The sequence below is a fragment of the Apodemus sylvaticus genome, chromosome 11, assembly GCF_947179515.1.
Source record: "Apodemus sylvaticus chromosome 11, mApoSyl1.1, whole genome shotgun sequence".
Taxonomy (NCBI): Eukaryota; Metazoa; Chordata; class Mammalia; order Rodentia; family Muridae; genus Apodemus; species Apodemus sylvaticus.
Genome location: NC_067482.1, coordinates 44,902,151 through 45,190,508, shown reverse-complemented (window position 1 = coordinate 45,190,508; position 288,358 = coordinate 44,902,151). Strand labels below are relative to the sequence as shown.

The window sequence follows — 288,358 nt, the reverse complement described above, 5'->3', positions numbered from 1 at the left end:
TGCGCGTGCATGTGTATACACACACACACACACACAAATACACATTTAATTTGGTTAAATTTAGGAATGAGTGTGTTAATAGATTGTAGATTAAAATGATTTGTCAAAGACTATCAGAAGCACAGGTGACAGGTGGACCAGTGGCCGAGGGCAGATAACGCTCTGCCTCACGGCTCATTCAGAGGCCCATAGCCCTTTGCATATCTTTCTCTACAACGTAGAGAAATATCCTCTCTGTGTGCCCAAAGCTTACCCAGCTCCCTCTCCATTCTCATTTGAGGGAAAGACCAAAGAGAAGCCTGGGTGTGAGACAAATGGCATGAACTGTGTGTCTCTCATTCCGTTGGTGAGGAGAACTCAGCTATGTGGTCGGAGCTAGTTAGAAAAGAGGCTTTAAATGTCCTCTCTGAGTGTAGCCGCAAGTCCAGCTACAAGTCAGTATTATAGAACTAACAGACCTGAGGTTATAACAGAAGTGCAGTGAGGAAAACCTGGGGTTGCCGAGACACTCTAACGGGGGTGCTGGAGGTCTTCATGCTTGAATGGCTAGCCCTTCATTGACAGAGCACTCTCCTCAGCCCCATGCGCAGTCTTCTAAGAATGAATGTAGCATGCATCTGCATATAGATATATCTTTTGTTTAATGCATATTTAGATTATTATAGTATTTTCCCTAAACAACCTTTAATAAATCTTTCCTGCTGCCCAGTCTCTGTATACATAGATAATTTCCTTAGTACAGACACTCGAGGCTACCTCATGTGTTTTAGGTTCCTGGTTTGTATCCTCAGAGTCATTTCATAGTGATTGCTGCTATTTTAATTTCCTCCAGCACCATGTGTGAGAGCCTGTTGAGTCTTTCACTTCATACCGGCCACTGGAGATTCTTAGAATCATCTTAACTCTGTCACAGATAATGTTTCCATGGGGCGGGGTAGGAGGGAATTCTCAAATAAAAATGTGTTTTCTTGAGAAGGCAAGGGACAAAAATGCTTTTCTGTTTTGAGGGGTGCTGGGGATTGAACCCAAGGCCTTGCCGTTGCTAAGCAGTGTTCTAGCACTGAACTTCAGGCAGTTCCAGTTCTTAAAGATAATCCTTGAGCTCTTGATATATATATCAAGAGTTTTACCTTGCTGTAGAAAGGAGAACTTGTCCGTGGCCATACCACCCTGAATGCTTCTGATCTCAGAAGCTAAGCAGGGTCAGGCCTGGTTGGCACTTGAATGGGAGGAAGGGGCACTCCTTAAAGGAGCCCCCGCTGCTTCCTCTTCTTCCTCACTTCCCTACAGACTTCCCCGTCTGCTGCCTTCCCACAAGCCAATGGGCCTTTCCTCCCTCTGCATCCCAGCAATCAAGCCCAGAGATGCGTGTGATGCTCGAGTGAAGTCATGGTTTTCCATCTCCACTTCTATGTATATTTTATAGCCCTGATTTGGTCCAGTTTGCTTTGTTTTAGGTTTTGGAGGTAAGGTTTCATGTAGCCCAAGCGGGCAATGAACTGCCAATCCTTCTGCCTTCACCCCCTAAGTGCTGGAATTACAGACATGTACCATCATCAGTCCTGGCTTCTGTCTGTAGTTTACAAATTATAATTGCACAATGCTATCTGTACATCCCTTATAATTTATTAAATAAATTTAGGGCATTCTTTAAGTATGCTGAATAGTATATGTAAAAAACAAATCTAAGACAAATAACCTACACCAATAAATTTGTATTTTACTTTATACTTGTGATTATGAGCATTTGTGAAAGATGCTAAAAGATTCATGACACAGTAATGGCGCCTTTGCAGAGGCATAGATCCTAGACGTCACCTGTTATGACGCAGGTGCCAAGCATCAATCACTTCACTGGGAGTGAGCCAGGCAGGCTCGCACAGCTCCAGAGCAGCTCATGACCTACTCAAAGTCATGCAGTATAGTTTTTATAAGTTACTTTTTAAAACTTTACTAAAAACAATGACTTCATTAAAAAAATCTACTGTGCCAGATATGGTAGTAGACCTTTAATCCTATTACTAGGGGGGCAGAGGTTGGCAATTTCCATGTTTGAGGCCCACCTGATCTACTAGTGAGCTCCAGGCCAGCCAGAGCTGCGTAGGGAGATCCTGTCCCAGAGAGAGGGTGTGTGGTGTGGTGTGGTGAGGAGGAGTGTCATGGCACATATCATGTATACACATATGTATATATGTAAACATGCATGTGATTTCACATACATGTGAAATCTGGAGAATTACACATGCTGGTCCATATTGCCAAATAGATGTTTTCTACCATATAAAACTTGAGTTCCATTTCCAGACCTTCCACTAAAGGTCCTTTCTACACATCCCCTCGGCATCCCAATGTCACAGTGCCACACCTTGGGGGTCACTATTTAAATAGCTGAACCTTTTTGTTCTTGCCTATTTTTTGTGTGTTCAGCCATTTTCTGACTTAAATTCATCCCTAGTTCAGTGACATAGACTAAAAATTAAACAGTTCCATACCACCTGGAAATATTCCTCAATGTATAATTCATTACAGTGAAGGTCTGCCACAAATGATTTGAATAACTTCTTGCAGTTCTTTGAAATGCAATTTACCATATTAGTAATGTACTATAAACAAAACTAAGCAGAGATGCTACATGAGGTTCTTCTGTTATCATGCAAGGCTCAGGCAGAACAGAGAGAAATATACTTTAAATGTTCCAAAAGGACCTATTCCTGGATGTTTCTGTTGTAAGTTAGGATGCCTACTTGGTTTACTAAATGCCATTTTAAAGAGAAAGTATGAACTGAGTTATAAAAATTGGTAATAATGGGGATTATCTTTTAACAGACAACCAGAGAGCGTTGCATCAGCACAAGGCCTTTCATTAGCCACTTGCACCTTCTCCCACCACTGACTTCCCTGTGTGTCCCTACCCTGAGTGGACTATGTACGAATTGTTTCATTTCATAATCTTCCTACAAAAAATATTTTAAAATAAATATTGTGCATTGTTCCTATTTTGGTGGCGAAGAAGGTAAAGGCTAGAGAAATAATAACATGCCCAGTGACACACAGTGAGTGACTGAATTAGGGTTGAACCCAGCACTGTGCAGTCAGACTTCATGCATTAATGAGTTTGCACAGGTTCCCGCTGACCCACCATATTAGGCATTTAAAGTGTGACTAGTCCAACTACTAAAGAACTGGTGTTTTTTTTTTTTTTTTTTTTTTTTGCAAAAATAAAACCATGGGTTTTAAAATTTGAAATGGATTCAGAATGGCCAGTTGTATTGGGTAACAGCTCTAGAGCCTTCCTAAAATGCCCTCAGTCACTCTCCAGCACTCTCCAACCTAACTCTCAAAAGTAAAGCACACTGGGAAAGACGGAGCTGGAAATGTTTGCTTGTCAGTTGTGTGACGCCGTGGATGTGGTGTGCTCTCCATCCCCTGGAAGCCTTTCCCATACCTAGCTGAGGAGCTGTCACTCAGGAGTGGACTTGGGTCTGAAATCTTTCATTCTAATGCCTGCCCTCAATGGATTTTTATTCTCCCATCAAACCTTTAGTCCTTGAACTAATACTGTAGTCCTGGGACTTCATGTAGAGGTGGGAAGGATTTCTCAGTCTTTTGCGAACAATTCCAACAGTGTGAACATCTTCTGATCCAGAACAGTATTTAGCTGCCCTGTGTTTCCTTGGCTGGTCATGTTAGCCATTTAAGACCTCAAATTTTTTCATATGCAAGATAAGACACTTGCATTAAATGACAGAATAGGTTTCTTTTAGTTGTGAAATTTCTATATATACTGTTTGAATACATATAGTTTAATTCCTTGTAGTTGAATGGATGTACAGTAAATTATTTTTTTAAGAGAGTACTTATTAGAATTATATTATCCGAATTGCCTTTAGAAAATAAAAGCAGGACTTGCTGGGGAGCTGTGCAGCCACTGAGGCCTGTTGAGGGGCTCTGCTTCATTCTGTTCAGCACACTGTGTGGACACAGCTGTACTTTCCCACAGACTACAACCCAGAAGCCTGCGTTTCTTTTGATCCTTCATTTGAAGTAATGGATGTGATTTCTATCTCTAGAAACCTGTAATTGTCACATTGAAATTATATGTTCCCTTAAGGTGGTAGCAGCTGAAGACTTGATAGCAAATAGGAAAGAAGTTTGAAGTGTTATTCTAGAAGTGCAAGAGGTTTTCTGTTAATGTTTTTGCGTACAGTGTTGGAGTGACTCACGGTTAAGAGCACTTGTTCTTCCAGAGAACTTGCATTTGGTTCACAGCACCCATATGGTGGCTCACGGTTGCCTATAAGACCAGTTTTAGAGGTATCTAGAATCTTCTTCTGATCTGTGCACACAGAGTGCACTCATATACATTCAGGCACACACCACACACACACACACACACACACAGAGAGAGAGAAAAACTAAAAAAATAAAATGTAAAAATGGCTATATTTCACCTATAAGCACATTTTTTAAATGACAAATCTTCCATTAAGTTCTACTAGTTCATTTAAACATTCTAGGAAATTCAGTTTACATCTGTTGGAAGTAAAGATTCCATCCTTCAGATCAGTGTTTTGACCTGTAGGTTCATTATACACTCAATCTTCTAATGTATATACCTTCTAACCAAAGTGTATATCAGTGGTCCTCAGTCCATGGAAATATTAGGAGCACCTCATGACTTTTGAAAAAATGTAGTTTCTGGGTTTCACCTCAGACCAAGAGAGATACCCAAGTGTGAGTGGTCCCCACGATACCCAGGTTTATCTGGGGAATCCAATTCAAATTCCCTGGAAATTCCTGATGAGAAATAAAATGGTCTACTAATGAACTGGGCTTTTCTCAATATCAAAGACTATAATAACTTAGTGACAACTATTAAATAATGACTGTTCTTCTCAAATTGAATATTGATTAGTGTTTACGATCGGATGATGACTCAAACCTTTCTGCTTACTCGCTGGCTAGTCATTCCTGTTCATTCAGGTGAAGCATAGAGAGTGGGGTACACACATCAGAACCCCAAGAAAGAAGTACTTCATTTACTTTGTTTTAGAGAGAATTCATGGCTTACAAAAATTAGATACTGTGACTTTTCTCCTACTCTTAAGATATTAATGTGTGCATGCCCCTCCCTCGGGGCACACATATGTGTAAGAAAGGCTGGGAACTTTGGTCTAGCTGCCTCCCAGGAGAAAAAGGCTTCACCAGAGAGCAGTCTCTACATGCATGACCAAACTCTGTAACCCTTGGCAAGGAACTTTCTAACTTCAGATCATTTTACTTTAAAAAGTAAAAGATCTTACTTTTTGTTTTGATAATATTTTCTATTAAGACAATTTCCTTACAATATCCTGAAGCTTACTTCAATACAGCATTCTACAGAGTTGCTGAGAAATATCCAAGTTAAACCCTGCCTGGGTATTAACTGACTCATATAGTCAGATGTGATGTGATGGGCCACTCCAGTACACATACCTGGGACTCCAGCCTTGAGTTACTTTAAACTAACTTAACTTTTAAAATATGTATTATTGCTTGTCTGAGTTTTTGAGAGAATCATTTACAATGCTGTTTTTTGTAGCAGTGTATTTTATAGATAACATCTATGAAAAATAACCCATTTTTAAGTAAAGGATAATTTCTATCTCAAACACAATAATAATGACACCATTAAATATATTAGGAGATAAATCTATCGGTATGAATATAGCTTGGCTGTTTTTTTCAGCAGAGTAACAGAGTTTACCAAAGATACCTAAAAAATGGCAATCAAAGAATGCGCATAGCTATAGCTGTTGGTGGTACCTTCATTCATGTGCTTGTAAGACACACATACCCAAAGCATCATGGATTTTAAAACACAAATGTAGTAAGCAGGTCTGTAATCCCAGACTTGGTACACTGAGGCAAAGATGGTTAGGGTTTGAGGCGAGCCTGGCCTGTGCTGTGAGACGCTGCACAGGAAGAAGAAAAAGACAATGACTGGTTACCCACTAATATTGATTGATGGCTCTGCTTCTTATATTGCACATGAAGGGTTTTACGGGACTTACTGGGGAAAGGCTTTAATTACATGCTGATTTTTTTCAATGTGTGTCTCCTCTTTTCAGGACTTCTAATAGCAGTCAGACATTGTCATCCTGCCAGGCTATGGAGCCATGCTCATCAGATGAATTCTTTCAAGCCCTTAACCATGCAGAGCAAACATTTAAAAAAATGGAAAACTACTTGAGGCACAAGCAACTGTGTGACGTCATTTTAGTCGCTGGTGATCGCAGGATTCCAGCTCACAGGTAACTATCCTCTTCATGTCTACACATGTGAAATGTTCCCTAGGTAACGTTACGTGTGGTGAGGTGAGGTACATCAGTTAACCCTTAGGCCTCGGGGCGGTGATCTGTCTCACAGAATGTCTGTGAAGAAAACTGCGTGTGTGTGTGTGTGTGTGTGTGTGTGTGTGTGTGTGTGAACACAGGCATTAGCCTCAGATCAGTCAGTCAGTATTGTTTGCTGAAGATGACATCTACAGCAAACAGTTTTCACACATATTAAATGCTCATTAGATGCTTTAAATAAGCTTGATGGAAATTAGAGTTTGTGGATAGCCAGAAGGGGAAAAAAAATAGAGTTTGCAAACTCTTAACGATTTTTTTTTTCTGTCTCTAATGCTGTGGGTGAACCAGGCCTGCAGGATAGCTGTACACGCTGACCATTTAGGCACCCTGCCCCTTAGCAAGCTCTAAAACTCCATGCACTCCCTGATTTTGTTTTCTGATCCCCACTGATGTGGCAGTGGCAATCCTTTAACACAAACAACACATTTCTAAAGGTAAATAGAAATGTTTAGAAAAGACTAATTCATTTCTTCTGATGAGTCAACATGTTCAGTTATTCACTGTTAATTGCCACATTGATCACAAAAATTATTTTTATACCTCCCAACATTAATTGATATTGTTCAAAATTTTTTATAAAATCCCTCAAAGTGGAAACCAAGCCAATAGAAAGCAGGAGCTCGGGTTTATAGCTGTGAGTTAGCATACATTTAGCGGTGAAGCCCTGTCATAAAAAGTCTGTGTTGCGAACACAGTTTCTCAGAGAGGTGATTTCAACATTAATTTCCCAGAGGCGGCATCTCAGGGTGGCTCTGAAACGGAGCTCATCACCTCTGCCACCGGCATGTGCTGACACCAGCGCTTGTCACAGATGACCCCTCCCTCGGGTTCTCGGCTCGCTCTGGCCCTACACTGTAGCAAAGAGCCTGTAGCTCTGGAAAGCTTTCGTGACTCCCAGATCACTGAGCTGAAAGCCAGAGTACCTGTGGCGACCTGTGAGACCCAGCTAGCCTCAGAGTCCTCACGGGTTCCTGGGCGTGGAGAGTGTGCTCCTGCCCATGGACGAGCGCCGTCCCTTCCCAGGCACCTCCAGAACGAACGTCTCCACCTCCCTCAGTAATCATAATTTTAAGCAACAGATCTATGCCGAGTGACACCATTTACCTGTGGTCTACTTTCACCCTATAGAACTTACCACCTTTTTATTGGCTACACCAGACAAAAAATATAGACATAGTAATAGTTATGAGTTGCTAACACCATTTCCAAGTATGTCCTACATAATCACTTCTGTCCCAAATAATTTAGGTTATTTTCAAAATTGACAAAGAATAAATAACCTTTATATTTTCTTTCTTTCTTTTTACATTTTTCTTTTGACATACAGCCAACTTAATAGTAAGTGCTTATAGCTTTTTTAAAAAGCTATCATAAAGTGATGTTTGCATAATAAAATCATTTACCTCAGCAGACCGTTTCCAGTAATGGTAATTTATTATGCAAAGGAAGGAAGTAGAGCAGAAAAGGGTGTGTCAAATGCAGGGTGCATTTCCCAGGGCCATGTATTCCTGTGCGCACCAAATAAAAAAGAAGGAAATGCATTTATTAATGAAGATCCAGCTTTAACGTACTAACTGATTGCTTCTCTAATGTCTCCTCAGACTGGTGCTGTCTTCCGTCTCAGATTATTTCGCTGCTATGTTTACTAATGATGTCAGGGAGGCAAGACAAGAAGAAATAAAAATGGAAGGTGTGGAGCCGAATTCCTTGTGGTCCTTAATTCAGTACGCATACACAGGTAACAGGTCGGGAACGTAAACTGGCGTCCTTTAGGTCTGTGTCATGCAATTGGATTGCAGATTTGATTTCTTTTGCTTCCTCTTCTGTTTGTGTTTTTAAATGGGGTCTCATACATTCAAGCTGACATTGAGCTCCCTGTGTAGCCAAGGAGGGTCTTGAGCTGCTCCTGGCCCCCCTACTGTTAGGGTTCAGATTTCTGCTTTGAATGATAAAGTTCAGTTAGTTCTGCTCTCCTCATCACTACCTTTGGTGACCAGAATACTATTCTTTATTGGTTAATCTCTATGTTAAAACCTTTAAAATGATTATCATAGTGAAGCTCTTGAATAATATATTTTTAAAGATTTTTTTGGAGAGGAAAGAGTTTATTTCATCTTCTATCTTACAGTACATTATGAATGGTAGTCAGGACAGGAAATCAAACATGATCTTGGAGGCAGGCACTGAAGAAGAGGTCATGAAGGAGTAGAATTACTCTCTTGTGCAGACTGGTTTATTTTGGTTTGGTTTGTTTTTACCATTCTGTAATTTATGAAATATAAGATATACCTAACATCCAGTTCATCATCTTTGACAATTAAATAAAACACTCTGTCATCTAGCCTAACTTAAAAGACTTATAAATCCATATGTTATGTCCTGGTTTTGATCCAAAATGACTTTTAAAGATTTTTTTATAATGGTGTCTGGCTGGCTGGCTGGCTGTGGCCGACTTTTGCTGTATAGAATTTACACACACACACACACAAGTGTAGCAGGTGACTGTGGAGACCAGAGGCCTCGCATCACCTGGAGCCAGAGTCCCAGGCAGTTGTGAGCCACCTGACAGGAGCTGAGAAGAGCAGCACACAAGTCTTAACCACAGACCATCCCTCCCCAGTCCTTTGAATGAGACCTTAAAATATTTATATAAAAATAACATGACTTGGGCTTGGGGAAGTGACTTGGTTGGTAAGATTAGATGCTTTGCAAACAGGACCTGAGTTTAGATCCCCAGAACCCACTTTAAACACGGGGTGTGGATATATGCACCTGCCACCTCAGCACTGGAAGGTAGAGATAGGATGCTGCTGACTGGACGGACGGACGGATGGACGGACAGCCTAGGGAAAAGACTGTAAAAGCCAGTTTCAGTGACAGACCCTGTTTCAGAAATCAAGCAAAGGAGTGGTGGAGCAAGACAGCAGGCCTCCACACATGTGCACAGAAACACACACACACACATGCACACACACATGCACACACACACATGTAATATAATCAAATTTTACATTTAAATTTTAAGAAGTATACATCATAGATATTACTAATCAGTGCAACATTTAAAAATTCTGAAAACCAGCCATTCTTTTTTTTAAGCAGAGGTCACCAAGGGATAAAACACTCACATTCAATACTTTGTTTTTCTTTTTGGAATCTTAAGCCTTCTAGATCTGTAATTGTGTAATGAGCTCTTCTTTAGAAATCATGTCAACATCAGTTATTGTTTAAAAACAGGATGTATGAAGCCGCCTCGTTAATGACCTTCCTTCCCTTAAGGCCGACTTGAACTGAAGGAGGACAACATCGAGTGCTTGCTGTCCACGGCGTGCCTGCTGCAGCTCTCCCAGGTGGTGGAAGCCTGCTGCAAGTTCCTGATGAAGCAGCTCCACCCATCCAACTGCCTGGGCATCCGGTCCTTCGCAGACGCCCAGGGCTGCACAGACCTGCACAAGGTGGCTCACAATTACACCATGGTATGTACTCTCTTGAGAGTCAGAAGGTCAGGCGGCCGGCCCACGGCTCACCCCTGAGAGCTCAGCTACGTGTTGTTCCTTTCATGTGGCTCTGCCACAAGTCTTGAGGTTCGAGTTTATGACACAGCACTAAGTTGGGAAGGAAAACCAGCACGATTTTCCTAGTGGCAGGTACGCTGCTTTTAAAAGCAGTTTCCTAAACATTGCGCTGCGGTACATGGATGAACTGCAGATCCGTCTCACGGTCACTGGTGGAAACTGGTGACGGTGGCCATCGTGTAAGCAGTAAGATGAAGGATAAAAGATGGAATGGGAGACCTTGTATTTCAGACGCCTCTGATTACACACAAGTGCTTGTCACCATGCAAAGGCAATGCTCCTACTAACTGCAATGATTTTGTGTTCAGGTAAGAAGTTCTGATTCAGCAGCCTGAGAGATAATGGAACGTGGATTGATCTAGGATAGCAAGGGAATAGGGCATACTCGTGGAGTCCTCTGGGACCAGCCTTCGCTTTCAGCATTGTGTATGTCTGAGCAAGTACGCACATGCCGGTCAGAGGACAACTTGCAGGAGTCAGTTCCCTTTCCCACCCCGTGGATCTGAGGAGTCAAAATCAGGTGGTCAGGCTTGGTGGCAAGAGCCTTTATCCCTTTTCTCTGGGCCTAATACATGTGAAAACATCTGTATGCATTTAGGTCACTCCTGCTGTTTACAATATAGGCATGATTGCTGCCTTAAAGCTCAGATGCAAATCCAATTGAAATTAGCTGAATGTTTTTAAAGCTATTTTCATAGCCAATTAGTTGCAGTAGGTTTATTTTTTATGTCAAGGTCATTACTTGACATTACTTAGCTTCAATAGAGATATGCGATGGAACTCTAATAACAATAAGTAATTTAGAGGCAGATTGTCTGATTTGAATGTTGCTATGGGAACTGAATAAGAATGTAAAGCAAAATTCAATCTTCAGTTTAAATAAATCCCTCAGTAATTTCATTTGCTTAAAAGCAATTCTGAAGGGGAAAGGGCAACTCTAGCAAGCGTCTGGTATGTTGACGCCTGCTTGTTTCGTAAAACAGATTGAAAGTATGAGACAAATGCAGTGCTAGGCTGGTGAGCTCAGTTGGTGTGTGATAGCGCCAGGGCATGCTCAGACGTCCTCACATGCACAAGCAGGAACAGGTAACAACTCCTTGGGATGCTGGAGTCTGGAAGCTTCTATCCCATTTTTATTGCTACTGAACACGACCTGCAACATATCATTTAACCTCTGGAGAGAATATTCTAGATTATTTTATCATCATAACTACTTAATGTTATTATAGTTTATGAAGCAAATATGAACATTTCATTTTAAATTTCTAAATTTTATTTCTGAGCCTTAAAAACTTATAAAATCATTGACTTTTCTGAAGCAGTTACTTTAAAGCAAAATCATGTTCCAATAGTATTGTAAAATCTATTTAAAAACTCAGTTTTCATGTGATATAAACTATACAGAGTAAAAGGGCATTTCTCTGAAATAGACAACACTCACAGTTCGCTAAGTAGCATCCTCTTCTAATGAAATGCAGTTACTACCATTGGAAAGTGGAAGAGAGTCACACTAGATTTGTACAGATGTGTTGATTATCCAGTGTGCCATACTTGGACCCAGGCTGGCCTCAAATTCACAGCCCTGTGTGCCTAAGGGCTAAGATCGCAGGTGTGGGCCATCATGCCTGGCCATACCGTAGTGTTAAATGACCAGAAACCCATATTTCTACTTCCCACCTAACACTATAGTTTAAATAACTTTGCATGCAACTATATGATCTTCTTCCAAATTCATATTGCCTTCTTCACAATCTCTGAGTTAGAACTTCCCATGGTCAGACATTGGGCTACTTTACTATAAAAAGGAATATAAAAGAATTATTGACTGGTGTTTGGCTTTGTTCCCCATTGTGCAAAGTACTTATTACAGGTTAACAGGACAAGTGCCCTGAATGGCTGAGAGGCTTACAGTGCTGTGCGGAGTGCCAGGTCTCACTGGCACCAGGCAAACGCTTCACTCCTGAGCTGTAGCCCCACCCAGTTAGATCATTTTTGTCTCTTGCTGTGTGTTCCTGAATCATCTGATAATGTCAGTCTGCAATTGAGTAGAACAGTTTGCTTGACGCCGTTCCAGCACTGAGATTTTATTAAAATATGTTCCTGAAAATGATAATCAATCATCCAAAGTAGATTCATTTTGGTATCTTTTAACAAATCATGATGAATTGGAGCAATTGAATTTAGTTAATTATTCATGAGTGGTTTTCCTCCTAAGACTCTGCTCAAAGGGATGTCAGCCCAAGATAGATCTCAGATCAGTATCTTGCTTGGGTTACCACAGGCTAAATGGACAATATGATTCTCTTTCAGTATGGAAGATAGTTATTCATAGGCTTTATCTCTAGCTCTGGTTCAAACAGCTTTAGCTATTTCACTAAAACTATCACCTTGTCTGCTGATAATGTACAGGCAGTGCATTAGGAAGTAGAAGAGAAACATTATAAGATCGCATATATGGAATTTGTGTTTATATCCATGATGTAAGCTCTTCATGCAGTAAGACTTGCAGACTTCAAAGCAAAGAAAGATTTCTTTCTTTCAGGTGGAGAGATAGTTGTGCAGTTGTGCACTTCTCTTGCAGGAGACACACATTTATTTCCCAGCTCCCATATTAGATGGCTCACAACTACCCATAACTCTAATCTCTGGCCTCTGCAGGTGCCTGCACCCACACCCAGACACACACGTATGCACACACTTTAAAATAAAAATAAAAGATTTTAAGGAAAGATTTCTTTCAAGCTGGAGAGATGGCTCAGCGGTTAAGAGCACTAAGTGCTCTTCCAGAGGTCCTGAGTTCAATTCCCAGCAACCACATGGTGGCTCATAACCATCTACAATAGAATCTGATGCCTCTTCCTGTGTGTCTAAAAACAGCTACAGTATACTCAGATAAATATAATAAATAAATGTCTTTTTAAAAAGGAGGAAAAGATTTCTTTCTGTCCATATTAGTTAACATAATAACGATAAACAAGTTATCATTTCTAGTGTCCCATTTTCAAATCAGTCGGGACTCAGTCACGTGCCGTCTAAGGTCCTGCTCCTAAGATATGTGTGGCTCTTTTTGCTAAAAGCAAACTAACTCAGCATAAATCAGAGTAGAAGTATTCAAGTCTTCTGAATGGATCTGAAGTCCCGTGTGGCTGTCTAAAAAGCACAGGAGTGTTTGAGCTATCTGTGGTGGCACACATGTGTGACCCCAGGAGAGAAGAACCTCAGGTTCAAGTACAGCCTGTGCTACACAGGTAGACCCTGTCTTTAAAACAGAACAAACCATAACAAAACATTAATAGCCACTTTGGTTACAAAAAGTAACGTTAAGGACTGGTGCTTCGCCATGGTGGGCTATGGGGCTTTGATCAGAGTTGTCTTAGTTGGTCAGCCTGGAGGGAGGCCATTCCTGGATCAGAGGCTCCTTCCTTCACTGTTGCCTAAATTCCCTAGCATGGTGAGCCTGGTGTTAGTTCTCTTCCTTGATGTTTACTTCATTTTCTTCAATCTTTCTTCAGAAGACTTGTCAGAACTACTCCCAAACTTGAACAAAGCACTAAATAAATGTCATAGGTCCACTTCAGAGTGTCGTCATCTGACACTGTCACAGTGTTGTCATCTGACCCCGTTCCCACTCACAGTGTGCTCGTGTGACTCTGTTCCCACAGTGTGCTCGTGTGACTCTGTTCTCACAGTGTGCTCGTGTGACTCTGTTCTCACAGTGTGCTCGTGTGACTCTGTTCTCACAGTGTGCTCGTGTGACTCTGTTCCCACTCACAGTGTGCTCGTGTGACTCTGTTCCCACTCACAGTGTGCTCGTGTGACTCTGTTCCCACAGTGTGCTCGTGTGACTCTGTTCTCACAGTGTGCTCGTGTGACTCTGTTCCCACTCACAGTGTGCTCCTGTGACACAGTTTCCACTCACACATGTTTAAAAGGTGATACAGGTTCGGGATTTTCTTGGCTTTCTTTCCTAACAGGTCTAAAGTATAAAAGTGTGTCTAAAGTATAAATTATTCTAGACTCCTAATATAAAAAACTGAGCCTTTTTTCATAAAACAGTGGTGATTAAAAAGGAACAATATCATTTATTTGCTGTTTTCCCCCTCTAGGAACATTTCATGGAAGTAATCAGAAACCAGGAATTTGTGTTACTCCCAGCCAATGAAATTGCCAAGCTCTTGGCCAGTGACGACATGAACATTCCTAACGAGGAGACCATACTGAATGCCCTTCTCACCTGGGTCCGGCACGATTTGGAGCAGAGGCGGAAAGACCTCAGTAAGCTCCTGGCTTACATTAGGCTGCCTCTCCTGGCGCCGCAGGTAAGTGAGAGGCATCCGCGTACACGCGTGTTTCTTTGACTAGCCAGTCAAAGTAAGTTATACATGTACTCCTGTGGAATGTACAGCTTAGAAGACGTTCAACTAGCAAATGCTGCCTCTGTAGTTCAGAGGGGCAAGCTATCTAAAGTGCATTGATTAGCACTCTTGATTCTGAGTTAGCAGTTTGCTTGACTCTACTGTATACCTGTTCTACTAACTGGAGGGAACTTAGTCCTGAGAGCCAGGAAGTTTAGGTCAACGCATCGTCACATGTAGGTTAAGTACCCACTAGCTACGAGGTTCCACGACAAATGGTCTAACACTTGAGCTATTTGGTCTCCCCAAGTTGATTCTGACCAAATAGAGATACTTCTTTTCTGACTGTCACAATTATCATGAGAGAAGTGCATTCTGTGAAACAAAATATGATACACACACACTCACACAAACACACATATATAATTATGGTTTCAGAGTGAAGAGGCCCCTCACAGTGCATTCAGAGGTATCAATCCTCACATACAGTTTCTCCTTTGTACAGTTTGCCCTAGAATATATAGGGACTTTCCCAGTGGGTTTTTTTTTCTTCTGCCTGTCTCGGGCATGAATAGAAAAAGAGGCCTTGAAAGCAGAGTAGGAGAGAATCCTTGCTGAGTCAGGCCTGACCTCCTTTTGCTTTTTTTCTTATTATTTAAAGTGCCGCAGATATTGCCTTGTTTGTATTAATTTTGCAGATAATGCATCATCTGTCTATTGTGAGTGGAGGCTGCTGTTTGCACACTGTCTAGCAAAGACAAGAGTCTCTGCCAAGGCTTCACGCTAGGCCCTCCCTGTTACAGTGGAACTGCGTGAATGGATGGCCGTCGGAAAAATAGCACAATAAAATAATTCTCCTGAAATCAGATTTAAAGAGGGCACTTAAATTTCCTTGCTTCCCAGCAGATATTCTTTCCTATTCTTTTCTAAATGAAAGAAAATAAAATATGAAAAATGTTATTAGCTGTTGGAAAGAGCATGTATAACCACATAGCGTGGAAAGAGCTCAGTTCTGCAGTTTGAAGGGCACTCGTGGTGTGACAAGCTTCCCACCAACCTCAAATCCCTGTTCCTGTGAACTTAGGAATAGGACATCTCCGAGTCCTTAAACTTGAAAGGCAGGAGATCATTCAGTCCGACACCTGGGGTGCGAACGAAGCTTCAGGCCAACTCAAGTCCAAGCGGATGTTCGGAACACAGCGTAGCCGCCTGCTTCCTTACCTCCTCAAGCGTGCCTCTGTTTGTCTTTGCTACTGATTAACATGGAGCTCTGAGAGCCAGAGCTAGGATTCGGCCCCAAGTACAGGTCTGTGCCCTTGCCACAGACTAGTCTGCCTATTAAACACCGTGTATAAAGTTGCAGGGTATAGGATAAGGGGAAGCAGTACAAACGAGGTGTGGTTCCAGTGTGTTAGGAGAGGTCGTGATAGGTGAGGGAGCGAAACATGGAGACAATGAGGAGCCCTCCAAGAACAAAACACCACCAACAAATTATGACAGAGAATCAGAGTGACCTCCTTAAATGTCATGTGATCTGCATCTTGGACTAGACATCAAAAGTGGGGCGGGGGGTGGCGGGGGAGAGGTTCAGGAAAGAGTCCAGACTGTGCCCTGCTGTGAAGCATACACTATGGGATGTGAAGAACACTCACTTGACTGGAGCCCAAAAATAAAGAGAGGCGATGTTAGGAGATCAAGCTAGAGAAGGAACTTAACCAGATTGTGAAGAACCTTTCATCATGCCAAGAAGTTTGGACTTTATCTTAAAAGCAGTGAGGAAGGATGGGAGGATTTTATAATAGGAACGGCATAATGTAACTGTTGGGCAGCAGCACTGTAAATGCTCTGCAGAGAATCAGGGCTAGCACTAGAAAGCCATTACAAAGGCTGTCAGAGGCCAACCAGGCCAAGTAGACACCCAGGCAGTGCCAGAGAGACATGACCAGAACCTGACAAAACTTAATGACAGGGTTAGAAGACCCAACGTAATCCTGTGTGTAGAATTCAGTTAGAGGGTGAAGTCATTCTAGACAAAGAATGCAGAGTGTAGCGTGGGAAGGGGAATGGAGAACCATTTCCCCAAAATCGCTCAGCTCCTTAAATCTTAAATCCTCAATGATATTAAGAGAAAAAAAAATGGATAAACTTACCAGCATGTTGAAACCCAAAGCAAAAGAATGATTCTGGCCAGGGAGAATGGAAAAGCACTAGTGCTGGACTGTGGGAAACACTGACGTTCAATGGCCATTACCAACCTAGTCAAATGAGAGAGTTACTGGAACTTGATTCCATGACTGAGGAGGAGGAGGAAGGGTTGTGTCGTCAGGTGCTACACAGAAGACAGACAAGGAGGGGGACTCTGGGGGGCTAGCCTAGTGGTTTTGAAGTGTAGAATCGATAGCACCTGTGAACTTTATGAAATACAAATACTAACTAGACCTTATCTCAGAACTCTGTGAGATGGGCCCTAGAAACCTCGGATTTGGATGCCTGCTCAGATTTAAGAACCCCCTGTCCATGATGAGCTGTAGTAATGCAGGAGCAAATATGGTTGGGTTGGCTACAGTGCCCTGCACAATGACAACAGTTACTTTGCCTCTGAGCTCTGAGCTATGTTTTCCTTAATTAAAATGATAATAGTAAGTTGCACGATGTAACACTTTTACTCTGTCTCCACCTAAATACACCTTTGGTAACTTACACTATGAATAGGATACAGTGTATTTAGATGATTGTCATTACTCCCCATCCTACTCCCCAAGGAACACAGGCATAGGCCCACCCACCTGCACAGGCACACACACACTTGCGCGCGCGCGCACACACACACACACACATACACACAGAGACAGAGACAGAGACAGACAGAGAGAGAGACAGAGAAAGACAAAGAGAGCGTGCTTCATGGGAAATTTACTGTGCTTGAGTGCCTGTAGAAAACTGACTGTGCCTCCCTCAATGGCTGTCACCTGCAAAGCACCTCAGCTAAGGGAGAGCCTCACGAGCCCCTCCTCGTCCACGTTGGGTATTGGCCGGCTTGTGCTTGAGCCTGTCCAGGTCTTGTGCAGGCCATCACAGATGCGTTAGTTCTTGAGTGCAAAGGCCCTGCCATGGCCACAACTCACTGCTTTGTGGCAATCTCCCCTCAGCTCTGGTTTTTGTAATCTCTCTGTCCCCCTTCCACAGTGTTCCCTGAGTCATTGGGGAGGGGTGTAATAGATTTCCCAGGTGTGTGTGTGTGTGTGTGTGTGTATGTTTGTGTGTGTGTGTGTGTTACAGAGTTTCCAGTTAAGGGTGATTACTTTTTGGTTCTAGGGATTTGGATTTAGGTTTTGGTGATAAAAATGAAAAACAAAATTACACAATTACCAAGTAGAATTCTGAAGTTAGATTCTGTATGTTTTACATACAAAATATATAACAATTATTAAAATTGTCAAATGCCTATCAAGTAATTAATGACTATTTTAAGAACTGAGACTAGGTATAATAACCTAGAGAATTTATACTTGTGAAATCGTGTTTTCTCAATGATATCATATAAATGAGATTTTTATCATGTTAGACAAAGTACTTTGAGCCCTTGCTAGACAGAATTTGGCTTCCAAGTATTCATTTTATTATAGTGCCAACAACAGTAGACATTGTAAATGATGGAAGAAATAATATGTATATTTATAACATGCTACACAATGGTCTTTTTAAAATTTTTAAATGTCTTATTCATAAGTGGATTTGTACGTGTGTGATGGGGAGGGGCACACACTCCACAGTGTGCTTGTGGAGGTCAGAGGACAGCTTCATGAGGTGTGTTCTCTCCCACCTTTACATAGGTTCCAGGGCTGGAGCTCAGCTCACCAGACTTGCACGGCAAGGACTTTGCTCACTCAGCCATCTCATCAACCCCGAAATGAGCTTTTTTAAAATTATTTTTGCTTGTGTGTATGTGCACACGCATGCACACACATGTGCTGTGTGTACTCATTTGTATGTATGCACATGTCTCTGCAGATGCACATGTATGAAGGTGTGAGTGCATACAGATACCAGGGGTCCACATCAGTTGTCTTTCTCAGCCACTGTCTGCCTCTTTTGAGGACCTCTCACTGAATCGGGAGCTCATCACTATGGCCGCCAGGGAGCAGCCGCCTGCCTGCGGCCCCCCACGCTGAAGTCACAGATGCATGCCTTGGTACCTGGCTTTTGTGGGGGACCTGGAGTTTTGAATTCAAGTTCATACATGTGTAGTGGGCATTTTACCAGCTGAGCTGTCCCCAGTCTCCAAATGATCGATCATTTTACATGACTTTCCAAAGAAACTGGATAATCAAAAAGGAAGTGATTGTGGTCATGTTATTTACTCTTGGGTGGAGTTCCATTGAAAACTGACTCATTCAAGAAGAAAGAAGTACTACAGTCAGTGATGCTACAGGGAAGACACTTTAGAGCTGACCAAGTTGTATGCAGTGTGGATAAGTCTCTGTGTGGTTTGAAGCTCTAGAGAGACAGTCACGAGAAGCAAATGCAAGAGCGAAGAGAAGAATCCACACAGCCAGCTCGTCTGTCTCTTCACGTGCCTTTATTGTAATAGTTTGACATTGTTTATGGCAGACAAGGCATTTGGAATTCATATAAATGCAAGATATATATTAGAATCAATATTTTATAGTTTAGCATATCATAATAATTTCCTGAACAATAGCAAACCTGCTCCACTAATACTTGATTAATGTTGTTCTTGAATTAATTGCTTTATAATTTTTCTATTCTCACCTCTTAACTTAAATATAACTAACCTCATTTTTAATAAACTACAGAATTTACCAGCCTGTTAAGAAATATGTTTTGCTTCATATTACAGTTACTATGCAATCTCCTGAGATACTACTTTCTATATTTTATCTCACATTTATTTTTATTTAGAAAGCATCAGGGTAATTGTATCAGAAGCAGTACAAACAGTAACATTAATCTAAATAAGCCAACTCATTGCATATCCACTAATGACTTCTGTGGTAAGTTTATGTTTTGTGAGCATGGGAAAAGCAGCCCAAGTCAGGTGACTTGTGTTTGACTGGGTTTGTTTTGCCTATGATGCATGCTTACCAAATGCCACAGTCTTTTTTATGGTAACCTTTATTGGAACTTTGGCTCCCTTCAATTATCAATGCCTGGACATATTCCCAGCATTATTAGCTATTAAAGAAATGCACTCAGATCCACCTTTTACTCACCCAGCTGGCTAAAATGAGCATGATTGGTGGGAATGTGTGGAAGCAGAAACCTCGCAGGGTGCTAGAGCAATGTGAGTATGGTAGAGATGTTTTGGAATACAGTTTTGAGGTTTCTTTAAAGTTAAGGATAATTTTACCTAGTTATCTACTCAAGAGAAATCAGAATATGTCCACACAGTTGGGTGATGTGCACACAACTTTGTTAGCAGCTTTATAGTTGTTCTACACAGGAAACAAACCAAGTGTCCATCAGTTGCCAGATGGAGGGTGAAATAGAGCCAGTCACTAGCAATGCATAATAATTCAGCAGCAAAGGCTGATACATGCTACACCGAGGGAAACCTAAAGAAATGCTAAATAAAATGAGCAAGACAGAGGGCGTGTTGATTTTGTTTGTATGAAATACACAAGACAAATGTGTAGGAGTAGATTAATGTTTGGGACAGGAGATGGCATGGGTGTGGCTGTTAACAGGAGCGGAGCTCTGGGATCTGTCTTAGGTGAAAGAAATGCTCCAAACCTTTCCATTTGATACACTTATAAATGTCCTCCAACTGGGTCACGTCTGGTGCGTGTCCTGTGCTTATACAGTACAACAACAGAAGAGCGAACGACCAGGGACTCTATCAAGGGAGTCATTACATCACTAGCTTCAAAGGAAAAAAATTGTATGTTCTTATCAATAGATGTATGAAAAATATTTGAGGAAAAATTGGCAACAGTTCTTAATTTGAACACTAAATCAGGGAGAGAAGGAGGCAGCTTAAATAAAGATGGATCACACAGGGCATGCTGTAGCAACTGCTGTCTGAGTATAAGCAAGCACCAGTCCCATCTAGCTCCAGCCAGAAGTTTATCCAGTTACTTACCATACACTGAAGGGCAATATAGGGCCATACACTGAAAGAGTTGATGTGCACCCAGAAAAGATGTCAAAGTATCCCCACCTGATGATGGGGAATGTGTAACAGCTGGAGCCGGGAGTGTGGTCAAGTACCAGGGTAATACGAGTCCTGATCCCTGGGAGATTTTTTTTTTCTTCTCCAGTAAAACAGGAAGGAAGGAAGGAAGGAAGGAAGGAAGGAAGGAAGGAAGGAAGGAAGGAAGGAAGGAAGGAAGGAAAGAAGGAAGGAAAGAAGGAAGGAAAGAAGGAAGGAAGGAAGGAAGTTAGTTTTAAAAAAATAACCAAAAATTTAAAATGGCAATAAAAATAATTACATATATAAGAACAGTTTTAATAAAATGAAGGTGAAGACAGCAAAGAAAGTCATACAGGCAAGAAGGCTCCTTGGACAGAAAGACCTAATACCACACAATGTGTATTCTCCATAACTAATAAAGAACTTAGCACCATCCACCAGAAAGCCAAGAGAATCAAGAAAATGAGAGAGAAACAAATAAACTTTGTTTTAAACCAACACAGAAAACTAAACCTCAAATACCCAAGAAAACTTGATGGGGGAGGCCAGAATATCAGACCTCAGAACACGCAGTAAAGGCACCAATACTCTGCTTGTGGCGGCTCTCACCTGCCTGCGGTCTCAGCACTGCGAGGCAGAGGCAAAAGCACCAGAAGCTCAGGGTCTCAGCACTGCGAGGCAGAGGCAGAAGCACCAGAAGCTCAGGGCCGGCCTGGGACCCTTAAGGGTTCAAAGCCAGAATATAGGAGTTCCTGCCTCCGAAACAACACCACCAGGGCGGGGGAGGGCGGGGCGTGTCTCTACCGCCTGCACTCATGAGGCAGGGGCACTGCTGCTGGTGGTGGCTGCTGCCTGTGATTTCAGTGCGTGAGATACTGAAGCAGGGGAAGCAGCAGTCCACAACTAGCCTGCTTTACATCATGAACTCCAGGCCAACCAGGGCCACATGGTAAGACCCTGTCTCAAAAATGAAATAAAATCCTAGAAATAAACAGATCAACAGAGCAAAGCAATGGATGGAAGTCTGTCCTGTGTGTCTTCATTGTCCGTACACTCTGCTCTCTTCTAGTTCCTGGCAGACATGGAAAACAACGCCCTTTTCCGGGATGACATAGAATGTCAGAAACTCATCATGGAAGCAATGAAGTACCATTTATTACCGGAGAGACGGCCCATGTTGCAGAGCCCTCGGACCAAGCCTCGGAAGTCAACTGTTGGCACGTTATTTGCAGTTGGAGGAATGGATTCAACAAAAGGTATTGGGAAATCTTTGATCTCGAAGAACGGAGGGTAATACGTAATACTACCAAGAAAGAGGCCCTGTGGAGAAATGGCTGCTTGAGGGACAAGGACAGGAAAAGACGAGACCAGAAAGCACCTTAGTGCCAGAAAAATATTCAAGGGATGGTAAGAGGCAGGTCAAAAGGTAGAGAAGACATTGTTGGGAGATTCCATTGAGTTTAAGTAATTTGAGCATCAAAGTAAGTAATTAATGTAAATGAAGGTAAAATAAAATCAGAGTCTCCATGAGTTCCCAGTGACGCAAATGAAAAAGGAACTCTATGTTAGTGTGATACCAACAATAATAAAAGATGAGACTAGGAAAAAGTAACCATTTAGTTCAGGGAGAGCACTTCACATGCATGATGCACTGGGTTCAATTCCCAGTACTGCAGGAAAGAAACCAAAGAAAGAAAGATTAAACATTTGGTAGCCACCAAAGTATAGCACCTCTAATCTGAAAGTCAGAAAGTCTTGGAACAGTTGTGACAGTCAAAGAGATTCAGCGCTACCTCCTGGCTTGGTTGGTACAGAGGGTTAAGCGCTGTTTCACGAGGTCTAAGCACTGATACACAATGCTTAACTGAGCAACCTAAGCTGACGGTGCCGGGGTGAGACCAAGCAGCAGGCGCTCTGATAGGACCCACTCTCTAGAAGTCAGCAGCACGCCACCCGAGTCCTGGGGAAAGCACAGGTCCAACCCAGGAGACAGTCTACAGGATAACTTCTCTGTCTGTAGTATTAAAGATTGTGGAGGCCATAAAATACATTTCAGAGTATAGACTTAGGGGCTGCAGATTGGACTCAACAGTTAAGGAGCAGTCCTTGGTGCCACTTCAGGGGACCAGAGCTCAGGTCCCAGCACCCACATCAGACAGTTCTCAACTACCTACAGCTCCAGCAACAGGGAACCTGAAACCTTCTAGCCTGAAGACATCTGCATAAGTGTATACACAAACAGAGATGCATGCATGCATGCATACATGTATACATACATGTAATTTCTAAAAAAACTAAAGAAAAGATCAGACTTCATTCCAGATTATAGAACATAGAGAAAAATATCAAATATTGTGATATATTGTCCTGGTTTTTTGTTTTGTTTTTGTTCTTTCGTTTTGCCGTGCCATAGAGGTCATGATTGAGACGGATAGGAAAATGCTTAAAGCACTGTAAATGTGAATTCCCAGGTCTTGATGGTTGTTTTATGACTTTTAAAAAGAATGGTTTACTCTGAGGAAGATCTACTGAAATATTTAGGGATACATGGTCATCGGTTCTGTGATTTTTACTCTTTTTTTTAATATTTTTATTTTCTATATTCTTTGTTTCCATTCCAAATGATTTCCCCTTTCCCGGATCTCCCCTCCCCATATGTCCCATAAACCTTCTTCTCTCCATCCCTTCTCTAATCACCTCCCTCCTTTTTCTCTGTCCTTATATTCCCTTCCAATGCTAGATCAATCCTTTCCAGGATCAGGATCCTCTCCATACTTCTTCATGGGAGTCATTTGTTATGCAATTTGTACCTTGGGTATTCAGAGCTTCTGGGCTAATTAATATCCACTTATCAGAGATTGCATTCCATGGTGATTTTTACTCTTAAATAATTAGGAAAAATTCATGAATACATACAAACACAAAAACGAAAGTTAAACTCAGATATTTGGGTTCCAGGCTTGCTTAAGGCGGTTGGCAGTTCTTTGTGCCAGTCTAACAGCTGTCACGAGAGGTTGAAGACCGCGCACGTGCTATTGGCTTTGGGTTGTTATGGGACTTTTCTGTATTCGTCACCTCTTTCCATACTCCCAGAGCCAGTGCCTGCGGCCTGACAGAAGCTCTCTGACTTGCCTCTGCCTCTCAGTCCCAGCCCACCATGGTCCTCAGCCCCATTGGCCAGCTTGGCTCAACTAATGTGCACCATGTGCATGCAGTGCCTGTGGAAGCCAGAAGAGGGCAGTAGATCTGGGATCCTCCTATGCCAAAGTTACAAACTCTGGGGGCTAGGAATTAAACCTAGGTACTCTTAACCTCTATAGCGTCTCTCCAGCCACCCCCAACACACCCACAAACATTATATACACACATAGATATGTATATATATTTATATATATAAATAAATATATAAAAGTATATATACATATATATCAATAATATATATACAGATATATATATATAAATAAAACATTTTAGACTTTTAAATTTTGAGTTTCCAATTTATAACAAAATCCTACAAAAAAAGTTTGAAAATTCATCAATGGAGAAAGATTTTTTTATTTGATGGAAGGTGATTTTTCTTTTTTATATTATTTTATTTTATTTGATGGGCATTTTAAAGTCATGAAGAATCAAATGCATACAATCTTGATCATTAAAACACATTTTTAATCTGAATGAGTAAAATATCATTATTGCCAAATATTACCAAGAAAGATTATGCAAAGTAAAAATGATTTTTAACCAGCTAGTATTTAGAAGGGATTCTGTTTAGTGCTGTGAGAATACAAAGATGGAACGAGACTTGGTGTCAGTCTCAAAAACCTTAGTAAAGTGCTTCACCATGCAAGCAAGAGGACTTGAGTTCAAATCCCCAGAAACCATATACAGAGCTGACACATTTGTGTAATCCCACTCCTGGGAGGCAGCTGGGTGGATTGCTGGAGCCCCTCGCCAGCCAGCCTAACCAAAACAGTGAGTTCTGGTTCAGAGAGACCCCTCTGGAAAGACAAAGTGGAGAGAGACAAAGGAAAACACCATACACCAACCTCGAACCACCGTGTGTGTGCATGAGTGCGTGTGTGCGTGTGCGTTCATACGTGCGTGTGTGCATGCGTGTGTGTGTGTGTGCGTGTGTGCATGCGTGTGTGCATGCGTGTGTGCATGCGTGTGTGTCTGTAACATAGCCGGGGTGGAACCTGTGGCCTCCTAACTCACTCTCTTCGTCACTGTTAAGGAGCAACGAGCATTGAGAAGTATGACCTCCGCACAAATCTGTGGACTCCTGTGGCAAACATGAACGGGAGGAGGCTACAGTTCGGCGTCGCCGTGTTAGATGACAAGCTGTACGTGGTCGGAGGGCGAGATGGACTGAAGACTCTCAACACTGTAGAGTGCTACAACCCCAAAACAAAAACCTGGAGCGTGATGCCGCCTATGTCCACACACAGGCACGGGCTTGGTAAGTGTGTCTGCTCACCTACTTAGAAGCCGCCTGTCAGGATGCCACCACATGGTTCCCATCTGTGCCACGAGGGAGAGCTGTGTGTGGGCTCAGTCAAGACCAGTTCCCAAGCATCCCTCACATCTGAGAGCTCAAACAAGGGCATGCGGCACCGGCCCACCTTCAAAGACATCTTTAAAAAGAGAACTACCAGGCTGGAGAGATGGCTCAGTGGCTGAGAGCACAGGACTCTTCCAGAGGTCCTGAGTTCAAGTCCCAGCAACCACATGGTGGCTCATAACCATCTGTAATGGGATCCGATGCCCTCTTCTGGTGTGTCTGAAACAAATAAATCTTTAAAAAAAAAAAAATCCTCTACTTAACCAGATGTGGTGGTTCCCACCTGTAATTTCAACACTTGGCAAGCGGAGGAAGGAGGGTTATGCGTTTGAGAGCAGCCTCGTTTACATAGGGAGAATCTCTCTTTCTCTCAAAACAAGAAATCCTCGACTGACTCCATCCCGTTCACAATGGAATCTAAAGCTCTTATGAGGGATGAGGTGAGAGAACGTTACTTCTGACTCCCTCCTCCTCTGGCCTCTCCCAGTCAGTCACCTGCTCAGCCCATTAGACAGCTTGGGCTCCCCAGCACGGTGCTGTGCCGCCCGCCGCTTCCTCTGTGCATGGTCTCTATGGGCACTCGTGCCTCTGCTGTTGTGTCAGACAGGCGCCCGCTCTCTCTGCCCTTCCTTACCTCGGTCCACTGGTTAAGTGGCCACATACCTGACGTGTAGCTCATGTCTGTGTCCTGCAAAACAGTATACGTTCTATGGAGTGTAAGTAGAAACTTAGTATAAACTAAGATGTTTGCTGACTCTCTCCTTCATGATGATTCCAGTAAATACAAGGCTGTGGTGTCAAACTTAGCTGCAGTAAAACCCAGATTCCGAAGTCTTGGAGGGGAGAGAATGTAAGCCTGAGGACTTAGAGAAGACAGTGTACAAACGGTCCACTGTGGTCATCGTCCCTCAGAATACAGTCTCTAATTGTCAGGAAAAGAATCGCAGTGCTGGTTCGGCCCCACAGACCTCAGAAAAGCCCTGAGGGAGCCCAGTAGTGTCGCCTTCATCTGTGATTGGTTAGGACTGCTTGTTTCAGACTCACTGTGCTTACCTTCTGATGAGCCTCTCCCTCTCTGGTCCACTTTAGGCGTGGCTGTACTGGAAGGCCCCATGTACGCAGTCGGAGGGCACGACGGCTGGAGCTATCTGAACACTGTGGAGCGATGGGACCCCCAGGCCCGCCAGTGGAATTTTGTTGCCACTATGTCCACCCCCAGGAGCACAGTAGGCGTGGCAGTACTAAGTGGAAAGTAAGAAGACCTTTGAAGTTCTAGTGCAGTCACAATAAACCAGATTGATTGTTGCTAGAGGAGTTCTTCGCGTGAGTTAAGGAAGCCTTTCCTCTAACCTCGTTCCATAGCAGCCCCAAGGGACCCACATGCTACTTTGGAGTGTATACATTTTATATAAATACCCAATATTATAACAACAGCAACAGTGGTTTAAATACCTTCCAAGTTATATGTTCTTTTTTAAAGTACTACACTGGACTGGAAGATGTTTGCAGTTAAAGGGGTCACTGATAAACTTGAGGACCACAGTTAGGTCTGTAAAACCCATGCAAGCATCTGATGGGTGTGGCAAGCAGCCTACCTGTCATTCCAGCCTGGAAAGGCAGAGTCGGGGCATCACCAGAACAAGCCGCCCAGCAAGGCTAGCCTTATCCAGGAGCTCTGGGTTTGATTGAGACGCCTGCCATGCTGGATAAGGTAGAGGGCAATGGAGGATATGTGACATCAACCTCAGACCCCACATGTGCATATGTGCACATGTATGTGTACCCACAAACCCATGTGCCCACATGCATACAAAGTATGTATATACACATATATGAAAAATGGAAACATAGATACATACATTTAAAAATTAAAGTATTGTGGTCTCTCAGTGCTGTGTGCTCTCTCTCTCATACTCACACATACACACAATGCTGAGGTCTCTTGGTGCTGGGGTCTCTCAGTGTTGTGCTTCTCTCTCTCTCTCTCTCTCTCTCTCTCACTCACTCACTCACTCACTCACTCTGTGCTATGGTCAGCACCTCCCTAATGCTCCTCTTCGTCATTTTCACTGAGTCACCTTTACTTTTGATTCTCTTCTCTCTCATCTTGTCGACTGGTGACCCCAGAATGCCTTTGAGAAAACCCGTTTGCCTACCCTCTGTCTGCTGTAAGTGCACGGCTTTGACAGGGTCCTCACGCACAGTTCTCAATTGTATGAGGACAAAATACAAACCTTTTCACCTTTTTGCCCAACCCTTGATGGTTTTAATTAATTTCTTTGTTTCATGGTATTCATGTTATCACTTACAGATGGAGGGAGGAGGGAAGGTTGAATTGTGATATAAAGGAAAAGATGGTGGGTAGGGTGGCCACGCATCCTCTGGGAAGGGGCAGGGGCAGAAGGCTTGAGTTTGGAGCAAGGCTGGTCTGTATAATGGGTTCTAAGGCAGCTGAGGCTACACAGTGAGACCTTGGCTCAGAAAAAAAAAAAGTAGAAAATAATATCTTCCTAAGCCCCTCAGGCCCATGTGCTGAGTCCTTCGTGTTAGTGTTGTAAGGGCCTAATGGGCAGAGATGTGGAAATCGCTTTCGATGGCATTTGTGGGTACCATTTCATCCCTGGCACATCTTCTTTCTTAGTGCTGTCAGCATGCTGCATCACGGATGGCATTTTAAGTCAGCAATAGCCTGTCTGCAGTAAGCCTGACACAGCCCTGTGTCTTTTCTGTCACTTCTTTTGTTCTGTTTTAGACTCTATGCAGTTGGTGGTCGTGATGGGAGTTCCTGCCTCAAGTCAGTAGAATGCTTTGATCCTCATACCAACAAATGGACACTATGTGCCCAGATGTCGAAAAGAAGAGGCGGGGTCGGAGTCACGACCTGGAATGGGCTGCTGTACGCCATTGGCGGGCACGATGCTCCCACATCCAACTTGACTTCCAGGCTCTCGGACTGTGTGGAGAGGTAATTTCCTGTGAACAAAACATTAGCTTCACACACTTGCAGACAAAGGTATAGAGCAGTGAGCACCCATCAGCATGGTCTCCACAGTTCTGCGGACACTGTCTTCTCTGGCGCTCTCCACCTGTGTCCCAGCCTCCTACCTGAATTCCTGTCTCCTCCTGTATTACCTTGGGAGTGAGCCTATAATGTATCCACTGGGACAAGCATTTACTGTTGTTCAGCTGTTTTGTACTACATTCTGCCTTTCCAGAATGTAAAGGAGCTTGGTGAATCTCAGAAAGAATGAGTTAGGGCTGGAAGCCATAGAAGCAGTACAGAGGACAGGGACATGTCTGGCCCATTTTGATATACAATGAAATAATAGAAAATGATAAAGACAAATTAGAGATTCTTACAAGGCTTAAAGGCTTAACCAAGTCCTACATACTGGTCGTAAGAAACTCAGCTTTTAGGCCTGGTAGAGGCCCTAACAGCAGTGAGGCCGGCAGGTCGAGTCTTCATATATTTTTCTTATTTAGTTTAAGGATAAGAGAGAATTGAATGCATTTTACAGGAAGACTCATTAGAATCTTGTGTGAATGCTCCAAAACAGAATATATATATATATATATATATAGTTCACATGAACAGGAAGGGCAACTGAGTGGCCAGAGAGCCAGGGTGCTGGAGAGAAGCCAGGTGGGCGAGCAGGTCGAGCGGAGAGGGGCCACGTGGGAGAGCAGGTTGCGCCGAGCGCTGGGCAGTGACGAGGATTTTATATCTGAAAGAGGAGTATGAAACCAGTGAGTACCAGAGAGGGAGAGTGGATCCAACTGTGTGAGGCTGGAGTGCTTCACTTAGAGAACTAACTGTAAATGACAAGAAGGACAGTCTGGCTGACAGGCTCGACGGTACTCAGGATGTCTAAGGACAGGCGGGCCTGGTGTCACTGCAGAAGGCAGGTAAGCTGCAGCTGCCTCTCACCTGTAGTGGGGAGAAGGTAATTACAACTCTGCTCATGTTGTGATCCAGGTAGGAAATTCAGGAGTCTTTAGTGTGATTAATTACACCAAGAAAAGACAGGAGTTGACACAAAAAAACAGCAAAAGCAATATGGCATGTTAGCATGAACTGTCTGCCCTTTAAACAACACCACTGAGCAGTAGTTCTAGTTTAAAAAGAGCAAGGAAACATGGATAGCTACCATACTGAGAATTTAAGTCATTGTGCACAGAGCTGAATATATTGCTTTGCCCACAGTTCCATTGTGGACACTGAAGCCTTGAAGCAGTTTATACGTATTGAGTTCTTAAGTATGCTATGAATCTACAACTAAATGAATCTACAACACCATAAGTTATGTGGTTTTTAGGAAAATACTGATCTATTTCTCTAAAATGTGTTCAACATATTTATATCAGCGATCACACAGAAGCTAGACTTACAGGACAAATGTTTGTACACAAAATATTTCAAAAGCAATGTCAGCTTGATTCGTGAACTTTTCTTTCAGATATGATCCCAAAACAGACATGTGGACTGCCGTGGCATCCATGAGCATTAGCAGAGACGCAGTGGGCGTCTGTTTGCTTGGTGACAAGCTGTATGCCGTCGGGGGTTATGATGGACAGACCTACCTGAACATAGTGGAGGCTTATGACCCCCAGACAAACGAATGGACACAGGTACAACCTTTTGTTTCTCCTTGCCTCACCTCTCGCTTCTCCTGAAAGCATCTTTCCGTAAGACTGTCAACTTTATCCAGCACTGACATGCATCGCACAGCTGTGGGGGCCGAGAGACTCAGCTGTTAGGAGAGCTCTTGCTGCGCTTGCAGAGGGTCCAGGTTTGGTTCTCAGCACCGGAATGGAGGCTCACAACATCCTCTAGTTCCAGGGGACCCGATGCCCTCTTCTGGACTCTACATACACTGCACACACGTGCAGGCAAACATACATACACATAAAATAAAAACCAACTAGTCCTTTTAATGAGATAAAGTTGCCTCGACTAAATATTAAAAAACAAGATGCAGTGTCTGATTTTATACCAAAATCCAAATTCCTTTGAAGTATAAATTAATATGCAGAAAAATCATGAGCCACCCTTTATTTGATAAGATGTTGTAGCAGTGGTAGAACTGACAGAACCACAGAGGGCTGCACTAAGGAGAGGGGATATTGTAGAAAATAAGCAAGGGCAGGCGTCAGAAATAATTGAACAGTTCACCCTTCCAAGAGTAATCATTTTTAAATACTCACTATTTGGGAGTATGTTAAATTTCTGGTTACTATCTAATAAACATGACAAACCTAAATTACGTTAACAAGTAAGAACTCAGTGTGGCAAGCTCATTAACAAAAGCCTTGTAGCTAACCATCTCTCTTTCTGGAAAGGCCCATCTTTGGGGAGAGAGATGGTGGCAGAAGCATTAGATAGCTGGTCCCGCTGTGTCTGAGGTTAGGAAGTAGAGAGTAATAAATGTCGGCGCCTGTCATAGACAGACAGACACTGACCTGGCTGGGCTTTGAGTCCTCAAAGCCTGACTCCTAGAGACACACTTCCTCCAGTAAGACCACATCTCCTAATTCTTCCAAAGAGCTTTCAATTAAGGACCAAGCATGCAAACATATGCGCCTAAGGGGGCCATTCTTATTCAAAACACCACAGTGCCCCACTCTTTCCCCCTTTTTAATTCAGTCCTGGACCCAAAGCTAAGGAATGAGCCCACCCACATACAGGGTGGGTCTCTGGAACCGCCCTCGCAGACACAAGCAGAGGCGTTTCCTACTTGACTCTAAAATCCAGTAAAAATAAAGGTGAGGATTAGCTGCAGAGCAGCCTGGGGAAGGACGACAGGAAGAGTGTACAGGGAATGCCTAACGGTAACGGAGCATAGGCAAAAAGGACTTCAGTCATGTGACCTCGGTCTTATTTCTTCAGTGGATGACAGGACTCAGCGGAAGGTGGAAGAGGAGCGGTCAGCCCACAGATGCTCAGAGAGAGGCCACTGAACATCATGGCCAAGCAAATTAAAGCAAGCTTTTTCCCATTAATTTATTTATTCACTTTACATCCCAGTCCCACCCCCCCCCCCCATACACACAGCTCTCCCTCCATTCCCTCTCATCTTCTCCTCTGAGAAGGGGAGTCCCCCCTGGACGTGTCACTCCATTCCCCCCCTCATCTTCTCCTCTGAGAAGGGGAGGCCCCCCTGGACGTGTCACTCCACATCAAGCTTCTGCAGAACCAGGACGGGGCGCATCCTCTCCCACCGAGGCAGCACGGTTAGGGGAAGGGGACCCACAGGAAGGAAGAGAGTCAGGGACAGCCCCCTGTCCAGTTGTTGGGGACCCACATGAATGAAGACCAAACTGTACATCTGCTACATAGCTAGGGGGCAGGCGCATAGGCTCAGCCCCAAAACAAGCTTTTTTATTTGTGTGCAAGGGTCGTCTCTCCCTACTGCAGGGTTCAAGAGGTCAGCCTTGGACATGGGGAGGATGGGTTTATAGTTCAGGAGGAGGGGCTTTCCAAACGGATATGACAGGCAAACAGGCAGGACTGCAGACCACAGGGAACAGGAGGGTGACAGCCTCCGGGAGCAGAGGTGGCTGGATGGTTGTAACAAGGCAGTGATTCTTTGAAACAAAGGCATTGTTGCAAGGTGGTCATACAATCTCCTGAAACCAAGGCGCAGTTGTCCTTCCGTGGAACAGACAGTAGAGAATCATTGATAGTTGAGGTTGCAGGTGGGGCATAGTCCAATCCATGAGAAGCAGACATTTGATCATAAAACAGGAGTGAGCCCAACTTGTCTGTAAGTCAGCAATCTGTCATCACATAGCTGTCGTGTTTAGATGCTGCTGCTACTTCTGTTGCTGTTTTAAGTGAGCTACACTTGTAGTACCTGAACAATAACTGTTTTCATACTTACTGTGTTAATCTATGGACAGACAGACATTTATAGAGGGGCTGAAGTGAGATTGTAAAGTCTGGAGCCACTGTCTACCCCACGGCCAGCATTGTCCCAGAGCAGGAAGTGGTTACGTTGTATTTAATAAGCTGTCTAAGCTGAACTGACTGGCTGGCTGTCCTGTCACTCACCTGGTCCCACAGTACACTTCGGTGTCTCCTCCTCCACACCCAACACCTATGTCTCTTGTCCATTTTCAGGTTGCACCACTGTGTCTAGGAAGAGCCGGAGCATGTGTTGTGACTGTGAAGATATGACATCATACTTTGTCCTCTCAATGAAGACGCTCTCTCTCTCTATAACGCACGGCAGCCCTCCCGTGGATTCATTCTTAGCGAACACGCAATGCCACGTTCCTAGGCACAAAGTGCCTCATTTCAAAGTGAAGCTGTTGAAGCAATGGGGAGGGAGTGGATCCCCGAGGACAGGACACTTCATTTCTCAGTACATTAAGCCACAGTTGGACTGGGAACAGACCTTCATGGTATACAATATAGACAACACCAACCCCACAACAATCCAGCACTAACCGGATTCACATTGTCCAGAGTTATTACAGTACAAGCATACTAACTTCTAAAATGTTATTTTGTAAGTTTGTCATACATGAGCTTCCATACTTTTTATTGTTTAATCAAACCACTATTTTAATGACATACTAAAGACTATACTAGCTAGCTTTTTCAGGTAAAATGATATTATATATGCTATAGTTGTGAATTTTATTACTAAAACTGGTTTAACCCAAGAATAAAGAAAAACACACTAGGCATTAAAAATAAGACTGACCAAATAAAGACTTGATTGGATCTCTGGGTCCTACTTAAATAGCCATTCCATTCCATCTAGATCCATCAACTGTGATAGGATATCACTGAGATTAAAGCAGGATGCTTACTCTAAAATATGCAAGTTTCTGTAGAGAAAATAAATGCTATGTGCTCTCTAATCTTCTCCTACCTAACTAGTATTTAATTATGTGGATTTATTTTCTTTTATATTACAAAAGTTTATTTGATTTTGTCCTTTTGATACTGGCACAGTTGTTTGGCTGTTCCTGTGTTCTGTCTGCTGCCTTGTTGCAGACATGTGGACACAGTTAGGAACCCCTTGTGCTTCTTTGTAATCAAGAAACTGGGGAGTGGGGGGACATGTTAACTGAATATTTGGAAAATAAGTTTAAAACATTTGTTACTCAAAATTTTGTACATTTGTAAACTCTAATTACATATGTGAATGTTAATAGTGTCTGAATTGTTTATTGTTTGTAAAATGCCCTGGGCAGCAATATTGTATGAAATTCCCTTTAAAAGAGAAGTCATTACCTTAATATAAAAATGGATATAAGCTAAAGTCCCATCTTCCAAAGTACAATGTTATGGTTAATATATTCTTATTTTATATTAAGGCAACCTTTATCTTAGCTACTTTCTTTAAAAAGTGAAGCAATTTCTCTTTATTGAACTGACTTTTTTTTTGGGGGGGGGGTTGGGTTTTGCTCTTTGAGACAGGGTCTCACTGTGTAGCCCTGGCTTGCCTAGAACTCACTAAATGGACCACATTGCCTCTTGAGTGCTGGGATTAAAGGCATGCACCTCCATACCCAGCTGGACCCTTAATATTTAAGGAAAGCTGGTTTAAATCACTCATAGAATCGTGTATATGTATATATTGCTTTAGGAAAGGAAATGTGCAAAGCACTTAAAACATCTTAAATACTAAATTCCATTACTTGAGTAAACTCTAAACAAATCTATTAAAAATAAGCATTAACACCAATAAATTATATATAACCAAGACAAGATGGACAAATTCCTAGTTACACACAAATTATAAAAACTAACTTGTGCAGATCTGTGATGAGTAAAGAGCTCAAGTCAATAATCATAAAATTCTGGAGAGAAACAGTGTCCTCTTTTATGGCAGAAGAATGAAAGGGGAGAAAATTATTATCTTTATTAATTTTTAAAACATGTATTAACATACAGTAGCCTTTGTGTGTGTGTGTGTGTGTGTGTATATGTGTGTGTGTGTGTGTGTGTGTGTGTGTGTGTGTGTGTGTGTGAGAGAGAGAGAGAGAGAGAGAGAGAGAGAGAGAGAGAGAGAAGGGGGGGCTAGGAAGAGAATTCCCTTAACCTGGTAAGAGGCTTTTCTGAAAACCCACGGCTGACAACACAGTATGAGAAGGGTGAGACCTTCACCCTGTGAGCTAGGAATGGCCTCTGCTCCGGTGCTGTTCAACACTGAAATAGAGTTGTAACCAAAGAAATTAGGAAAAGAGAAAGAAGTGGGGAATTCAGATTAAAAACAAGGAAGTAAAACTCTATTAACTGACAATATAATCCTACACTTTAAAGTCTAAAGACTCCACACACAAGTCCACTAGCTTACTTACATTTTCGGTAACGTCACTGTATGGAAGATCTCACAAAGTCTGTAATGTTTCTACACACTAACAAAGAAAAGTGAGACAAAATTAAGGAAGCAATGCCACTGAGAATGTGGGGAGGCAGCCGTGAGGAGAAGTACATCACTGAGACAGAGAAGATGTAAATACGCAAAGGGCATGTTGTGTCACAGTAGGAAGGCAGGTTCAGGGGAGAGCAGCCCACTGTCACCAGCAGCGCACTCCCTACCAAGACAACTTTGCTGGATTGAGAAAGTTAACCCTAAAGTGTATATGTAATTACAAGAGACCCACAAGGACCAATAAAACAAGCATCTTTAATCACAGGGAAGTGAGATCAGAATCAGTTTTTGGTTTTAATTTTTTTTTGCAAAGTTACATTAATCAAAACAGTATGGCTTATATGTAAACATGCAGATCAATAGTATGGAATAGAAAGTGCACTAGACTCACTGACCTCTAGTGAGGATGCAAACCACTTAGGAAGAATATGCACATGGAGACGAATAGAGCTCAGCCTTTCACGCTGTGTGCAAAGTTAATATAAAGTAGATCAAAAATCTGAATACAGGAATGGAAACCACAATACTGAGAAGAAAACAGACATGGCCTTGGTGACCTTGGACTTAAGGGTGGTTTCCTGGATATCACACTAAAACCATAAGCTGTACATTAATTAGAAATCACAGCCCAGGCCAGACAAGGTGGTCTCCAACACAGGCATGTGGATCTCTGAGTTTGGGCCAACCTAGTCTACATGTGACTCTGTCCTGTCTTAAGAAAGAAAAGTGAAGGGACTTGAGGTGGCTCAGTGGGTAAGACTAAACTCTGTTTGCTGCGTGTGCTTGAGGACCTAAGTTTGAATCCCCAAAAGCCATGTTCACATACATAAGCAGAGCAACTTATGTTGTCGGCTGTAACCCCTGCACTAGGATGCAGATGCAGGAGTTCTCTAGCCCACCGACCCAGCACAAAGCACGCTTCCAGTCAAGAGAGAGGAAAACACCTGTTCAGACACGCCTGCCCGGAACTGCGCAAAGTGAAAAACCAACTCAAAATGGGAGAAAATAGTTGACAAATTATATATCTAGTAAGGGACTAGAGCTCTAGAATATAAATGGAATTCCGACATCCAATAACAAAATGACAGTCCAATTAGAAATATGCAAAGGACTTAAGTAGACCTTGCCAGAGGAGCAATACAAGGGACAAGCACTTGAAAAGCTGTTCACCATCACTGGTCATTATGCAAATCAGGAGCACAATGAGATGGGCGTCACGCCCACTAGAATGACTGTAATTTTAAAAACAGAAAGTAAGCGTTGGAGAGGACACGGAGAAGTCCGGGGCTTTCATTCACTGCGTTCATCTGCACAGGCAGCCTGCTGCAGTACTGCAGTGGGCCAGCAATCCCACTCCAGACGGTATACCAAAAACTGGAAACCTGTTCAACCAGAAACTTGCACAGCAGCAGTAAACATGACAACCAAAAGTAGGAAATGGCCCAAGCGCCCACCAGGTTGAACACGGAATGTCCTCAGTCATAGGGGAGAGGACTGTTGATGAGAGCTACGACTCAGATGAACCCTAATACAGTGTGCTAAGAGAAGGCACCGGACACAAGAGGCTCTGCACTGGGTGAAATATCCAAGATAGACAAAATTGTGCAAAACACAGATCTGTGATCATCAGAGACTGGGAGACAGTGGAACAGGCTACCTGGTGACTAAAGAGTTTCCTTTTGGGTGAATGTTCTGTTCCTGGTGATGGTTTTACAGCGTGGTGAGGGTATAAAGCATCACTGGTAGTAAGCTTTGTCTACCACAACTCTTTAAAAAGCTTTATTAGAGAGCTGGGCTTATCTGCCATTAATCCCAGCAGTTAGAAGGCCCAGGATCTGGGAGTTCAAGGCCAGCCTGATCTGCAGAGTGAGTTCTAGAACAACCAGGGCTATACCATGAGACCCTGTCTGAAACAATAAATTGACAAAAGGATTTATTAAAGACTCTATATTTTTCTTGAAATGCCAGCAGAGCAGAACTTAATTTTTTCTGGAATTTCATAACAATACACATTACTGAGATTGAAATTCTGAATTTATAAGCATATCAAAAAGGATTTTTAATGTCATTTTTAAATAAATGAATTTTAGAACTCAGACAAGAACGGTTCTTTAGCTCTTTTTTTATTGAATATATTCTTCATTTACATATACATATTATACCCCCCCCCCCCGGCTTCCAGAAAACTCCCAACCCATCCTCCTACCCCTGCCTCCAAGAAGATGCTCCTCCACCGAACCCACTCCCACCTACCCCCTCTCAATTGTTCCAAGGACCTCTCCTCCTACCGGTGTCTGACAAGGAATTCCTCGCCACAATTGCAGCTGGAACCATGTGTACCCTTGGTTGATGGCTTAGTCCCTGGGAGCCCTGGGGGCTCTGGTTGGCCGACTTCATCGTTCTTCCCGTGGGGCTGCAAACCCCTTCAGCTCCTTCAGTCCTCCCTCTAACTCCTCCATTGGGGACCCCATGCTCAGTCCAACAGTTGGCTGCTAGTGTCCGCCTCTGTATCTGTAAGGCTCTGGCAGGGGTTCTTTAGCTCTTGAGTCCAAGAAAAGAGTAAGGCAGAAGTTTGATTGGGAACATCATGGCAGCTTGACAGCCACCTTCTGTCCTGTGCCCTGGGGTGACACCTTCCCCTGGGCTAGTGAGGACCAGCAGACCTCTGAGTTTGAGACCAGCCTGGACTGGGGTGTGTGGAAAACACACATTTTGATTTGATTGCTTTGCTTTGTGGATACTAAACCATACTTGTGTTATTTTAAGTGGTTTTTATATTATTGTGTTAATACTACATGTTACAATATGTTTGTGTCCAAAACAATATGCGTTCTATGCAGTTCTGACATGGTACAGGATTACTCTCGGGACACTGCTTAAAAGCAGATCGGGTGACTTAGTATTTCTAGTTCTGTATAAGCTCTATTCAGCAACGGTCTATTACCACTCTGTATGAAGAGCAGTAGTGGAGGGGAGGTGTGGGTATGTGGGGGGGTGTATATGTGTGTGTATGTGTATAGTCTGTGGTGTATGTAAGGGGGTATATGTGTGTGTATGTGTGTAGTCTGTGGTATATATGCATGTGGTATATGATGTGTATGTGGTGTGTGTGATATACGGTGTGTGTGTGTGTGTGTGTGTGTATGTGTGGTATGTGTATGGTATCTTGGTGTCTGTGTGTGTGTTCAGTGTGTAATGTGTGTATAGTGTATGCATGTGGTGTGTATGTCTGTGTATATTCTGTGTGTGTGTAGTATATGTATGGTATATATGCGTGTGTGTACATGTGCACAGACAGAGGCTGATAGCTAGCATCTTCCTTGGTCGCTCTCCATCTTAGCCTCTCACTGAACCTCGAGCTCAACAATTTATCTTGTCCACGTGGCCAGCAAGCCGGGGACCCTCCGGCCTCTACCTCTTCAGCCAGCTGCTGTGCCTGACTTCTCTTGTGGGTTCTGAACTCAGCTCTTCATGTTTACAAAGCAAGTGCGTCACCCACTGAGCCACCTCCCACTGCTCTTGGCACTCCCTAAGATAGTAAAAACATGACATTAAGAATTCAACTAAACACACCCACCGCCGTGCCATGCAGTGCTGGGAGGGAAAGATACCCAGAGACCTGAGCGCCGCCTCACAGCACGGGTGGGCTGTAGACACCTTGAGGCCCTCTAGCTGGCATGCCAGGCAGCAAACACAGAGGAGGAGACCGTCCAGGGCCTGCCAGCCATGTGGCCCGCCTGTAGCAGGAGCTACTACAATGTGCAAGTATGTGGCGGACAAACGGGAGAGAAAGAGAAGCAGAACAGTTTGAACTGGGGAGAGATGGAACTGGAGAGGGAGAGAACAGCTCATTGTGAGTGGCCGGCTCTGCCGCCTGAGACTGAGATAAAGTCCCAGCCCATGCTGCCGCTGAGGGCCATGTCTAGGTCTGTGGCTATGCAGCCACAGTCTGTAGGCTTAGATTTTTCAAAACATACTTAATTTAGGGTTCTTAAATGCTTCAACCTCTCTTCTAACCCACCGACCAGGGGTAGGGGAGAAAGAAGGTTAATAGGAAAAGGGGGGTGTGAATCTGTTTAGAAGTAATTCTTTGGGGCGATTCCAGTCTTCATTGTCAGGATAGCCGCAGTACAGCAAACACCAAACATCGATCAGTAGTGGCGACTAGATCCAGCAGAAACAGCAAGGCTCCACCGAATCTGCACGAGTCAGCAGAAGCAGCCAGAAGCAGCTGGAATACCACACAAAGTTCTTTGGTGCATTTCTCTCTATGAGATGAAGACCAGCAAAGACCAGCAAAAAGACAGACCAGGGAAGCATCACACAGCGTAGCAATGCAAGAGCATCCCTCTCACTGTGGGGTCCCGTTTCTATTCTTCTTACACATCACACACTCTCTCAACTGTCTGTTTTCAGCAAAACATCACATGCCCTCTCACAAGTCAGATTCCTGAAAAACATAATGTGACAGGGCTGAGTTGTTAAACCAGAAATGTCCACTTCATGTGTCAGTGTAGATGTCTGTGGCTTATATTACCGTTGAAGACATCCCTGGTCTGGGCCACTGCCTGGGACCACGTAGATGTCCAAGGGTCGTGCAGAACATGTCTGTCCCTCACTGACTGCAGCACTGCCAGGAGAGCAGGCCCTGCACCCGTCTGGGCAACACAGTGGAGCTGGCTCTGGAGGCCTGGATGTACTTGAGTCAGCCCCTGACTCCGCCTTCTGCCAATGGCGACTTCCGGTGGCCTAGCTGGGGCGGTGCTGGAGGGCTTGCCCTTGCGGTGCAGATGCGGTGCAGATGCGGTGCAGATGCGGTGCAGATGCGGTGCAGATGCGGTGCAGATGCGGTGCAGATGCGGTGCAGATGCGGTGCAGATGCGGTGCAGATGCGGAGAGCCAGCAGGTTGACCAGCTCAGCTACCACCCAGGCCCAGACCCACAGTTTTGAGTCTGCCCGCTCCAAAATCTACGCCATCTGTGAACTATTGGAGAGTGTGAAGGGGCCAGTCCTGCCGACCCAAAGCTGCAGGACCTCCATGACGCCGGGCAACAACAGGATAACTGGGAGGAATCCTGATGAGGATTCAATATTGATGATGTCACAGAAGCCGGAGGCCTTGAACCAGAGCAAGGACTCATTGCAATGAACATTTGCAAGTGAAGATACTGTGGGCACACGGCAGTTTCCACAATGAGATGCCTTCTACGCTTTGTTTTGTTCTGTTTTGTTTGTGTGTGTTTTATTTTCTCTTGAGGGGGAGGTCGCAAGGGTGGCGGGCAGATATGAGGGGGCGGGGACTGGGGTGCATGATGTAAAAGTTACAGTTTTGTAAATATAGGATAAGCAGAGTCTAGCAAAGGTGCGATGGAGTCGGTTTTGTGGCTCCGTGGCTGCTGGAGGGAGGCGGTTAGCGAGGAGCTGCCGTGCAGACAGCTGTCTGTGGGCGGCCACAAGAATAGCCGCGCCGTGTGAGAACGGGGAGAGAAAATGGCACGTGACAGGTTTGGCAACGCTGACCTACTTACTGGATTCTGTATCAGAAACGCAGCGGCAGAGCTGTGGAGGACACAAGGGAAGGAGTTATTCCCACAGAGAGTTCCTTTACCTCAGAAACCTTCTGATCAATGCAGCACTGAGCTAAAGGGTAGGAGGGCGTATGTCTTACACACAAATCGATCATAAAGCAAAGGAGAGAACCACATGTTAGTTCATTCAGAGCTTACTGGAGGGTGTTTTATATTTATGTTTTTGTAGCATGCATTACTACATTCATATTTGTAGCTGGCATGTACCTGTTCTCCCTCCCTTTGTATGAACATAGATATGGAGGAGTGTTTGATGAGTGGGCTGAGTCACACCCACGGAGTACAGGGCAGGGAGGACTAAGAGAGTCCCAGAGATTTCACTCTGTGTGCTAGGGATGGAGGCAGGCTAGGAGAGGGCAGGGAAGGATGAGTGGGGGATGGGAAAGACAGGGCATGTCAGGAAGTAAGGGGCAGTCAGGGATGGTGGCAGTATGATACATATGTAGAGGGATGTGTGTGTGCGCGTGTGTGTGTGTGTGTGCGCGAGTGTGTGTGTGTGTGTGGTGTGTGTGTGTGTGTGTGTGAGAGAGAGAGAGAGAGAGAGAGAGAGATCAGCTCATTTGTTATTTTACATACCAATCCTACTGTTAAATAAATCTGGAATTATTGTTTAAAATTGAGGATAAGGAGACGGAGAGATGGCTCAGAGCTTAAGAGCACATACTGGGTGTAGTTCCCAGCACTCACACCAGAGCCTCATAACCACCTGGAACTCCAGGCCCAGAAGATCCTGAGCCCTGTTCTAGCCTCTGCAAGCACCTGTATTCACAAGCACATACACCCTCTGTGTGCACTCCCCCCACATCCACGCATGTAGATACATAATTTAAAGTAGAAATCTTTTTAAAGTAAAATTAAAGCTAGAATCTAGAAGAAGGAAGAGAAGGAGAAGAAGGAAGGAGAAGCAAGAGGAGGAGGAGGAGGAGGAAGAGGAGGAGGAGCAAAACCACCTCAGGGGTCCTGGATGGCCTGTAGGCCTGTGACTCAAAGAGATCTGCCTACTTCTGCCTCCTGAGCACTAGGGTCAAACCTGTGTGCCAGCCTGCCATGACTCCAAACCATGTGGAGGCTGCAGGTGGCTGCGGTAACTTCTGGATGCTGTCTGCCAACAGCCCCCGTTAACTCAGTCTATCTGCTCTTCCTCTCAACCTACTGAAATAATCATGTGAACCATTTTCAACAGGAATATTAACAGACATCCACTTCCTTTCCTCACACATTTTCAAATGTGTTAACATTTTACTCAGTATTTGGGTGCTTGGAGAGTTAATGTGTTACACACAGAATCTGAAATAGTCAAAATGAGAAATGGTCATTCAGAGGACATAGAGAAGGAGTCGGGGTGGAGCCCAGCCAGAAGCTTCCTCCCCGCTGGCTAGCTTCCAGAGTGCTGGAAGGTGCTGCACCGGCTGCTCACTACGTCTTAGTCTTAACCCAGCCGTGGACCCTGCACGCTCACTGCTAATGAGATTCACCTACGAGAGCAAGAGACTATTGCTAGTGTGACTTACTATAGAGCTAACAGCTTCTCTCTGCTTGGATTTAAAGACTGCTCCAGGAGAGGGACTCTGTGCCTGGTACTGTAGCCTCATCAAAAGCCCTGGCTAGGGATGTCGTAAGTCCTACTGAGAAATCTACTGATACTTTGCTAAGTGGATGTTGTGCCTGTCACACACTGCCTTCTAACATATCTGAAGTTTATGGTCATCGATCCGGTGCTACTCTTGGCTTTGTCCACAGAAGCTGCCTATCACAGTGGGCAGTGGTTATGACAGACTCTGAACTGAAAATAAGTGACTTGAATGCTCGGATCTGAGTAGGGTATCTGTATCACCCCTCCAGTTTCGGGGTACATCATAGACGAGGGAACAGAAAGAGTATAAGAGGGGGTGGCGAGATGACTCAGCAGATGCTTGTCACTGAGGCCCTGAGTTTGATCTCCAGAATCCACATTGTGGAAGGGCAGAACCAATTCTCCAAATTTGTCCTCTCCCCTCCACATGTGCACTAGGGCATGCATGTATACATGCATATCGGCATGCACACACACACACACACAGTACATACATACATATATGTTATAAGGACTCCTGTCTTCTAGGCACACCGTGGTCATTGCAGCTCATGAACACACAGTGTCTGTGATAACCTGTTCAAGACAATGGTATTTTTTATATAACAAGAAAAAGTTATAAAAGTTCCTTAAGATATTTGTCACAATCTAAAGTAAAAAGCCAGGGCTACTCAGAGAAATCCTGTCTCAAAAATCAAAACAAAAGAAAAGAAAAAGAAAAAATATGAAATATATATTTTTTTAAGACATCAAAGGACAGTCAGAACACTGAGGACCAGGAGGCTAAAAACCTAAATGACAGAAGAATCTAGAGTAAGAAGCAGAGTGCCGAGCCGTTTGGCATGAGACCTTTGGCCAAAATCAGAAACTCACCCTTCAGTTCTGTTGACCTCCCAGGAAACAGGGTGGAGAAAGGGACCGTGGGACATGGCTGAGGTTAGACCACATCAGAATGACTCTGTAGCCCCTAAGCCTTACAACCCGTAAGGCAAGGGTGAACCGAGGACACATGCATTCCCACCATCAGGACACACACTCACAAATCACGCTGATCCGTGCTGTGATTTAGCGTTAGTAGCTCACTGTTCTCCCTTCCATCAATTACAGTATGCTTTAACAGCTGAGCTAAGAGCTGGGCATGGTGGTTCATGCCTAGAATCCCAGCGTGTAAGAAGCAGAAACAGATGGATCAAAAAACTGAAGCCAGCCAGACTACAGAGAGAGGATATCGTGTCAGGGTATCATGTGGTCTGCCCGTGACAGTCTGTAGTAAAAAGCAGCAAGTATTATTAGAACTAGAAATACATTTAAAAGGTGTATTTTTAAATCTATAGTATGATGAAGTTCCAAGTGAATGAATATTTACAGGAGACTTTTTGGAAGACTCAAAGAAAGATGTCTGGTACAGGGCCATACCTCAGGACTCTGAAGTGTGACAATGTGGTTCAGTTGGTTGAGGATTTGCCTAACAAGCATGAAACCCCTGACTGAATCCGCACTGTTGTGTGAACAAGGTAGAGTGGGCCTCACCTGTACTTCCAGCGCTTGGGAGGGAGAGACAGAGGGTCAGACATTGGAGATCATCCTTTGCTATGTAAAGAATTGTATGTCAGTCTAGGCTATCTGAGACCTTGTATAATATTACTTAGGGGGGGGTCAATACAAAAAGAGAGGGAGGGAGGAGAGATAAATAATACTAAGGATGCTTTAAAAGTTTACAAGGGATTATTATATATGCATATGTATATAACTCAAAGGAAATTATGCCACTCAAAAAGCCATAGACTGTCTAACAAAAGCCCTAGTACCAAGGCCCAGAAAAAGCCTCTCTTCAAGGTGTTGGTCAGGAGAGTCCAAAAGATGCCCAAAACAATCGCAGTCGCCTTTTGTTGCCTCTCAGAATTTGAAGTTCAATCCCTATCACTGAAGACACCACATGCTTCAGACACCGGACTCAGAGGAATCAGGCTGATCTGACACAAATCCTCCTCCCTCCTGAGGGCTGGCTTTCATAATACCAGAAGGTACTCTGCAAGCTGCCAAGAGGGGAAAGCACTCAAAAGTCCTATCCAGCTTTGTCACCATGAAACACAGCCATGATCACCGTGGCAACATGTCCCTGAAGTGCCACAGTGGCACTCACATCTTGGCAGTAACCAACAGCCGTCCACGTGGATCTAAGGCCTCATCAGCGTAAGGGAAACCATGCCTGGTACCATACACCCAGACAATCATCTGTGGCTGGTGAGATCACAGATCTTAGAGGAGAACCTATTGCCACGCTCCTAAACCAGCATAATTCCCAACTGCGTTCTAAATGTTCATCCTTATACCCACAGGTAAGTGTTAACTCTCAATCCTCATCAAAGACTTGTCTTTTTGCAACAGATGGAGATCATCACAGAGAGACGTAACTGATCAAAGGGCAGAAAACAACCTACTATGGGGTGTCTGGGCACAACTGATGCAGCCACAACACCATCCAAACACCTAAGGCTCAGGGAACATCTTGGAAGAAAGAGTAGAAAGGTTTAAGAGCCGGAAGACCCGGAAGTCTGTATCCAAGACTGTATCTTCTAGACAAGACAGGGATGCTACAACCATGGAATAGCAACACCTTAAACAAGACCTGACCAAGACTGATGCGCCTGAGTGGATGAGGAAATCACACAATACCCCAACCCTGGATGAGAAGCTATAGACAGTTAATGCCTCCTGTGACAGGGAGAATTATCAGATTATTAGTCTTCCCCCAAAATGGAAAGCTTAAATGGCTATCCAATCCCAAGTGATCAGCTCTAAAAAACAAAGCAAGCAAAAAATACATACAAGTAGCAGTAAACAGATTCAACAGAATTCATTTATAGATCTCCTCAGATTTATATACACACAAGGGAGGAGAGGAATGTAATTACATTTTAATTAAATAGTTAAAAACAAACTAAATAAAAGCAAGTCTTAACTCAGGGAAAACATAATTTGGGGGATAACACACAGGAGCTCTCTGACCAAATCTGTCTAGTGTTTGGTTTTTTGTGAATAAAGTTTTGTTGAAGTCAGACTCTGCTAGTGGGCATTTACAAAGAATAAGTTTTAGAATTCATGTTTTCTTTAACCATCTTAGCTGCATGTGGCATTTGTTTTCTTTAACACAGGGAGTCACCGTCAGCTTGTTTATGCGCTAAGCACTTCATGTTCTCTCACATTTCATCTTCACAGTGGCTCTATGAAGCACATAGAATTGTTCCCATTTAATGGTACACATCCTCTCTAGAAAATGGCAGAGCCACATTTTAAGACAAACCAGATTTGTACAACAGGATTAGAGAGTTTTACAGGCTAATTTAGATTGCTGTGTGAAGTTGAATTCACGATGTCTAAGATTTCATGCCAAGGTTAGATGTCGTGGTGCGTAGACTTGCCACGTCTGTCTGTCTGTCTGTCTTTTCTCTCTCTCACTCTCTCTCCCTCTGTCTCCCTCTGTCTCTGTCTCTCTCTCTCTGTCTCTCTCTGTCTCTCTCTGTCTCTCTTTCTCTCTCTCAGGTGTGTGTGTGTGTGTGCACGAGTACTCCCATGAGTATGTGTGCATCCCACAGTAGAAGGACAGAGGAAGGGCGTGTTAGAAGGGCTGGCTTGCTTACCACGTGCAGAGAAGCCCTGTTGCTATAAATAGAGCAAAGGACAGGGATGCCGAATAGAACAGTAATGAATGAAAATGAGGGGATGAGCCACAAGGAAGGAGTCCTGAATCTATGATTAGAAGTCTAAAATAACTCAAAAGGGGCAACTGCTGTGCAAGTCTAGGAAAAGTATCTAGGCATTTGAGGGAGGTAATTGTGCCTCTACAATGTATCAGCGAGAGGCCATTGAGGCCTCTAAAATCCACAGCACAACAGGGTATTTGCTACATTGTATGACATGCAGAAGAATGGACTACCAGCCAACTGGCTGGTTACCAGGTTCTGAGATCTGCCTGGTCCTGCTCCAACTGCTACATTAACCTGTTACAGTTTAGTGGATGCTAGCAGATGATAACCCAAGAGGGAAGACAAAGAATATTTATTACAGCACAGAAAGTAGTGTGGTTACCATGTGTGGGTCAACGCTTCTTGCTCCAAGTCTCCCAGGCGCACTGCAGAGAACCCCAGGTGGAAATGCGATGTGCTTGAGGAACCCAGCCCTTTGCAGACAGTGGGGGCAGCCCTGGGCTTTGTCCTCAAGGCTTCCCACTGTACACTCAAGCCTGATAAATAGCCCAAGTGTTGGCAGGGACACTCTAGACCTGCGACAGACTGACTCTCGACCTCCGCAATGTCTCTAGTGGCCTCTGTTGATAATGCCTAACTGCTCCACCTGGCAAAGGATAAAAGGACCTGTATCCATTCTCAGCCAGCAGACAATGGAGAGTGGGTATGAAGACAAGAAGCAACAAAATGAAAACAGGTGGATTAGATTATCAGTGGTGCCCAGGTGCAGCTGAATGAGATGACTTAAAAAGTCTAGGAGAAAAGGCAGGGACCTCATTTGTTTTAACAAGTCAGTGTCTTATCTATCTGGCTGGCTAGCTGGCTGGCTAACTATCAGCTATCTATCAGCTATCCATCCATTTACCTATCTATCCCTTCGTATAGCATGTGTGTGTGTGTGTGTGTGTGTGTGTGTGTGTGTGTGTGAGAGAGAGAGAGAGAGAGAGAGAGAGAGAGAGAGAGAGAGAATGCCCACTGTTTACACTAAGAGAACTAGGGTCCACAGCCCTTGACTAATCTTCACTGTCAGCTTGTTTGGTTTTAGAATCACTATGGAAACAGCTCTGGACCAGTCTATGAGGATATTTCCATACACCGTGGAGTACTACTACTGCTTACTGGCTTGTGGGTTCTTGTGGAAAGGAGTATATCAGATTCTGCAGCAAGGAAGGCAATAATTGACTCTAGCTTTTGAGAATGCAAATACTGAATGCAGGGAAGTAATCAGACCACTGAGGGCAAGGTCAGCATCAATGGGCGAGTGGATTAGATATACAACTGATGTTGTAGCTCACTCACCTGATATGACTATAATAGGAAAAGCTGCCACTAGACACCTAGAAATGACCCAAGATTTCAAATGTTTTAATTGTGGTGAGTGGAGTCATCTCAGAAATGACTGTAGAAAAAACAAAGTAATACCAAAAGGGGGCCTGTGCCTTTTGGAATGTGTCAAAGGTGTGGCAAAGGCCAACATTGACTAGGGAATGTAGAGCAAGAACAGGCAAATGGGGCAACATTCTGCCAAAACACTCCCAGTGAGGCCTCTCGCAGGCCCCAATGCCAGGCAGGGAGAGTTCTCTTCCTCAGGACAATTAAGTGTCACTGCTTCAAAAACAGATCTTCTGAGACCAGATAAAGCTGAGGCAAGTTCTGTAGACAATATAGAAAGCCTCAAAGAGACCCAAAAACAAATGTTTTAGCAAACTTCTTTAGAGGATCACAGGCCAAAACTAAGAATATTAGTAAACAATATTGAGATTGAAGGAATGGTTAACACTGGAGCAGATGTCACCATTATCTCTCCAAAATCTTGGCCTGTAAGTTGGCCATTTCAAGAAGTAGACATCCAGTTTCAAGGAGTTGGGACCTTATCCCAAATAAAGCAAAGTACCAGATGGCTTAAATGTATAGGACCAGAAGGTCAGGTAGGAAAATTGAGACCATACATGGCTGATAGAGCCATTAACTTATGGGGAAGAGATCTATTACAGCAGAGGAAAACCCAAATTAATATCCCCTCAGTCTCAGTATCTAACCAATAAACTAGTCAGGCTCCTAATAAAAATCTTAAATTAGTTAGGGAATGTTATCAAAGGCAGTTACAGACTGTCCAAGCTGCCCATAAACAAGATACAGCAGAGGCTGACAATTTAGCTTTACCCCCAAGGAGCCACTGCTGCCAAGACACCAATAGCCTTACCACTAAGGCGGTCAATAGCCTGACCAACCCATTTGGATTGCTATCACTTAGCAACAAGCCAAGAAAATTTGAAGCAATGCCCTACTTGTTCATTATATAACCAGACTCCATTGCCTATGGGAACTAACCCTAAGGATACCCAAAGAAATGACATTTGGCAAATGGATGTCTTCCATTTTACAGAGTTTGGCAAACTGAAATATGCGCACCATACTATAGACACATATTCAGGATTTCAATGGGCAACTGCATTACCAACAGAAAAGGCTGATTCTGTAATTACACATTTGTTACAAGTTATGACCATTATGGGAATACCAACACAAGTTAAAATGGACAATGGGCCAGTGTATATTTCTAATAAGATGAAGCATTTTTTGAATATTACAATATAAAACATGTTAAAGGCATACCACACAATCCTACAGGACAAGCAATTGTAGAGAGATCCAATCAAACTCTAAAGGAGATACTTAATAGGCAAAAAGGATCAATAAGAACTCCTGTCTTAGTCAGGGTTTCTATTCCTGCACAAACATCATGACCAAGAAGCAAGTTGGGGAGGGTTTATTGAGCTTACACTTCCACATTGCATTTCATCACTAAAGGAAGTCAGGACTGGCACTCAAGCAGGTCAGGAAGCAGGAGCTGATGCAGAGGTTATGGAGGGATGTTACTTACTGGCTTGCTTCCCCTGGCTTGCTCAGCCTGCTCTCTTATAGAACCAAAGACTACCAGCCCAGAGATGGTACCACTCACAAGGGGCCCTCCTCCCTTGATCACTAATTGAGAAAATGTTCCACAGCTGGATCTCATGGAGGCACTTCCCCAACTGAAGCTCCTTTCTCTATGATAACTCCAGCCTGTGTCAAGTTGACACACAAAACCAGCCAGTACAACCCCCAAGGATAGATTACATAGTACTTTTTTAACTTTAATTTTTTTTTAAATTTAAATGCCGATGAACAAAACACCACAGCTGCTGAAAAACATTGGATTGTGGAAAGAACTATTGAACTAAACCAGCCTGTTTACATTAAGGATATCTATAATCAGAATGGAGAATGGGAAATGTGTTACGCCGAGGAAGGGGCTATGCCTGTTTCCACAGGAAAAGAAAAGCTGTGGGTTCCTTCCAGGTTGATAAAAATCAGACATGACAAAGGGAGACCTCCTGAAGACCTTGGTGACAGAGAAGAAAAGGGAGACTAACACAATCAACAAAATAGGTGATGTATATGTGGTGAGGTTTATGTCTCTGTTTATGGACACAGCTCTGGAACTGGTTGAGACTAAAATGTCTATACATAGCCATTAACACTTATTGGGTATTACATACCATCCTTTACAAGGACATGTATACAAAGTTACGTTGTAGTTTGACTAGGTGATCAAGCTAACCTGAGGAAGGCAGTCAGTCGTCTTTCTTTATTGATCTTCATTGACCAGTCTGTGCCCCCTGCATGCTCTGTGTGAATGTCTTCATCTGTTTACTTGTTGCTTTTACGTTTTGTATACTACAGGATGAAAGAAGAGAAAGACAACCCTGATAAGATTCACACTCCGGGATGCTGAGATTCCAGGACCTTCCATTCCAGCTTCTCGCTTGACTCTACTTCAACTACATCAAAGCTGATTCTCTTAAAGACTTGCTTCCAGAACATTACTTGCCTCTCCAGCCTTTCAGAATGTCATGGTCAAGATGTCAGCTGACCAATGAACTTTCTCAGCACATAGTGACTGGAAGGCAAATAATGCCAGCTAGCTTTCTTTGACAAGCCAATTTTCCTATTTCCCTTTGGGCACCCAGATGGGAATTCTTTGCCCCAATTCAGCTGGAAGCAGACAGAAAACAATCATCATCCCAGTTCCTTATGTGGGGTGGATGGTTCTGATTATTTTAGGAATTATGTTATCATTTTAGGGATACATTTACAATGTAGCTTTGGACAGGAGGGAAATAAAGAACTTAAACTAAGGGATTTCTACCTTTCCTTTCCTTTCCTCTTCTCTATCCTTCTTTCTTAGGTAAAGAGGGTGGAAAAGAAAAAGGGAGCTGTAGTAATATCATAGAAATTATAGGAATAGACAAATAGGGATAGGCTAGCAAGTGTACTTTTAAGCAAAACATTACATAGCCAGATCTTACATTGGTAGAAGTCTTTATAATTGATACAAAGTTGAAGTTATAATCTCTTATATTGGTTCAGAATTTATTTGATGTAAATTTAAGGTTTTCATTGGTATAAATTTATCATTGATATAAAACTGGGATTAATATTGTTACTCCCATGTAGGCATTGTGCCTATATAACACATTTAAGAATACAAGGTTTAGATGCAGTTCTTCTATAACTGCTAGTATAAACTGTTTTTATATGATTAAGTAATACAAGGGCCAGATAGCAAAATCGAGGTTGTGAGTTAATTAAAAGGGTTTTCCTGAGTTATTTCGATTAGAAATGGCTGAGAGTAGTCAAGGGTTAACAGTTCAGAGATGCTTTAGGTAGATAGATGGTCTTCAAAGGTGTCAGAAGTCCACAGAATATGATGTTTGTTGACATTTCTTTATTTGAGATCATTTGGCTGGAGACCTGTCTGCTCCTGACAGCACCCATTTCTTGAATTCAAAGAAGAACTTGAGCATCAATAGAGCTGCTTCAGTTGTGGCAAGACAGTCACCAGGCAAGAATTGCCTCATTTCATCTACAGACAAATACTGTCCAAAAAAGGATACACTATGCAGAATAGTTGACTGATAATCTCTGCCAAGACAGGGTAATCAACCCTTCAAAATTCTGCATTACCAAGGTCCGTCAGATGATTCTGGGCCAGAGGCTGAAGACTGATGCTCCAACATTTTGGGGTATAGCAGTCTCTATAAATTGGCTAAGTTTTAGAAGCTATATTTTCTGCTTCTCATACTTTCAGGTAATATTAGTCATTCTTAGATTTCTGATGGGGTTGAAGACTAATAGTCTTATAGCCAGTCCAGGTTGTTTAGCATTTAGAAAGATGATACAGATTTGAGAGGATGGTTTTCAAATGGGTTACAATCTAAAGCCAGGACTTGAGTCATATATAGAAGTATAAGCCTTTTAAGTTCAAATAGATGACAGGGGTACTACTTAATTGATAAAAAATGATTGACTGGGTGTTAAGTCTGTCCTGTACCTTATAAATTACAAAGTGGTGATAATTGCGCTCAACTGATGTCTGAGATAAAAGAGTCTTTTAATTGGACAGAAAGGAGGAAGTGTTGTGGATAGCCCTGGGCTTGTATTTTGATGCTAATTTCACTCCTCAGAGGCTGCAGATGAGGAGTTGCCTGGTGAACCTTCTCCCCGTCTTAACTTTTCAAATAAAGACTTGAGCCAATGATTGGGCAGGAGGAAGTGGGAAGAGCAGAGGTCTAGGGGAGGAGCCACGGGGGGGGGGGGGGGATAAACAGGAGGGAGAGGAGCTAAGGAGAAAGGAATGGAGAGGCTGAAGAGAGGGAAGCCCCTGGCCAGGGGAAACTGCAAGTTATATGGGGTAATATAGATGGGAATAGAGTAGTGTAGTGGGAGATCTGCCCAGTCTAGGCTTACAGCTTGTTTTGTTAACTGATTGAGTTGAGATTTCTTTTACTGGGGAATTGGGTTGGAAACAAAGTAACAACAGGTTCTGGCTCCTGCTTAGCTTGTTTTTTTTTTTTTAAATATAAGCCAGGATCACCTTCCCAGGGATTGTACTGCCCACTGTTTAAATACGACTGTCTTCTCCAGTTACCATATCTTAAAGCATTAACACTTTAAAAAACACACATTAAACTAATAATGAACTGAAGCATTTTCAGAAATGTATTTCTACTTAGGTTAGTAGACATTTGTTGACTATCTAGAAGGCACCAATTTTAAAATGGGATGGAGCTTATCACGTGACTATACAAGGTGATTTAATAAAACATTCTTTTGCATGTTTTGTTGACTACTCGTCAATCTGTTCTCACATGGTATCATTTCTAATATTTTGTATTGGAAGATATATTCTATTTCCTGGCTCTTCTGTGTCCTACTTTTTTTTTTTTTTGGATTTTTTTTTTATTTGGTTTTTTGGAGACAGGGTTTCTCTGTATAGCCCTAACTGTCCTGGAACTCACTCTGTAGAGCAGGCTGGCCTCAAACTCAGAAATCCGCCTGCCTCTGCCTCCCAGAGTGCTGGGATTACAGGCGTGCGCCACCACCGCCCGGCTGTCCTCCTACTTTTTAAGACTAGTTCTATCGTTGTTTCAGACAAGGTCTCATGTATCCCAGGTTGGCACAAACTTACTATCTAGAAAAGGGTGGTCTTCAGTTTGTTTTTGTTTTGTTTTTTTTAATCCCCCTGCCTCCACCTCTTGAGGACTAAGAAACATGCAAACCACACCCAGTTTTAAAGACACCTTTTCTTTTTCTTCTTAAAGCCTAAGGACCTTTTTATGAGAAAAACCCAGGACAGGCAACCTGGAAATACCAGCAGCTGACAGAGGAGGAAGATGAATAAAAAGTAGCCACACCTTTGAGATGGCAGCAGCTGCATGGATGTTGTAAGAAGGGCCTTTAGAGGGAGGAGGCACGCAAAGTGTCAGGGAAAGAATGTGTAGGATTTGTAGCCAAATAAGAAGCAGAATTCAGAAAAGGGGTTCTGGGGAAGTAATGGTAATGCAGCAGTAGAGAGCTAGGGCAGAACCCCAAATGACGAGAGAGAGAGAGAGAGAGAGAGAGAGAGAGAGAGAGAGAGAGAGAGAGAGAGAGAGAGAAGAGACAGGGAGACAGAAAGACAGAAAGACAGAAAGACAGAAAGACAGAGAGAGAGAGAGTATAGTTTCCTTCAAGTTTGAAACACTCCATCCTAGAGAGAAACTTTCTTAAAACAGAAAATAAACAACTCAAAACAGCTACAGAAAGTCCCTGAAACCGGCCAGATATACTACCCCCCCCCCAAGTATATAAAAGGGAACAATATCAGGTTAGAACACCCCCCCAGACCAAGTTCACAGCACAAAGGAGATTTATTTGCCCCAGAGGGACAAAGGGCAAGGATATGAGACAAAGGAAGGAGAGAGAGAACAAGGGTGAAGGGTAGGAGACAAGGAGAGGGGGAGGGGTGTGTCCCGGGGTACAAATGACTGACTGTGGATAGAGAAGAGACAGACACCGTGGGAAAATGGCTGTTTATACAGTAAAAGGGGAAACTTCATAAAAGGATGAGGTGTTTAATTTTAAGTGGACAGGCTAGTTAAGTGAGCCAAAAGGGGCTTTTGATTGCTTGGTTTCTGTAACTTTGAAAGCAGGGCCTTAGTAATGAACCTCAGGAGGAGGAAGTAGCCAAATAAGGAAACAGAACTTGTTAGCTAGCTTTAGTCATGTAATCTAATGGGTTTGAACCAAACAGAGGAACGGGGGAGAAGGGCAAGGTCTGCAGGGCCATGTTTGCCATATTCTGGCTGGCTAGAGTCCCTTCAGTATATAAACAGAAAAGATGGCCGACAGTCACTCTCAAGATAAGCTGCAAAGACTCTCAGACAAGCCCAGCGGCTGAAAAGAAGCAAAAACGAACCAAGCATCCCCCTAGAAGCAGAGGCCAGCTTGAATACCCAGAAGAAACAAAGATCAACGAAGCCTACCGGAAAGGGTACTCTCCAACCTGTTGAGCTGCCTGCAGGCAGGGCAGAGTGCTCCAGGTTTCCAGCTCTTGTGAGCTGTCACCAATATCAGAGTGGGCTTTGGTGATCAATTGTTGTTTGAGTTATTTCTGCTCCTGTAAATAAACACTATAATACTCATTGGTTCACCAAGTTGAACTTTGTTAGTATTCATACTTCAGTCTGTCATGGGCTCCCTATCTGGAGTGTGTATTGCTACTCCCCAAGAAAAGTCTGTTATACTAGGAAGTGTGTGTGTAGGGATGGGGTGGGGGAGTCCAGCACAGCAGGATGAATAGAAGGTTCAGTGCTTAAGAGCATTTATTGCCCTTTGAAAGGACCCTAGTTCATGTGTTTCCCAGTGCCCATGTCCAGAGACTCACAACTGCCTGTATCTTCCACTTCAAAGGATCTAGCGCCCCCTTCTGGCCTCCTTGTGCACCCACACTCATGTGCACAAATCCACACAGAGATACACACATGATACAAAATTAAAAATAATTTTTAAAGGGAAAGGAAGAAGTTACTCTTTTGCTCTTAACCCAAGAAGCAGGCAGGCCAGGTGGTGAAGGTCTGCAAGTACTGCCAACAAGCCATTCTCGCAGGATCCAGCCCCTAGGCCTGCACCTTCAGCCAGGTATGCCGCGTTACTTATGCCAGCAGGAGACTGAAAGCTGATTTTTGTCAATTAGGCGCATCTGAAGTAGAAACAGCCATCTTAGTCAATGTTTGACAATCAGCTTTCCAGTTGGTAGCATTTCTAGCTTTAACAGTGTAAGTATTCCCGTCAGGTACAATTTCAGGCTATCAGCATGACATCACTAAAGACACATCGTTGGAGAGATGGGCTCAGCTAGCGTTTGTGACCCAGGGCTAATTATAGCTGCTCACCGGGGAGTAGGAGGAGAGGCGCTGGGTCCACCTGGTCCAGCAGATTAAAAGAGCCCACTGCCTTCCCATGAGGCTGAGGGGTCAGATGAGACATGCCTCCCCACACATAATTTTATCTAATTTAATTTTTAGGCATCTGAGAAGCAGCTAAATGTTCCTCTTAAATCCTGAGCGATAGATACTATGAACAAGGTAAAAAAGAACCTGCTGAAATTCTTTCTAAAAGATAAAATCCTTCAAAATACAAATGGCTTTCTGGTAGTCATAGAACATGGGTTTCATCTTTTTTTTTCCATATTTCCAGAAAATGCTAAAAACTTTTGTCACTTTCTCTGTTCAATGAGGTATCAATACATCGGAGTGGGTACTGGCTGTAGCTACTGCCTCACTCCCCAGAGCACAGGGAAATCATGTCCACCTACTTGAAAAAAGAGACATGACTGTGTTAAAAATGCTCAAAGACATGAAGATGACTTTTAGAAGGAATACCAAAATAGTCAACAAAAATATGTGAAGTGGGTCTTTGAGACCCACTGAGATGGTTCAGTGGTCAAGAGCGCTTGTTCTTGCAGAGGACCCAGGGTCCGTTCCCAGGACCCACATGTCAGCTGACAATGGCCTGCAACTCTAGTTCCAGGGGATCTGACTCTGGCCTCCGAGGGCACTGCACACCTATAAGAGCATACACACATTCAGGCAAAACACTCACATGCGTAAAATAAATGTAAAGCTGAAAAAATATGCAAAAGTGCTCAACATCATTAGTCATTGGGTAAATGCAACTTATGTCTATTGACACAGCACTAACCACCACTCTAACCAGGCAAGCTTTCGGGAGACTGGCAACATCAGGTATTGGCAAGAATGGAACGATTAAACCTCCTATGCTTTGCTGGTGTGGCAGGAGGATAATTAGAGTTCATGGTCAGCCTTGGCTGCACAGTGAGTCCAAGGCTACTCTGGGCCACGTGAGACCCTGTATCGAGCAAATAAACAACAACAGAAAATACATAAGCTATGCCAAATTGGTGCAATGAACCCCATTAAGAAGAAACGACTACTAATTTGCGCAGTGACATAGAGGAGCATTGTAGACACAGCGAGTGAGAGAACTACAGCACAAGAGAGCTGAGTTGCTCAGCTGTGCTTGATTCACTTTGGTGAAGTCTTGTTTTGTTTTGTTTTGTTTTTTGATTTTAGTATTTGCGTGTCTGTTTTCAGTTCCTTGGGGGTATGTATCCGCGCATAGAAATACTAGGTCATATAATTCTAAGCTTAACATTTTTTTATTTGTAGGATCTAATAAAGTGGTTTCCACAGATGTTAACATTCCTGAGCATAGGTGTGTGTGTGTGTGTGTGTGTGTGTGTGTGTGTGTGTGTGGGTGTGTGGGTGTGTGTGTGTACATGTGCCTGTGGGCATATAGGGGGTGTGCATACATGTGTGCACATTAGAAAGGAGAAAGTTTGATGTTGGGATAATAGTAAGTATTATGCACTATGTAAAGATTATTCAAACGATGATTTCTTTCTTTTTTTTCTTTCTTTCTTTCTTTTTTTTTTCTTTTTTTGTTTTTTCAAGACGGGTTTGTCTGTGTCACCCTGGCTGTCCTGGAATTAACTCTGTAAACCAGGCTGGCCTCGAACTCAGAAATCCACCTGCCTCTGCCTCCCAAGTGCTGGGATTAAAGGCGTGCACCAAACATGATTTCCGCGTCAGCAGAGTTGAGTGCAGACCTGACTTTGATATTGTTATTGATATGGCTGCATCATATTTTGTAAACAGTCTCTCTCACCTTCTGATTGGATTTAGTAAAAAGCCGACGGCCTGTAGGAAGGTGGGACTTCTGGCAGAGGTAGGAACTCTGGGAAAGAGTCAGGCACAAGAGACTTCTCCAGTCGAACATGGAGGAAGAAGGCGGCCCAGGAGACTGAGAGGTGACAAGCCCCATGGCCGACATAGAATAATGTAAATGGGTTAATATAAGTTGTAAGAGCTAGTCGGGAACTAGCGTAACCAAAGGCCTAAAGCTACTTTAAATAAATATGTCTCCATGGGAACTAGCGTAACCAAAGGCCTAAAGCTACTTTAAATAAATATGTCTCCGTGCCATTATTAGAGCTCGGACAGGCATAGGAAGGCCTTACAGTCATAGTATGAATCTTCAGAAATAGATTGGGCACAGTCTAGGTCAAACCAGTTACTCCTTACACGGTACAGGAGACAAGAGGGAAGAGGAGAAAAGAAAGAAATATCTGCACCTTAAATCATGCTTGGCATAGAATTGGACAAAAATATTGACTTCATGATTAATATACAACGTTATTTTAAACTTAAAATTAATCCTACATAATACCAGCTAATAATTTCAAGTGACATTAATATTTTAGTTATCAATATTAGGTAGAAAGCCCGAGGGAAATCTGGAAATTCCTGACTGGCTATTATTTTGAACACAACACCTCACTCCCTTGCTGTTTATGAGACTTCTTTCTATGTAAGTGGTTCAAAGGTTTTTTTTAAATAATTTTTTCCTATTTTTTTATTAGATATATTCTTTATTTACATTTCAAATGATTTCCTCTTTCCCTGGTAGGAAATTTTATTTCCTCAAGTAACCATCCTGCAACAACAGGAAGAGTCCAACTATCGGTTCTGAAACCAGTAGGGGAAACTTTTCAGCCAAGGGCAACCAGAAGAAATGGTTCCACCTGAGCCTTTCTTTCTCCTAGCCCAAAGGAGTCTTGGTCTGGAGCCTTGGGTTCAGTTGAATACTAAGGGACCAATGAACCTCCAATTCCAACATCTCCCATTGAGTTGCTATTAATATATCGGATCTGCCTTCAGGAACTAGTTCAATCTTCGAGTTATAGATATTTGGGTCAAAAAAAATCAACATTCAAAAATTGTTCATTTCAGATTCAGAATCAAAAGTTAAACCATTTCCAAAAAGCTAACTCTAATGAGAGAGAACTTCAGTCACTGGAGAGTTTAAAGAGGGAAAGGGTTGGGTGGTGGGGGGGCGAGCCTCTGCTTGCTGGTTTAATCTTTGGAATTAAAAGATGAACACAGCAGATCAAAGAGACAGCCTGTGACCATTGAGTCCCTTCTCTGGCGTGCTACTGAATGGGTGTGGTTTTGCCTTGGGGCAAAGTGGAGCCTTCTGTGGAATGAATTCTGGACCTGTCAACGCAGGTCAACTTAGACTCACCAAAATAGTAAATGAGAACTAGCCTTAGGGACCATTAATAATAAACTCATAAACAAATATGCTTATTCATTAGATTAGTCAGTCACAAAAGCAGGTAGACCCAAGGACATTAAATATGAACTGTAGAAAATGAAATAGAAGAGTTGCCAGCTCTGGATAATATTGTGTTGGATGGTTTCTCTAACAGATCGTTCTAGAATGCTTCTTGAAAAGTATGCCGTCACTGATCTTATTAACAGATTATTTACAATACCAGCAAGTGTCAGCCTCAAATGCGTCAAGACAGGTCTACAATTTAGTCACATGTCCAGCTATAGAGACGTTTAAACTCTGTTGTGAACCATAATCTGCCCAGTGGACATCAAATAGGTTAAAGTTATTTGTTTCACTGATGACAAGCTTGGAGGTCATTCATAAACCACCCTGTTAGGTCTGCCTTCTCTCATTACTTTTGGAATTGAAAGGGAATAGACCATTAACCTGAAGCACAGAGAGGTGAAGTCAGTTTCTAACATAGCCACGGAGCACGGTAACAGTAGAGTCAAAGCTCTAGCACCCGACTCCTAACCAATCCTTTGTGCTGTGCCTATAAAAAAGAATAGAAAGGGGGCATGGTGGCACAAGCCTGCAATTCCAGGCCTTGGGGGCCAGAGTCAGATGGGTAACTGTGGGACTGAGGCCAGCCTGGCAAGTTCCAGGCTTTTCAGGGTTCCCAAAAACAAACAAAAAAAGCATTGTAATAATAATAGTAGTAGTTGTCGTAGTCGTAGTAAACTCTTGGTAGAAAATGAATGTCTATACAAATAAAAATATATAGTAAACTGTGATGAACACACAAAGAATTCTCCTTAGCAGTTTTCTAAGCTATAGCACAACATAAGGTATAGCATGGTTTATAATGTATTAAAGGGCATGTTTTTTAAAAGTGACTTAAATGGCACACACGTGCTACACAGCTCCAGTATCCAGGGTCCAAGTATTCAAATATCTAAGCTTGTGGTGGTAGGGGAGGGGTTATTTTCATTCAAACCACCACAATATATGCGCAGAGTTATATACAACTACCCATCACCACCACATTTAAACTATCACTGATTGCTAATGACAACTGCCATAGTTAGGGTTTTACTGCTGTGAACAGACACTATGACCAAGGCAACTCAGCTCCCTGGTCTGAGCATATACAAACCATATCAACCCATAATACATATTTGATTTTTAAAATGCAAGGCCATAAATTCCTCAATACAAAAATATCAGTAGAATTTATTCATATACATCTACATATACATCTATATTCTTATTTTTAAGATGAAAGAATCAGTATCATATATATTGGCAGAAAGATTTATTTATGAAGGACCTATTCGGTATAAACTTGTACTTGCTTGTGCCTTGGTAAAATATTGCCAGTGACCTGTAGTGAGTTGAAGGAGAATGGTTTAAGATTCACTATGGCAAGGGAACCTTCACTCCAAGAGACATGGAGCCTCTCAAGGAGGCAGTTAGAGCCTGCTGTAGAATTTGGCCTTTTGCTGGCAAACTTGGATTCAAAGGGCCACTCATTTCAAATTAAGTGTTGGCAGAATATGAGGTGACTCTTACTGGCTAGCTCTGTAAGCCCTCTCTAAAGGGAAGGCAGGATTGAGCAAGACTAAATCTGTGACTGATAAAGGAATCAAGTGTCACTAATATTACTGGGAGAGGAGAGGGAGAAGCTGGGTATTCTGTGGATATGAGAATTTATAAAATTTAATATAGCATTCTTAAATAAAAGTTGCTGTGTATTAAATGGTAAATTTTGTCCAGCATTTCTTTCCTAAGTTCACCAAGTAGTATTCTGAGGGGAGACACTACAACCACAGCAACTCTTATAAGGATAACATTTAACTGGGGCTGGCTTATAGGTTCAGAGGTTCAGTCCATTATCATCAAGGCAGGAACATGGCAGCATCCAGGCCGGCATGGTACAGAAGGAGCTGAGAGTTCTACATCATCATCTGAAGGTTGCTAATGGAAGACTGACTTCCCGGAAGCTAGGATGAAGATCTTAAAGCCCACACCCACAGTGACAGACCTACTCCAAGGCCACACCTTCAAATAGTGCCACTCCCTGGGCCAAACACATTCAAACCATGACACCCCCCATAGACTCATGCATTTGAATACTTGGCCCTAAAGGAGTGTGGTGGATGACAGGCAAAAGGAACAGCAGTGAGCAAGTGAGCTTCCTGGAGATGGTCCACCATTTTGCACAGCTGTGATAGATGTACCGGGGAGGGGCACTGCCCCAGGGGCTTCCTTTCCAGATTGCTTCTTGCTGCTGCAGTGTCTTCTGTTTGTAATTGCCGTGTTCCTCACATAGCTAGTATGGTGTGATTGGGTGTGACCCTCACTGCCTAGAGTCTCATGTGACTGTTCTTGTTTCTTCAAAGACAGCCCATTCTATTGGGCAATTTTCCAGAAGATCACTATGAAGATAAACGTTCATAAAACTGTTGAGATGAATTAATGACTTTTATAGAATTCCTGATTTGATTTAAATAGTTTTAGGAAGTTAGGGTAACTGGTAGAAATTTAAGGAGATGGTTTAAGTTGTCTTGCCGGAAAGATACACTAAAGTTAGAATTAAAAGTAGAATGTGTAGGGGTGGAGAGATGGCTCAGTGGTTAAGAGCACTGACTGCTCTTCCAGAGGTCCTGAGTTCTTAAAACCACATGGTGGCTCACAACCATCTGTAATGGGATCCAATGTCCTGTTCTGGTGTGTCTGAAGACAACTACAGAGTATTTATATTAAATAAATAAATAAATAAATAAATAAATAAATAAATAAATAAATAAATAAATCTTCTCTAAAAATTGAGTAGAATGTGTTCCCTCCTTTCTAGAATAGTGAGGTTAGAAAAGGACTTCAGTGAGTTTTCGTGCATTACAAGCAGAGTTGTACTCGTGTAGAGGAAAATAGGCTTGAGACAATTTCTGAATTAGCTGAAGTGGAAATTTCTGATTGTGTCATGTGATACAGATGCATGTGAGAGAACAAGTGATGTTTGGAGAGAGTATAAGCAGGACTCCACAGACAGTGATGGGGCACTTGCATTACTTGTAGACCAACATTTCATTGGTCTTGCGTCTTCGCTGATCTTCACCTTCTTTGAGAGATGCACGGCAGAGAACTCTAGGTGTTCCTGCTGGTTATGCTCACTCCTGCTGACTTGTGCAGATTTGGTGGAGGCCTGGATGTTTCTGTTGGATCGGCCACTGGTGCTGATTCCTGTCTGGTAAACTGGACTTTTGGTATCCTGACATTACTGAACTGAACTGCTGGTATCCTGACAATGGAAATTGGAATCATCCCAAAGAACTACTTCTAAATGTCCACATCCCCTTGTCCTATTTACCATCTTTTCTCCCCTACCTTTGGATGGTGAGCTAGAAAGGGACTCAGAGCATTTGAGAGCCCTTATTTAAGTAGGTTTTGAAAAATCTAAACCTATAACAGGTTAATAATCAAAACAAACATTTCACTCTAGGTTGGGTCTGAGTTCCTGGATCTTGTGATCTAGGGATGTGGCCACAGGTTTTGGTGTGCACCATGAAAAGACAGAGTTATGAATAAAGAGTAAATAATTCTGAATATAAGAATAAAGAATAGATGATTAACCAGTTTAGATGAACAAGACTTCAAAATTAGGATGTAAGATAGATGAGGATTTGTTTCTTGGTAAATATAAATTGTTGTCAGATAAGCATAGGGAAAAAACTTACTATAGACTGGCTTGCTTAAACTTTGTTAATCTATGTCAAAAGAATTATTGCTTTGGAATTACAATGGACTTGTGAAAAGAAAGATGATAGAAATGTTTAGTTAGTGTTGCCTTAGTCCTTTCTCCTGTCCAGTGTCCTCTTGGGGGCAGTGAATGAGAAGGCACAGAATCAACAACACAGACTCCCAGAGCAGGTGAGAATTCAGAAGCAAGCTCCTTTATTAATGCACAGGGTGCACCCTTTACACCCTCCACCCACGTCCCATTGGTCCCAAGCAAGCATGACTTCCAAGAGGCAGTTCCCAATTGGCTGTGATTGTCTGCATCACCAATCTTTATGCTCTCAGGCAGGCTTCAGTTTGGCTCTCATGAGGAATTGCCTTCCTTGCTGTTTACCCATGATGCTTATGTAGAAGTGGCTACCACCTTGTCAGTGAGGCCTGCCATTCCTCCTATAAGTTAGGTATGAGTTTCAAAAGAATATATAATCAATAATCATAATTTCTTTTTGTGTAATGATTTTAAACTGATCTTGAAGGATATTTACTTTTGATTGTTTTTGGAGAATATGTAACTTGTGGCTATGAGATAATCTTTTTTGTCTTAGAGAGTATACGAAGTCTAAGAGAAAAAATAAAGTTGTTGGAGCTTGCTCATTGGAGCTTGGTCATTCACCAAGTGTGAGTATTTGCCTGTGTACTGTCATCACCAACTCTACATCCTCTACTTGGATCACTGAACACACACTGTCAGAGCCAGCCTTCCACAGGAGCAGCACTATTAGGAGGTGTGGCCTTGATGGAGTGGGTGTGGCCTTGTTGGAGTGGGTGTGGCCTTGTTGGAGTGGGCATGGCCTTGCTGAAGTCAGTGTGTCACTATGGAGGCAGGCACTCTCCTATGTTCAAGCCACACCAAGTGTGGCACATAGTTGTTTCTACTGCCTTCAGATCAAGATGTAGACTTCTCCTTCTCCAGCACCAAGTCTATCTGCATGGCTGCCATGCTTCCTATCATGAAAATAATGGACTGAACTTCTGGAACTGTAAACCAGTCCTGATTCAATGATTTTCTTTATAGGAGTTGCTGTGGTTATGGTATCTCCTCACATCAATAAAACCCAAACTAAGATAGTAGGCCTGAACATTTTAAAATGATAACTTAAGGGTAAAAGTTTAAAAAGTATGCTCTTATTTTTTTAAGAGCTGAAGCACACCTTTTCTAGCCACCACCCTGCTCCCACCATTTAGTTAAACTGGCAAAGAAGTCACTACATGTGCATAAAATATTGGTTTGTTTCCGTGATAATTTTCCTGGCTCATACCCCATCTCAAAAAACCAAAAATTCTGCTTAATTCTTAAGCTCATTTATAGAGGGCTAGAGAGAGGGCTCAGAAGTTAAGGCTACTTGCTGCTCTTGCAAATAACCTGGGTTCAGTTCCCAGCACTTTCGTGTCAACTCACATCTGCAACTCTAGCTCTAGGGGATTTGATGCCCTCTTCTGGCCCCCAATAGAACTGCATGCTCATTGTACACATACACACATAGACAAAATACTCATACGCATAAAACATAAACATACGATTTTTGAAATTTTATTTGTAGGATATTCTTTATAGGATATTTTAAGATTATCCTATATTATAGGATATATAATAAAGATAATATCTTTATAATATTTATATAATATTTTTATTTCTTGGTATGATGTCACATTGTTATTTGATTATCCATCTACCTCAGTATGGCAAAAATTATCAGATGACAATGTGAGGGCTTAGAGGTAAAACTTTAAAGATACTATATTTATTAATATTAGAACGAGGTCATTAGAAATGATTGTGTTTATAATCTGCTGAAAAACTCTGTGTAGTCTTGGTGACCCAATAAAACCTACCAGGCTACCAGGGCCCTGTGAGGCTAAAGGATGGTTCACCATGTACAACCCCCCAAGGGAGCCAGTTACCTCAGCATTTGCCATCCAGAGCTTTAAATCTGAAGAGCAGCCAAAACCAAGTCTTCATTTTTTATAACTATATAAATGTCATCTAAATGTGTCCACCACTCGCTTCCCCCAAAGCAGCATGCTATAAATAACACACTGCATCTGCTCATTGGTATGTACCGCTGGGATGTCTCCTTGGGCTTAATTACAGACCTCTAACAAGAATGGACTTTTCGTGGTGAGTGTAGTGTGTTAGCCATTTCAGTTTTAGTGGGAGTGTACTATACTTCTGGCAGATGGTGCAGAAGAATTTGCAGCCTTGCACTGTTACGCTAAGTTGCATCCTTCATTTTGATTGGCATCAGAATCAGCACCATCCTCTTCTCCATGATTGCAACCTCTGGTCCTTTGGCAGTCTTTAGATGTTCCAATAGGGTTTCTGTCTTCCTCACCAGAAGATGGTTCCTTTCCCCTTCACCCTATGCAAATGGTTCTACTGTGGCATGTTTTGGCCAGTTCTTTTGAGACCTATTTCTGCGCTATACATATCTATCGTGACCTGAATCGTGGAGCTGAGCAGAGCATGTGCATTGCTCCTACATGCGTCAGTCCACAAAGAAGGCACCACTAAGGGTTTGTTGTTTTTGTTATAACAAAAATATAGCTAGGCAATGGTGGCACATGCCTTTAATCCCAGCACTCAGAAGGCAGAGGCAGAGGCAGGCTGATCTTTGTGACTTCAAGGACAGGCTAGTCTACAGAGTGAGTTCCAGGATAGCTAGAGCTGTTACACAGAGAAACTGTCTCAACAAAACAAAACAAAACTATCTTGTCTGTTTCTGATTTTTTTAATTAAAATTCCATGTGTGTTTTGCTTGCGTGTCTATGCACTACATGCATGCCTGGTGCCAATGGAAGCCAAAAGAGGGCATATGATTCCTGGGAATGGAGTTAATGGACATGAGCTGCTGTGTGGGTGATGAAAATCCCACCCGGGTCCCCCAACAGCAGGCAGTGCTCTTAACTGCTGTGTCAGCTCGTCAACATCTTGCCTGTATTTCTTAAAGGAGTCTATAAGGCACACACCTTTAATCTCCGCACTCAGGAGGCAGAGACAGGTTTATTAGTGGTTTTACCGAAAAGAGGAAAAGGTTGCTCTTTGCAATTTTTGTTATTTCTATCTGAAGAAAGGATGGCATAAAGGATTCCAAGAGTTCCTGACCTCTGACATGAAAACACTCACCACAGGTGAACCGCTCTTCCCCAGTGGCTTGAAATGACCTAGTTTTCATTTAATAAGACGCAAACCCAAGGGAACTGATCCAGGACTGCTTCGATGAATCCCTGCTGGAAACTCTGTCCAGAGAGGCAGATGGGGGACAAGCAGAGGGGTTGGGGACACCTGGCAGGTGCTGCTACCCCAGAGTATCAGGAGGGACTGTCACAGGGGTCTACATCCACCACTGTCTTACTCAGGCTGGTAACTTCTAGAATGTCCTCACCCACGTTCTGGCTTTTTATTAAGGTATATTTCTAGTCTGACTCATGAAGTTATTCTTTTCTTCCATTTGAGAAACAAACTCAATTCTTTTCAGTCTTGTTGTTAGTTTGAAGTAGGATCTGGCACGGCCTCTGCTGGACCCCAGATTCTTAGAATGGAGGCTGCCCTCGAACTCCTGATCCTGCTGCTTCTACTCCCTCGGCCTTGAAATTACAGAACCACAGACTGGAAATCTTTGCTACCTGAGGGAAAAAAATCTAATCTGCTTGAGATCTTCCGGCACTTGAGAGGCAGAGGCAGGCAGATATCTGTGAGTTTGAGGTCAGCCTAGTCTACATTGTTCCAGGACATCCTGGGCTACATAGAGAGACATTGTCTCAAAAAGACAAAATGTTGGGCTATACAGATGGTTCAATGGTTAAGAGCACTGACTGCTCTTCTGAAGGTCCTAAGTTCAAATCCCAGCAACCACATGGTGGCTCAGAACCATCCGTAATGTAATGAGATCTGACGCCCTCTTCTGGGCATCATAGCAAAATTTGTTCATAGCAGCCTTATTTATAATAGCCAGAAGCTGGAAAGAACCCAGATGTCCCTCAATGGAGGAATGGATACAGAAAATGTGGTATATATACACAATGAAGTACTGTTCAGCCATTAGAAACAATGAATTCACGAAATTCTTAGACAAATGGATGGAGCTGGAGAACATCATACTAAGTGAGGTAACCCAGTCTCAAAAGAACACTCATGGAATGCACTCACTAATAAGTGGATATTAATTAGCCCAGAAGCTCTGAATACCCAAGGCACAATTAGCATAACAAACGACTCCCATGAAGAAGTATGGAGAGGGTCCTGGTCCTGGAAAGGCTTGATCTAGCATTGGAGGGGAATATAAGGACAGAGAAAAAGGAGAAAGGTGATTGGAGAATGGATGGAGAGAAGGTTTATGAGACATATGGGGAGGGGGAAACTGGGATAGGGGAAATCATTTGGAATGTAAACAAAGAATATAGAAAATAAAAATATATAATTAAAAAAAAAGAATGTGGTAGGTGTGGCTTCCTGCCACCGTAACCTTCCAGTTTTGCCTCCTATGACTCACTTATGGGAAAGGGATGCTCTGACTCAGAATCCAGCTGCTGTGTTCTAAGGAGCCCAAGCCATGGGGAGAAATAGCGTAGCACACAGAAGGCTGCTTGTGAAGAAGCTCTGGCCAATGCCTCCGGGAGACCTCCTAAGCCGGCACCTATCATCTAACATCATACGCATGAGCTATCTTGGATCCAAGCACTACACCCACAAGAGTCTGGGAGAAGCTAAAAATTTGCCATTCCAGACTTCTGTCCATAGAGGCACAGACCTTGTTTCTTATATGCACTGTTTTAACCTTTGTGGTAGAGCACATACCATCCAGATACCCTACCACATTTATTACTAATATGAATATGACATTTATATGTATAGTTTTGTGAAACAAAACTATATTCTTTTATTAAAAAAAAAACAAAAACCTTAACCTAGGCAGTAACAGCATACTTGTAGACATAGCTACTCAAGAGGCATAGCCTGGAGAATCATTTCAGCCCAGCAGTTCAGGACCATTCTGGGTAACACAGTAACATTCTATCTCAAATAAGACCTGAGTCGCCGGGCAGTGGCAGTACACACCTTTAATCCCAGCACTCTGGGAGGCAGAGACAAGCAGATTTCTGAGTTCGAGGCCAGCCTGGTCTACAGAGTGAGTTCCAGGACAGTCAGGGCTATACAGAGAAACCCTGTCTCGAAAAAACCAAAAATCCAAAAACCAAAAACAACAACAAAAACAAAGACCTGAATCAACACCACTTTGACCTAGAAAACCCTCCCTCTTCGTGCTCCCTCTTATTATGTATATTTTAATTTGTCTTCCTTTAAAATTAAACTTATTGTTTGTTTGTGGTGGAGGCATGCCTATGTGTCACAACTCGTATGTACACATCAGAAGAAAACTTGCAAGAGTCAATTCTCTCTTCTCTTCTTCCGCCATGTGGAGCCCAGGGATTGAACTCAGGACATCAGAGCTGGCAGCAAGCACTCTTTCCCGCTGAGCTGTGTTGCAAGTACACTTATTAGCTAATGAATATTTGACACAAGGAGAGATAAAATTTGTCAACATTATCACATTTTGAAGGTGCTCGTCATTATTTTTTAAATGTACTTATTTTGCGTGTATGGGTATTTTGTCTGTATATGTGTCTGTGCACTACCTATGTGCCTGGTGTGCCCAGAGGTCAGAAGATCCTATGAAATTGTAGTTACCAGTGTTTGTGAGCTGCTATGTGGGTGCCTGGGTATTGAACCCTGATCCTTTCACAGAGCCGGCTGTGTTCTTTACTACTGAGCCATTTCTCCAGTCTGCCACTGCCACTGATATTCTTTAAGAAACATAAATTAGAACTGCTCTCTAATACAATATAACAACTGGAGTAATTAGGTTTTACTGAGCAAGAGTGCTACTAATTTGTAACCATTTTGGCTTTGCAAATAAAAACCCAAGTTTACTGCTTAGACCTTAGAATTCTCTCTCCTCAGATTTTATGAAGTTCACCTGTCAGTTTTTTGAAGCTTACTTGAGATGAAATGTAAACACCACTAAATCCACCATTTTGAAGTGTCCAATACACAATAATCACAGAATTACATCACCACCATCACCACCATGTAACAGTCCAAAATTTTCATTGCATTTCAAAAACACCGGCACACTGCTGTTTTTCTACCTACAGTATTGACCATTGAATGGAATCCTGTAATCTGTCTCTTTTTTTTTCTGTCTTTGTTCAAGACGGGGTTCCTGTCCTGGTACTCACTCTGTAGACTAGTTAATCACTCAGATATCTGCCTGACCTCACCTCCTGAGTGCTAGGATTAAAGGTGTGTGCCACCGCAGCCCAGCAATGCAATCTCTTCTTGTAAGCAGCTTCTCTTCATTTGTTTGAGTTGCAATAATATGTATTAGTCCTCAACACAATGCATTATTTATCCATTCACCTCCTGAAGAACACCTTGGTTTCTTCCAAGTTTTAACAATTATGACTGAAGTTGTTATAAATGCCCATGTCTGGGTTTTGTACGGTATGCTTTCGTTTTGTTTGGGTAGACACAAGGAATACAAGTCCTGGGTCACATGGAAAACAACACACTTAGCTTGGTAGGGAACTGCCAAACTATCCTCCAAAGAAACCACTTGCCATCTGTAGAATGCTTCTGACTAGGAGTTTGGTCAGACATGGTTTATGCGTATTTCAAAGTCTTTGTTTTCTGAATCGGTTCTTAGTTAGACTTGTCTTTTGCACATGTGCATTTGGAGACCTGCATTACATTGTGAGAGGCACTTATACAAATGTCACTGCTCTGATGTTTCAAATTTGCTCATTACTGATATGGAGGGGTGTGACTAACCTTGTGTATTAAGACTGTATCCGGGTAGCTCTACCTCTCCCCACACCCCCCTCTCTTTTCTACTGATTTCCTACATAATCATATCATATCTGCAGTTTTTCCACCTCCCTCCTCAATCAGTATGCTTCTTTTTTTCCCCTTATTGCATTAACTAGAATTGGGAAAGAGTCACAAGAGGGGACCTCCCTGCATTGTTCCCAGTGGGACTACTTTCCTGATTCTTAGCATTAAGTACAGCCTTGGGCTATTTGGAGATACTGTTTACAATTTCTCTTGTGTGGGAAATTTTGTTCTTGTCTTGCATTTGCTGGTTAGGTTTTGTTTTTTGAGAATTTTACATATGTTAAATTTTGTCAAATGCTTAGTTATTATAGCTATTGATGCAACCATGTAGGGTTTTTTTGTTTTGTTTTGTTTTGTGTTAGCCTGTTACTATTGTGACAGGGCAAGGCAGTGCTGAAGTTTCTCCATCTTGTATTCTTTCTGAGGCTATTTTAGACTTGACTACAATTTTATATCATTAATGAGAATCCCTGTGGAAAATTACCCAACTCTCGTCTAGGAACCCGAGGTCATGATGCCCAGCTAGGGCATCTTACCTACTGTTAAAATGACTGCTTGTGCAGAATCCCACTCCCCTCCCTCTGGCTAACTGCTTATGCTTAGCTTAACTTCCGCTAAACCTACCAGGCTCAAATTCTAGACGCGAGTTCTTTTATTTTCTTTCCTTTTTTTTTTTTAAACTATTCCTCTCCGACTACACTAGCTAAAGTCTAAATGATTCAGAAAAAAAAACGACTTCTCATACCTTATCCGTCAGGGCAAAATCAAAAATAAAAACCCTGCACGAAAAACTGATACATTAGTTTCTCCAAGCCTTTTACATGTGAACCTTAAAGAAGCTGTTTGGTTCATGAGCCAATTCCCGTCTCCTACTTGCCAACCTATGAATCCAGATTTTTTTTTCCCCCCCGGAATTCCTTTACACCCATCCTCTCCTCTGCCAGTTGTTTCTGGTCACATAGCTCAAGACCCTTTCTGTCCATAGGGCCCGCCTGCCTCGCAGCCTCACCCAATCAGAGCTCAGGCAGGAAGTTGATCAGACCCCGTAGAGTTCAACTTCCCGGGGCTTAGCTCCACCTCCATCACGTGACTCTATCTACCCTGCCCATCACTCTCAAAGGAGGGCTCCGGGGAGCCCCGCCCCATGCTCGCTGATTGGTCGCTGATTTGCACGGTCTCCTGGGTGACGAGAACGCGGTAGCCGGGCGGGGGAATTCTGTTGCGCCTGCGCACTTACAAGAGCGGGGGTGTCGCTGGAGCCTTGAAATGAAGGTAAATAACTTACAAGTGCCAGCGGGTTGAGAAGACACGACCGCCTCTGTATTACCTCAGCTCTCGGAGCGTGACTCTGAGGAGTTTGTGTCCCTGTCCCTCCGCGGAAGTGCTGAGGAGTGGGGGAATGCGCCGCGGGAGCGGGCGGGAGGAGATGATGGGCTTGTAGGGATGCAGGGAAAGGAAGCTCCGGAGAGCGGGCGGAGAGGGAGGCCTGTGCCCTCTGGAATCTGGTAGAAGCCTGATCTAAGTGTGCCCGAACTTCTTAGCACCGGGAACCGGTCGCTGTGGAGGTGACCTGATATCGCGAGCTGCCTCATTTCTTCTAGCTTAATCCTGGGCAAACCAAGCCACTGGCCCAGAGCCCTAGGGAGAATAAAAAGTCTCTAGAACAGTAATCAAGAATTACTTGGCCTGTGACCTGTGCAGAGCCCTGGTCACTAGAACACGTGATGGAGAAATCTGCACACCTGTGTGCGTCCTCCACTACACGCAGGTTTTCTGATTGGGTTTGTTGTGAATTCCACGGAGGCAGTTGTGATTACTTCAGAGATACCTACTCCGCACTGCTCTGGCAATGAAATGGAACCCCGGAATTTAAAATGGTTTTAGCTTTCGTAAAGCTTCACTGTGGCTTTTGTGTGTCCATTGGAATTGGCAGATAACTTTGCATGATTCACTTCAGAAGGGTGATTCACTTTCCAATGTGGTGTGTCAGAAAAGAGTAAATACTATTCTCTTTACAGTTGATACTCCTGTGCTTGAGGGTTACGGTGACTTTGCAACAAGCAAACCTTTTGGGGTTTTCTAGTTGGAAAACTGTTACTTTTATCTCTGAGTTGTACCTAGGGCAGCTATAACTATGTGGAAGAAAACTAACCAGTATGATCTCAGCCCAAGCTAGATCTGCCATGAAAGGAATAAAGTCAGGTTTAAGGACGATGTATTCCCACAGTTGCAGAAGTAAGTTGCTCTTAAATATGTGAGTGTACATGCTGGACAAAACCTGTGTGCGCTTGGAATCATAGCGCACCTCCACCTTAAGTTGCCATTCCAGGACACTGGCTTTCAGGAGATAGGCACAGAATATGTTCAGATAGCATTAGAGGAATTGTGTTGCCACTCAGATCTAAGGCTTCAGTCATAGTATCTAAGCTGCATCTACCTAGATAAGAGTTCGCTTGATTAATCTACGGTATTTAAATCTAATATTTTTTCATCTAGGGTGATGTTCCTAGGTATTCTAGAATGTAGCAATCTAAGACTAATATAAGCGAATGAAATTTCAAATTTTTAACTTATAGCAACAATAAAATTGTTAAAGAACAGTTAAAATTGTGATAATATATTTTGTTTTTGCTGAGTATCTCCAAAATTTATATCAGCATCTAACAGAAAAATTATCAATGAAGCCAGCATTCATTGGTATCAATGCATCAGCCCACACCTTTAATCCCAGCACTCTGGAGGTAGAGGCAGGGGGATCTCTGTGAGTTTGAGCTTAGTCCTGCCTACAGAGTGAGTTCCAGGACAGTCAGGGCTATATAAAGAGACCCTATCTGAAAACAAACAAATTATCCATGATATCATTTGTGCTTCTCAGAGTCTTTGAAATCGGACATATATTTTATAGTTATAACAAATGCAAATATAAGGACCTCAGTAGATTGAATCAATGTAAAATTTTCTCAAGTGGTATATTGCCCAGCAAATATGCAATGAAAATATGTGATGAAAAAATAGGTTAAGTAGGGAGTAAAAGAAGATGATTTTAAAGGGACTGTAAGCATCTTAGGCCTATCCAAGATTTTTAAATAGTAATTTGTTCAATTTAATTCCCTAAATGTGTGCCACACTTAATAAATTCATGTTTAAATTTGAGCATGCATAAAGCACTGCGACATGTTTTTATAAAGTTAATAATTGAAGACATTTAAGAGCATAAACCTTTAACACCAGCACCCAGAAGACAAAGGGCAGGTGGAACTTTATGAGTTTGAGGCCGGTCTGCTATAAATACTGAGTCCCAGCCAAAGCTACATATTGTGACTCTGTCTCAAACCAGTCAAACAAAAGACCAACAACAACAAAAAAATGTTCTATGGGCAGCTGGAGCGATGGCTCAGTGGTTAAGAGCACCGACTGCTCTTCTGAAGGTCCTGAGTTCAAATCCCAGCAACCACATGATGGCTCACGGCCATCTATAAAGAGATCTGATGCCCTCTTCTGGTGTGTCTGAAGACAGCTACAGTGTACTCACATGTAATAAATAAATCTTAAAAAAAAAATGTTCTATGATGATCTTTTACCTTCAAGACTGTTCTAGTTTCATTTTGTTGCTGTGATAAAGCTACCTGACAAAAAACAATTTAGGGGAGCAGGCTTATTTCTGTTTACAGTTCCAGATTAGAGTCAAGCAGGGGAAACACAGTGTCAGGTGGCTAAAGCAGCTCATCACATCACACCGTCAGTCAAACAGACAGAGAGATGAACGCATACGTTCCTGCTTCCTGTCCTCAGATCCGTTCTCTTATATCATTCAGGACCTGCTGCTTAGGGAGTGGTGCCTCCCACAGTAGGCCTTCCCACAGAGTTTCTCTTCCCAAATCACCCCAGGTTGTGTCAACAAGCAAAGCTAACCGCCATAAAGTCCATTCAGCCGCACCAACTACTTACGTTTGAATGATGTTGGTTTTGGTTTATTCAGTTATCATTAATGCATTTGTTTGTTTTGAAACAGAATCTCACTCTGCGTCCCTGGCTAGCCTGTAACTCACTGTGTAAACCAGGCTGCCCCTCGATCTCACAGAGATCCCTCTGTCAAGTGCAGGGATTAAAGGTGTAAGCCTGGATCACACTTATTTATTTATTTATGAATAAACATCATCACTCATTCTGTATCCTGCATAGCTTCATGATTAAACTTTGATATATTTTCTGACCAACACATCATTTTTTTTAAAAAATGTAAAACTTGTGTTTGTTTTTTTAGCGCGTTTTCTCCCTGCTAGAAAAGACTTGGCTTGGTGCTCCAATACAATTTGCCTGGCAAAAATCATCAGGAAACTACCTTGCAGTAACAGGGTAAGAAAAGAGTGGCTGTTTAAAATAGTAGCTGTGTGTGTGTGTGTGTGTGTGTGTGTGTGTGTGTGTATGTGTGTCCACACCTAACCTGTGCCCATACTGTCTCTTGTCATGTAAATTCTTGTGTGATCGATCTGTAGTAGAAAGAAATATTCACTCCCAATAATATCACAGTTTAAAGAGCCTTTTCCTCTGTCATAACCTTTTAAAATACTAATTATAAAACTACCATGAGAGAACACTGACATCAATGAGATAGAGCCTAATTTGTAAATGCATGGATACATAAGAGCAGTATTGAAATAACTTTTTTTTATTCTACTTGCTTTCAGAGCTGATTGTATTGTTAAGATCTTTGATCGCCATGGCCAAAAAAGAAGTGAAATTAGCTTGCCTGGGTGAGTATAGGATTGGATTGAAAGCTTCAAGCTTTGTTGCCTAAAAGATTAAAAAAAAGATAAGAAAAAGAAAAGAAATTATGGTCTTAAAAATTAAATCAGATTGGGGCTGGGGCTCTCCAGAGGACCAGGTTCAGTTCCCAGCACCCACATGTCAGCTCAGCAGCTGTCTGTGACTGCAACTTACAACTGTCGGTAACTCGGAGATCTGACATCCTCACCCAGACATACATGCAGTCGAGACACTAATGTACATAAAATAAAAATTAAGCCAAATGAACAGCCCCATCTCCTTTTTTTGTTTTCTCTAACTATAAAGAGGATTACTTTCTTTAGGCTAAAGTTGGTAAAGCATGTGTGTGGCACTTGAGTTAGAGTTTATATCTGTATACATAAATATCCACAGGGAAGTTTTATGTCTGATAAAGTATGGTAAGTGAGTCCAGAATAAGGTTTCTCTGGGGCTGGGGAGATGACTCAGTGGTTAAAGCACTTGCCACACAAACATGAGGACCAGAGGTCAGATCCCCAAAACCCATAAATGCCAGGGCAAGGGGAGAATGGTGACTCACCTGAAGACCGTACACATGTGCACATGTGTGCATGCACACATACACAGACACACAGACACACGCGCACACACACACACACACACACACCTACACATGAAAATGAGAAAAAAATTACAAAATAAGGATCTACTTTGGTCTTTCCTCTCCAGTACATCATTGGAAAAGAGTTACTTAGAGAGTGAAGACATCTTCAGCTGTTGGGAAATCGTTGTAAACTCAGTGTAGAGTAGGCACTCGGCAGTTCCGGGCATGGGGACTCCGTGGGCTGGTACCGCTGTGCTTTTCACTGCCTAGCTGCTCTCCATGGTTTCCTCTGTTGCCCACCCTTCCAAGGCAAGTGGTTTCCTTCCCTGGCGTCTCCCGCCTGCCTGCCTCTTATCCTCTCAAGCTAGTGTTTCTCCATCTCCCGCGCTCTGCAGTGCTGCTTCTGATTTCCGTAGTTGGGAAATGGGGTTAGCGTAGTTGCTTAGTGATTATGCCTAGAAGAAGGCACCCAGTCAAAAGGCTGCTTTGCGTGCGTCGCCTGAGCGTCATGGCCTGTTCCAGCAACCCTGCTCTGCTTGCAAAGGGACCTCATCTGAGCTCCACAGCTGCATTCGTCCTAGTCGGATTTGACCAGAGAGGCGCTCCAGACAAGTAAAATGCTCTTTGTCAGTCTTAAATTGGCAAATGATAATTTTGTCAACAATTTGAAAACTTTACACTTCTATGCTCTCCAAACTATCTAAGACTGTTAAAGGAGATGAAAGTTCCCAAACACATCTTAACCATTTGAAAAACAAGGAAAAGCCAACCTAAATGTAAATCAAAGTATGTTTTAGCAACTGCGCAGGAGCATAGAGAGTCCAAATGAAAAACAGCATGGTATAAACAAAAAAAGTCTAGTTTTTGAGATTGGAGAAATCATCAGTTAAAAAATTATGTCTATAAATTATGTATTTTATACACATATATTATTTTGTCCTGTTTTTAAATGGCTTGCTTTGAACTCAGTATGTAGCTGCAGGTGCTCTCGAACCCCTGATCTTCCTCACTTGTTCTACCAAATGCTGGGTACCCAGCTGTCTTAGTTAGGGTAACTGTTGCTCTGATAAACACCATGACCAAAAGCAAGGGGGAGGAAAGGGTTTATTTGACTTACACTTCTGTATCACTGTTGATCATTGAAGGAAATCAGGATGGGAACTCAAAAACGGAAGGAACGTGGAGGCAGGAGCTGACACACAGGTCATGGATGAGCTGATTTCTGGCTTGATCCCAGGTTTTCTCATAAAACTCAGGACCATAAGCCCAGAGGTGGCACCACCCACAATGGGCTGGATCCTACCCCATCAATCACTAGTTAAGAAAATGCTCTATGGGCCAGCCCATAGCCCAACCTTATGAGGACATTTTCTCAGTTGAGCCTCTAGCCTCTCTGATGACTACAGTTTTTGTCAAGTTGGCATAAAACTAGCCTGTGTAACTGGCCCCCCACAAACAGCACTGTTAAACCATAACCTTTCCCTCCTTGTTCATCTCTAAGATCACACATTAATAAAACATCACAATATAAAGCATCTCATATACTTAATATATCTCACAGACTTTAAAACTTCAAACACTTAAAAGTCTTGTCTCTTTAAAATATCCAGTCTTTTTTAAAAATCCAAAGTCTTATAAAAACTAATTTCTCTCAACTTTGGGTTCCTATAAAATGAAAAAATAAGTTGCTTTTTACTTCAGGAGGGAAGAACCAGGGCAGAGACAAAGTCAAATAAAAGGAAAACCGAACTCCAACTGTAAATTCCATGTCCAGTGTCTGGGATCCATGTATGATCTGCTGGGCTCCTCCAAGGGTCTTGGTCCCTGCTCTGGCCCCTCCCTCTGCAGCACACACAGCTTGTCTTCTAAGCTCAGCCAGGCTCCACTCCACTGCTGCTGCTTTTCTTGGTCTTCATCCCAGAGTACTGGCATCTCCAAAATGCTGGGGTCTCTGCTGTAACTGGGCTGCATTTTCACCAATAGCCTCTCCTGGGCTCTCTTCATGGTACCAAGCTTCAGTTTCTCATAACCCCTTCAGTCCTGGGCCTTCAACTGCTATTGAGGCTTGTACCTTCACCAAAGGCCTCTTCTGGCTTCTCACAGTGCCATGACCCCTTCATATCTTCATACCGTAGCTGCTCTCCACAATCCCTTCAGACCCTCAAAATCAGTACCATCTGGTGACCCTTACTTACATTGCCAAGTTCTGCTACCAACGTGAGGTACAACCTTAGCTGCCTCTGGATCACAGCTTCTATGTGCTGAGGAATCACTTCCAGACGATTGTACCTCAGTGATGCTGGTCTCTTCTAAATCACTGCTAATTTCTCAGCTTCAGCTAACCAGCGTCGTTTATCCCAGCAAAGCAAATGGTTCACTTTAGCGGTTCTGGTATTTTGTTAGTCACAGCTGACTCAAGCCTCAGCTAAGCTAAGCTTGACTCAGAATGTGCATTGGCCCAAATAAAGTTCTTGACTCTCAAACCTCCCTCTGGAACTGCAGAAGCCAGGCCTCCATCCTCTGTATTTCTTTTAAAATTCTTATCTTCCACACTGCCACAGAACACCTCATCAAGCTTTGAACACCCAATGGCTTTTCTATACCAAAGTGCCAAAGTACTCCCACAATCCTCTCCAAAACAGCATGGTTATGTCTGTCACAACTGTACCTCACTATCCCGATGCCAACTTATGGCTTATTAGGGTTTCTATTGCTATGATAAAATACCATGACCAAAGGGCAAGTTGAGGAGGAAAGGATTTATTTGGCTTATGCGTCTACATCATAGTCCATCCCAGAAGGAAGTCATAGATTGGTGGGTGTTTGTTTCTTCTGTCTGACTTTTGAGAGGTGGATAGTAATGGTATTCTCTTTTCTAAAAGCAACTGTGTTGCCATGGATTGGGATAAAGATGGTGATATCCTGGCAGTGATTGCTGAGAAGTCTAGTTGCATTTATCTGTGGGATGCCAACACAAATAAAACCAGCCAGCTGGACAATGGCATGAGGTAAGGATACCTTTGGTGTTATTTAAGTGGTGATCTTGGCCCTGCTGTCATTTTAGATCATTTTTATTAATGTCAGTAATTGTACTTTGATTAGGATATAACAGTATTTTAACAGTTGCATGCATTGTGTACTAGTCAGATCAGTGTAATTAGCACAAAAATAACTTTGTAGCTATTTTTAAATTTTTCACTGAGCGATGTTACTATTTGCCATCTTCCAATTATTTTTGAAGTTTGCACTGAGAAATGTGACTGTCCTCTTAATGCTGAGAGTGTTTACTGCTTTGATTTTGGAGACACTTCAAATGTCTCCAAGTGATGAGTTCCCCCCTCCCTTTTTTTAAAAGTTGTCTTTTTGGTGTTCTGTTTCATTTTGAGACAGAATCTCATGATGTAGCCCTGGCTGTCATGTAATTCACTATAAAAACTAGGCAGGCTTAGAACTCACAGAGATCTGCCTGCCTCTGCCTCCTAAGAACTGGGATTAAAAGCATTTGTGTGCCACCATGCCTGGCCATGAGTTCTTGTTGTAGTTGTTGTTGTTGTTGTCACTTTGTTTTGGGTTTTTTTTTTTTTTTTTTTTTTTTTGAGTGTTTTGAAGCAAGATCTCATATAGCCCAAGCTGACCTGGAGCTCACTGTGTAGCTAAGAAATCACTTTGAACTTATTCTCTGCTCCCTAAATGCTGGGATTACAAACCTATGCCATCATGCCTGTATTAATTTTCTTATGAAAGAAAAGCCCCATTCTTTTTATGGTTGATATGTGTAATCCTCCCCCCCACCCCCGTTAATTAGAATAAAGATGTTATGGTCACATCCCTTTGATCTCCCAGAGGCAGGCAGATCTCTGTGAATTCAAAGCCAGCCTAATTTACATTGCAAATTCCAGGTCAGACAGGACTAAGAGACCCTGTCTTAAAATAAAAACAAAAGAATAAAGATCTTGTGATTGTGAAATAGCTTCTTTTTTAATTAATTAATTGATTTGATTGATTAATTAATTAAATTTACATCCCAATTGCAGCTTCCCATCCCCCTCCTCCCAGTCCCTCCCTCTCACCTCACCTCTCCTCCCACCCTACCCCTCCCTTTCTCCTCTGAGAAGGGGAGGCCTCCCATGTATAGCTACCTGCCTTGGCATATCAAGTTACAGTAGGACCAGGTGCATCTTCTTTCATTGAGGCTAGACAAGGCAGCACAGTCAGAGAAAAGAGATCCAAAGGCAGACAACAGAGTCAGAAACAGCTCCTGCTCCTTCTGTTAGGGGGTCCCACGTGAAGATCAAGCTGTACATCTGTTATGTATGTTCAGGAGACCTATGTCTGTCCCATGCATGCTCTCTGGTTGGTGGTTCAGTCTCTCTGAGCACCTACGGACCCAGGTTAGCTGATTGTGAAGATTTTCTTTTTTTTCTTTTTTTTTTTTTTTGATTGTGAAGATTTTCTAGTGGTGTCTTTGTCCTCTCTGGCTCCTTCAGTCTTTCCTCCCCCCACTTCCACAAAAACCCCTGAGCTCTACCTAATGTTTGGCTGTGGTTCTCTGTGTCTGTTCCTATTAGCTGCTGGGTGAAGCCTCTCAGTTGACAGTTATGCTAGGCTCCTGTCTGCAGTTATAGCAGAGTATCATTAATAGTGTCAGGGATAGGGTTTTCTCTCGTGGCATGGGTCTCAAGTTGGACCAGTCATTGGTTGGTCATTTCCCTGAGTTTCTGCTCCTCTTTATCCCTAGAATTATAACCATCTGGTCCTAGGCTTTTTTTGGTTGGAAGACTTTTAATAACTTTCTATTTCTTTAAGGGTTATAGATCTTCTTAAGTTGTTTGCCTGATCTTGATTTAACTTTGGTAAGTAGTATCAAGCAAATCATCTATTTCATTTAGGTTTTCCAATTTTGTAGAGTTCAGGTTTTTTTGAAGTAAGATCTAATGGTTCTTTGGATTTACTCAGTGTCTGTTGTTATGTACCCTTTTCATTTCTGATTTGGTTAATTTGGATATTCTCTCTGCCTTTTAGTTGGTTTAGCTAAGGGTTTGTCTATCTTGTTGATTTTTCTCAAAGAACCAGCTCTTGGTTTCATTGATTCTTTGTATTCTCTTCATTTCTAATTTATTGATTTCAGCCCTGAGTTTTGATTATTCCCTGCCATCTAGTCCTCTTAGGCATGTTTGTTTCTTTTTGTTCTAGAGCTTTCAGGTGTATTGCTAAGTTGTTAATATGAGATCCCTCTAGTTCCTTTATGTAGGCACTTAGTGCTATTAACAGTCCTCTTAGTACTACTTTCATTGTGTCCAGTAAGTATGGGTATGTTGTGCCTTCATTTTCATTAAATTCTAGAAAGTCTTTAGTTTATTTTTTTTCCCTGACCAGTGATCACTGAGCAGAGAGTTGTTCAGTTTCCATGAGTTTGTAGGCTTTCAGGTGTTTCTGTTGTTTCTGTTGTTTGAATTCAGCTTTAATCTATGGTAGTGATAAGATACAGAGAATTATTTAACTCTTCTTATATAGGTTGACACTTGCTTTGTGACTGAGTATATGGTCAATTTTGGAGAAGGTTCCATAAGGTGCTGAGAAGCGGGTATATTCTTTTATGTTTGGGTGAAAGGTTCTGTAGATATGTTAGGCTTATTTTGTTCATAACATCTGTTAGTTTCATTATTTCTCTGTTTAGTTTCTGTCTAGATGACCTATTCATTGGTGTGAGTTGGGTGTTGAAGTCTCCCACTATTAATGTGTGGGGTTCTGTGATGATTTGCATATGCTTGCTCCAGGGAATAGCACTATTAGAAGGTGTGACCCTGTTGCAGTAGGTGTGGCCTTGTTGGTGTGGATGTGTCTCTGTGGGCGTGGACTTTAAGACCCTCATCCCAGCTGCCTGGAAGTCCGTCTTTACTAGCACCCTTCAGATGAAGATGTAGAACTCTCAGCTCCTCCTGCACCATGCCTGCCTAGATGCTGCCATGCTCCCACCTTGATGACAATGGACTGAACCTCTGAACCTGTAAGCCAGCCCCAATTAAATGTCCTTATAAGAGTTGTCTTGGTCATGGTGTCTGTTCACAGCAGTAAAACCATAACTAAGAAAGGTTCAATGTGTGATTTAAGCTTTAATAATGTTTCATTTACAAATGTGGGTACATACCCTTGCATTTGGGATATCGATATTCAGAATTGAAATATCATCTTTGTTGATATCTTTTCCTTTGATAAATATAAAGTGTCCTTCCCCATCTCTTTTGATTAATTTTGTCTGTAGAATAGCTACTTCAGCTTGCTTCTTGGGTCTGTTTGCTTGGGAAATCTTTTTCTACCACTTTGAGGTAATATCTATCTTTGTTGCTAAGGTGTTTTATGCAGAAAAATGGTGAATCTTGTTTTCATATCCACTCTGTTAGCCTGTATCTTTTTATTGGGGAATTTATTCCATTGATGTTGAGAGATATTAATGGCCAATATTTTTAATTCCTGTTATTTTAATGTTGGTGGTATGGTGGTGGTGGTGGTGGTGCCTGTGTGCCTCCCTTCTTTTGTTTTTGCTGGTGTGGAATTATTTATTTCCTATGTTTTCTTGGGTGTAATTAGGCACCTTGGGTTGGAGTTTTCTTACTAGAATCTTCTGTTGGGCTATATTTGTGGATAGATACTGTTTAACTTTAGTTTTTCATGGATTATCTTGTTTTCTATGGTGATTGAAAGTTTTGCAGGGTATAGTAGTCTGGGCTGGTATCTGTGGTCTCTTAGAGACTCAAAGACATCTGCCCAGGCCCTTTGGCTTTTAGAGTCTCTCTTTTGAGAGGTCGGATGTAATTCTGAAAGGTCTACCTTTATATTGTATTTGGCCTTTTTCCCTTGCAGCTTTTAATATTCTTTCCTTGGTCTGTTCATTTTGTGTCTAATTTATTATGTGGTAAAAGGATTTTCTTTTCTGGTCCAATCTATTTGGTGGTCTATAAGCTTGTTTATAGGCATCTTTTTCTTTAGGTTGGGAAAATTTTCTTTTATGACTTTGTTGAAAATATTTTCTGGGCCTTAAAGCTGGGAATCTTCTCCTTCTATTCCTATTACTCTTAGGTTTGGTCTTTTCATAGTGTTACCTGTTATTGCAGCTAATATTTCATATACTTTATTAATATTTCACTTCTAAATATCATCATTATGTATGACCTTTCAAATTGAATTCAGAGATTCAAATTGTATCAACTGCACACTGAACTTTTAGTGCTCTGATTCCAGGTTAGCCAAAGTCTCCTCCCACTTAACCTTTATCCTTACTCAGTGAGTATTGTGGGAAACAGAAAAAAAAAAAAAGTGCCTAAAAACAGTAAAACAGAAGCATAGTCTCCCTGTGGTGCTCAAAATGTAGCTATATTGGTATCATTTAGAAGAGTTGATAATGCACAGACTGCTAGGTAGCCCATGCCCTGAGTTTCTGATTGAGTGTGTCTGAGATGGAATCTGATAAGTGTTATTTCCAACAACCTTGGGTTGATGCTGCTGGCTCTGGGATTGAATTTTTCAGAACTATTTGTTTGGATCTATTGTGATTTTTCCCCCTAGTATATGAAGGAGCTAATCTTCGGAGAGTTACCATTCCCTTTTGTAGCGAATCATAGAAATAGCCAGCCTGTGAGTTAGAGAATGCATGCAAGAACTTGGGTCTGCCAAGAAGGCCCCATGTTGATGAACTGAGTTTGATCTGCAGGCCCCACATGGTGGAAGGAAAGAACTAACACCTATAAGTTGTCCTCTAGCTGTGCTGTCACCACCAGACACTCACATCATAAGTGTTACTTAAGAAACTTTTAGACAAAAGTGCCCTGTCTACCTGCATCTGAACAACTGTAATAGGAGTGGAACAACCAACAGATCTTTTTCTTTTATCTTTTTTGAATTTTTTATTATTTTTATACACTCCATATTTTATTCCCCACCCCGCAAACCCCTGTCTACCCTCTGACTGTTCCACATCCCATACCTCCTCCCCATACCATGTCTCCACGTGGATGTCCCCACCCCCACCCCACCTGACCTCTAAATTCCCTGGGGCCTCCAGTCTCTTGAGGGTTAGGTGCATCATTTCTGAATGAGCACAGACCCCACAGTACTCTGCTGTATGTGTGTTGGGGGCCTCATATCAGCTGGTGTATGCTGCCTCTTTGGTGGTCCAGTGTTTGAGAGGTCCCTGGGGTCCAGATTAATTGAGACTGCTGGTCTTTCTACAGGGTTGCCCTCAGCTTCCTCTGCCTTCCCAAATTTTTTGGTGAAGCTAAGAATTGACCCAGGGCTTTGTTAGGCCATACAGTGCTCTACCACTAAAATATATGCTCAGCCAAGATACACTCTTTTTAAAGTTATGAATTCCCAATGGTTCCTCCAATTTAATTTGCATGTTATTGAAAGCTACTTGCCGTTCCCCTCCACCCCTTGTGAAATTGTGTGTGGTGCCGTTTGTATGTGTGCGAGTGGAGACCCAGGGCTGATCACTTGCTCACTCTCCACCATATTCACTGAACCCAGAGCTTACTAGTGGGGCTAGTCTAACCACTCTGGAGATCCCACTCCTATCTACATGCACTGAAATTGCAGGCCAGACCAACTAGGCATTTACACAGATTCTGAAAATCCAATCTGCTCCCCTCATACTTGTCTACAAAGCCATCTTCCTAGCCCTCAAAAGCTACCTTAAACAAAACAAACAAACAAAAAACAATGTTTAAATTCCATGTCACCACTCTAGAGCCAGTGGGACCTGGGAGAATGAAGCCAGTAATGGAGGAGGACCAAAGTCTCATGCAAGAGCTAACTTTATTCAGAGCATCAGACAGTTTATCCTCTGAGAGTTAAGTAGAGTCATTCAGAAAAGTGTACAATCACAAGGGCTGCATGAGCTGGACAGACCCACAGGGCAGACTAACCACACACTGCAAACACATGGTTTCCCATAGAGGCATATGAACAAATAACAGTAGCCAGTTTGATGAATAATCTGAAGTAAACTCACTCCTCTCCACTGCACTTGGGAGGAGCATGCAAACATTTCAAAACCAACTCTGTGTTTTGAAGAAAGTGAGTTCTCAAGACTCTGTCTTGTTTTCTTGTAGTTTTCTCACAAGCACTCAGAAATCTCCTCATTCAACTCCAGTCTTAGGCCATGTTCCAACAGTTTCCATTAAAAATTTTACTATAATTATAGTTAAAACCATCATTAGTGACACAATGAATCACCTTATGAATTTGAGGTTCTCTAACAAAGTCTATATTCATTATAATTCATTATTATTATTATGAATATACCTGCTGCCAAGATAATCTCATTCTGTTTCCAATTTTTATTTTAAATTTTTATTTATTTATATTATATGTAAAATTTTCCTATTATGTATGGTCTTGCCTCCAGGTATCACTGTGAACCACATGTATTCCAGGTACCTTCCGAGGCCAGAAGAGGGGTTAGGTCTCCAGCAACTGGGGTTACAGACAGTTGGAAGCTACCATGTGGGCGGTGCTGGTGACCAGCCCTGGGTCCAGTAGGTGATCTCAGCTTCTGAGCCATCTCTCTGCCCCCTCCAAAATTCTTTTAGCACATAGTCTTCATTTAAAAACCATAAGCTGTGTGAGCTTTTGGTGTTTTTTGTGTTTTGTTTTTTCTTGAGGCAGAATCTTACTATGTAGCCATGGCTGGCCTTGAACTCATAGAGATCTGTCTGCCTCTGCCTCCTGAGTGCTAGGATTATAGCTCAAAGTCCATGAGCTATAATGTTCCACTTCAGCTTCTAAGCAAAAGTTAAAGTCATACATAAAGTATTTCTTAGAGGATTCTTAAGGGGTTATGATTGTGAATTGTTATGTAATATATATCTTAATATTACAGGGATCAAATGTCCTTCCTTCTTTGGTCAAAAATTGGAAGTTTCCTGGCTGTTGGAACCATTAAAGGAAATTTGCTCATTTATAATCATCAGACATCTCGAAAGATTCCTGTTCTTGGTAGGTTCTGCCTAGAAACACTACTGCATGTTTGCAATGCTTTTCTGAGAGTTGGTTCCATTGTCTCAAATTTCGCTGAGATGGCACCAAAAAATGTGTAGAGAAAGGTTTCCTTGGTCCATCTTTCATATCTGTCCAAAAATATCCCTCTCCTGCTTGCTAAGATTTCCTGACGTACACAGGGCAGACTGCATTAAGGTCAGTCTCTGTCTTTGGCCATCAGGACAGTAACCCGTTTCCCTCTCACTCCCAGGCTGTATCTCTAGACACGGAATAGCTCACATGTGCATCAACACCTGTTGACCCCATGGTAGTTAATTTGAATCAGTGTAGTTGTATTATACCATGTACTAATTTTAATCCACATAGTAAGTGAACCAAAACATTCAGTGACTGCTTGCATAGGGCATATCCACGCTCCTGATCCTTACCTCCCCTGGTCTCCAAACACCAGCTGAATGCGGACTTTGGAATGTGAGTAGTTGCCCACCTGACTGCTCTGCTTCCTCCCTTCTCTGTTCACTTGGCCTTGGCCCCTTAAATACCCTTGAAGATTGTCATGGTAGCATCACTCTAATGAGTGGTAAACAGGGCTGACTGTGTGCAGGTGGCAGAAAAGCATCCCCACCACTATGGGAAACACTGCAGACACCGGCACCTGCAGGACGCTTGAGGAAGTGCTTTCTATTAAGAGCAGTCAGTCATTTCCAGTTATTTTCCCATGTATCTCTTTAGTATTAATTTTAATTAATGATAGGAGATAAATAGAAACATCATTAATCTATTAGAAAGGCCAAACTAAAATTTCCTCCCAGTTACAAAAATCAATTTTTTCCGTATAAACTGTACAACTGCTGTAGGCATTTCGTTTCCCGCTTTTTCTCTGAAAATGTCCTCCATTTATAAGCCCCAGACACTCAATATGTATGGAAATAGTATGTTAGAGCATGGTCATTCTCATAGCAAGCTGTCATGTGAACATAATGTTATGTGTAATCTGTATTCAATATGAATATGATTTTGATTTTGCCACATTTTTTTTAAAGGCAGGATTTCTCTTTTTGCCCTGACTTGTCTTAAAACTCTCTTTGTAGACCAGACCAACCTCAAACTCAAAGATTTGCCTCCCCCGCCTCCCAAATGCTAGGATTAAGGGTGTGTGCCACCACTGCCCGGTGACACATTCTTACTTAATAATCATATAAAAACACACCTGAAAAGACTGGAATTAACTGCTCGTCTCAGGCCCTGTAGATAAATATATTGTTGCCCCTCGTGCTTGTTTGGGATTTGTGGCTCAGCTCTGTTTCCTTTTAACCTTTTTGAAAAAGATTTGTCTTTATTATTTTAAACTATGCTCAGGCATTGCTTGCTGCACATGAGTGCAGACACTGTGGAGGCCAGAGGTGTGGCGTCCACTGCAGCTGAAGTTACAGATGGGTGTGAGCCACCTGCTCTGGGCACTGGGAACCGAAGTCGGGTCCCCTGGGAGAACAGCAAATGCTCTTAACCCCGGACTATCTCTCCAGCTCCTCTTCTTAACCTTTCTTAAGATCCGGTCATCCCACCCAAGGATGCTCGACCCACCGGCACTGTAGAGTGACCAAACGTGCATCTCATGTTGTGCTGATCCGCGCCTGTGAGCTCGGCAAGATGCTGGCGCTCCTTGCTCTGCATCGTGCTGATACACACATGTTAGTTATGACAGTTGAATTAAATAGTGCCAGCCTCCCCTTTCGGTGACCAGCGTGACCAGAAGAACCAGGCCATTACTCCCATTAGGTCACCAGAGTAACTCTTCTTACTGATGTTATGCTTGGCCTGAGTTTTGAGCAGTCTGACAGCGTATAGGAAAAAGGAAGTTTTCTTCTCCCTTTCCTTGGTAAAGAGAGGAATTTATGGGCCACTGAGCCGGCTCAGCAGGGGAAGGCGCTTGCTGCCAAACCTTACAATATGAATGCAATCCCTGAAAGCCACATGGTGAGGAGAGAATCAGCTCCCAGGGTTGGCCTTGACCTCTGCATGTGCACCGTGGAACACACATGCACATATGCATATACCATGTGCGTGCACACACACACACACAAGCACAAAAGTAAGCGAATGAATGTAATTTTCCAGAAGGAAGAGGAAAGAAAGGTGTTTGTCTCCAGCACCTTTCAACCTCTCCACGTAGTCTTCCCCTTCCTGGATTCACTGCACCACCTGGGCCCTTTAATCCAAGAGCAACACAGTCTCTGTCCACAGGCTCTTCCCGAAACATCCCTCCACTGTGTGCTCTGGTCTCCCAGTTTGAACCACTCTCCATAACCAGAGAACTCCTGAGTCTGTACCTTCTCCCACTGCTGCCTAAACTCACAACCTACGCGTTCTTACTGAACTCCCTCCCCACAACCCCTGTGAGATACCCGTGAGCACCCCAAATTTAACCTCCCCCAAACCCTCTTGATTGTTCAGAAAGTGTTGTAGGCGTCCCCTCCAGTTACGTGCAGGGTGCAGTGTCTTATCACCGCTCCTGGCTACCGTCATGGGATAGCCTCATCCTGCAGTCTCCTCATAATTTGTCCCCTCTCACCCTATAGCAGATGGGCCTTCTGTGTGCTCATGGGTCCTGAGTCCTTATGTCCAACCAACCTCAGATGTAACCTCAGGGAAAATCGCTGCAGTTGCACTGAACACACACACACACACACACACACACACACGTATCCCCCTGTTATCCCGTAATTTCCACCTCTATGGTAGAGAGAAGGCTCTCCTCTTAACACACTAGGCCATTCACATTTGTAGCTCAGTGTTACTGTGAATTGTATTACAGTCATGCATGAACAGTTAAACTGTGCATGGTGAGTCAGCTTCTACCAAGGCTTTCTCAGACAGTAGTGAAGACAACTTTACTGCTTTGGGATTTGCTTCTTTTAAGATACTGTAAGTTTGGTTCTGTGATAAATCAATAAAATTTGTAGAGGAAAACATTCCCTGCTAAGGCCTGTTTATATTATTCAGACAAAAAGTTGTACTTTAGCACTATTTTAATTTCTAGCTTAGTGATGCAGTGTTCGCTATAAGTTGGCGTAGATGCTAAGGGCTTTGATGGGAATAGAACTCTTTGTTCAATCCCATGGCACGTGAGATTAGCATCACTAATTTTTTATTTATCTGTTTTGAGAAATCTACATGTTAGCAAATATTGCCTCTCTTTTCAGGAAAACATACTAAGAAAATCACATGTGGATGTTGGAATACAGAGAATCTCCTTGCTTTGGGAGGTGAAGACAAAATGATTACAGTTAGTAACCAGGAAGGTGACACAATAAGACAGGTAACACCGCTCCATCTCCCTATGTGAGATGTTCCTTTGTCCTTGTAGCCATCCACAAGATGTTCTTTGTGGGCGGTGCTATCCCTGGGCTGGTAGTCTTGGGTTCTATAAGAGAACAGGCTAAGCAAGCCAAGGGAAGCAAGCCAGCTTTATGTCAAATTAATGCATAAAAGCTTATTTAAGTTTATTTAAGTCACTATGTGTCCATATTTTTAGAGATTCTGATGTTTTATTTTTTGTGTGTGAGCGTTTGCCTACAGTTATGTCTGTGTACCATGGGCATGCCTGGTTCCCACTGAAGTCAGAAGCGGGTGTTGGAGTCTCTGAAGCTGGAGCTATGGGTGTTTACTAACCGTCAGGTGGGCACTGGGAACCGAACCTGTGTCCACTGCAAGAGCAGCAAGTGCTCTCCTAACTTCTAAGCCATCTCTCCAGCCGCCACTTTTATGTTTTAAATATCAGAAACCTGTATCTGTTCCCATGCATCCATACACATGTGCAGCACCCAGATACACAGGAGCACACAAACCTTCATACTTGCATACATACACACACACACACACACACACCACACACACACACAAATCCTTTTTTATGTATTAGTAGGAAATTGTTTTCTTTAAGATGAATAAGTTAAGCTATAAAGGAAGTATGTTCTCCCCTTTAGTATCAGCTCTGTGGTTACAGTCAGTATGCTTGTGAAGTTTTGTTTTATGCATGCATGCTAATAAATGTTAAGAAGTAGAGAGTTGTAGACTCAGAATCAAGCTTCTTGATCCTAAAGCCAATACCTTTAATGGATTGTTAAATAGTTTCCAAAGTAATCCAGACTAAATCTCAACTAAGAAAATATTTCTTCTGTTGAAATTTCCCAAATTTGATTTGATCCTAAGAGGGTTTTTCTTCTTTTTTGTTTTGTTTTTTATTTATTTGTTTGTTTATTTGTTTATTTATTTATTTATTTCTGAGACAGGGTTTCTCTGTATAGCCCTGGCTGTCCTGGAACTCACTCTGTAGACCAGGCTAGCCTCGAACTCAGAAATCCGCCTGCCTCTGCCTCCCAGATTGCTGGGATTACAGGCGTGCGCCACCACCGCCCGACTTTAATTTATTTATTTACTTATTTATTTATTTTTTATTGGATTGTTTATTATTGTTAAGTTTGTTTTTTTTTAAAGATTTATTTATTTATTATATGTAAGGACACTGTAGCTGTCTTCAGACCCTAGAAGAGGGAGCCAGATCTCATTACGGATGGTTGTGAGCCACCATGTGGTTGCTGGGATTTGAACTCAGGACCTCTGGAAGAGCAGTCAGTGCTCTCCAGAGGAGCAGCCATCTCTCCAGCCCCCTTTAATTTATTTTTTATTAGATATATTCTTTATTTACATTTCTTACGAGAATCTGTATTGTCAATAGCTACCTAGTATCACCACCGGGAAAATTATTATTTGAACCACTGTACTGGCTGGTTTTGTGTGTCAACTTGACACAGGCTGAAGTTATCACAGAGAAAGGAGCTTCAGTTGGGGAAGTGCCTCCATGAGATCCAGCTGTGGGGACATTTTCTCAATTAGTGATCAAGAGGGGAGGGCTCCTTGTGGGTGGTGCCATCCCTGGGCTGGTGTTCTTGGGTTCTATAAGAGAGCAGGCTGAGCAAGCCAAGGGAAGCAAGCCAGTAAGAAACATCCCTCCATGGCCTCTGCATCAGCTCCTGCTTCCTGACCTGCTTGAGTTCCAGTCCTGACTTCCTTTGGTGATAAACAGCAGTGTGGAAGTGTGAGCTGAATAAACCCTTTCCTCCCCAGCTTGCCTTGGGTCATGATGTTTTTGCAGGAATAGAAACCCTGACTAAGACAAATTGGTACCAGCATAGTGAGTATTCCTGTGACAACCTGACCATGGTTTGTTTTTTTTTGTTTTTTTTTTTGGGTTTTTTTTTTTTTTTTTTTTTTTGGTTTTTTGGATTTGGTTTTTTAGAGACAGGGTTTCTCTGTATAGCCTTGGTTGTCCTGGAACTCACTCTGTAGACCAGGCTGGTCTCGAACTCAGAAATCCGCCTGCCTCTGCCTCCCAAGTGCTGGGATTACAGGCGTGCGCCACCACCGCCCGGCTCTGACCATGTGTTGGGAAGGACTGTGGAAAGACTTTGGAATTTTGAGCTAGAAGAGCCATTAGGATGTTAAGAGCTCTGTGGAAAGTTCTGTAGGAGCTTGGAAGATGTTAAAGAGCAGAGAAGATGGAGGCCTAGCTTGTGAAATTTCAGAGGGAAGATTAAAGACTCTTATCAGGGCCATGTTTTGATTGTGAAGATTCTGTGGTTTTGGTTAGCTGGGCTGAAGAATCAGCTGTGATTAACCCACTAAAGCAGACCTTTGTGTTAACTGGAACTATTGATGCTGGTTAGCTGGAGCTAAGAAATTAGCAGTGATTAAGAAGAGACCAGCATCACTTGGTGAAATCTTCTGGGAAGTGTTTTCTGAGAGCACAGAGGCTGTGTTCCAGAGTTAGCCACGGTTGTACTTTGTGCTGTGGCTGAACTTGGTACTCTGTAAGTCATCCAGGTGGTACTCATTTTGAAGGCATGAAGGGGTCATGAAGAGCAGGTGAGGCTTGGCACTGTGAGAGGCCATGGAAGGCCATTGGTGAAGGTGCAACCTCAGTTGCAATTGATGGCCCAGGACTGACGGGATCATGCATAGGAGTTCAGGCTTGGCACATGAAAAGAGCCTATGAGAGGCTATTGGTGAAGCCTAATTACAGTGGAAGGCAGCAGTGTTTTGGAGTTGCCATTACCATGAGATGACCACCAAGAACAGCAGCAGCAGTGGAGTACAGGCAGCTGGAGCCTAGAAGACAAGGTGTGTGCTACAAAGGGCAGAACTGGAGAAGTAACCCAAGCCTTTGGAGGAGCCTGAAAGATCGTGAGTTGGATCCCAGACATTGAACCATTGGAGTTTGAGTTTTGCTTTTGGGTGTGACTGTGCCCTGATGTTTTTCCCTCTTGAAGGAAGAAAGTATTTTAGTGGAGCCCACGGTTAAGAGACTTTGAATTTTTAAAAGACTTTGAATTTTAAAAGATATTGGACATTTTAAAGGGAATAAACTTTTAATATGTAAAGATTGTGGGACTTTTAAAGTTATTTAGATCTTGGGGATGAATAAGAAAATAAGGGTTGAGGCTTAATAATGTGTTTGTGTGTCAAGATCACAAGGGGTCAATTGTACTGGCTGGTTTTGTGTGTCAACTTGACACAGGCTAGGGTTTTCACAGAGAAAGGAGATTCAGTTGGGGAAGTGCCTCCATGATATCCAGCTGTGGGGCATTTTCTCAGTTAGTTGTCAAGCTGGGAGGGCCCCTTGCTTCTTGGTCATGATGTTTATGCAGGAATAGAAGCCCTAAGACAACCACTGTAGTGTACTATGTTTGCAGTCTATATACCTCAGTGCCTTAGTATACTTACTGTCTATACAGTCTATACCTCAGAGCCTACTGCACTGTGTGTACAATCTATACCTCAGAGCCTACTGTACTGTCTGTACAGTCTATATCTCAGAGCCTACTGTACTGTGTGTACAGTCTATACCTCAGCACCCTAGTGCACTGTGTGTACAATCTATACCTTAGAGCCTACTGTACTGTGTGTACAGTCAATACCTCAGAGCCCTAGTGCACTGAGTGTACAGTCTATACCTCAGTGCCCTGGCAAACTGTCCGTACTAGGCCACTGGCTGAAATGCTCTTAGAATGTCTGCTTAAGCCACAGATAAACCTTCCTTGCTCTGGGCTATACACACAATTAGAAATGTAATGCATTTGTCAGCTGTTGCTGCATAACAAAATATCTCAAAATGTAGGAGCTTAAAACATCAGTGTTTCATCGTTGTTGACAAGGAATCCAGATGCAGCTTCTTGGGGTGCCTCTGCCTCAGGATCTCCCACAAGGCTGTTTCTAAGCTCATTCATGTAGTTGTCAGTAGAGTTCAGCTCCTTGCAGATCTCTGTTCTATACAGAATCACACTGTCCACTGTAAGTCCTGATTCCTCACCAGGTCGCTCTCTCCCATGAAGCGTGCTGTAGTTACATGCGGTTCATTGCCCAAGGGTTGATGTGTTTGAAGTTTGGTCTTTCCTGCACATACTGTGGGGAGTAGGGGAACCTTTGAGTTGGAGCCTACTGGGAGGTGATGCAGTGTGGACAGGAAGGGGTTCACGTAGCTGCCTTGCGACTCTTATTCATAAGTAAGCAAAGGTTGTTATAAGAGGCTCCTCACCTTCACCACAACTTTCCTTTCACACACGCTCCTGCTGTGATACAAGGTCCTCTTCTAAAGGACACGTGGCCTTTCATGATGAGGTACCAAATTTTGTGGTACAGCTTTTAGAGCTTTAGGAGGTGGTAACGATCAGTAAAACTTCAAACTGTGCATCTTTAAAAGACAGAAAGTGCCGGGCGGTGGTGGTGCACTCCTGTAATCCCAGCACTCTGGGAGGCAGAGGCAGGTGGATTTCTGAGTTCGAGGCCAGCCTGGTCTACAGAGTGAGTTCCAGGACAGCCAGGGCTACACAGAGAAACCCTGTCTCGAAAAAGCCAAATCCAAAAAACCAAAAAAAAAAAAAAAAAAAAAAAAAAAAAAACCGACAGAAAGCAACCTAAAGAAGACAGAGTGCAGGCAAATGTTATCATAAAGGCTGGGAGTGTGGCTCAGTTCATAAGGCTCTGTGCTCAGTTCTTAGCACTAGTAAGGAAGGAAGTAGTAATGGACTTAGAAGTTCTGAATTATAAGGACTTTGAGAACATGACAGCGTATTGTGTTTTTCTGTCTACTGTAGCAGTAGGGAAGTGGGTGGGTTACCCAGAATTCCATGTTCACTTCTGTCCTTTTCTAGGATGCATCCTTATCTGCCAGCTGAAAGCTACTGGCCCAGGATTGTCTGCACTTCAGTCCCGGGGAAGGGAGAAAGGGACAAAAAACCCAAAAATCTAGCAAAGGAACAGAGCCAAGGCTGCCTCGTTTGCTTCCATTCCCGTCTTGTTAAATGGGCCCCAGCTCAGCCATACGGTCACGCCCACATGTGTGCTCGTGCTCCAGTGCACATGTGATGCACACGAGTGCACATGTGTGCCACAGCACGTGACTAGAGATGGGAGAACAACTCTGTGGGCCAGTTCTCTCCTCCTGCCTTTATGTGGATTCTGGGACTCAGACTCAGGCCATTGGGCACACATGCCAAACATCTTTGTCCACCCAGCCTCAGCACTGCCTCCAGCTATTATAGCTTTTAAGGTTCTTCTGGCGCTCTCAAGGCTGTTTACTCTGAGTTCTAGTAACCTTACAGTTCTGACTGTTCTATTCTGGTGCTCTTGAGAAACAAATAAATACACTGTTTACTGCTACAGTGTCTGAATCCAGGTGCCCACACTGCACGTCCCCAATGCATTCTTGCACTTTTTGGTCCCCTAAGTCATAAATGACCTGGGGATATTTTTTTCCACAGAGCATCATGGGAGATTGTTACATCTTGCCAGTATTTGCATACAAGATAACTGTTTCCACTTTCTAACCTTAAGAAGTCTCCTTCCAAAAGTAGGCACACCATTGAAAGTGTCACGTGGTAGGCAAAGCACACCTCACACATATTGCCTCTTTTGAGTGTCTCTGTTGTGGTTCAGAAAATCACCCCAGTGTCCCTTGTGTGACTTCACTTCTGTTTACCCTGCTCAGCATATATCTTACATCTGGAGGCTAGAGACTGGTTTGGTTGTTCTGTCCTGTCTTGGTTTTGCAGCTTTAGGAACTGAACCTAGAGCTGTATGCTATGCCAGTGCCCTACCCCTGAGCCACATCCCAGCCCACTGTTTCTTGAATTTGAGACAAGGCCTCTCTTTGTAGCCCAGGCTGGCCTGGAACTCATTACATAACCCAGGCTGGTTTTAAACACATGGCCATCCTGCTGCCTCAGCCTCCTGGAAGTCTTATATTGTGATAACCTTACATTTTATTTTTAGAAAATACTTGGTAGTTCTTTTAAAACTCTGCTTGAAATATCTGGAAAGGCAATGTATATACACGTATAAAATAATTAGCACGCAATGATGATGAAACTCAACATTACAGAACATGAGAGCCACGCTGAGACATCATTACTTACCTGTCACACTGACAAATGACATTTGGTGTGACCACATGTTGGGGAAGCTGTAGATAAAAACGATATGGCCCTTCAGTTCAGACCTTTTAGAAAAGCTGACAAAACTATACTAGCAGTGCTAGCCAAACAATACCACTTCCAGAACTTTACCCAGTAATACATCTCCTACAGCACGCAAGTGCAGTCTGCTGGGCCAAGAGATGGCTCAGCAGTTACGAGCACTTGTTCGTGTAGAGGGCTGGGGTTCAATTCCCAGCATCCACATGGAAGTTTACAGTGTTTCATAACTCCAGTTTCAATGCCCTCTTAGGACTGAGGACACCAGGCACACACATGGTACGTGGAGATACATGTAAGCAAAAATCATACAAATAAAATAAAATAAAATAAATCTTTTTTAAAAACTATTGAAAAATAGAAAGTATGGTCTTCTAAAACTTTAATATGCCCTTTCTCATTTTTATAAGTAGCCTCCTGTCTCTTATTCTCTAATCTCTCTTGCTCTGTCTCTCATGATGGCGTATTGGGGACTCTCGATGTCTCGTTCCTTTGTGAATTACATTATTTGGAACTTTAGGCTCATCTTCTTCAGAGTTTGTCAGACTTGAAGCATTTGGCTCAGTACTTCAGGGTAAGATGGGCCTGGCTCCTTCAGCTTTTTATATAAGTTTTTTTCCCCCCTCAGGAGCTCCCAGACTCCTCAGTGTGTAAGCTGGAACCCCAGGCCATTGATGAGGATAGGAAAGCAGGTTGAGGATTGCATTTTTGAAATAAACATTGTTTTTTCTGACCGGACCACCAGCCAAGAAGTAGGCTTCCCTGCTGCCCCACCCGCTCCTGCTGTGGCTGTGCTGGAGTGCAGTTTGAGCGGGCTCAGCCCCCTCTGCTTTCAGTGCAGCCCTGCTGATCTCTGTTAAGTTCTTCCTTGAGCTTAACTGACTCCTTAAAAGAGTGTATGTCCTGCTTCATCCAGAATGTCTAGGTGTTTGTGACAGTAGGATTCTCAGGTTCACAGTCCAAAATTGTCATAAGTAGAAGCAAGCTTCTTGTTTTATTAATATCTGGCATGAATCTCTACGGTTTGTTTTAGAGAGGGGAGGAATTGCAAACTGAGACCAGGGCTTGAGACCCGCTTAGAGCATGTCCCGTTGCTGAGCCCAGCCTGGCGAGTGATTTGATTTTGTCCACAGTGATGATCTTCTTGCCCCTGTAGACACCAGTGAAATCAGAGCCAAGTGACATCAAGTTCTCCACCAGCAAGACGGAGGATCGAATTTCTTCTGCTGAAAACACAGTAAGCGCCCAAATCGTTTGCTAGTTCCATAGTCAGTCAGCTTCCCTCTCTCGTCCGGCTCGGACTTTGAGAAATTTATTGTTTCTTTAATCAAGGGTAAGCCTTAGTCTCTCAGGCCTAAAGGTTGTGTTTGTCACTGCTACTTGCTTCACATGCCAGCAGGTGAGGGCATTTCCTGTTACGGCTGGGGTTGCGGCCCCTCCTGTGGCAGCAAAACATGGCGGTCCCTTTAAGAACAGAACACCGATTTCTATGTGATTTGAGTTTTTTTTCCTCACTTTGTCAAATGGTAAACAGAACTCTGAAAAATCATAGCTTACATATCTGTAACAGGTACAATTTTTTTGCTGGATTGTGACATTCTAGAGTCCTGATAATTATCATAATCAACATGAAAATATGGAAGGAGGTGGTGTTTCTTTCTTTCCTGAAAAGCTATGTTTTGAATTTCTGCCGCTGTACTCGATGGCATTTTAGAGTCCAGGAAATGCAGCCAGGTGTCCTCTCTAACCTAAGTTAGTATAGACTTCTCCCTCCCTGACATTTGGGTGCCCTGTTGTTCTCCTTTCGCATGAGTAACACAGGGATCCCACTTCAGCCACACAGCAAGTGATGGAAAGTGATGCTAAAATCAGCCGCCTACCCTTAGGAATGCATACCTCGCTCGGCTGCCTCACAAGCCAAGCAGCCACTTAGAATGAGAGACTCTATGTGGCCAAAGTGAATTCAGCTGCAGTAAAAATTATGCCCGAGTCACTCTCCTAAATAGCACAAGATCTGGGGAGAGGTACAGAGACTTGACAAGACTGTACAGCTTAAAGAGTACATTGAAAATATATAAAGCCAAAGACCTTTGCCAGACGTACATCAGTAATTTTTTTTTGGTTAGTTATGTTGTATACTAATGTTAGCATTTAGCACATCCACCTTTGGCTCTCTGTTCTCAGAGTGGGGTTCAGCTTTTTGGACTTGTTTGTTGATCTTCTCATGAAATGCCAAGTAATTCATTCCATTCGTCTCCTGATCTTTTCTGGTAGATAAGTGCAGTAGTTGGCAAGAAAACGTTGTTTCTTTTTCATCTGAATGAACCAGATAACCCGGTCGATCTGGAGTTTCAGCAAGCCTACGGCAACATCGTCTGCTATAGTTGGTATGTACAGAACGCTAATTATAGGGGAAACAGGTGTTTTCTCCTTGCCTATCATGTTTAAGTCTATCCATCCATAACCTTGTATTCTGTATATGGTATTTTTCTCATTGTAGTCTGAGTTTATGTGTAACACCACTTGGCGTGTCGTCTAATGCACAGTAGGGCCCTTGAGGAATTACGTTTCACCACATTTAGGCTTTTGTCATTTTGCCCTCCATAGCTCCTCTCCTTTTTAATCCTGTTATCGCTTTGCTTCACAGGTATGGAGATGGCTACGTCATGATTGGCTTTTCCCGTGGGACGTTTTTGGCCATTTCTACTCACTTTCCAGAAGTCGGGCAAGAGATATTTAAGGCTCGTGACCATAAGGATAATCTAACCAGTGTGGCCTTGTCACAGACTCTGAACAAAGCTGCCACATGTGGAGATAACTGGTTAGTCAGAGCTACAGATCTCTGGGAATGTGGGGGACTCAAGAGAATCAACCAAGCTCTGCGGTTGATGTGCGTGTGACCCCACACTTTCCTGGGCTGTGAACATGTTTACAATGAGAAAAGGTTTTAAGTTCTCTACTTCCCTGTCCATACTCACATGGTCAGCACGCAGTCTCTTGATAACATAGCAAGGCCGGGGAACAAAGGAGACATCTAAGGGTTCTGTGCCTCAGGGCAAAAGAATGAAGGGGCCTATACTAGAAAGTCAATCTTAAAATTAAAATGGGCATTTCAGATTACAAGGGGCACTCTCCTGCCTCTCCCCCATCCAGCTGTAAACTGGGACAGGGCTGAAGGGCTTTGGAAGCTAAGTAGTAACAGGCCAATTAAAGGACAAGACCAGATTTCAGCGTTGCACCAGCTCAACCGGGAGCCCTTCATTTGTCTGCCAGTCTTTCCTAGCCAGTACTCACAGCAACCTGCAACCTGAAAGTGGCCTCCAGAGCACACAGAGGGGGCCGTTGACTCTGAGCTGAAGCTGGGAGCAGAGCACTCCCAGAGTGATGGAAGTCGGGAGGGGGCTTCCAACAGCAGGGCCTGGAGGGGTGGGGGAGGGACCAGAAACAATGTATAAAAATGCCAGAATGGGCACAATACAAACCAGGGCCTTGTGTGTGTGTGTGTGTGTGTGTGTGTGTGTGAGTGTGTGTGTGTGAGTGTGTGTGTGTGTGTGTGAGAGAGAAAGAGAGAGAGAGAAAGACTAGAAATGATGTATAAAATGCCACCAGATGTGTGTGTGTGTGTGAGTGAGTGACTAGAAATGATGTATAAAAATGCCAGATGTGTGTGTGTGTGTGTGTGTGTGTGAGTGAGTAGAAATGATGTATAAAAATGCCAGAATGAACCCAATATAAATCTATGCTTCTTTTTCTTTACTTTTCAGCATAAAAATCCATGATCTGACAGAACTGAGAGACATGTATGCTATAATTAATCTGGATGATGAAAATAAAGGTATGGTCCTTGCTGAAGCCAGTTGGTATTTTGTCGTCATTATTGTAAAGAATAGTGATGGTTGTGTGCTTTGCATTCTTGTAGAAGGAATAAAATTAACACCTTCCCTGAGTGCCCTAAAATAGTTTCCTTACTTTAGGAATTGTGTTAGGTTGTACTGCTTGACTAAAAAGTTGTAAGTACACTTTTGTATCAGAGGCGTATGGCAAACTTGGCCCTAATCCCAGATGTACAAAGGATGTAGCCTTTGGTGGAGCCACAGTGAAATGATTCAGCACCCAAGCTCTCTTATTAGTGTAGAGTGGCAGAGCAAGATGATTTAGGGAGGAAAATGTTTAACGTTCTTATGCCTTTTACATGAAGATGTTTATTTGATTGCCTGCAGCAATACATTATATTTTTGAATGATGGTTTATTTTACAAATTGTTTTAGGGCTGGGTACCTTATCCTGGACCGATGACGGCCAATTGCTAGCCCTGTCTACCCAAAGAGGTTCACTGCATGTCTTCCTGACCAAGTTGCCCATCCTCGGGGACGCCTGTCACACAAGGATTGCGTATCTCACCTCCCTCCTTGAGGTCACTGTGGCCAACCTCATTGAAGGAGTATGTAAATCGTATGGTCTGTCCTTTGTTTATAAGTCAAAAATGGCCGTAACAGTTGGTTCAGCACTGTTCCAATCCTGTGTTGTAGGAGCCGCCAGTCACAGTTTCCGTGGATGTGGAACCCAACTTTGTCGCAGTGGGGCTCTATCATCTGGCCGTGGGGATGAATAACCGAGCTTGGTTTTATGTCCTTGGTGAAAACGGCAAGTCCAAGTCCATTTGTTGTCATCGTGTATGGTGGTCCATTTCCGTGGCATTTGGAAAGCTCTAGAAGTGACGTTTCAACCTGCGTCTCCCACTCGTCTTCGTTCTGACATCTTTCTTAACTTACATGGCTTTGTTTCTACTCTAAAATCTTTACATGACTTCTGCATGGCAGGAGAGCTTCCATTACAGAGGCCCTGTCTGTGTCAGCTGAAGAACTATAGCTTCCCTGGGAGCTTGGCTATCTGGAAGATAAAGCTGCTTTACAGGGGTCGTGAGGCCCAGGAGGTGAAGTTAAGTGTGTGACCTGTCTCCACACCGTGTGGTTGAGGCGCACCCGAGTGAGCAGAGCGTAGCTGACAGTGTCCATTCCTTCCTGGTTTTGTTCTTCGAGTAATGCTGTTAACATATAAGGGAACTTGGTCTTTTTTTCCCCAACTCTAGGTCAGATAAAAAGCCCAAGAACTGACACATTAAGTAGAAAACTCTCTTAACTTCTTGTCACTAGAGCAGCATTTGTTTTGCTTGTGATTTTTATTTGTTGTTGTTTTGTTCCTCTTAGGCCATTAGGGAACCCCCGAGGGTAAACTTACTTGGCAGCTAAAAGAAGCTTTTTCTTTAGAGTGGCTGAAATAAGGTTTAGTTCAGAGGATCGTTGCCAAGTATACAATGAACAATCATCCACAAATGCATAAATGCAGTATTTTTACCTATAATTTAATGTGTTTACATGTTTTTGAAATTGCTACAGTTGTCAAAAAGTTAAAAGATGTGGAATATCTGGGAACAGTAGCCAGCATCTGCCTTCATTCGGACTATGCTGCTGCACTCTTTGAAGGCAAAATCCAGTTACATTTGGTAAGTATAATCCTCATATCCTGGAAGCCTAAATTTGATTGTCCCATTACCAAGACCCCTGGCCAGGAAACAATGTCCAGGCTATCTAGGAAGCCCCACGTGGGTAAAGGATGCGCAGAGCCTTCCTGACGGTGTGAGACGTGCAGCTGACCGCTGTGCCCTGGAAGGGCCCGTAGAGCATCAGCTCTAATGAAACGGCCTGGTTGGTGATTTGCATCTAGCCGGAAGCATAGATGAGCTGGGAGTACCTAAAGAGAACACACTCGCTGCTGTAACTGGCCAGGGTGCACGTAGGGATCCACCAAACTGTGCCTCTTGAGCTCTTCCAGAGACCAGCACCTGTGCAGACAGGATTCTAGACCAGGGTACCTATGCACACATCCATTTCTTGACTCTGCATGCAGGAAGCTGAGGAAATCTGCAGCTGGACAGCAGCTGAGCTGCTGCACATAAACCTCCCACTAAATAAAGGATGCTCAGGGCTGCCCTTGTGGGCCAGCTGTTCTGTGCGTAGGCTGGCCTAAGGGAGAAGCTGAACTTGGGAAAAAGACGCTTTCCCTAGCTGTGCGCCTGATTTACTTAGATAAATCAATGAGCCCCTAAATGGAAAACATCTTTATGTTTTAGATAGAGAATGAAATGTTGGATGCTCAGGAAGAACGTGAGACTCGGCTCTTTCCCGCAGTGGATGATAAGTGCCGGATTTTATGCCACGCCCTAACTAGTGATTTCCTCATCTATGGAACTGATGTACGTATTAGCTTCTGGAAGGCAGAGCACAGACAAGTTCTAATTCCTACTTTACAATCTCCAGCCTCTTCCTATTTTTCCCTCCTTTTATTGCACTCAATACAAATAAATAAGTGACTGGCTATTTATATGCTTTGTTAGAACCTAGCAGCATGAGTGCCTGGTGGTTAAAGCAGTTTTAATTGTGTAATGCCGAGGGTAGACTCTGGAATCTGATGTGTGGAACTCTGTCAACTCAGTTATCTGCCACTTGTCACATAGCTCTTCCAACCGGACTTTCCTTCATGTGTGTTAATATATTCTCCTTTTACATTGTTAAGATCATTTACTAAAACTTGGATTTAAAAAATACAAAGAAAAAATATATAATATATATGTATATAAATGTATGTATGTATGTATAAATGTATGTATGTATATCTATATAAAAATATGTTATACACACACATTTTTTCAATTTAAATCCTATGTGTCTGGGTGCTTTGACTGCATGTTATCTCTGTATACCATGTACACCAAGCACCATGTGCTTGGTGGCCTCTGAGGCCAGAAGAGGATGTCAGATAATCCCCCTGGTGTTAGAGTTACAGACAGTTGTGTGCCACCATTGGTGCTGGGAATTGAACCCCGGTCCGCTGGAAAAACCAGTAGTCTTACCTGCTGAGTTTCCTTCCAACCCTGTTGTACTACCGTTTCAGTTTGGGGAGGATTTTGTTTTGTTTTGTTTGTTTTTTGTGTGAGGTGGGTCTTCCTGTGTATTCTTGGCTGACCTGGAACATTGTATATAGACCAAGATGGCCTTGAACACACAGAGATCCGCTTGCCTCTGCCGGTGCTGTAATTAAAGGCATGCTCTATTTGGTTTCTTGTTTTCTATAGTACTTTTGCCTAGTGTTCTTGGTAGTACTTGCCTCCAAAAAGCGAGTTAGTCATCTTCAACTTTTTGGCAACATTTATTAGAATTGTGTAGACACTTTTTTCCATGTGTGTTTTGTGGATTCCACCGGAGGAGCCTGTCAGATCGCTCAGTACTTCTGAGCAGCTCTGAGCAGGTTTGGATTTGGTTGTATACATGAGTAGGCAGACAACAAGCTACAGTGGGTAGACACAGCCAAGCCGGATGAGCACACGGTCATCTGTAGCCTGCAGGGCCTCCCTAGACTCAAGGAGCCAGACGCACAGCCAGGCAGTCCAGACTCAAAGCTAAACCCTAAGGAAAGTGCCTTGGATGGCTCCATGCAGCCCTGGAAGCAGGCAAGTCTGCCTCGTGTGCATTCCCCAAGGTAGGCAGATGGAGGAGTGATGACTTGGACACCAGACTACCTAGCCTGCTGTGGAGTTGGGGTCACAGACTGCACAGCCCCCACCCCCTGTGTGGTTGGTGGTTGTTTAATTGGGTTCTGCTGGGGGGTTTTAAGTTTTCTAGCAAGTAGGAAATCTATGAATGGATTGTGACCGCATATCACTATGCATATTACGGTCACTAGATTATTGAATCACTTCTGAATTCCCATTTTATTTCTCCAGAGATCATACCTTCCAAAATATTAAACGTATTAGCCTCTTCCTTTACCAAGAGTAATACTATTTTTTTCTTTTAAGATTATCTTTTGGATAATTTTATGTGGAAAGTCAGTGTTTTCTTAACCACATTTTACAGTTCCTTGATTAGACCTTGTTTATTTTGTTTTTCTCCTTTTTGTTGTTGGTTTTTTTTAGACTGGCAGCATTCAGTATTTCTTCATTGAAGACTGGCAGTTTGTCAATGATTACCGGCATCCGGTTGGCGTGAAAAAGCTGTTTCCTGATCCAAATGGAACCAGACTGGTTTTCATTGACGAGAAAAGTGATGGATTTGTTTATTGTCCTGTAAGTCTAGAAAATTTGAAAATGTAACTCGGTGCTGGCAAAGTGCTCACTTAGCAGGCTCCATTCCTGGGCTCCGTTTCCAGTGCTAGCAAACAAAACAAAAACTGAAGATGCCCAAGTTATTAGTGCAATAAAATAAGAATGGGATTGTTGCTACTTTCTCTGTTTCTGAGACAGGGTCTCTCCACTGTGTAGCCCTGGCTGTCCTCGAACTTGCTATTGAGACCACTCTGGCGTCTGCCACTGTCTGCTTAAAAAGTTTCTTTTAATGAAGTATTCACCAAATAAGTTTTCTCTTCCAGAAAGCATAGGACTGTCATCCTTTGCTGTCACCTTTGTAATATCCCATTAGTGAGCAATGCCAGGAAAACTTGTCTGCTGTTCTAAAATGTTTATAGTATCTGTCTAAGGGAAAGTTTTCATTGTGTGGAGACATTGTTGTGGAGACTGTGTGTTATTGTTCAATGTAGCCCAGGCTAGCTTCAGCTGCTCAAGCCTTGACTCAAAAATAAACAAGCAAGAAAGTTATTCCACGCATCCTGGACAGCATTTTAGTAACTTGGAGCCATTGTGTCTAAACTTACAGTTTTTCCTATAAACTAGTCCAGTTTTGTATGATGTCCTGGATTTGCCTGTTCTGGGGATTTTCTTCCAAGATGAACACAGTCTAGTCATCAGAAGGGCAGCTCTCCTGCTGGGGGAGGAGGTGATGCTGGCTCGGAGATGGGCCGGGGAGCCATTCTGCTCCCGACAAGGCAGTCTTTAATGACAGGCGCATGAGACAAGTTTGTGAATCCTATCTTGTAGGTTAATGATGCGACCTATGAGATTCCAGACTTCTCGCCAACCATTAAAGGTGTTCTCTGGGAAAACTGGCCAATGGATAAAGGGGTATTTATTGCTTATGATGATGACAAGGTGTACACGTATGTGTTTCACAAGGACACCATCCAAGGTACCAATCACGCACTGTACTTTTACTGATAAATGAATCTCCATTGTAGTAAAGCTGAAAGCTTTCTGCTATTTGTGCCAAACATTAGCTTGCGGTATTAATTGGTCCGTTTCCTGATACAGGATCCAAGGTTATTTTGGCTGGTGGCACTAAACTTCCCTTCTCCCATAAGCCTTTGCTGTTATATAATGGAGAACTGACCTGTCAGACCCAGAGTGGGAAAATCAACTCCATCTACCTCAGCACCCACAGCTTCCTCGACAGCCTAAAAGACACGGAGCCTACTGACCTGAGGCAAATGCTGACGCAGACCCTGATGCTCAAACGGTAGGTAGGAGTGGAAATGGCGGAAGCAGCTCTTTGTCTTCATGGCCTGTCCAGTAGATAGACATAGCTTACATCATGGATACGAGGGCCCAGGGAGGTAGCTTGGGTTAAAGTGCTTGCCTTGCAAACATGAGGACCTGAGTTCAGTTCCCAGAACCCACACTGAAAAGAAGCCGGCTATAATGGCATAAGCACAGCTGGATTGTGAGGCTCTCTGGCTACTCAGCCCAGCCTGCATAGCATGTGAATTGAAAACAACACCCAAGATCGTCCTCTGGCCTCCACACACTGTGCCTAAGCATCTATTTGCTGAACTCTGAAATGTACATATTTGTAGGGTTAGAGTACTAGGGTGTTTTGTTTTGTTTTGGTTTTTGGTTTTGTTTTGTTTTTTGTTTTTGTTTTGTTTTATTGTTGTTTGAGATATGATCTCTCTAGATATCCCTGGTTGGCCTCTTTGTAGACCAGACTGGCCTCAGACTCACAGAGATCCTCCTGTTTCTGCCTCCCAAGTGCTAGAATTAAAGGTGTGTGCCACCATGGACAGCCTGGAGTGCTAGTTTTATTAGGTTTAAGCGAGAACAAAAATAATTTAATTGGTGGTGGGGAGGGGCTGATTACAGAGAGTAAATTCTGACGATAGAAGATGGTAAGAAGGGGGCTGGGAGATGCTGCCCCAGTCTGGGAACCTGAGTTCAGATCCTGGGACCCACATACAAAGATGGGAGTGGCTGGGGCTGCCTGGCCTGCCTTATTCCAAAACTGTGCAATCCACATTCAGTCAAAGTCCCTGCAAGGGATTACGGCAACAGAGCAGGGTACTTTAAGTCCTCCTCCAACCTCCATAGTCACGCACAATAGCACATGTGTACACTCCCACACATATACATCAGGAAGGTAAGAAAACTATGCAAAGAAAAAAATCTTTGCATTTTATAACTTGCAGGTGCTAAGTATAGGTTAAGAAATGTTTTGAGGAGTTCTCTAGCGCATAATATCTGGTGACATGCTGTCCAAAGACTCCTTAGCAGGAGACAAGAAGAGCCATGGTTCAGTCTGTGCACTCAATCCTAGGTTTTCTGATGCTTGGGATATATGCAAGATGCTGAACGACCGCACTTCGTGGAGTGAGCTGGCCAGAGCCTGTCTGCATCACATGGAGGTGGAGTTCGCCATCCGAGTGTCCCGGACCATGGGGGACGTTGGCACAGTGATGTCCTTGGAACAAATAAAGGTATGCAGTGTTTCGTGACTCACTACATCACAGTATAGATGTTGCTTATTCAACATTCTACGTTTTAGTCTCAATTCAAACAACTGAATAGGTAGTCTGATACTTCCTACTGAGCAAAGCCTTTGAAAAATAAAATCCTTATATTTCTTCTCATCAAAACTGCTTTTCTTTGTAGGGAATCGAGGACTACAATCTTTTGGCGGGACATCTCGCCATGTTTACTAATGACTTCAACCTGGCTCAGGACCTGTACCTGGCATCCAACTGCCCTGTGGCAGCCCTGGAGGTATGGCAGCACAGAGAACGGGCAGTCACCCTTCTCTCCAGTCAGACTTGGCAGCGCCAGGCACCACCCGGCTTCCTCTCCTGCCAAGTAGACATTCCACTTTCAGAGCCCCTGTGTGCTCATTAACTTCAAAAGCGCTTTCATTCTGCCTTCAGTGGAGGCATAAAAAGGCATGGTGTTGTAGCATTGCTAAATAATTCAAAGTCTAAATGGGTCCAAAGAGAAAAGACTGTATAACTTACAAAACTGTAAAAGGAAAAGTAGATGTCGTTTATTGATTGGTTGTGTTGCCAGGTGCCATCCTAAGCACCCGACCTATATTAACTCGTTTAACCCCCTCAACTAAATCTTAGACAGTAGTGCTGTTATTTCTTCTGCCTCCCACTTGAGCACCTGAAGCACGTTGATCTTCTAGTTCCCTCATGGGACGTTCCTCTGTGTGAGGAGCTAAAGGTCGCAGATGGGGAACTGAACAGAACATGGGGCCAACTCCAGAGTCGGAGGGGAAGGGAGGCCTGAAGACCCAGACAGCCAGCTGAAGGGCATAGGCTCCCTGACAACCCAGCGCTCAAGACACAAAGGCAGGAGCAGTGCTATAGTTCCAGCTCAGCCGGGGCAGACTTGTGAGGCACATCTGGATTTGGATTCCACCCATTTGTGACCTTGAGCATGTCCTTTGACCTCTCTTTGCTTAGGTCCTTCTTCTTTAAGGTGTGGGTAATAATGCCTAACCCTCAGGGTAGTAGGGCAAGAAAATGGGTTTAGAGCACAATTAATTAGAAGTAACTGATATAACTATTAGTAGCCAGAAATCAGCAAACTCTAAACTTCTGGTCATCTCTTCTCAAAGATGCATCTATCTCTTGTAGTACATTTATATTATAATATATAATATAGACTTATTATTGTGCAATAGTTACACAAGTGCCATTAGCTTCATGAAGACTCTGAGGTGATGGCTCAGAATGGAGGCCTCTGTCGCCCTGAAGTTCCTCCAGCCTCACCCATCAGGACAAGGCATTTAGGTGAAGAGGGCCCTGCTTCCCTCCTGCTCTCTCTTACTGGCCTTGTAACCTGGTATAAGACCTGGCCTGTCTTTGCTTCCATTTCTGGATCTTTGAAATGGACCAAGAATATCGCAAAAGATTAGCTGTAAGAAATAAAATAAGCTCGTGCTCTAGACCAGGTAAGAAGACAGCACTCAGAAAGGTTACTTAGGAATTCCTTAGTCTAAGTCAGTGAGGAATGAACCACACAGATTCTTCGGTAGTGACCTGAGAAATCTGGGATTGTTTGCCAAGTACTTGTAAGAGACCACAGGATCCAGGAAGAAAGATACTTTCTATGTTGTGTTTTCTGTTATGTTGCAACATAGCTTCAAATTACCTAAGAACCTGTATCAGGCCAGAAAGATGACTCACCTGGTAAGGCACTGGCCACCAAGCCTGGTGACTTGTCTTTGATCCCCAGAACCCACATGATACAAGGAGAAAACTGACTCTTGTGAGTTGTCCTCTGACCTCCACACACTGTAACACACATGTACTCATGCACACAGACATAAATAAGTGAAACTTAAAAAAAAAAAAAACGAAAGAAAAAAGAAAAAGTGCATTAATTCCAGCCAGGTTAGCAGCTCATGTCTGCAATCACAGCAGGAAACAGACACAGGAAGGTTGCAGCAAGTTCAAAGTTAGCCTAGGCTACATAGTGAGTTCTAGGCCAGCCAGGACTACATAGCAAAATCCTGCCTCGCCAATGAAGGGAAGAAGGAAATCAACTTCTAAATTGTTTCCTAGTTCTTTATTGGTGTCCTTCTAAGGTGAAAATTTCAGTTAATTGATGATATTAGCTTTAATTTCTCACTATTCGAAAAAATACTAAAAACTATTTTTTGTTAGATAGGATTGACTTTTGAGAGGAGCACAAGCTACCAGAATAGCTAAGATTTTTGTAAAGTCTAGAAGACTCCCGTACCTTTTCCTAAGCCTGGCTTTCTTTGGTGACTTTGCAAAGCACTGTGCCTTTCTGGACCTTAGGACTTGTCTTTCCAACAGATGAGGCGGGACCTGCAGCACTGGGACAGTGCTCTGCAGCTGGCGAAGCGCCTGGCCCCAGACCAGATACCCTTCATCTCCAAAGAGTACGCCATCCAGCTGGAGTTCACGTAAGTCCTTGGTCCTGTGACTTCTCATCAGTAGCTAACTGATGCATGTCTACAGTTCCAAACTGTCACCAATTAGAAGGCTATTCTTCAATAATAGCGGGGGTTTGGGGGGGAGTAGAGTTAATGAGAAAGGAGCTAAGAGTGCTTCATCTTGAACTGAAGGCAGCCAGGAAAGATGGGCATCCTCAGATAGCTAGGAGGAAGCTCTTTTCTGCAATGGGTGGAGCCTGAGCATAGGAGGAGGCCTCTGAAGTCCACACCCACAGTAACACATTTTCTCCAACAAGGCCACACCTCCTAACAATGCCACTCCCTATGGGCCAAGCATAGTCAAACCACCACACTGGGTTATTTATATATCCAATTACATATAATTTAACATAATCTTAAAAAAAAAAAGAAACCTCTCATAGATGTAGAGGCTGGGAACCCCAAGTCAAAGTCACCCGCATTTGGGTAAGGCTTGTTCTTGAATTTTTACACTACGGAAGGTTAAAGAATAGGAGAGAGGGACTAAGCCATCAACCAAGGGGTACACATGGTTCCAGCTGAATTTGTGGTGGAGAAATTCCTTGTTGGAAGGAGAGTTATACCTTAGGTTCCTGTGAAAAGCAAATCGTGTCAGAAGACAAGGAGCTTCTCATTCTGGAAAGCAGAGTTGAAACAGAGAAAAGCAAGACGCCAGAGAGATCTAACAGACAGCATCAGGTATGCAGACATAGCCCAAGGCTAACATTGCTTGGGTCTCATCCTGTCAGGCTTTTGCCTGCACCCAGGGCCTGGGCAGCTCTGCAGGCCATCTGTGTGCCAACCCTGTCGGTGGTCGTTTGCCCTGCAGAGTGATCAGCACTTGGAAAAGGTCTCCGCAGCATCTGCCATCTTCGCTCCCAGACGGAGCAGACGGGCAGCACCAGGTTCACAGAGACATCCAAGTATAGCATTGCTTGAGGCAAGACACACCAGGCTCTAAGGGCACCCAAGAGGAGGGCAGCACATCAGCAATCTGTGCCAAGGAAAACCTAGTCATCCAGGGTTGTGGAAGTAGCCTTACAGGCTCACAGGAAGTTCAAACGCCAGCCAGTGACAACAAGACCATCTAACACCATGAGAACTAGATGGCTAAAGGCACATGTAGGAACATTACTAACAGAAACCAAGGCATAATGGCAGCATCTGAACCCTATTCTCCAACAACAGCAAGTCCTGGATACCCCAACACACCAGAAAAACAAGATTTGGATTTAAAATCACCGGTCATTATGCTGTTAGAGGAACACAAAAAGGACATAAATAAATCTCTTAAAGAAATACAGGGGAACATGAATAAGTTAGAAGCTCTTACAATTGAATCACAAAAATTACTTAAAGAAATTCAGGAGAATATGGATCAACAGATAGAAGTCAATAAAGAGGAAACGCAAAAATCACTTAAAGAAATGCAGGAGAAATTGAGTCACCAGGCAAAAGTCATGAAAAAGGAAACACAAAAATCTCTTAAAGAATTACAGGAAAACACAAACAAGTAAAGGAACTGAGCAAAACCATCCAGGATCTAAAAATAGAAGTAGAAACAACTAAGAAATCACAAAGGGAGACAACTTTGGAGATAGTAAACCTTGGGAAGAAATCAGGGGCCATAGACGCAAATATCAACAACAGAATACAAGAGATAATAGAAAGAATCTCTGATGCCAAAGATACTCTAGAAACCATGGACTCAACAGTCAAAGAAAATGGAAAATGCAAAAAGCTTGTAACCCAAAACATCCAGGAAATCCAGGACACAATGAGAAGACCAAACCTAAGGATTTATAGATATAGATAAGAGTAAAGATTTACAACTTAAAGGGCCAGCAAATATCTTCAACAAAATTATGGAAGAAAACTTCCCTAACCTAAAGAGAGAGATGCCCATGAATATACAAGAAGCCTACAGAACTCCAAACAGATTGGACCAGAATAGAAATACCTCCCATCACATAATAATCAAAACCCCAAATGTACTAAACAAAGAAAGAATTTTAAAGGCAGTAAGAGAAAAAGGCCAAGTAACATATAAAAGAAGACCTATCAGAATTACACCAGACTTCTCACCATGAAAGCTAGAAGATCCTGGGCAGATCTCATGCAGACTCTAAGAGAACACAAATGTCAGCCAAGACTACTATACCCAGCAAAACTCTCAATCACCATAGATGGAGAAACCAAGATATTCCATGACAAAACCAAATTTACACAATATCTTTCCACAAACCCAGCCCTGCAAAGAATAACAGGTGGAAAACTCCAATACAAGGAGGGAAACTACACTCTGGAAAAAGCAAGATAGTAACCTTCTTTCATCAAACCCAAAAGAAGATAAACACTCAAATATAAAAATAACATCAAAAATGACAGGGAGTAATAATCACTATTCCTTAATATCTCTTAACATCAATGAACTCAATTCTCCAATAGAAAGACATAGATTAACAGACTGGATACGTAGACAGGACATTTTGCTGCATACAGAAAACACACCTCAGTGTCAAAGACAAACACTACCTTAGAGTAAAAGGCTGGAAGACAATTTTACAAGCAAATGGTCTCAGGAAACAAGCTGGAGTAGCCATTCTAATATCAGATAAAATTGACTTTCAACCTAAAGTCATCAAAAGAGACACAGAAAGACACTTTTTGCTGGTCAAAGGAAAAATCCACCAAGAAGAACTCTCAATTCTGAACATCTATGCTCCAAATGCAAGGGCACCCTCATTGGTAAAAGAAACTTTACTAAAGCTCAAAGCACACATTGCACCTAACACAATAATTGTGGGTGACTTCAACACTCCACTCTCCTCAATGGACTGATCAGGAAAACAGAAACTAAACAGGGACACAGTGAAACTAATTGAAGCTTTGGACCAATTGGATTTAACAGATATATAGAACATTTCCTCCTAAAGCAAAAGAATATACCTTTTTCTCAGCACCTCATGGTACCTTCTCCAAAATCGACCATATAATTGGTCACAAGACAGACTTCAACAAACATAAGAAGATCAAACTAATCCATGCCTCCTATCAGATCACTATGGAGTAAGAGTGGTCTTCAATAGCAACAAAAAAAAAAACAGAAAGCCCACATAAACATGGAGGCTGAACAATACTCTACTCAATAATATGTTGGCCAAAGAAGAAATAAAGAAATCAAAGACTTTTTAGAACTTAATGAAAATGAAGGCACAACATACCCAAATCTATGGGACACAATGAAAGCAGTGCTAAGAGGAAAACTCATAGCCCTGAGTGCCTCCAAAAAGAAACTGGAGAGAGTATACACTAGCAGCTTAATGGCATACTTGAAAGCTCTGGAACAAAAAGAAGCTAATTCACCTAGGAGGAGTAGAAGACAGGAAATCATCAAACTCAGGGCTGAAATCAATCAAGTGGAAACAAAGAGAACCATACAAAGAATCAACAAAACCAGGAGCTGGTTCTTTGAGAAAATCAACAAGATAGATAAACCCTTAGCAAGACTAACCAAAGGGCACAGAGACAGTATCTAAATTAACAAAATTAGAAATGAAAAGGGAGATATAACAACAGAAACTGAGGAAATTCAAAAAACCATCAAATCCTAGTACAAAAGCCTATACTCAACACAACTGGAGAATTTGGAGGAAATGGACAATTTCCTAGACAGATACCAAATACCAAAATTAAATCAGTATCAAATAGATCATCTAAATAGTCCCATAACCCCTAAAGAAATAGAAGGGGTCATAGAAAGTCTTCCAACCAAAAAAAGCACAGGATCAGATGGTTTTAGTGCAGAATTCTATCAGACCTTCAAAGAAGACCTAACACCAATACTCTTCAAACTATTCCACAAAATAGAAACAGAAGGAACACTACCCAACTCGTTCTACAAAGCCACAATTATGCTGATACTAAAACCACACAAAGATCCAACAAAGAAAGAGAACTTCAGACCAATTTCCCTTATGAACATCAATGCAAAAATACTCAATAAAATTCTTGCCAACCGAATCCAGGAACACATCAAAATGATCATTCACCATGATTAAGTAGGCTTCATCCCAGGATGCAGGACTGGTTCAATATATGGAAATCCATCAATGCAATCCACTACATAAACAAACTCAAAGAAAAAAAATCGTATGGTCATTTCATTAGATGCTGAAAAAGCATTTGACAAAATTCAGCATCCTTTCATGCTAAAAGTCTTGGAAAGAACAGGAATTCAAAGCCCATACCTAAACATAGTAAAAGCAATATACAGAAAACCAGTAGCCAACATCAAACTAAATGGAGAGAAACTTGAGGCAATCAATCCCACTAAAATCGGGGACTAGACAAGGCTGCCCCCTCTCTCTATATCTTTTCAATATAGTACTTGAGGTACTAGCTAGAGCAATTAGACAACATAAGGAAGTCAAAGGGATACAAATTGGAAGGGAAGAAGTCCAACTATCACTATTTGCAGATGATATAATAGTGTACTTAAGTGACCCAAAAAACTCCACCAGAGAACTCCTACAGCTGATAAACAACTTCAGCAAAGTGGCTGGTTATAAAATCAACTCAAGCAAATCAGTAGCCTTCCTATACTCAAAGGATAAGCAGGCTGATAAATTAGGGAAATGACACCCTTCACAATAGCCACAAATATAAAGTTTCTTGGTGTGGCTCTAACCAAACAAGTGAAAGATCTGTATGACCAGAACTTCCGGTCTCTGAAGAAGGAAATTGAAGAAGACCTCAGAAAATGGAAAAATCTTCCATGCTTCTACATTGACAGGATTAATATAGTTAAAATGGCCATCTTGCCAAAAGCAATATATAGATTCAACGCAATCCCCATCAAAATCCCAACTCAGTTCTTCATAGAGTTAGAAAGAGCAATTCTCAAATTCATCTGGAATAACAAAAAACCCAGGATAGCTAAAACTATTCTCAACAGTAAAAGAACTTCTGGGGGAATCAGTATCCCGGACCTCAAGCAATACTACAGAGCAACAGTGTTAAAAACTGCATGGTATTGGTACAGTGACAGGCACGCAGATCAATGGATTAGGTTTGAAGACTCAGAAATGAACCTACACACTTATGGCCACTTGATCTTCAACAAAGGAGCTCGAAACATCCAGTGGAAAAAAGATAGCCTTTTCAACAAATGGTGCTGGTTCAACTGGAGGTCAGCATGCAGAAGAATGTGAATTGATCCATTCTTATCTCCTTGTACTAAGCTCAAATCCAAATGGATCAAGGACCTCCACATAAAGCCAGACACACTGAAACTAATAGAAAATAAACTGGGGAAGACCCTTGAAGACATGGGCACAGAGGGAAAGTTCCTGAACAGAACATCAATAGCTTATGCTCTAAGATCAAGAATTGACAAATGGGACCCCATAAAATTACAAAGTTTCTGTAAGGCAAAGGACACCACCAAAAGGACAAATCAGCAACCAACAAATTGGGAAAAGATCTTCACCAACCCTACATCGACAGAGGGCTAATATTTAATATATACAAAGAACTCAAGAAGTTAGACCCCAGAAAACCAAATAACCCTATTTAAGATTGGGGTACAGAGCTAAACAAAGAATTTTCACCTGAAGAACTTCAGATGGCTGAGAAGCATCTTAAGAAATGTTCATCATTAGTCATTAGGGAAATGCAAATCAAAACAACCCTGAGATTTCACCTCATACCAGTCAGAATGGCTAACATTAAAAACTCAGGAGACAGCAGATGTTGGTGAGGATGTGGAGAAAGAGGAACACTCCTCCACTGCTGGTGGGATTGCAAGCTGGTACAACCACTCTGGAAATCAGTCTGGTGGTTCCTCAGAAAACTGGGCACGTCACTTCCGGAGGACCCTGCTATACCACTCCTGGGCATATACCCAGAGGATTCCCCAGCATGCAATAAGGACACATGCTCCACTATGTTCATAGCAGCCCTATTTATAATTGCCAGAAGCTGAAAAGAACCCAGATGTCCCTCAATGGAGGAATGGATACAAAAAAATGTGGTATATCTACACAATGGAGTACTATTCAGCCATTACAAACAATGAATTCATGAAATTCTTAGACAAATGGATGAAGCTGGAGAACATCATCCTAAGTGAGGTAACCCAGTCTCAAAAGAACATTATTCATGGTATGCACTCACTGATAAGCGGATATTAGCCTAGAAGCTTGGAATAACCAAGACACAATCCATACATCAAATGAGGTTCAAGAAGGAAGGAAGGAAGGAGTGGCCCCTGGTCCTGGAAGGCTCAGTGCAGTAGTGTAGGAGAATACCAGGACAGGGAAGTGGGAAGGGGTGGATAGGGGAACAGGGGGAGGGGAAAGAGGGCTTATGGGGCTTTCGGGGAGGGGGGGGGAAATCCAGGAAAGGGGAAATCATTTGAAATGTAAATAAGGAATAAAAAAACAAAAAAGGAGAAAAAGAGAGTGTTCCCTTCCACCTCTTAATCATGGCTCCAGGCTACTTCTGGAATGCCATCACAGCGGCAATTAAGTTCTACCACCTGGAGGGCAGGAGCAGCTTCAGCCAGTAACTTAAAGGGGCTTCTTCTTTCATGAATTGACTTATGCTTGGATGAAAACTGAGCAGTGTTGAACGAACGCTGAGGCAGAAGCTCTCCTGAGGACAAGGGCCTCTGCCTTCGCAATCCTGCCTGACTCTGGGGCTCCTCTGCTTTGGGAACAGATCCCCTGATCGGTTTGAGTAATTTAGGATGTTCTAGTATTCTTAATTGTAAGTCATCTCAGCTGCCAATATTCTTAATTGACAGACTGTATATTTTTTATTTCCATGCTGAATAAAAGCAATTTTAGAAGTATCCAACGTTTAAATTAACGTCCAGCTGTGGCCACTGCTCCAGAGCACACAGCTGCAGAGAGTATAGTCGTTTGTTTTCAGACATAAACTCACACAGGCACTGACAGCACTGCAACTGGATAGGTTTTCTTTGTATTTATTAAGATATATTGCAGCCGGGTGGTGGTGGCACACGCCTGTAATCCCAGCACTCTGGGAGGAAGAGGCAGGCGGATTTCTGAGTTCGAGGCCTGTTGGGGTTTTGTCTAAGCTCCACCCCACACCTACCTGGCAATAGCCAGGTATGCCCCACCCCAGAGATCTGGCCCACTATAAGAGGGGCTACTTGCCCCTCCTCTCTCTCTTTGCTCTCCCTCTCCCACATACTCTCACCTCTCTGCCCCTGGGGCTCTTCCCCCCCCCCCCCCCATGCCAACAAGGCCAAATCCAAAAAAGAAAAAAAAAAGATATATTCCAAATTTTAAAATATTAGAATTTGGAAAAGTGCTAGACTGTGGTTATATTTACTTTTTTTTTTTTTTTTTGGATTTGTTTTTTTTGAGACAGGGTTTCTCTGTACAGCCCTGGCTGTCCTGGAACTCACTCTGTAGACCATGCTGGCCTCGAACTCAGAAATCCGCCTGCCTCTGCCTCCCAAAGTGCTGGGATTACAGGCGTGCGCCACCACCACCTGGCTATATTTACTTTTAAAAAAACATTTTAATATAATTCTGTATTACTTTCAATCAGTGGAGTCATGAAGGATATTATCACACAAATTTTAGTTGTGTAAATTATTAGGTCAAAAACATACTCTTTTATTTCTAACCAGGATTCCTTAATTAGTACTTTTCTGTTTGGGGACTAGAGAGATGGTCGGTGGTTGAAAGGACTTACTGCTCTTCCAGAGGACCCAAGTCAGATGGTCCTCAGCTGGTCCTGAACATGTGGCTCACACTCGCTCACTCGCTCTTTCTCTCTCTCACACACACACCATACACACACACCACACACCACACACACACCACACCACACACACACCACACCACACACACACCACACCACACACACACACACACCACACAAATAAATAAATAAATAAAAATCTTTAACATTTTCTGTTTTTCAGGTAAAAGTTTTTTGAATATATTTCTTCTTAGTCATTCTTTATTAAAAAAATGCCACATTTTCCCCCTAAAAAGTAAATGCATGGGGCTGTAGAGATGCTCAGTGGTCAGGAATGAGCACTTGATGAGGACCCAGGCTCAGTTCCCAGCATCCACCTGAGGAAGCTCCAGCTCTAGGGGATCTGGGGCATCTGGTTCTTTGGGTCCCTGCACATACACAGACACACACACACACACACACACACACACACACAGATACACACACAGACACACATACACAGACACACACACACACAGACTCACATAGATACACACACACACAGACACACACAGACACACATACACAGACACACACACAGACTCATATAGATACACACACAGATACACACAGACACACACAGATATACACACAGATACACACACACAGACACACACACACACACACAGACACACATAGATACACAGACACACACACAGACACACAGATACACAGACACACAAACACACAGACACATACAGACACACACACACACAAAATGTTTAATTGTTTTAAAAGTTAGAATATATGTGCAGCGAACCCAGGGTCTAGGATGTAGTTAAGTGGCAAGGAGGCAGAGGCAGGTGGATCTCTGAGTGGGAGGCCAGCCTGGTCTACAGAGCAAGCTTCAGGACAGTCAGGGCTACACAGAGAAACCCTGTCTCAGAAAAGGAAGGGAAGGGGGAGGGGGAGAGAAAAGAAAAGTCCATATACCAAAATGGACCAGAGACCAGACACAAGCATCCCTGAAATCCCTTGGACCATTCAGAAAACTGACTTTGACGTCTTTCTGGGATTTTTTTGTAGCAAACTCTCCCCCTTTACCTGACGTGAGTTAGCTCTGACTAGATCAGTAGAAGCCTTTGCTTTGGCAGTGGCTCAGTGACCGTGAGCTGTCACCCCTGACCTAACCCAGCCAGCCCCTAACAGCTCAGAGGTGTCCCGATGTAACCTGAGTGTTCTCACCAGGCACCCAGGTAGCCTCCACCGCTGATCTCAACAGCCACGGTTCCACGGCTCTTCCATAGGCGTCCACAACCCTACTGTGTTAAAGCAGGGCCGGTCTGTCAAATGCTGAGAGGGTTAGCTCTCTGGTGTGGCTTATACTAGTGAGCTAGAGCCCTGTGAGAAGCTCAAAATGAAGTAACAGTAAAGGGCGCAAGCTAAAAATAGAGGGTTCCAAGATCTTAATTTAGAGTCTCCTAATTGAGCAGGGTACTGGGCAGGAGACTAAGTCTTCTTGTCAGGAGCTGTCCCTAGGTGGGCTGATATAATTGGACCCAAATTAGACATTCCTACTTGGGAAACTCGCTGACTGCGAAGCCCTGGGCTGATGAAAGAAAGTCTTCAATCAGCAGCACAGCTTCCCTTCCCAACGAAGCGGTTTATCTGTCGGTAGATTCAGAAACTGAGCGAGCCTCCCAGAACCTGAATCGTTCGCCTAAGCTGATGAAGGGGCCCTGTCTGAGTGGAACTTAATGCCATTTCAGAGCTAATTGACTACAGCGGAGGGGATGGTTGCTCAGAGGAAGACAGCTCAACTAACATGTCTTGTGCAAGTCACTGTCCTGAGAAATGCAAATCAATAAGTCTGTCAGACCAGAGCCTCATAAACATTGTTCCTTTGCAACCCCTTCTCTGCCTGACAAGTTTTTAATGCAGCCCCAAGTATATAGGTCTGCAAGATAGAAATCAAATATATGCAGTTATTTGCAAATATATGCATAAAGAAACATACTTTTAAACAGTTCTCTGGGAGTAGAGATACGGTTCAATAAGTAAAGTGCTTGTCCTGTGGACAAGAGGACCTGAGTCTGGGTTCCCAGCACTATGTTTTTAAAAAAAAAAAAACAGGCAGGGTGGCACTTGCCTGTGATTCAGGTGGGAGGTGGGGCATCCCAGCCAATTGGTGAGCCCCAAGTTCAGTGAAAGAGCCTATGGTTGTTTTACTTGGCTTTGACAGTTACTGGGGCTAACCCCTAATCTACTTGTCTAACTGCTGGTCTCGCCACCTTCCCAGCAGTGTACCCCAGATGCTTGCTGTTTCTCCTGGTCCTTCCCTCTCTCCTCCCTCCCTCAACCTGGTAACTCCAAAACCCGCCTACCTCCAATCCCTCCGGTAATTGGCTGTACCCATTTTTATTTAACCAAGAGTTTTAAATTAAGGAACAAGATTTACACAGCAAAAACTGGGAAACGTGAAAACCCACTCGCAGGCCTAGGCCTTCAGGTACAGAATTTAGCATTAGAATACATAGCAACTGCCGGGCGGTGGTGGCGCACGCCTGTAATCCCAGCACTCTGGGAGGCAGAGGCAGGCGGCTTTCTGAGTTCGAGGCCAGCCTGGTCTACCGAGTGAGTTCCAGGACAGCCAGGGCTACACAGAGAAACCCTGTCTCGAAAAAACCAAATCCAGAATACATAGCAACTGACCAAACCTCAGCAGGATCCTATTCAAAAACAGGTGGAGGGCTCGGGAGACAGCCCCGCAGTGCAAAGTGCTTGCTGCTCCTGTGGAGGCCGTCAGTAAGGTTCCCACACCCACACTGCGCTGTGACAGTTCCAGGGGACTTGGTGTCCTCTTCTAGCCTCTAGGTGTCGGGCACACATGCATACACAGATGAAGGCAGCACTCTCACACACAAAGTAAAAATAATAACATTTTAAAAAGTAATGTGAAGAACAATAGAGACGGTTGGCTGACATCAGCCTCTGCCTCCACACATGCATACAAGGTCATGGTCACGTGCACACATGGACACAATTCTCATATATATATGAGATACATATATACATACATATATGTCTCTGTGTGTAGTTTATATATAATCTTACCACTTATGAAAGCAGATATGAATCCTAATAAAATATATGTGTCTATTTTTACACAAAGAATGAAATTTTCCTGGACATTCTATGCAGCAGGACATGATCATCATTACTGCTTTGATAATGTGATCTCTGATGTCAAAGTTTCACATAGATACATACTACAAATGTATGTTCAGAGCCATTTCAGAAATTGTTGGAAATTCTGTCCTAATCCCAAGCCAAAATTAAATGATTTCTTTTTTCAATGAAATTCCGCTCAACAACTCAGACAGCAATTTTGAAAATCAAACATTCTAACACAATACAATGAATGATATACTAATTTGATACTTGCATGCTGATGAATGTGGTAGAAAAATGGTCTATTGTTTTCCCCAGTTAAACCCTGATGAAGCTATAGTTGAGCCATTATAGTTCTGGAAGAGCGGAAGACTGTGTGTATAGTGTAAATATGGCAGATTATAGCATCCATTAGTGTTGGGTCTGAGCAGGGTGCTTCAGGCAGCTTCCTGGCAACGTGAGGCTGGTAGTGTGCACAGCGCAGTAGGATAGAGCCAAGGCTGCAGTGACGTCACAGGCTCTGGCATGGACGAGCCCTGCCAGAAACACCGTGATTCATTATGTGATTAATCTTTAAATTAGTTTCCTTATACTGAATCAAATGCTTCTGTGAGCCTCACACTCAGCTATGGGGTCAGGACCCACAGTTGAAGAAGCTGGTTGTAGATTTACGAGTCTATTTTCCGAGTTGGGGACAGGAACCGTGTTGTTGTTGTGTTCTGGATCCTGGATGTACTCAAAGACCAGGTGTTAAAGGTCCCCAGACTGACATCGGAGAGGTGGTAGGACTTTACAGCTGGGCCTAGTAGAAGGACGTTAAGTGGTTAGGGCATGCCCTGAACACTGGGTCCCTGACCCTCTTCCTCTGCTCCTTGGCTACTGTGAGGTGAGCAGCCTGCTCCACCACGCGCTCTTGCCCAGTGAGACAGGCAGGGCTCAAGTGACCATGGATTGAAACCTCTGAAAAGTGCCATCCAACAAAATAAGGTTATTTTCCTCAGCTATTTTGTCAAGCAACTCACCACACTAGCACAATTACACCATAGGTGATCCTTTAAATAAATCATGTATTTGCACGTGTGTGTGTGTGTGTGTACATACATGAGTGTATGCATGCATGCATACATCATAGCACATGCGTGAGGCTCAGAGAGCAACTTGCAGGAATCACTTCTTTTTCACCCGTGGGTCCCGGGAATCACACTGAAGTCAGGCATTGCAAGGAGAGCCTCAACTGCTGAGCCGTCTCAGAGGCTCCCAACCCAGATTTGTGCCGTGTGCATTCTTACGTTTGGAAAAACTAGGTCTCTATAACTATGTGATTGTCATTTGTGTCCTTAAGGAAATAATTAACTAACAGTGACCCACAAAATGCACCGAAGAGCTCTTGAAAGGCCTAACGTGTCACCTGGGAAGCACCTTAGGACGCAGCACAACCCCGCATGTCTTTAAATGGTGACATAAGAGCGTACTGCCCTTTGAAGGGATGCTGGCATCTGTATTGAGTAGAATCTCTCCTGAGCCATGTGTGACAAAGAGTATCTTTAAAGTTTGTCTGTGTAACTAAAAGACCTAATCTGGATTAATTCACCATGATCTTTTTTTCTTTCAGAGGTGATTATGTAAATGCGTTGGCTCATTACGAGAAAGGTATCACCGGTGATAACAAGGTAACCTTGCATAAATGCGAGATATGCCTACTGGTCCAGGAGTGTGGTTTCTGTCTTATTTTAAAATCCAGGTCTTATTTGCATTTAGTTGTTCAGTATCTAGTACGCGAGCCTAATTGTTCAGTTTATTAACACCTTACAAGAATATGCTCGAATCGCTTTAAATTCACAGAACTAGAGATGGCAATATATTTTATCCATGCATCTGTTTGCCAATACATCCTAGATATGAGCTTATAATTAAGACTAGAAGTAAAATTTTTATTTCATCTCATTTATAGGCCAGTATCATTCAGTGAACAAGTAGATGAGAAAGCCTGGTCCAACCTAAGAGAGTTATAGTAGATGCTCCTGAGAGACCGAAGGAGCCGTGTGCGCTGTCTGGGAAAGGCCATGGGAGGCAGACCCAGCTTTGCACAGAACACAACCAAGTTGATCTTTGCCTGCTGATGTCTTTAAAAAAATAGTATGTACATATGTGTCACAGGCTAACTATGATTTCATATGACTTCTGCTCTTATGAAGTTTCAGTAATCTCTTTGGACTGGAGAGATGGTTCAGTGGTTAAGAGCACTGGCTACTACTCTTCCAGAGGTCTTAGCTTCAAGTCCTAGTACCCTCACGGTCACGATCGTCCTTAACTCCAAGCACATATGGTAGGTACATCGACACACATGCAAGCAAAGCACTCATACACATAAAATAACAAAATTAAAATTTTATTAAAATGTCATATATATATACACATGTATGTTTGTATTATATGTGTATATATACATATATGTGTGTGTGGTGTGGTGTGTGTGTGTGTGTGTGTGTGTGTGTGTGTGTGGCGGGGTGTATATATATATAGGATTACCTAGTGAGTTTTAAGGTTAACCAGAACTGCTTAGAGAGACCCTGCTGCAAACATGGGAAGTTTAAAGTTGTCTTTAATGCCTTAAACAGTTCTCATACAGAATATAATCATACATAGTATAGAGATCTTCAATTTGATTAATGAGTCCCCCTTTTATTTTATTCATGGTATTTATGCCATAATAACCTGTATATTGCTTCTAGATATAACTTTATACCAAGTGGTATAAAACAAGGCATCCTCACAAGGAAGTGCAAAACTTTTCTCTTAAAAGACCAAAATGTCTGAGAATAAACAAGAACTTTGTATTAGCTGGTTTTTATTTTTAAGTGTTAATTTCAAAACTGTGAGAGTTTGGGGTTTTTGTTTTGTTTTGTTTTAGACAAGGGTTTCTCTGTGTAGCCCTGGCTGTCCTGGAACTCACTCTGTAAACCAGGCTGGCCTCGAACTCAGAAATCCACCTGCCTCTGCCTCTGCCTCCCAGAGTGCTGGGATTACAGGCGTGCACCACCAGCTGTGAGAGTTTCTTAAAGTGATAAATGAGAGAAATGAGAGTAAGCCACAGCCCTTGGCTGCCTGAAGGACACCTGGTCAGCCAGGTGGGCTGAGCTAGCTTTGCCTTGTTGTCACAGGAACACGATGAAGTGTGCCTGGCCGGAGTGGCTCAGATGTCCATAAGGATGGGCGACATCCGCAGAGGGGCTAACCAAGCCCTCAAGCACCCCAGCAGGGTCCTCAAAAGGGACTGTGGAGCCATACTGGAGAATATGAAGGTACTCTTTCGTCTTCGTAAATATTCCTGTGGTCAGATCCTAACAAACTCAGTGTCCTAAGTTCCTTTGTCATTACAGCAATTTTCAGAAGCCGCCCAGCTGTACGAAAAAGGCCAATATTATGACAGAGCTGCCTCTGTCTACATCCGCTGCAAGAACTGGTAAGGGCTGGAGAGGGTTTGGCTGGGCTCTTCCTGCTGCCCACTCTGTTCTCTTACTGGTTCTGCCTGCCATCTCTGTAGTTACTCTGTAGATGAATTTGCATTCATAGTCACTTCCCAAAGAGCATCCTAAACCAAATAAAGTAGAAGAAAGACAAAACGCTTATTTTCCTGAAAGAGTCAATGCACTCACCTTCATCTTCCCTACCCGCTGGGGGAGGGGGCAGGAGAAAGGGCAGTTAAATCCGGATTGTGTCTAGGAGCCTAGATGCTCCCGAGCTTACAGCTGCCCTTGAGGAGGAGAGCGGGTCCTTGGCTGTGAGCAGCACTCCTGGTCGGAAATGGTGCTGACAGCCTTCTCCACTCACATTTCTAGGGCAAAAGTCGGTGAGCTTCTACCTCACGTCTCCTCTCCTAAGATCCACTTGCAGTACGCCAAAGCGAAGGAGGCGGACGGAAGGTACGGGGTTTCCCGGGTCTGTAGAAGTCTGAGGGGTCAGCCGCATACGCGTGCGCAGACGGCAGGCAGAGGAAGAAAACAGTGAGCACTGCCCTTCTGGCGTGAAGGACCAGACTGCAAACGCTCTCTAGCATGGCAGACCTGTGTATATCCAGACACGGTCTGCTGTCTCCTCTAAATGAGGCTAAGTACTGAAGTCTGGGCACAGTATGACACGAACATGGTCAGGAACATGCTTTCAGGATACAGAAGGAGCAAAGACTAGATCCATGGATCCCATACTGTCTATGCCACAGTGCACTACTAAATATAGCAATGAAGAGGGGCTGTCCTAAACGTACCGACAATTTCTATAACTTAAAAGGTACAAGAACCTAAAATACACAACTAGGAAAAGGCCAACAAAGAGATCCAGGGGAGAAAATGTTCTTATGAGCTGCACTCCTGAACACTGAAGTCCTATCCCTGATAGTAATAAGGCCATGCCACCGGAGTAAATGTGTATCTTTGAAGTAACAACCATGCTATCAAAATGCTCTGGTTGTATTTAGCTGATGGAAGTGTAAATTTCTACAGCCCTTGAAAGGTGATTGCAGAAGTGTCTGTTAAGAAGCTTTTCTAGGTTAGTAATGCCTCCCACTTTAGGAAAGCAGCCTTGGGAAATAGAGATGCACACCTGAATGTCTTGTAAATTGGAAGAGCAGAGTAGTCTGAGCCGAGAAGTCTTGCGCGCCCCCTAGAGGTGAACACACGAAGATTCTGTATCTTGCTAGTAACGCTTTTGTAGTGAAGGCTAATTATGCTTTACGTGCCTATTGCCATGAAGCACTCTGTAATTTCAGGTTTCTAAAATAGTTCCACACTGTTAGTACAGTCGTCCCACTTAAAAACAGAAACACCGCAAAATATAAACAAACAACGTATTTTTAGTTCATAAGAGAAAATAAAATTCATTATTGGTCCTTTTTACCTTCATTTATCCAACTCTTAAAGAATACATTTTAGTAGGAGAATTCCTGGTATTTGATTCTGAAGGAGAAAGAAGTTCAAGGAAACAGAAGCTGCTATCACTACAATAGAAACATGTTCCCAGCTGGGCGTGGTGGTGCACGCCTGTAATCCCAGCACTTGGGAGACAGAGGCAGGAGGATTTCTGAGTCTGAGGCCAGCCTGGTCTACAGAGTGAGTTCCAGGACAGCCAGAACCACACGGAGAAACCCTGTCTCGAAAAACCAAAGCAGAAAAAGAAAAAAAAGAAAAAGAAACGTCTTCGCCACATTTGCTGCCCCCAAAAACTGACAGCAGTGAGAGATCTTACATGAACTCTGTTGTCACAGGTACAAGGAAGCCGTGGTGGCATATGAAAATGCAAAGCAATGGAACAGTGTCATCCGCATCTACCTGGACCACCTCAACAACCCCGAGAAGGCTGTGAGCATCGTCAGAGAGACCCAGTCTCTGGACGGAGCCAAGATGGTAGCCAGGTGACAGCACACTTGTTCATTTGGACCTTTTACAGGAGTGAAAGAATGACCCCCTCCCCTCATCATTCTTTTTATGTTTTATTAACCTAGATATTTTGAATGCAAGGTTGTTATGGTCAGCATATGATAATAAGCCTGTCCGATATAAATAGGTAATGCAAAACTGAGTTGTGAGATAAATTTTTATTTTTACCTGGTTGAAAAAAAAAGTCTGTTTTTATAAGTCATGGTATCGGTTATGCTTCTCATTAATGTGATCTTACAAAAGCAGCTTAAGGGAGTAAGGCTTTCTCTTAGCGTACAGTTCATGAGCTCACTGCCGGTCACGTGGGGGTGGGAGTCTGAGGAAGCGGATCGTGTTGCATCCGCTCAGGAAGCACAGAGCGATGGATGCTGGCCCCGCCCACCTCCTTCTCTCTCTCAGCCTGGGATCCTAGCCCATGGACTGGTGCTGTCCACAGTGTGGGCCTTCACCCTTCAGTCCAACTTAGGAACTGCCTCAGACAGACATGCCCAAAAGTCTGCCTCCTGGGTCATTCTAGATCCTGACAGGTTGATGATATTAATCCCACGCCCCCTCCCCCCCTCCCACCCCCACACACCCCCATCCCCCCCATCATAAACTTGACATGAGAGTCAAGCTAACTAAAATCATTGTCACAGGTTCTTTCTACAGCTTGGTGACTATGGCTCTGCCATCCAGTTTCTGGTTCTGTCCAAATGTAACAATGAAGCCTTCACCCTGGCTCAGCAGCACAACAAAATGGAAATCTACGCAGACATCATTGGTAAATGCCATTATCTCCCCTACTTTCCCACGAATTAGTTATCATAGAAACCCTGACTCTTATGATCTAAGCTCAGATGAGTGTGCACACAGGCACTCCTGTATAACCTATGCCGTGTAGACACAGGTACACAGACGTTACCTGCTAGGTTTCAGGGTCCTACTGCCTAAAGGTGAGAGAAATTATTATTTACTTTGTCAGCTGCCCACACTAAAAGTCTATCCCCACTGAATAATGACCCTTGTTCCCAGCTTCTGCTGACCATTATTTTACTTTGTCTTTATGAATTTGACTATTCCAAGTATCTCGTATAAGTAAGGTAATAAAATATCTGCCCTTTTGTGATTGCATGCCCCTGTGAATTGATAAGAGCATGAGAAAAATTATTTCAGACTTCAAGGGAACACATCAGTGGGAAATCATTAAATAACTGGACAACATAAAGACCTGACAAAAAAAGGAAGGACAGACAAAAGCAGTGTCAGGCCTGGAGGTTGAGGCAGGAAGATGGGTTTGAGGCCAACTTGAGTTATAAGGCCCAATAATGAATGGATGGATGGATGGATGGATGGATAGAAGGATGGACGGACGGACGGACGGACGGATGGATGGATGGATGGATGGATAGATGGATAGATGGATAGATGGATAGATGGATGGATAGATGGATGGATGGAGCAGCAAGCTGGACTGTGTTTATGTTGGGTATCTAATTTGGCTTTTGGTGTTCTGAAGCCCTAGGTGGGTCATGGTTAAGATTACACACACAGTGGTTCCTACTATTTGATAATATGAGATTCAGAGTGGGAGAACAATAAGTTCTGAATGAATAATGGAAGATCATAGCCCAATTTTTTCACATAAGCCTCATCCTTTCATGATTCCTATTCTCAGTGAAACAGAGGCAAGACAGAATTTTTTTTTTTTTTTTTTTTTTTTTTTTTTGGTTTTTTTGAGACAGGTTTTTTTCTCTGTGTAGCCTTGGCTGTCCTGGAACTCACTCTGTAGACCAGACTGGCCTCAAACTCAGAAATCCGCCTGCCTCTGCCTCCCAAGTGCTGGGATTAAAGGTGTGCACCACCACCGCTGCCCAGCAAGATAGTATTTATATCTGAAGTAATTATGATAAATATGCTTTGTGATGAAAATAGACAAGATGGTAGAATTGCTGTTCAATCCTGAAGGGCTTTTAGTCTCCTGAGTTTTTTTAAGATTGGTTGGTTGTTTTGTGTGTGTGTGTGTGTGTGTGTGTGTGTGCGCGCGCGCACACGCGCGCGCGTGCCTGCCTGTCCTATAATATGGGAGGGAGAGCACACCACATGTAACTGTGTTTGGAGGTCAGAGAACAACCTTGTGGAGTTGGTTCTCTCCTTCCACATTGAGTAGATTTTGGGAATCAAACTCACATCTTCTGATGGGCACAGCGGTGTACTTTCACCTGCTGAGCCGCGTCACCTGCCCCAGCCTATTTGAAGACACCTCTCAGAAATACTTTTAGATTGGCAGTGACAGGTCATCAGGTTCTGCTCAGACATTGTACTCAGTAAACGTCTGTTGTAGGTGCTGAAGACACAACTAATGAAGACTATCAAAGCATTGCCTTATATTTTGAAGGAGAAAAGAGACATTTTCAGGCTGGAAAATTCTTCTTGCTGTGTGGCCAGTATTCACGGGTTAGTATTTGTCAAGGAAGCATACCCCAGACACCACAGGAGTGACTATAGGGAATAGTCTAGATGCCATTATGCTCCAGACACTGAGACTTGAAATCTCAGTGTCAGCTTCTGTTGGCACTGGAGGTCAGCCCGGGCAGAGCCATCTTTGAAATCTTCTCCCTCACACATACACGCACAGGCTCGCTACAATCTCACATCTGCCCCCATTTAGTCTAGGTACCATCAGTGTAACCCCAAGCCAGGTTCCCCTGCATCCGATTACATAGTGTACTGTGCTCCAGCCTCTAGTTTCTCTGCCTCTAAGTCATCCTTTTGCTCCCCTAGTAGAACTCACTTTGCCCAAGGCAGGGAGTACAATGTCCAAAGAGGAGGCTAGGGTTGAGGTGACTGGGAGGCTGGATCATCTGCATCCTGCCTGAGGGAACAGGTGCTGCTGCAAACTACAGACTGGCAAACTGTGGCCAGTCACGAGCCCCGCAGGGCCCAATTGCAGGGACCCTCAAGAGAAACAGAAGTCTAAGGCCTCCCCACTTCAAGATACAGGCCCAAATATTTGCATAATACCTCACTGACCAAGGAAAACATGTCTGTGAATGCAGCTCACAGGCTGCCAATTTGTCATTTGTGGCCTTTTTACAAGATATCCAGACTCCTTATCTTTATCTGACACATAAGCTTCTTCCCCACCCGCTGGCCAGCCAGCCTGGGCATCCCACAATGGCCTCCAGCTTTCTGTGGAAGTATGCCTCATGAGACACAAGGCCTTTGCCAGCCTCACCCTCCATCTGTCTCTTCAAAGACTGCCCCAGACTTCTTCATTCTGCACATCTTTGTCCCCCGTGACCTTCCTCTCATCCCACACACAACCATCTCTGCCTCCTCAGAACACCTAAATCCAATTTCCTACATAGTCCTTTGTCTTATAAGTTTCTTCACAGGTGTGTGTTTACAAAAAAGACAGCACTGTGTTACTGTCACCTGCTGGCGCCCATCACCTCAGAATGCATCTGACTGAAAGTGCGGCCATGTCAGGCTCCTCCTGTTCTGCACAGACCCCAGCCCAGCCCCACATGAACGAACAGGGTGACGATAAACGTTAAATGAAGGGCCTGGAGATTCAGCTCTAAGCATCTGTCTGGTTTCATGAGAAGCACACATAAGACAAAGAATGAATTAAGTAATTAAATCTTCCTGTGGAATCAAATACATTGTACGTTTTCCTTTTACCATAAATCAGACCTAGATTCCTCAGAAGGTTCTCTGGATCCCTCCAGTTTGTAAAACTAGATTCAGCCTTTGACGTAGATCTGCCAGGGTGGTGGCATATACCTTTAATCCCAGCATTTAGGAGACAGAGGCAGGCAGGTCTCTGTGAGGTCACAGCCTGGTCTGCACAGTGAGTTCCTGGGCAGCCAGTGAGAGAGACACTGTCCCACAAACACAGGTGCAAGGCCCAGGGCTGTGCAGACCTAGCTGATCAGGGCACTCACTCAATTTCATGGGTTGCAAACGCTGACTTTCCCAGCGCACAGGCTGACAAGTTCTGGCCGCTGTCCTCCTCTCATTTGTAGGCACTGAAGCACTTCCTGAAATGCCCAAGCTCAGAAGATAATGTGGCAATAGAAATGGCAATCGAAACTGTAAGTAAATTCTGAATCAAAACTTTGAAGAATACCAGGAGTTTGTCCTTCCTTCCTTCCTTCCTTCCTTCCTTCCTTCCTTCCTTTCCTTTCCTTTCCTTTCCTTTCCTTTCCTTTCCTTTCCTTTTCTTTCCTTTCCTTCCTTTCCTTCCTTCCCTTCCTTCCTTCCTTCCTTCCTTCCTTCCTTCCTTCCTTCCTTCCTTCTTTGTTTTCATCCTTGAAGGTGCCAGGAATGCAGCTCATTTGGTCTAATGTATTCAGGAAGCCCTAGGTTCAGTCCCCAGCACTGTGACACCCAGGAAGTGGAGATAGAAAGATTCAGGCTTATCCTCTGCTACATAGTGAGCTCAAGGCCAGCCTTGGCTACTTGAATCCAAACAGAAATGTTCAATCAAATACATGGAAATATTTACCAAACTGGACAACAAACTCCCTATAGCCATTGTAAACTGATGGGTCAACATGCAATCCTTATTCACAACCCCGCCCTCTTTGCTGAATTGTTTTCAAGCAAACAAGTTTTATCCTTTCCTATCAGGATACACTGAAGGTCATTCTTTGGGTAGAACTTGCTTGTAGTAAATTTGACAAATGCTACTCCATTTCCCCTAACGCCATGTCTGCAGCTCTTACACTGGGGAAGGGAAAGGTAAGACAGGTGGATCCCAGGAGTGTTGGACAGCCAGCCTGGCTGAAATGGCCAGAGACCCTGTCTCAAAAACGTAAGGTGAAGAACAATAGAAGAAATCTGATATTGTCACTGGCATGTGCACACACACACACACACACACACACACACACACGCACGCACACGCATGCGCGCATGCACACACAAAACACCTTGGCATTGGCATGTGCCCCCCACATACCCCCCAATATTTGAGTTCAGATTCTCAGACTAGGATGCTTGACCTTTGTAAGATCTAATGTGCTGGAGATATGGACCTTTGTTGGTCACTAATCTTAAGAGGGGTTTTGGTGGTGGTATTGGTGATAGTGTTTTTTAAATATTTATTTTTATTTTATGTGTGTGGGTTTTTGCCTGCACATATGTCTGTGCATCGCATTTGTGCAGTGCCTATGAAGGCCAGAGAGAGCATTGGATCCCCTGGGACTGGAATTAGATGGCTGTGACCTGTCTTGTGGGTGCTAGCAATTAAACCCAACAGCCAGTACTCTTATCCACTGAGCCACCTCTCCAGCCTGTGTGTGTGTGTGTGTGTGTATGTGTATAAGTTATTTATGCATATGAAGTAGGAGGAACCAATGGAAGCCAGGTGGTGTTAAATCCTGAAGCTAGATGTCTTAAATCCATAAGACAGTTGTGAGCTGCCTGGTGTGGGTGCTAGGAATTAAACTAGAGTCTTCTGGAAGAACAGCAGATGCTCCTAACTGCTGCAGACCCTCAATGTTTTTATTGAAACATCCAAGACAAAGAAAAAGATTATACTTTGATAAAAGCAGCAAAGAAAAACTATAACTTCTAAGGATGTAATTTTATTGAGGAAGACAACACACCAATGAAAAAGGACTCCGGGCTTAATTGTGTTTCATGTTGTTTACTCTTATCATTAGTTGTTTTTTTTTTTAATTCCATTTCTTTAGAAGTTGTTTCACCTTCTACCCAGTCCTCATTCCCCATCCCTGCTAAGTTTAAGACGCAGAATTTGATAAGGTCTCTCTCTTGTGAAACAGGTAGGCCAGGCCAAAGACGAACTGCTAACCAATCAGCTGATAGACCACCTGATGGGGGAGAGCGATGGCATGCCGAAGGTATGGAAGCTTCTGTAGGGCAGGTGTCCGGCCCGGGTCTTGTCTTCTCTGGTCTTCTGTTCACATGTCATGTCTTGACAGACTTATAGAGTATCACCCCGAAAGTAGCCACACCCACATTAGGCGGTGCTACAAATGCCACAGTGGACCTGTGCAATAGCTGCCCCTCCCTGATGTAATAGTCCTCCCCCCATGTGACAATCCCCCATGTAACAGTCCTCCCCCATGTACCTGTCCTCCCCCAATGCACCTGTCCTCCTCCATGTACCAGTCCTCCCCCTGCAACAGTCCTCCCCCATGCAACAGTCCTCCTCACCCAGTTTTTTATAAACTGTTATTTTATTCTAGAAATTATGTAAACTAATCATTGAAACTGTTGGCTTAGCACTGAGCCCTAAAAACAAGTGTTTTATCCACATTTTAAAAATTATAGCCTTAATATAAGGTCATATTGAACATAAGTATAAGTCACTATAAGGTCAGGGTCCAAGTGTATGTCAGAATCCATGGTACTGCAGGAGATGTGCCTTCCCCATCCTGTGAGGCCAGATGTGATGCCTGAGGCAGTCCCCAGAGCCCCCATGCCCCTCTGCCTTCACGTGCAAAGCCATCAGCTGTGACAGACTAGTCACAGCCTAGGTGTGGAGGCAGCAGTGCCCTCACCATGGGCAGGAGACTGAATCTCAGAATCCTCACCTTTATCTTACAGATGAAGTCATGGAGACCCAGAGGTGCTCAGTGACTTAACAAAGACTCAGTGCCTTGTTTGCCGTCCCACACGCTCTCGTGTTGTGTCCACTATAGTAACTTGGAAACCAATCCCAAATACAGAGTGAGACAGCCTCGATTTGGAATCAAGTGGAAAATGGTCACAGGAGATTATAAACAAAAGAGGAGACTTCTGTGGGTGTTAAAACGTTCCTTCTCCGGCCCAGGAGAGGCAGTATGGAGCAGGCCTCCAGGATTGGAGTGCAGCTGGGTCACTCCACTCCAGAGCCTAACTCTGTCCTCTCCGTCCACCTTCCCATACACACAGTTAGGCTAGGGCAGACGTGAGGGTTAGCTCAGTTGACACTTCTAACCACTTCAAGTAAGTGACTGGACAAACCAAGCCGAGCCAACTCACTGGGTTTTAAAAACATCACTTCTGCTCCCGGGAGCTCAGTGACGGAAAGGCATAGTCACAGGGGTTTCTCCACTTGGCTAATGAAGAAAGTGATGGGTTTTTGCTAATGGTTTGTGCACCAGGACGCCAAGTACCTGTTCCGCTTGTACATGGCGCTGAAACAGTACCGTGAGGCAGCCCGGACCGCCATCATCATCGCCAGGGAAGAGCAGTCTGCAGGTGTGTTCCTAACACTGACTGGTGTCTGAGCTGCTAGGGTTCAAGCCAGGACCCCACCTATGCCGGGACAGTGCTTTACCACCAAGCCACTTCCCCAGCACCAGGTCCCTGATAAGTTTCTCTACCCAAACAGGTAACGGGAATAAAGGCCAGTAATTAGAAGCTGGCTTCTAGCCTAGGCCTGCCGACTCCACAGGACCAGTGGATCCCCTTTTCTAGGATTCAGAGAAGGAAAAGTCATTCCCTAGCCCAAGGGATATGGAGTGACTCTGCTGAGGCCCTTCTTCTGGGCTGTTTCTTCTCTGCATGTGCACCGTGTGTCTTGGGGTCACTCTTCTGTCCTCTCCAACACCCTGACAGCATTTCCCCCAAACTGCATATATTTGGCCTTCACACATTAAGAGATGTTGGATATTATCATTATGGACCTGGTTCTTCATAACCTTCAGAACTACTTAATAGAGTCTTAAGAATAGTTCTGTTCACTCGTGTTCTGTAAATATTTATTGAATAAGTCAGTGAACTTGTCTGGGATCATCACTCATGTCTGTTTTCTGCTCATGTTGATCCGACACCTGCTGTCTCTCAGATGCATGCCAGGAACTCAGGACCCAGAGAGAACTGGGACACACTTCTGCCCTTGAGGTTCACGATTAGAAGCAAGAGAAAGAAATTGAGTTCAGTTATTATTCAAGGTGACAAGTGCTAGAGTAGAGAAAGAAATATGACCAGAAGGGACCGAGGACTCCTAAAGACAAGGTATGGGCAGAGATGGAGGAGGGAGCTAAAGACGAGCTTGAGGTAAAGGACCAGAGAGGAAGAGATGAGGCTGCTGCCCGCCTGGGAAGGCCCAGGCCAGCTCCAACCAGGGAAAGCCTGTACTCAGGAACTTCCACTGGATCACACTGCCTTAGGGGGTGGGGTCTGCTTTTGTGGTGCTGGGGACTTCAGCCTCACACTAGATAACCCTGCTACTGAGTTGTGACGCTCACCCCCTTTGGAGGGCTGGGGTGTGACTGGGGGGGGGGGGGCTGGGAGTAAGGCTTGAGGTTTTGGAGACCCTGGCATCCTGATGAGTCTCCAGAGGAAAGTTAATCAGCACGAGGCCAAGAAGAGTCGGGGGGGTTGGGGGGGGGGCTCTAACCATGGGCCTGAGGAGGAGGCTGAACTTGAAGGACTCAGAACTCAGTGCACTTTGGGGGTAACCTCTAAGACACCAGCATTTTTTCCCAGAGTGGTTTGCTGGCTGTTATTACCATCAACAAACTAGAAAAAAACTGATAGTAACATGAAGAGTAGACTTACAAGATGAGGGTCTAACATCTTCTGCTAATGGTAATGCCATTTTCTCTTTTTCCAAGGAAACTATCGGAATGCACATGATGTTCTTTTCAGTATGTATGCAGAACTTAAATCCCAGAAGATCAAAATCCCCTCAGAAATGGCTACCAACCTCATGATCCTGCACAGTTACATACTGGTGAAGGTGAGGCCCAGGGAGTGCCAGGTCTGCTCACACAGTGGGGCTTCACCGGGGACTTCTCCAAGCATCAGAGCCGCTTCTTGCAACTATTCTCAAGTTGCAAAAGCAACATACAGTGTGGTGTCCTTTATATACCAAAGGCCAAGAAGGAGTACTGCAGAGGCTGCTAAAAGCAGCAGCCTGGGGGCAGCAATGGCTTCCTCCTGGGGGGGGGGGGCGAACAGTGCCAAATTCTAGTAACAGAGTGAGGGAGGAAGAAAGATGGGAGCAGATTTTGCCATGTATACTTTCCATTTTTGGGGTTTTGTTATTGTTTTTGAGACAGGGTCTCTCTATGTAGGTCAGGCTGGCCTGTTTGTTACTAAATGTATATTTGGGACCTTTCTGTTGGTTGCTTTGGTTTTTATATTCTCTGTTTGTGTATAAGTAGGGATTGAGTCCAGGGCCTCACATATAACAGACAAGCACTGCATCCCAACCCTACATAGGGTTTTCTTTTTGATTTGTTATTATTAGCTTTAAGATAGTCATGCTGTTTATTCCTGGCTAGACTGGAACTTACCATGTAAGCCAGGCTGGTTTTGAAACTGTAGCAATCTTCCCACCCTGCCTACCCATTTCTAGTGCTAGGGCTACAGGCATATGCCACCATCCCTGGGTCCTCTGTTTTAAAGTGTGTGTGTGTGTGTATGTGTGTATGTGTACGCTCTCTCGTGTGGGCAGAAGCCACAGGCATCAGAGCCCCCTGGAACTGGAGTTACAGGTTATGATCTACCCAACACTGGTACTGGTAGTGGATCTCTAGTCTCCTGAGCCATCATGTCTTTAGCTCCCACACCCCCAACCCCGTATGTTATTATTATACACTTAGGTCTTTGTAAAGATGCAGACAGGTTTCAATTTACCTATTTTTCCTAAACTGTCAGTACTACCAAAGTTCCTCTTTCTATATTGGTGTAAATCAGTTTGTCTGTCCAGCCCAGCAAGCTCATAATACCTTGATGGCCCCTCACAGTCAAGTTATAAAGGATCTAAATTCTAATTATCAGCTAGATACTGTCCAACAGAACCTTCGAGTGGCAGAACAGTGCCCACGTCAGCTGACCAGTATGGTGGCCCCTTGTTTGGCTGAGGACCATCTGGCATGGAGCTGGTACAGCAGATAGAGTGAACTTTTAACTTCATGTAATGTTTAGATTTACATAGCCATGGTAGACCCTACAGCCCAAACCACTAATTATGAAGAGTAGGTATTTCGAGTCCAACATTCAGCCCTGAGTGCAGTTCCCTTGGGGCATCAGGAGGCCACTCCTGGGATGGGGGAAGGCTGGAGAGGCAGAGAGAGGCCTTTGCCAGCTTCAGACCTAAGAGATGATGGCAGTGTCTCCAGAGTGCACACCTAGAAAAATGAAGGCAGAAGTGGAGAGGAGTTCCAAACAAGGTGGTGGGAAAAGCAAGCAGGTTCTTTAGATGCCCATGCACACACCGCTGGGCCTGCCTCTCCCCTCCATGCCTAGCATCCTTGTGACTTCACCTTTAGGCCAGTCTCTCACATAGCAGGGAGCACTGAATCTGTGACTGTGGTATCAAAACCATGCAACCCTTGGGCCGGGATGTGGCTCATACTTTTAATCCTAGCACTTGGGAGGCAGAGGCAGGCAGATTTCTGCGTTTGAGGCCAGCCTCAAACAGAGTGAATTCCAGGACAGCCAGGACCACACAGAGAAACCCTGTCTTGAAAAACCAAAAAATAAAAAAAAATAAAAATCCTAGCACTTGGGAGTTCCAGGACAGCCAGGGCTACCTAGAGAGACCATGTCTCAAAAAACAAAACAAGGCAGGATGGTGGTGGTACACACCTTTAATCCCAGGACTCAGGAGGCAGAGAGTAGGCAGATCTCTGAGTTCAAGGCCAGCCTGGTCTACAGAGGAAGTTCTAGGACAGCCAGGGCTACACAGAGAAACCTCATCTTGAAAAAAGACAGAACTGTTTAACCCTGTCAAGGCTGAAGAGACTAATGTAGCACTGTCACAGGATCTTTGTGGCCTTGTGGCTGGGTGTCCATCCTACCTCAGCCCTCCTTGTTTCCCCAGCCCCACTCAGAGTTGCCCCGCTGTGCTTCCCCACCACAGGCTGACCTCACTTCCTTTTCCAAGCCCTCCTCTCTTCCCTCTTCAGCCTTGGGTCTCACTGCACCTTAGTCTGTTAGCCCCATAAAGGCCAGGATCCCTGTTTCTACATAAAAGATGAACCAAGGCTCTGAATTTACCTTGGGTGGCCCAAGGCAGAGTACAATCCTGAGCCAGCCATGTCTGGCTGGGCATGCTGTTGAACACAGGACAGAGCCTCGGTGCCAGGCACAAGCTGTGGACGGGAAAAATAGGAAGCAGAGCCCCAGTACCAGTAGCCAGGCAGGGCTCAAGACTCTCAACTTAGCCATGTTCTGGGCCACAAGCAAGGAGTTGTTCGAGGAAAGCAAACATGGATTGGAGCTAATATAAGGCTGCAAGGATGAAAAACATAATTTATTTCAGATTCACGTTAAGAGTGGAGACCATATGAAGGGGGCGCGCATGCTCATTCGGGTGGCCAACAACATCAGCAAGTTCCCGTCTCGTAAGTACTGTCTCGACGGAGCTCTGTGCACCTCACACAGGTGCTGAGGCATGTACTCCCCAGCCAGGCATGGTCATAGCTCCCCGTGTTTGAGATCATTTATCCCCAGCTCCCAGAAGCACTGTATGGCTAAGCACATTAGTGCAGGAGCTGAGGTGGAAGACAGCAGCATAAGGTGCCTGGTGTGACGTTCTCACTTGCCAGAAAGCCAGGAGCCAGCACATAGATGCATGGGTGCCTCAAGCCCCTGTCGGCCCTGGAAACGGGGCCTGCCCCAGAGGCAGGTCACAGCCCAGTGTTTAGGGTCCCTCTATGGGTAACTGGCTGTGCGCACATGTAGCTGTTTTTATTTTATAGTCAGTAAGCCAGGGCAAAGGGGAGTAATGTGCCCAAGATCACTTTGGTATCTCATGGTTCCAAGTCTGGTAGGACATGGCTGCTGGGAAAGGTCCCTTTCTCTGGAAGGACTGTCATTAAACATTCTTAAATGAACAGAGTTTATCACACAATGTGAAAGGTGTCAACAAACTTGCTATAAAGAACTAGGTGTTAACGATCTTGAGCCATTTGATCTGTCACAACTATTTAATAAGATGTAAGTGAATTGTGGGGCTGGGTTCTAACAGAACTTCAATGTCTGGACACAGAAATCTGAGCCACACTTGACATGTCACAAAATCTCTTGGTGTTTCCTTCAACCATTTAAAACTGTAACAGCCATTCCTTAGTTCTTGGGTCATACAAGCCCAGAGGGTCAGAGTTCATCTCCCTGGTGTCTTGTTTTTGAGGTATCACGTAGCCCAGACCAGCATGCCCTCAGCTGCTGTCTGCTCTCGGCTGTCTTGCAGACATCGTGCCCATCCTGACATCCACTGTGATTGAGTGTCACCGGGCAGGCCTGAAGAACTCTGCTTTCAGCTTTGCAGCCATGCTGATGAGGCCTGAATACCGCAACAAGATTGATGCCAAGTACAAAAAGAAAATTGAGGCCATGGTCAGGTGTGCAAACAGCCATTCCGCCTGAGCTCCTAACTTACAAATGCTTCATAAAAAGTGGGTAAGGGTGGGGACAGGACTAATCACCACTGGCTCTTAAAGTAAAATGGAATAAGCTTTAAAACAGTCCCCTGACCACACTTACACAAAGTGCTCCGAAGCTCCGTATGGCTCATAGCCAGCATACTGGATGGTAAAGAATTAGGACAAGCTCACCTGGGTGTGTTTAACATCACACAAGATGCAGAGGGAAAATCCCACACTCGCCACACTTTCCCACCAGCGAGGAGTCAGTGAGGCCTGCCTGTGCTGCCCATGCAGTGGTTGGGAATGCCTGCGGGATCTGGCCAGGCTCAAGAGCACTTACTCTTCCTGGGATCTAGGCTTTGGCTGCAAAGTAGCTGGAAAAGATTTGAGCCTGTGAAGAATTTGCTCTTTCCAGATAGTGCTCTTTCTCTCCCCACTGCATTACAAGGAATCAAGTAGTATTTGTAAATGCTTTCTCCAGGAGACCGGATACTTCTGAGACAGAAGAGGCCACGACCCCATGTCCATTCTGCCAGTTTCTTCTCCCAGAATGCGAGCTCCTCTGTCCTGGCTGTAAAAACAATATTCCCTATTGCATTGCAACAGTAAGTTTCTCTGTAATGCCCCCTTTCCACTTTAATACTTACTTGATGTGCCAATGTTTTCTTCACTTTCAACCTTCTCTTCTGACTCATTTTCCTGAGCATTTAGCATGAAATTCCATGGTCACCAGAAGTGAGGTTCAGATCACACAGGACCGGGGTGGGGGAAGGGCCCTCTCCAGGAGTGTTAGGCAGCATCAGTGTTGCCATGCCTTTTCTGCCACCTGCTGGTTTTGTAACACAGTGCCATGTTTCTGCTGCCTTTGTACTGAGGTCACCGCATTGGTGAGGAGTCACACCTGGCATACTGTGGAGTTTATAACTGGTAGTTTACTTTTACCATTAAGACATCAGGCAGGTGTTTATGGCACACACCTTTAATCCCAGTGCTTGGGAGGCAGAGAGGCAGGTGAACATCTGAATTCAATGCCAGACAGGTCTAGAGAGTCAGGTTCAAGACAGCCAGAGCTATACAGAGAAATCCTGTCTTAACCTCACCGCTCCAAGACCCACTATCAGAAAACTAAAATGTCAAATGTATTCATCCCTTGGTTAATGTAAGCTATATTTTGAAGAAAAATAAATTCACATACTGAAGGGAAAAAGCCAAAGGTTATTTCATCTTTAAACACAAGCCAGCTCGGTCAGACCCAGGCATAGCCCTTCCTGGACAGTTACCAACAATATAAAGGAACAGTGACGTGCTGAGTCAGAAGCCAGTCTTCAGCTATGGTCTGCTCGGTGTTTCAGAGATGAGACTTCACTCTTCAATGTTTGCAGGGCCGACACATGTTGAAGGATGACTGGACAATGTGCCCACACTGTGGCTTCCCTGCGCTGTACTCAGAGTTCAAGATGTAAGTAGCACAGTCCCAGGACCACAAGTGAACCCAGAAACAGGACGTTCTGCCACTCCTTTGCTTTGAGGGCCCCTCACCCCATATCCCGAGGACCCAAATTTGTCATCTTGGAAGGACCTTCCATGACCCAAGAGTATTTTCCCTTTTGTCACTCTTCAGTGGACATGTTAAAAGGTGTAGGTAGAAGGACCCGGAGATAAAGACACATTAATTATATATTTCATTTACTCTGCATTTATCTCCCCCAAACAGCTTGCTAAACAGTGAAAGCACGTGTCCCATGTGTTCAGAAAGATTGAACTCCAGTCAACTGAAGAAAATTACAGACTGTACCCAGTACCTTCGGACAGAGACGGAATAGTGAGCCGCAGGCCCAGGTGAAGGCCCCGCCGTGGACTCTCCTTCCAGGCCCCACAGCCCAGAACCTACACAGCTTAATTCTTCATATTGGCATGGACTCCTTTTTTGGTAACATGTAATTGTCAAAGTGCAATGGTCCCGACAAGCTTCTTTATTTAAATGCTAAAATGCAGGTAATAAGGTTTTCCAAGTAGCAAAGGTTATTTAGCCAAGCAGCATCATGAATTCTAACTAGAATGTATTTTATCACTCTACATGGAGTTATTTTTAATCAGCCCCTTAAAGCTAGAGCCAGCTTCCTTAAATGGGAGCTTTTCAGTTGACTATGCAACGCTGACTTCCAGAGATTTCTGACATGTTCCTCTTCCTAAGTCTCACTTTGGCCACACAAAGCTACACATATTCCTCTCACCTCATTCCAGTGACAAGGATTTCTGCAGGAGGGGAGTGGAGGGATCCCTAACCTGGTTACAGTGGAATTCTAGGTCCTGGTCACACGCAGGCTTGGAGCCAGCCCGTCCGTCTCTTCACTGTCTACCTACTGTGCTGCCGCCAAGCCGCAGCTCTTCTGCTGTTCTGGAACTGTTTTCATGGGGGCTGCAGCTAAGATGTGTGCACAGGTTCGTTTCCTAGGCTAGCTTTTGGCTCATCGAGTGGGAAGCAGGCAGAGCATCTTTCATATGTTTGTTGGCCATTTGTGCATTTCCCAATGTTCTTGGTCCAGTTTAGAATCAGATTGCCTTTATAAGAGACAATGTAAGTGTTATGATGTAATACTTGCAAATATTTCTTCTGTGGGCTTTTTATCTATGCTATCTTCCCAACACACAAAAATACCAAACTCAGGTCCTCAGGGCCCCTTTACCCAATGAGCTATTTCACAGCTTTTGAAACCAGGCTTCGCTCTATACCAGGCTGGCCTCAACCTTGCAGTGGTCCTCCTGCCCCACGGCTGACGACGCCATGCCTCATCGAGTTTTTTCTTTTTCAGAAGGGCCTCCAATCTGGTTAGTTTTTTCTTAGTTTTCTGAATATTCAATTTTTTCAAATGAATTGTGTGAATTGATAGTAAAAACTTCTCCCTTTATTCCCATTTAGTAGGTTATATTGATTTTTGGGGGATAAACTCACCTCACTGGGCATGGTCTTCAGTCACCCTCTGGCTCATGGACTTACCCTAACCCGGCAGGTTCCCCTTTCAAAAGACAGCATCCCCCAGCTGCTAGCCAAAATCTTTGGGTACTTGGTTGCTTATTGTATTCTGTCCCAACGTTACAGCTCTATCAGTGGGAAGATAAGTGTGTGTGTCTGCCACTAGTCAAGGTGGAGTCATGTTAATGGAGCCCCCAGACTCTACCCAAATCCGGCCCTGCATCCATGTATGTGACACACTGTAGCAACCTAAACCCCGCCACATCAGAGCTCCTTGAAGCCATGTCTTCAGTGAGCTGGGATTACCCACTGTCAAGATGTTGTCTCCTTATACAGTGAGCACTGCTTAAGTTACTGCTCCCTGGCTGAGAAGGAACCTTTGTCTAATTTCAGTAAAAACATGTTCTCTCTAGCCTGCCAAGCAGCCTTGACATTTTCAAATCCCTCACAGTAAGGTGGCTCCACAGTAATGACGCGGTACCAAGCCATGTGGCACTGGTCAGGAAGCTCAACATGGTTTGTCTGAAAGTCCAAGGAAATCAGCTTTAGGACCAGACAGGCCATTTACCTGAGACGCGCCTAAAGGTATCTGTTTGTCCCTTTCTTAGACAGTGCTTCTGAGTAGCTGGCATCTCCCCTCAGTAGGCATAAAAGAATGATTCTCCTTGGATACAGAAAAACGAGACAAGGCAGGACATTCAGTTTGTACAGTGACAGAACCTGCTGAGTTTGTATATGTCCTCTTCAAAGTCCTACATCTTCTGTGCTCTGTACTAGTATATGAATTGTAAATACTAAGTTTTTTAATAACTTTTATATTTAAGCATCTCCTTTAAAATAAAATTGTTGACTAGATCCTTGCAACATTTTCCTGGATTCGGATACATGGGGGAAAGAACACGGCACAGTCTAAAACAGGGAGGGCACGAAGCAGAGTCTGTTCCTTGAACCAAAACACCAAAGACAAGTCATCCTTTAAAAACGAGCTCATTCTTCTGCACACAAGTGTACGGTTTATCAGTTGATTTCCTCTGAAACATCTACACTATCTGTTATCTTCCTGGAGTTGAAGATTCTTTTTTTCAAGTGCCACACTGAAATCTGTACTTTTCTTGCCATGACCAATGTCACCAAAGCCTAAATACCCAACAGACATGAGTCAACTGAGTCATGTGATTAGCCTTTATATACAGTAACCAATGACTAAACAATAGCACTTAGGGGCCAAGATGCCAGCCATGTTTTCTGGTATCTGAACGTCCCACCGCCAGGGTTCCTGCTGTATCTGTTGCCTTAGGGGCTCACCAGAAGCCTTGGCCTCCCTAAGCAATACAACTTAATAAAACCCTCACCAGTGCCAAGCTACCTCCTCATGCCACTGGAGAAGAACCCCTGCCACCTTGGCATGGAGAGACAAGCATGCTGCATTCTGAGATTTACAAGTCCCAGCCTTCACGTGTGAGCACACTCATTCCAGAACTACAGGAAGATACCCAGGCCTGGTGTATATTAAGTCTACTCATTTAAAATAACTCCAAGAGGTCAAGAAATAAAATGTATCAAAGGGGGACTATGGGAAACTGTCCGTGAGAGACAGCCATCTAAGTGGCCATGGCTCGGGGCTCTCCACAGGTCGGTCACCTCAGGAGCTGCTAGGAGATTCAGTCCCAGCGCAAACATGTGGGTCCTCATCCTGCCTCCACCTTCCTCTCCTCTGCACCCTTATTCATGCTGAGGGGCTTCAAGGAGGAACCAAGGAGGACATTGCTGTCCTCCTGTAGTAAACAGCATATGGACAGTTTCTAAACTTCATTACTTTACAGCTTGTCCTCAGCATTCATTACTTATGAGTGAGCTGAGTAAGCAGGCACTATGTTTTGTTCTGAAAGTAATCAGATTGCCAGGCCTTCCCTGGAATGCATATCCCACAGAGGAAAACATGACTTGCTTGTACCAAAGTAACAGAACCATCTCTAATCGCCTTCACAGCAGCAGCCAAGTAAGTGTCAACACAAAGAGAGGGGAAAACTCAGGCTCAGGCTTAAGACAGTATTTTATTTTCATAATGAACCGACCGACCGACCAACCTCCATGAAACACACCTTTCACACTGGTTAATACACTTTCAATGTCTCCAGGACTTCTGTTTCTTCTCCCAACGAGGCCATGAGTCCTCAAAGACAGAGCATGCTCCTCCCTTTATAATCTTTTTGGCATATACCTCACAGAGGCAGCATAGACCTCTGAGCACTTTCTGATTTAAAAAGAACTAAACACCTGAAGGCCAAGTTACTGCCATAACCCAGGGTCCTTCAACAAGCACAGTTTTAGATACAATCTGCAATTCCAGTAGGGCTTATAGACTCCATCACAGGACAGCATCTCCCGGCCAGAATGAGCCTGTGGGTCTGACCCAGCCTACACTCTACTACTGGTTTCAATCTGATAGCTAAGACTGCACAGGGACAGGAATGTGTAGCAGTCTCATGTCTGCACACCCTGATTAGCCAAGTGGCCTCTCTGTGTCTACCTACACCAAGCAGCATTGAGGTCAGTGCAAAGGGATGCTGGGAATTTGAACTCTGACCCTTCACCTGAAGAACTGCGATTCACAGAGTTAGTAAGAAATGTTGAATATTGTAATCGAACCAAATTAATAAGGAAAGCAATAACCAACATAATGTTCTGCTACTTAAGATGACAAAAGTGACCCATGCTTTACATGAGTATCTGATTTCTGATGCACACTTTGCAAAATACCTGATAATAGGCCAAGAATACTCAGCTCCAGGTGATAGCTGCTTTGGATTAAGGTTTATTTACAGAAATTCACCATAAAATAACTACCATGTTTTTAAAAAAAAACAAATCAGCATTGGTCCTCTAAAGGCCATGAGGATAAACTTAAGCTACAAAAGATGCCTCAGTCCCACTGTGCCCCGTCTTGCTCTGGTGAAATAAAATCTGACTCCAAAGCCTGTGTACTTTCTAGTTTTGATTCTACACAGTCACTCTGAGTCCCAGCCATCTAACAGTTGGCAGGGACACTGCGGGGCTCTTAGTCTTATCCGCCTCTATAAGAGGTGCATGAGAGCTGGCTAGTGAGGCCTTCTAGCTGTACGTCCTTTATAATGGGACCACCAGGCCACCCACTGTCTACACCGAACCTGTTACTCTGGCAAAGGGTGAGGCTCTCGGTCTCTGGACCAGCTGACTAGTGGAGAGGATGAGTTAAAAACAGTTATTGGAACTGAACAATGGTTTCATTTCTTCCAATTTTTTCCTTTTCCTTTTTTGGACTCTTCTTTTTCTGATTTTGAAGGCTTTGAAGATCTTGTCTTTTTCTGCTGGAGGAAACACACAAAACAGTTAACATACTGGTGAGTAAACGCCAACATAATCTTCCCTACAATTTAATTAGATAAGCAAAGTCACAGCATCTGATGCTGCCTCTGAGAATCAACAAGCGAGTGTTCAGTCCTAAAAGGCAACAACAGCACAGGAAGAGCTCAGAGCTCAGGTCTAGAGCTAAGGTGCACCCCGTGTGAGCCAGGCTCCTGGATTAGAACACAGTACACTTAGGAAAGTCAGAACAAACAAGGGGTGACTTACAAACACAGCAATGTCTACATGAGGAACTTCCCTTCCTTTTAGTCTCACAGGACATCTAAGCACACTCATTTTGTGAAGAGAGAAAGCCAATTCAACTGCAAAAGGCCTCTGTCTCCACAGGCATGCCATACAGGACAGCAGAGCAAGAGGTAGAAGAGGCTGCACCCCTGTCTCAGAAGTCCATGCCCCATCTCACCTTTACTATCAAAAGAAAAAAGTTTTACTCTGATCAATTTTTATAGGCAATTTGGTGGCTACCACAAAACACGAGAGGTTTCAAATGTTGTTCTGTTTATGCTGCAAAATGCACCTGTGGTTTGCAAACTTATATATTAATGACCAAGTATAAATAGTGCCTGCCCTTCCAGGGCAGCTGAGGTGACTCAGTGGGTAAAATACTTCTTGTGCCAGCTTCAGAACCTAAGCTCAGCTCCTCAACAGCCACATAAAGACTAGGCAAGGCAAGCAGCACACACCTCCAGCCTCAGTGCTAGGGACAAGGGAATGCATCCGACAGATCCTGAGGATGCGCCGGCTGGTACCTCACCAAGCTCCAGCTTCACTGAGAGGCTCTGTCTCAAAAACGAAGGAGACAGAAATGGAGGGACACTCCACCTCTAGGTTCCACATGTGCTTGAACAAACACATGCACACTCACACACATGTATCCTTCCTATAGCACACATGACTGTGATGGCCTAGTTCATGCCATAGCTTCACTTTATAAGAAATTAAACCTATCCCATCATCTTCAATTAAAATGAGCAAGACGTAACTGCATTCCCAGCTTACACGCTGCCTGCAGAGCAGGCCCTATCGTCACACTACATAGAGGAGGGGACCACGCTGAGGTCCCCTGCCCACCGCCGAGTACACCACCTTGATCATGGCGTCAGTCTCTACTGCATCCTGCTCTTTCTCATCAGACTGGGTGTCATCTTCCTGTAACTCTTCACTGTATTCAGAATCCAGTGCTGGGCCTGTGCTGAGCCTCGATGTCTTTACTACCTGAAGTGAGTACGGGGTCAGGTGGGCCTCCTTATTGTAGGCTCTTGTGAAGGCTGCTTTCACCTAAAGAAAGGGAAAGAGGTTTACCATGAGTGCTGGACAATTCTTTATCATCATTTAAGTCCAAGTTTTTGAGAAGCCTGGGAAACCCCTTTAAATTATTTGCAAACTAGGTATATACCTAATAGAAACAGTATATTCATTCTTCTCTAGAGACGTTGTGTGTGTGTTCCCAGAGACTGTGTATACTAAGAGAGCTTATGTATACTAAGCAACCCTGCTGTTACTAAGGTCTCCATTTGTTTTTATTTTATTTGAGAATTTTGAGACCACAGCTCAAGAAAAAAAAATTAAGAATCAATGGTTCAGAGTAGTTGGCACACCTCTTGAATCCCAGCCCAGGAGGCAGAGGCAGATGGATCTCTGAGTTCGAAGCTAGCCTGGTTTATAGAACAAGTTTCAGGACAGTCCGACTACACAGAGAAACCTTGTCTCAAAAAAAGCAAAACCAAAAAACGAAACCGTGGTTAGTCTAGGAATCAAAAATAAGTCAAAAAGAGCTCTAAGGTTCAAGCTGGTCTGGACTACAAACTGTGGACTGACACCCATGGCAGCAGCACATGCCTGCGATCAATCCCAGCAACCCAAGGAGACCGAGGCAGAGAAGACAGGCTCTGGGGTGGCCTGGGCTAAACACAACATGAAGGTCAGCCTGGGTGACTTGTGAGCTGGAAAGAGACCTCAGCAGTAGAGTGTGTGTCTGGTTTGCAGAAGGTACCAGGATCCAGCTCTAGTTCTGGGAAAAGAAAGCCAGGCTGTTCATCTTTACTAGGGTTATAATAGTGGTTGCTTCTGAGTATTAAGTAACTTTAATAACTTTCAAGTTTCAAAGCACAGCTCACATCCCAATAAGGAATGTCTACTGTAGTAATAGTAAACTGAGGCCTTAAGCCAGGTAAAACTCTAGAGAGGACAAGTTACAGGGAATGTCCCCAGCAACTGCATCTACGTGTGCCAGAGTGAAGAAGGCTCCAGCACGCTCACGCACATCCCCGGCATGCTCACACTCACGACAGACAGAGCCACGACGGGCACCAGTAACAAACACTGCGTCAGCAGGTGCACCTAGTTACAGTCCCAGAAGCAGAATTAGGAGTTCAAAATCAGGTTACAAAGCAAGTTCAAGGACAGCCTGATAAAAGAAAAACTTACAAACCCCTCAGGCCGTGAACACATCCTTCCTTTTACCCACCTCTATCCCGCCTCACCCGCCCTCAGGCTCACACTGCTGCCCATCAAGAACACATGCACTTGGAGTTCACACTTGTCCTCTTGCTTTTGTACTCAACTTGAGGCCAAGATAAAAACACACATGTGGCGTGGGATCTCACAGTCTTCTCTGACCACTGTCCAGGAAGGAGGCAAACAGTCGGGAGGAGGAACAAACTGTCTACCGTACCCAGCACATCCCTCAGGCACTGCTAGCACAGCATGGTCATTTCCAAGGGACCGTGGACAGTGGGCAGTGCATCTCACCTTGGGATCCAGCTTGGAGAAGGCACTGGGCTTGCCCCCCCAACTGCTAACTTCCATGATGTTGTCAAAGTCTTCCTTTATCAAATAGTATGTGTCCATAAGTGTGACAACATGCTGAACTCCTTCTACCCCTTGAGAGGTCAAGGGTTGTACAAGTGCATCTCTGATGTGGGACAGGTAATCCAAGTTCACTGTCCTTTTGCTAGAGTAAGTTCTGAAACAAACAGAAGGACACAATCTATATTTTTAAAATCATGTCAATGGCACCCTATCTCCAATTCCCCACATTAGATTATCAACACCAGTGAATCAGACACAGTTCAAGTGTTTTCTTTGAAGCATGTAGTCATTTTATAACATGTAAGCTATTTCACGGGTCCTTTGAATGAATACTATCTTATCCTAGAACAACAGCTCTTGGAGCAGCCACATGGGGGGGGAAGGGTGCCCCCCCCCCCTTAGGCACTTGCCATGCAAGCCTGGTGACTGAGTTACAGCCCCATCCCACAATGGCCCTCCACAAGCACTGTGAGGAACACAAGCAGGATACTGATTTCAAAATGAGTCACTGAGATACACATTCACACCACAGAAATATAAAAAATTTTCAGCCAAGTATGATGGTGCATGTGTTTAATCCCAGCGCTCTGAAAGAGGGTACAGGGAGAGCTGTCAGTTCAAGGCCAGTTTGGTCTACATAGAGAGCTCCAGGCTACACAAGGTTTCAGAAAGAAAGAGAGAGAGAGACAGAAACAGAGAGAGACAGAGAGACAAAGTGTGTGTGTGTTGTAAACCAGGCATGCTCTTCTACACGTCCACCCTAAACTGCTGATCCAAATCTACAGCATTCAGTGGGACACCTAGCACTTCTCCCCACGGTGCCCAAAGGCAGTTTTCTACTTCTTTGCTCTGTGACTGGAAAGCAAACCCGATGCTAACTTCCATCTTACTCTAACATCCCAGCAGTTACATCCCTGTGCTCACCCTTACCATAGACAAATTCATCACTCCCAGTCCGAAATATTAAAGGCATCAGGAGACAGCAGTGAGATGTCCTTTGACATATGCCATTTCTGTATGTTTAATACCTACCTACTTTCCTTCCTTCCTTCCCTCCCTCCTTCCTTCCTTCCCTCCTTCCTTCCTTTCTTATTTTATGTATATGAGTATACTGTACCCACTGGGAATTGAACTCAGAACTTCTGCTTGCGCCAGCCCCGCTTGCTCTGGCCCAAAAATGTATTTATTGTTATATGTAAATACTCTGTACCCCATAAGGGGGCGTCAGAGTCCCATTACAGATGGTTGTGAGCCACCATGTGGTTGCTGGGATTTGAACTCAGTACCTTCAGAAGCGCAGTCAGTGCTGAGCTATCTCTCCAGTCCCCCTGGGTTTCTGATTATAAAAGACAAAATTGTACAAAAATACCTCCCTTGTACTTCCTCATGCCTATACTCTGAATCTTCTATCTAGAGAAAGGTTTTCCCTAAATCCAAGAAAATGGCAAAGATGCTATATGTCTACAGAGCTGGGAAATGGTCTACTAAGAACTAGTAGAATATTATCAAGAAATAACTTTCTGGTGGTGCATCCCTTTAGTCCCATTACTCCAGAGGCAGTGGAGGCAGATCTCTATGAGTTCAAGACCAGCCTAGTCTACATAGCAAATTCCAACTCAACCAGGGCTATACTGAGACCTTGCCTCGAAAAACCCAAAAAATAAATGACTTTTTCCTTCCTAATATTGTCACTCCTATAAAAATAACTGAGCAAAATATTTCTAATGATAACATTCTATCTTTTTATAATTGCTTCTGGCTTCAAACCTGGCAATTTTATGTCTGGGTATTTTAAGCTTGGGGGGACTACAGGCTAGGTGTGGAAGTGACACTTAGCAAACCCATCCCCCATCTTCAAATCCCCACGACCCTGACAAACATGGCAGCCTCCACTTTACAAAGGCCTGGTGACTGCACTGAGCCCACCCAGGCAACCCCTCAGGAAGACAATAAATTAGTGGCCATTCTGGGTAGAGCAGCAACAGACACTATGAGTGGAGTAAAAGACTGCTGCCAAGATCTAGGAAGAGGGACTTTAGTAGGAACTAGAATTTCACAGGACAGGAATGGCCTCAGCTTTACCCAGTGACCAGGGTGGATCTGGATCAAACAAGAACATTCTGGGAGTGCTGGGGATTAAAGGAATGTGCTACCACTGCCCTGCCAAAATAAGATTCTTCTTGGTTATAAGTAAATCCTTCACAGTTTAAAAATGTATAAACTTTAACAAACTGTAACAAACTCAAATACTTTTGAATTTCTAATCACTTTCAAATATATTCACTTTCATTATCCAAGTAGCAGTTTCCTGTTACATGCCAACCTGTGTTCCATATCTCAGAGGTCAGCTTTCTAGTAAAACAGGTAAAAACTAACTCATTTCTTTATGAATATTTCGGTTTTTCATATTAACTATTCTGAAGCAGGAAAGATATTCCACTAAAAACAGACACACTTCCAGTAACAGCAAACAATGGCAGACCTGAGATGCGCACACTTAGCATGCATCAGTCTCAAATCACAAGACAGATGCCCCCTGGCAGCTTGTAAACCTTCATGCTGATACCAGAGGACAGGACTCAGGCCAAAGGGCGGAGCTTAGGAGGGACCATTGAGCTGATGAGTAACAAAGTCAAGGCCACAGCACCCACCATCCAGCACCTGCCATCTTATGGGGTAAAGGCGGATGATGCACCTACTAACAAAATGGTGCAGGGGGGGGGGGCAGGGCGCTACTTCTGCTTACCTAAGACTCATGTGCAAGGATAAGTCCTGAACAATCCGGTCATGTTTGCCTGTAGATGAGTGCTTCCCCAGCCAGCTTGGGAAGCTTGGAAACTGAGCCATGTAGCCCCTCATCAATTCTCCAGGAAGAACACTGGCGTAAATGGCCTGGGAGGAAAGAACAAAAACATAATCCAGAATTTACATTTGGTATAAGGCTATTTCTTTGGCAGCTCTGCATCCTCGCTGTGAGGTATAAGAGTAGAAACAATCCGACTGTAGCATCTGAAGGTGAGGTTAACACAAAGTGATTTGTAGTAAAGAAAGTCATTACAATGGATCTCTCCTGAGTGAATGCTGGATGCCTTGTAAGAGGAAGAGAGATCAAGCATACATTACACACACACACACACACACACACACACACACACACACACACACACTTCCTGCCATGTGATGCCTTGTGTCACCTCAGCACTCTGTGAGCAAGCTACCAGACACAGGTTCCTCATCTCCCAAACTGTGAGCTAAATACACTTGTCTTTAAATCTCACCCAGAGTGTGGGCAGTGTGTCATAGAAGTTGAAAGAGGAGTAGCAGTCTATGGAGGAAGAACAGCCCACTGTCTGACTACGGTGTGCTCACTCCCTGTCCAAATTACAGGTATAAGAAGCTTCTTCATAGAAAATGAGAAAATAGTGATGGGGAGACTGTTTAGGAAAAGTGCTTGTCACCGAGCATGAAGCCTTGAGCTAGATCCCCAACAGCCCTGTGAAACAATGGGCATCTTTACTGCTCACTAGTAACCCCGCCACTGGGGAGAAAACAAGAGGATCTTAGGGACTCAATGACAGACCACCCTAGTCTCATCAAGTTCCAGGCCATCAAGACACCTGCTCTATTATCGAGCTAGAAAGACTGCTCAGCTGTTAAGAACATGCACTGCTCTTCCAGAATAGCCTAATTTAGTCTTAGCATCCACACTAGGCAGCTCCTAGCTGCCTCTAACATCACTTTCAGGAAGATCCAGTACATCTGCTTCCATAGGTACCTGCACTCAAACACACATGTGCACACAGACGTACATGTACTTTAGTAAGTAAACATGGAGAGAGAGGAAGAAAGGTGGGGCCTGGAGAGACAACTCAACAGTAAAGAGTACTTACTGTTTTTCCAGAAGACACAGTTCAGTTCCCAGCACAAGTAGCTGTGTGGCTCACTACCACCTATAACTCCAGCTCCAGGGACATACATCAATGCCCGCTTCTGGCTTCCACATGCATCCACCCACATGCACACAGCACACATTTACACAGACAGACAGACACACACACACACACACACACACTCCGTCCTCCCCCCTCTTTCTCTCCCCACCTCAAAAAAACAAAAAAGCTAGACATGGAAGTACACACCTTTAATCCCAGCACTTAGAAGGCAGAGACAGGCAGGCTGGTGGTCTACAGAGTTCAGAGTTCTAGGGCAGCCAAGGCTACATATTAAGACCCTGCTCAGAAAAACAACCAAACCAAACCAAACACAAACCAAGGTAGACAGCACCTGATGAATAATGCCCAAGTTTGACCTCTGGCCTCCTCATACATGTGGACACACACACACATACTCCAGTGCACAGAAGTGAAGTGGGCGGAGATGTCTTTCTTGAGGGAGAGGGAATGAACAGAGGAAGAGACTCCAATCAACCCAGGTCTCCCACTGTCCCAGAGGTCATCCTGACCTTGGCCAGCTGACCTCAGAATACCTGCCATTTCCCAGTTGCCAGTCTCACAGCACAGAACCATTTAGTAGCATAGCAACTGACCACACAGGGAGATTGGAGTGTGGACTGCCTAGTTGAAAACAGAATAATCTACCATACAAGGAAGGTCCAAAACAAGGAGCGGTATAACTTTGGATGCCTTTTGTAGCCAGTATTTTCTCTTTTTTAAAGGTTTTTATTATACTTTCCATAATTGTATCCTGCTTCATTCTATTAACATTTTCTCACAAGTTTTCTTTAGACAATCTAAACTGTAACTTGAACTGGAACTTGCTCTGTAGACCAGGCTAGCATTAAACTCAGAGACCTGCTGCCTCTGCACCTCTGCCTCTGCCAGGATTAAAAGTGAAAATATTCTTACCTAAGTTCTGTGGTGTATTTACCTGAGTGCGCATAGAGATGGAACCCAAAGCCTTGCACACCTGAGACAGCTCTCTACCGCTCATCTGCACCCACAGTCTGAATGCTGTGTCTCTGAGACAGCTCTCTACCGCTCATCTACACCCACAGTCTGAATGCTGTGTCTCTGAGACAGCTCTCTACCGCTCATCTACACCCACAGTCTGAATGCTGTGTCTCTGAGACAGCTCTCTACCGCTCATCTACACCCACAGTCTGAATGCTGTGTCTCTGAGACAGCTCTCTACTGCTCATCTACACCCACAGTCTGAATGCTGTGTGTCCTCAGCAACACCACTGGCCCAGGTGACAAAGACTTCCCAGAAGCATGCCCCTCTTGGGCGGGGGGAGGTTCCTTCTTTTGTTTTTTTGAGACAGAGTCTTGATATGGACCCTGGTTAGTCTGATATTCACTCTGTAACCCACACTGGTCTCAGACTTATGGCAGTCCTCCTGCGTCAGCCTTTGCTAGGATCACAGGTTTGTGTCACCACACCCGGCCTTGTCTGCCTTCTTAATTACATCCATACATTTGCTTGAAAATAATGCCTTACTCTTGAAGTACAGATATTTTCTCCATATTTTTTAAAACAGATAATATATATGTATTATATATAATATAAATATATAAGCAAAATATTTTTATTATATAAATAATATAGATTGTGTGTGTGTGTGTGTGTGTGTGTGTGTGTGTGTGTGTGTGTGTGTGTGTGTGAAAACAACAGAAACAAACCAACTACAGGAACCACACAATCTTCCTTTTTCAGCCAAAGCAGACCCCACACTTACCTGTGTGGGCAGAAGATTCCAGTTCTGCTTACTCCGGATCTGATTGTCCACTAAGTCACCGTCACATATGCTATCTGCTGCCCGGCTTAAAAGCATCAAGTGCTTTTTCATGTCACCCCTGCAGAGAAGAGCCAGTCTAGTTACACCACTATCCACTCCCAGCCATGCCTGCACAAGGACCTGGTCTCTGTGGTGCTAGAGAGCCCTGATGGTGCCCCTCGCTGCCCTCAATGCTCACCCTGCAGCCACAGGCTTTACGTGGAGGTAGTTCTCCTGGACAAAGAGGGGTGCTATGGAATAGTCATGGAAAAAGAGATCCGATTTGTCCATCAGTGACATGTGTGCGGTCTCCTCCCCAGCTGCAAACACTTTCCGCGTGACATCAAATGGGCCCTGCAAAGAAGGGGCAGAGAATGGCTGAATGACCAAAACCTAATACTGGTGAAGAAGACATTGGAGCAACAGGCACCTTCACTGCCTCCCGAGAATGATATGGCACTTGAGTTCCAAATGACCTAAAATTATGTTCACACAAAATCCTGTACATAGTTTTATAGCACTTATCATTAACTGTGGAATCTAGAAATACTAAGATACTTCATCCAGTAGCAAAATGGTAAATAAATTGATATATCTCAGGCCTTGGACTCAGCAATTTCAATAAAAATTATCCGGCAGGAATGTTGGAACACACCAGTAATCCTAGCACTTGGAGACGAAGTTCAGAGCCAGCTTCAGCTACATACTGAGCTTCAGGCCAGCTCAACTGAGCTACTAACAATACGATCTCAAAAGACCAAACAAAAAGGATAGTTCATTAAAAAACATGATGGAGCCTTAAATGTACACTTAAATGTAAGTGTACTTAAATATACTCAGTGTGAAAGAAGTCAATCTCCAAAGGCTACATATTATATGATTCCTACTACATGACACTCAGACAAAACTATGGAGGTGGAAGACTGGTGGTTATGGAGGGCTAAAGAGGAAGGAGGGGGGCTGAAAGTCAGACAGCTCAGTGGTTAAGAGCACTGACCACTCTTCCAGAGGTCCTGAGTTCAATTCCTAGCAACCACATGGTGGCTCACAACCAACTAGTAATGGGATCCGATGCCCTCTTCTGGGGTGTCTGAAGACAGCTACAGTGTATTCAAATACATAAAATAAATAAATCTTTAAAAAGAAAAGAGGAAGGAAGGATGATGAGTCTAAGCACAGGGAAACTACTGTGGGGTTCTGCAATGGTAGAGGCACACCACTGTCCACCTGTCAAAAAACACAGACTATGCGATATCAAGCATGGCCCTAGTGAACGCTGATGTGCAGTGAAGAGTCACTAACTGGGACTGGGGCAGGATGCTGAGAGTGCACACTGGGGTAGCTTGCATGGGAAACCTCTGTGCCTTCTACATTTTGCCGCAAACTTAAAATTACTTCAAAAGCTAAAGTATATCACCTTTTTTTTTTAAAAGCTAACCCTTCCTCTCTCTATAATTTTGGACTAGTAACACAGAGCAGAGGCAAGTGATAGAGACCTCTAGCTTTAGGAGTTAAATTAAACCACTTGAAATATAGAATTCCCAATAACACAACCATGCAAGCCACATTGCATGCTGGGAAACCACTCTCAGTGATGAAGCAGGGGACTCATTTCAATATCACTTTTTCAGAAATCTGTAAAAGACAGCCATGCTTGAGAAAAAGCTCACTGTCTCCAGGTTTGACAAGTACATCAAGAGTTACATTATGTCTACAAGGCTACTATAAGCAGGACAAGAAACACCCACTTCATAACAACTACAAACTGGAAACTCATTTTACCAGTCTGATGTCCTTCTTGGCCCTCTGAGAATCGGCTTTGGCTTGGTCATAGGTTAGGGCCTTACTTTGCGCACACCACATACTGAGATTGTGTAAAACCTAGAAGACACAAAAAGAAGACAATGCCAGGATGAGAAAAGGCTGCTCTTTTCCTATCCTGTGCAAATTCCAAGAGTGGGCAGCTAAAGTACTGATAATTGCCAAGAGCTGGGAACTGGCTCTGCGCACACACACGGGAGCTCACAACCATCTGTAACGCCACTTCCAGGATCTGATGCCTTCTTTTGGCCTCTGCCAATCTAGGCACACAAGTGGTACGTGACATAGATACTGACAAAATACCCATCCGCATAAAATAATAAAATTAAATTAGGAAAGTAACAACTTCCCCAAAATACATATCTAACTCACCTGTCTGACATCTTGATTAGCTCCCAAAATTATTTCATTCATAGCTGGAGGGGGGATCTTTAAACCCTCTTTAAATGCAATGGACAGCATTGCACTCTGAAATTAACAAACAAATTGTTATTGACATTTTTTTTACACACAGCATCTGCAATTCTATAAATATGAGATACTTTTTAAATTGACCCTTGAGCTGGGTGTGGTTGCTCAAGCCTTTAATCCTAGTTAATCCTAGTTAATCCTAGTTAATCAGGAGGCAGAGCAGGCAGATCTCTGCTGAGTTCCAGGCCAGCCTGGTCTATAGAGAGAGTTCCAGGACAGACAGCGCTACACAGAAAAAACCCTGTTTTGAAAAAAAATTGACACTTGAGTTTTTAGTTAACAATCATCATATCTTAGATAAACCTCATTGGCTACAACACTGATACTGCCTAAAGTTAAAACCAACATTTATATAAATATAAAAATGTCATTTAGAAAATATTCTGGGCCAGTGTGCAGGCTAGTTTTACATCAACCTCACACCAAACTATCTGAAAAAAGGAAAAACTGACTGAGAAAAGCCTCCATAAGATCAGGCTGTAGGCAAGCCAGAAGGGCATTTTCTTATTTAGTAATTAATGAGAAAGGGTACAGTCTGTTATAGATGGGGCCACCCCTGGGCTGGTGGCCCTGGATTCTATAAGATAGCAGGCTGGGCAAACCAGGGAGAACAAACCATTCAGCAGCACCCCACCATGACCTCTGCATCAGTTCCTGTCTGTTTGAACTCCTGACTTTCTGACTACCTTTGGTGGTATACAGCAAATAAACTCTTTCCCCTTCAAGTTGTCTTGTCATCATAGTGACAGGAACTCTGAGACAGCAAGATGGCTTAGTGGGTAAGGGCATTTCCCATCATGCCTGGTGCCTGAGACTGATCCTAGAACCCACATGATAGAAGAGAACTAACACCCAACAGATGCCCCATTACCTCCACAGGTACACCTACTGCATATACATGAGCACACACACGTATGCTTGTGAACACACACCCCACACTGTATGCTTGTGAACACACACATTTTTTTAAAAATTCTTTGTAATTATAATCATTATACCTTAATCTGTTCAACTCGAGGTCGTTGGAAACGAAGATCAAAACAATAATGAACCAATGAGCGAATTTTGGGGTGATTTCTATCATTGCACATACAAATGATGGGAATTTTAGTATGCTTTATCAGGCCTATTAGCTCCTAAAAGGCAAATAGAACACAAAAATAGTTATTTTTAAAAAATAACAGATATTCAATATATGTTAGTATTTTTTAAAAAAAAGTCTCAACTGCTACAATTATCCATGCACATAACAGTTATTTTCTTAATCTAAAAGCCAACAGTCAAACAAAAGCCACAGTGCTGAGTTACCTGCACTCCGCCCCTGTCCTCACTGCCCGCCATGCCATCGACCTCGTCCATGATGAGAGCATGCCTCGCACTCACGGAAGGTGCTGCTCCGCCTGACGGGAGAGACAGGACAGAGCACAGTAACAGTCAACACACATTAAACTCCAGCAGCCCCAAGAGTGAAGGCATGAAAACTAACTCTCCAGCCCTTCTGCATTCCCAGGTTCTCTCGCCAGCACTTCACTAAAGTCCATATAGAGATAGCTAATACATACTCAAAACCTGTGTGCATAAAAATATGTACCTTGTGGTTTTCTACTTGAACCATTTCCATCCATCCATCCATCCACCCACCCATCCATCCATCCATCACACTTCTCTTTTAAGACTATTTTATATATGTAGGTATTCTGTCTGCACACCAGAAGAGGTAATGTCCACCCCCAAAACACTTCTTTTTAATGTAATTTAATATTCTCCTTTAAAATGCATAATAATGTGGTTTACTGATGAGATATTAAGATGCTTCCAAGCTTTTATATCATACTAATATCTAAATATCCTCATATGTGTGCATGTGTCTACAAGCGGGAGTATGTGTGTGTATCTTTGTGCCTATATTTTTGTCTGTATGATGAGAACATGTGGTGTGTGGGTGTTTAAGTGTGTGCCCAAGTATGTCTGTGTATGTGTATACTTGTCTGTGTGTATATGTGTATGTCTATGTCTATGTGTGTATGTGTAGGTATATGTCTGTGTGTATCATTCTGCACATATTAAAGTGTGACAGCTACATCCCAAGAATTGGCATTTATAGATTAGAAATTATGTACAATTTAGACTTGAGGAAAAATGCCTGACTACTAAAGAGTTGTATTAATTAACACTTCCAAGAGCCACGTACAGAAATCAATATGGAGAGACTGCCCAATCAGCGCAGTATCTGCCTTACAGACCTAAAAGCCTGGGTTCAAACCCTAGAACACACATAAAAAAGGGTGTGGTGGTATACACACATCTCACACCCACATACATATCCCAAGAGAGAAAAGGAGCAGGTGAGGGAGGGAAGGAGGGAGCAGAAGAGAGAGAGAAAGAGGGGGGTATTTTCTGAGCAATTTCTTTCAAAAACTAATTTCTAATATTAAAAGTACCATGGTTCTATGTAACTGTCCACAGGTGTGTGGACCCTTACCTAAACATCTTCATTTCCCCATGAAGTCAGCCCCTTGGGACCACTAGTTACAACCTAACCTTCCACAGTGATCACATCTTGTAGCTCCAAAGCTTCAAGGCTCTCTGGATAAATACTATCATTTTACTGGTAGATTACATAATGCCCCAAACATGATTACCTCCTTAACCACAGGCCTCAAGTGCAACAGTATACTTCATTTTCCTTTACAAGATTCACCTATGAATTGTCTAATATCACATACAAAATAAAAATTGTATATGCACACATTTTTATCACATTCTCAGAAACCTCTAAGATCACAGAACATAACTAATATTCCAAAAGAGTTATGCTAAAGGCCTTTCCTATCTTCAAGCCTCAGGATGGTTACCACACAGGAGTGCTCATTACAGAACACTGAAGTGACTTGTTTTCCTTAAACCACATCTATAGCCAGGGTTCAAAAAGAGCACATACTTGTATAAAAGCCTTTGATGCTGGTGTTGTTCAATGATTCAGCAACAACTGCCTTCAAACTGTTCTTACTCCGAGTATCACTCGCATTGAGTTCCACGTAACTGTAGCCCAATTCCTAGGCAAAATATTAAAAACCATTATTAGCACTGTGCAAATGATCCTGGGCAGCAGCTAATTAAGGAACACCGCCTACGATGGGCTAGACCCTCCCCCATTGATCACCTATTGAGAAAATGCCTTACAGCTGGATTTCATGGAGGCATTTCCTCAATGGAGGCTCCTTCCTCTCTTTTAAGGTCTAGCTTGTGTCAAGTTGACACAAAGGTTCCAAAAGTCTCAATAAAAATGAGTAAAAATATTAAGTATGATACCAAAAGGAAACAAATCTAATATTCCCCATAGCATTAGAGATTCTTAAAACACCACACAGACACACAACACACAAAGGAGTTTGGTCTTAAAACTACAGCTGGTAAGCTATATATAATTGCTCATGCCAGGTTATTAGACCACCTGCCTGAATCATAGTGGGTGTATTCAAATAACCCTACTTAATAATTAATGGCTGTCTTAGGGTTTCTATTGCTTCGATGAAACACCATGAGTAAAAAGCAAGTTGGGGAGGAAAGGGTTTATTTGGCTTACATTTCCATACCACTGTTGATCATTAAAGGAAGTCAGGACAGAAACTCATACAGAGCAGACTCCTGGATTCATGGGCTGATCCAGAGGCCACAGAGGAATGCTACTTACTGTCTTGTTGAGCCTGCTTTCTCATAGAACCCAAGACCACCAGCTCAGGGAGGGCACCGCCTACGATGGGCTAGACCCTCCCCCATTGATCACCTATTGAGAAAATGCCTTACAGCTGGATTTCATGGAGGCATTCCCTCAATGGAGGCTCCTTCCTCTCTTTTAAGGTCTAGCTTGTGTCAAGTTGACACAAAACCAGCCAGTACAGAGGCCCTAGAGAGTGGGGGCGGGGGGGGGGGAAGGCAAGGAGGGCACCAGGACACGGGAGGAAAAGACTAATTGTACAAGTGGCAATGTTGCAGGGCACAGGGGGAAAGCATGGGACAGGGCTCTGTGCCACCTGCAGCCACAGCATCTGCTGGGCACCTAGTAACACATCCTCTACCTATAAGGGAAAATGGATGTTTGTATAATAGCCAATAGAATAAGAGGTTTGAGATGTTTTTTATTTTCTTTAGGTTTTTGAAAAAGACTTATTTCTATGTGTCCTGGAACGCACACACCATGTAGATCAGGCTGGCCCTGAATACTGACATTCTAGGCATGCACCACTATACCCAGCTAGAATAATAGCATTTTTTTAAAGAAGTAACAAACATCACTAAATTCAAACAAAATTTTAGAAAAATATAGACTTTAGGTAAGCACACACACACTCACACGCTGATCACTGCACTCTGACAGGGCACCCACCTGACACACACACACACACACACACACACTGACCACTGAATTCTGACAGGGCACCCACCTGACACATACACACACACACACACACACACACACACACTCACACACTGACCACTGCACTCTGACAGGGCACCCACCTGACATACACACACACACACACACACACACACACTCACACACTGACCACTGCACTGACAGGGCACCCACCTGACACACACACACTCACACACTGACCACTGCACTCTGACAGGGCACCCACCTGACACACACACACACTCACACACTGACCACTGCACTCTGACAGGGTACACACCTGACACACACACACTCTCACACTGACCACTGCACTCTGACAGGGCACCCACCTGACACACACACACACACACACTCACACACTGACCACTGAACTCTGACAGGGCACCCACCTGACACATACACACACACACACACACACACACACACTCACACACTGACCACTGCACTCTGACAGGGCACCCACCTGACACACACACACACACACACTCACACACTGACCACTGAACTCTGACAGGGCACCCACCTGACACACACACACACACACACACTCACACGCTGACCACTGCACTCTGACAGGGCACCCACCTGACACACAAGAGAAGCTGTAGTGGTTTTGCCAACACCTGGAGGGCCAGACAGCAGTGCTGCCTTGAAACTGGAACCATCATCTTTGCTAGTAAGTTTGCCAAACTTTGCAGCTAGGGAAGAGAAGTTCCAGAGCATTAACATGCACCATCTTTCAGACACCCCGGAACAGAAGGAACCATTTTATGAACTGCCCAAGAGCATCTCAAAGCAGTGAGGAGAGAGAGTGCAGACCCACCGCACTACCAAAAGCAAATCGCGCATGTATGGGCTGTAGGTCATTGTTCCCGTGCTTACCTCAGCCTCTTCCAGTTTCCCCTAGGGCCCTAAGCATTCTCTGCTCACAGGCCTTCAGACATTGGCACTGGTTTCTCTTCCGGCCTAATACCACACCTATCTCCCTTACCAGGCTGTCTGCTACTTGGGCTCCAAGTCCCCTCCATGGCTGAGCGCTCACAGCCTCTTGCCTGAGCACACACCAGCATCCCGAGAGCTGGCTCCCTGTACTTACCCTACAATAGTACTTAGCATATGCATTTTAATGGCTGGTTCATAATCTCCCCCACTCTCCTGAGGGGCCGGCTTTGTTCACAAGAAGCACCATCAGGGCCTAGAGCACTAGGACTCCGACAAGCCTCAATAAATACTTGCTGACAAGCAAATGAACCATGCATGAGCCTTTGGCCATGCAAACAACTGAGCATTACATGTTGATAGACATACATAAAATGACTAAAGCTGTGAAATCACCATGTTTTTTCTCTTCGGGGGAACTCCTGTGCCAGTTTCTGAGCCAGCGGAGCAGTTTGTTGGCACAGCTCTGGTCGCCCTGCTGTCCGATGATGTTCTTGAGTGAGGTGGGCTTGTACTTATCCACCCAGAGCAGGCATTCCTCTTTGCTGCCACTGCGGCTGCCATGCGTCTCCGTGACATCCAGGCCCCTGGGGCACACACTTGCCTCTTTCTTCACTGCCTTCACAGGACTGTTCTTTAGGGGAGTCAGCTTGCTCTTTTTAGACTCTGACTCCTTCTTGGTTGGACTAATTTTTCTTTTTCCTTGATCATTTTTTTGGGGTGTTTGCTCCAATTTGGACTTTTCTTTCTTCATCTGAAGAGGAAATCAAAAAGCCTGATGAAACACAGAAGATTCCTATCTTAACACACTCTCCCCAGAGGCAAACTGACACAGCCAAGTGAGCTGCCCCAGCTGGGCTGCTGTCACAATGGACTACCAGTGTCTGCAGCCACCACTTTCCAAACGTCACAAACATTAACATGCCCAGAAAGTCAATACAGTCATCATTTTTAAAATAAAGATAGGATCATGAGGTAAACAACTTGTTTTAAAGCTTCTTGACTATGTAAAACTAATGTCTCCTCAAAACCTTATATATACAAAGTCCCAGCAGCACTGTACTATATAGTATATATACACAGTACATAAAAGTCCCAGCAGCACTGTACTATATGGTTACACAGTACATAAAAGCCCCAGCAGCACTGTACTATATGGTTTATATACACAGTACATAAAAGTCCCAGCAGCACTGTACTATATAGTATATATACAGAGTACATAAAAGTCCCAGCAGCACTGTACTATATGGTATATATACACAGTACATAAAAGCCCCAGCAGCACTGTACTATATGGTTTATATACACAGTACATAAAAGTCCCAGCAGCACTGTACTATATGGTTTATATACACAGTACATAAAAGGGCCCAGACCCACTGGAGAAATTAGCATAAACAAAAAATGACTGAGATCCACCCAATGGGATATTATTTAATTGTAAAAAGTAATGGATACTAATATATACAACTTGGGTTAGCCTAGAAATTATTATAGAAAGTAAAAAGGCTAAAACCAGAAAATTCTACTTATACTAAATGTCCAAAACAGATAAATCCTTCAAACAGAGCATAGTGACCGCCAGGCAGAGGGTGTGACAAGTGATTATCGAGTGTAGGATTTCTTTTTGGAGGTGATGAATGTCTGGAATGAGATGCAGTAACTGGGCCAACAAGATGGCTCAGTGGGTAAAGGCGCTTGCCACCAAGGCCACTGACCTACTGTCAATCCTCAGAACCCTCACTGTGAAAGGACAGAACCAACTCAAGTAAGTTGTCCTCTGACCTCTACACTGTGTGTCCAGACACATAAATGTATGCAATTGACAATAAACACATGTAATTTGTAAACTTAATGTGCATTGCTGTTTTGCCTCCACGTTTGAGTCACATCCCTGGAGCTGGAGTTACAGACAGTTGTGAGCTGCCATGTGAGTGCTGGGAACTGAACCTAGGTTCTCGGAAAGAGGAGCCAGTGCTCTTAACTGCTGAGCCATTTCTTTACCCCTAAATAATGCAATTTTTTAATTAGATAGTCATTACTATCTAATCACTAATCACTATCACTGCACAGGTATGGAGTATGTTTTTTTAAAAGTGAATTTTAAAGATGTAAATAAGATCTTAAATTATAAACAATTAAATCCCTTCTAGTAACACTAGAACTTCTGAATAACTAGTTAGGGCAGAGGTTTCTGAAGTTACAAGATAACTATCCGCTCATGAAAGCTATAAGCTACAGAGCAGTAAGTCCTCTCACTCTCGGAGACCAGCCTGGCGACCAGCAGACACTATCTCAACCAAGTGATCAAGATATATCAATATCAAGAACATGAGACACACCAAGGACACAGTATCGTATTCTTCCCAAACTGGGTAACACAATCTAACTGTGAGAAACATCACATCATGCTGTGACAAACATTCTACACAACTGAGCAGAAGAAACTGAGGAAACACAGAACTTCCTCAGGCTGGAGGAGGCCGAGGCAGCGCCAGCCAACAGGACCCCGGAGCAGAGGAAGACAGCAGGAACCAGCGTGCCGTGCGGAGAAAACACCCGGCACCACACTGCATTTGACCATAATGGAGCAGAAATCATTCCCTACTTGTCACAACTCACGTGGTTACAGAACACATTGCATGCCTACGACTTTCCTACTGGAATAAACTGGGTGGACCATCTAGACACACTGGTGACAGTCTAGGGACAATAATCTTAGCATGCAGGTGCTAATGGCAGGGTAGAAGTCCTGCCAACTTGGTAGACTAAGGCCATCCTGCCAAGCTGAGCTATCTAAGTCAATGCTTTCTTCTTATTTTCCTTCCTCTTTGTTATAGAGATTGGCTTCTGTCATGATTGAAAAACTCCTAATAAAGTTTTCACTAAAGATGCTAATAAATTCCTCTTTTAAAAACAAAAAACAGAAAACTTTTAGGCAGTAACATTAACAATAAAGACAATGTAAAAATACAGACTATGAGCTAAAGACACAGCTCATCAGCTAAGAACACTTACTTCTCTGGCAGAAGACCTGAGTTCAGGTCCCAGAACCCATGTCAGATGATTCACAACTGCCTGTAACTCTAGTTCCAGAGAACTGATGCCCTCTTCTGGCCTCCCACCCGCAAACACACACCCACATACATATACACAGATAAACAATGTTTTAAATTGTGGCCAGGTGTGGTGGCACATGCCTTTAATCCCAGTACTCCGGGGTAGAGGCATGCGGATCTCTGTGAGGTGGAGGCCAACCAGGTTGGTATCCATCAAGTTCCATACCAGCCAAGCTGACTAAGCTTAAAAAAAAAAGGAAGGCAAGAATAAAGACTGGGTACGTCACCATAAGCAGCACACTGTTCCTTACCCCACCCCTCCCTCCTCCCCGGAAGGCAAAGAAATACTAACAACAGGCTCCCAGGCAGAAGGAAACAGGTGAACACGCCTGTGATGCGGGGAGCCTGCCCATCTAGCCAGCAGCACTGTGTGTCACTCCTCCATGAGCCAGGAGGGTCTGTCTATACCCCACCTCCAGGAGGGTCTGTCTATACCCCACCTCCAGGAGGGTCTGTCTATACCCCACCTCCAGGAGGGTCTGTCTATACCCCCCTCCAGGAGGGTCTGTCTATACCCCACCTCTAGGAGGTGTCTATACCCCCCCTTCACGGCACTGGCTTGTCTTACACACCTCGGCCTCAGCAGCTATTTCATACTTGGATTTCTTGCCTGGCATACTTCGAATCAGGTCCAACAGGCCATCTTCATCAAGGATTTTTGTTCCCAGAGCTGCTGCCTATTGATTAAAATACAATTCATCAGAACTGTATCCAAAAACATTTCTTCCTGTAGTGGAAAAATCATTTTAAGGCCTACTGGTAGATGTAGAAACACACTGTAAACTAAATAATGCTCCAATTTATTTTTAATTATTTTTAAGATGTATTTTATTACTTTACATGTTTAAGTGTTTTGCTCATGTATATGCCTGTGTACCATGACCATGTCTTGTACTCAAAGACGGCTTCAGATCCCCTGGAACTAGAATTATAAACAGTTTTAAGTGCCACGAGGGTGCTGGGAATCGAACCCAGGTTCTCTCCAAAAGCAACAAGTTCTCATACCTGCTGAGCCCCAACACTGGAATTTAAAAGGAAAAAGAAAAAAATCACCAGAAAGTTATCAGTAAGGATGAAATCCGGTAATAGATATATGAATTATGAAAGGCTATAAAGCTAGATTTCCTAGTTTTAACTCTGCTGTTGACTTTTCAGTTTGAGGTGTGTGGTAAGTACATTAAAAATATAATTGAAGGGCTGGAGAAATGGCTCAGCAGTCAAGAGCACTGACTGCTCTTCCGAAGGTCGTGAGTTCAAATCCTAGCAACCACATGATGGTTTACAACCATCCATAATGAGATTTGATGCCCTCTTCTGGGGTGTCTGAAGACAGCTACCACAAACAAGTGGGCCTGGAACGAGAAGAAAAAGTGTCTGAAGACAGCTGTAGTATACTGACATATAATAAATAAATAAATCTAAAAATATATATACACACATATATAATTGAAGCTGGTTGGGGTGGCACAGGCCTTTAAATCCCAGCACTTGGGAGGCAGAGGCAGGTGGATCTCTGAGTTCAATACCTACAGAGCAAGTTCCAGGACAGCCAGGGTTACACAAAGAAACCCTGACTCAAAAAGCCAAAAAAAAGAAAAAAGAAAAAAACCCACAAAAACAAATAAATAAGGGGGGGAATAAATATAAATAAATAAATGCCTAATTGATAGGGAAAGTGCCAAGTCCACTGTGAAGATCCACCTCAGAACAGCTATTCTAACTGTCCCAAAGCTCCTATGAGACAGACAGACTTTAAGTCTGGATAATGTCACTACATTAACATTTATTTGCAAATTCCTTATATACAGTTTAAAAATTAGCATTAAAAAAAGAGAAATGGGACTGAGGACACTGTGGCTAAGTGTACTGGGCACACAATCAAGAAAACCTGAGTTCAAATCCCCACTGCTTACATCAAAAGCTGGGTGTGACTGTGTATGTACTTTAACTGCAGCTCTATGGAAAGTGGAGACAGAGGTGGCTTCCTGGACACCGACCCTGCCCCAGGTTCACAAAGACTATCTCAAGGAATAAGGTGTAGAATAACAGGAAAAGATAAATAACATCTTCTCTGCCCATTTCTCAAGTGAGTGTGTGCACACGCACACAAACATAAAATGACTGAAGGCAGGGAAGCAGAGAAATAGAGACTTTGAGGCCCACCTGAACTATGAAGCAACAACTTCACCAAGAATGTCGATAGGAGGGAGAGAGAAGGTCAGTCACAGTGCTCGTCCTATATTACCAGTATGAAGAAACAGGCAGGAGGATCTAAGAGCTTAAGACCAGCTTAAGCAATGTGGCAAGATCCTTTTTATCTTAAGAAATGAAGGATTAAAGATATATTTCAGTGGTAGAGCACATTTCTAGCATATACAAGAGTCTGGGTCCAATGTTTAAGACAGACAGACAGACAGACAGATAGATAGATAGATAGATCCAGTGATACAGCGATAGATACAGAGATAGATATAGAGATACAAAGATAGGCAAGCTCCTTAAGAATGGTATTTTAGGGATGGAGAGATGGCTCAGAGGTTAAAAGCACTGAATGCTCTTTCAGAGGTCCAGAGTTCAATTCCCAATAACCACATGGTGACTCACAACCATTTGTAGTGGGATCTGATCTCTCAGTGACGATGTACTCCGATAAATAAATAATAAATAATTCTTTAAAAAAGAAAAAGAATGGTATTTTAGTTACAGTTCGTATTACGATGAGAAAACACATAACCAAAAGCAACTTTGGGAACTTGCTCAAAGATTCACAGCACAGTATATCAGTGAGAAAAGGGAGAAAGGCAGGAACTCAAACAGGACAGGAAGCTCAGGGCAGAAACTGCTGAAGAGGTCAGAAGGACTGCCGCTTACAGGCTTTCCTCTCACAGCCTGCTCAATCTGCTTTCTTACAGCACCCAGGACCAACAGCCCCGAGGCGACATCACCACAGTCATCGATCAAGAAAGTGCACCTCAGGCGTGCCTAGTAGGGCACTTCTCACCTGAGGTGCACGAGCAAGTGCAGAGTGGTATGATGTGGCAGGGAACCAAAGTCCAGCTATTCCATCCCTCTTACACGGCACTCATGAAGCAGTCATTTCCACCACCGTCCAGTTAGGAGGACTCCAGGATGTCCATCTCAGAGTGATACTGACCTGCAGCAGGCCCCCCCAATCAGACGCCATGTCAATCAATGAGATGGCATCCTAAAGTGTTGCTGGGGCAGCGCCTATAAGACCAGTCCCACTTACAATGACCACTGCACTCTCTTTCCTGCACAGCAGGCAGCTACCTCACAAGCACAAGGCAGCAGGGTTGGTGCCCATAAGGCTGACAGAAGTGTGGCTGGGACTCTCTGGGTTAAGGTCCTGAGCTGCTGAAACACCCCAGTGACTACCACCTTATTAGGGCAAGTTAAACCAATTAGTCAGGTATCTTGTTACTGTGTTACTTTCCCACTGATCTCTGCTTCTTCCACATACTTCCAATAAGGAAAATTAAGAAGGAATCTATAGTGGCATGTATCAGAAAACTTTGAACTAAAACAAAACAAAACAAAAACAGAAAAAAGAAACTATGTATGTTTTGTTTTTGTTTTTGTTTTTTTCGAGACAAGGTTTCTTTCTCTGTGTAGCCCTGGCTGTCCTAGAGCTCACTCTGTAGACAAGGCTGGCCTCGAACTAAGAAATCCACCTACCTCTGCCTCCTAAGTGCTGGGATTAAAGGTGTCCACCACCACTGCCCAGAGAAACTATATATGTTTTAAAACTTTCTTAAGTTTTAAATTAGAATATAGAAAGAAAGTCAAGTAAACAGCAACTATGTTTCCAACTAAATAACCAAAATTCTGTAGTCCCAGCAATCTCCTCTTCGTTCACTGAATTGGGACCACAGACAGACACACTGTGCATGCCGCAGTGGGCAGGCAGACACCGCTGTGAGAAGAGGCAGAAGAGCCCACCTTGTCACTCTTGGACTGCCCGCTGTCCCTGCCCATGACGAGGTAGCTGGTCTTCTTGCTCACGTTCCCTGTCACCTTCCCCCCATAACGTTCAATTAGAGACTTGGCTTCTTCGCGTTCAAAGGACTCCAGCACTCCTGTGATCACAAACGTCAGGCCTTCCAAGCAATTTTCAGCTCCCTACAAAACCAAAATGTTCAAGCAGAGAAGAAATTATATGGTAGCTTTCCAGAGAAATACTTGGCAGCCAAGCTGCAACAAGCTGACTTTTCTCACCCAGCATGAAACCTGGCTAGGAAATGACAACAGAGCCTCGGTGAGCCCTGGAGTAAATCCCGATGAGCTCCTTACATGGCTAACACTTAACAGACACCAGAAGAACAAAGAGAAACACACTGTTAGCAAACGTTAAAATTACCGACTGTGCTATTCTCTACTTTCCATGTTTAAATCTGTGATTGGCTTTCAGACCTTCAAGTAAGCAATCAAATGTTATCTGCCCACTGAAACGCCTGCGCCTGCGCCTGCTGCTGCTGCTAAAGGCCAGCTTAGGTTCTGGAAAACTTATCCAGCATGAGCTCTCCCCATTCCCTGAGAGCAAAGCTGAGAAACTGCTAGAAGCATAAAGCTAGGAATGTCTCATCCACGCCCACCCCAACCCCACCCCCACCCAGGAAAGATAACAGCTAATCTAAGAGCTGACCAGGCTTCTCCCTGAGTCTGAACTGCAACTCTCCACAGTTACAGCTTTTTAAAGTCTTTATAATACATCAGCTAAATCATACTTCCAAGCAAACTGTACCTAGGGAGCACACTGCAATCCGTATTACTGTGAACAAACTGAGATTGGTAAAGGTGAGAAGTCTTGAAAAGAAGCTAAACAAAACTCAACGCGTGATCCAGCATCGGCCTGCTCAGTCCCTCCACATAAAGACCTCAGAACGGGGAGGGGTAGCTAACAGCGTGTCTCAGTCTCTCTGCTTTCAGGAATGAAATGAACTATTAAATCTTCTCAACAACAGTCCAAACCACCCTGGGAAACTCCCCCATCAAGAAGCTCCTGCACTTCAAAGCCCAACCTACTGTCTCCTGGGTGTTCTGCCTCTCCTGTCCAGCTACTCCTCCTTGATCTTCAGAAAATGGCAGGACTCCCATGAATATCAACCAAACATGCTGTACCAAGTTGTAGTTAGACAAGATTATATTATAATAATATAATGTAATTAATATTATTAGCCTTATATTAAGGCTGGACCAGGCAACCCAGTATGAGGCAAAGAGGAAAAGGTCCCAAAAGAGGCAGAAGAGCCAGAGCCAGCCCGCCTACCCAGCCCGCTCCCCTGTCACAGCATCAGCTGTGCCTCTGTCCTACTCACACTGCCCTGGCTGAGGTCAGTGAGGACCATTAGGCAGTTTACTATATGCAATGGACAGTTCTGAGGCTTCCCTGTTGGAACGTCCATCACACGACAGACCATACCCTTTCTTGCCTCTCTTCTTTCTCTGTCCTTGCTTCTCCCACCTCCCCTCTCCCTGTAGTAACTCCCCTGGCCTCAATCCTTGGGGGCCAATGAACTCACAGCTTCCCAATAAACCTGCCTTTAATATAATTTTAAAAAACAAAAAACAAAAACAAAACCCCCAAGAATCCCCTTTCCCGCCTGCGCGTCTCTGGTGCCACCCATCAGACTTGCTCACACCCGGCCTGCTGCTCGCGAGCCCACTTTGTTCTCACCCACAATGAAGCTGTGATAAGGCCCTCTTCTTGGCAGCCAGGGGTTCTTAGATGGCAGTTCTTCTTCTCCACACTAGCGCCACGCTAATACTGCCAAGGTTCACATGCAATGTCCCACACGGCCACTTGTCATTGAGCATCCATCCTCACATAGATGCTCACATGTCTACATCACAACTCAGCCAACATCCAAAATGCTCTGCCTTGATTTACCCAGATGTGTGTGCCATCACCAGACCATCCCTGGTACCTATTCAGCGACACTTCTCATTTCCAATTATCACCAAATCCTTTTAGTTTTTCCTGTTTGTTAAAAACCATGACATGGCGGGCATGGTGGCGCACGCCTTTAATCTTAGCACTTGGGAGGCAGAGGCAGGCGGATTTCTGAGTTCAAGGCCAGCCTGGTCTACAGAGTGAGTTCCAGGACAGCCAGGGCTACACAGAGAAACCCTGTCTCGAAAAACCAAAAAAAAAAAAAAAAAACCATGTCTGGAGCAGTGACTCAGTGGTTAAGAGCACTGTCCCCTCTTCTACAGGGCCTTAGGTGGATTCCCAGCACCCACATGGTGGGCCACAACCACCTGTAACTTCAGTTCCAGGGAATCAGTGCTCCCTCTGGCTTCTGTGGACATTGCAAACACATGGTGCACATACACGCAGACCCTGGGTTTAATTCCCAGCACCCACATGGTGGCTCTCAACTGTCAACAGCTCTAGTTCCAGAAACTCTGACACCCTCTTCTGGCCTCAGAGTGCACCAAGCATGTACAAGGTGCATACACATACATGTAGACAAAACACTCTCTTGAAATAAGTCAATTTGTTTTTAAAGATTCTTGCAGAGGACCCGAGTTCAACAGCCATACTCATACAGTGGCTCATAACCATCTCAAAATCCAGTTCCAGGGAACCATACCTCTGAGGGTACCAGGTAAGCATGTGATACAAACACATACACACACATGCATATGTATGTGTTTTCTACTATATTCTCGAAGAATATAGCAGCAGCATATTCTTATATGCTGATAACAAAATTACGATTAAATATGAATGCACTTAACATGCTGTTCCTTAAGCTCTGAGTACCACAAAGGCAAAGAACATTGGACTTCTAACCAGGACATGGAAAAGCACATCCCTTACCAGGCTACTTACTAAGTGTCCATACCATGAGTCACAATGCGAAGACAAATGTCTACTTCATAAACAGCCGCTGACCTCTCCTGTAACTACTGGCTCACTAGCTCCTTGCTGACATAGCAGTGAGTACGCACCAGAACCAGAGGCAGGGTCCTCACTGAGCAGCACACTCTTCATGACCCTTACCTTGGGGATTTCTTTGGAGCCCAGAGCTTTGGGACCTTCTCGATTTAAGTAGCTTCGATAAGCTTGATAATTGGTGCGCTTCTTTTCAGAATCTTCGGGGCTTACAGACTGGGCAGAAGGAAAATAAAGTCATGTGAAATTAAATATACCTCAAAAAAAATTACAGATAATTTTATTTATATATATTACAGATACATTATAGCCACTTCAACATTTCTGATCCAAAGATATTGGGTGTGTCTAGGACATGTGTATTCGGGAACTACAACACTGTGTCTTTATTTTTTCCAATTCCTATTTTATAGTGCTTTAACTTATGAGTAAGTCCAAATCTCCTGAAGTATACAAAATATTATTTTGTATAAATAAGTGATATAACCACTAAGACAAGCAGGTTATGAGTTAAATAAACTGTTACGGCTGATCCTAGAATCCAATCCTCTTGCTGCTGCTGCTGCTGCTAGGACAAGAATCCAGGGTGTAGACTTGGCTTGTCTGAACTCATTATGTAGATCAGGCTGGCCTTGAACTCGGAGATCTACCTCTGTCTGTCTCCTTAGTGCTGTGATTAACGGCACATACGATCATATCTGGCTCCAATCCTACTTAACAATGGCTCTCACCCATTCAAAAGTCCACTCAAATTATATGGGGGTGGGGGGGCGTATCAAATTAAAAATGTCTAGATCATGTACCCTGGAAAGCCATATTTTTAACAAGATTCAAAACACGGTCCCATAAACCAACTGGGAATATTATTCATTTGTAACAGTAATTCTATTTTGTGAAAGTCTGAAATTAAAAACAACTTTGAATTGTCTTCATGCCTGCCTGCTCCTTTGTTTGTTCTGCCACAAGATCTGTGTCATTGTGCAGCAGAAGCTGGCCTTGAACTATCAACCTTTCTTCCTCAGCTTCCCAAGTGCTGAGATTACAGGTATGCGCCACACCTGGCTATAACCAAAGCATACTCAATTACTAGGTCAGAATTATTTGACTAAGAGCAATTGAATTTCCTAAACTCTGATGTTCACCCCCACAAACTATTTAAGTACAAGTTCTACATTATGTCTAATCCAACTATGAAAATCACCATAAAAATAACAGTGCCACTTTTTAAACTTTTGTTTCCTCCTTCTCCCTTTAAAGTATTCACCCTCTGTAAACTTCCCCATTGACTTAGTGTGCCTGAAAAAAAAAAAAAACTCCACCAGATAAAGACTTAATGAAGAAAAATCTGAGGCCAAAAAGTTAACTGATGCTTCAAGCATGTTTATGAGAATTTCCTGCAAACAAAAGCATTTCAAAATCTTCACCACCTCAGTTCTGTGGTGCGCACACGGACACACACACACACACGGACATGCACGCACAAAATGGTGATGAGCAGTTAAAATAGTTACTAGTCTGCATTTAATGCTAAATGCCTAAGTATGATGGAATAGTGGTTTCTTTTTATAGATCTAAAGTGCTTCCAAACTGGAGGTTCAAAAAGACCATTATCTTCTTAAATATATCTGAAGACAAAGAAAATTCAGTGTGTGTGCGAGAGAGAGAGAGAGAGAGAGAGAGAGAGAGAGAGAGAGAGCGCGCGAGCGAGCATGTGTGGATGTCAGAGAACAATTTACAGAAGCCAGGTCCCAGGGATAAAACTTGGGTATAGCCCCCTTAGGCACTGAGCCATCTCAGTGGTAGCAAATACACATCCTTATCTCCTTTCTCCACACACATCGTGAACTAACCAACCAGGACCCTTATCTGCTCAGCACTAGCTTAGGCTCTAAAGGCGCTCCAGGCTGTCTCAGTGCTCACTTGGTCTTCAGAGAGCTCGCCTAGCTCTGCCTTTGATACTAAGTGCCTAAGAGGCGTGAAGAAGTGCTGGTTTCTCCTTGTAAATCTAAAGTGCTTCAAAACTAGAGGTTCAAAACACCATTATCTTCTTAAATATACCTAAAGACAAAGAAAATTCCTTTTGTGGTTCTGAGGACCACAGGCAGATAATCTTGGAAAAGCTACTTAAATTCTTTTAGTCTGTTTCTTCATCTTTACAACAACTAATAAAAGTAGATGTCTCAATGGTTGTTATGAAGATTATGGAATAAAATTCATGAATATGAGCATGGTTTCTCATATACAGTATCAATACATGCTGGCTCAGTGCCCATATTAATAATGGCTATTCTTTAAGAGATTAAATGAGATGTCTTCTGGGGACCAGACACGGAGTCAGGTATATTAGGCAAGCGCCCAGGCACTGAGCTCTCCCCCCAGCTTCAAGTGACATTTTCACAACAAGGTAGGATGTGATGAACAGTCCAACTCGAACCACTATGTATGCCTAAATTACATACTTTCCATAAAGGTCCTACCTCTCTTTTAGTTGGAGAACCTTTCATTTTCTTAGGAGTTGTTTTCTCTCCTTTAGGCTCGCTGGCACTTTCTTTTCTTTTTGTAGCCTGTTTTTGCTCTGTTTCTTTGTAAGAACTTTCTTCTTTTGCTTTCATAAGAGCCAGTTTGGAACTGGCCTTGGGAGAGGAACAGGCCTCCTTCTGGCGAGCCGATCTGCAGGGCTGCTTGGTGTCTTCTGAGCCCCTACCCTTGCCAGGCTTAGCAGGACTATAGATCTGTCTTCTATTTGAGAAATGCTCTGGTTTACAAAGGAAAACCATGATTGTTATCGGGAGTATGACAGCCAGCATTACCATTTTCACCATCTTTCACCACATACATGATTAGTACCACATAGTATCACACTATTTCAAAACATTTACTACTTTAGCTTACATAGCATACTTATTTTTTTAAACTTACATATTCACATAATATTCTTTGTAACCACTTCAAATTGAGAATTGTCATTATAAATACAAACTATCCATTTGCTATATGAATGTAAACAACACTGAAAGATATGGATGTAGCCTAATAGTACAGTACTTGCCCACCCATGCACAAAGCCTGAGATCAATCCCAAACGGTGTGAAAAGACAAAGATTTCCTTCCACAGATATACTATAAAATGTATACAGACAAAACTTACTGACTGGAATATGTTGCACAGAATTCTGTAAAGCAGTGGGAAACCCCAAACCCTGAGTCATCAAGGCTAAAAAGCTTGACTACATAAGCAGATTTACTTCTATGATTAGATCATCTATTAGTCCCCCACATCTGCAGGCTCCACTCATAGGTCAGCCAACCATGAACAGAAAATAGTTTAACTATGTATATACAAACCATGTACAGTTTTCCCTGATCACTATTCTCTAAACAATCAGTACAAGGACTATTTACATACCATTATATTATATGAAAGTAATCTAATAATGGTTTAAAGTATACTGGAAGCCAGGCTGTCTATAAATTATATGTAAATTCTACCCTTTTGCATAAAGAGCTTAAGTGCCCACAGACATGAGGACCCACATGGGTCATGAAACTAATGTTTCCCAGATTATGAGGGGGCATCTAGGCCACAGGTCTATATTCCAACTACTCAAAAGGCACTGGCAGAAAGCCTGTAGCTTTAAGTGTAAAGTACAGAATGATTCAAGGCCAGCCTGGGTAACTCAAGAGAACCCTATCTCAAACTAAAAAGTAAAAGGAGAGCTGAGAATACAGCTCAGAAACAAACAGGTCGCGTAAGCAGTATGTGCGAGGCCCTAGATTTAATCCCTAGTATAGCAAAGTAGACAGAAAAGGGTAAGAAAATTCAAGGAGTGACTGCATCAGTAGATGGTGCAATATCAGGACCACTGCAGAACAGGCCATCCAAGATAATCTGAAGAGCTTCAGATAGTCTGGACAATCCAGAGGCTAGCTCTATCTCTAACATGAAAAGATCAAGACATTTGCTTCTTTGTCTTTACACAATAAAATCCACATACTGAAGATACTCAGGCATTAACAAAGTATACCCTTATACACTTTACATAACACTAAATGCAGAAGGGCAGGTAATCCTTGACTTAGGACTGTTCAACTTAAAAGTTTGCAACTTTATCTTAGAGGCAAAGAGGAGGAGGGATGGGATAGGAACTTTGCAAATGGGAGATGGGGAAGGGGGGCAACATTTGAAATGTAAATTAAAATAACCAATAAAAAAAGTTTTCAACTTTATAATGGTGTAAAAGAAACATGCAATAAGCAGAGAGTGGTAATTTTGAGGTTTGATTTTACAGGAATGTGACTATAACTCAGCCTGCCATCTCTGTGGGCTCCATATTCCTAGATTCAGCACCCTCTTGAGATATCTACCAGGTATCAGCAGCGAGATTCTCCCAATATGCTCTGCTGCTGACACTCAAAGCTGGATGCACACCTGCACTTCTAAGACATGATTTAACTGCTGACAAAGTCTTGGATCATAGGTAAGTCATGAGCCTAGGGGCATCTTTATCTAAATGGAGCACAGTCAAACAGCTCTCTAAAAAGTCCATGAAACCATTGTGAAAAGAATGGTTAAGGAAGTTAGCAGTATTCTCTTCTGCAAGAACACACCAGTGCTCCCCCACCCCTCCGCCACCATCACCTCCAGGGCGCCCCCACCCCTCCACTACCATTACCTCCATTAGGGCTTTTCTGCTTTGCTGCTTTGCTGAAATCAGCTTGAACACGTGACAATGACTCGCCCTCTTCAGAATCCTCCCGGGACTAAATGAAGTTTAAAAAGTGTCAGAAGCTTTAAGTAACTGGAAAACTATTACTATAAAATATGCTGTTAAAACAAATTCAAATGTTAAATTTAAGGGTCACCTTCCAAACCAGCAAAATACCATAATAAACTGCCATCCGTCTACCCACAGACACTACCACGACAAAGGGATGGTTCATTACCTCATTTTACTGCTAAGGAAACAGATGAAAGATTATAGCAATAATTCAATAAAGCACCTCATTCCACCCCAGTCTCCCAACCCAGAAATGGAAGTCTTATTAGCTTCTTTTATATCAATTCCCAAACTACTAATAGAAACAAACAAAGCAGAAAAGATAATAACAAACTAAAGCCCAACAGAAAAATAAAAGAGAAGCTAAGCATAACAGCTGATATCTGATCTCAGCACTGGAAGCTGAAGGCTGAGCCAGGAGAATTGCCAAGTTTAAAACCCATCCTGGCTATATAGTATCAGGCCACCCAAAACTAACCTAGCAAAGATTGCCTCAAAAAAAAAAAAAAAAACAAAAGCCTAAGAGAGCACTTTCTCAAGAGAAAACAAAAGAGAGCCACATGGGGACTCTGCTTCCTGAAAAGAACGTTCTAGTTATGAAATCTGCACTCCATAGGAGCTGACATTCATTATTCTGAAATAATACATAAAAATACCTTTTGCAGGCTGGAGAGATGGCTCAGCAGTTAAGAGCACGGATTACTCTTACAGAGGTCCTAAGTTCAATTCCCAGCAACCACATGGTGGCTCACAACCATCTGTAATGAGATCTGATGCCCTCTTCTGAAGTGTCTGAAGACAGTTACAGTGTACTCATATAACTAAAATAAGTAAATCTTTTTTTTAAATCCCTTTTGATAAGAAATAAAGATAGCCAGGCGGTGGTGTTGGTGTACACCTGGGAGGCAGAGGCAGGTGGATTTCTGAGTTCGAGGCCAGCCTGATCTACAAAGTAAGTTCCAGGACAGCCAGGGCTATACAGAAAAACCCTGTCTTGAAAAAACCAAATCCAACCCCTCCCCCCCAAAAAAGATAAAACCCACTATGTTTTATAGGGCAAGTTCTGTTTTATTTCTTGAAACCTTTCAGAAAGAATAACACTATAAAATGAATTTTCATATGCATACACACACACAAGCACCATAATGCTACCTTTTTGGTCTTGGGTTCTTCATCCAACAGGGCCAGTGTTCTTGCAAATTCTTCATCTTCATGCAACTGCCTCTCCAGCTGTAAAAAGCATAACACAGTAGGATGCTTTTTGTTTTTTGTACCTAAAAGTTTTCAAATGTGTGGTTCATACAATTAGAAAAAACAAAAAAACTTTCTGAAAATAACAATGACATCTTCCCACTAAACCTTAACAGTCAAGCATCACAAGCTTGCTTCGCTAAACCAAGTTATATTACAGACTATACACGTCTGCATGTGCACCATAATAAAGTCAGCATATTTCACGTTTCTTTCTTACATCTTTGCTTATTTATTGTGTATGTGGGGATGTACGCCATGGCATAAGTGAGGAGGCCAGAAGACAACTCTAAGAGTTGTTTCTCTCCTTTTGAGCCCCAAGGACTGAACTCCAGCCCTCAGGCACCTTTCACCTGCAGAGCCTTAGAGTTGCATATTCTCACATGGTATTTCTTTATAAAATCTGAGTTCACATTTTCACTTAATGTTCTTAGTAACATATCTCTTCATTACATGTTTTATGGCCTGTTTATTTGTTCTAAGGAAAAACCTCATATGTATATTTGCACATAAATGTGGGTATGTACACTTGAGTGCAGAGATGAGGGAGGGCATCAGATCCCCTGGAACTGGAGTTATAATAGCTCTAAGCTACCTGACATAGGTGCTAGCAGACAAACTCTGATCCTCTCCAAAGTCATTACTAGCTCTGTGTCACCCCTCCAGCCTAGCCCACCATCTTGTTCTTTTTAAGATAGGGTCTCACTACACAGCCCTGGCTGGCTTAGAAGTCAGGATGTAGTCCAGGCTAGCCTCAAACTCACTGAGATCTGCCTCTGGCTCTCTCTCTCTGCTTCTCTGCCTCTGCAGTGCTGAGATTAAAGGCGTGCCACTACAGCTGGCTTATCCTCCTCACAGCCACAGTTGTGGAAGGCATTGTCTTATTATGTAGTCCTGGATGGTCTGGAACCTTCTGTGTATACCAGGCTTTGAACTCACAAAGATCCACCTGCCTCTAGCCTTCCTCTTGAGTACTTAAAAATTAAATTAAAAGTATGTCCAACACACCCAGCTTACTTTATGTATTTGAAGCTCTAGAATTATCTCTGGAATGAATCTCAACCTAAGAGGCTGAAAACATGGCTCAGCAGTTAAGAGTACATACTGCTCTATAAGAGAGCCCAGGTCAAGACTCCCAGGACCGATGCTGGGAAGCTAACTGTAACCCAGCTCCAAGGAACTTGATGCCTCTGACCCCAACAAGCAGTTACACTCAATATACTACACACCCACAACACACACACACCCACAGAGAGAGAGAGAGAGAGAGAGAGCACACACACATACAGATAATTAAAAGTAATAAATCTGTTTAAAAATCTGAATCTATAAGAAAAATCACCCATGAGACACATAAACAGTAAATCTAAGCAATTTAAATGTTTGATCTAATATAGGGAAATGGCTGAGCAGTTAAGAGCTCTGGATGCTCTCCTAAGGACCTTACTTAGACTCCCAGCACCTACAATGCAGCTCACAACTGCTTGTAACTCCAGTTCCAAGGAGTCCTACTTTCTCTTCCAGGCTCCACAGCACTGGGCACACCTGTGGTACAAACAAGTATGTAGATAAACACCTATATGCATAAAATAATGGAAAAAACTTACATAAAAGTATTCTCTTGTGTACAAATACCATCACCATTTTTACTATCATGACTCCAACCTTATAAGCACCTATCACTGGCAAATGTTTCTGCTTTCAGCAGAACAGACCTAAAGGTGAAACAGTGAGATTCACTTCGCATTTTAAAGTCACTGTATGTGCCCAGTAAACCCAACCGCCCAACCTAGTACCCAACAAAGTCTTATATTATCCAAACAGGAAAAGTCTGCAAAAATCTACCCTGTCTGAAAGAAAGCTGAAAGCTGGGACACACTTGAGAACTCAGTAACCACGTTCTCCCTGATAGATGAAGCAGCCACACTGGACAAATAGATCACTGACGAGGCCATATGCTTACCATGTGCAAGGAACTCTCCATTTCATCCCCACTAGCAAAAAAAAAGTATATGAGCCCATGCTAATTAGGGCTATAGGAAGCAGACAGGGCACCCCTACATGCTTCCTTTACTAGTATTTCTTCTCTATAAATGAATTATGCACCTAATTGCTAAAGTCAATGCGAACGTCTTAATCATAGAAGGAGCTGCAAACTCTACTGGCAGCCTCCAAGGGTCTCTGAACTCAACACCACTTTTCCACATCATACTCTGTATTATATTTGTGGTAACGGAGATCCTAGGTGTTTTAGAAGGAACTGATATACTTCCATTAGAAAATGCCAGGAAGTGCATGCCTTTGATCCCAGCACTCGGGAGGCAGAAGCAAGTGGATCTCTTTGAGTTCCAGACTAGCCTGGTCTACTGAGCTCGTTACAGGAAAGCCAATGCTACACAAAGAAACCCTGTCTCAAGGGAGGGGAGGGGAAGGGATGGGAGGGAATGGGAGGAGAACAAAACGAAACTTACTACTTGGGTTATGGCATGTAATAAAGAACCCTAATTTTAACCCATGTTTACTGTAACTGACTTCATGTGGCATTTGACATACTGACTTCAGTATTAGATAATGAACATATAGCTACCAGAAAATAATTAGGGAAGACTATCAATGATTAACACCCTAAAAGTCTTTCATTAGATTAATAGTTTACCCAAAGAGTCTAAAAGAATGTGATAGAAATAGGAAAACAGGGGATTGGGATAGCCTTTGATTCTTTGTAAAGTAGATAATCATCTACTGTTGGCAAAGATAAGGCAAGTTAGGTCCCTTAGAGAGTGACTTAACAGTTGACCTGGGCCACTCACACTACTGTGAGTCATCAGGACACCTGCTTAGAGACATTAGGATTCAATATAACCAGAAACAAGGAAGGTATTTTTATTTTAGTTTTTGCTGTTTTGAGACAGGGTCTCACTATATAGTACTGGCTGGTCTGGGACTTGCTATGTAGACCAAGCTAGCCTCAAGCTCTTTTAGAGATCTTTCTGCCTCTGCTGAGATTAAAGGTGTGTACCACCATACCCAGCTAGAGAATATTTGAAAAACACCAAGTGTGAAGTGTCCATCTAATAAAATGGAGAACCACACATGGTCTGTCCAGGACACGACAGTATGCACTAAGACATACTCAGCCCCAGGAGCAGAGCTCAAAAGCTCCATACAGAAGGCATTTACATCACGGTTTCAATCAACAGCGACCGTCTGGGAACAGAAGCTTCAGAAGATGAGCCCTCCCGGTGAACTCCATCGTACTCAACATTTGCAAACACCAGGCTCACCCCGTCTTCACAACCCTTACTCCCCTCTGCCAGACCCTCTTCATCTCCAATGTTCAGAGCAATCCTAAAAGTTTTTTTGTTTTCTCCTCAGAGTGTCAACAGGTATACAAGTATTAAGGCCCACACAAATGCTAATCACTTCCAAATACACAGCTTCAGCTGTGCCAGGTTTGTCTCCTCTTCCTCTGCTGCTTCCTCTATCAGACATGCCACTGTCAAGACAGACTTCTTTTTATTAATGTGTATTTGTGTATGTGCGTGGGTGTTCAGGTGGAGCACAGAGAACAACTTTTCTACCGTGTACATGGATCCCAGAAATCAAACTCAGGTGGGCAGGTTTCCGTGTCATGCAACTTTAACAGCTGAGCCATCTCGTAGCCCCCAGAACAGAACTCCTAATGCCTTTGTACCAACTTCTTTGCAGCCTGTGTTCTGATCATTCCAACAGCATCACCCTGTATCCAGCTCAGGTCACCTCTCACCATCCCTCCTGCTTCCAACCCGACACACACAAGCTAACATCTGCCACCTACCACACCTTAACAATCTCCACACAGGTCTGCTTTGGTTCAGGCCCAACCATGGGGAAAGACTTCAATTATCCTGAATGCATTACAAAAGCCAAGATACTTTTAAGACCCACCAAGTCACGCCACTTTATTAAGGACTCCAATGGTGTCCATCTCACAGAAGCTAAATTAAACCTTAAGTCTGGACCAATCAAAGTCCTTTTCCTAAGTACTGAAGACCCATTGTGACCTACAGGACTTGCTGATGGCTACTCCTCCACGTCACCTAACTTCCTTGTCACTCACCTGTCTGCCATACTGATCTCCTGAGCACACTTCCTCCTCTTGATGCTTACCCTGCGGTCCTGTGCTGAGAGCAGATCTGAGTAGCCAGCAGCCGGCCCCTGTGCTTTCTGACCCAGTGCATCCCGACTTAACCCAGGGCTCCACCTGCACTCTCTGCACACCTGCGACTTCCCAGTGTCTTGTTTGCTTCCTTGGTTTTCTATTTAAACTGTAATCACCTACTACCTACAGCCGTGCTAGGAACTCGGTAAATAATCAATAAATCCTTGTCAGATGTGAGTTTACAGTTCAAGAGAGCATCCTGAACCTTTTTAAAGATTTTATATGAAAGTACACCGTAGCTGTCTTCAGACACACCAGAAGAGGGCATCTGATCCCATTACAGATGGTTGTGAGCCACCATGTAGTTGCTGGGAATTGAACTCAGGACCTCCAGAGGAGCAATCAGTGCACTTAACCGCTGAGCCATCTCTCCAGCCCCAAAGGCAGATTTCTAAGTCATCAGTGTATATAGTAAGTAAGGCATGGGAAAGAGTATGTATGCTCAGAGTGAAAGCAAAGGAAGATAGGAGACAATGAAATTCTTTCAAATATACTAAGGAGGCTCCTATTCACAGAACTTCAAAATTTGTACATAAATAATTATCTGTCAGTCTCATCATTTATATTTTACAGGGATTTATATTCTCATATACTTTATTTTAATTTATTTTACACCAGACTCCTAACGAGGCTCAATTTGAGCTAATCATGGCGGTATACTACTATAATCCCAACACTCAGGAAACTAAGGCAAAACTGTGAGTTCAAGGCTAGCCTGGCCTACACAGTGAATTATGGTCCTGCCTTGGATAGATGGATGGATAGATGGAGGAACAGACAGACGGACAGACATACACAGAGACAGATACACAGACAGGCAGGCAGAACTTAGTTTAAAAGAGAAAAGGCTCAAAACCACCTTGACTGTTTGCCTGGCTGTACCAAGCAGACCATCAGGCTAACAGTGATAATTAAATGGAAAGGCAGTACCTCTGCATCTTCATCCAGCTGCAGCTGCCTGGCGATGGCCTCATCATTTAATCTGGAATCATCTGTCTTTTGAGAAGACTGCATTCCAAAGAAAATCAAGCAAGATAAGCATAAATCTGGCTAAAAATAAAGTTTTGGTTTGTTTGGTTTTTTGTTTGACAACGATAACTAAACACATTAGTGAGAGATAAGTCACAATCCATGCAGGCACAAAGTCAAGTTTTGTGGCTGTTCTGGTAATATCCAATCTCATAAAAACTAGACACTACAGACAGATGACTCTCATTTTGTTCTATTGATATGTTCAAAAGAACTGTGCACACGCATGTGCACACACAGTATAGGTTAATGCTTTGGCTATCAAAGTAGTCTAAAGCATTGGCAAATCAATGTAAACACAGCCCAGTCCTGTGGCGGCGCCAAGGAATCAGCATAAACTGTAGCCATCTTACACTGAGGCGCTACCTTCACTAGACAGTATCTATAGGTCTGTTTCCTCAATGGCCAGGGGAGAACAAATCCAATTATCAGTCAAACTAGAGAAGATCAGCATAGGTACACTCTGATAAAACAACATGTCTATCCCATTTCAAAATACAATTGTGTACATCTGAAGTCAACAGTAAAATAAGTTTTCATTTTGAAAATTCCATTTAAATTCTAAGAACCATGACTTTTTCTTATATCTTAATGTTTTCCTGAGTTAAAAAAAAATATATATGTATATACAAATATACATATATTCTAATTACCATATCTTCCAAAATGAGGATATTTATCTATATCACTGAGAAATGCCCCACTATTAATAAAGCGTCTTTGTTCAGCACTCACCTCTGTCCTTTTGCTTGCCACCATCCTCCTCCCTGATCTCTGGACACTTTCAGTTCCAAAATAATCAAGCACTGATGTCGGGGTCAGTTTTATTGGAGATAATGGTTTATTCTTAGTCTTAATGTTTTCTTCATTCTTTTTCACGTTTGATGTTCCAAGGTAACTATTTGTAGATACTCCATTCTCTTTTGATTTGGAGGCTGCCTTTTTACATACTAAGTCATCATCTTCATCTTAAACGGAAAGTATTTTTCATAAAGCATAGGTCTTAATTATATAAACTAATCATTTCTATATATATATAAACTAACCAGCTTTTTTAAAAAAAACTAACACCTTGAGTTGTTTTCTTCTTCCTATCTTCTGAATCTAACAGATTTTTTGACATTTACAAGGGCCAGGCCTATGGCTGGCTGCACAAATATTTGCCACACACCCATTATATACCAGGTGCTATGGGTACAACTAAGGACTAAGGAGAGATACAGCAGTGAAAGATGCATTCCCCGGCCTCACAGAATGCATAGCCCCCCCACACCCCCACCCCCGGAAAAAAAAGATACATTAATTTTATACATACATATGTGTGCATACAAACAAATACACACACACACATTTCATTTTCAAGCTTCATGAACAAAAAATGAAATAAGAGAAGAGTAAGGAGTGATTAAGGATACAAGAGGCCTTAAGTCCAATCCCCAATAGTGACTCCTCATCCCCAAAAGTGAATGATCGGAGGGAGAGGGTGAAGCAGAGGAAGAGAACCTGCACGCACACACAGGTTCCCGTCCCAACCCCATAAAGGGAGAGAAGAGGGGAAGAGAGGGAGGGAGGGAGAGAGAGAGGGAGGGAGGGGAAAAAGAAAATGTCCAAGAAGCCAAGGGATGTTCTTTTGGTAAAAGCGATCATCAGAATCCTATTCTTGGGAGATCAAACTGAAAGCCTTGTGTGTGCCAGGTAAGTACTCTCCCCCTTAGCTATAAAAAAAGCCTTTGGTCTTTGGTTTTGGTTTCCTAGATAAGGTTTCTCTATGTATCCCTTGGCTTTCTTGGAACTCACAGTGTAGACCAGGCTAGCCTTAAACTCAGAGATCCCCCTGCTTCTGCCTCCCAAATGCTAGGATTAAAAGCATGCACCACCACTGGACTTCTCAATCTTTTGGTTTTTGAGTCTATGTAACTCTGTCTGGCCTTGGCCTTCCTACATGGCCAGAGCTGACCACCAACTCAAGCCTCCTGCCTCAACAACCCTAATGCTGAGATTTCTATTATGACCTAATACACCTGACTAGGGAACAACTCTTTGATAAGCAGTATCTGCACAGAGCCATGCAACGAAGACACCTCTAGCAAGAACAGCCAGATCATGTGACCTGCAAGCACCGGTTACAGTGCTCTCTTACAGCGGGTGTGCTCCCAGGTTGAAGGCAGTGTAGCTGCGGGGAAGAGTTAAATCCTACAGGATTTCTTAGGTGATAGACAGAAGCCTGGGCAGCGTAACATCACATGTCAGTTAAGTCTTGTCCTCTGGAGAAGACACTGCAGAGAAGAAAGGCAAAGGTAGGGAGCTCAAGAAGCCATTACAGCTCCCGACAAGATGCTGACTAGGGTAGTTCAGCGGTGGTAAGAAGTTCAGACTCTGGCTACACACATAATGAAGGTTGACATCTAACAATTATCTAGCCATTCATTTGAAACCTCAAACCATTTATTTTGTTACATTTTATATCCAAAAAAAAAAAACCAAAAACCAAAATCCAGCAACCAGAGAGATGCCTGAGTGGATACAAGTTCTTTGTTGCCACCTGATGACCTGCATTCCATCCCTGACTTCCACATGTATTCTAACCCCCAATACTCAGAGACACATGCACCTATGCATGCATGAAACATACATACATACATACATACATACATCTCATATGGAATACATTTTATCCCCAGCATCTTAAAGCCTCCTCCCCCTTTTAGTTTCCTGGCTGCCACATACTCCACACTACTACGTTCTACCTTATCTAAAGCCTACAGATGGGCCTGGAGAGAAGATGGCTTGTGGTTAAGAGCATTTGTCCTTGCAGAGAACCCAGGTTTCATTCCCAGCATCTGTACATAGCTCACAACCAGCTGTAACTTCAGCTCCAGGGGAATCTTATGCCCTCTTCTAGCTTCTGCAGTCACTATACACAGGTGGTACACATACATACAAGCAGGCAAACATAACCACAAAAAAAATAAGTAGTTTTTAAAAGAAAATATTATATTATAAAGAATTCTTTTTAAAGGCCCATAAACAGCTGGGGGATCGTGCGGCACACACCTTTAATCCCAGCACTCAGGAAGCAGAGGCAAGTGGATCTTTGAATTCCAGCCCAGCCTGGTCTATAAGCAAGTTCCAGGACAGCCAGAACTACAAACTATGCCTTGGGTGGGTGGGTTGGGATACCATAAACAAAGCAGCCACATAACTGAAGTGTCTGAAAATATGAGCCAAGTAATTTGTCATAGTGATGGAAATCTAACTACCATAATACTCTGTGAGTCACAGGATGAAGACATCTTGTCATCTGTCTTGATAAAACCAAAACCTCAAGAAAGAACAACACTAGCTCTATACCAACTCAATACCTTAAAGCCCCCATTAGCCTTTAGAATTTCAAAGGCTACATCATTATGTAAAAAGAAGGCAACAGAGGCTATGTGGCCAGGTATGGTGATACAGCCCTGTAACTAAGCACCTAGGAAACTAATGCAGGAATAATTAATTCCAGTGAGTTCTAGGCCAAACAGAATCTAACACTTTCTTCCTGCAAAGACATGATCACTTAACAGGTTTTTGCTTGGGCCATCCTCTGTTAAAACAAACCTTCTGCAGTCCTTAACATTGTACAGAGGTAAAACATTCCTGTTTTCTAGTAAAGCTGATTTGTTTGTCTGTTAGAAGCCAAAGACAAGCTGCTTTCTCCTCCCCAAAAGCTGTAATGAAACCCTGACAAACAGATCTAAGTCAGATTTCTGACAACTACTTGAAAATCATAGGCAACTCGACACTTAAAACTTCCCTCCAGGATATTTGTCTCCTTGTAAAAACACCATTTATTTTTATTTATAGACAACATAATCTCAAGTGTGCTAACAATGACCGAGCAAACTAGAATTTTCCAGCACAGAGTAGAGGAATTGCCTGGGAGAGGAGATGGCTCTGCCGCTCTGAGTCAGCCATGCTCATCTGTTTGGAAGTCTAAGTAGGGATGATGAGAGGAGAGAGGGGGGGATAATGTGAACGGCTGCAATCAAATCTGTTTACAAGGCAAGCAGGAAAAACAAATCTAATTCTGGAGCTCCTGCTGCTCACAGCTGGGCCTCTGCAGATGGAGCTGACTGTTCTGATGTTACGATTCTCTTGCCTTTGGTCTGGAACACACCAAAATCCAATTAACAGGGAGATTTCATTAGGAAGATTAAAAATAATTGACTTAGCAACAAGTGAAGTCTAAGTAGGGCAGGTGGGGTGCAAAGCCTTGTGTGTATGAAGTGCCTTTCCACGTTTCTCCAGAGGAAGGGTCAGTGTTTAGGGCTAAAATATACTCGAACCTAAATGAAAAAAAAAAAAAAAACAGTGAGCACCCCACCTCCGTTCGTGGGTGCGCTAAGTGAGAACAGTCTGCAAAATAAGCAGAAAAAGCAAGACTCAGCTGGGCGTGGTGGCGCACGCCTGTAATCCCAGCACTTGGGAGGCAGAGGCAGGCGGATTTCTGAGTTCGAGGCCAGCCTGGTCTACAGAGTGAGTTCCAGGACAGCCAGGGCTACAGAGAAACCCTGTCTCGAAAAACAACAAATCCAAAAAAAAAAAAAAAGGAAAAACAAGACTGATCGAGAAGCCAGGAGTCTCAATAAGTCAAAATGAGTCTGTGAAAAGGTTTGTCTCCTTTGTGTACGCTAGGAAATACACCCAACACTGCGCACGCAACCTGTGGGGAAAAGTGGCTCAGGCAGTATAAGACATTAAATACTGAAAAAGCAGGTTGCATAAATATATACCCAAATAAATACATGTATGCCTAAATACACAAATGTTTTTGATGCCAGGAGAGCCATCTCCTGTCCCAGGTAATTCCTCTACATAGGGAGGAAACAGAACATTCACTGAGGTGATTTAAAAATGTTACTCTAAATACATCAGTCAAGCTCAAAATCTCTAAACTTAGATTCTTGTATGTAAAATCCTAATATGCAAATTAGTATTGATTCTCAATAACTATAATCAAATACAATCTTACTGAAGAGACATTTTCTACTAGAACCATTCCATACTTCATTGGCAGCATCCATAACAGAAGCTCTCAGATAGAATACGTGTTGCCTCATACATAAAACTGCCTAACTCTAAAATTAAGCAAAGAACGATTCTTTCTGCTATTTTCCCAGGTTTTGGTTATGGACCTAATGGGGCACCCTAGAAAGTATAACACCTCCACTTCTCCCAACTAACCCTCGTCATAAAGACAACTCACAAAGCACGGCCCCAGAATTACTGTAACATTAGCACTAAAAATGGTGAAGACAAAGAAAACCCTGACTTCTTCAATCGCACAGCAGCTGCTGGTGAAACTGAGTAAGGCAGCCTTTGGCAATCAAACTCAAGGCCGATCAGTTCATTAAAAGCTAAAAGCAAGCACATTCAGTACAGCAAGCAGTTAGGGTTCTGTCTGCTGACAAAGTTTTATTAGTCAATGGTTAGCTATAAGCATTTTTCCTTTCTCTGTAAACTGGGGAAGTTAATGTAGTTAAACTCACTTTTTTTTTATTTTGACAAATACTATAGGACAGATTTAATCCAAGTGATGATGTTCTAAAGCTGAGCTGTAAGCCTGGACGCTTACTAACATGAACAAAAGCCTGGATGCTTACATGCATGAACACAGTTCCTTCAGTCCTCCTCTTATTTAGAGAGCATTCATGGCACTGAAGAGATGCAAACATGACTCAACGTTCAAGAGCACACAATACCTTGCAGAGCACCTGAGTGTGCTGGGCAGCTCACAAGGCAGCTCACAGCGCCTGTAACCTAGGCCCCAAGGATTCCAATGCCTGCTTCTGGCAAACATGCCTATCTGCATTCACATGGACACACTCCCTCCCAAACACACCACAAACATACATAATTAAAAATAAAATCAATCTTTTATTTTTTAAAGTACTACACAACAGAAATAATATGTAGGCCATACATATAATCTTAAAATAGCCACATTTTGAAAGATAAAGGCTGGGTCCTGTAACTCAGAGGCAGAGTGCTAGCCCAGCATGTTCAGAGCCCTACGTTTCATTCCTAGCATCTAAAACAAAAATGTGAAAACAAATCAAATGTTGGGGGTTTGTTCTGTTTTTAGTTTTATTGTTTTTCAGACAGGCCTCACTATAGCCCTGACTAGCCTGGAATTCACTGTCTCAGTTAGGGTTTTACTGCTGTGAACAGACACCATGACCAAGGCACCTCTTTGACAACATTTAATTAGGGCTAGCTTACAGGTTCAGAGGTTCAGTCCATTATCATCAAGGCAGGAGCAAGGCAGCATCCAAGCAGGCATGGTACAGGAGGAGCTGAGAGTTCTACATCGTTATCTGAAGGCTGCTAGGAGAAGACTGGCTCCCAGGCAGCTAGGAGGGTCTATTATAGCCCATGGCCATAATGCCACACCTCCTAACAGTGCCACTCCCTGGGCCAAGCATATACAGACCATCACACTCACTATGGAGTCTCACAGAGACACACCTGCCTCTAATTCCCAAGTGCTTGTATGAAAGGCTTGTGGCACCACACCCAGCAGCAATGGTCTCAACCCAAAACCAAGTAAACAGGACACAGTGCTGCAGGCCTGAAGTCTCAGCACTGGGAAGAGGAAAGCAGGATCAAGATCACCCATGGCTACACAGGAAATCCACAGACTAGGCTAAATGACTGTCTTCAACACAGAACATCACTAGTTTCTACATTTCAGTTTTATGTGGCTGGAGAGATAGCTCAGCAATTAAGAACACATATTGCTCTTAGAGAGAACCCAGGTACAATCCCAGCCTCCACATGGGAGCTCACAACCATCTGAAACTCCAGGAATTCTAAGGGATCTGACACCCTCTTCAGGCACCAGGCTCAAACACAGTGCAAAGACATACAAGAAGGCAAAACACATAAAAAGAAATAAAATACAATTTTATAATCATATGGGAAAATAGAATACCATATAATACCAAACATCATAGTAGAGGGTATTAGCTAATCTGTCACCTGGTGAGACCTAGAATCAAATGGTGTCAAGACAGGCCTGTGAGTGTGCCAGTGAGAAGGATCTTCCACAGATGGAGTGAGGTGAAGACCCACTATGGGAAGACTAATCTGGGGGCTATGACCTTGGAGTGGATAGTGAGGAGAAAGTGAGGTGGGCACAGACAGTCACCGTCTCTGGTTCCTGACTCTGAATGCAACATCATCAAGTTCCTATTGCACAACTTCTTCCCGGTGTCACCCCAAACTAAGAACTAAAATAAACCCTTTCTCCTTAAATTGTTAGAGTTGTATCACAGCAACAGAAATGTAACTATCATAATGGATACACTGTACCCCAAAATTTTCAGCTAAGACAAGAACAATGCTTACTTTTACTTACACATGCCATGGGCTGAATGGAGCAAGCACTCAGATGTGGCAGCAAGTCCTGTAATCTCAGCACTTGGAGAGGCTGAGGCAGAAGGACTGCTGTGAGTTCAAGGCCAGCCAGAGTTATAGAGCAAGACCATAACTCAAAAACAAAGCAAAACAAAACAAACAAACAAAAAAAGAATGGAGGAGGGAGAAGAGTGTCTAGTGGAGGAGGGAGAGGAGTATCTAAGGAAGGAGGGAGAAGAGACTGTCACTGGTCATAAAAGTCTCACATAAGATCCTGGCATCTCTTCAGAAGACTGCACTAAAAACTATCTGAGAGAATAGAGAATCTATAATCAGAGCCTCAACTGAGCCTTTGTGTACCTCAATCAGAAGATAAAGATAGCTTGGTCCACAGTTAAAGCCTGGTGCACTCTATCTGCATCTGACATTTTCAGGGTGCTGGAAAGCCTCATCACACGACCTATTGCACAGTCCTATTGCCATACTGTTTCCCTTCACCCTCCCATGAATCTGAACTGTCACAAAGGTAGCCATGTTAAAGAGACCTCTTAGATATTGTACAATGTACCTAAGCAGATATTTAGCAACAGTCAAAAGCATTAAAAACACTAATCTATACTTGTAAGAAATACATCAGTCTGTTAAATGTTTCAAAAAAATAGTCCAAGAGCTGGAGAGAGGACTCAACAGTTAGGAGGACTAGCTACTGCTGGAGAGAGGACTCAACAGTTAGGAGGACTAACTACTGCTAGAGAGAGGACTCAACAGGAGGACTAACTACTGCTGGAGAGAGGACTCAACAGTTAGGAGGACTAGCTACTGCTGGAGAGAGGACTCAACAGTTAGGAGGACTAACTACTGCTGGAGAGAGGACTCAACAGTTAGGAGGACTAGCTACTGCTGGAGAGAGGACTCAACAGTTAGGAGGACTAGCTACTGCTGGAGAGAGGACTCAACAGTTAGGAGGACTAACTACTGCTGGAGAGAGGACTCAACAGTTAGGAGGACTAGCTACTGCTGGAGAGAGGACTCAACAGTTAGGAGTATTAGCTACTGCTGGGTGGTGACAACACGTACATCTTTGAGCCCACCATGTGGGGGACAGAGGCAGTTCAAGGACAGTCTAGTCTATAAAGCCAGTTCCAGGACAACAATGACTACACAGAGAAACCCTGCCTCAAAAAAAAGGAGGAGGAGGAAGAAAAGGAGGAGGGGGAAGAAAGAGGAAGAGGAGGAAGAAGAGGAGGAGGAAGGAGAAGGAAGAAGAGGAAGAAAAGGAGGAGGAGGAAGAGAAGGGGAGGAGGAGGAGGAAGAAGAAGAAGAAAAGGAGGAGGAGTAACAGGAGGAGGAGAAGGGGGAGGAGGAGGAAGAGGAGGAGGAAGACTAGGTACTCTTCCAAGACAGGGGTTTGATACCCAGTACCCATGGAGAGGCTCTCAATAGCCTGTAACTCCAATCCCAGAGATACAACACTCCTGTGTGGCCCCCAAGGCACAGATATATGCAGACAAAACACCTACACACATAAAACAAAGTTCTTTTTAATTCCTGGGGGGCGGGGGGCTGGGAATTCAGCTCAGTGGTAGAGCACTTACCCAGCCAAGTGCAAAGGCTCTAGGGTCAGTCCTCAGCTCCAAGAATGAAAACAGACAAAATATCCCCAGGGATAGGAATGCAGCTCAGTGGAGGAGTGTTTACCTAGCATGCATGAAGTACTGGATTTGACCTTCACCAGTAACTAGACCTTTACCACACAAGAAATTTCAAAGATGATGATGATGTCCTTCCTCTGACAGATACAATTCAAAAAAGACAAAGGAATACATTCGGTACCTTACCTGTCTCAGAAATGTAAGTAACAGGATCCTTCCGGGAGATTTTACCAGGTTTAGAAGGGAGTGGTAATTTTCCTGATTTCTTTTTAGCATTTTTCACTTGTACTGTCTCCTCTGACTCTGAATCTACAAGAGAAAAGTTAAAGCTGTGAAAAGAAATATCAGCGTATTTTTAAAGTAGTCATTATAAGCCAATCCCCCAAGAAGCATGTCTTGAATCTTTACATTATTTTATTTATCCAGTAATAAACTCATGATTACATTCATATATCGTTGTTACAATAGCCACAAACCAAATGGCTTAACAACTACACATGTGGGCTGGAGACATGGTTCAGTTGGTAGAGGTCCCGGTGGCTAAGCCTGATGACCTAAGTTTAGTCCCTGGTAACCACACAGTAGGAGAAAGCAACTCCCCCAAATTACCACCTGTCCTACACACACAATGTGGTACACACCCACACACATGCAAAAGAAAAAGGGTCTAACATAAATACATTTTAACTTTCACAGTTCTGAGCAATGGCTGACACAGGTCTCATGGGGGCATCAGCAGGGCTCCCTAGGGAAGAATCCATTTCTTTATCATTTCCACTTGTCTAGCAGCTGCCATCAATACATCTTAACCTCTTCTCCCATCTTCATAGTCAAGAAACCGGGCATGGTGGCAGTGGTCAGGGAGACTGATAGCTCAGGCTTGTCTGGGATACAAGTGAGTTCAAGGCCAGCAGAAGCAACCTTAGTGACTTTTAAGAGAGCTATGGATGTAGTTCAGGGTAGGATGTTTGCACAGCATGTGCAACTGTGTTCATCCCCTGGACCACACACATACTCACACAAACACCCTGTCTTAGTCAGGGTTTCTATTCCTGCACAAACATCATGACCAAGAAGCAAGTTGGGGAGGAAAGAGTTTATTCAGCTTACACTTCTGCATTGCTGTTCATCACAAAAGGAAGTCAGGACTGGAACTCAAGCAGGGTTGGAAGCAGGAGCTGATGCAGAGGCCATGGAGAGATGTTCCTTACTGGCTTGCTTCCCCTGGCTTGCTCAGCCTGCTCTCTTATAGAACCCAAGACTACCAGCCCAGGGATGGTACCACCCCGCCCAGGGACCCTCCCCCTCCCCTTGATTACTAATTGAGAAAATGCCCCACAGCTGGATCTCATGAAGGCACTTCCCCAACTGAAACTCCTTTCTCTGTGATAACTCCAGCCTGTGTAAAGTTGACACACAAAACCAGCCAGTACAGCAGAGAGTGCTACCCTCAAGCAGAGTGCGCTACCATCTCACTGGTTTCTGACCTCCTTACACTTTTTTTTTTAATGAGAGTGGGATGGTTAAGACAGTCTAAGTAGACCAGGATGGTGTCAACTTCACAGGCCTGTCTCTGTCTCTGAGCACTGGGGTTAAAGGAGTGTGCCTTCCTACGCCCTTAATCTCTCCAAATCTCTTCTGCCTCCAACTCCTTAGCCACACTGAGCCTGTCTTCTTTCAGGGTCTTCTGAACCACTCTGCAGCTCTTCCTTCCTTTGCTCTCCAGCCAAACAGATCACAGGTTGCAGGACTTAACTGTGGGACTTTGGAAGCCAGCACTCTAGTTAATCTGCCTACTAGGCCAGACTACTTAATGCAATTTAGAGCAAAACATAAGCACCTAACAGGGTTTGGCACACAGTCCACCATTCATAAACTCACTGTCCTTCCTCCTCTTCTCTCTACAACTAAAAGTTCTGGTTGGTTCTGGGTTCTTGGTCTGAAACGGGGTTTCCCCACAGCCCTGGCTGACTGAAGCCCGCCTGCATCTGCTGGGATCACAGGCTTGTGTCACCTCACCCAGCTCATACTGCTTTATACTAGCATTTAACATAACTGTTTCCAAAGAGGAACCTCAGAGAACGCAGATATGCACTTTCAATATCCTTAGCATAAAGGATATTGCACAGTGAAGTTCACTGAGTAAACATTCAAGTACTCTGAAAAGTCAGTCCTGAGCTGTACTCCCACTGTGAAAGTCACACAAGAGGCAGGAGCGCACTTGAGCTTGGAACATCAGGACCAGCCTGGGCAACCAAAGTAAGGTCCATCTCAAATATATACATAAAATCAAAATAAAGAACCAAAAAACCAAATATATTAACAACACACAAATGCTTCCTTAGGCCACATTATTTTACAACCACTAGTTGGGCAACAAGGGTAGCTTGGGCAACTTGCTTGGGCAACAAGGGTAGCACTCATCGCAAATAAATAAGCAAATAAATATCAAAATAAAGGATAAAATATTAATAATACACAAACAAAATGCTTCCTTAGACTATATTATTTTACATCCACTAGGCATAACAGCACATATCTGTAATTCCAGAATTTGGGAGATGTAGGGAAGATCAAGAATTGTGTCCTCATCAGCTATATAGGGAACTCAAGGCCAACCTAGGCTACTTCAGATAAGATGAAAATTAAGTCAGTTGTGACAGCCTACAGTCCCAGCTGCCCAAGAGCCTAGGCAACAACCTGTCTCAACAATACAGACAGGCTGGGGTTTATAAATCAATGGTAGAGTGCTTGCCTACCAGGCAGAGGGCCTCAGTTCAGCCTCTAGCATTGCAAAATGAATGAATGAATGAATGAATGAGCCACATGGGCACAAAAGGTACTGTTCCCCTTCTCAAAACTGTATTAAAAGAAAATCCTTTAAATTGTGTTTATTACTTTTTTCAAAAGAAATGAAATTACCAAGTCTTCCCGTTACACATAGAAAATCAATTTTAATTATTTGTTTTGGGGCCAGCAAGATGGTTCAACGAGTAAAGATACCTACCACCAAGCCTGATAATCTAAATTCAATCCACCAGGAACTTCAACAGACTCCTTAAGCTGTCCTCTGACCTCTTTGCAAGCCATGGTACACATAACCACAAGCACACAAATTAGTTAATTAAATGTAACCAACATCTACTCTAATAGCAGCATTGTAAGGTACTTTTTCAAATTCAACTTCTAAAAACCTCAGCTTGAAAAAAAATTGATGGGAATATTTTATAATAGGGGCAGATAATACAGATCAAAGGCAGAACACTTGCTTAGCTTATGTAAGGCCCTAAATCTGATCCCTCTGCTAGGTAGATAGGTAGGTAGGTAGGTGAGCAAGCCAGCTCTCAGTAAATCTGAGGCCTTCTATAAACTTATATCCCTAATAAACAAGCCTTCAGTATATTAAGATATTTAGGCACTGGAGCTCTGCCATGAACAGCTGTTCCAAGGACTACCTACCAAGCTCTCTCCACACAGTAATTATTGAGACAGGTGTGTCTCAGACATCAGTTTGGAAAATACAGTTACAAGGGAAAAGAAACACATTAAAGGTCCTCAGAGAAGTTACCTGAGTCATAGATGATCCTCTTCTTCTTGCTGTGCGGCTTTGGTGTGGAGGTGGCCTCTTTACAGGCGTTGGTAACCTGTAGAGGCAGGGTAGACTTAGAACAGAGGACCCCACACAACTAAGCCTGGCGTTCTCAGTAGCCTTGGGCTTAGTAGCTTCCAACTGAAGCAGTTTTGCTCTATGGAGACATCTGTTTATCAAAGTGGGAGGCAGAGGTTTTCTAACATCTAGAGTACATACTAACATCACATAACACATCACATAACATAACATGTTCTTGCTGAACTGCATCAGGAGGGGAGACTTACAGAAAAAGCTACACTATTACCAGCTACACATTCAAAACTAATCCACATATAACAAAGAGTAAAAGGAGGTCAGCCATCGCAGGGTCAAGAGGTTTATTAGCTCCTGCACCTCCCTGATTGCCTTGCTCTCCAGGGCGGTGCTGCCTCAGTAGAGGTGGTAGAACCTTTGGAGGTAGAGCCTAGTCAGGACCCCAAAGGGAGAAGAGGACCCAATCCCTTCTTCCTCTTCTCTGTCTCTTGGTCATGAGACTACTATGTGTAGAATGCTCCCACCACGATGTGCTGCTTCCTCAAGAATCTCACAGCACCGGGCGTGGTGGCGCACGCCTGTGATCCCAGCACTTGGGAGGCAGAGGCAGGTGGATCTCTGAGTTCCAGGCCAGCCTGGTCTGCAATGTGAGTTCCAGGACAGCCAGAGCTACACAGAGAAACCCTGTTTGGGGGGTTGGGGGGGGGGGGGGCGGTGTAAGGTCTTTGCCAGGCGGTGGTGGCACACGCCTTTAATCCCAGCACTTGGGAGGCAGAGGCAGGCGGATTTCTGAGTTCGAGGCCAGCCTGGTCTACAGAGTGAGTATCAGGATAGCCAGAGCTACACAGAGAAACCCTGTCTCAAAAAAATAAATAAATAAAAGAGTCCCATAGCAATGAGGCAACAGGTCACAGACTAGAAACCTCTAACACTCAGAGCCAAAATCACCTTTCTGTTTATAAATTATCTCAAGGTGTTTTGTGATAGTAACAAAGCAGTGGATAATACACAGGACAGGTGCTTCCTAAACGTGCAAGATAAAAACAGAAATAAGATCTAAGCTGGCAGCCCATCACTAGCACACGCATGCTGAAAATTTGAAGACAAACCAAAAAATTAAATATATTTATAAACATTACATTTCTTTTTTTTTAATTTTTTTTTAATTTTTTTGTTTTTTTGGGTTTTTTTTTCGAGACAGGGTTTCTCTGTGTAGCCTTGGCTGTCCTGGAACTCACACTGTAGACCAGGCTGGCCCCCGAACTCAGAAATCCTCCTGCCTCTGCCTCCCAAGTGCTGGGATTAAAGGCATGCACCACGACTGCCCTAAACATCACATTTCTAACATACTCATATTTCAAAAAAAGTAAGTAGACAGAAAAAATGATCACTTAGATGAAAATATCTATGTATTTCTGTTCATTAAGGTAGAGTTTCAAAAACACAAGAATAATCAATTGGCTTCAAAAACAAGGCAAATAGCCATTACAATTTATAGATGCAACAAAGTAGTAGATGAAAAGTGAACTAAAGACAGGTACAGTAACTGTGAAGAGTGGAGACAGACATCTAGACACAGGCTCAGCTCCTTCCTATAGGCTCTGCCCACCATCTCCTGCTTTCTCATGAACTGCTTTTATAATATAGCTACAAGGACTTAGAAGACAAAAGCTTTAAAAAGTTAAACTAAAAGAACTAAACCAAGATTTCACCTGCTGCCCATCTAACAGGAAGCAAGAATTTCAAGCCTAAGTTTGATCAAGTTAACTATATGCTAAGACAAAAGAACCAACATTCCTTGTAGGAATATAACAGAATCTAATACAATAAAGCCAAAATGAAAAAGCAAGAAGAAATTCGTGGTTACATCAAGACAACGAATCATAAAGGATCCATGTATCTGATCAAACATCACTCCTAAGTTTGAGTGAGGTGAAATAAAGATGTCCCTCCCCAAAGCAGTTGAGCCTTATCAAATCAGCTGAAGCCCTGAGAAGAAAAGCTAGCCCTCCTGGAATGAGAGGGAGTCTTCCGGCCTGACCTCTGGCCCCCCGAGGACATGAGCTGTTTGCTGCCTTTGGACTGGAGCCAGGCCGTCCCCTCCGTGGCCTCCAGTCTGCCAGCTTAGACAGAGCCATGTATGTGTCAGCCATTCGGATCCTCAGGCCTTACACCTGGTGGCAGCTCTACCATCCGCTCTCCTGGGTCTCCAACTCACAAACTGCAAACCTTGTCATCTCCTTCAACCCTCTGGGTTATGTTCAGACCATTTCACTGTTTCACTGGAGAGCCTGGCCAGATTTTTAGTTCTAAAAAATGAAATACTGCTATTAAAAATGTGTCTAAACAGCTGCAATGTACTCATATAAATAGAAATAAATAATATTTTTAAAAAATGTGTCTAAAAACCAGGAACTGAGTAGAGACTGGAGGGATTTAGCATACACGGTAGGAAAAGCCCAGAGTGCCACGAAGGAGCTGTGAGGAGCCGCGTGGGTCCAGTGGGGCTCATGGAAAAGAGCAGGGCCACTGGGCAAACCCTCGTCTCAGAAAACACGTCCATCTCTATCAACAGCATGCCAATCCATGAGTGGGGCGGTCTAGCTCAGCTACAGGAGGACCTTGCCTGACTCACACAAGGCCTACTTCAACATCACTATCATAAAACATAAAAAGAAGAAAAATGAAAGTTAAAGGCAAACTGTCTTAGGGTTTCTATTCCTGCACAAGCATCATGACCAAGAAGCAAATTGGGGAGGAAAGGGTTATTCAGCTTACACTTTCCACACTGCTGTTGATCACCACAGGAAGTCAGGACTGGAACTCAAGCAGGTCAGGAAGCAAGAGCTGATGCAGAGGCCATGGAGTGCTGTTCCTTACTGGCTTGCTTCCCCTGGCTTGCTCAGCCTGCTCTCTTATAGAACCCAAGACTACCAGCCCAGGAATGGCACCACCCACAAGGGGTCCTCCCCCTTGATCACTGATTGAGAAAATGCCCCACAGCTGGATCTCATGAAGGCATTTCCTCACCTGAAGCTCCTTTCTCTATGATAACTCCAGCCTGTGTCAAGTTGACACACAAAACCAGCCAGTACACAAATCCACTGCGTTTTCTTATGGAAACAGTATTAGGCTTTTGAAAACCATAGTAGAGACATGGAGTGGAGCCAGGCAATGCTGGCGCAGGCCTTTAACCCCAACACTCAGCAACCTGATCTCTGAGTTTAAAGCCAACCTGAAATACAGAGTGAGTTCCAGGACAGTAAGGACTACACAGAGAAACCCAGTCTTAAAAAACAAAAATTTTAAAAACAAACAAAAAACAGAAACAACAAAGAACTTGGTTGTGTCTGGACCTGAAGGTGCATGCTTTTGATTCCAGCACCTACAAAACACAAGGAGGCAATCTCTGTAAGCTGGAGGCCTGAATAGCCTACAAAGGAAGTTCTAAGCAAGCCAGACAGCCAGACAGTCAGAACTAGGCCCTATCTAGTTCTCTAAAAATGTGGCAGAGAAAGCGAGAGCCGCAAGGACTTTAGATGTGGACTAGAGACGGTGCGGCAATTTAGAACCCGTGTTGCTCTTACACAGGACCAGGTTCAGCTCCCAGCACCCACATGGTGGCTCACAATCATCTGTCACTCCAGTTAGAACAGCTCCAAGGGATCCAAAGGCCTCTTCCAGCCTCTTCTGCAGGCACCAGGCGTACAAGAGGTACTACAAACATATACATGCACATGAAACACTCATACATATAAAATATATTTAGGAAAACAACTTGGTTGTGTTCTAGTGCTCTACGAAAAACAAGAAAATTCGGTATTGAGCTAAAGAGATTCTAAAACAGAATGTTAAAGGTACAGGTTGGGTTCTGACAACTTATGGTAAAGTTAGTAAACTAAAGAAAGGGAAACTAAAGTACTACTAACCAAAAACCAAAAACCAAAAACAGTACAAAACAAAGAAATCTGCCTGACTTCTTACAATCCATAGATGGCCCAATAAGCTTATTCCTAAGACATCATCAGGACTGGCTCTTCACTTTCAAAGGGTAGGACACCATCCTGGTTTCCAAAGACCTCACCCTCACCTGAAAAGAGCCTTCCCCTGAGCCTCGAAGGCAAAAGAGCACTAAAGGGTCACAGGACTGCTGCCGAGCTCGGCTCACAGGAGCAGCACCCCAGCAGGTCTGCATGAGACTATAAGGTAGGTTACTACTGCTGTGCCTGAAAATATAATGGCATTCCATTCACTAGGCCCTGGGCTTGCCTGAGACCCATTAGCCCTTCCTTCTCAGGAATGAAGATGTCTGCTCTGTGTCTGTACCACTATTATATGCGGTTTCCCAACAACTACAAGAATTTGCCTAAAAATGAATCATACCTTCAAACCTTATTTATGTTTGACTTACATGAAATTTAAATGATACTAGTCTTATACTTGATGGAAGAATAAATATTCTAGGGAGAAGGTGTGACTGGAATAGAAATTCTTTAAGTGGCCATGGATAAAATGTTATAGAATGTTATAAAATGTTATAAAATGTTCAACATGCCCCAAATTCCTATGTTGGCACGCTCTAATCCTTAATCCTAGTACTCAGGGCAGAGGAAGGTGAATCATTGTGAGTCAAGGCCAAGCCTGCTTTCCACAGCCAGTTCCAGGCTAGTCTGGGTTACATAGTGAGACTTATTCCAAAAAAGTAAGTTAAATGATTAAAGGAGTTGGTAGGTAAGGTCCTGATCTGTCAGGATTAGCATCCTTGTAAGAACAGCAACAGAAGGCTCAAGCCCCCTTCTCTCCTGAGCACCTCAACCAAGACTGAAGACACAGGGAAACCGGACACCTGAAAACCAAGAGCTCTCACTAAAAACTACACCAGCCAGAGAACTCTGATCACAGACACACAGGCCCCAAAACTCAAAAAAAGTGTTTGCTATTTAAGCCACTGAATCCATAGTGTTTTGTTGGGACATCCAGAACTAATTAAAATATGACCTACACACTCAGGAGCAAAGGCACTTAGAGACCAATCCTCATATATTCCAGCTTCTGGAACTTTAAAGTGACTATTATAAATATACATAGAACAGAAAAACTAGGAAAAAAAAAACAATGGAAATTCCAGAATTAAAATAAGTACAATTAAAATAAAAACACTCTTAAAGGGAAACTGGCAAGGAAGAAGAGTCACAGAGCAAGTGTGGTGGCCCCGGGCCTCAGGAGCATCACTTGATCCCTCTAGTTCAGGACAAGCCTAAATAACAGTTATTTAAAGAGAAAGTAGACAGTCTGAAAAAAGAATCAATAAAAAAGGAACAAGTCTCAACCATCACAGAGACATACTAACAATCTATGTATTGGTAATTAAAGAGTGACCAGGTGTGCTAGCTCACACCTGCAATCCTGTAATTTCCAGGAACTCAACTCAGGAAGTTGAAGCCTGAGGACCAGAGGTCAAGGTCACTCTCAGCTACAAGACAAGTTCCAAGAAAGACACAGACTATATGAGACTGTCCCAGAAAGACACAGAATTAATGAAACAAAGTATATGAATAATAGCAAAAAGGTTCCAAATCTGACTAAAGTCATAAATCTAAAAAGCTCAGGGGCTGGTAAGATGACTCAGCAATGAGAACACTTGTTGCTCTGTCCCAGGACCTAGGTTTGGTCCCTAGCACCCACATGGTAGCTCACAACCATCTGTAAATCTAGTTGTGGGGCACCTGACACCCTCTTCCTTGCACACCAGGCACATACACTGTGCACAAACATACATGCAGGCTAAAGATTCATAAATATCAGAAAAAATAAACCTTAAAAATTTTGCAAAGTATGCTGGCTCCCATCTTCAATCTAAGCACACAGGGGAAGAAGGAGGCAGATTTCTGTGAGTTCAAGGCCAGCCTGGTCTATATTGAAGGGTATGGGAACTGTCACACAAAGCATTTAGACTGAAGTCTCAGTTAAACAGGGCTGGTTTATTGAATGCACATTCTAAGACTGATGGATCTGACTACAGCTCAGACTCGAGAGCTGAGAGCTACAATCTCAAACGTTTCTCAGGGCCAGTTTATAAAGAATAAAGAAAAAACACAAAGCATGACAGGGTGGTCAGCCCTGACTCAAACTATTTTGCCTAGCTAGAAAGAACAGTTCTAACTGACCATAAATTGAGCTTATGGTTATGGAATTTAAGATTAACACATCTCAGAACATTCAGAACATAACAGGGTATGTGGTCAACATGATCCTGTTTTGATTCTTCATCAATGATATGAAGAAGTTGGCAGACATATTACAACAACTTGATGAAATAGATGGCAGGCATGGAACAAAATGGCTATAGCCATGCTAGGGGGTAGGCCTCGACAGTTTACACAAACTGTTCCATAGCAGCCAAAGCAATTTAGTAAGATCCTGTCACCTCGTCTCAAATAAATATATAAAATAATTGTTTTAACAAAAAAAAAGGTAGAAAATAAAACCACACCTATGCAGTTATAGCATATCAAATGTATATCAAATATAAAATTTTTAATAAGATATTTGTTAAGATGTAAAACTAAATATGCATAAAAATATTACACACCAAGAAAATATGAAAGACTGCTACCTCATCAAACTGGGCAAAGCACAGAGGAACATCTTTAAAGGGTCGAAACAGAAGACTGGCAACTCAAAATTTCATACATGGCCTACTTTATAGTTTTCTTACTTTAATCTTAAAATACTAGGATTAAAGGTGTGTGCCACCTTTCAAGCAAGAATGTCCTTTAAGATGAATGTAAAATACACTCTCATACACACAGAACTACAAGAAATTTAAAGAAAATTCTTCAAGTTGCAACATTAGTATCAGAAGAAATCTCAGGCCGGGCAGTGGTGGCGCACGCCTGTAATCCCAGCACTCTGGGAGGCAGAGGCAGGCGGATTTCTGAGTTCGAGGCCAGCCTGGTCTACAGAGTGAGTTCCAGGACAGCCAGGGCTATACAGAGAAACCCTGTCTTGAAAAAATCCAAAAAAAAAAAAAAAAGAAGAAGAAATCTCAGTTCTTCAGTGAGAAATGAAGAGCACCAGATATGTTTACAGAATTTAGAATAATATTCTTCTTTGTACTCTTTTTTTTGTTGTTTTGTTTTGTTTTCAGACAGGATTTCTCTACATAGCCCCCTAGCTGTCCTGGAACTGTGGACCAGGCTGGCCTTAAACTTGGAGACCCACCTATCCCTGTCTCCAGGGTGCTAGAAGGGTGAGTACCACCACCACCACCCGGCTCTTCCGTGTAACTTCTTTTAAAACTGTTAAAATCAAAATTACAATCAACTATGGAAGATATAAATATGCGCATATAGCATATAATACTGATAAATTAACTTACGGAGTCATAAAATATCTTATAATTGAAATACAGTGCCATAGTATTAATTCAGATACATCATTGTAGTCATTGTCTACATTCTATGGTAGCATAGCTGACCTTCTCTGGATCCGAGAGACTGAACCTTTCCTGCAAGGCCTCATCCTGAGTCTAACACTATCTCCCTGAGGATAGGTTCTTATGTCTCTATGTGCAAACCTGCTTTTTTTTTTTTTTTTTTTTTTGGTTTTTGTTATTGTTGTTGTTTGGGCTTTTTTTTTGTTGTTGTTTTTTTGTTTTTTGTTTTTTTTTTTTGTTGGTTGGTTAAGTTATTTTGTTTTTTATAAGGCCCTGCCTGGCTTCACATTCAAGATATTCATGCCTCACTCTCCATCTTTCCAGAATACGCTATGCCACCACAGATGGCAAATTTTGATCTTAAAAAGGAAAGGTTTTGTTAGTTTGGTTCTGTTTTGTTGTTGCTACTGCTGTCCTTAATGTGTGTACACATTTTGCCTGCATACAAGTCTGTGCACCATGCATATTCCTGATGCTCATAGAGGCCAGACAAAGGCTTCAGACTCTATTAAGTGGAGTTACCAATGGCTATGAGCCACCATGTGCTAGAAATTGAACCTGGGCCCTACAGAAAAACACCCTGCATTCTTAGTCGCTGAGCCAACTCTCCAGACCAAAATGCAAAGTTTTAACAACTAAAACGGAGCTCGGTGAAAGGACAACAGGCCTGACCACAGGATACTACAGAGCTAGCCAGGTTAGCCTGGGACGCGCTTCGTCCTCGGTAGGCTGAACTGCAGCCCTAGTGACAGCACTCCGTGCATGCGGGTCAGGAGTGAGCTCCCTGAAGCTCACACGGAGTAACTTGTCACGCAGACTGACCTTGGCTTCCTTCACTCCCTTCTTTCCTTTGGCAGGTCCCTCCGAAGGTTTTGTCTTCTCATTCTTTACTGTCTCATTTACAGGCTTTTTTCCACTTGATATAACTCCAAAGAATTTCCGAATGTCCTAAAAACAGAAGAGGAAACATGTAAATATTAAATATGTAGCATTCTAACTTCAGTCACTAACAGGACCACCTTACTCAAACTGGTCTAGCCCAGGTCATTGCTCCAAAGCAAGGTCATCTATAGCCAGCAGCACCCTTTTTGTAAATAAAGCCAGTTGATAAAATTACCTGAATTAAAAATGATTTTTCTAATGTAAAGTAATATTAATCCTCAGAATATAACCAAAAACAAGGCAAAAAATAAACAAGTAAAATCTTTGCCTGGTAGTGAGTGGGTGGCGCACACCTTTAATCCTAGTACTTTAGAGGCAGAAGCAGGCGGATCTCTGATCTTGAGGCCAGCCTGGTCTACAGTTCCAGGATAGCTAGGGCTACACAGAGAAATCCTGTCTCAAAAACAAAAACAAAACAAAACAAAAATTAATAAAAAAGTCTGGATAGCTGGCCAGTGGTTACAGCACTTCCTGTTCTTGCAAGGGACCTGGGCTCACAACCACCATCTGACACCAGAGGGCCTCTGTAGGCACCTGCACACGTGGTGCACATAAACTCACACAGGTATACACACAAACACACACAAAAATAAACCTTTTTTTAAAAATGTTGACACTGACAGCAGGGTTCTAACGGGATCCCATCACCCCAGGCAGATGAGAAGACTCCACCCAGACCACCCATAGCCACAAGATTTACACAACCCAAGTCATTCTGAGAAACTAAGAACGTTGAAAGATTTTTCTCTACAGAATTCTTCCCAAACTCTAATGAGAAAGACTGGTGCTGATTCTAGAGTGTTCTTTCACTGTGCCATCCTGGGTTAAACTACAGAATTCAAAATCATACAAAAACTGCAATATAACTGAACATTAAAAGCACTCAGTCTCCTTATTAGTTACATACATCATGCCTGTCCCTTCCCCTTCTGTTTTATTTGTATTTGGTTTTGAGACAAGATTTCCCTCTGTGCCCCAGCTGTACAGAAACTCACTATGTAGGCCCGACTGGCCTCCACTTCCTAAGAGATCCCCCGCTTCTGCCCTCACCCAGTGCTGGGGTTATAGGTGTGCACTATACACTCAAACCCTTCCTTTCTCTATTTAGTTTTGAAGAAACAACTACAGAAGAACAAACCTTAGGATCAAGAAGCCTAGATTCGTTTCACTTGTGTGATCCTGGACAATTCATTAGTATCTCAATCTGTTTTCCAATAAGTGCGGTGCAATTCATTATACCCACCCGTCAAAAAGTTTAAACATGCATCCCTTATCATTTTGGCTCAGCAAAAAAACTTCACTTTGAAATATTATCCACTCACATCACTGAAATATTCCATTTTATAAACTATTTATAAGCAAAGACAGAGGATCTCAAATCTTCCTTTCCAGCTCTCCCACTAAAGATTCTAATTTATTAACTAAATCTAAGTTTACAAAGTACTGCTGCCAGGTTGGTGCCATGTGCCTGTAATCAAGGAGTAGAGGCTGGAACCCCAGGAGTTCAAGACCAGCCTCAGCTACATAGCGAGTTCCAGACTAGTCTGGCATCCAAGAGTCTCTGTCTCAAAAATAAACACATAAATAAATGCATAAAGAGGAAGGAAAAGCTGAGCTCAGTCTCTGGAGCCCAAGGGAAGGTGGGGACAAAGGGGGACTCCAGAGGTGCCTCTGACCTCCACACAGATGTGGCATGTGTGCTCTCACATAAACATCACACACACACATAACAATAAATAATAATAATAATAAATTTTTTAAAGAAAGTGAATAAAACAAGCCTGTTGCCCTTGGCTATAAAACTCCTTAAGAGATATCTGTGTCAAGTGGTGAAGAATAGGGCAATAAAGAAAGTCACAGTCATATGTATAATTTGCCAAGAACTGGGCTTGAGGCTGACTACTTTATTGCTTTTGGAGGAAATGACAGTTTCTAACCAGTCTCGCTCTTTAAAATGGTACAGTGATTCTTCACTCAAACCATGGGGATTTCTTAGAAACACATACAAAGGAAAGAAAAGGAAAGGACAGAAATGATGCCAGAGACTCCACAGAGCCAGCAAAACCCTAAATTAATAATCAGGAAGCAAGCAAGGTGGCTTGGGGGTAAAGGCAGCTGCTGTCAGCCCAGGACCTCACTTCTATCCCTGAAGTCTACACAGTGAAAGGAGAGCCAACTTCCACAAGTGTCCTGAATTCCACGCCTAAACCTCAGCACACACATGCACAAAAAGAAACAAAACACAATTATAATTAAGGCCCTGGTTTTCAGCTTGTTTTTTACACCACAGACTAAAGACAACAAAACATTGAGAATGAAGCAACTGGTGTAGTGAAGTCTGCCCCGCACTTGTCTGCTCACAGTCCCTCTTTTCTCTTCCGCCACCCTTCTCCCCAACCCCGAGACTGGCTTACAGAGGGTGGTGTCACCTCACTCTCCCCAGTAACACTTCCTGTCTAGTATTGCAGGTATTCAAGGCCTTAATGAAATGCAGAACCAGCCAAGTCACACCAAATAAAGGGTCAAGGCCCTCTCTCACCTCCAACGAGTGTTCTGCTGAGTAGTGTGTTTAAAAGGAACAAATTCTGTTTTTCACATTTATTTCTTCTGTATGTGTAAATATGTACATGGGCACACATCTGTGGAGGACAACTCTCAGGAGTCAGTTCTCTCCTTCCATAACATGGGTCTCAGGACACAAACTCAGGTCAACAGGCTTGGCAGCAAATGCCAACCCAAGAAAAAGAAATTATTTTTTAAATTTACTTTTACAATTCTGACAATGACAAGACCTTCTAAGTGAACTAATACGATGTTCAAGCAGCCATAAAACAGCTATCCCAGGCACGTGGCACTTACCTGTAATCTCACTCAGAGGGCTGAGGCAAAAGAAATCTAAGTTCCATGCCGGCCAACTACCAGAGTTAAGTCCCTGTCCTAAAACCTGAAAGCTGGAGTGGCGTGTGGCTTGGTGAACAGAGTGCCCGCCTAGAGGCGTGCAGGCCTGGGCTCCAGCACAGCACCACATAACGGAGGGGTGCGGTACTCAGGAGGGGCGGCAGGAAGACCAGTTCAAAACCAGTCTGAACTACGGAGAGCCCATAACGCAAACGAATGAATTAACTAAAGATTCTGACTACAGAAAGTGAAACAAAAGTTATCATACACAAAAATATGTACAAGAAATATATAAATGGGCTTCTACAGAGCAATAAAAGACAACTAAACAGAAAACAAAGCTAGTAATAGGAAAATTATAAAAGAAATGTAAATACCAATAAAACATGCATAAACCTTTTCATCCAATAACGACATTTCTATAAGAAATGACAGGGGATGGAAAAGCACAGACTGCTCCTGCAGAGGGCCTGAGCTTAGCTCCCACAGCATGGTTCACACCCGCCTGTAACTCCAGCTCCTACAGCTCCAAACCTCCAGGTGGCCTGATCTCATAAGCACATACTCACACACATACATACATACACAAATAATTTAACTTTTTTTATATTATTTATTTATTTCATGTGTGTGGGTACACTGTCGCTGACTTCAGACACACCAGAAGAGGGGATTGGATCCCCATTACAGATGGTTGTGAACCACCATGTGGTTGCTGGGAATTGAACTCAGGACCTCTGGAAGAGTAGTCAGTGTTCTTAACCGCTGAGCCATCTCTCTAGCCCCCACAAATAATTTTTAAAAATAAGTCTTAAAGTATAAAGGCAGCTGGGTGGTGGTGGCATGGGAGGCAGAGGCAGGCGGATTTCTGAGTTGAGGCCAGCCTGGTCTACAGAGTGAGGTCCAGGACAGACAAGGCTACACAGAGAAACCCTGTCTCAAAAAAAAAAAAAAAAAAACAAACAAACAAACAAAAAAAAACCAAACAAACATTTTTTTTTTGTTTGTTTGTTTGTTTTTTTTTGGAGACAGGGTTTCTCTGTGTAGCCCTGGCTGTCCTGGAACTCACTCTGTAGATCAGGCTGACCTCGAACTCAGAAATCCGCCTGCCTCTGCCTCCCAAGTGCTGGGATTACAGGCAGCAGCACACATCTTTAATACCAGCACTTGGGAGATAGAGGCAGATCTTTGAGCTCAAGACCAGCCTACTCTAAATAGAGAATTCCAGGCAGGAAGGAAAAGGGGGAGAAAAGGGGGGAATCAGGAAAGGACAGCAGCTAAGCTTAACCCCTCCCCTTTTTTCCTTGGTAAATATTAGTTTAAAAAACAGGGAAAGTCAGGCAAGACGAAAAATTCAGACAAAACTAATACAAGAGTTAATTTTCACAGAGATACTGAAAACTATGTACATTTCTCATGCCTTAAGTGCAGCAACTGAACAGAGACTTGTTTGTGTCTTTTGATGAGCCTGAGAGGTAACAGTTAAATAGGGTAATAAAATCGGAACATAACCCCATCTTAAATGAGGAAATAGAACAGGAAAGACAAAACAAGGTCTTGACAAATTCAACACTTTCTGGAAGGAGTTACTTCATTTTTCTGTCCCTTAGTTTCCTCATGATGTCACTTGCCTCACAATATCTTTCTGAAAACCAAGTCTTGGTGGCACAAGTCTTTAATCCCAGCACTTGGGAGACAGAGACAGATGGATCTCTGTGAATTGGAAGCCAGTCTGGTCGACAAAGTGAGGCTAGCCAGGGCTACTCAGAATGATCTCTGTGAGTTGGAGGCAAAGTTCACTAAAATGCCCAGGCTAGCCTTAAATGTATTCTGTAATCTAAACAGGGCTTGAACTTGTAGTCCTCCTGCCTTAGCCTCTCTGTGGTTGCAATTACAGCTTGCACCACCAGGAATGGCCTAACACTTTTTAAACTAAAAAGTCATTAAATGGAATAGAGATGGGTCAGTGCTAAAGAACACTGGCTGCTCTTCCAAAGGGCCTATGTCCACATCTCAGCAGCCACATGGTGGCTAACAACCATCTGTGACTCTGGGTCCAGGGAATCCAACACCCCTTGGCCTCTTAAGGGCATTGTGATCACATGGTACACAGACACACATTCACACAAAAACATTCACACAAATCAAATAAAGTTTAAAAAAAAAAAAACTTCGGGGCTGGGAGATGGCTCAGCAGGTAAGAGCTCTGACTGTTCTTCCAAAGGTCATGAATTCAAATCCCAGCACCCATGTGTTGGCTCACAACCATCCGTAAAGAGATCTGTCGCCCTCTTCTGGTGTCTGAAGACAGCTACAGTGTACTTACATATAATAAATAAATAAATCTTTTAAAAAATTTTTTCAGCAGTGGTGTACATCCTTAATCCTTAGGCTTGGGGCAGACAGATCTCTGTAAGTTCAAGGACAGCCTGATCTATACAGTAGGCTCCGGTGAGCCAAGACTATATAGTGAGACCCTATTTCAAAAAAAACAAAAACAAACAAACAAACAATTTAAAGGACATATAAATTGCTAAACAAAATAAATATTATGAGTACTAACCCAATCTACAGCTAGGCATGGTGGCACACACATGCAACCCCAGTACTGGGGAAGCTGAACACAGGACTAACAAGTTCAAAGCCAGCCAGGGCTACAGAACAAGTACCAGGCCAGAGAGGGCTAGACAGCAAGACCCTGTCCCATACCCCCACCTCCCCCAACCCCGAGACACACACACCCACACACACACACACACACACAGGAAATCCTTGATTGGGATTTTTGCTGACTGTACTTGCTGCTTTTTGTTTTAAGAAAATGTAAGAGGAGGGTGGGGAAACAACACAGCTATAAGAGTGCATGCTATGCAAACACAAGGGCCTAAATTCAAATCCCCAAACCCACACAAAAATCCAAGCATGAGTGCAAACATCTGTAGCCCCAGTACTGAGATGGGAGCACAGACAAGAGGGCTGGCTAGCTCGGGGTTCAGTGAAAGACCCCATCTCAAAGAATAGAGTGGAGAGAAACAGCAGGACGCCAGGAGTCTTCCTCAGAATAGACGGATGGAACAGAGGGACAGACAGACACACAGATACACACACACTAAGATATTAAATTAGCACTGTATATTATCTGAACTAAATTATTGACATTCACCTTCTATATTAGATCCATATACCTGACTCTTGTGACACATTACCATATTGTGGCTATAAAAGACAAAAACAACTTTCACTTTTAGTAGGCCACTTCCTCTCCTTCAAAATTGGCTTTTAGCCACACAAATTACTTTTTTTAGAAATCAAAACTGTCACTATACACAGCAGACATATTGATTTAGCACTGCCTCAAGCACTTCCCTGAGGAGGACACCATGAGCTAACCAAGTGTGGTCTTTACAAAGGTGGAGCGAGAGGACTCCACAGGCCACACGACACAACTGTAACAGGCTCTGGGAAGAAAGCTGTTCTATGGTGCCTTGGGATTCCCTCATTTCTCAGGCACCACTAAATACTCCTCAGCGCCTTAGACAGGCCAGGATCGGTGCTCAGAACCTCTCACAGGCCTCCAACTGCCTGCTCGCTGGTCTGTCCTTAAAGAACACAAGCCGAGCCTGAAACCTGAGTCCTCTTCCTGACAGGCTCTGCTCAACGAGGAGGAAAATGCTTGTTTGTTTGTTTGTTTGTTTGTTTGTTTACGGGTGACCGGTGTAGTCCCATCTATCCTAGAACTCACTCTATAAACCAGGCTGGCCTCAAACTCACAGAGATCCACCTGCCACTGCCTCCCAAGTGCTGAGATTAAAGGGGTACACCACCATCACCAGATGACAAGAAAAATTCAGAGGATACAAGAGAGTCTCTTAAACACTCATCATAGACATTTTCAGGTCCCTGATCTAAAATTACAAAATTAAAAAAAAAAAAAAAAGCTGAGTACAACATAGAAATAATTATCTAATTCAGGGTTAAAACAGTAAGGTCTCTTGATCACTAGTGTCTGAGACTGATGGTGCCTGATTTATTTCAGAATTCTGACATTTACCACAGTAACATACTGGGATTGTTGTTCTCATTCATCCAGAGGTTAACGTTTCACAGATTATTTCTAATCCAAAAATATCAAATTTCAACTATCTATGTGACCTATGTGATCTATTATGTTGAACATAATTTAAGTTCAAACCAAAACCAGACCTATGATATAATACAGTAAAACCGTATCTCTATAGGCTACCTTCAGTCATGAAAAAAATTCAAATAAACCAGGGTTTCACAAGTAGCCTTGACTGGTCAGACTCAGGATCCTCAGCCTCTGCCTTCTGAGTGCTGAGATTAAAGGTGTGTACTGTCACCACACCCAATCATGAAATGTTTTAATAATTTAAATACAAAGTCATGAACAAGATGATTTTTAATAAATTGATTTTATTTGATGAGTATGAGTGTCGAATATGTATCGGTGCCTATGGAGATCAGAAGAGGTCTTGGGTCTCCTGGAAATGGAGTTATGGAAAAGTTATGAGCCTCTATGTGGGCACTGGGAACTGAACCCCAGTCCTCTGCAACAAGTGCTCTTAACCACTGAGCCATCTCTCTAGCCCCTAGAACAGTAGTACTCAACCTTCCTAACCATGTTACTACTTCCTAACTGTAATTATACTGTTATGAACTGTAATGTAAATATCTGTTTTCCAATAGTCTTCGGAGACTATTGTTCCTGTGAAAGGATTGTTCAACAACCCCCAAGAGGTTGAGACCCACACATTGAGAAATGCTACACTAGAAAATGACAGTAACTTTCACCTTATTGATATTTTTTATTGAAATTACAAAGTTTATTCACACATCAAGTATTTATGGAAAATGTAACTTATGCCAGACACTACAGAACGGTTCTCTATCCCTGCAGCATCTTACCCTTGCAGAGACTGACAGTGACAAGTAGCCATTCAGTAAGATGTTCCAAAAAATATATGTGTATGTGTGTCAAAGAAACAAAATACACGGTCATTGACCAGTATACCAGAAATTTTTAAGCTTTCATAAATCCAGTGAGTTACATTTTCCCCAAAAATATTCAAAACCAAACATACAAAACTCCAAATACAGGTGTGGGACATAAGTCAGGATAAAGTATTTGCCGATAATCCGTAAGGCTTCAGTTCACTCTCCAGGACGGAAGAGGTGAGAGTAGGGGTGAGGGGCAGAACTAGAGTGATGGCACAGGGGTAAAGGTGCTTGTCACCAACCCTGATACTACCCTAAGTTCAATTCCCAAGACCCACCCTACAAGTTGCCTCTGACCTCCACAGGTGCTGTGGCAGGCATGTACACACACACAATAAATCAATAAAATAAATCAGTAAACAGGTGTGACTGGTTACATAACTAAATAGTGGCTGGGCAGTGATACATTCCTGTAGCACCAGCACTTGGAAGGCACAGGCAGTAGATGGAACTGAAGTTCAAGGTCAATCTCAGTTCCCTGTCAGTCTGGGATATATCACACTCTACTTCATAGGTAAATAAATAACATCAAAGTGTCTAATCCACAGAACGAGCCTAGAAGTTGCTAGCCCTGCTGGGAAACTGAGAATGCCAAGAAGCCATTCTCTACCAGAAGCTTTAAAGCTGAAGAGTGGGCCAGCAGTGGTACAGGCCTTTAATCCCAGCACTCAGGAGGAGGGAAAGACAAATCTCGGAGTTCCCAGCCAGCTAGGCCAGAGGTAAACAGAGAAACCCTGTCTCAAAACACCCAAAAATAAGTAAGTATATTGATTGATTGATTGATTAAATTGAAAGCTGGGACTAGGGCTAGAGAGATTGCTCAGCGGTTAAGAGTTCAATTCCCAGAAACCACATGGTGGCTCATGACCATCTGTAATGAGATCTGATGAGCTCTTCTGGGGTGTCTGAAGAGACTGACAGTGTACTCACATTAAATAAATAAATAAATAAATCTTTAAAAAACAGAAAGTTGGGTCTGGAGGGATACCTCATAGTTAAGATACTTTCTATTCTTCCAGGACCTAAGTTATTTCCCAACATTCCTATTGAGAGGTTTATATTCAATCACCTGTAACTCTAGCCTCCAAGGGCAATTCACACATATGGCATTCACTCAGACACACACAAATATACGTAAATAAAAATAAATATTTAAGTTGAAGACTATCCTAAATATAAGGGGGAAATGCTAATCATCACTTCAATCCCAGCCCTAGGGAGTCTGAGGCAAGAGGAACAGAAATTGAGACCACCCTGGACTACTTGGTGAAACCGTCTCAATAGAGAAAAAGAGGGACAGAGACAGAGAGAGGAAGTTCCCATCTTTAAGGTGTAATTAACAATTCTGCAAGTTGACTTGATTAGAAAGAAGTGTTGTAAATCAAGCAACCCAAATACAATTTTGATAAACACAAATCAAACTATATTACCAGACTTTGTTAGGTACTGAAAAGGAGATGGGTACATTTTCTAATTTTTAATCTGTACTAAGACATTTCCAACTTGGTTTCAAATCTAGTACAAGTAGAGATGAAAAACAAAACTTTTTGCTATACCCTCATAAGCCCCAAAAAAATGCAGCATTAGCCGGGCAGTGGTGGTGCATGCCTGTAATCCCAGCACTTGGGAGGCAGTGGCAGGCGGATTTCTGAGTTCAAGGCCAGCCTGGTCTACTGAGTGAGTTCCAGGACAGCCAGGGCTACACAGAGAAACCCTGTCTCAAAAAACCAAAAAAGAAAGAAAGAAAGAAAGAAAGAAAGAAAGAAAGAAAGAAAGAAAGGAAGGAAGGAAGGAAGGAAGGAAGGAAGGAAGGAAGGAAGGAAGGAAGGAAGGAAGGAAGGAAGGAAGAAAGAAAAAAGAAATGCAGCATTAGACAGCTTTTGGATTCAGAAACCCCAGAGTATAAAAACTAATAACTAATACAAGCTTGCTCTGAAGCAGACCTTTTTTAAATAAGATATTTTCTTTATTTACATTCCAAATGTTATCCCCTTTCCTTGTTTCTGCTCCGAAAACCCCCTCTCCCATCCCCCATCCCTCTTTTCATTACTTTTCTGCATTTGTTAGGAGCTCAGCCAGCAGACCAGGCAGATGAGAAAGGAGAGGGGACACAAACTATGTCACCGCCTGTGATGCTCTGTAGAGCAGCTGCCACAGCAACACACATTGGTCTTACTTCTCTATTTTAAAATTTGCAAAGAAATAAAAATATTATTTAACATTCTAAAGGGCCCAGCAAATTCACAAGAAAAATTATCATCAACATACTTCACAAAAGCTACTCAGATGATTAACAAGAAACCACTAAAATGCAAAACTGTATTTCTTTTCTTTTCTTTTGGTTTTGGTTTTTCAAAACAGGGTTTCTCCGTATAGCTCTGGCTGTCCTGGAACTCAACTCTATAAGCCACCCTGGCCTTGAACTCAGAGATCCTCTTGCCTCAGCCTTTCCCATCTGTATCAGAACTTGGCCTACTGGGTAGGAAATATATAGGAACAAGTTTACTCTTTATTCATCCCTGTTTTCTATCAGGTATGAAATGTAAACATCTAAGTTTATTCTTTATTCTTTTACATGATGGTTATCTGGCCCTTTTTGTTTATTTTTGTTTTGTTTTCTGAGGCAGGGTTACTCTGTATAACAGAGCCCTGGCTCTCTCTTTGTAGACCAGGCCTGCCTCTGCCCCTTGAGTGCCAAGATTAAAGGTATGTGCCACCATGACTGGCTTGGCTACCTTTTCTTTTTAATAGACAATTGAATTATCTGACTCCTCTGTCAAAAGTCAAAAGTCTGGAGTCCTCAAGTTCAACAACTCCCAGAGTAAAAGTTAATCTCTGTCTGTAGATGAGCTTCGGAAGAGGGAGAGCCCCTAAAATGGGTTATGTTCCTATATGCATGTGTGCCGGTCAGAAAATTTGCATACCTCTCACCACATTTCTCAAAGGGAATGGTTGCCCAAGAAGTTAAGAACTGTTGTCACGGGACGATGGTGGCGCACACCTTTAATCCCAGCACTTGGGAGGCAGAGGCAGGCGGATTTCTGAGTCCACTGCCAGCCTGGTCTACAGAGTGAGTTCCAGGACAGCCAGGGCTACACAGAGAAACCCTGTCTGGGAGGGGGGAAGGGAGAATCTGTTGTCCTATAATATAACTTATGCACAGGTGTTCAATAAACACTCATTAAACTGAACTTTATTTTAGGGTTCTGCTAGGCTTATTTTTGTGCTGCTAGAGAACTGAATTGAATACCAATATAATATATAATTTTTTTAAACATTTAGTTTATCTTTTTATGTGAATGGATGTTTTGCCTGTGTACATGCATGCATACCACATACATGCCTAGTGGCCCTGAAGCTCAGAAGAAGACTCCTTATCCTCCTCGGACTGGAGCTAATACCAATGATTGTGAGTCTCCGTGTGTCTGCTGGGAACCAAACAAGAGCAACAGCTTTAAGAGCTGAGTCATCTATCCCACCCCAAATACGTATGTATGGTTTTTTTTTGTTTGTGTGTGTGTGTGTGTGTGTGTGTGTGTGTGTGTGTGGTGTGTGTGGACATGAGTACAAGTGCCCTCAAGGACCAGGGCACATCCCTTGGAGCTGGAGTTACAGGCAGCTGTTAGCCACCTGATATGGGTGCTAAGAACTGAACTAGAGTCCGCTCTGCAGGAGCAGCAGGTACTCTTAACCACTAAGCCATCTCTCCCTCACAATACAATCCTAAAAACTTTTCCTTTTAACAAACAGTAATGGTCAATTTACCCATTCCTTTTAAAGAGGATTACTTTAAGTCCTAAAAGGATGAACCAGGAGCTGGGGAGATGGCTCAATTGGTAAAGGGTTTACCACACAAGAATGAGGAACTGGGTTCAGATCCCCAGTACCACATAAAAGGGTAGGTAGGTGTATGGTGGCCTATACCTGTAATCCTAGTACTGGAGGATCAGAAACAGACAAGCTACCTGGAGCTGGCACATCTGCCAATTTAGGCAATGAGTGAGTTCCAGGTTCTGTGAGAGACTCTGTCTCAAAAAATAAGGTGAGTCTAGGGGGATGAGGCCAAGATGAGGCCCCGAGTTCGGACTGACAGAGCCACATAAAACTAGGCATGGCTACACGGGCCTATAATTCTAGCACTAGGGGAAGCAGAGGCATGAGGATCCCTGGAGTTTGCAGTCCTAGAAGAAAAACAGCAAGCTGGGCCAATGAGAGACTCAATCTCAAGAAGGGAAAGCTTAGAGAGAGTGCTAGGACCACACCCAGTGTCCTCCTCTGCGGCTACTCACGCAGACACAGAGACAATAAAAAGGAAAGCCCACAGAACATAAACACTCAGAAAGTCACCTACTGTCAGAAGCATCTATGATGCCCCTACCCCCTTTTTTTCTAATTTTCTGAGATAGGATCTCAGGAACTGCAGGCTGGTCAGGAACCACGTAACAGAGACTGGTCTCTAACTCTTGATCCTTCTGCTTCTGCTTCATAAGTACTGACTAAGGGCATGCCCAGCTTTTTATGTCCTTAAAATCTGATGCAAACACCTACAAAATTTCTCACCAAATAAAAAGAACAGACTGGACATGGTGGTGCCTACCTTTGATCCCACCAGAAGCAGCAGAAGCAGAGGCAGAAGGATCTCTGTTAGTTCAAGGCCAGCATGGTTTATATAGCAGTTCTAGATCACTTATGGATACATAGTAAGACCCTGTCTCAAAAACAAAACAAAATCCCCATGTAATTTTCTAGTATACTTTCTGAAAATCAACTCCTGCAGTTGGAACAACTATATACTGCCTACTACATGCCAAGTTGCAGAATTAAAGCTGGACATAACATTGTTCCTCTTGTTCAACCACAACAACAACAAAGGACTTAGAGGCTTGAGACGTGGTTCAGGGGTTGGGAGAACTTGTTGCTCTTGCAAAGGACCTGGCTTCAGTTTCCACCACCCACATGATGGTTCACACCCATGTATGACTCCAGTTCCAGGGGATTCAACACCCTCTTCTGACCTTCTTGGGACCACGGCTGCATGCAATGCACATACATGCATACAGACAAAACACTTGTACACATAATTTTTTTAATGTATTTCAAAACAGGATTTCTCTGTGTAGCCTTGGCTGTCCTAGAATTCACTCTGTATAGCAAGCTGCCCTTGAATTTATAAAGATCTGCCCGCCTCTGCCTCCCAAGTGCTGTGATTAAAGGCGTGTACCATCAATGAACTGGAGAGGTTTGACTAGGGAGATGTCTCAGAGTACTTGCTGCTCTTTCCAAGGACATGAGTTCAACTCCAATTCCAAATCAACACTCTCTTTTGACCTCTGATGGCGCCAGACATGCATATTCACAGAAACATAAATATTACAAGTTAAATAAAAATTTAATGAACTTGGGGGCTGAACTAACGGGTCAGTGGTAAAGAGTGCATATTGTTCTTTGCAGAGACCCTGACTTCCATAACAAACACCCACAGAAAGCAGCTCAAAACCACCTGTAACTCCAGGTCCAGAGAACCTGACACCCTCTTCTGGCCACCATGGGCCTTCAAACATGTGTGCATACACAAACACAGACACACAGACACACATAACTAAAATAAGAATAAATCTTTTCCAAACCAACACTTCAGGTGAATTTCTAAAAAGTATTTAAAGCAAACAATTCACATATTATCCCAAAAATAAAAAGGCTGGCTTTGGGTGGCTACCATCACTATCTTTTTTTTCCCCAAGAATAAAAAACAGAATGCTGAAATTTTTTTCAATTTGGTATAACTTTTTTCTCCCTTAAATGCTGCTGTTCTGACAAGCTTACGAATAATAAAAGTATATATACGTATATATTTATATATGTGTGTACACACATACATATATAATTGTTAAATATCTTGTAAATTAGCTGAACGTCTTCAGTTGTCCTGTAAATTAAAAATTATTACAAACTTGTAAATGACTCCTATACTAGGGACTATTTCACTTTCAAACTATTTTAATGTCCACTACACAGAATTATATACTGAAGTTGGAACTGAGGGTTTTTTAAAAGACTACTTTTCATAACGGCGATTAGAGATGACAGCTGTCAAATACATAACATCCGTCTGTACTCGCTGTTTTTTATTCCTGGTAAACCAGGTTATCCGCTCAACTCCTATAAATTATTCTAAACAAAGTAAAGCAACTTCCTTGTGTCATCAGCTCTCCAAACAGCTGACACTCGCTTCAGGAAGCTGATTGCGGCTGAAGGCCCGAGCAACTTCTCCCTGAGAAAGCCAAGTGTTACATTCTTCCTCGCAAAGCTTGAAGTCACGAATTAAGGAAGCACTCCAACAGAGATTTGGGACAATGCTGCGCACGAAAGTAACTTTTAACGCCCTGTCCAAATCAACATTCTTCTTCCTTCCTCCCTTCCCCCAAGACTCGGGGGGTGGGGTGAAAGTGCCGCGTAGCAGCCACATCCCTGCACGCTGCATCCGTGGTGCGCCCCGCACCCTAAGCGGGGCCCCTCGGAGCACTCTGCATGGTCCTCCCCATCCCGCCCCGCGGCGGCGCCCCGTCCACACCCCGCCAGCAAAGCCTCTGTAGTTGCACAGCCTCCCGGGCGACTCACCATCGCAGCCCCACGACGGAACAGGAGCAGGTGGGCAGGCCCGCGACTAGGGGAATCCGTTACCGGGGCTCGGAATCCATTGGCGCCAACAACTTCTCCCGCGAAGTAGCAGAAGCGCAGGCGGCGGCGCGCGGCAATGACGTCAGGAGGCGCGCGCTCCCCCGCGGCCCCGCCCCGAGGCGGGAGTTGCGCACTAGGTGCAAGTACAGCCCTAGCAACAGGAGGGCTGCTACCTCTGTAGGACACTGAGTGTGCTTGCGGTCGTCGCCCAGGACGCCCAGTTTGGGATCTGAGGCTGACTTCCTCTAAGGCGGGTTCTCAGGTGGCTTCCTTCCTGCAGTACACGTGCTGCAAGGGCGGTGCTCTGGCAGCTTCCAGAAGTTCTTACTGCCACCTTGGTAGGATGAAGTGTATTGGATGCGCCCCGCACACGTCTACTGTTCTCGTCAAACTTTACCATGATTTATTTTATTTTTAATATTTGACCTGTTGATTTTGGCTCAAACTAAGAGACCCATAGTTAGAAAACTACCATGATAATGGACAAATATTTTTTTACTTTTTATACATTTATTTATTGGAGATGGAATACAGTAGCAGTGGTCAAAGAACAGCTTTCGGGGAGACTTTGTCTTCCATCACATCACCATTATTATAAAGTTTGCACATGTGTGGCCGAAATAACCAGAAGGACCCTGCGTCAAAAACAAGGAATGTGAGCCAATTCTTAAAGCCTGTCCTCTGAGCCGGGCAGTGGTGTAGGGGGATTTCTGAGTTCGAGGCCAGCCTGGTCTACAGAGTGAGTTCCAGGACATCCAGGGCTACACAGAAAAACCCCGTCTCAAAAAACAAAACAAAAAACCTGTCCTCTGATGCCTACACATTCTTTCTGTGGCAGGCCTGTGCTCACACTCAAAAGCACAAGATAAAGTGTGAGAGAACTCCAAAACTAGACACATCTATACTCCACAGCTTTGCTTAGGGCAATAATTGGCTGAGGAAGAATAGGTCTGTTTAGGTCTGTTTGATCCATTGAGAAATCGGTAAAATCTGTGAACTAATCTCTAGAAAGGTGTACACAGCAGACATATGATATAATTTTGTCCATATAACATTACAGAACCTAAATCAATGTACAATCCTCATTGTTTTAAATCAATGACTAAGATACATAAAACGTTTACCAGCTATGATGGCATATACCTTTAATCCCAGCACTCATAGCTCATAGGCTAAGATCTCTGTGAGTTCAGCCCCTTGTCTCAAAAAAAAAGAAAGAAAGAAAGAAAGAAACAAAGAAAGAAAGAAAAGAGAAAAAAAGAAAAGGGCCATGCGGGTTGGAGAGAGGGCTCCACAGTTAAGAGCACATGCTGCTCATGCAAAGAACCCAAACTGGGTTCCTGTCACCCACATGGCACCTCACAATTCCCTGTAATTCTGTTTCCAAGGGATCGGTACCCTCTTCTGACCTTCCCAGGCACTGCATATATATGGTGCACATACACACATACCTCCTCACAGATACACATACTACACATAATTTTATTTCTTTTTAAAGATATTTTACTTATTATGTATACAATGTTCTGCATGCTTGTATACCTGCAGGCCAGAAGAGGGCACCAGATCTCATTGCAGATGGTTGTCACCTACCCTGTGCACAGGTTGCTAGAGATTGAACTCAGGATCTCTGGAAGAGCAGCCAGTGCTCCTAACTTCTGAGCCATCTCTCCAACTCTACACTTAATTTTAAAATAAATCTTTTTAAAAATAAAATAAAACTCTTATCTTAGTTTTGGTTTCCATGGCTGTGAAGAGACTTTATGACCAAAGCAATCCTTGTAAAGGGCATTTAAGTGGGGCTAGTTTACAGGTAATGACGTCTGTCCATTATCCTGGCAGGAAGCCCATGGCAGAACTGAAGGTGCCGGGGCACATCTGGCATCCAAAGGAAGCCAGGAATGGACTGTCTCTAAGCACCTAGAGGAGGGTCTCCAAGCCCACCCTCTCAGTGACAAACTTCCTCCAACAAGGTCACACCTCCTAATAGTACCACTGCCTGGGCCAAGCATATTCAAGCCACCACAACCCTAATCATCAAAAAAGAAAAAAAGAAAATTTGCAACTGGGTATAGTGGCTCACACCTTTAATCCCAGCACTTGGGGAAAGGAGGCAAGAGGATTTCTGTGAATTCCAGGCCAACCTGGTCTATATAGCAAGTTCCAGGATAAGTCAAAGCCATACAGCAAGACCTAGCTCAAAAAAGAATGAAAAAGAAAACTTGTATATTTTTGTATCATATCATTTTCAGTATATTTTTTATTTTTCCTTTTGAGACATGTATTTTAGATTGACCTCAGACTTGAAATGTAGCTAAGATTAGTCTTGAACTGTTTTAAATTTTTGTTTATTATTTATTATTTATTCATTTACTTAATGTATGTGAGTACACTGTAGCTGTCTTCAGACACACCAGAAGAGGGCATTGGATCCCCATTACAGATGGTTGTGAGCCACCATGTGGTTGCTTGGAATTGAACTCAGGACCTCTGGAAGAGCAGTCTTAACCACTGAGCCATCTCTCCAGCCCGGACTTGAACTTCTGATCCTTGTGTTGAGTCAGATGACAGACCTGCATCACCATACCCATTTTATGGTGGGGATCTGACCCAGGGCTGTTCTGCATGCGATAACAGCAGATGCTACTAACTGCCGAACCATCCCTCAAATCCCTGTTCATTGTTGTTTGTCTGTCTGTTTTTCCCTAATGATTAAAGACTTAGTGTTGAAAAGACATGTTTGAATCGAAATATTATGTCTTAGATCTGCTTATATATCTCACTACCTTTGTTTTAATCCTTGAAAGAAAGGCTGTGGGAAATTCTTTTTTATCAACAAAGCCAATTTTGTGAAAATCAGAACTATTTTCCTTCCCACTTAAGAATAGAAATGTTATGTTCCATGAAAAACTCTTTGTCCCAAAAGTTAGAATATCGACAATAGGATCTTTCTTTTTTTTTTTTTAAGATTTATTCATTTATTATATTTAAGTACACTGTAGCTGTCTTCAGACATACCAGAAGAGGGCATCATATCTCATTACGGATGGTTGTTAGCCACCATGTGGTTGCTGAGATTTGAACTCAGGACCTCTGGAAGAGCAGTCAGTGCTCTTAACCACTGAGCCATCTCTCCTGCCCAATAGGATCTTTCTTAGTTGTTCCTCAACTTGTGAACAGTTGGATCTAATAGTTCCTAATCCACATACATGAGCCTCATCCTCTAACACACAGACAGGTAAGGCAGTGCTCTGAAACTTCTGGCAATGGCATAGAAGAATCAAGGCACAGGAGCTGACTCCCAGCCCTCCTTGATAGGAGGGAGCTGTGTGTGGCTCCTGTATCAATGCCTCTGTCTCCCTTAACTTATCTAAACTGTAGGGCTTGTGATTCACTTTGAAACCATCCTCAATAGCACAATGGTCACATTGTCTTTAACTAGACTTTGAAAATCGACAGAAATCAATTGAATTTTCACTGTGCCGCAACAGATGACCTTCCACCCTCTGGATAAATATTTGCAAGTCCTGATTCATTGGGTTTATTGGAATGTTTTCTTTATAGACAACAGTGTGTCAGGCAGTCCCTCTGTGACTTCTGCAGTCTGAACCCTTGGCTTGGACTAATGACCTAAATCACCTTGAAGACATTTAGGAACAAATCATCTGTCACCATTCAGAGAAACATATTCTTTTTTATTTTTTTTTTGGTTTTTTGGATTTTTTTTTTTGGAGACAGGGTTTCTCTGTGTAGCCCTGGCTGTCCTGGAACTCACTCTGTACACCAGGCTGGCCTCAAACTCAGAAATCCGCCTGCCTCTGCCTCTCAAGTGCTGGGATTACAGGCGTGCACCACCACCGCCCGGCTCTCAAGCAACCTATTCTAATTGAGGAAATCAGTATGAACTACATCAGTGATCTTAATTCTTAAATGATACCCAATTGACATGTTAACTCTTGAGTGGACTACAGGTACATAAACTTTGCCAGGTAGTTTTTATATCCTATTGCAGATAGGAAGTTTCTGCCAAGCAAATCTACATATTCTCTTACCTGAAAAAAGAAGCTGGGCAGGGGTGGTGCACGCCTTTAATCCCAGCACTCTGGGAGGCAGAGGCCAGCCTGGTCTACAAAGTGAGTTCCAGGACAGCCAGGGCTACACAGAGAAAGCCTGTCTCAATAAAAAAAAAAGAAAAAAGAAAAAAAAAGACTTTCTCTTTTAAAATAATAAGATAGTAAGAAGTATATCATTTCAAAAAAAAAAGAAGTATATCATTTCACTGTTAACACACAAATTTGATTATGTACATAATCTGAAATTACATTCCCTAAACTATCCATTGGCCATTGTTATTAATTTTGTTTTTTCTGCCTGGACGTTGAGCCCAGGGGCTCTCACCTGCTGTGTGTCACTTCACCTCTGGACTACGGCTCTGCCTTTTCTGTTTTATTTTGTGGTTATTTTGACACAGGGTCTGGCCAGCGTTCCTGGAAGGCCTTGAACTTGCTGAAGGTTTGTTTGGTTCTGTTGGTTTCGCAGAGGGGTTGAGCTTGAACACGCTATGGAGGTGAGCATGACCTTGAACTTCTGAACCTCCTGGCTCTGCTTCCCAAGCAGCTGGGATCACAGGCCTGCACCACCCAGCCCAGTTCCCACCGGCAATCTTAAAGGCATGTATAGACAGAGCGATGAATGGTCCAGTAGCATTTTGTAGAGACAGTAGCATTCACGTTTAGTGTAATCTTTTTTTCCATGTACTGTAAGTCAATCAATGCCGAGACTGCTATGGACTCAGAAAGGACGTGCGACACAGCGAATGAAGGAAAATACTACCATCTCCTTACAAACTCCTGCTATAGGAAGGCGGGCCTCATGGGGGATACCCTAGTTCTCTTAGAACCTTCTTGGTTTTAGACCTGTGTTTTGTGTGTATTGTATACATACCTGTCTACATGGATGTTGGAGTGTGTGGGCGTGTGTGTGTGTGTGTGTGTGTGTGTGTGTGTGTGTAAGTTAACATATACGTGTGCTTAGGATGTAGAAGCCCAAGACTAATATCAGGACTCTTCAGGAATTGCTCAGTGGAACCCAGAGCTCAGTGATTGTGCCAATAGTGAGCCAGCTTGCTTCAGAGTCCTCCAGCCTCAGCCTTAGGAGAGATGGAATTACAGGTGGATCACCATGCCCATGGGTTGGGTTTGAGTATCAACCCTGGCCCTAATGATGGTGAGCTATCCCCCAGCCTGCTAGGAACCTTACCTATCTAAAATTCTGTTGACTATAGTGGCAAGCACCTTCAGCCCCAATTACCAGGGGGAGAGATGAGAGGATTCCTTGAGTCCTAGAGTTTGTTTAAGACCAACCTGGGAAACATAACAGTATTCCATTTCCAAAAGGAGAGAAGTGAGAACGAGAAGGAAGAAAAGGAGGGGAAAGAAGAAGAGGAGGCGGCCAAGGAGAGAAGGGGCAGGAACAAGCAGAAAGCCTGTGAAGGTGCAAGCCAGAGTCCCCACTCGTGGTTCTAAAGCTTCTCAATAGAAAGACTGTGATTCCACGAAGATCTTTCTCATCGTCTTTCTTGCCATGCAGTTGAAATAAATTGAACGCATTGCCTCCTCTTCGCATTTTTGTTTTTAAGCAAAAGTTCTTCCAGGGTCTGTCATGATGCTGTGCATCTGTCATCTCAGTCCCTGGTAGGCTTGAGAGTTTAAGACCAGCCTGGAAAAGGTAGCAGGATCCTGTCAAAAAGAAAACATTGCAAATGAGCATAGGCCTGAATTATTTAACTGATTGATTGACTGAATAGGATTTCTCTGTGTAGCCCTGACTGGCCTGGAACTCACAAGGATGAAGTTCCTACCTCAAGAACTGCCTGTCTCCAGGGTTCTGGGATTAAAAGTGTATGCCACCCCTACGGGTCTGGATTTAAAAGCCCTGACACAAGGAGGTCTAATAAGGTCTTCCACAAAACATACATAAAAAAAATATTGCCAGGCCAGGTGTGGGGGTTGGTATACACCCTTAATACCAGCACTCGGGAAGCAGAGGCAGGCAGATCTCTGTGAGTTCTAGGGCAGCCTGACTTACAGAGTTCCAGGACAGTCAGGGGTCTGTTACACAGAGAAACCCTTTCCCCAAAAGTAAAAAACAAAACAAAACAAAAATCTTGCCCGAGGGCAGAGGCAGGTGAATCTTTTGTCAGCTGGAGGCCAGCCTGTTCTACATAGCAAGACCCTAACTCAAAAGGAAAATGTTGCAAATGAACACAGACCTGAATTAACTAATATAATTTAATTATTATATTTCTTTACATTTATATATTTCTTTATTTAGCAAGTTCCAGATCAGCCATGGCAGAGACCAGAAAGATGGTTCCTCAGGTAAAGGTACTTGCTTCCAAGCCTGACAATTTCAGTTGAGTTCAATGTCCAGGATGCACGTGGTAAAAGGAGAGAGCCAACTCTAACAAGGTGTCCGACACTGTACACATGCACCAACACAGAGACCAAGACACGAAGAGAGGCACACACAAATTAATGTAAAAACAACAACAAAGAACCTCAACTATATAAAGTTTGGTTCGTTAATCAGAAGAGAGGAGATCTAGCTAAACTGCTAGCTTTTGTTTTAAAAAGCTAATTTTGTTTTAGTACAAATCAGTTAAAAAAACACCTATTGGGGTGGCAGAGGCCAGCAGATCTCTGTGAGTCTGAGGCCAGTCAGTTACACATCATAAGTTCCAGGACAGTCAGAGCTACACAGAGAAAACCTGTCTATAAATAAATTAATACACAATTAAATGTTTTTAATGCCTTGCTGTCTAGATTGTAAAATATTACACTCAACTTTATGCGTTTATATAGACACCTTTTTTAAACGGTCCTTTGGCCTTCACATGCACACACACACAAAAGGTTTACTAGTTTATTGATATAAAGAGCTCCTATTTCACGTCTAGATACTCTGGGGCTGATACAGGGGGACTTCCTGAGTCAAGGAATTTGAGGCCAATCTGGGCAACATAGCAAGTCTACCTCAACAACAACGGCAGCAGAAGTGACAACAACCATGCATCAACCCTGGGATCATGCTAAATTAAATAAACTAGACACAGGAAAAGTGCCCCATTATCCTGCTAATATAAGGTTCATGGAGTGGTCAAATTTATAGACATAAAGTAGAACGTTGGTTGCCCGGGGCTGGAAGGATTGGGGGTGGGCAGGAATTACTCACTGGCTAAAGAGTGTCAGCTAGGAATAATAAAAAGTTTGAGTGCAGATGTTGATGTTTACTGTCTGGGTTTTTAACCGAGATTGTATTGAGTCTGTAAATCAAATTCCATCGATAATTGGCTATTTTGTTGTGTTGTTATTGTTTTGATTTTGGTTTGATTTGGTTTGTTTGGTGGGCGGGGGCTGATTTATTTGTTTTGAGGTAGGGTCTCAATGATCCCAAGCTGGCCTCAAACTCTCTGTGTAGCACCAACCTCAGCTGGCAGAGTGTTGAGGATCAAACCCAGGACCTAGAGAGGCAAGGCAAGCACTCTCTCAACAAAACCCCATCTCTAATGCCTGAAACAAATTATAATACATGCATTTTTTTATTTTAATCCATATAACTGGACTGTCTCCATTTATATAGATCTTGTTGTTTTTGAAACAAGTCTCACTTAGCGCAGGCTGGCCACGTATCTGAGACTGAGCTTCAACTCCTGATTCTCCTGCCTCCAGCCACCAAGCGCTGGGATTCCAGGAAATCACCACCACATCTAGCTTGTTACTCCTTTAGGGTCTTTTTTAATTAGAGTTTTCTGGTTTCCCTCATGGAGAAAGTACTTAAGTACTTCTCATTTTGTTTTTTAAGATTCATCTATAAGGAAGGGAAATATTAGGGAAATTATAATAGGCTAAAGCAAAGAGAATTTTCTTCTTCTTCTTCTTCTTCTTCTTCTTCTTCTTCTTCTTCTTCTGGGCATGTGTATGGTATATGGTGTGCACGTGTGCGTGTGTTTGTGCGTGTGTGTGTGTGTGTGTGTGTGTGTGTACCTGAGACTGACCACAGTAGTCTTCCTCAGTCTTCACTAGCACATGCTAGCAGCTTGCTGCAGTGGTTTCCCTGATCTCTGCCTCCCAAGCCCTGAAGCTTCACAGGGCTACCATGCCCACCTGGCATTTATGGGAGTCCAAACTCTGGTCCTCAGTCTTGCTGCCTGCGTGGCAAGCAGTTAGCTATGAAGCCATCTCCTCAGACCAATTTTTTTTTTTGAAGATTTTTATTTTATTCTAAGACAGAGTCTTAATGTAAACCAAGGTTATTCCAAACTCACTAGGTAGCAGAGAATGGCCTTAAATGTCTTTTTTTTTTAAGATTTTTTTAAACTGTATTTTATATGTATATGAGTGTTTTATCTGCATATATGCCTTCATGCCAGAAGAGAGAATTGGATCCCATTACAGATGGTTGTGAGCTACCACATATGTGGTTGCTGGGAATTGAACTTAGGACCTCTGAAAGAGAAGTCAGTGCTCTTAACTGCTGAACCGTTTTTCCAACTCCAGGTCTTCTGCTTCCATTACTCAAGTGCTGAGATTACAAGCATGCACCGCCGCGATTCAGTTTATACAGCGCTAAGAACTGAACCGAGGCTTTAAGCATGCTAAGCTAGGACTACCAGCTGAGCTACAGCCCCAGCCCTAGTACTATCTTTTAAAAAATGTAACCTAACTAATTTATTTTGTGTGCATGGTATATTTGTGTCCGCGAACATATATAGGAGTACTCACACCCATGTCTTCGCATGCCGAGGAATCAGGAAGAAGAATGTCCTGCTGTTACTCTGCCTTAGTCCTTCAAGACTGGGTTTCTCACTAAACCTGAATCCATGAGCTGGGCGGAGGGGAGTGGGGCTGGGCGGAGGGGAGGGACTGGGAGGGGCTAGGCGGCCAACTAAAGCTCTGTTTCTGCCTAAGATGACCTCTGTGTAGAAAAAGAAATGTTTTTTCCTTTCAGGCCTCTGGAGTTTGAGTCTCAAGTGTCTGAAGAGAACAACAGGTTGCGCACACTTTCTAGAATGAGTGCTTCTCCGGATCCTGATGACGTCAGGGTTTGAGAAGCCGCCACCCCTGGATTGGATGCCCTTTCAGCCCAGCGGTCTCCTTCCATAGTTCTCTAGACACTGTCATGATTTAGAATTTTTAACTTATTTCTTTATGGTTTGTGTATATTATACTAACAAAGCATTTTAGTGTGTGTAGAAAACAAATTTTAGGAGTAAAAGCCTGTCTTTACTCCCCCCACACTGGAGCTACAGACGCCTATGGCCAAGTTAAAAAAGCAAAATAACAAAACAAAACAAAACCCAGGGTCTCGCTATATGGCACTCACTGGCCCAGGCACTCAACTCACAGAGAACTGTCTGCTTCTCTCTGCCTCCGGCCCGGGGATTAAAGGTGCGCACCCACCCACGCAGCCGGCCCACATTGAGCTTTCTGTTTTGCATGTGTACTGGGAATTCAAACTCAGGACCTCAGGCCTGTAGAGGATGCTTTTACCCACTAAACCATATCCCCAACCCCAATAGAGCCTTTCCAATATCATATTTTAAGTGTTATTGCTGGCATACAAGAAAGCAATTAACTGGCTTTTCTATATTATCTTTCGTTTTACATACTAGTTGTTCATTCGTACCAGGATTTTCAGTTCATTCAGTTTGGGATTTTTTTTTTTTTGCATAAACAATCATGATCACCTATGAACTTAGAGTTTTATTTGTTGCTTCCTAGTTTGTATGTTATTTTTTTTATTGGGTTCTACTAGAGATTCTACTGAATCTGGTGGTACTAAATCCAGTGAAGAAGAGTATTAGGGAAGCCCACAGATCAGTCATCAGGAACACACACACACACACACACACACACATCAATGAGAGTCCACATCTTTGCCTCTTCCTGCCTTGGCAGGAAAGCATCTAGTTTCTCATTAAGAAACTTTAATCTCACTAAGACACACCCATACACTTTTTGTTTAATCTTTTAAGTTTTTTTAGGTTTATTAATTGTTATTTTATGTGTATGCATCTGTTTGCCCACATATGTATAAATACTACATATATGCCCGGAGCCTCTGGAGGTCAGAAAAGGGCATCGAATTCCCTCAATTAGAATTACGGATGGTTGTGGGTTGCCATGTGAGTGCTGGGAATCAAACTTAAGACCTCTGCAACCAAAAAAAAAAAAAAAAAAAAAAGGCTGGGTAATGGTGGCACACGCCTGTGTAATCCCAGCACTCTGGGAGGCAGAGGCAGGCGGATTTCTGAGTTCGAGGTCAGCCTGGTCTACAGAGTGAGTTCAAGGAGAGCCAGGGCTATATAAAGAAACCCTGTCTCGAGGCTTATGAGACCGATGGGGAGGGGGGAACCAGGAAAGGGAAAAGCATTCAGAATGTAAACAAAGAATATAGAAAATAAAAAAATATAAATAAATAAAATAATAAAAAAAAAGAAAAAAGAAAAGAAAAAAAACAAATCCAAAAAACAACAAAAAAGACCTCTGCAACAAGTGTTCTTAACTGATGAACTACTTTCCATCCTCTATAAATATATTTTTATTCAAAAAATTAAATATATAAAAGAAGGAAAACTAAAGCAGAGACCACCATCCAAACACAATTTGGTAGCAACTGTGAGTATTTTCTTTTTTTTTTTTTTTTTGAGTATTTTCTTATGATTTTATGTTGGTTACTGTCTGATTCATCCTGATTTGTTCAGTCACAGTGGTTAACTCAGCTATTCAACTCACCTTCAAGACACAGTCTACTACTAACTACACTAAGAACTTGTCTCAGAAAATTTTTTAATTTAAGCTCATTGAGCATTCATATAATAATCTCTGGTCTAAGTGCCTCACATGTGGTAACTCTACCCTCATAATAATCCATAAATGTATTCTTATTATGCTTCTCGGACTTTTGTTGTTGTTGTTCATTTTGAAACTGGGTCTCACGATGAAGCTCTGACTGTCCTGGAATCACTATGTAGACCACCTGCTTCTGCCTCCTAAGTGCTGAGATGAAGAAGAAGAAGAAGAAGAAGAAGAAGAAGAAGAAGAAGAAGAAGAAGAACAACAACAACAACAACAACAAGAACAAGAAGAACAAGAACAAGAAGAACAAGAACAAGAAGAACAAGAAGAAGAACAAGAAGAAGAACAAGAAGAAGTTTAGGTACCTTGCTGGGCCTGTCGATGCAGGCCTGAGGCAGAAGAATTGCCACAAGTTCAAGGCCAGTTTGTACTATATATCAAGTTTGTGGGTAGCATAATGAACCCTTGCTTTAAAATAAAAGTAAAAAGAGAATTGGGAGATGTAGCCCAGTGATAGAGTGTTTTCTTAGCATCCACAAGACCTAGATTTGATCTCTAGTATTGCCAAAAGAAAGTAAATTCATAGACCACCCCCAACAAGTCTTCAAACTCAAATTGTCTCCCTCGCCAGTGTCATGTAGCCCCAGGCTGGCTTCAAATCCCCAGTGTAGCAAAGTATGACCTTGAACCTGCGGTCCTCTTGATTCTACCTCCAAAGTACTCTGATCACAAAGCAATGGGCTATTTGGTTTGGTTTTGGGGTCTTTGATATGGAGTTTTGCTCTGTAGCTATTGTGGCTTTCAGTTACATAACTTAGGCTGTCCTTAAACTCAGCAATCCTTCTGCACCAGCCTTCCAAATACAGGAATTACAGGCATGAGCCACCATGTTCAATTACGTTTTCTTGTAATAGATAACATTAAGACTATTCTATTGTGCAAATGGTTTTGGTTGAAGTGTAATATCCTGCTTTTAATTATTTACTTCTGGCTATTGACTTGTATGTAACATTGCTTTTCCTAAAATGGGAGCTGATAAAATTACCACTCAAACTCTAAAAATAGATAAGTAGATCCCTTATTCAGTAAAGTTCAAAACATTCAAAAAAAAAAAAAAAGACTACACAGAAACCGTCATTCTCGGGCACAGTTTCCATACGTTTATTTAACACATTCAAATCATTGGCCAGAATGCATTTTCCCCGGTCGGATTTTCCTCATCCCAAGAAGACGGCACATGTTGTTGACAGCAACGAGGCCACCTCCCTCAAATTGCGTGGCTCTCATGACCCATCCTAAGTCTCCTGGTCCAGGCTAATCATTGACAGGGCTTTACAACCACAGGCTTTTACTGGAGAGCTGATAAAGACCGGCCAGCAGTCAGTGGCAAATGAAGACAGGCTGTGCAGCAGGGTCTCCGGGGAATGAATGGATTTTCTTCAGCTCTGATGAAAGAAACACACGCTCTAGGAAAACAATGTCCAACAGGGCACTGCAAAGATCTGCCGTGCTCTCTGCGTTTGTTCTGCTGCGAGCTGTTACCGGCTTCTCTGGAGACGGGAAAACAATATGGGATAAACAACAATACGTGAGTCCAGTAAACCCTAGTCAGCTGTTCCTCTATGACACTTTCCCTAAAAACTTTTCCTGGGGCGTTGGGACCGGAGCATTTCAAGTGGAAGGGAGCTGGAAGACAGATGGGAGAGGACCCTCGATCTGGGACCGTTACGTCTGCTCACACCTGAGAGGTGTCAACAGCACAGACAGATCCACGGACAGTTATGTCTTTCTGGAAAAAGACTTGTTGGCTCTGGATTTTTTAGGAGTTTCTTTTTATCACTTCTCAATTTCCTGGCCACGGTTGTTCCCCAACGGAACAGTAGCAGCCGTGAATGCAAAAGGTCTCCAGTACTACAGTGCACTTCTGGACTCACTGGTGCTTAGGAATATTACACCAATTGTTACCCTGTACCATTGGGATTTGCCTTTGATGCTACAGGAAGAATATGGGGGCTGGAAAAATGCGACTATGGTCGATCTCTTCAATGACTATGCCACATACTGCTTCCAGATGTTTGGAGACCGTGTCAAATACTGGATTACAATTCATAATCCTTACCTCGTTGCTTGGCATGGGTTTGGCACAGGTATGCATGCGCCAGGAGAGAAGGGAAATTTAACAGCTGTCTACACGGTGGGACACAACCTGATCAAGGTACTGTACAGCTGGCTTCTCACAAGAGCTTCAGAATGGGGAGTTGGGGGTTAAAATAAACATTTTCTTAAGGAGTAGTTTGCCAAAAATCAACACTGCTAAGTTCATGCTAACTTACAAACTCTGTCCTCTGATTTTATATTTAAAGTCAGACGTGTCTCATCTTCCGACGTTGGTATTAATATATTGCTTCATTTTGTTTCCTTCACAGCTGCACTTTGAGGCCATTTTTAAAATACAGTTATGTGGTTAGATGTGAGGCTGGGAGTCTAGTTTTACTCTGTGGGGAAGCCGCACTGTATAGAGATTGCATTTTTCTAACACACAATCATTTTCCATGCACAATCAGTCCAGTATGGACTTGTTGCTGCTGTGCTTGGTGGCATTAAGCCGGTAGTTTACCTGTGCATATTAAATACAGAAGATGCAATGATCTACAGCTCACATTTGGCATTACATGGCTCCCATATCAAAACAGGTGGGATAACATGTTGGGAGCTGAATGAAACCAACCATGTAAAACATGAGAAGAAGGGCCCTACTGAGGGAGAGGTATTTAAAATACGGTATTTCAGAAGCCAGAGTTTGTGCTGGGAATGGCTCCTCATATTAAAACAATAATGAAAGTGCATGAAAAATAACAGCTCCTACTGTGCGCGCAGCTCGGGTCACCCGAAGCCCTTTTTGTGTAATCCACTTGACCCTCACAACAGCCATGACGTAGGCCACCATTCTCAGCCTTCGTCTCGGGGTTGGAAGTTCAGTGAGATCAAATTCAGCCATGTTCAGCTGCTGGGAGCATGGTATTGATGATTGGCAGTGTTATCAAAGGCCCTTTATTTTAAATCATTTTTTTATTAAAGGGTAATCTAGGAACTTTGGTGGGACACAGCCACACAGGAGGCTGGCATCTGGAAACAGAGTTAACTTCTTGGATAAATAGCTGACTTGAGAAAAATAGATGACTTGAAATACTTATTACGTGTTTTAAGATGAAAAGGAAAGGTTATCAATAACATTTTATAATGGGTGAGGGGAAATAATTTATTCTAAGGGATCAAAATTTCAAATATTTAGAAACAGAAAAGGTGTCCAGGAACATAAAACTGCTCCATCTAACCCTTCTTTTCCTTTGGATTCTGGATTCATGTAAATATATATCTTATATATTTAGCCTGATGGTTTCAGTCCCATCTTCCCCTAGCAGGAAATAAATTGCATTATGATCTCAAGCTCACTTGTCACCTCCAGAATAGCTGTAAAAATCCCGTATTCTCCTGTTTTTCCCTTTTCCTCTACTTCATCAACTCTTACTTGTTTCCGAAATTTACATTTACGCATGGCTGCATATGTGTGTGCGGAGTCGGTGCTTGTGAGCAGGTTCCAGCACACAGACACACACACCAGTCCTCGTGTATGTGCTGTGGCACCCTTGCGGAGGTCAGAGGACATCTTGCTGGAGTTGGTCCCCTCCTCCCACCACGTGGGGCCTGGGGAACAAGCTCAAGTCAGCAGTCTTGATGACAAGCCGCTTACCCCGCTGAGCCATCTCTGAGGACTTTATTCTTAAATAAGTGTGTGCTGCTCCGAGTTATTTCTCTGTTGTCCTTAAAATTTCCAAACCACTAGCCTAGATAAATGGCCTACGGAGTCCCTTGAAATCTGTAAGACAGTGAAATTCGCTGCATAACCCAGTGACCCATCACACCAGAGAGAAATCTTGCAATGCTTTGGTAACCTGAAATGAACTTGTTTCCCCGTGTCTCCGCTCAGCCCTTTAACAAAAGAGAGAGAGCGTGCACAAGAGAGTCAGAGACAGAGACAGAGACAGAGATTGATTTGATATTTTATGCTGCAACAAAGTATTTTTCCTTTTTGCTTCCCCTTGTGACCCAGGAGAAGCATTATTTAGAATTAGTTTTTAACTTCAAAAATATGTATTAAACTAAAGGTAACTTTGAACCCAGTTATCGTGTGGATCGTAGGGCGCTTTAGACTCTACTTCTCGGAGGTTTTTGGAAACGGTATGACCGACAGATAGCGTTCTTCTAGTTCTAGAATGATCTTGAAAAGTCAGAATGGTCCAGCTCACTACAGACTAACTTGGAGTTTAGGATTTTTTTTTTTTTTTTTGGCTTGTTTGCTTTTGTGTTTAAGATGAAGTCTCATGCAGCCCCGACTACCCTTGAATTTGTTCTATAGCTGGGGATGACTTTCAAATTGTTACCCTTCTACTCCCGATGCCTGTACCTTGCATACAGTTCTGCCCACTATCCCTGGTTTACATAGGTGTTAGAGGTCAAATCTAGAGCTTTGAACACACCGGACAAACAAACTGCCAGTTGAGCCATAATCCCAACCCTAACCTGAATCACACTAACCTGAAGACACTGCGAGAGTCCTTAAAGTAAGTCTATACCTCAGGCATGAATTTCCCATAGTCCCACCAACCAATGAATGTTCTGTTCTGAGTTTTTAATAGTGTTTGGAACAGAATAAAGTGGATTTTTGGCTTAGCCATTTTTAAGCATCTAATCAACTTAACTCATATGCAATTTTCACAACAACCTTACAAGATAGCTATTATCACACCTACTACTTAACAGAATAATATTTGAAATATGCACTGAATTTATTTCCTGCATAAAATGCTTTGATGACTTCCCAAAGCTTTTGTTACCCAGCCCCTCTAAACCTTCTTTCTGGCCCCTCTCTCATCCCACTATCAGATCACCCTCCAGAAGCGCATGCAACAAGTCATAATGTATTGTTGGTAGTGACCCAACAAAATGTATCGTTGGTAAGTTTACCTGACTAGTCCTCTATGCCCAGCCATTCTAGCATGTGCCACCCAGATGGAATGCCTTTCGAAGCTCTGCTTTTCCCTTCCAACATGGTGACAAACTTGCTTTAGCCAGTCACCACCTCAGAGGTAACTGTCCCTTCTGTGGGCTCGCCACAGCCATACCAAGTGTTCCTTTCTTTATTTAACGTGAAGGTGCTGGAGTTACAGACAGTTGTAAGCTGCCATGTGGGTGGCGGGACTTGAACCCGGCTCCTTTGGAAGAACAGCCAGTGCTCTTAAACGCTGTTTTCTCTCCAGCCCCCAATCCTTTTCTTTCTCTTCAGTTAGAGTTGTTTTTGTTGCTAGAGTTTGCCTTCGCTGCTTTTATCTTGTGTTTCTTGTATCTATTTATTGATGTATGCTGAGGCACAGGTGTGGAGTTTGGAGGATGACTTTTGGGAGTCATTCTCTCTTTCCGTCCTGTGGGTCTCAGGGATGGAGCTCAGGTCCTCGGGCTTGTGGAGAGGACTTTCCCCTGCTGAGCCGCCTCTCCTGCCCTGTTTGCTTGCTCTTTGATCTATGTTTCCAGCATCTAACGCAGAACATTTGGCACATGTTAAAGTACATATGCCTATTAAATGAATACTCTGGGATTTTTTTAAAAAGATTTATTTATAAGCTGGGCGGTGGTGGCACATGCCTTTAATCCCAGCACTTGGGAGGCAGAGGCAGGCGAATTTCTGAGTTCGAGGCCAGCCTGGTCTACAGAGTGAGTTCCAAGACAACCAGACACAGAGAAATCCTGTGTCGAAAAACAAACAAACAAACAAACAAAAAGATTTATTTATTTTTATTTTATGGGCATTGGTGATTTGCCTACACACAGGTCTGTGAAGGGCCCAGACCCCTTGGAAGTGGAGCTACAAAGAGTTATGAGTATTGGGAGTGGGTGCTGGGGACTGAACCAGGGTCTCTGAAAGAGTGGCAACCAATGCGCTTAAAATGTTGAGTCATCTCTCCAGCCTCTCTAACTTAATCTTTGCAATCAAAGAGCCAATGTCACCTTCAGTCTTCCCGTTTCATTGTATTGTAGCTAATTCTTGAAATATTACTGATATTACTCTGGTGGTGTATTCATCAGGATGCTGCTGGTTGCAAGTGACAAATTAAATTCAAGTTGGCTCTAAGCAAAAAGGGGCAATTTCCTGGCTGACTGAGCAGAAATAATGGCTTCAGCAAGGAGGACACCCTCAGAGGACCCTTCCCTCATCCCTCAGGTCTGCTCCTTCTATGGTTTGCCCCTGTTTTCTCCCTTATAAAAATGAAGATTTTTGCCTGGGCTAGATGGCTTAATCCTAAGAACTCTTTTGTGAATTTGAGACCAGCCTGGCCTAGGTGGAGTTCTAGGCCAGCCTGCACAACAATAAAGCCCTGTCCCAAAATTAAATGAATAAATTTTAGAAAGAGAAAGAGATCGCTTATGTTCAGTTTTTAAAGTTCGACAGTCATATGAGTGTGGCAATAGATGCCCAATTAATCCTGGTACCCAGGAGGTAGAGGCGGGAAGATTGTGAGTTCAAGGCCAGCCTGGGTTACATAGTAAGAACCTGATTCAAAATACAAATTAAAGGGCTGGAGAGATGGCTCAGCTGGTAAGAGCACCGACTGCTCTTCCAAAGGTCATGAGTTCAAATCCCAGCATCCACATGGTGGCTCACAACCATCCATAAAGAGATCTGACACCCTCTTCTGGTGTCTGAAGACAGCTACAGTGTACTTACATATAATAAATAAATAAATATTTTAAAAAAAGAGTTAAATAAAAAAAATACAAATTAAATACACAGGACTAGCAAGACGGCTCAGCAGGGAAAGCCACCTGATGCCCTGGTGATGTGACATGCATCCCCTGACACACACAAAGACACACATGTCCACAAAATAAACACGCAGCATTTCCTACATAGCTGGTCTATGGAGGTGGTCTATGTAGGTGGTGTCCTTCTTTTTCAGATCATCAAAACCTCAGGAGTTCACATAGAGTAATCAAGGCAATAATGGCAGTTGTTTTCCATTAAGTCAACAAATACAATTAATAATCTTAGTGTGTAAACTTTTCCCTTAAAGTGGGGCGTCTTGGGTAGACAGCCTCAGGGTTTGGGGTGTGGGTCTTAGGAAGCAGTCATTCCCTCCATTCACCCCACAAAGCACTGCCAGCGTCCGTGTTAGCTGTGACCGCTTTGGGGCTTTGAAATGTTATCTTTCATAGACATGCCCTGTTGACACAGTGCAAGGATTTCTCAACCCCAGAGCTATTGACATTTGGGGCTGGGTAACTTTCTGTTGGGATGGACTATCCTGAGCATTCTACTATCTCCAGCAGCTCTGGGGCCTCTGCCAGCTTCAGAGCTCCAGACCCAGCCTTATGCCTCAGCCTGAACCCAGCCCTGCTCCAGGCTTGTGACAACCCAAAGTGTCTCCAGACATTGCCAAATGTATCACAGCCGTCAAGAGTCCTTCCTTTCCTCCACTTCTCAAAAACCAGTGGCTTCTATGAATGCTAAACAAATAGTCAGATAAAACATGGCCAGGATGCAGGGCATGTAGAGATGACAACATTGCTTCTCAGGACGTGTTCACAGGATCTGCCTCTGCCTCTGGAGAGCTGGAGTTAAAGGTGTGTGTCACTACTGCTTTATTGTCTATGCCTGACATGGTAGCACACACCCTTAATTTCAGCGTTTGATAAGCTGAGTTACATGGTTCTTTGTGAGTTAGAAGCCATCCTGGTGTACTTAGCAAGACATAGGACAGCTGGGGCTACATAGAAAGACTTTGTCTTTTAAAAAAAAAAAAAAGAGCATTTTGTTGTTGAGGGTGGGGCTGCTCACCTGCTGTGATTGAATCCTGACTATCTAGGGGAATCACTTTTCTCTTTCTATTCTGAGGGTCTGTGAGATCAAACTCACACCAGCAAGCTTTGCAACAAGCCGCTTAACCTGCTGAGCCATCTCGCTGACCCTAAATTTATTTTAAATGAACTTTACACCACGGTCCTCAAGATCAGTTTTCTATAAAGTGTAACCTATGTCAACACTTTTTTTTTTTGTATGTCACACACAAACGCTGACAAGCTTTCTGAAATTCCTCAGGGATCAAGAGATTGCTTCACACTGTGAAAGAGGCATTAGGGCGCAGAATGTTGGGAAACTCTACTCTAGGTCAGGACCTTACTGACTGGTTCCTGAGCTTGAAATAGGCCTGTATTTCTTCCTCACGTTCCCGCCTCCTTGAGGACTTTGTTGCCGTATTTCTTTGCATCATTACTTGGGGAAACTTACATTATGCTGGGCATATGTTAGGTACATAACAAAGACTCAAATAGATTCTTTTTAATGATTTTTCTTTTTAAAAATGCAAGCATTTTGTTCTATCTACTTATTTTTCTCGTATTGTTTATGGGTATTTAGACAGGGTCCCACTATGTAGTTCTGGCTGTCCTGGAACTCAGTATGTTCACTAGGCTGGCCTTGAACTCACAGCTATTCCCTGCTTTTGCCTCACCGGTGCTTGGGCTAAAGGCAGGACCACCATGCCTAGCTGTTAACTTTTTATATATGTGTGTGATGGGATATCGCAGCACTGGGAAGTGCAGGCAGAAGATTACTAATTGCATAGCTAGCCTGAGCTACGTGAGACCTTATCTCAAAAAGCCAGATGAATAAAAAATTAATAAAATAAAATAAAATAAAAAACAGCCAGGTGAAGGTGGCGCATGGGTTTAATCCTGGCACTCAGGAGGCAGAAGCAGGCAATCTTTGTGAGTTCAAAGCCAGCCTGGTCTACAGAGTGTTGCAGGACAGCCAGGGTTGTACAGAAAAAGCCCCTCTGAAAAAGAAAAAATAAAACAAACAAATCAAAGGTCCTCCACAGAGGGGCTGGTGAGAGCTATGCTAACCACAGCTAAGTGTTGAGAGCAGTCACTGGCTCTTGCAGAGATCTGTGTGACAGCTAACGACTTCCTCTGCTTCCGGCAGGGACCCCATGCCTCCTTAGGGCCTCCTCAGCAGCCACATGCACATGGCGTACCCACACAGAGCAGAACACACACATTAATACGAATAAAACAAGCTTTACAATTATTAGGTGAACAAGGCTCTGGGTTTGATACCCAGTACTCCAAAAAAGAAAAAACAAATAAACAAAAAACTTAAAATACCCTGAGCTGTGAAAGCCGAGTGGTGATGGTCAGGGTATTTATTTCCGTGTTCATTGCTCACGATTTTCATTAGCAAAGGTAAAAATAAGACAAGAAGTAAATATTTCAAAATAGCGGACGGAGGGCCGCCAAGTCTGACAACCTGAGCTCACCCCACGGCAAACGGAGAGAAGCAACTCCGATGTAGTCTTCCGAGCGCACACGGGGGCCAATGCTAACGCATGTAAAACAAATCTTAAAGATGTAGTCGACACTTAAAAAAATAAAAAGTAAAGATAATAGAAATAGCCAGGACGGTTTATAAGATTACACCTGTTTATAATCTCAGCCCTTGGGAAGCTGAGGAGGTTCCGGAGTTGGAGGCCAACCTGGAGACATGTTAAGTCCCTGTCTCGAAAAGAAAACAAAAAAATAACCTGTCTTTATATAGTTTGCTTGTTTGTTTGTTTTAAGTGCTGTTGAGCCGAGCAGTGGTGGCGCACACCTTTAATCCCCGCACTTGGGGGGCAGAGGCAGGCGGATTTCTGAGTTCGAGGTCTACAGAGTGAGTTCCAGGACAGCCAGGGCTACACAGAGAAACCCTGTTTCAAAAGAAAAGAAAAAGAAAAAGAAAAAGAAAAAGAAAAGAAAAGAAAAGAAAGGAAAGGAAAGGAAAAAAAGAAAAGAAAAGAAGAAAAGAAAGAAAAGAAAAAAGAAAAAGAAAGTGTGCCGGGCGGTGGTGGCACACTCCTGTAATCCCAGCACTCTGGGAAGCAGAGGCAGGCGGATTTCTGAGTTCGAGGCCAACCTGGTCTACAGAGTGAGTTCCAGGACAGCCAGGGCTATACAGAGAAACCTTGTCTTGAAAAAAAATCAAAAAAAAAAAAAAATCAAAAAAATAAAAAGAAAAATAAAAAGAAAAAAGTGCTGTTGAAATTCTTAAGCAAAAGTGTGTGTTGATACCACAAAACAACTGGGAAAACCCTCATTCCCACGGGTTTTCAATCTTCCTTTGCCCACACACCGCTGACTCCTGTCTGGAAGGTCAGGAAGGCGACGGGGCTCCGAGACTCGGAGTAGATTAGATATAACCTCTAAGCTTCTCCCAGCCAAGCCCCCACCAACATCTTCAAAATACAGTGTTCAGGTGAAGGGCAGAGGAGGATTTGGGGGGTGTTCTTCTCATGCTTTCATCTTATTCCCTTAAGGCGGGATCTCTGCAAGCCCCAGAATTCCTTTGGTCTCTCTGCTCGGCTCTGTTTTGGTGCTGACCACACCCAGCCTATCCTCGCGGGAGTGCTGGGACTAAACTCAGGTCCTCCTAGTTATACACCAAGTAAATGGGTTGTTTGGTTGTTGTTTTTTGTTTTGTTTCTTTTATCTTTTTCTTTCTTTCTTTCTTTCTTTTTATTTTTAAAGTCAGGACTTCTCTGTGTAGCCTTGACAGTCCTAGAATTCACTCTGGCCTCAAAACTCCAAAGATCCACCTGCCTCTACCTCCTGAGTGCTGGCCCTAATTTTAAAATGAAATTTCTCATTTGTCTTAATAATGTTAATTTTATTTGCTCAAAACTTTAGTGTCCCATTGAAGGGATATTAGACTACTATATGTGCCCTTATCAATATTATTTAGACTTTAAGTAACTTAGTTAATATAACTCATTTAATCACCTTACATTATACTCACATACATACTGTTTTCATTTGAGACAAGTTCTCACTGTGTTGCTCTGAGTGGCCTGGAACTCAGAGATCCTCCTACCTCTGCCTCCAGAACTCTGTGATTAAAGGCATATGCCACCAGCCCCAGAATGTACCTTTTTTTAAAAAATAAAAATAAAATGTAGGAAATACTAACCTGACAGATTTAAGGTAGTGATTTTGAGCTGTCGGGATGGTTCGGTGGCCAGAAGCACTTGCTCTCAGAACAGGCAACCTGAGGTCAACCCCCAAGTCTCACCATGAAGGAGAGGACAGAATCAGAAGGCTGTTCTGGATCTCCTGCTCTGGGGTTCTCCCAACCCTCAAATCATACATCCTAAAAAGAAAGAGGAGGAGGGGAGGGAGGAAGGAAAGAGGAAGGGAGGAGGGAAGGAAGGAAGGAAGGGGAAAGGAAGAAAAAAGAGAAAAGGAAAGAAACGAGAATGATTCGATTTTTTTTCTTCTGCAGCGTGGTTTCCAGGGATTGAACTCAGGTAGGCTGTCCACCAAAAGCACTTTTACACCTTAGCCCATCCCCCAACCCTGGGATCCTTATTTATTTATTTACTTACTTACTTAGTTTTCTCACATTTATTGTTTGAAGCAGGGTTTCTCGATGAAGGTGAGGCTGGCTTTGAACTCCCAATCCTCCTGCCTTGGTCTTCTGAGTACTGGAAGTTCAGGTTTATTTCCATGCCTGGCTTGACAGCTAGTATTCATCTTTGAGATGCTTTTGTTCAATTTTGATCACATTTAGATAACTGATAGAACTGCTTGTGGAAATTTTCTAAAGACAGTTTCTCCGCCCACAGCACCCTGTTATTTCTAAGAGTCACAGACGTAAAAACTGAAAAATGGCATTCTAAAACCTTCAAGAGAATGATAATATTTACTTTTTCTAACTGTTAGATAGAAAAAAGTTAAACATCAGTGAATGATTAACAAGAGTTTCAATAAATGTGATTATAAATGATCATAGAATAACATCGCAGCCTGGTGTAAACAGCTTTGGACACCCTCATACATGGAGAATAAGCCAGCTAAAAGTAAATACCACAAGTCATGGAAATGGTAATGGATGCTTCGAAGACATGGATTGAGGGGAACTGACTTCACTCTACACTAAGTCATTTACCGTGAAATCCTAGAGGAAAAAAACCATCAACATTAGAAAATGGGCTATAAGCTAGGTGTGAGACAGGCAGAGACAGGAGGATCTCTGTGAGTTAGAGGCCAATCTGGTCTACAAAGTGAGTTCAGCCAGGGCTATACAGAGATACCTTGTCTGAAAACAGCAGCAGCAACAACACCAACAAGTCCATAGAAATACCAAGGGCTGAAGAACCAGGGGGAACGGACAGTTAATATGTAAGCATGTAAATGTGAGTTTGCAGCCCAGCATCCAGGTAAACCGCCAGGTGTGGCTGTGCTGGTGCCTGTAACCTCAGCACTGTGGGGGTGAAGACAGGAAGTCGCCCATGGCTTGCTGGCCACCAGCTTACCTCCAGGTTCAGTGAGACTCTGTCTCATAAGGCAAAGAGCGATAAAGTAGAATATTCCATGTCTTCCTCTGGCCTCTGTGTGGGCGCATGTGCATGAGCACCTGTATACATGTATGCATACACCACATGCACATACACCACATTCATGAGCATACATACATAATGGTAATAATAATAAAAATAACAACAACAACAATAATACAAAATTTCAACCACTGAGAATTGGCAACGTGCTAGGGATGCTGAACATGGCTTTCTAATTTATCTGTCAACCATGAATGAATCACAGAATCACGTAAAGTGGTCCTTGAGTGATCTGACGGCATCATTTGAAAATGTTTGGGGAGAACCCAACAGTTGGTGAAAGCCAGGAAGGTGGTACACTGCCCGGTTTATAGGCTGCACTTGCAGTGGTGTTCAGGAGGCTGGGGCAGAAGAAGCTAACCTGGTTTATACAGGAGTTCCAGGTCTGCCAAGGCTACATAGCAAGACCCTGTCTCTAAAAGCTAAAATGGAGGGGGCTGGGCAGAGAAAGAAATGTCATGGTGGCACTTCCTGCCTCCTATCTTAACCAGTGATTACAGCTTAAATCTTTATTATTATTATTATTATTATATTTCCTTTACTTACATTTCAAATGTTATCCCCTTTCCTGGTTTCCCCTCCAAAAAGCCCCTATCCCATCCCTCCTCCCCCTGCTCACTAACCCACCCACTCCTGCTTCCTTGTCTTGGCCTTCCCCTCTCTGCTACATATGCGGCTGGAGCCATGAGTCCCTCCATGTGTACTCTTCGGTTGGTGGTTTAGTCCCTGGGCACTCTGGGGGGGTCTGGTTGGTTGATATTGTTGTTCCTCTTATGGGACTGCAAACCCCTTCAGCTCCTTGGGTCCTTCCTGACCTAAATCTTAATCTTAAATAGAGGCTAGCCTTTACTGTTATCTGATCCATTTCATGTTAATCCAGTGTGCATCAAAGCCCCCTCCTTTTGCGTTAACATGTTACCATTGGGTATAAAACTCTTAGCCAGGTGGTGTTGGCGCACACCTGTAATCCCAGCACTCTGGGAGGCAGAGGCAGGCGGATTTCTGAGTTCAAGGCCAGCCTGGTCTACAGAGTGAGTTCCAGGACAGCCAGGGCTACACAGAGAAACCCTGTCTCGGAAAAAAAACAAATCCAAACAACCAAAAAAAAAAAAAAAAAAAAAAAAAAAAAAAAAAAACTCTTCCTATGCACAGTAAAATCCAGAATAATTGAGCTTGATATTTACATTCCTTGCATATTTTTTTCTCTTGAGATTTCTAGAAGTTTGGGAAATAATCAGTCCGACCCCTTAACAGAAACTGTTTCTAACTGTTCTCTTGACTTTTAAAATTCTTATTTATTTATCTTTTAAAATAGGGGCTTCCTAATCCGAGTTGGCCTCCAATAAAGATCCTCCTGGATCAGCCTGCTGGGATAACAAGTGTGCGCCACTAAGCCTGCTTCTCTGGATGTTTTTCTTTTTTTTCCTTTTCTTTAAATTAAAAAAAAAAAGTATTTATTTATTTATTTATTTACATGCCAAACACTGTCCCCCCTCCCAGAGTCCTTCCCTCCATCCCCTCTTCCCTTCCCCTGAAAGAGTGGGCCCTCCCACCTGTATTTCCTCCCCATACCTCCCACCCTGCCATATCATGTCTCTTTGGGGTTAGGTGCAATCTCTCCCACTACAGCCAGACAAGGCAGCCCTGTGGTCCAACCCAAGTATGCACTTTGGTTCATGGCTCAGTCTTTGAGAGCTGCTAAGGGTCCTCCCTGGACTTTTTCAAACTCTAAATACAATATATTCTATTGGTGAACCAAACTGCATTGAAACACATTGAGTTAGAGATACCGGTCCCTTGTCTCTTTACCCTTCGATCCCATACCCAAAACATAGCGACTTGATCAATGTCCAAAAGTTTTTGTACATTTAATTTGTTATTTTTATTTTACTCTATTTTTTGAGACACTTTCTCACACTACTGTAGTCCATGCTGGCCTCAAACTCATGGAGACACTACTGCCAGAGTGCTGGGGTAAAGATGTATGTCACCACAGCGGGCTTCACTCATTCATTCATTCACTCATTTACCTGCTTATCAACCTAGTCATATGTTTGCTTGTTTGTTTGTGTCTTAGTTAGGGTTATATTGCTTAGAGGCACTAAGACCAAGGCAACTTTTATAAAGGGACACGTTTAATTGGGGCTTGCTTACACTTTCAGAGGTTCAGTTCATTATCATCATGGTGGGAAGTATGGCAGCATCTAGGCAGACATGGTGCTCTAGAAGGAGTTAACTGTTCTACATTTTGATCCAAAGTTAGAGCCAGAAGGAAACTATCCCTTCCACACTGGGCAGAGCTTGAGCCCTAGGCCTCAAAGCCCCCTCAATCCACCCCCACCCCACCCCACCCCACCCCTCCACCCCCACCCCACCCCCACCCCCAACCCCCCCACCCCCACTCCAGTAACAAACTTCCTCCAACAAGGCCACACCCACTCCAACAAGGCCACACCCACTCCAACAAGGACCACACCACCTCCCAACAGCGCCACTACTCATGGGCCAAGCATATTAACCACTACAGTCTGTTTGTTTTTAAATTTAAGACATGCCTCCTGTTTCACAGACTATTTTCTTGGAACTCACTACGTACTGACCTTGAACTCCCATTCCCTAGCCACCCAGTACTGAGATTGCAGGTGTGGTTTTGCAGAATTAGAGATCAATCCCAGGACTTTGTTCAAGCAAGCCAAGCACTCTAGCCACTGAGCAAATCTCCAGCCCCTGGTTCTCAGTTTGATTTGGTTCTTCAGAACATATGGAAAGGCAGGAGGGTAGACATTCTCCTATGCTCCTGATTTCTGTTAGTTGCCAGAGCTCCCCTGAAGGCAAGACCTGTGCTGTTCACCTTTTCTCTAAATGTCTTCTTTAGTGCCTTACATTTTAAAAATAAGTATTTGTTGCCAGGCATGGCGGTGTATGCCATTAGTTCCAGAACCAAGAGGCAAAGACAGGTGGATCTCTGTGAGTTCAAGGCCAGCCTGGTCTATACAGGGATAGTCAGGGCTACATAGTGAGACCCTGTCTTCAAAGAAAAATATAAATATATGAGCTTGCGTTTGCTGATGTATGTATAGGTTTAAGGAAGAACAAAGCAGAAGGTCCCTACGGGCTCTCCGTGTGACTGGTCCTGAGGAGAGGTCCAGCTGGAAAAGCAGGGTGAAGGCCAGGCAAAGCTCTGACCCTCAGATGCTCCTTAGGGCTCTCCCTTGGTGCACCATGTCCGTATGATGTACCCCTTACATTTCCACTGCCTGCTTAATCACCTTCTGGTCTCAGAGGCTATTCTGGGACTACAATATACAAGTATAATGTACACTTCAAAGGCATGTAACTAAGTCTGCCTGATACCAGGTAATGACAGTAAACTAGAAACCGAAGGACTTCTGTCTGGTCCTAGCCTTATCACTGAGACCAGGGCAAGTCACTTATATTTTTAAGTTTCAGCATCGTCATCTACAAAGGAAAAAAAATATTTAGACTGGTTATGGGGCCACACACCTTTAATCCCAGCAATTGGGAGGCAGAAGCAAGCAGATCTCTATGACTTCCAGGCTATCCAAAACTATATAAAGAGACCCTTTCTCAACAAAACATAAAACAAAACAAAACAAATTTTATTAGATAAAATGTTCTCTAAGAACAGCCAAGAACTGAAGCAAGACAGCCTAGGCTTGATTCATTCAGTGGATGGGACAGGGTATCTAATTCCCATCCCTTGTCTTCCTGCTCTCTAAAATGGGGGTGACAGTGCCTGCTTCATAGGACTTAAGTGAGTTTAAGTGAGAGAGCAGGGGAGAGAAGCTAAGCAAATGGTTAAAGCACTTGCTACAGAAGCATAAGGACTGGAGGGCTGGGGTTCAGACCTCCAGAACCCAAGTAAAGAGAGAAACAAGGGATTGTCAGAACAAGCTGGCCAGCAGCAAGCCATATCTATGACCTCTGACACACACACACACACACAGCTGTGCTCTTGCACATGTAAAACATGTGCACACACAGAGAGAATGAATGAATGAATGAATGAGAAAGCATGTACAAATGAAGCACTTGGAACATTTGGTGCTAAAAATGTGTTCTTGCTATTTATATTATTACATTTGCCCTGTTCTTTTTTTTTAAAGATTTATTTATTTATTATATGTAAGTATACTGTAGCTGTCTTCAGACACACCAGAAGAGGGCGTCAGATCTTGTTACTGGTGGTTGTGAGCCACCATGTGGTTGCTGGGATTGGAACTCAGGACCTTTGGGAGAGCAGTCTGTGCTCTTAACCACTGAGCTGTCTCTCCATCCCTCCCCTGTCCTCCCCACCCCCACCCTGCCCCCAAGACAGGGTTTCTCTGTGTAGCCCTAGCTATCCTGGAACTTACTCTGTAGACCAGGCTGGCCTCGAACTCAGAAATCTGCTTGCCTCTGCCTCCCAAGTGCTGGGATTACAGGCGTACACCACCACCGCCCAGCCCTCCCCTGTTCTTAATGTCACCAGTGTTCTATATGATGGTGAAAGTCAATTGCCCCTAGGAACGTGCACTTTTCCTTGTTTGGGATGGTACGGTCCTAAGCACTGTGCAGGCACCACATTCCTACCCAGCATGCCTGACATTGATGACAGTGTAAAGATCATCACCTTCCGGGGAAGAGTCAATGCAGAGTGCCCTGAGGGATTCACGTTGCCTCTGCCACCACTAAGGAAAAGGTCCAGTGTCCACGTTACTGGTTCTAAGAAAGAGGCACAGGGATTTCCTCATCAGCACATGTTGTGCTAGGCACTGGGACAAACACACGTGGCTTTCAAATTTGCGGTGGGAAGACTTGCTGACAGGTCCTCTATGAGCTTTCTAGAGAGTTCTGAATTCCATAAACACAAAATAGGAAAAGTGGTCTAGTCTTCCTCCCAGGATGACGTAATAGCTGGGTACGGCCATCGTGCCGCACTTGTAATTACAGCATACAGGAGCTTGGGAATTATTTCCAACTTGTTCTTAGCTGGTTTGTTTGTTTGGACACAGAGTCTCATTCATCACAGCCCTGCCTGGAACTCACTCTTTAGTCAAGGTTGATATTAAGTTTCAGATCCTGCAGACTCCTCCTCCTCCCGCTCCTGAGAGTTCTTGGGATTCTGGATGTGCCAGCACACTGGTGTTGAATCAAGGGTTCCTCGCACTCTAGGAAAAGCCTTCAACCAACTGTGGGCCACGTACAGCCCTCGGTCTGCTTCGAAGCAGTTCTCGGGGTGTTTAGTTCCAGCTCACTATCCTGAGAGAAGCAATCAAGGACTCTAAGAGAGAAGTCATTGGTCAAGGTCATAAGTCTCAGTAATAGCAGGAAAAAAAAAAAAAGCAGAGCCCAGATCTCTTTTGTTCAAAACCAGGGTCATTTCCCCAGCAGGAGGATGTAAGTGAGAGACAAGGATAATTTCTCTGCAAACAGAGCTGTCAAGGTTTGGCAGCAGGTGGTCAAAGGGTGCTCACACCAACCGGCAAAATGTGTGGCAAGTGATTTGGAAATATTTGAAACAATTCTTTTTTTTTTCTTCTCTTCTCTTCTCTTGTCTTCTCTTTTCTGGAATCTGCTCTATAGACCAGGTTGGCCTCAAACTCAGAGACCCACCTGCTCCTGCCTTGTGAGTGTTGGAACTAAAGGTGTGTACCACCACTGCCTGGCTACATGTAACTTTTTAAAATTAAAAATAGTCAATTTGTTCCTGTTACTGACAGAAAAGAATTCAAATAAATTAAAAGCTACCTGTCCAAAGCCAGTTACTACAGCCTTACCTATGACAGGTTTAAAAAAACAAATCAAAACAAAACAAAACAAAAACAAAGCAAAACAAGCTGATTTCTATTAAAATACAGTGCTGACCAAGGAAGTCACATGTCATCAAATCAGTATTAAGACAATTATCAAAACTACAACCATGGAAAATGTTTCAACCGGCGTCCGCAGGGTAGATGGGAATGCGGAAATATAAAAACATTTTGTTATGTTATGGAGACTTTTGCTTGCTTGCTTATTCTTTGGTTCCTTGGACTAGGGTCTCAATACATAGCAGGCTAAGCCAGAACTCATTGGGTAGTCCAAACTGGCCTCAAACTTACATTCATCCTCCTGCCTCAAGCCTGCAGAGAGCTGAGATTACAGGTGTGTGTATGGTGACTATACCAGACATGATGACTATAATATTTTAAAGTAAAATATAAGTGTTTTATTTTGTTTTCTATTCAATCAATAGGTTTTTTTAAGATATATTTATTTTATATACATGAGTATACTGTAGCTGTCTTCAGATATACAAGAAGAGGGCATCAGATCCCATGTGGTTGCTGGGAATTGAACTCAGAACCTCTGGAGGAGCAGCCAATGCTCTTAACCACTGAGCCATCTTCCCAGCCCATCAATCAATAGTGGTTGTTTTTGTTTTGTTTTGTTTTTTGTTTTTTGTTGTTGTTGTTTTTGGGTTTTTGGATTTGGTTTTTTCGAGACAGGGTTTCTCTGTGTAGCCCTGGCTGTCCTGGAACTCACTCTGTAGACCAGGCTAGCCTCAAACTCAGAAATTCGCCTGCCTCTGCCTCCCAGAGTACTGGGATTACAGGCGTGCGCCACCACTGCCCGGCTAATCAATACTTTCAACAACCGACATACTTACAAATTACATGATATTTTGACCAATATGTTTGTGACTACAATTTGTCAGATTTCGAAAAATCAACTTTCTATTATTATTATTGTTGTTGCTATTATTATTATTATTACTATTATATTGAGGCAGGGTCACACTATGTAGCCCTGGATCACCTGGAACTCTCTACATAGACCAGGCTGGCCTTGAACTCACAGAGATCCACCAGTCTCTCCCTCCCAAGTGCTTAAAGGCTTGCAACAATTTCACACCTGTCCCTGGGAAATTGAATGTCTTTTATTTATTTCTTCAGTTTCATGCCTACAAACAAAATATCTTGATCATACCCATCCATCCCCCACCTCTTCCCTCCCATCCCCGCCACAGACATCTCCAACAGGTAGAAAATTAACTTTTCAAATGGCCAGTGGTCCCTTGATGCTCTCGAGTGCCATCACCTGCCTTCAAGCCAACCTTTGCACCCGTGTCTCTCTGTGTCATCCTGACCCCTGACTTCTTCATCCCTGCTTTAATTATCTTACTTGCTTCCTATCACCCTTCAAATGTATCAGTCTGGACTTCTGAGGGACACAAAGCAATCAGCCTGTTGGACACCGGAGGGGCCTGAATAAGGATGAGATGTTGGGACTCCTACTGTCCCTCAAGGGTGCTGAGTCCCAAGAGCTGATTGAAAAATCCCTGTCAAGCTACTGAGTCTAAAGAACAAAGGTTGACACGCCCTTTAATTAAGCATTCCAAAGGTTTTGGACAAGATAGAAAGTAACCTTGGAAAACCATAGGCGGTTATGCAAGGCGGCAGGGTCCCTCCACACTGTCCCAGCAGATTGAGTATCATCCATCCACACATCTTCAAGATTCGGGTCAAATCAACCATCCCAGAGCATTACTTTTTCCCAGTTATTTGGCCACAGAGTCAAATCATAACCGTAAGTGCTGTACCGAGAGAGCTTCCCCCACGTTCTCTATTGAGAAGCATCTTTGCCTTCTTTAGTCCAGAGCAAAGATAACCTGAGATACCTCGATAGCCTATGCAAACAGCAGCAACCGAGCCAGAGACCCGGGAAGCACGAAGGTCACCTTGTGCGCTTTGAGTATCTAGAAATCCAGTGCAAATGGGTTGCAAAAGTGCAAACCTGTTGCCTTCTAAGCTGTCCTGGTTCCCGTTTTAATGCTGACCTGACCAAAGTTTTATCACAACTGAAGGCATCTTTCTTTTTTTTAAAAATAGATTTAACTCTTTTTTTTAATATTTATTTTATTATTATATGTAAGTACACACTGTAGCTGTCTTCAGACGCCAGAAGAGGGTGTCAGATCTCTTTACGGATGGTTCTGAGCCACCATGTGGATGCTGGGATTTGAACTCATGACCTTTGGAAGAGCAGTCAGTGCTCTTACCAGCTGAGCCATCTCTCCAGCCCTGAAGGCATCTTTCTTATGATCACTGAGTCAATTGAAGACATTCACCTTTCTATCTGGCTGGTTAATTTCTGTTAGTTTTCTAAAACCATTTATTTATATATCTATTAATTCATTCTCTCATTTATTGGGCGAGGGGTGTGTGTACACTACATTGCACATGTGAGATCAGAAGAAACCGTTCATTGAATAGGTTCCTTACTTTGCGTAACCAGGCTAACCTAGGACTTCTGATCCTCCTGCCTCTAGCTTCCAAGTGCTGGGCTGACAGGCCACCAGTTAATTCCTGTTCAGGGCGGATCACGCCCTGATCTTCGTTCGGTCACACTCTCCCTGTAGCGCTTCTGGCGATCCTGTGAATGAGGTGGCTAGCTTATGACTCAGATCCCGCGCTTGTGAGGTGCTCTTTAGTTTCCAGTCTGCTGTGCACAACCCTGAAGGGAGTCACTGACCGCTGTGCTGTCTAAGGATAAAAAGCACTAGGTTTGTCAAGGAGCTGAGTGACTACAGTAAGACGGGCGGGCGAGAATGTCCCCTGGTGGGACACATCCACAGCTGTAAAGAGAGCAGTCCTCAAAGCTTCCAGCCTCGGAATAGCTCAGGAAGAAAGGGCTTCCTTTCTTTTATTCTTCGATAATTTCACACAGCATATTTTAATATTCCTTCCCCATCTGAGAGGGGAGGTGTCTCCATTAATGTCCTTTTTATCTCTTAAAAAAAAAAAACAGAAACAAGCCAGGCAGTGGTGGCACACGCCTTTAATCCCAGCACTTGGGAGGCAGAGGCAGGCCGGATTTCTGAGTTCGAGGCCAGCCTGGTTTACAGAGTGAGTTCCAGGACAGCCTGGGCAATACAGAGAAATCCTGTCTGGGGAAAAAAAAATCAGAAACAAAACAAAACAGTCCACTAAAAAGCATGTAGTCCAAAAACCAAGGGTTGACTCATGGCGCCTGCCCAGCAGTGAGCGTGGCATAGCCAGTGTCACTCCGCAGAAGAGTGTCCCCCTCCCGGCATTTGTTATTTACAAATTGCTTCTCCACTAGGGATGGGACTTTAGCCTCCACTCCTTCTCCTCTGTGTGCAGGTGAGTCTCTGTGAGTTCATGGTAACTACCACAGACACACAACTCGACAAGGTAGAGAGTGGCAGACTTTGGAGTGCAGGGTCCAGAATGGGATGACTTTATAACACACGCCCTCCCCCAGCTCAGGAGTCAGGGATCTCTGCAGAAGAAGAGGCCAAAGAAGTTGAAAGAGCCAGAGGTGGTAGATAGTTTTAAGGAAACAAAAGGGGGAAGCATGGATGACCTCAGAGAGATTGTGGCTGAGACCGGTTAAGGCAGCCTGCTCTGGTCTCTGCTGGCTCCTAGCAGAAACTAAACCTCCGCCCGGAGGCTAGAGCACTTCACTGAAAAGAAAGCGGCAGTAAGATCCTTGGGCTTGGTGTCACATGCCATTAATCCCGGCAGCCACAGAAACAGGCAGATCTCTATGAATTTGAGGCCAGCACAGTCTACATAGTGAGTTCTGGGACAGCCAAAGCTACATAGTAAAACTCTGTCTCACATTAAGTAAGTAAGTAATATAAAAATTAGATCAGTCCCTGAAGTTGCATATGACAGTCCACACCTGTAACTCCAGGACTTGGGAGGTTGGAATAGGACTGTGGTTCGGAGGCTAGCCTGGGGTACACTGAGAGTCCTTGTCTCAAAAGACAGGAAATCTTGGGATGATTTGGACATTTTGGTCCTAAATTGTTCCAGGATCCTGCAATGGAAAGAGAGAGAGAAAGGGGTGGGGCTGTTGAGTGAGATGCTGAGGTAATATCTAAAAATGTCTTCCTCTAGAAATCTTCCCTAGGATGTGACTGGAGAGGTAGCTCGGTACTTACAAGCACTGGCTGCTCTTCCAAAGGACCCAGTTTCAATCCCCAGCACCCACATGGCTGTTCACACCTGTCTGTAACTGCAGTTCCAGGGGAATCTGACATCCTCACACAGACATACAGGCAGGCAAAACACCAGTGAACAGAAAGCCCTCGGATCAATCCCCAGAACTCCACAAACCAAGGTGATCCTAGGACTCTGAAGGTAGAGGCCAGAGGATCAGAAGTTTGAGGTCCTAACCTCCACTATATATCAAGTTTCAGCCAACCTCGGCTATATGAGACCCTGTCTCAGAAGCAGCAAGTCAAATCCTGTGGAGAAGCGCTGTGGCCGTGATGCGTATGAAGGGCAACCCCATGGGAGGCCAGAATATAGAAGCAGCTGGGAGCAGTCCCTGTCTAGAACCTGCACTGAGTCTCTTTCCGTCCTTTCTCCTTTAGTCCATGGCTCACCGGACCACACTTCAGGTTTTTAGGTATTAGTTCATAGTTTGTTTTCTTAGCATTTCCCATGTTTCTCTTTCAAACACCTCATTCTTCCCAATAAAGACCTACCCAAGAGCCAGGTACTGAGCTGGTGTTGCAGCCTTTTGGGGCCAGGATGAGCCAGACATTAAGTGCTCAGTAAACAAACACACCAGGAGATGTGAATTAATTTCAACGATAGCAGCTGAGGCTGAGGTAAAGCCCAACCCAGGTCAGGCATTGTTTGAAAGTCTTTTACAGTGTTAAGGACTCCTACCAACACAACACAGGATCCAAGGACTGTTAGCCATTTACAAACCACGCAGCCAACACCCGATCCAGGAACTGTTAGCCATTTACAAACTTCAAATTTACAAACAAGCCTAAGCAGTCTTGGACTTCTACTTCGGGACCAAAGGGAGGGGCTGAGGAGATATCTCAGTCTGCAATGTGCTTGCCCCACAAACACAAGGACTTGAATTTAATCTCCAGAACTCTTGGGGGGGGAAAAAAGGGTGTCGGGGACATCGAAATGGCTCAGTGGGGAAATGCGCTTTTTTTTTTCCGAGACAGGGTTTCTCTGTGTAAGCCCTGGCTGTCCTGGAACTCACTCTGTAGACCAGGCTGGCCTCGAACTCAGAAATCCGCCTGCCTCTGCCTTCCAGAGTGCTGGGATTAAAGGCTGTGCCATCACCGCCCAGCTTTCAGTTTCTTCTTCTAGGAACCACACGGTAGAAGGAGAAAATCAACTCTGACCTGGAGTTTGCCTTGGCATGTGCATGCAAATACACACACACATAAATAAATAAATAAATAAATAAATAAATAAATAAATAAATAAGTAAATGTAATACAAAGTGTTTTTGAATTGTCTAGGATTTACTAACCATGTTACAACCTCAGCACGTAGCAGAGTAAAGACGGATGACATTTTCTCTCCCACCAGGCGCATTCGAAAGTGTGGCATAACTACGACAAAAACTTCCGCCCTCATCAGAAGGGCTGGCTCTCCATCACCTTGGGGTCCCACTGGATAGAACCGAACCGAACAGAAAGCGTGGAGGACGTGATCAACTGCCAGCACTCCATGTCGTCTGTGCTTGGATGGTTCGCCAACCCCATCCACGGGGACGGTGACTACCCAGAGTTTATGAAGATGAGCCCCGTGGTCCCCGAGTTCTCTGAGGCAGAGAAGGAGGAGGTGAGGGGCACGGCTGACTTCTTCGCCTTTTCCTTCGGGCCCAACAACTTCAGGCCCTCGAACACCGTGGTGAAAATGGGACAAAATGTATCACTCAACTTAAGACAGGTGCTGAACTGGATTAAACTAGAATATGACAACCCTCGAATCTTGATTTCGGAGAATGGCTGGTTCACAGATAGTTATATAAAGACAGAGGACACTACGGCCATCTACATGATGAAGAATTTCCTCAATCAGGTTCTTCAAGGTTGGTTAGGCTTTGGCTCAATTTTTTTTTTAAAAAAATGTGTGTATATATGCTTGCTTGTGTGAGTGTGTGCCTCCTGTGTGTGAGCGCTCTCGAAGGACACAATAGTACATCCGGTAACCCAGAGCTGGAGTAACAGGCAGTTGTGCTAGGGACCAAACTCAGGCCCTCGGGAAGAGCTGTAAGCTTTGGTAAGTACGGAAGCGTTTCTCTGACCACCCCCTCCCTTCAGGGTTTGTCATTTGTTTGTTTAAGATAAAGCTACCTAGCATGTGTGATTATTGTTGTGGGGGTTTTGTATTGTTCACTGTTGAGGATGCATTTGTGAGGGAGAGGGTTCCAGATAACCTAGATTAGCTTTGAGCTACTTCCAAATGCTAGGATTACAGGCATTTACCCCACACCCGGCCATTTCATCCTTTATAGCGAACGAACATAGTCCCCGTGGAGATATGTTTAAAGTTTTCCATCAAGAGTGATTTATTGAAATCATGTGATTCTTTCATCTCGACATAATTGAATAATGAAAGGTCTAAGGCAAGGCTGAGAGGCTTCTGCTCTCCCTAAGGCGACCCCATTCACTACTCCCTAAGGTGACCCCTACAGGCTGACGGAAACCACGGGGCCATAAGCAGCTCAAGTGTGTCCCCATCAGAGTCAAGCTCCATTCTACCTGACTGGTTCCTCTGGATCTTTCTCCCCTGTGCAGCTCCCTTGAGAATTCCTAAGGATGGGGGCCGGGGAGAGGAGTCAGTGGACAAAGCACTTGCTATGCAAGCGAGAGGACCTGAGTTTCACACACACACACACACACACACACACCACAGGCACCCACATAAAACAAAGGGACACAGGACTGGTGAGATGGCTCGACCAGAAAAGGCACTTGTCACAAGCCAGACCCCTGAGTTCAATCCTGGGACTCACATGGTGGAAAGAGAGAAGTGAAGTGACGTCAGTAAGCTGGCCTCACGCGTGCGCTGAGGTATGCACCTACCACACAGAGGCACTACACACACACACACACACTCACCACTTACATATGATCACCCACACAGGGCACCACCTATACACAGGCACCTATACACAAGGCATCACACAAACACACACCCCACATATACACATTCATCCACACACATGCACTTACACCCACACCACACACACACACACCACATATACATACTCATCCACACATATGCACTTATACACACACACATCCACCACATACACACATCCACCACATACACACATGTACCACACATATATACACACCCATACATATACTCTCACCCCTACACAGGTAACACACACACACACACACATGTAAGCAGTCACCCCTCACACACAAACACACTTCCTCCACCACGAGACATAAAATGTAACTTAAATAAATAAGTCCTAAATGTGGAGAGAAATCCCAGCTCCTACAGGAAAGAGATTTCAGGAAGAGTTTTTAGAAAAAGCACATCCCTCTCCCAGTCTCCCCACCCACCTGACTCTGCAAAAAGGAACAGCTTAGAACACACACCCAGCCAGGCGGTTAATCCCAGCACTCTGGGAGGCAGAGGCAGGCGGATTTCTGAGTTCGAGGCCAGCCTGGTCTACAGAGTGAGTTCCAGGACAGCCAGGGCTACACAGAGAAACCCTGTTTCGAAAACCAAAAAAGAAAAAAAGGGAAAAAAAAAAGAGAACACACACCCAGCCACGTGAACACGAAGGGAGGCTGGCTCATAGGACATATACAGTACAGGCTCCTGGGTCAGGTGTCATTTGCTTGGGCAGAAGGAGTCTTCCTGTTCCACCCTTCCTCACAACCCCACACCACCAAGGGGCCAGAAGCAGACCTCCTGAGATACATTTGTCTTTTTGGTCATGGTTTTCTCTACCTTGTTTTTCAGAGAAGGATTTTCCATCTTTTTTTTTTTTTTAAGATTATGTATGAGTGCTCTATCTGCATGTACACCTGTGTGCCAGAAGAGGGCATTAGATCCCATTACAGATGGTTGTGAGCCACCATGTGGTTGCTGGGATTTGAACTCAGGACCTCTGAAAGAGCAGTCAGTGCTCTTAACCGCAGAGCCATCTCCCCAGCCCCTGGATTCTCTACCTTTTAGAAAAACAATGTTAATGATAAGAAGACCCCCAAAGTGCAGAGATGAGACATTTGTCTGAGGGAAATAAAAGGGTTTTGTTGTTATTGTTTGTTTGTTTGTTTGTTTGTTTTAAGAAAAATGGTTCAAGTGGGGGGGGGGTGAGGAGATAGCTCCGTAATTAAGAGCACTGTCTGCTCTTACAGAGGTCCTGGATTCAATTCCCAGCACCTCCAACCCTAATCTTATCCGCCCACATGACAGCTTGCCTTTGTCTATAACTGAAGTTCTACTGAATTTGAAGTACTATTTAGGCCTCCCTGGATACAGACACAGAGGTGGCTTACAGATAAACATGCAAGCAAAACACCCCTAGGCATGAAATAAAATTAAAATAATAAAAATTTAAAATTTATTCAGGGCTAATTTCATTGTGGACCAGGCTGGTCTTGAACTCACAGAGATCTGCCTGCCTCTGCCTCCAGAATGCTGGGATCAAAGTCACACACCACTACACCTGGCTCCCAGTCAGAGTTTTAAAGCTGAAAAAATCCTTCGAGAACATCCTTTCCAATATTTTCCTTTGCAAATGAGGTAACTGAGGCTCTGAACTTTGCCCAGCGGCTCCAGCCCCGAGACGCAGCAGGACCTGGCCTGGAGCCTGCTGCCCTTCAGCCCAACCACCTCTTACACCACTTCAGTGCCTTCTGCCTACATTTGCTGAGACGTCTCGAGAGCTGGTATTTCAGTCCCTGAAGGACAGTTTCACAGAATGGACAGTTTAACACAGACAGGAACCAGCCCAAACTCGGAATGAGAAATTCTAGGTCACCAGTCAAAACTGATATGCCCAAAGGCTCTGATATTGCCGTGCCTCACTAGATATCACTCCCCCGTGCCACTGTTTAAAAATCTGAGACAGGGTCACACTATGTAGCTCTTGGTGACCTGGAACTCAATTATGTTGACCAAGCCAAACTTGAGCTCAGAGATCTGCCTACCTCTGCTTCCCGAGTGTTGGAATTAAGGGCATATGCCACCCAGCATACCCTGCTAAACAATGTGATTAAAAATGTTTATCAGGAAGAATGTGTTTAATGAGCTCTTTCTTTTTTTAAAAAAGATTTATTTATTTATTTATTACATGTAAGTACACATGTAGCTGTCTTCAGACACTCCAGAAGAGGGTATCAGATCTTGTTAAGGATGGTTGTGAGCCACCATGTGGTTGCTGGGATTTGAACCCAGGACCTTCAGAAGAGCAGTCGGTGCTCTTAACCTCTGAGCTATCCCTCCAGCCCTTAATGAGCTCTTACAACCATCACTCACCAGTGTAGGGAGTGCATACTATTTATTTATTTTGAGTGTAGGGCGCACAAGGACGTCAGAGGACAGCTGTGTAGACTTGGTTCTGTCCTACCATACAGGTCTCTGACCCAAGCTGTCAAAGCTTCCTAGAAGACTCCTTTACAGACACAGGCATTTTGCTGGTCCCAAACCGACAATTTTTGGTTTGTTTTAAAAGGCCTGATAGCCGGGCAGTGGTGGCGCACGCCTGTAATCCCAGCACTCTGGGAGGCAGAGGCAGGCGGATTTCTGAGTTCGAGGCCAGCCTGGTCTACAGAGTGAGTTCCAGGACAGCCAGGGCTACACAGAGAAACCCTGTCTCGAAAAAAACAAACAAATCAATCAATCAATCAATAAATAAATAAATAAAAGGCCTGATATTTAGGAAAAGTGTTGCTTTTGTACTGTGCTGTGCCCTGGCACTTTTGTAACTTTGAACTAGAATGTTTAATCCTCTGAAAATTTCTGCCTCCCTTTCTCTTTGCAGCAATAAAGTTTGATGAAATACGCGTGTTTGGTTATACGGCCTGGACTCTCCTGGATGGCTTTGAGTGGCAGGACGCCTACACGACCCGACGAGGGCTGTTTTATGTGGACTTTACTAGCGAGCAGAAAGAGAGGAAACCCAAATCCTCAGCTCGTTACTACAAACAGATCATACAAGACAACGGTTTCCCTTTGAAAGAGTCCACGCCAGACATGAAGGGTCAGTTTCCCTGTGACTTCTCCTGGGGAGTCACTGAGTCTGTTCTTAAGGTAAGTGGCTACTTCTAAATTAACCACACACCAGGGGAGATAGTATACAATATGTTTTTACAAGTGTCATGTATAAGGATATCTTAGGCATTGTTCGACTGCTGTGAAGAGACATCATGGCCACAGCAAGTCTGGGTCTTCAGTTGGAGCTGGTTCACAACTTGTCATCATGGGGCAGGAAGCATGGCAGCGTGCAGACAGACATGGTGCTAGAGAGGTAGCTAAGGGTTCTACATCTGGAACGAAAGGCAACAGGAAGAAACTGAGACACACATCCTCCAACAAGGCCACACCTCCTGATAGGGCCATTTCCTATGAACCTACGGAGGCCATTTTCTTTCAAACCACCACAGATGCTTTGCTTGCATATATGTCCGTCCGTTGTCTGGTGACTACAGAGGCCAAAAGAATGCATTGGGTGCCCTAGGATTAAGGACAGATATAGATATAGATATAGATATAGATATAGATATAGATATAGATATAGATATAGACATAGGTAGATATGGATATATAAGTATATATATATATGATGTGTGCATGTGTGTGTGTGTGTAAGAGAGAGTATCCATGTGAATAGTGCTGAACCATGTCTCCAACCATATATATATGTATATATATATATACACACATACATAATATACATCATATACATATTCATATACATACATGGTACATATTGTACACTTGGAGGTTAGAGTGAAAATTGTGGAGTTAGTTCTTTCTCTCTACCTTTTATGGGTTTGAGAGATTGAACTCAGACCTCCAAGTAAATGCTTCCCCTCTGAGCAACTATTTGTTTGTGGGTTTTTTGTTTTTTTTTCTTTTCGAGACAGGGTTTCTCTGTGTAGCCCTGGCTGTCCTGGAACTCACTCTGTAGACCAGGCTGGCCTCGAACTCGGAAATCTGCTTGCCTCTGCCTCCCAAGTGCTGGGATTAAAGACATGCCCGAAAAATCCTCTGGTTTTTATTATAGAAAACAGTGTGTTTCAGTGTCAGTTTGGTCTTTTTTACCCCCACATTGTATGCCTTTACCTTCCTGCTAAGGGCCCCCTTCTCTCTCTCTCTCTCTCTCTCTCTCTCTCTCTCTCTCTCTCTCTCTCTCTCTCTCTCTCTCTCTCTCTCTCTCTCATAATCACATGTGTCATCTACAGCTAGTGTTTTCTGGAGGGTTGTAAAGCGCGTGCGTTTTGTTTGATCTCGCCTTGTTTTACCGCAAAATGACCTTTCATAACATCTTTTCAACAATGCCAGGATGCTCTGAACTTTTCAAAACACTGAAGCTGGCCTAGGCTGGGAAGACGGCTCAAGTAATTCATTATACACAGGCTGAACTTCAAGCTCACGTGACCAATGCTTTCTGAGTTTAATGTTCTAGATTGGTGGTTGGCAGATGGCAAGTGGGCAGTAATATGGCTTTGTAATTAGACTATGAAAGATGACACATGAGAAAACAATTAGAGAGAAAATATTTACCAAAGGTTAATTATTAGTTTTCCAGGTGCATTTAAATTCACTCACAGGTGGGGAAAGTGCTTTAGCATGAGAACAGAATTTTTCCTTGCTCTAATTAATCTTGAATTTGGAAGTGTTTTTCTTAAGTCTTTTGTTTCATTCTACTTTATCTTATTTTGGGTTTTTTGAGACAGGGTTTCACTGCGTACTCCTGGCTATCTAGAACTAAATCTAAGCCACCCTAGCTTTGTACAGTGGTTTCCAGTTGAGACACCATCTTCCCAGAGTGGCTCTCTAGTCCTTAGACTGCACCTGAGAAGTGAGAGACACAGCGCCATCCCCATATGGTGGTGTAGCCCAAACTCAAAGAGGAAGGTGTGGGGCTGGGGCTGTACTTTAGTTGATACAGCAGCTGCCTAGCATGCCGGCGGTCTGGGTTTGACCCCCAGTGTGGCATTAGGTGGGGGTAGTGGCATATACCTGTAACCCTAGTGCTTGGGGAAGAGGAAAAAGAGAAGCAGGAGTTCCAGGTCACCCTCAGCTACTTATTGGGTTTAGGGCTAGCCTGGGCTCTAGCTACCTGCCCCCGACCCCCACCCCAAAAAGAGGGAGAAAGAAAAAGGAAAAGAGAGGAAAAGTAAGAAAAGGTGGAAAGCCAGGGAGATCAAAAGGGCGATAAATCTAAAGGATTTAGGCTTAGTTCACTCTTTCTCCCTCACAGCCGGCGCTCCTTGCAGAGAGAGAACATTCCACAGTCTTCCCGTGGAGCGAGTGCTGTGCTCACAGACACACGTGAAAGACACTGCACAAACATGTGATGTTCTTAGGCCTTCCTCCTTATTTTTTAATTGTTTAGGAGATAATTGTTTACCTGCTGTACAGCCCAGGCTGGCTCAAGCTAGCAGTCCTCCTGCCTCAGCCTCTTGAGATTTTTGGCGTGCGCCACTACTCTGGGCTATCAGGGTCAGTCTGGCAGCCGGCCTCCGCTGAGCGCATGCGCTGTTGACTCCTTTACAGCCCCCTTCCAGCTGTGTCACCGCTTATGACAGAGCTTAGACTCTGTCCTTCAATATTGCCTTCCACTGAGGGTACCGAGCCAACTTCCTGCTGCTGTATTTGAACTGTTACGCGAGATGTTATATAACCTGGATTTTTAGGTCAAGTGAGCTGGAAAATGGCTTATTGGGCTTTTCTCAAACAACTGGTCTTCTTTCCCTGTGTGTGGTTCCCTCCCGGTATTTCCCGGTCCCCCTGGAGAATCAAAGGGCTAGAAGCATGGTCCTTTCTTCCTTATTACGAACAAAACATCCTGAATACAGAGACCGTTAGGAAGGGCAAAGTTGTCACTTATCTTGTAGTGAGAGGCTTGGTAAGGCTCAGCTCTTCCGATCTGCAATGAGCCACACTTGATTTAACCGGATGCTTTTGCTTTCCACAGCCGGAGTTCACGGTCTCTTCCCCGCAGTTTACCGATCCTCACCTGTACGTGTGGAACGTCACTGGGAACAGATTGCTCTACCGAGTGGAAGGAGTACGGCTAAAAACAAGACCGTCCCAATGCACGGATTATGTGAGCATCAAAAAACGAGTTGAAATGTTGGCAAAAATGCAAGTCACCCACTACCAGTTTGCTCTGGACTGGACGTCTATCGTTCCTACTGGCAATCTGTCTAAAGTTAATAGACAAGTGTTGAGGTACTATAGGTGTGTGGTGAGCGAGGGACTGAAGCTGGGCATCTCCCCCATGGTGACACTGTACCACCCGACCCACTCCCATCTCGGCCTCCCCATGCCACTGCTTAGCAGCGGGGGTTGGCTGAACGCGAACACGGCCAAGGCCTTCCAGGACTACGCAGGGTTGTGCTTCCAGGAGCTGGGGGACTTGGTGAAGCTCTGGATCACCATCAATGAACCTAACAGGCTGAGTGACATGTACAACCGCACGAGTAACGACACCTACCGTGCAGCCCACAACCTGATGATCGCCCATGCCCAGGTCTGGCACCTCTATGATAGGCAGTATAGGCCGGTCCAGCATGGGGCTGTGTCGCTGTCCTTACATTCGGATTGGGCAGAACCTGCCAACCCTTATGTGGATTCACACTGGAAGGCAGCCGAGCGCTTCCTCCAGTTTGAGATCGCCTGGTTTGCAGATCCACTCTTCAAGACTGGCGACTACCCGTTGGCCATGAAGGAATATATCGCCTCCAAGAACCAGCGAGGGCTGTCTAGCTCAGTCCTGCCGCGCTTCACCGTGAAGGAGAGCAGGCTGGTCAAGGGTACCATCGACTTCTACGCCCTGAACCACTTCACTACTAGGTTCGTGATACACAAGCAGCTGAATACCAGCCGCTCAGTTGCAGACAGGGACGTCCAGTTCCTGCAGGACATCACCCGCCTGAGCTCGCCCAGCCGCCTGGCTGTAACACCCTGGGGAGTGCGGAAGCTCCTTGGGTGGATCCGGAGGAACTACCGAGACAAGGATATCTACATCACAGCCAACGGCATCGATGATCTGGCTCTAGAGGACGATCAGATCCGAAAGTACTACTTGGAGAAGTATGTCCAGGAGGCGTTGAAAGGTAAGGTTTGGGGCATAGAGAGGTGGGAGAGGTATATATGAAAACCTAGGCAAAAAACTCACCACCGACTCAAGATGTGTGGTCCTGAACTCCTGTCCATCCAATTTCCTTAAAATAAGCCTTTATTATTGAATTAAAAAAATTTTTTTCTTTGTTTGTTTGAGACCATGTCTCTCTATGTAGTCCTGCCTTGAAGCTTGCTATGTAGACCAGGCTGGTCTTGAACTCACGGAGATCCACCAGCCTCTGTCTTCTGAGTGATGGAATTAAAGATTAAAGGCGTATGTACCATCATGTCTAGCTGAATTTTTTTAATTTTTACTTTCATCGTTAAAGTTTTTTTTTTTTAAGATAGAGTCTAAGTAGTAACCTGAGCTGACCCCTATCCTGCTTCCGCTTTCCAAGTGGTGACGTTATAAATCCAGGCCACCACATCTGGACTTTTATAAAGTACCATAATCTCATTATGGAAAAATTGCAAAGCATTTTCCCCCATGGGGAAATTTTATTTCTCAAGAAAAGTACCATCCGTTTTGGATTATTTCCAGTGAGCTTCCTAAATATTCCTAATACAGTTGAGCTGAGGCTATTACCCTTTGCCTACAACTTGTTTATTTGGGGAGTTGAACCCAGGTCCCATTTGGCTGTACTAAGAAGCTACATCCCCATAAGTTCTCTCTCTCTCTCTCTCTCTCTCTCTCTCTCTCTCTCTCTCTCTCTCTCTGTGTGTGTGTGTGTGTGTGTGTGTGTAGCTGGAAATTTAACCAAGGACTGACTTCATGCATACTGCCAATACACATCCCCACTCACTTCTCCTTTGTGGGGCTGGGGGCTGGGGTTCAAACTCAGGGCTTTATGTGTGCTAAGCAACCAATCTCAAAGCAGCCACATAACTGATTCTCTTTCTTTCGAGACAAGGTCCCATATATCCTAGGCTGGTCATAAACTCCTACTCTACTGCCTCCTCCTACACTTGCAGGCGTGTGTAATCACACCCGTCTCAACTCTTCCCCCCTTCCCCCCTCCGAGACAGGGTTTCCTGGCTGTCCTAGAACTTTCTCTGTAGAACATGCTGGCCTCAAACTCAGAAATCTGCCTGCCTCTGCCTCCCAAGTGCTGGGATTAAAGGCGTGTGCCACCACCGCCCAGTGAGAAATTAATTTGTAATTACTTCCTTAGAATAGATTGAATTACTTCCTTAGAATAGGTATATGAAAATATTGTGGTAGCAGTTCCCCTCCCACCCTCTTTCTCTTTCTCTTTCTCTCCCTCTCTCTCTCTCTCTCTCTCTGATTTGGTTATTTTTTTCGAGACAGGGTTTCTCTGTATAGCCCTGGCTGTCCTGGAGCTCACTCTATGAGCTCTATTCTGGCCTCGAACTCAGAAATCCTCCTGCCTCTGCCTCCCAGAGTGCTGGGATCACAGGCGTGCACCACCACCGCCCGGTGTGTTAGCAGTTCTCAAACTGGGGGTTGAGACCCCCTAAAGGGGTCTTTTCACAAGCGATCTTTTCACAAGGTCGTATATCAGATATTTACATTATGATTCAGAACAGTAGTAAAATTAGTTATGAAGTAACGACAAAATAATTCTATGGGGGCAGTGATTTCACCACAGCATGAGGAACTGTATTAAGAGGCTGCAAAGTTAGGAAGGTTGAAAACCACTGTGTTGTGGGGATTAAAATCAACAAGGACTAGGGACTTAGTAAGTTGGTAGTCTTTATTTTGCATGCACAAAGCCCTCGGCAAATCCCTAGCACGTACAAGCCAGACGTGGTGGCAAAAGCAAATAATGCCAGTACTCTGGAGGTAGTGACAGGAAGATCAGAATAGTCAACTTTAGCTGACATAGGGAGTTAGAGGCCAACCTGGACTACAGGAGACCTTATTTCCAAAACAAAATCTTCAATAAGAATCATGACTTCATAACTTTTTATTTACATGATCTTAGTTTCAATGAAAACTAAAAATTTTAAGAGATTTTATTTATGTGAACACACTGTAGCAGTCTTCAGACACCAGAAGAAGGCATCAGATCCCATTACAGATGGTTGTGAGCCACCATGTGGTTGCTGGGAATTGAACTCAGGACCTCTGGAAGAGCAGTCAGTGCTCTTAACTGCTGTGACATCTTTCCAGCCCCCAAAAACTAAATTTTAAAAATTGTTTATTTATATTCCAAATGTTGCCCCGCTTCCCGGTCCCCCTTCTAAGAGTTCTTCATCCCATTCCTCCTCCCCTTTGCCTCTGAGGGGGTCCCTCCTACCCCCTAAATTCTTATTCAAAGATACTTTACTATCCATTTGTGATCAATGTTTCTTTTTTTCAGCGTATCTCATTGACAAGGTCAAAATCAAGGGCTATTATGCATTCAAACTGACTGAAGAGAAATCTAAGCCTAGATTTGGATTTTTCACATCTGATTTCAAAGCTAAATCCTCTGTAGAGTTTTACAGCAAGCTCATCAGCAGCAGTGGCTTCCCCTCTGAGAAGAGCAGTCCTGCGTGTGGCCAGCCTGCAGCCGACACAGAGTGTGTCATTTGCTCTTTTCTCACGCAGAAGAAACCGTTGATCTTCTTTGGTTGTTGCTTCATCTCCACCCTGGCTGTTCTGCTATCAATCACCATTTTTCATCATCGAAAGAGAAGAAAATTCCAGAAAGCAAGGAACTTACAAAGTATACCATTGAAGAAAGGCCACAGCAGAGTTTTCAGCTAAACTGTCACTTCTGTCATAGTTTAAAGATTCACTCCAGTTCCATACACTGGTAACTTACAATGTGAGAGACAGCTGTAACCAAGGTGAAGACAATCAATGCCTTTGAAGTGTGGTTCAAATAATTCCTTTTAGGTACTGACAATCAGTGAATCCGTTCTTTGAGCTGAAGACACTGACAGTAACTCTGGGCATGCCCCTAAACCTTGCTTCAGGGACTGTGAATCGCTACTAAACATCCTTTCCCTCTAGCTTTCTTCTGTAAATAATCACTATTCATGGCAAAGAATTTAATTTTAAAAAGAGAAATTTTGTTCTCTTAGACTTCATAGTTTAAACCTGTTTTGATGTCACTGTTGTTTTGAGACGGGTCTATTATGTAGCTCTGACTGTCATGGAACTTTGGTATGTAGACCAGGCTGGTCTCAACCTCACAAAGGTCCACCTGCCTCAGCCTTCTGAGTACTGGGATTAAAGGTGTGCATCTCCATGCCTGGCTAAAACTACTTAAACTGGACAGTTAGTGACATACTCTTGTCACTTCTAACAAGGTGCTCTCTGGTTAGGTCAGGGTTATCCTCAGATGGAATGTACAAACACAACAGGCTTTTAGATCATGCTTGGTCATAGGTAAAGCATACGCTCAAACACACCAATGTTAGCTTTCCTCAAAAACAATTTTTTTTTCAGGTACTTCTTGTGAGTTCTCTTACTGGATTGTCATTTTTATTTCTTTTTGTGGCAGGGTGAATGGATTTTTCTGTGTAGCTCTGGCTGTCCTGATACTTGCTCTGTAGAGACCAGGCTGGCTGGAACACAACAGATCCACCTGTCCATCTCCCAAGTGCTGGGATTGAAAGTGTGCAGCACTCTGCCCAGTTTGGACTTCTGATTTTAAAGGCGCTTCATGGGTGGAAAGATGGCTCAGTGGTTAAGAGAACTGGCTGCTCTTTCAAAGGACCCTGGTTCAATTCCCAGCACCCCCCCTCCACATGGCAGCTTACAATTGTCTGTAATTCCAGTTCTAGATCTGACAACCTCATACATGTAGGCAGAATATCAATGCACATAAAAATGTAAAATGTAGCTTCATAACTCATGTCATAGAAAGATCACAGGATACAGCAGTAGACGTAAGTATCTATGCACATCAAGTTCTCTTAGCTTATTGCATAGCAATTCCCATTTTAAAATAAACTGGCATTACCCCTATTATTCTGGAAAAAAAAATGTTTTTGAGGTGACAAGATTTGGCACACTTAGCAAAGTTTAAAAGATGTAGATTGTGGGGCTGGAGAGATGGCTCAGCAGTTAAGAGCACTGACTTCTCTTCCAAAGGTCCTGAGTCCAAATCCCAGCAACCACGTGGTGGCTCACAGCCATCAGTAATGAGATCTGATGTCCTCTGCTGGTGTGTCTGAAAATAGCTACAGTGTACCTACATATAATAAATAAATCTTTAAAAAAAAAAAAAAAGATGTAGATTTTTGGGCTGGAGAGATGGCTCAGTGGTTAAGAACACTGACTGTGCTTCCAGAAGTTCTGAGTTCAATTCCCAGTGACTACATCGTGGCTCATCCATCTGTGATGGGATCTGGTGCCCTCTTCTGGTATATCTGAATACAGCTACAGTGTACTCAAAATAAAATTATAATTAAAAAAAAAAAAAAAAAAGCCGGGTAGTTGTGGCCCACGCCTGTAATCCCAGCACTCTGGGAGGCAGAGACAGGCGGATTTCTGAGTTTGAGTCCAGCCTGGTCTACAGAGTGAGTTCCAGGACAGCCAGGGCTACACAGAGAAACCCTGTCTCGGAAAAAAAATAAAATCCAAAAAAAACAGAACAAAAATGTAGATTTTACTATGGCTTACCACGAATGGACAAAGGACCATAGTCCTGCACTGCCCCCTAGAGCTTCCTAACTTCCTCAGGCACACAGATGTAGGGATCTGGGGCCAGTCTCCACATTACCCAGTCACTGTCAACCTTCTCCAGGGATTTAGACTCAGAGTCACAGAAAAGCGGCTCTTCCACAAAGAGCCGTAGTGGTAAACCACCCTAAAACGTTAAAGGGTTGTAACTGCATTCCAGATCTGCCATTGTTAGATCTCACAATCAAGGCATAATTAGGATTGTTTTCCAAGACAGAACTTGTGTGGCTGTCCTGGAACTCCGTAGACTAAGCTGACCTTGAATTAAAAAATGCGCCTAAGACACTGCCTCAGCCTCCCAAATACTGGGATTAAAGGCACGCACCACCTGTGCGCCAATGTATTAAAATTCTTATAATTTAAAAACAAAATCAGAGATAGCACATGAAAAAAATGATCAAGTTGCTACTGGACTAGCCAGATTTAACAGCAGATCTGTTTTTCTACTCCTGGTTAGTACAATCATCCCCCTGTATGTGGGTGTTTAGCCTACATGTGTCCTTGGAAGCCAGAAGAGGCATCAGATCTAGTGCAACTGGAGTTACAGATGTGAGCTAACACCAGGGTGCTGGAAACCAAACCTGGGTCCTCTATAGGAACAGCCAGTGCTCACCAGCTCTGAGCCATCTTTCCAAGTTTAGCAGTTCTTAGGTTTTAGAATGACACCCATTATAGCTGGCTGAACAATTGTCTTATTAGCCACATCAAGAAAAGCTGTACTTTTCGCCTTAAAAAAACAAAACCAAAAACTGTCTTGCCTGCATACATACCGATGCTCACCTGGTACCTTTGGTGAAAAGATTTTTTTGAGAAAGTTTCATGTATTATACAGCCCAAGCTGGACTTAAGTATTATATATATAATATATATAATCTTCAACTCCTGACCCTCCTCCCTCTACTCCACTGCATGGGGTACAGGACTATACCACCACATACCCAACTAAAACCTTTCCTATTTAACAATGAGTTCTCATTAAGCTAAGCTCAGAACTCCTAGCCCAATGGTTTCTTGCTGCCACCCTTAGACAGGGAGCACATGTGAGGATCATATGAAAATCGTTAGCTCAGGATCTGATATACCAAGGAACATCACATTCTACATTTAAAAAAACCCACTTCTAGTTAAATCTTTAAATATTGCCTTACCTGTATTTAACCTCTGGGAAGTGAAATACCTGTGTCTTAAATTTAACTTTCAGTGCAAATAACCTGGTTAATGCCATTTAACTAATGCTGGTTGGAGATGAACAGATTTTGGCAATTTTCTTGACTCCTAAACTGGCCAAATACCTATAGCTGACGAGGGTTCTTATCCTGCTTTGATCCCCAAGGCTAGGATTACAGACAAGCCACATCTATCTGTGCTGCTAGCTGGAACCTTGTTAATCCTGGGCAAGTATCCTGCCAACTGGTCTTTCCTGGGAAGGGTCTCCATAGCCTTGAGTGGCCACAAGGCATCGGAGTTACCAAAAAATGAGCACCAAATGCTCTCAACCAGCCCAGACATTCTAGTTGTTATACTTAAGGCAGAGATGGAGGACAGTATAGTGCTGCTCTTGCAGCATTAAGTAGCGCTCAGCACTTTTTTGGTTTTTGGAGACAGGGTTTCTCTATATAGCCCTGGCTGTCCTGGAACTCACTCCGTAGACCAGGGTGGTCTCGAACTCTTAAATCCACCTGCCTTCCAAGTGCCAGGACTAAACTCTCAACTACGAGGTGACAATTCATTCCAGCTCCAGGGAAATCTCTGGGCACCCAGAAATAGATTCAGACACAGGCACTGCCTGTACCATAGAACTTTGGAAGGCATGCCCCCAATGCAGGGTAAAAGGGTGACAGTTACTATACTAATAGCACCTATGAAGGACAAAACTGGTTTTGAGGCTATTAAAGTATTGTGGTCCTTGCCTGCAGTGAGTAGGCAGAGGCAAGATGGAATGTGAAACCATCATAGGAGAGCCTTCTCCAAGAAGTCGCACGTCTGGGACTAGCAGTGTCTAGCATTCCAATTCTGGCCACTCCCTCAGGTGTGTGGGGAAGTATTCCACACACACCAGGTCTGTTTCATTTAGAATCCCACACTCAACACTTACTGTGTTTACAGTCTACACTGGCCTCGAATCCCTCAAGGTCCAGCTAAAAGCCCCTCTAAAATGCACAAAGAAACCACCTCGACTTCTACTTCCCAGCTCTAATGAGACATCTGCCCACCCAATAGTCAACATTATGCCTAGGTCAATGTCTTACACCTCTAGGACCTTCCTGAAGTGCTATAATTACTGAGCATCCACCAGGAAGGTTGCCTGTCATTGCTATTTTAAGCCATTAGTTTCTATGAAGAAAAAAACCTACCAAAAAACAAAAAATTGATAATCACCCGACCCCATTATGTAATAAAAAAAGACCAAGGACACACAAATCAATATACAAGTCCTTTATTGTCCTCAAAGAGCCCAAATTGTATTCATGATCAGGATTTTGTTTCTGGAGCTGGAAACTGTAAAAAACAAAAATACATGTAAAGTTTTGTCAATGTTCCTGCCCTGAAAGTTCTTTAATCATTCTCAGCACACTGAAGTCTTCTGAAGCAGTCAGCTGCAGACACGGGCACCCACCTGAGGCCTCACTCGTCAGCCTGCTGCACGGTTCCCTTCTCAGACACATAGATGCCATCCAAGAACTTCCTGATATCCTTGTTTTTAACTGTTGTGGCTTGCTGAATAAGAGCGGCTACACAGGAAGAAGCACACAAAGCCATTATTTCACTAGCCAAATTCATCTTATACAAGCCCAACTAACTGGAATTCAATTCCTGGAGCCTACACAGTGGAGGGACTCCTTCACAACCCAACTAAACAGTGGCACACATATCCCAATATAGACACAACCGCACACACAACCATTTTGTATTCATGATACAAAGTATATTACGTAATATATAAAGAACAGATTCATAATTTTTTTCATTATTTCTCAGAAGCTCTTTAAACAGTTTTTCTTTGTAATTCAGAGATAAAATGTTAACATCCGCTATGACATAAATACACATACCTGAATTTGAAACAAGTTCAATATCATTTCCTTCAAGGATTAACTCATCCTTCTGGGCTTGAGACACAGAACAAGCAACACCTGAAAGAGATGTTACCATGAGATCTCACAAATACAACCCTATCTAAAACTCCAAGCAACCAATCACATTCTCTAAGACCTTAGGGTTGTGTCATCACAGACACAAATGTGACCCCCAGGTCTCACAAAAAAACTACTGTATCCTACAACTATTTCAACATACCCCCTCTTCAGAAAACCTGAAGCTATCAAAACCACCAAAGGAGACAGTGCTGAAATAGTCTTCACCACACCCAAAGACTAAGACTCCACCCAAGACCCAAGGACAAAATCTGTAGCAACTTCCCCATCATTCCTGAAGGCCCACACATACCTGTCCTCATCCGAACCCTGCGGATGTATTTCTCACCCAAGAAATTTCGGATTTCAACTAAAGACCCATTCTCCTGAATGACGACGTTGATGGGGAAGTGAGCATACACGGACCTCATCTTGTAACGGAAGCCCTGCATTAAACAAGCAAGCTGTGAGCAATCTTGAACAAACTCAGTTCAGGTTGGCCTAGATTGAGATTCTTCCCCTAGGATCACAGTGCCCCCCCCCAGTCAGCTGAAATCCCTAAGGTGCTTTTGTTGTATCTTGGAGATTTAATATACACACCCAACCTACCATCTGCAAACTGCAACACATCTTACTGAGGCTCCCGGGTGAGTTTGCTTTTCTATCTCACCCTTTCAGTGAGAGCACAGGATCCTCACTCTCGGCATTACAATGTTTGTGGAGTCACTATAGCTGCCACCAAATAAAGGACTTCAGGCTATGTAGGTAAATAAAAGGCCCAGTCCTTCACGGGAACTGGAGCAACAGGTCCACGAGAGACAAACTGAACTAACAGTGACTTCAGATATGCCCAAATTAGACCTTTGCTTACCCATGGTCCCACATACACCAATTAATCTCATCTCCACTACAGAATATCTACCAACAAAACCCCTGAAACTGGAGTAAAAGAGCCTGCCCAGCAAATTCCTAGGTTTGAGCCCACCCCCCAATACCTGAAATTGCCTTGTTCATAAGCGTCTACAGACCATCCTGGCCCCAGACATTTATATATACAAACAAAACACATTCAAGTGTTAAAAAAGCATCGCGGAGGGCCGGCTTACCAGTGTAACACCCTTGATCATGTTCTGAACATGACTGCAGATGGTTCTGACAGTGGCCAGCTCCTTTCGGTTACCCCACCATTTGTCAACCCGGAGCTGTAAAAGAACTTCAGAATTAAAACACTGCCCTTTTTTGCTGGTGAATACAAGCAGTCAAAGCCTCATACAAATGCCCCGTATGTTGCATGCACAGGACCCAAGAGAGGGACGATACACCTCCCCCGCCAAAACCGGGAACGCAACCAAGGTTACTAAGAAAAGAACTGACTTGAATAACCACTCAGCCACATATTTGGGGGGAGAGGTTTAAAATCAGTTTCTGGGTTTTACGATATTGGAGTTGACTTTGTAATTTCATCAAAGCAAAGTCCTCTCTGATTTCAGGCACTCAACTGGTATGAAAGGTGTGTGCCACCACGCTCGGCCAAAGGCGCCCGATCGCAGGCTGTTACGAAGAGGCACCTGAAGATACTCAAGTCCTTACCCTTTTCTTCTTCTTTCCAAGAAGACTCAGTTCTACATTGATGTGATTGAAGTCCCTCCGCAGGGTTCCCCTGGGGCCCTTCACAATGACTGTGCGCCCCTTCAGAGTGATGTCGACTAGAAGAGAAGATGAACTCGTGAGACCCACAGGCCAGGGCTTAGAGCATGCAAGCAAACCGTGAGGGCAAAGCGGGAGGCCTCCTACCATTTTCTGGAATGTCGACAGTCTGATTGCTGAGAATGGTCTTCATTCTGAAACACAAACACCCGGGTAAGAAGGCTGGGGCGGGGAACGCTCTACACCTGATAGCGGGCAGAGTTCCGCTCCAAACGGAAATCGCCAGCGAGGAAATCCGGCGCCAAAAACACGAGTGGGTCGGTGAGGAGTGGCCCGGGGGCGCGAGGGACGGGGACGGGCGGGCCCCCGTGGAGTGTTGAGAAACTCGGCCCGGTGCGCCATGGCGGAAGAACTGCGGCCGGAGTGGGCCTTAAAGCCCGCACGCAACTTCCAGCTTGCGCCACCAAATCCAAAGGACCCATGTCGCGATGGGGGACAGTCGGGACAAAGACTCGGGGCATCAGGTCCGTGCCTCCGTGGTCCCCAAAAGAGGATGGGTTCAGATTCCCAGGGCAAAAGCCCGTAAGGTCCTCACCTCGCAGTAGATGGGGCAAAGAGAGATCGTCTTTCGTCATCACGTTCTTGTAGTCAGTCAGGGCCATGCGTGTTGCGTCATAACCGAGCGACGGCTTCAAGGCAAAACTACGCGATCGTCGAGCTAGTCAAGTCGCGCAGGTTCGGCGGGAACGTATTGCGTCATAAGTAAAGCGACTTTTTTTTCCTTTAGACGTGTCCAGTTCCGGGAGCGCGGTTCCCTCGGACCCTTGACCCCCCTAAAACCTAAAAGAGGGGATGGCTCTACGCTGCTGGGATGCAGCTCGCAGCCTGGGGTCCTGGGTGAGCCACAGGAACGCCGTTGCTTATCCCAAGTTCTAATCTAGGGAAATTGTTCCAGATATCCTTTTTTAAAGCCCTGACAGCCGAGGCACATCAATTATTGCAAACTTGTTGACAACATATTTTTAGTACCTGTCTTAGGAATAGAAGACATGAAAACGTGGCATGTTAAGTCACTCTCTTAAGGTTTTCTAATCTGTATTTAGCAGTTAACTTTGATCTGATTCCTACTTTTTCCCATTCGGGCAGGGTGTGCATCCCGGTCCCTGTAACCTAAGCTGGTCTGAAACTAAATTCTTAGACCAAAGATTCCTCCGCACTCTGCCTCTTCTGAGTGCTGGATTGCATGTTTGAGTCACCATAGCTTGCGGTTCTTTCACCTTGAGTCTTTTTCAGATTCTGATCAACGTAGTTTGAGCTCTTAAATAGTTTTACATAATTTCTGTATCAGTTCTTTAGCTTTGGTATTAGAATGGGTTAAAACTAAATTATTCCAGAGTCTACTGAGTGAATGTTGTACTGAACCCTTTCTGTAGGTATTTGGAAGATATGCGTACTCCGTTAGAGCTTTAAGTTCGTTGTCAGATAAGAAAAAGGAATTTTTGCATAATGGACCAGACCTTCAAGATTTTGTATCTGGTGATCTTGCAGACAAGAGTACCTGGGATGAATATAAAGGAAACTTAAAGCGCCAGAAAGGAGAAAGGTAATTGAATATTAGAGACCATTTTGAGCCGGGCGGCGGTGGTGGTGGCGGCGGCGGCGGCGGCGCACACCTGTAATCCCAGCACTCTGGGAGGCAGAGGCAGGCAGATTTCTGAGTTCGAGGCCAGCCTGGTCTACAGAGTGAGTTCCAGGATAACCAGGGCTACACAGAGAAACCCTGTCTCGGAAAAAAAAAAAAATATCCAAAAACCAAAGAGAGAGAGAGACCATTTTGATTTTGTGCGTTGTTTTTTAATCAAGCCTTGTAGTAGATTGACAGTTTTTCTTCATCATTCCTAAAATGGCCTGACCATTTTATATTGCCATATCCCCATTTTATATCTAGCATCTGAGAAAGTATAGGTTTTCCTCTTGGTACTTATTGATTTTTCTTACTTGTTTGGGTTTTTGAGATGGTTTCTCTGGGTAGCCCAAACTGTCCTGGAATTCTCTCTGTAGACCAGGCTGGCCTCAAACTCAAATCCATTTTCTTTTTCCTCCTGAGTGCTGCAATTAAAGGTGTGCACCACCACCACTTGGCTTCCTTCATTGATTCATACCTTCACATAGTTCTAATTGTTAATGGGTATCGGTCATCTAGCTTCCTCTGTGCTTGTTTGGGATGAGGACTCACTGTTTGTTCCTGGCTAACCTGGAACTCACTATGTAAGGTCAGCCTGGCCTCAGACTCTGAGCTGAGGTCTGCCTGCCTCTGCCTCCCAGGTGCTGGGATTAAAGGTACACACCTCCACGCCCGGCTCTAACTTGTTCCTTTCCTGAGAAAGTATACATATAGCCTATGGTGGTTATTTTATCTTAATTGTGTTTTAATAATGTAAAGCTGCCTGGCGTGGGGAAAGCTCTGGATTCCAGATTCCTAGCAACAGTTAACAAATAGTAACCGAAGAGTGGTGGACAGTGTTGCTTTCAAAAATACTTATCAAACAGCTTCTAGATCAAAAGTGAACAGTAAGGGAAAACCAAGGCTATAGCTCCTTCCGAAGCTTAGACCTGCCCTTTTTGTAGTTGTTTTTCATTTCTTGGTTCCTTTTTTGTTTGTTTGTTTTGTTGTTGTTGTTGTTGTTTTTGTCCCCCCCCCCCCCCCCAGAGAGGGTTTCTCTTTATAGCCCTGGCTGTCCTGGAACTCAGAAGTCTGCCTGCCTCTACCTCCCAGAGTGCTGGGATTATAGGCGTGCGCCACCAGGCTCTTCTTTTAAATCAGAGTTTCATCTATATATTCCGGGTTAACCTTGAAATCACTATGTAGTTAGATTTGACCTTGAACTCCTGATCCTCCTACCTCCCTGGCTTAAATTGTAGCTACCCAGAAGTAAACCACTGAAATTAGCAAATTGTCTCTCTTTATCAATGACTAGAATCTAGAATGCAGGATAGATAGTATGCAGTAGTATGCATTTGGGTTCTTATTCCGAGTTAACTGTAGTAATTTGTAGTGTTCATAAGGAAGAATATGCTAAAAGCTTATCCTTCCTTTAATTAGAACAGTATAGCAAGCACGTTTGAAGGGAGGTGTAAGCCGAGTCCCCCTTAGACCCCGCTAGCAGTGTTGTCTGAAGCAGCTTAAGCCAACCTGCACTTGAGTCTTTATTCTTATTACTGTGATGAGCTGAGTCGGTTCAGATGGACAAGGCTATCCTGGGAACTGTGCTTCTGCGAAGGTCCATGTTTTCCGCAGGTTGGTAACGGTCTGTTCTCTCTGGCTTTCTCTAGGTTAAGACTACCTCCATGGTTAAAGACAACCATACCCATGGGTAAAAATTACAATAAACTCAAAAATACGCTGCGGAATTTAAATCTCCACACAGTAAGTGGCCAGTGTATTCCCTCTCCATTTTACCCAATGTCTGTGCTGTTTCTCCATATTTGTAAAGGGTTTTTGTTTGTTGGTTGGTTGTTTTTGTTTTGAGATACAGTCTCATTAGGTAGCATAGGCTGGTCTGGAACTCACTGTATAGGCCTGTTTGTTCTCAAACTCATGATTCCCCTGCCTTACCTTCCTGGGTGCTTGGATTATAAAATGGGTGGTACCAGAGGAGACCAAAAAGAAATGATTAGTGAGTATATAAGCATTTGCAAGGAAGGAAGACAAAGATGAAAAGTGAGGTGCTACCAACAGTCATAAAAGCATGCATACATGTTCAGGGGCTGGGAATGTACCCCAGCGTTGTCTTAGTGTGTGTAAAACCAAGTCTAACTTTCCTATGAGAAAAACAAACAGTGATTATATTTCTTCTGAATGCTTTGAACTCTTTGGAAACATAGGCAGTAGTTTAAATTACCAAGTGCTGGCACTAAAGGCGCCGCCCCTGCCACCTCTGCCGCGGCTGCCACCCAGCTAATAAAAAATAATCTAAAAAAAAAAAAAAGATGGCCAGGGGCCAGGCAGTGGTGGCGCATGCCTTTAGTCCCAGCACTTGGGAGGTAGAGGCAGGAGGATTTCTGAGTTCGAGCTCAGCCTGGTCTACAGAGTGAGTTCCAGTATAGCCAGGGCTACACAGAGAAACCCTGTCTCAAAAAATATAAAAACAAAACAACAAAAAAGAACACTTAAAATACCTAACACCTCATTGTTGGTAGGTAGGTCCTCTCTGCCTGATGCATTGTTCCTTTCTTCACAGGTGTGTGAGGAAGCCCGATGTCCCAACATTGGAGAGTGTTGGGGGGGTGGGGAATACGCCACAGCCACAGCCACGATCATGGTAAGGCAGCCTGCTCTCTATAGCTTAGCTGAGGCATGGGGCAGAGATGTCTATGCCTTCCTCCTAAAAACGTGTTCTGTGAACACCCAGTGAGACTCCTATCACGTCTGAGTTTATGAAAATGACGAGAGAACCTGGCGGTCTTGACACTTGTTGTGACTTTACCCTTTCTGAATTAATCTGTTATTGGTTCTTCTATGTATCTGTATCTGATCTCATCTAACTCTTTGGTGCCTTAGGGTATATGTTTGCATTAATGTTTGGAGATAGTTTTCATAATTATTTCTGTGTATTGTTTTGTCTGTCTCGTCCATTTAACAAGCAGTCCTGCCAGTGCAACTCCACTCAGATCTGCATGTTCATCTTTTGGTTGAGTGTATCCTCAGGCCCAGCCAGATGGCTCAGTGGGTAAGGTGACGGGCCGCCGAGCCTAGTTCCCTGAGTTCCCCACAGGACCCGCCAGTGGAAGGAGAAAACCCACTCCCACATGCTGTCCTCATATGTCCTGGTGTTCTCACACGTACATAAAAACCCACAATATAAATAAAATGTCATTTAAAAAAGAGTATATTTTCAGCTGGGCAGTGGTGGTGCACATCTTTAATCCCAGCACTCAGGAGGCAGAGGCTCTTGAGGTTGAGGTTAGCCTGGTCTGCAGAGTGAGTTTCAGGATAGTCAGGGCTACACAGAGAAACCCTGTCTCAAAAAAGAAAATTTTTTTCAAAACATTTCTTGCTCATTATTGAGTTGTGAGGAATCTTTATAAACTATGAGTAAGTTGTGAAGAAAAACAGTGCAGCAGACGACCTGACACCTCTGGTTAGGGACTAGAACTTTAGCCTCTCCACAAACTCAACGTTGGTATCCCATTATTTCATTTTATTTCTAGTTTGTTTGTTTGAGACAGGATTTCTTTACCTAGCCCTGGATGGCCTGGGACTTACACTGTAGACCAGGCTAGCCTCAAACAGAGATCGGCCTGTTTCTGCCTCCCGAGCGCTGGAATTAAAGGTGTGTGCCTCCACCACCCAGCTTAGTTATTCTTCATTTTGTGTATGTGTATGTGAGTGCAGGTGCATGGAGAGGTTTGCTCGACGTGGGCGCTGGGAGCTGAACTTGGGGCTTCTGAAAAAGCAATCCTCTTAAACACTAGGCCAGCCTGGCGTGGTGGCTCACACCTGTAATCCCAGCCCTTGGGAGGCAGAGGCAGGTGGATTTCTGAGTTCGAGGCCAGCCTGGTATACAGAGAGAGTTCCAGGACAGCCAGGACTACACAGAGAAACCCTGTCTCAAAAAAAAAAAAAAAACCCCCACTAGGCCATCTTCCATTTAAACTCTGAAACTGAGTTGCACCATGGTACCCAGGCTGACCTTGAACTCATGATCATCTTCCCTCAACTTGGGCGCTAGGATTACAGGCATCCTCCCCACACTTGGCTCTGAGTTGAAATTCTGCTGTAGATGATGATGATTGTGTCCATGTGGAGATGTGGATGGCGGTCAGAAGACAGCTTTGTGGCATCTCTTCTCCCCACCTTTACATGGGGTCTGGGACTCAAACCCAGGTCACCTGCTTGGCAAGTACTTCTCCCCACTGGCCGTCTCGCTGGCCCCTTAAATTATAAAATTATCTGTTCCATCCTGGTCCCATACCCCCTCCAGTTCCCTTAACACTTACTTAAGTGTATCCTTTCTTTTTCCACATAGATTTGGTTTGGTTTGGTTTGGTTTTTTGGATTTGGTTTTTTTGAGACAGGGTTTCTCTGTATAGTCCTGGCTGTCCTGGAACTCTCTCTGTAGACCAGGCTGGCCTCAAACTCAGAAATCCACCTGCCTCTGCCTCCCAAGTGCTGGGATTACAGGCGTGCGCCACCACCACTGGGCTAAATTTGTATTTCTTAACCAGTTATCATTTAATCATGAATGTTTTCGATTTTAATTTTTTTAAAAGATTTATTTGGGTTTTTTAAATGTATATGAGTACACTGTCTTCAAACACTAGAAGAGGGCATTGGATCCCATTACAGATGGTTGTGGGCCACCATGTGGTTGCTGGGAATTGAACTCAGGACCTCTGGAAGAACAGTCAGTGCTCTTAACCGCTGAGCCATCTCTCCAGCCCTTCGGATTTCCTATGCACAGAACCAGTCTGATTACACGCTTTGCCATTTATTTTTGGCCTTGTATTCTTGGGAGTCATCTGCCTACTTGATATAAATTGTGACATCTCTATTCTAGTTGATGGGGGACACATGCACAAGAGGTTGCAGATTTTGTTCCGTTAAGACCTCAAGAAACCCGCCTCCATTGGATGCCAATGAGCCTGACAATACAGCCAAAGCAATTGCAGAGTGGGGCCTGGATTATGTTGTCCTGACGTCGGTGGATCGAGATGGTTAGTAGTGTGTCACGGTCACTTTGGTTGAGTTGTGGCATGGCTTGAACATGGCTTCTTTTCTCTCTAGATGTAGCCGATGGGGGAGCTGAGCACATCGCCAAGACTGTGGCGTGCTTGAAGGAAAGGTATGGTTTACATCCGGAAATTTGAGGTCCTCTCTCTCTCTCTCTCTCTCTTTCTTCTTCTTCTTCTTCTTCTTCTTCTTCTTCTTCTTCTTCTTCTTCTTCTTCTTCTTCTTCTTCTTCTTCTTCTTCTTCTTCTTCTTCTTCTTCTTCTTCTCTCTTCTCTCCTCTCCCCTCCCCTCCCCTCCCCTCTTTTCTCCTCTCCTCTTTTCTTTTCTTTTCTTTCTTCCTTTTTGGAGACAGAGTTTAGTCTAGTGAGTTTCTGTCCTGAAACTCACTCTGTAGATCAGGCCAGCCTTGAACACACAGTGAAACACCCATCTCCATCTCCCAAATTCTGAGATTAGAGATGAGCCACAGATCCAGCCCAGCATTGAGTTCTTAATAAGCTACCACTTAAGAATAGTTAGCTGAGTCAGGTGGTGGTGGTGCACGCCTGTAGTCCCAGCACTCTGGGAGGCAGAGGGAGGCGGATTTCTGAGTTCGAGGCCAGCCTGGTCTACAGAGTGAGTTCCAGGTCAGCCAGGGCTACACAGAGAAACCCTGTCTCGAGAAAAAAAAAAAAAGAAGAAGAATAGTTAGCTGAGGATACAGCTTGGTGGTAGAAAACTTGCCTCACACGCTCAAGACCCTGGGTCTGATGCTTACCCCTCCCTCCACACACAAAACTAAGTATTTAAGAACAGGAACTGCTAAGCTAGGCAGTTGTGGCACACACCTTTAATCCCAGCACTCAGGAGGCAGAGGCAGGTAGATCTCTAAACCCAAGGCCAGCCAGGTCTATAGAGTTCCAAGATAGCCAGGGCTATGCAGAGAAACTCTGAAGACACACACACACACACAAAAAAAAAAAAAAAAAAAAAGACAAACCATGTCCTGCTTGTGCAGAAGACCTGAATTCAGTTCCCAGCTCGTGTGGTGGCTGACAACCTTCCTAATTCCACAGGGATCCAGCACCCACTTCTGGCCTTCATGGACACTGGGCATATACACGTGCATGCAGGCAAAACACACAGAAAAAGGAAATAATAGACGTCTAGAAGAACAAAAAGCCTAAAGTAAAATGAGATGAACACCATCATTGTAAATTATTGTCTTGACACAGTTTTAATTTCTATCTGTTCTGCCAATCTTACTCATAGTGTACATTTAAAAAAATATTTTAATCCCATTCATTTCAAAAACATTAAAAAGGAGCAAAGTTATAAAGATTGGTGGTACATGCCTTTAATCCCAGAGTTCAAGAGCAGAGACAGGAAGATCTTTGACTTTAGGGCCAGCCTGGTCTGCATAGCAAACTCCAGGCCAGCCAGGGCTGCATAAAATCAAATGGAGCTAAATCATTTCTGTAACTTGGTGCTGGTGTAAGGTCTAGTGTGCTAACACATGTTTTTCCACTGATATTCTGTTGTTTTTTTTTTTTTTTAATTTATTACAGTTCAAAAAATATATTTTGTATTTTTCAGCTCACAAAATTTCTTTCCCAAGCCACTGACCATCTCAGGTGCGATTTTTAAAAAGTCCATTTCAGAGTCACACACTGTGATCTTTCAGCATCTTATATTCACAAGGGGACCAGTGTGGTCTCTCCTGTCTGTTCTCAGGGAGCAGCTGTGTTGTGCCTTTGGGTTTGCAAACAGCTCTGTGACCTAGTTCACATTACAGTGCCCCACTATATCAGCACAGCTCTGTGACCTAGTTCACATTACAGTGCCCCACTAGATCAGCACAGCCACCATAGAAACCAGTGATTAATGTTTGGTTGGTAATTCATTAAAAAAACAACAACTCGTGATTCAGCAAACCCAGAAACAGCTTTTAAAGCTCAGAGCATGGTGAGATTTTTGCCTAGGGGAGGTGAAGAGGAGGACCATGTCTGATGAATTACAGAAAAAAAACAAAGTTGAAGAAGGTGGCATTTGCAACCACAGTAGAAACATCCCAATTTGTTTTCCAAACAGTAAAATAATAATGATAGTAGTCATGTTTGATATTTTGGTTCCTTTAAACGATTTTTGTTTTTTTAATCACCTACTCCAATTAGCTTAAAAGTCAGATCCTGCTGTTGGGTCTGCGGGAGGCGTCCTGGGCCTGAGGTGGGTACAGTTCCCTCTTCTGAGGGTTTTCATGGAGTTGCTCACTTAGGACCATTCTGTGTCCGCACCTTCCTTACCAGCTCCAAGGGCTGCGGAAGTGCTGCAGTGTGCCTCTGCTGCAGGAACTGCCTCTGGTGACCGTCTGTGGGGGCAACAGACCTGCCAGCTCTTGTCCTCAGGTCAACGTTTACCTTTTCCTCCTAGGAATCCAAAAATCCTTGTGGAATGCCTTACCCCGGACTTCCGAGGAGATCTGAGAGCGGTAGAAAAGGTGGCTCTGTCTGGATTAGATGTGTATGCACACAATGTAGAGACTGTTCCAGAATTACAGAGGTGATTACATCGGGTCAGCGGGTCACAGCATGCTGTGATCTCCCACTTCACGGTCAGTGGGTCACAGCTGTGATCTCCCACTTCACAGCAGCTTCTTCCTTTCCCTCCCCTTCCCCCTTGCTCCTTTCTGTCTGTTCTTCACGGATTAATAGAGAATCAGGAAAGGCCAAGGGCCAGAGCGACGGCCTGGTGAAGAGACACACATGCCTTTGCAGGGCTCCTGCATCTCTGAAGGCAGCATCACTGCACATGCATTGAGTTGTGGTTTTCCCCCAAAGAATGCTTATGAAATGGAAAATGATATAGCAGAATATCATTTTAGCAGAATAGCTGTTTTAAATCTTCTTAAAAGTAAACGGGATGACTGTCGATGACACTGCCCTATAATTCCAGAGCTTAGAAGGCTGAGGCAGGAGATTGAAAGTTTGGGAACCAGCCTGGGCTATACCTTTTCTTTAAAAATAAATAAATAAATAAATAAATAAATAAATAAATAAATAAATAAAGCCCAGAGTAATAATGTACACCTTTAATCCCAGCACACATGGTCTCTGTGAGTTGAAGGCCAGCCTATCCTACAATTCAAGTCCAAGTCTAGCCAGTGAGACCCTGTCTTGAAACAAAACCCAAAACAAACATGCCCCCCAACATACACACTCACACACAAGAAAGTACAGTATGCTTTATTCTTCCTATTTAATAGTTAGGAATTATGAAGGAATATACTATATAACGAGTATGTTCTGATCAGAAAAATTAGAAATATTTTAGTTGCAGACAAGATTAATATTTTCCTTTAACTTTATCAGGTATTTGGCTGTGACTTAATGAGCTACTCTTCATTGTCCTGTGTCTCTGATCTACAAGTCGCAGTGACTGGTACCAAGAACATTGCTCCTGGACTGTAGACATTCCAGAGCACAGCTTTAATCCAGTGGAAAAATGTTTTGTAAAAAGTAATTCTGGGCTGGCTAGATGACTTAGCAGGTGAGGCGCGTGGGTGAGCCACGGGTCATGGGTTCAATCCCTGCAGCCCACGTGGTGGAAGAGAGAACTAGTTCCAGGGCTGTCCCTGGTGTCCACGGATGCCATCATGAGGGTTTACACACATGCACGTGCACACATACACACACAGGGTGAATAAACAATAAAACATGTCTCAAGTGTTATCTACCCATGTACAGGTAAGTTCACAGCCAACGTGGCTGGCATGACTGTCGCACAGTGTCGGTTTTCTATGCTGTCAGTTTTATGACTTTTCTAAATTGCTGGTTTTTACCTTGCATTTGTGTGCGTGATTATGCACAAGGACACAGACATCTGTGGACAAGTCAGAGATAGCCTATTGGTTGTCGTTTTTTTCTTTTATATGGGTGTTTTGCCTGTGTGCTGTGTAATGCAGAGCCTCTGGAAGCCAGAGGCCAAAAGACAATGATGTCAGTCCCCTGGGACTAGCCGTTAGCCCCTGTGGTACTGGAAATTGAACCTGAATCCTCTGAATAGCAGCCAGTGTTCTGAACCACTGACCCATCCCTTCAAACCCCTGCCTTTTATTTAAATTAAAACGAAATATAAATACAGAAGACAAGGCTGCAATAGAATTCAGCCAAGTGCCAAGCTTCCTGTTAGTTAGTTAGTTAGTTACCTTAGTTACTTCCAGCCCTTGCCTGTCTTCTCATTGATGCCACAGTGGTCTGGCCATTGTTGAAGGGTAGCACCCAGCCTGTACCAACCCTGTGGTGATATCGCCAGCAGTGGGTGCCAGTGTCCCTGGTTTCTCTTCAAAAACATCTTTCCGGTGAAAGTTCCAGAATGCGTTTTCTCCGAGCCTGCAGTGTTATTACTTGCCAGCAGAGGGCAGTCCAGCCTGCCAGAAAGAAATGCTCATAAAAGTTCCAACCTCCAAAGTGAATGGTCTCTCCTTGGAGGTTTGTTTTGTCTTCTGCCTGGTTTCTTCTCTTCCCTCCCCTCCCCCCTCTTCCCTACCTTCCCTACCCTCCCAAACAGGTTTCTCTGTATAGCCCTGACTGTCCTGGAACTCACTTTGTAGACCAGGCTAGCCTCGAACTCAGAAATCTGCCTGCCTCTGCCTCCCAAATGCTGGGACTAAAGGTGTGCTTCACCACCGCCCGGCCTCTGCCTGGTTTTTTTTTCTTGCTAGAAGTCATTATAATTTTGCATTTCAGAATTCTAATTTTTCAGTGTATAAACTGAGTGATTTCTAGTCTAAATCTTCTAGATTTTCTCTGTCTCAAGACTTGGGAGGCCCAAAGAGCTGACAGACCTAGGAAGCCCAGTGAAGACTGGTTTTCTTTTCAATGTTAATACACTTTGTGCACAGGTGTGCCATTGACACACATGCTCAGCGAACCGTACATTCTAGAGCAGTGGCCCTCACCCTTTCTAACCCCGAGACCCTTTATGCCCAGACCCTCGTCTTGTGGGGACCATGAACTGTAACATCCTCTTTGCTGCTGTTTCACAAGTGTAATTTTGTTACTGATGTGAATATTAATGTGAACCCTGGTGTTGATGGCCTTGGGCCGCCCTGTGGAAGGCTGAGCCACACTCTTCTAGAATGTGCTTTCTGGTCTTGCAGCTTGCTTGTATAACTGTTGGATGAACTGGTTTTGTCACTGAGAGCCACCCTGTTTTCCAGGAAAGTTCGTGATCCCCGGGCCAATTTTGACCAGTCGCTTCGAGTACTGAAGCATGCCAAGGAGGTCCAGCCCGACGTTGTTTCCAAGACCTCCATAATGCTGGGCCTCGGAGAGACAGACGAGCAGGTCTATGCCACCATGAAAGGTAAGGAGGCCGGGACAAACCCACTCCACTTCCCCGCAGGGTAGCAGGGACTCCGTACTAAAGAGCCATTAGCTTAGGCCCCCTCCACAGTCGGCAGTTCCGAGACCCTGAGAACTGAGCACCGGAGCTGCAGGTGTAGGCCAGCGGGAGCACCCCTGCCTCCGTGCCCAGAGCCAGCGGGAGCACCCCTGCCTCCGTGCCCAGAGCCAGTGGGAGCACCCCTGCCTCCGTGCCCAGAGCCAGTGGGAGCACCCCTGCCTCTGTGCCCAGAGCTAGTGGGAGCACCCCTGCCTCCTTGCCCAGAACCAGAAAGGACATGTAAGGGAAGGAAGCCTTCTTAGGCCATGGAAGGGTGTGCTTTTAGCCCTCGTCATCTCCTGCTCAGTGAAAACAGCAGAAACCGCTCTTTCTGCTGCTGGACGGTGTGAGAGGCAGTTCGGTGCCAGGCATTGTGGGTAAGGAAGGTTCTGAAGCCATGGCTGTAGCTCAGAGGTAGATGCTGGCCTACCAAGTGCAACTGACAGAGAGGACTCTGCTACGCCAGAGGTCAAGCCACACTTGGGGAACACATCCTGCCCACCAAGGAAACCCTAAGGCAGCATATGTGGCTCAGGTGAATGACTTGACTTCAGAATAGCAGTTCCTTTGCCTTCCTTTTTTTCATTCAGATAGAATTGGAGTTATTAAGAAAAGACTTTGGGGTCGGGCAGTCGTGGCACACGAGGCAGGTGGATTTCTGAGTTTGAGACCAGCCTGGTCTACAGAGTGAGAGTTCCAGGACAGGACAGCCAGGAATACACAGAGAAACCCTGTCTCAAAAAACCAAAAAGAAAAAGAAAAAAAGAAAAGACTTTAGGGTTGAAGAGATGGCTCAGCCGTTAAAGGCTAGGTTCACAACCAAGAAGGTAAGAGTTCGGGCTGGTGAGATGGCTCAGAGGTTAAAAGCACTGACTGCTCTCCAGAAGGTTCTGAGTTCAAGTCCCGTCAACCACATGGTGGCTCATAACCATCTATAATGAGATCTGACGCCCTCTTCTGGTGTGTTTGAAGACAGCTACAGTGTACTTACATATAGTAATAAATCTTAAAAAAAAAAAAGAAGGTAAGAGTTCAATTCTTAGCAACCATGGCTGCCTTTCCAGCCATCAAGAAAAAAGAAAAAGAAAAGATTTTAATGTAGGCTTAAGCATGGGGATTAATAGAGACTCGGTAAAGAAAAGATAACACAGCGCCAGGCTTGGGCATGGCTTCTCAAGAGTCACCTCATCTCTCCTTTTATGCCTAAGAGACTTCCTGCTCCAAATCCTCTCCTGCTAGTTTAGCTTTTATTTGATAGCATTAACTGCACTTGCCTTTCCCCTGTACCTCTGGCTCTTCTGGAACTCACTGTGTAGACAAGGCTGAGCTTGAGCTCAGAGATCTGCTGCCTCTGCCTCCCGAGCGCTGGGACTGCAGGCGTGCGCCACCAGGCCCGGCCGGCTTATGTTTTCCCTCTGTCTCCCACTTTTACACTACTGTGGTAATCGTTGCTGTGGACTCCATGGCTCAGTGTTTTTGAGTGAACGGGCTCTCCCGTCTTGTATTGCCTATGACAGTTGCAGCCCACAGCGTGCGGGTCCTCCTCACAGACCCGTGCGTAGAGCTGTGATTGTATTACCTATGACAGTTGTAGCCCACCGCGTGCGGGTCCTCCTCACAGACCCGTGCGTAGAGCTGTGATTGTATTACCTATGACAGTTGTAGCCCACCGCGTGCGGGTCCTCCTCACAGACCCGTGCGTAGAGCTGTGATGGTGACTTGACTCAACGCCTGCTAAGTGGGATTTTCGCTTTCCCCCCTGCAGCTCTCCGTGCAGCCGGTGTGGACTGTTTAACTCTAGGGCAGTATATGCAGCCAACAAAGCGCCACCTTAAGGTACAAACGTCTTGAGTTGCCAAATATTTCCTCAGTAATTTGAAGTAAATCTTCATTGTCTGCAGGTAGAATTAGAAACCATTAGCTTTGTGGGATCACAAAGATTCCGTGTGAACAGAGCAGCAGTGCTGGTACTCACTGTTACACAACTGTTCCAGAGTCCAGAGTTGGGAGATAGCATTCCTGGCACTGGTGGCCTGTGACTTGGATACAGCTGCCTGAGACACAAAGCTGACTTAAGAAAAGGCAGGCAGCTTCTGTCTCTAGATGGAGTGTTTATTTCCTGGAACACGTTGTGTCAGGTAGTATCGTGTGCTATAGCGAGCCCTTAGAGCCTTGCATGTGTGAGGCCCAAGTTCAGCCAAACAAACAAAAGTAAAACATGCCAGGGTTAGTACTAAATATAACGTGCAAGATGAATTCATTGGTCTTGCCCTCAGGCGTCTTATATGAGGTCTTGAGAGACATCAAAGTGCTGGCAGACTGACGCCAAGTCCTAGAACACACTTTTTTTTCTTTTGATAGCACTTTATTTACCCAGTTTTCCACTTTTTTTTCTTAAGTCAGGCATAGTAGAGTGTGCTTATAATCCCAGCACAGGGACGCGGAATCAGGTAGATTCCTAGGGCTCCGTGGCCGGCCAGCATGATCTGCTTAAGAGTCCCAGGCCACTGAGGGACCCTGTAGCAAAAGGAGGTGAAAAACGCCTGAGGAACAACTTCCAAGGTTGTCTCTGGCCTCTACATGTGTACACGAGCACCCACAAAAGCGTGCATGCACATACATGCATATGTACACACACATACAGAATCGTATAGGCATGACCAATTCTGGCTTCTATAGATGAAGAAATATAATCACAAATATAAGTGATCTCTATATTCTTGTTTTCTTTACCCTTTGGAACAGCTAATGTAGTACAAAGTCTTCCTCTCTAAATCCTCTGTGGTTATGCTCTGATAAAGTCCAACAAATAATTCAACAAAGGAGGGGGGTCCTGGATAAATGATGAGCCATTCCGAATACATGGGTATAAACTTTATATAGAATCAGAATCACTAAGAATTCTGGAGTCTGGTCTAGAGTGATTTTTTGCATCAAGGTTGAAGAATATGTTACTCCTGAGAAGTTCAAATACTGGGAAAAAGTAGGAACTGAGCTTGGATTTCACTACACCGCAAGTGGCCCTTTGGTGCGATCTTCATATAAAGCAGGTAAGTTTGACTGCCGGGGATGGCTCCGTTTAGTCCATTAATTCCCCACAATTGTGTTCTACCCCAAAGCACCAGAGATTACAGTGGTTGTGGTTGTCTCTTACCAGGGGAATAAAACGCGGTCTCCTTTTCCTAGAATGCCTCTCAAGGCTTGGCTCCACAGGGTCATATTGAAAAGCTTCTCCTTAGCTTCGTTTGTTTCTCGTACATGTCCTCACTGCCCTTGATACCTCAGCCGTCTGACGAGAGCACAGACCGTCTGCATGGTCGGGTATTCCATGCGTGACTTTCCCTAGTGGACCTCCCAGACAGCAGAGCATACAGCTTTCTTGTGATACAGTTTTCTAGTTGACGATGGTGCCCGCTGCATCTCCATGCTGCTAGTGCCAGCTCCGTGTAAGCACCGACAGCCCAGGGCATCGCTTCTGCAGTCAGTCTCTTTGTTAATCCCTGACATAAACGGGAAAGCTAAAATCATGTTATCCCTAAACAACTTTTTAGTGGCTTTACTAACTTAATATATTTTTTTCACTTTTGGTATGTAGCTCTTTGGTCAGCTGACTGAGCTAATTATGAAAGTAAAGACACTTTCCAAGGGATTAAAACCTCATGTAGAGCTAGGAATGTAGTTGAGTGGCAGAGCTCATGCCAAGCAGGCTTCAGGCCCCGGGCTCTGTTCTCAGCAGCACAAGAAGAGAGCAGGAAAAAAGTGAGGTGAGTCAGGCTACAGCGCCCGCGTTCAGGAGCAGGAAGAGGGCGCTGTTCCCTGTTAGGGGCAGCAGTTGGGACTGGGAACTAGGTGCTTGGGGATACATACAATATATGCTATTATTATTTATGGCCATTTAAGGGATTTCTGTGTACATTGAGATTTGAATCACAGATATAAGTTAGAATTCTGTGTAGAAAAAAATATAAACCTTTGCTGTCGGTGATACTCAGTACGCCTGTCAGGGAATCTAGGTGAGCAGGGCTGGGGCTGTGTCCCTGTATCCCTAGCAGCTGGAGGAGGTCACCCTCAGCTATGGCGAGGTGGAGGCCAGCCTGGGCTCCATGAGACTCTTGTTTTAAATTACAAAACAAAACAGGAAAAGAAAATAAATTTGAATTATTCTCATGAACAGTTTATCCTAGTTATAAAAGCCAAGAATTTGAATGCTATGCTATTTCTTAGATAGTAATAAAAGAAAACATGAAGTTGGGGTGTATGAGGAGTTAGGGGGCAGAGTAGAGGGGAATATGATCAAAACATGTTTTCATGTTTGAGATTCTTAAAATTAATAAAAATTCCAGAAGTTTGGTTCAGCACTGACTAACAGGCTGTGAATTAGAAGTGAAAGTTAAACAGGATGGTGGGCAGGTCGGAATAAATACATATACAATACATGCAATACACACACACATACACATAAATACATAACAATACATACATATATAATACACACATACATGTAATACCGTACATTTATATAATACATAAATATGCATATAATACAATACACACAATACAAACTACATACATATAATACATATACACACAATACATACATATAATGCATACACATACACACGTACAGATATACACACGCATACATACATATACACATACATACATACAAACACTAGAACCAGTATTAGCTTCTAGAAGTGGGTACCTAGAGTAATATTTATTTTGTTTTTTACTTGTCTTTTTTGTGGTGGGTGGTTTTTAATTTCTTTTATTTGTTTAGAGGCACAGTCTCACTGTATAGTCTTTCTTTGCTGACCTGAAACTTATCATGTAGGTCATACTGGCCTCAAACTCACAGAGCTCTGCCTGCCTGTGCCTGCCTCCAAGGTCTGGGATTAAACAGCAGGATAAAGCAGTATTTAAAAGTAAATTTCCAACATTTGCAAGGAAGTTGATTATGATCTTTTAGTGTTTTTAAAGTCACTACTAAGAGACAGAATGCTGGAGTGTAGAGCATTGGGGCTCAGACGGTGGGCTCCAGCCTGGTGACCTTTGCTTTGTGTAGAGGCTCAGGATCCTTGGTGATTGTATCTGGTGATGGTTGAGTTTGGATTGTACTTGTAAGATGACAGAGGAGCTGAGCTGACCCGACTCCTCATAAAATAAGTCTCTGGGAATAAAGCCTGCAGCGGGAAGCGCTGCCCTCTGAAGCTGGCTGCACTGGCTGTAGCTCAGGGCTGGAAGGGAGCACGCCCTTCCCTCAGTCCTCAGCAGAGCGTGCGCCCTTCCCTCAGTCCTTAGCACTAGCTCACTTGGCTCTCACAGGCTACAAAAGCCCAGGAGGAAGGAGAGCTCTGGCTCCCGGGAGGGAGTGGGGGAATAAGAGATTCCATCAGAGGAGTGCTCAGTTGCAGGAGGTCGGCTTTATAAGCTTCAGATCCCAGCTAATGGTGGGAACTGCTCTCTGAACTGACTTTGTCAGCAATGGGGCACAGTAGGCCTTCACAGAGGGACGAGCATGCAGAAGCAGACCCACAGGCTCAGTGGACCGCCTCGCAGAACACTTGGGTATTGGGAGGACTAATAGTTGAGAGCACAGAGATGAAACAATGCCTTTTGGTTTCTGAGAAGGCCTATGCTGTTACAGAGAGACAAAAGGGGAAGGGAGATGTGGTAATACATTACAATCTCAAAAAATAAAAAATTAAACATCAGGGAAATGCCAAAGATAAGGAATGCTTAGATGATAAACATACTGCCTTTGAAATCTGAAGGGAGGGAAGTGGCGGTAAATAAGTAAATAGAGTGTTCTCTGTGAGGGGTGGGATTCCGAAACAGCAGCTCGGTGCTGCTTACTTTAGGATGATATTAATTTATTTTTATTTTTCCTAAATAGGTGAATTTTTCCTGAAAAATCTAGTGGCTAAGAGAAAAACAAAAGCTTCTAAAATTTAGCCAAGATCTTCAAGATCACAGGAATGATAAGATTTGCTTCCAGTTGGTGTGAGGGAGTGCCATCCTGTCAGGATTCCTGTGCATGCAAACCAGCACCATTCTGAAACGTCTGCCGTCTGAGCCGGGCATAATGGCAGACACCTGTAATTCCACCCAGGCCGTCCTGACTTCCTGATCTCAAAAAAAAAAAAAAAAAAAAAAAAAGAAAGAAAGAAAGAAAGAAAGAAAGAAAGAAAGAAAGAAAGAAAGAAAGAAAGAAAGAAAGAAAGAAAGAAAGAAAGAAAGAAAGAAGGAAAAGAAAAGAAAAAAGATGGAAAAGAGAAAAGAAGGAATTAAAAAGCCCATAAGGTACACGGTTGGCGATAATTCACCTGACCCCTTGCAGACCTTCCTTGTCCTCGTCCTTGTCAGTGGCGATGTGATCATAGAACATCTTTGAGGTTTGCTGTTGCCATTGTAATCTAAAAGTGGACTAGCATTTACAAATCTTATAAATCAGTGGCCCACATGACATTTCTTAAAGAGATTTATTTTTTGTATTTGTGTGTATGTGTGTGTGTGTGTGTGTGAGTAGTAGTAGTAGTAGTAGTAGACGAGCCTGTGGGGGCCAGGGGTGTGTGTGTGTGTGTGTGTGTGTGTGTAGAGTATACATGCCTATGGAAACTAGAGGAAATATCTTCTATAACTGGAGTTAGAGGACCATGTGCATCTACACACATATGGATTCAGTGACACATGATAAATAATGTTTTAAATAACCTACATAGAGGGGCGGCAGAGATGCCTCAACGGTTAAGAGCACTGAGTGCTCTTCCAGAAATTCTGAGTTCAGTTCCCAGCAACCACATAGTGGCTCACAACCATCGGTGATGGGATCTGACACCCTTTTCTGGTGTTTATGAAGACAGCTACAGTGTACTCATATACATTAAATAAATCTTAAAATATATTTTAACAACCTGCATAGATAAGTCAGCACCCCAGTGTGGAGCTAGGAAGGGCTCACCAGCTCCCATACTGTCAGTAGCTGAGGAGGGAAGCCAGTTTTCTTAAGGGTGTGGCCTCTGTGTTGACCCATGCTCTAGAGCAGTGGTTCCCAACCATCCTAACGCTGAGACCCTTTCATACAGCTCCTCATGTTGTGGTGACCCCCAACCATAATATTATTTTTGTTGCTATTTCATAACTGTATTTTTGCTACAGTTCATGGGTCATAATGTAAATATGTGATATACTGGATATCTGATATGTGACCCCAAGGAGTTACGACCCATAGGTAGAGAAGCAGTGCCCAGTGACTGATTCAGCACCCATGAGAATAAGCCAAAATGCTAGGCTGCTCACCACTCTCTGGAGTCTAGGAACGGAGGATATTGGAGAGCTGTTGAGCTAGACCTCTAGCTGATTTCTCCAGTCAGTGCCCCTCACCCTGCCTTTCGGGTAGGGCCTCTGTGGTCCTGGTGGGCACTTCCTCCTGCAGGGATGTCAGCCAGCGTTCCAGTCATTACATACCCATGCACTCTGCTGCCCACAGATGTCTCAACACTTCCAGGCCACCACTGGCTCCTTCCTACTCTGTTTTATTGACTTGCACAGCCCTTCTGGTACCTCTTGCTATCCTTAATTGTAATGGGTTCCTTACAAAGGGAAGGACATGCAAGTGTGCACAGGATAAGACATGATGGTCCACACCTTGAACCTTGGCAGTTGGGTGGGAGTTTGCTGTGAGATGAAGGCCAGCCTGGGTCAAAGCCCTTCATTATCTGTCTTTCCAAACTGGATGTGGACTTTTTGTTGTTTGTTGAGACAGGATCTCATGCAGCCCAGGCTAGCCTCAGACTGGCTGGCTGTGTAGTAGAAGATGACTCCTGATGTCCTGTCCTGTCCCTGAGTGCTGTGATTTCAGGCCTGCAACACTAGCTGGCCAGGAGTACACTCTTACAACCCAGCCCTTGGGAGGCAATGGAGAAGAATATAGTGTTGGAGGCCAGTCTAGATGGTGCAGCAAAGCCACCCAACACTTCCTTACCTGCCCCAAGCAATCATCTGTTCCCCACGTTCCTCTTCAACTCCACACCAAAAACTAGCCTTTATCTTCCTGTCCATTGTGTGTGTTCTGAAACAGGGTCTCACTGTGTAGCAAAGGTCTGCAGTCTAGGCTGTCCTGGAACGCATGGCACCTGCCTTTTCTCCCACTCCACCCAAGGGCTCACTTTACAGGGAGGGAGCCACTCCACTCGGCCTCCTGCCTATTCCTGTTGTTGCTTCATTTTAAAATAAGATCCACTTTTTAAAATTGTGTGTGTGTGTGTGTGTGTGTGTGTGTGTGTGTGTGTGTGTGTACCCATGTTGGCCAGAGGCACTGAATGCAACCAAGCTGCATCCCTGGCTCCATAACCTTTAGTTATTTATTTAAAAATCTCACATGGAATTGTTCATCCACGTTACATGCTTTATAATACAGCCACATAAAATTTCCTCTGTAAGACACAGAATAAACAAGGACAGGATTCTAAGTCAAAAGATAAATTTGAACTTTATCATTTTAGAAAGAACTTTCTCAGGTCATGACTGTCCGTATCACTCTGCCTCTGTGCCAGTAGTCCCTTAATAACAATTAGAGTGTTCTCAGCAGCAAGGAAAAAAAAATCTCTTCCAACAGGTTCTATTTATCATGGGCATTTACACCACCAAACAGGAAGTGGGTGTCAGAGATGATTATTGGTTCACAGAAGCCATAGAAACCATCAGTCTTCAGGTCCTCTTCTCGAGTTGAGGTGAGCCTTGTGCTTTGGATCCTCTCATCTTGGACACCTGAGACTGACACCACTAGGACCAGCTCTTAACCACTGGGGCTCTCTCTGGCCCCAGTTGTTTGTTTGTTTGTTGTTGTTTTCTTTTCTTTTCTTTCTTTCTTTCTTTTTCTTTTCTTTTTTTTTTTTTTTTTTTTTGGTTTTTTTGAGACAGGGTTTCTCTGTGTAGCCCTGGCTGTCCTGAAACTCACTCTGTAGACCAGGCTGGCCTCAACTCAGAAATCCACCTACCTCTGCCTCCCAGAGAGCTGGGATTACAGGCGTGTGCCACCACCATCTGGCTGGAACTCACTTTATAGACTGGGATTAAAGGTGTGTGGCACTATTACCCAGGGTAGGAGTGCCTAATCTTAACTGCTTTAGCAAGACATCTTTGTGTTTATAATCCTATTGACAA

General features: G+C 43.6%; 6 protein-coding genes across 17 annotated transcripts in view; 4 read left to right on the top strand and 2 right to left on the bottom strand.

Moving 5' to 3' along the window:
• Positions 1-33,203, top strand: part of Klhl5 (kelch like family member 5) — a 60,291-nt gene extending 27,088 nt beyond the window's left edge. For 5 of the 6 annotated variants that reach the window (XM_052198113.1, XM_052198115.1, XM_052198116.1 and 2 more), the window contains 10 exons: positions 6,111-6,293; positions 7,997-8,133; positions 9,675-9,871; positions 14,077-14,289; positions 21,549-21,735; positions 24,714-24,938; positions 26,130-26,292; positions 27,793-28,005; positions 29,498-29,669; positions 32,161-33,203. In XM_052198113.1, coding sequence (XP_052054073.1) covers positions 6,111-6,293; positions 7,997-8,133; positions 9,675-9,871; positions 14,077-14,289; positions 21,549-21,735; positions 24,714-24,938; positions 26,130-26,292; positions 27,793-28,005; positions 29,498-29,669; positions 32,161-32,217 — 1,747 coding nt within the window. In that variant the 3' untranslated portion in view covers positions 32,218-33,203. Of the gene's footprint in view, positions 1-6,110; positions 6,294-7,996; positions 8,134-9,674; positions 9,872-14,076; positions 14,290-18,158; positions 18,285-21,548; positions 21,736-24,713; positions 24,939-26,129; positions 26,293-27,792; positions 28,006-29,497; positions 29,670-32,160 lie in introns of those variants that run through there. The other variant, XM_052198117.1, reaches the window with a different exon arrangement.
• A 36,042-nt stretch (positions 33,204-69,245) lies between these two features.
• Positions 69,246-138,488, top strand: Wdr19 (WD repeat domain 19). Its single transcript, XM_052199578.1, has 36 exons — positions 69,246-69,302; positions 72,295-72,386; positions 72,719-72,784; positions 76,263-76,388; positions 83,258-83,373; positions 86,580-86,695; positions 94,063-94,143; positions 95,181-95,293; positions 95,554-95,727; positions 96,671-96,741; positions 97,175-97,347; positions 97,436-97,550; positions 98,303-98,409; positions 99,037-99,159; positions 100,879-101,028; positions 101,836-101,983; positions 102,106-102,310; positions 103,385-103,544; positions 103,720-103,830; positions 105,888-105,997; positions 118,509-118,566; positions 120,058-120,198; positions 120,277-120,359; positions 120,736-120,819; positions 122,157-122,303; positions 122,967-123,091; positions 124,652-124,764; positions 126,339-126,407; positions 128,103-128,180; positions 129,429-129,525; positions 130,887-131,011; positions 133,544-133,625; positions 134,474-134,624; positions 135,130-135,253; positions 136,031-136,107; positions 136,363-138,488. The coding sequence occupies exons 1-36, from the start codon at positions 69,297-69,299 to the stop codon at positions 136,469-136,471; spliced, it is 4,026 nt and encodes a 1,341-aa protein (XP_052055538.1). The 5' UTR covers positions 69,246-69,296; the 3' UTR covers positions 136,472-138,488.
• Positions 138,489-139,657: 1,169 nt separating this feature from the next.
• Positions 139,658-214,396, bottom strand: Rfc1 (replication factor C subunit 1). Of its 5 annotated transcripts, none has more exons than XM_052199579.1 (25): positions 214,114-214,396; positions 199,462-199,587; positions 191,145-191,220; positions 187,763-187,885; positions 179,259-179,491; positions 178,425-178,502; positions 173,195-173,272; positions 171,938-172,025; positions 169,742-170,019; positions 167,373-167,480; positions 164,306-164,485; positions 160,918-161,022; positions 157,620-157,977; positions 156,870-156,982; positions 154,806-154,920; positions 153,173-153,264; positions 152,863-153,000; positions 151,766-151,861; positions 151,355-151,453; positions 149,772-149,926; positions 149,534-149,651; positions 146,585-146,730; positions 143,779-143,992; positions 142,114-142,305; positions 139,658-140,969 (listed from the first exon to the last, which is right to left on the bottom strand). In XM_052199579.1, the coding sequence occupies exons 1-25, from the start codon at positions 214,114-214,116 to the stop codon at positions 140,886-140,888; spliced, it is 3,396 nt and encodes a 1,131-aa protein (XP_052055539.1). In that variant the 5' UTR covers positions 214,117-214,396; the 3' UTR covers positions 139,658-140,885. The 5 variants fall into 5 exon arrangements, with proteins under 5 accessions (XP_052055539.1, XP_052055540.1, XP_052055543.1 ...); XM_052199580.1 differs by having other exon boundaries at positions 139,658-140,966; XM_052199583.1 differs by lacking the exons at positions 178,425-178,502; positions 179,259-179,491; positions 191,145-191,220; positions 214,114-214,396 and having other exon boundaries at positions 199,462-199,544.
• Positions 214,397-226,422: 12,026 nt separating this feature from the next.
• On the top strand, positions 226,423-260,667 carry Klb (klotho beta). The gene is made up of 5 exons (XM_052199457.1): positions 226,423-227,247; positions 248,878-249,382; positions 253,307-253,575; positions 256,469-257,612; positions 259,944-260,667. Exons 1-5 carry the CDS (start codon positions 226,423-226,425, stop codon positions 260,330-260,332), a joined length of 3,132 nt encoding a protein of 1,043 aa, XP_052055417.1. The 3' UTR covers positions 260,333-260,667.
• Positions 260,668-264,679: 4,012 nt separating this feature from the next.
• Rpl9 (ribosomal protein L9) lies at positions 264,680-267,657 on the bottom strand. Its single transcript, XM_052198588.1, has 8 exons — positions 267,635-267,657; positions 267,187-267,233; positions 266,983-267,098; positions 266,499-266,594; positions 265,706-265,838; positions 265,312-265,392; positions 264,876-264,990; positions 264,680-264,757 (listed from the first exon to the last, which is right to left on the bottom strand). The coding sequence occupies exons 2-7, from the start codon at positions 267,230-267,232 to the stop codon at positions 264,884-264,886; spliced, it is 579 nt and encodes a 192-aa protein (XP_052054548.1). The 5' UTR covers position 267,233; positions 267,635-267,657; the 3' UTR covers positions 264,680-264,757; positions 264,876-264,883.
• Positions 267,658-267,809: 152 nt separating this feature from the next.
• Lias (lipoic acid synthetase) lies at positions 267,810-285,337 on the top strand. Of its 3 annotated transcripts, none has more exons than XM_052198584.1 (11): positions 267,810-267,936; positions 268,473-268,642; positions 270,373-270,466; positions 271,281-271,361; positions 273,600-273,756; positions 273,827-273,884; positions 276,182-276,310; positions 278,970-279,115; positions 280,959-281,029; positions 282,132-282,243; positions 285,090-285,337. In XM_052198584.1, exons 1-11 carry the CDS (start codon positions 267,892-267,894, stop codon positions 285,146-285,148), a joined length of 1,122 nt encoding a protein of 373 aa, XP_052054544.1. In that variant the 5' UTR covers positions 267,810-267,891; the 3' UTR covers positions 285,149-285,337. The 3 variants fall into 3 exon arrangements, with proteins under 3 accessions (XP_052054544.1, XP_052054546.1, XP_052054545.1); XM_052198585.1 differs by having other exon boundaries at positions 267,833-267,936; positions 268,588-268,642; XM_052198586.1 differs by lacking the exons at positions 270,373-270,466; positions 273,600-273,756; positions 273,827-273,884.
• The last annotated feature ends 3,021 nt before the right edge of the window (positions 285,338-288,358 follow it).

Excerpts from the sequence above, each read along its gene's own strand:
- Wdr19 (XM_052199578.1), top strand. Across the intron at positions 72,785-76,262 it reads AGTGAAATTAGCTTGCCTGG|CAACTGTGTTGCCATGGATT; the intron begins GTGAGTATAGGA and ends CTTTTCTAAAAG. Across the intron at positions 105,998-118,508 it reads GCCATCCAGCTGGAGTTCAC|AGGTGATTATGTAAATGCGT; the intron begins GTAAGTCCTTGG and ends TTTTTCTTTCAG.
- Rfc1 (XM_052199579.1), bottom strand. Across the intron at positions 178,503-179,258 it reads TGGCAAGCAAAAGGACAGAG|TCTTCTCAAAAGACAGATGA; the intron begins GTGAGTGCTGAA and ends TTTGGAATGCAG. Across the intron at positions 142,306-143,778 it reads TCTCCAAGCTGGATCCCAAG|GTGAAAGCAGCCTTCACAAG; the intron begins GTGAGATGCACT and ends CCCTTTCTTTAG.
- Lias (XM_052198584.1), top strand. The coding sequence starts at position 267,892 with ATGGCTCTACGCTGCTGGGATGCAGCTCGCAGCCTGGGGTCCTGG. Across the intron at positions 270,467-271,280 it reads GGAATTTAAATCTCCACACA|GTGTGTGAGGAAGCCCGATG; the intron begins GTAAGTGGCCAG and ends CTTTCTTCACAG. Across the intron at positions 281,030-282,131 it reads CAACAAAGCGCCACCTTAAG|GTTGAAGAATATGTTACTCC; the intron begins GTACAAACGTCT and ends TTTTGCATCAAG.
- Klb (XM_052199457.1), top strand. The coding sequence starts at position 226,423 with ATGAAGACAGGCTGTGCAGCAGGGTCTCCGGGGAATGAATGGATTTTC. Across the intron at positions 253,576-256,468 it reads TCACTGAGTCTGTTCTTAAG|CCGGAGTTCACGGTCTCTTC; the intron begins GTAAGTGGCTAC and ends TGCTTTCCACAG. Across the intron at positions 257,613-259,943 it reads TGTCCAGGAGGCGTTGAAAG|CGTATCTCATTGACAAGGTC; the intron begins GTAAGGTTTGGG and ends TCTTTTTTTCAG.
- Rpl9 (XM_052198588.1), bottom strand. The coding sequence starts at position 267,232 with ATGAAGACCATTCTCAGCAATCAGACTGTCGACATTCCAGAAAATG. Across the intron at positions 266,595-266,982 it reads TTGGAAAGAAGAAGAAAAGG|CTCCGGGTTGACAAATGGTG; the intron begins GTAAGGACTTGA and ends GTTCTTTTACAG. Across the intron at positions 265,393-265,705 it reads CAGGGTTCGGATGAGGACAG|GTGTTGCTTGTTCTGTGTCT; the intron begins GTATGTGTGGGC and ends CATCTCTTTCAG.